Source organism: Nycticebus coucang, chromosome 20 (genome assembly GCF_027406575.1).
Source record: "Nycticebus coucang isolate mNycCou1 chromosome 20, mNycCou1.pri, whole genome shotgun sequence".
In the NCBI taxonomy this organism is placed as follows: Eukaryota; Metazoa; Chordata; class Mammalia; order Primates; family Lorisidae; genus Nycticebus; species Nycticebus coucang.
Window position 1 is genome coordinate 37,720,630 of NC_069799.1, and position 236,013 is coordinate 37,956,642.

The following is a 236,013-nucleotide window of genomic DNA, read 5'->3' on the forward strand; positions in this document are numbered from 1 at the left end:
TTTAGGGGAGATTGAAGGTCGATGACCATCTTCTTCTGGCTTAAAACATTTTGGCCGAGAGATCTGCTGTCATTCTGATACTTCTCCCTTTGTAAGTGATGCTTTTCTTATGTCTGGCTGCTTGCAGAATTTTCTCCTTCATATTAACTTTGGCAAAGTTAATCACAATGTGTCTAGGAGATGCTTTATTTGGATTGAGTCTTGCTGGGGTTCTGAAACTGTCTGCTATCTGAAGTTCTGTATCTCTTGCAGTCCTTGGGAAACTCTCCTCCAAAATGTCTTGGAGTAAAGCATCTGTGCCTTTAGGACCATACTCTTCTCCTTTGGGAATTTCTTTTTTCTTTTTTTTTTTTTTTTTGTAGAGACAGAGTCTCACTGTACCGCCTTCAGTAGAGTACCATGATGTCACAGGACTCATAGCAACCTCTAGCTCTTGGGCTTCAGCGATTCTCCTGCCTCAGCCTCCCGAGCAGCTGGGACTACAGGCGCCCACCACAACGCCCGGCTATTTTTTGGTTGCAGTTCAGCCGGGGCTGGGTTTGAACCCGCCACTCTCGGTATATGGGGCTGGCGCCCTACTCACTGAGCCACAGGCGCCACCCTCTTTTGGAGTGATCCCATAGGTCTCTCAGGGAATGATCAGTTTTTGCTCTCCATTTCTCTGCCTCTTTGAGTGTTTGGGAACATTCAAAAGCTTTGTCTTCAGTTTCAGAGATCCTTTCTTCTGCCTGGTCAACTCTATTACTGAGGGATTCTACTGTATTTTGGAGCTCTTCAGCTAACTTTTTCATTTCCTTGAGCTCTGCTATCTCCTTTCTCATTATGTCCATATCTTTTGTGACATGGGCTTTGAATTCATTAATTTCTTGAGACAACTTTAGAACTACTCTTTGGAATTCAATTTCTATCTTTTCTTTCATTCTATTTATCTTATTTGCAATCCATGTTCTGAATTCAGTTTCTGACATTGCTGCCATTTGTCTATGCATGGCATCTTCAGTTGTATCTCCTTTGTTATTTCGTGAGTGGGTTGATCTACTCTGGTTATTTGTTGCCAGAGTTCTTCTGTTGGGTCCGCACCATGTTTATTTTCCACAGTTTGGTTATTAGAACTGGTAGGGTGAGATTGAATTGGGGTTCCCAGGTAGTAGAGATAGCCTGTTACCAAAGCGGTAGGCTTTGTAATTGTGGCTTATCTCCTACAACCTTACAAAGGCCGCTCTCAGAGTTTTGGCTAGAGACTCTGAGGACCTACTTGGTGAGATAACATAAGCTAGCTCTGTTTTGGTATCAGCAAACCTCTACCCTATCCTAAGAAATCACAGTATTAGGTTTAAATCTTAACTGTGAAGAGATACAAACCGCTGCAGCGCCCAGCCCCCACCCTTCAGTTCTTTTCCACTACAGAACTTTGAAGGTCAATCTTAGAATGTCCCCCAAGTGGACAGCCCCAGACACAGGTTCCAATTAAATTGTCTCAGGCAGTGCAAACCCTGCTCAACAGACAGGGATTCAAGGGCCTCCACCAGCACAATTGGAGCCAGGGATCCACACTCCCGCCTGCCAGACTCAGTCCACACTATTGTCTGCTTCTCTGCTCATAGGCCCAGTTGGAGCCAGGGGCCATGCCCCCACCCTCCGGTCTCAGTGCATACCCAGCTAGCCTCTGCTTGCCAGAACAGTTGGAGTCAGGGGACCATGTCCCCACCTACCAGTCTCAGTCCACTGCCTAGCAAGCCTCTGTTCTCAGGCTCTGTTAGAGTCAGGGCACCACACTGACTTAGTCAGAGCACCACTCTCAGGTCTCAGTCCTCACCCAGTAAGGGTTTACTAGCCCCAGTGGAGACAGGGGACTATGCCCTAGCTCTCAGGTCTTGGTTCACACCCAGTAAGCCACTGCTTGAGGGTTCTGTTGGAATCAGGGGACCATGCCCTTGTTCTCAGGTCTCAGTCCACACCTAGACAGCCTCTGCTCGCAGGCACAGCAGGGGCTGGGGACCAGTCCTGTCTGCCAAACTCAGTCCACATGGGGCAACCACTCTCCCTCTGTGGGTGCTGTCAGAGCCAGGGATTCTGCACCCTGTCCCACCAGACACAGCAGGAACCAAGGGTCAACACCACCACTGGCTGGGCATAGTCATAACCAGGGGACTGCTCCTCCTTTCACCGAGTATCCTTTTCTTCCCACACCCTCTTTCTTCCCCATTAATCACAGATTCCATTCTGATGGTTGGTGGGCCACACTATGCCCAGTTCTCTCAGGACAAGACCAGACACTCTGTGCTCTGCAGGGGGCAGAACTTCAGACCGCCATGCAAGGGGGAAAGGGTGGACTGGGAGTTTGGACTTGTGGGGGAAAATATCTACTCAATTTTATGCCTAGCAAGGTGGTGTCTAGGTGCATAAGTGGGACCTCCCTAGAGAAAGACACCTGGAGTTTAGTGGCTCTCTCCAGCCAGGTAAAATGAGAGGTCTTTTGTTTCTTGCTTGTTCACAGACAGCCTGCGGCAGGCCCCCTGCTTGGGGGAGGGTTCTCCCATCCTCTAGTCAATAGGCTTTGTACCTGTAATTTGTTTTCTTGAATTCTCGTCCTTGGAGTTACAGCTTGCCAAACTTCTTTCTTGGGTCAGCTCTCCACCTTTGGCTTCATAGAGTTTGATTCCATCCAGTTTTTCTTCCTTTGCTCAGGAGCCTCTTCATTTATCATTTCTTTGTGTTGGGAAATATTCAAATTTCCCTCTAGTCACCTTGTCGTGCTACAGAACACTAGAGCTTATTCTTCCTGACTGTATTTTTGTACACATTAACCGTCCCCTCCTCCCTGCTAACTTTCCTGGCCTCTGGAAACCACCATTGTGTTCTGTCTCGGTAACAACCACTTTTCTAAGCTGCCACACATGAGTGAGAACATGTGGTGTTTAACTTTTTGTGCCTCATTTATTTTACTTAACATATTGCTCTCTAGATTCACCAATGCTTCAAATAGCAGGATTTCATTCTTTTTATGGCTGAATAGTGTTCCATTGCGTGTATGTACCACATTTTCTTTATCCATTTATCTACTGATGGGCACTTAGAGGTTGATTCCATATCTTGGCTCTTGTGAATAGTGTTGCAATAAACATGATATTACAGGTATCTCTTCAACATATGGATTGCATTTTCTTTGGATAAATATCAAGAAATAGGTTCACTGAATCATATGGTAGTTCTACTTTTCATTTTTTGAGGAATCTCCATAGTGTTTTTCATAATGGGTATACCAGTTTATATTCCCACCACAGCGTATAGGAGTTCCCATTCCTCTACATCCACACCACCATTTTTGCTTTATTTATGTCTTTTTAAAAAAATAGCTATCTTTGATGGGGATAAGTGATATTTCACTGGTTTTGATATGCCTTTCCCTGATGACTAGTGAGATTGAGCATCTTTTCATATAATTGCTGACCATTCATATGTCTTCTTTTGAGAAATGTCTATTCAGATTATTTGACTTTTTTTTTTTTTTTAATTAAGACAGAGTCTCATTCTATTTCCCTAGATAGAGAGTGCTTGGCATCATATCTCACAGCAACCTCAAACTCTAGGGTCAGACGATCCTCTTGCCTCAGCCTTCAAAGTAGCTGGAGGAGCCCACCACAATGCCTGCCTAGTTTAGTAGAGATGGCGTCTCAACTCTTGCTCAGACTGGTCTCTAACTCCTGAGCTCAAGCAATTTAGTCATTTAGGCCTCCCAGAGTGCTAGTATTTTAGGCATGAGCCACTGTGGCTGGCCCTGTTTGCCCATTTTTCAATCAGATATTTTCTGTTGAGTTGTTTGAGTTCCTTAAATATTGCAGATATTAACCCCTTGTCAGATGCATAGTTTGCAAATATTTTCTCCCACTCTGTAGGTTTTCTCTTCATTCTATTAGTTGTTTCCTTTGTTATGTAGAATCTTCTTGCTTTGATGCAATTCCCTCCAGTTTTGCTTTTTGTTGCCTATCCTTTTGAGGTCTTACCCCAAAATTCTTTGCCCAGACCAGTGTCTTGCCTATTTCTTTTTTATTACTCACATGTTAACCAAATTATTTCTCTTTAAGGATTTCTTTTCCTTCCTCTTGCTTGGGATACAATATTTTTGTGCATCTCAGGATTTATTTTCTTTTTCACTTTTAAAAAATTTATAATGCACTGTATCATTCAGGATTTTTTTCCTCAATCTGTTCTCCATTTTTAAAAATTCAAGTAAATGGGCTTTTTTCCCCTCCTTTTAGTCATCCTACCTGAACATGTATTTTCTATTCTGTTGTGTCTCTGTACTATAATTTAGCTAGATGTATGTACCTTTATTTTCTAGTTTACTAAATTCTTTTCTTAGGTAAGTCAACTTTTCTACCCCACACCTTGAGTTTTGACTTTAGTTGTGATCGTTTTCTTTTTCTTTCTTTCTTTTTTTTTTTTTTTATTAAATCATAGCTGTGTACATTAATGTGATCATGGAGCACCATACACTGTGTGATCATTTTCTATTTTAGAATTTCTGTTTGGCTCTTTTCAAAATCATCTAGTCTCTCTTCATATGTTTTGATTTCATCCTTTCTTGAACTTTTTTTTTGTTTTAGAGACAGAGCCTCAAGCTGTCACCCTGGGTAGAGTGCCGTGGCATCACAGCTCACAGCAACCTCCAATTTCCTGGGCTCAAGCGATTCTCTTGCCTCCGCCTCCCAAGTAGCTGGGACTACAGGTGCCCACCACAAGGCCCAGCTATTTTTTGGTTGTAGCCGTCATTGTTGTTTGGCAGGCCAGGGCTTGATTTGAACCCACCAGCTCAGGTGTATGTGGCTGGCACCTTAGCCGCTTGAGCCAGAGGTGCCAAGCCCCTTTCTTGAACTTTTTATCTACTGGGACACTCACAATTCTCATAATAACAGTTCTTTGACATCTCAGCCCAATGGCTTGGTGGCTTCTGTCCCTGTTCTCAACAACTGTGTCCCCTTGTACTTTGCAGTTTGGGATTCCACACTTGTATTTGTCTGGTCTTGGTTCCTGGCATTCTCTTAGAGGATTTTTTTTGTTTCTTCCAGTTGTCTAGCTTAAACTGTTCTAGTTTACACTAGAAAATTTGGCAAAACATACAAGTGGGTTCCCCAGGTGATGCCTGTGGCTCGGTGAGTAGGGCACTGGCCCCATACACCGAGAGTGGCGAGTTCAAACCTGGCCCCGGCCAAACTGCAACAAAAAAATGGCTGGGCGTTGTGGCAAACGCCTGTAGTCCCAGCTACTCAGAAGGCTGAGGCAAGAGAATAAGCCCAAGAGCTGGAGATTGCTGTGAGCTGTGACACTATGGCACTCTACCCAGGGCGAAAAAGTGAGACTGTCTAAAAACAAACAAACAAAAAAAAGGTGTGTTCTCCATTGTCTGAAGGTAGCTTTTGGATGTCTAACTCTTCCACACAGTGTAAAACTAAGTGCCCCATGTCTCAAAGCTGTATTCTTCTGCCCTCACCATGCCACACAGGCATCCAGCTCCTTGTCTTTCTGACCCAGAGCAAACCTGCTTCCCAAGTTCCTTCTACTCTTCTCTTCAGACTCTTCTCCTACGGTTGCTTCTGCTCCCAGGAATTCTGCTGTCCTTGGGATTTCTTCTGAGATAAAGTATTCTTGTTGTAATTTGCCTCAGGATTTTAGTTTTCTGAATCAGAAGGGTTATTCAGAATATCTATCCAGCCAGCTGTTGTGTCTGTCTATTCATCCATCTCTTCTGTCTACTCAGGTATCTTATTGCCCTCTCTGTATGTATTTCTATCTTCTATCAGTCATCTAACCATATCTATATCTTCATCTCTATCTTTTGACATATATTTGGCTCTCTCTGTATCTATATATTTTTCTGTTATCCACCTACCAACCTATCTATATCATCTATATTTATCTGTCAAATCTCTTCTATATCTTTATCTCTTCATTCTACCTATCCTATCTTTCTACATTTATGTGTATCTTCTTTATCTGTGTCTCTGTATTTAGCTATCATATCTATTCCTGTCTCTATCCATATCTGTACCTTTCTTATTTGTGCCAATTTTGAGGGTACATGAGAAACTTCGTTACATGTGTATAATGTGCAGCAATCAAGTTAGGGTATTCAGGGTGTCTGTCACCTAGCTACAGTGTACTTTTGTTAAGTATTGTCATTCCGTTCTGCTGTCAGACATTGAATGTGTTCCTTGTATCTTGAATGTTTGTATTCTTTAACTCACGTCTCCTCATCATCCGCTGTCTCTGTTGTCCATCTTTCCATTCTCTACTTCTGTGTGTTCGAATATTTTAGCTCCCACATATGAGTGAGAACATGTGACATTTGTCTTTCTGTGCCTGGCTTTTTCCACTTAACATAATGGTCTCCAGTTCTATACATGTCCTGCAAAGGACATGATTTCATTCTTTTTATTGCTGTATGGTGTTCCATTGTATATATACACCATATTTTCTTTGTCCATTTATCTGTTGATGAACACAGGTTGATTTGCTATTGTGAACGGTACACATATGAGTACAGATATCCCTTTGATATAGTGATTTATTTTCCTTTGGGTAGGTAGCCAGTAATGGGATTGCTGGAATAAATTCTATTCTTTTTTTAGCTTTTTGAAAACTTTCCATACCATTTTTATAGTAGCTGTGCTAGTTTACACTCCCACCAACAGTGGGAGTATGAGAGTTCCCTTTTCTCCACATCCTCACCAACATCTGTTATTTTTTTGTCTCTTTAATAATAGCCATTCTGACTTATCCATATCTCTATCTATTTATATCTCTATTTATCTTCAATCTCCATCTGTATGTATCTATTTATTCTATCATATCTATCTCTCTCTATCCATCATTTGTCTCTATATATCTACCTCTGTTTCTACCTCTCCTATTCTGTCTACAGGATACATACATGTATCTTTATCTTTTAATTTTTATTTTTTGAGACAGAGTCTAATTTTGTCACCCTCAGAAGATAGCCATGGTATCATAGCTCACAGCCGCTTCAAACTCTTGGGTTCAAGAGATCCTTTTGCCTTGGGTTCAAGAGATCCTTTTGGGTTCAAGAGATCCTTTTGCCTCAGCTTCCTGAGTAGCAGGGACTATAGGCACCTAGTTTCTCTCTTTTTAGTAGAGACAGGGTCTCACTCTTGCTCAGGCTGGTCTCAAACTCCTGAGTTCAGGTGACCCACCCACCTTGGCTTCCCCGAGTGCTAGGATTACAGTATGAATCACTGCACCTGGCCACCCATTATCCATATCTGAATTAATCTGTCTCTATAGCTGTCTGTTTCTATCTTATACATGGGTCACTATGAAAAGTTTGTGTTATGGTCCATTATCTCAATTCCAGGAAACACCGTTGATAGTATAGTGTCCTTTCTGATTCACTCATGCAAGTTAGCACTTGCTCACCTTATTGGTGTTAATGGGAGGACTTCAATTATTTATTTCCAGCCATGTGAATTTTATGTTTCTTTATTTTTGTGTATCTCAAAACTTTTGTAGTGACCCACATATCTATGTGTATCTATTGATCTATCTTATCTCTCAGCCCAGTTGCCCAGGGTACCAGCATTGCCACATTCACATGAGCATGACAACACCCATGGATACTTGGCTGAAAAATGCAGGTCTCAGGAGAAAGTCCAAGTGTTTGTACTCTAAATGCTGTTGGCTCCTAATAAAAACTTGAATTTTTATGTAACATTCTATGTTCTGCAGTAATTTTATCCCATGTTAGCAAAGGAAAGCTGAATATGACCAGAATAAATGATTTTCCCCAACATCGACCTAAGAATTCCTAGAGTTGGGAGAATAAAGAAATATCTTTTCTGTTAGTTAGTAATGTTATTTTTTCATTGACAGTTGCTAATGTCATTTTACAGTGCCAGAAATGTGGCCTGGAATGGTCAGTCTCTACTGGGAGATGATTTTGACCCAAAGCCTGGTCATTTTTGTGGATGGCCTCTGGGTATTAGAAAATAACAGGAATCCTTCATTTGCTGAATACAAGATATTACATCTCTCTCTTCCTATCTAACACATAAATGTTTCCAGTGACATTATCAGTAGCTCCATAAATTGAATTATTTTTAAATATCTGATCTATCAATTTCTAAACACAGTATAATAAAACTTCCTATGATTACCAGTTTCATCTTTCATTCCCATAATTTTCTGTGTCCTAAATACCAAGTTATGATGTATTAAGATCATATGAATAACTTGCTTATAATAATACCTAAAGCATATGAGGTACCATAGATGGTAAAGTTTGTATTAGGTATATTTTACCACCATCGAAAATTATTTTAACAACTTTTGGTTTGTGAAAGACCCTGTTAAGAGGATAGGCTATAACATATGAGAAAATATTTGTAAACCACATATCCAGAATACATACAGAACTCTCTGTACTCAACCATCCACTTAAGAAATGAGCAAAAGTCACACACAGATATTTGACCTGACAGGAGGTATAGACAGCAAATGGAACTACAACACGAAACAGACGCTGCATTTGTGGGCTTTTTCCCCAGCAACTCACGGTCACACACAAAGCTGTGCAGGAACATTTATAGCAGCTTTATTTGTAAAGGCCACAAACTAGGGACAACCTAAATGTCCTTCAGTGAATAAATGGTTACTCAAACCATGGTGTATTCATACCATGCGATAAAAAGGAATGAACTACGGGCACGTTCAACTCTCTTCATGAATTTTCAGAGAATTATGTCAGTCCCTCAAAACAAAAAAAAAGCTGATCTCCAAAGGTGACATATGAAATTATTCTATTTATAAAACATTTTAAAAATGGCAAAAGCATACAAATGTAGAACAGATTGTTGTGTGCAGACGGTGGGGCTGGAAAAAAGTGAGTGTGATTATTAAAGGGTGGCTCAGGGATTCTTTGGAGATGGAAATGTTCTCCATCTTGACTACATTAATGTCACTGTCCTGGTCAACAGCCTGTGCTATAGTTTTGTGAAATGTCAGGGGTGGGGTTCAGAACACAAAACCCTAAAACGTGGCACCTTGGTATGCTGAGTACTTGAGGCCAAAGGAAATTGAGAAGGTCATTCCCTGACCTCCCACATTTCTCCCATGGAGGAAGCCATAAAACAATCCTCTGACCTATCTCCCCTCAAAATAGGTCAGACATAGTCCTTCATTCCAGAAGGGTCCTGCCCGATACCCAGAGGCCAAGAACAATCCGTGCAAACAGGCTTTGCCAAGTTACTCCCATCTCACAAGCATGAGGTCTTATTTTTTTGTCCAATCACACTTTTACCCAACTGTCCAGGCTTCACCAAACCCCGCCACAGAAATAGTCACTTTGGGTCTTCCATTCTGAAGTTCCCCTTATCATATAAAACTTTCATTTAAAAGACATGTTATGCTTTTTTCTTGTTAATCTGTCTTTGGTTGGGGGGTGTCAACCATGAACCTTGCAGTGGGCAAAGAAAAAATATCATACTACTTCATGCCCATATCAGTGTTGTGGGAAAATGAATATGCCATTGTGAGATCGCAGAGTAGGAGGGAGAAAAAATCAGTGTTTGGGGCACAGAGCGGGTGAAGGCAGATCAATTTTGAGGATGTTTGGTTTGTAATTTAAATTGTCCTGGATTCAGTAGAATTCAAGGGGAGTTTTTCCAGGAGTCAAACACAGTAGGCTGGAGTACCATGTAGAGGAGACAGGTTCTGGGACAGGTGCATGCCCAACAGGGAGAAGGCAAGCTACAAGACTGTAGTAGGTTCGTGAGCAGAACTGAGGTGGAATAGTCAGCCATTAGGTCCCCCAAATGGGCTGACAACCAAAAGCACAGAGCACCATCTACACCCTCCAGCGGGAGCCCCTCATGAATGAAGCAGGGGTCCAGGAAGTAGGGCTCATTGCTGGTGACAGCAAAGGAGAACACCCCCCCCCCACACACACACACCCTGGGAGTCCTGGGGCAGCTCAATAAGAGGGTGTATGAAGCCCCAACTATGGAACTTGGGCTCTGTGTGGGTGGTTGGATGGAGCATTTATAGAAGCAGGGATATGCTCCAGGTTGAATGTTTTGGGAGAGTGGGAACAATTCCATGATTGGGTGTCAATAAGGAGGGCTGGGAGAGCCTGCTAAGGTGGGAAGGAATCAGTGGTGACTCACTTCAGCCAAGTAGGGGAGGTGTTCGGTCTTGCTTCCATCTGTGCTTAGACACAGGTGTGATGTGGCTTGGCATTGTCTCACAGGGACCTTTCTGAAGTGGGTGTTCTGCCAAAGGGTTTATGTCCAAGAGAAGGACCTTCCTGCCAACTTCCGGATATCCCTGGCTGCATTTCTGTCTGAAATTTCCTTTCTCACATCAAAGGAAACATGGAAGAAAGAACATAAGTTGGAATTTATCAAAGCCACAATGTAACTACATGGTAGCCCTTGGCAAGGATTAGATCAACAGGGGCCTTGCCCAAAGCACAGGCCCTATGTGCCGAATTTCGGAGGTGGCTTGGTTTTTATTTACTAGGGCCATTGTGCCAGCCATTCCAAACAAAGCCCTGGATAAAGCCCTCTCCACCCCCGGATTCTGGCTTGGCACGTTCTGTTTGAGAACCTTAGCTGGAGCACTGTGTATAGGAGACAGGTTCTGGGACAAGTTCATGCCCTGCAAGGAGAAGGCAAATTACAAGACAACAGGTTTGCAAACAGAACAGACTGTGTGCAGTGGTGGAACAAGCACACACAGGTGCAGGAGTGCAGAGACATCCCCAGCACGGAGGAAGAACCTACTCCTGGTTGCACCTTCCCTGGAACACTCAGACCAGGACAGGGAAGGGCTGTCTGGATGGCCCCCCAAACATCGTGCATTGGACAGCATCCTTGTCCTCTTCCGCCAAAGAGAATCAAATAAGGAACCAGGAGACATCTGCCAGGTTTTGCCATTTTATTGGTACCACCATCTGTGCACCTGCAGTAGCCCCACGGGGCTGCTCAGTGCACCTGGGCCAGGCTGTGCCTCTTGTATAGCAGTGCCCTCCTCTTTTCCCGCTCACGCAGGAAGGTGCGCAGCCGCATGGTGGGGAAGGTCACAGGCGTGGGCCTCAAGCTGCCTGGGCCCTCTTCGGTCAGCCATGGGCACTGCAGGCAGCTGGATGCACAGGGGCGGCCCCTGCAGCAGAGCGTAGGTCATCAGCCTTGCCGGATAGGGGTGGGGGGCACGGGGGAGAGAGAGGCGGGCAAGGGGGCAGAGCCAGGCAGGGATGGGGGGAAAGGCAGAGGGCATGGGTCAAGGTGGAGGGCATGGAGCGAGGGGCGCCTCACCAGGGGTGGGCACACAGTGTGCTTCGCAGGAAGTCCACGGCACCCCCGGACAGCCCCGTGTAGCAGCGGCTCAGCTGGACGATCCCCTTGCGCAGGCCTTTCTGTAGGTCACGGGTCCCCTCACTGCTCACTGGGTACTCAGCACTCAACCTGCATGGATAGGGGTGCAGGGGTCTTTGAGGTTACCCTCCAAAGGATGGGGGGAGGGGACTCTGAGGTTACCCCAGGGGACTAGATGGGTGGTGGGGACTCAGGTCACCCCTGATGGATGAGTGGCAGGAACTCTGAGGTAACCCTGGATGGATGAGGGGGGCCTTCCCTGCCCACCTAACATTTCCTCAGACCTAAGGAGGACTCACATGATGAAGGCTGTCACACCAATGGCCCAGATGTCTGTCTGTGGAACAGCTCCCTGGCCCTCCAGGAGCTCTGGAGCTGGGGAGGGGCACAGATGGTAGGCACAGGTGTGTGGGCACAAGTAGTGGGGCAGGACTGGTGGGGAGGAAGCTTCCTCCAACACCCCCAACAGGTGAGGACCCCGCCCCACCCACACACACCCCCACGCGCACCCATGGTCTCCATGTAGTCCTTGAACTTCTCCGAGGGCAGCACCTTCTCTTGGCTGAGGCTCTGGGCACTGCCCAGATCCACGACCTTGAGCAGGTTGTACTCAGTGATGATCATGTTCTCAGACCTCAGGTCCAGGTGCAGGATGCACTGGGCGTGCAGGTACTGGGTGGCACTCAGCATCTGCCACAGGTAGTCCTTCACCTCAGATTCCGAGTAGGAGGCCCTGGGGGCAGATACTGCTCAGCTGAAGGGGAGTGGGTGGGACACGGGCAAGGGCTGAGACCAGGACCCATTGGTGGGAGGGGGGCCCTTCACCTCTCGGCCAGGCAGGGGAGCAACTCTGGCCCTGAGCACAGCTCCAAGATGAGCACCAGGTGCCGGGGGCTGAGGAAGGCCGCATGCAACTGGGCCAGGTGGGGGTGGCGCAGGCCCTTAAGGGCCTCGTATTCACGTAGCACAGTTGTCTTGTTCTCTGGCTGATAGGGGATGATCTTGGCAGCCAGCACCCGCCCACTGGCCTTCTCCCGGCACTGCCGGACCACACTGAAGCGGCCCCTGAGTAAGAGAGCCACTGGTCAGTCCTGGCAGTCCCAGGCAGTGGCTAGGATACAGGCACCAGCAAAACCACCCACCCACCGGCCCCAGAGGCCCCAGCACCTCCGGATCTGTGTCTGGAAGGCAAAGGTCTGTGTGCTGGGGAGAGGCTGGGCTGGCCTCCCCCTGCCACTCTCTTCTTCAGAGGCTGTGGGATGAGAAGCAGGTGATGGGGGGCTGAAGGTACAGTCCTGGCCCTCCCCACCTGCCCCATTACCTCTTCTCCGGTGCTCTGACTAGTGAGCCTTCTTTGAGGCTCTCACCCCTCCTTCCTCTGGCCACTCAGGGGGCAGAGAAGGGGGCACAGCAGGTGGAACAAGCCATTATGAGACAGTGTATGCCTGACAACAGCAGTGAGGAACACTCAAGGATATACTGTATCTATTGTGTCACCTTAGCCCTGCCTGAGCCCAAAGCAGACATTAATAATCAACCCCAGCTCTCTCCCACCAAATCCCAGGGAAGTTGCCAGAAACACTGTGTGTAATAGTCTGGACTTGTGTGTCCCCCAGCAGCTATGTGTGGGAGTGCAAGTGAGTAAAGGGGACTGACAAGGATCCCCCGACTATGCAGTTCTCAAAGCCCAGGAGTGCTTTCTCTCTACTAAAAGCCAGTGAACAGCTGAGACCGTGGCTGGGAGGATGCACATGCCCAGTGCCTTGTCCATCCACTGCCAGGCCCTGCAAGCGTCTCACCCAGATGGCTGGGTCCTCCCAGGAGGACCTGCTCCGAGGGGCTGCTGTAGGGGCCCATTCCCGCCTTGCTGACACACGCAGTGCGGAAGGTATATGTGCCACCCCGGGCGAGCTTGCCAGTGAGATAGCAGCAGTCAAAGACGTCAGTTGCCAGTGTGGTCCAGCTGCCACCTGAGACACATGGGAGCCTGTGAGGGGCAGCCAAGGCCTCTCTGTGCCACGTCAGGAACAGAGAAGAGGTTCTTCCTTCCTTGAGGCTGCCCATGGGCATAGAACAGACTAGGCAACTCCCCTGGGAGGGGTGGCCAGGGCCTGGGGTATGCCCAGGAGGCTAGGACATAAAGGCCCTTGTACCTTCCAGGCTGCACTGCACGATGTAGGTCACAGGGCCATAGGATTCCACAGGCTTCCAGACTAGCAGAACCCCATCCACGTATACCTCCCCAATGTCCGGGCGTGGTGAGGATGAGGGACGCTCTGCAAGAGGCCACTCAATGGTCAGTGGATCCAGGGCAGATCCCCGCTGGGTCCTGCCTCACACCCTCAGCACCCTTGCCAGGATTCCCCAGCCACCCCCACTCCCCAATCCCATTCATTTGGGGGTCTGGGGCCTGGTGCCTTTCCTGGTAGAGACTCAGGAGTCTGCCCCACCAAGCACCCTCCCCTCTCAGGCTGGCCCCTGTGCCCCTGTGGCATGCCCAGAACCCCATGGAGTGTCCCAGGCCTTGGTTGGAGGGGTGCTGGCCCACCTGCCAGGCTTTGCCGGGTCTCCTGGCACAGGGCATGTGGAAGTCAGCCAAAGGCTCAGGGAAAAGCTCTGCACCCCCTGTCTTGTCTGCCCCAGAAACACACCCTGAGCACTGCATTTTGAGCTTGAAGCTCAATTTTGATCAAGCTATAAAACAGGAAATAACCACCTCCTCCATCATGGATGGGCTGGAGGCATGGGGGTAGAAACCACATGCAAAGATGGAGCAGTGGAATCGGTGCCTAGGAGAGCTTAGTTCTCCTGGGCACACAGACAAACTGCTGGGCTTTCTGCCAGGGGTGGCAGTGTGGACAAGCAGGCTCTGTTCCAAGCCCATGTCTGCCTGTCTCCTGGGCATGCTGCTTCAGCCCAGATAGGCTCAGGGCCTCCCGCCAGCCCAGGTCAGCCTGCCCCATCTGATCTCTGAGTCACCTTCCTGCAGCCCTGGCTGCTGTGTGTAGTGCTCAGCCCCATCAGGACCAAGGCTGTCCCAAGGGGATGCAGACACCCCAGTGGTCAGTGCATGGGCACTGATGTATCCCTGGGCAGAGATAGCCAGCTTAGGCCAATTTAGAGAGCTGGGCACAGTCTCCAGGCACCCCTGAAGCCCAGCCTCCCTGGCTCAGTGGGAACCTCCAGCATAACCCACCCACCTGCCTTCCGCAGGATGCCCGTGGTGGCTGCTGTCCCCAGAGAGTTGCTTATGCTGCAGGTGTACATGCCAAGGTCCTCAGTTGTCACCACCAAGATGGTCAGAAGCTGGAAGTTCTTGAGAGTGGAGGAGATGAGGACACGGCTGCTGCTCTCCAGGAGGACCCCATCTATAACAGGACAGAATGGGCCTCAGTTTCCCTCCACATGGTGACAATACCCTGTGGGGCCTGTGGTGACCACGGCCTGCTCCATCTTGGCCCCTGGCTCCCAGGACAGCTCATTACCTTTGCTCCAGGTGGCCTGGGCAGCTGGCTGGGCCGATACCTGGCAGGCCAGTGTCACTGACTGGCCCAGGACCACAGTCTCATCAGAGAGCTCTCTTAGGAATGACGGTGCTGAGGAGAGTATTAGTAAGCCATCAGGGGTGACCTTCGGGCCCCAGTGCTCAGCCGACCCCACAGTGGGGATGCTGCGAGGGGCCCCACCCATGTCTGTTCAGCCCATCTTCTAAGCCACTACTTCCTCCAGGAAGCCCTCCAAGACTGCTTAGCCTGCCATGCCTGCTGAAGCCCCTTATCTGGGCAGAAGCCCCCTGGAGTGCAAGCTTGCCTCACACTGGTCTGGGTACTGTGGCATGTGGAGGCACGAACCTGGGAAGCTGGGAACTTCTGTGGTGGGCCCACTCACCTCGGTCCCTGCTCTTCAGACCCAAGAGCCCCAAGGAAGCAAGGCCTGGCTTCTTCCTGGGGGGCCCCTCTTTTTCCAGACCTGCAGGAGTAATGAGCCCCAAGGAGGAGATCAAGTCAAGAGGGCTGGCCCCTCAGGGAAACACTAGCTCCCTCCTGCTGTAAGGACCCTACATAGCCATGCTGTCACTCACTCCCCAGATTGCCTGGCTGCAGGGGAAGGGCTGGATCCCCAGGGCACTTTGTAGGAAAATGGAGAAAAACATGCTGAGCCAGATACCCCTTCTGTACCCACAGCCTGGGGTTAGGCAGGGTCTGGTATCAGGATTAGGGAGAATAGGATCAAGGAGAGTCCAGGGTCAGGCAGGGTCTGGGGTCAGGGAAAATTTAGGGTCAGGCAAGGTCTGGGGTCAGGAAAAAGTTTTGAGGTCAAGCAGTGTCTGGGGTTAGGGAAGGCTTGGGGTTAGGGGAGGTTCAGGGTAAGGGACAGTTTAGGGTCAGGGCAGGTCCAGGGTCAGGGCAGGCCCAGGGTCAGGGGAGGTTTTGGAGTCAGGCAGGGTCCAGGGTCAGTGAAGGCTGGGGTAAGGAACAATTTAGGGTCAGGGAAGGTGTAGCATCCAGGAGGGCTGAGGTCAGGGAGGACCAAGGATTAGGAGGATCTGGCCCCATCAGATTTTATTCCCAGGAGTGCACACCCACAGCTATAATAGGTCCCTCAGCCAGAAGCCCAGTGGTCTCTCAGCCAGAAGCCCATTACAAGGCCTGGGAAGGGGACTTCCTGCCATCTCCCAAGGGTAGGGAGTCACCTTCTGGCCTGCCCTTCAGGATCCATGAGATGTGGGCCATAGAGGCCTTCACCCTCTGCCGCAGCCCAAGCTCTGCAGACTCCTCCAGGGGTAGGTACTTCCCAGGGAAATGGAAGAAACTACGGGTTGGAGAGGACCACTTGCGTTTCTTGCCCACAGCAGCTCGGGCCTCCATGTCCTCCGGCTCCTCTACAATCTGCAGGCTTGGCGGGGGGCCCGGCTCACCCAGCCAGGGCCACGCAGTCTCTGGGAACTCTGCCAGCCCCTCCCCGGCCTCCGCCTCGGGGGAAGGCGGCTCCTGCTCCACAGGCTTGGGGACCCTCCTGAAAATCATGAACTCGAATGGGAGGTACTTGATGTCATACAGGTCTGAGAGGTTGAGGTAGGCAGGGTCCACCTCAGAAATGTCCAGGGATATGGTGTCGGCCGCCTCTGCATCACCTGATAGGTCTCGGATCTGCACAAGGGACACCTCCCCAGTGTCCTCCCACTCAGTTGGCTCTGGGGAGGCCCGGGAGGGAGACCCACTGGCCTCTGGCATGGGCCCTGCACTGGCAAGGGGCACTGGACTCTCAGCCCTGGCCTCGTCTTGCTCTTCTGAGGACTGGGACACAGCCCAGGCCATCCTGGCCCACATGGGCCCCTGCCCCAGCATGCCACCTGCATCCCCGCCAAAAGCAAATGTGCCGTAGCCTGACACCCCGGCGTAGCCCCCATGGCACTCCAGGGAGAACTTCCGTGTGGTCGCCTGCTCCTGAGGCCTCTGCAGGGTAGGCGTTGAGTCTGACAGATTGCTGGTATCCTGGGACAGGCCCTCATCATCCAGAGAGGAGCTAGACTGTATGCTCACCTGCAAAGTTGGCCCTAGGGGACTGGAGGGGCTGGGCTTAGGCTGCCCTGGAGGAGAGATGTCATCCAGCCCCATCTTAGAGTCTGGCAGGGGGCTTTCTGGCATCAGGGGCACTGGGAACTCTCCCAAGAAGGGACTCGAGGGTACCAGGCATGGTCTGGGAGGGAAGGAGGATGGGGGGCCACAACCCTCTTGGGGGGCAGAACTCTGCTTGGGGTGACACAAAGAACTTTCACAGGACATCCCCTCTTGAAGAGCAGAGCCTGATTCACCAGCAGTAGATGGCAATAGCTTGGGCCCCTGCACGGACCCTTCAGGATGTCCTGTCTCCCGGTCAGAACCCCAACATGCCAGCCCTGAGGGGGCCTGGGGTGGACACTGTCCCTGGTGGCAAGAAGAGCTGGCAGTGCTCAGCAGGTCATGGTCCAGAGAGCGGCTGCGGCCAGGGGCTTCCTGGGCACCAGAACTGGGTGGCTGAAGGGCAGTCTCAAAGGAGGCGGCTTTGGCCATTAGGGCAGCCTGCTCCTCCCCTGCGGCCTCCTCCTCCAGCACGCGGTGTTCCAGCAGAGGCTCACGCAAGCCAGGCAGTGTCCCCGCAATGTAGCCACTCTTCAGCAGGTGCCGCTTGCCTCCTGAGGCTGGAGCCCCACTCCCCAGGCCCTCACCCCCCGCTTGCTGGTAGAACAGGCTGCGGATGATACTGTGCCTGGGCACGCGGCCTGGGGTGCCCTGTGGTTCAGCACCCAGAGGCAACATTGGAGCAGCTGGGGCTGTGGCCGTGGTGGGCACACAGGTCTCTGCCTCCTCAGGCAGGCTCGCTGAGGGCCTCAGGAAGCCCCGGGGGTGCAGCAGCGGTGAGTGGGTCACCGGGGAGGGTGGCAGTGACTTGGCCCGGGCAAACGGGGCAAGCTCATTGTCAGAGGAGGAGGAGGAGCTGGAGGAGCTGCTGGCATCTCCACGGAGGTGCCGGGCCACTCCAAGGGAGGGGCTGTCAGGCGGGCCCTGCAGCAGCTCCGGGATGGAGCGCATCACCAGAATGGACTTGTAGCTCATCAGAGAGCGCTGGGGACCATGGAGGGAAAATGGACAGCAATTCAGGTCAGGGCTGACTTGCTGTCCATTCCCCGCCCCCCCCACCACATGGTTCCCAGTGCTGGTCAGGGTGGGGGCTGCCCACAGGGGAGACCCAGGGGATCTGGGGTTCTCTGCACCCCAGGGCTCTGTCACTTTGCTCTGCTGCCACCCCTCAGGGTATGCAGGGGATGTGTGTGTGCACCCCTTCTCTGCCCCACCAGCGACACGTTCCCTTTTCGCTAAGCATCACTCAAAGGAGCCCAGTCCCTGAACAAAGAGCACCCCGGGCTGTTTCCCTGCACTCTTAGGCCTAGAGTTATTACAAAGCTAGTCCTCTGGGGCTTCAGTTTCCCCTTCACTGGCCTCCAGCAACCCCTCCTTGAGGAGAGCACACCTCACCTGCCAGCGACTTCGGGCCAGGAGGAACTTGAGCTGCTTGGTGTTGATGAAGTGGGCCTCATCTGCGGGAATGGATTTCTGGAGGCAGAAGGGGGCAGCCACGTTGTGGGGAGACCCGGAAACCCTCGGGGGCCCTTCCTATGATGGAAGCCCTGCTGAACCAGCTCTCCACCCTGAGATTTCTCTGGGTCCATGACACTATGGCCCTCACCCCAAATGCCTGGGTGGGGTCAGTCAGAGGTCAGAGGTCAGAAGAGATGACGACTCCCTGCCTGTGACCTCTTGGCAATTCTCCCTGCCTTCTCGGAGTGGGGGGCAAGGGGATAAGTGGTGCACTGAAGAGCTGTTCCACTCTGACAGTCCTAGGACCCCCTTGCCAATCCTCAGGAACAAATGTCTTGGAGCAGCCCAATGAGCACCCATCTCATTTGGCTGGGGGATAACAGGCCAGGCCCCATAGTTCAGGCAGGCCCCTGCCCCTCCTGGCCTCAGTTTCCCTCCCTGCATAGCATGGGGTTAAACTTGAGCTGGGCCAACTCACCAGGAACCAGGGATGGGCCAGGCACTGGGAGGCGCTTGGCCGGGCCCTGTAAAGAGAGGAAGGCTCAAGTCAGGTTGGTCCTTAGGGTGGGGCAGAGAAGGGGCAGGTGTGCACTCACTCTGGGGCCCTCTGCAACGTGGCCCTGATGAAGTCCTTGGAGTCCTCGCTGAGGTGGGCGGCCATTGGGCTGCTCCAAGACACCCGTCCCTCCAGAACATTCAGGAGGGTGGCACGGTCACTCTCACCCGCAAATGGGGATGAGCAGGTTAGACTGAAAGCAAAGGGACAGTCCATCCCTTGGATAAGGCCTTGACTGGTGCTAGGCTTATAGCACTTAAATCATCCACTCCCAAGAATTAAAGCAGTGTCTCAGGTTCGCCCAGAGGGATTCAGGGTCAGCTTGGAGCAGGTCCCCAGGCCAATCCTGGAATGGGGAGTATAAACTCAGGCTGGGAAAGGGATCAAGGGTCAATGTGGGTAGGCACCGGCCTCAGTCTGAGGTGGGGGTCCAGCCTCAGACTGGGGCAGGGATCAGGGTCAGTCTACATAACCAGTATCCTCAGGAAGCAGTAGGCAGTATGAGGGGACACTGGACAACCCCCTCACTCTAAGGTTGTGAGGCTGAAGGACAACCGCCTTCAGCCCTCTGCCTTGTGACCTGGCATAGCTCCACTGATTGGATATTGTGAGATATCCCGGGCAGGAATCTCTTTTCAGAGTTGGCTGACTGCCTGTTCCCAAAATAGCTACCCCTCAGGTCCTGGGTCTCTGCTCCAGGGAGTGGCCAGTGGTGTGGATGGACTCCATGGGCCCACAGGGAGAGGTCTGGGGTCGGCTTTTGAGGAGGCAGCTGATGGAGGTAGGAGAAGCTCACCTGAGGTAGGAGATGACTCCCATGGCCCTACAAGACAAAGGCACATGCTGTGAGTTCCCCTGGGCCTAGCCCACAGGCAAGGAGTATGTATGAGGGGGTATGAGCATGGGAAGCTCACAGCATGGGGGAGCCCAGGGCTGGAGCAGAAAAGCAAGGTTCAGAGAGGACCATGCTGCCTGCCAACTCCTGGGGCAGAGTAGAGGCCAGGCCTGGGTGGCTCAGGGAAAGGCTTCCCAGGGACGTTGCAGCCCCACTAGCCAGGCCCTCAGCTCACCAGATATCGGAGGCCTTGCTCACGGGTCTCTGCTCAATGATCTCAGGGGAGACAAACTCAGGTGAGCCATACTGGCTGTACTGTGGCTCCGCTGGGGTGATGTTTTGGGCAAAGCCAAAATCACAGATTTTAATGTCTTCCCGGGCAGGATGCACCATCAGGATGTTGGGAGGCTGTTGGGTAGAATCGGGGAATGGGGGAAGTCTGTGCCATAACAGAGGTGATTTCTGGGGCTGGTAGGCCTTGGAGTGGGTATTCAGGGGTCTGTGAAGCCAGTGTGGGGACAGTGGGGAGCATGCTAGGCAGGTGTGGGCACCATTTGGGGACAGCTTCTGCCCCATCAGATCTCCCCAGCTGAAGGGGCTGCTGGGAAATAGTGAGGACCCTGGAGGCAAGCAAGCCCTGTCAGGGAGGCTGGGCATGGTAGGGCCTGCACCCTCCCAGCCTGTGGGCCCCAGGGTCCCAGCTGACCTATGCTCCAATCCCTGGGGACAAGGGAGTGGGGAGCATAGGTACCTTTATGTCCAGGTGGAGGACGCCATGGCTGTGCAGGTAGTGTAATCCCTCCACCAGCTGCTGGATATAGACCTTGACCTGTGGCAAAGGCAGGTGCTCAGGTGAGAAAGCCCAGCCTGCCCCGAGGGACTTGCAGCTCCTGGGACAGATCCCACAAGGGCAGGTCCCCTGCAAAGCCCTCCTGAGCTTTGTGTGCCCCAAAGCCAGGGGATTCTACAAAGATATACAGGGGGGTGGGTACTCGGTGAGAGGAAAGGCAGGTTTGGCCTAATTGGCCAGGTGGGTCACTGGGGCAGGGGACAGGAGAGCCTTGGGCAGGGTGGGGTTGAGAACAGGACTGAGAGCCGAGACACCCCTGGGAGCAACAGGAGGTCCCTAAGCTGGGGTGGGCTGCACCTGGGGCTGTGTCTGAGGCACAAGTGGATGGATGGGGGGGGGTCTAGGGCCAGGTGTGCAGCTTTCAGAGGGTCAGCAAGTGGGCAGTAAGGTCACCTCAGCCTCCGTCACCACACTCTTCTTGAACAGGCGGTCCAGCAATTCCTCTGAGGAGCACCTGGGCTCTGGTCAAGGAAAAGCAGCTCTGGGGGCTCTGGAACCCACCCAGCTCCCAGACATACACACTCACAACGAGGCAGCCAAGACTGTGGGGGTGTTTGGTCTCCGGGGGCAGGAGGGCCAGATGGCAACCAGCCCTGAGGAGAGGCATCCTGACCTCTGCACAGAGCCCATGTCTGGCACCTACTATCCAGGAAGAGTACACCAACTCAGGGACTGGTGAGGATAGCACCAGCTGACAAGGGCCAGCCTCGGCAGGCAGCTCCTCTCCTGTCTCTAAGAGGCTACTTGCAGAGTGGGAGGGGACCTCCAGCTACGTCCACTGAGGACCTCCTGCATTAGGACCAGCCCAACACTGATGGTGATCCCATTTGATGCCCCATGAAAGAGAAGAACCAAATCCCTGACCTGTGCTATATGAGTTGCAAGAACACGAGCTGTTTGTTACGCAGCTTTGCTGTGACAGAAATGCAGGGATACTGCACTGACAGCTGTCATCATGACTTGGCCAGGCCCAGGGAACCTGCAACATGTGGCTCCTCTGAACCCTGGTCTGGGGCCTGTCTGCTCCTTCTTGGACCCTCTGGGGGCACTGAGGGCAGGATATAGCTCCAAGATGAGAATGAGGGTCTTCCGGGTCTCAAACTGGTCCAGGAGCCCGGTGACCAGTGGGTGGCTTAGCGTGCCCAGAATGTCTCGCTCCCGGTATGCCTGGACCCGAGTTTTGCTCCGCAGGGGGATGAACTTGGCAGCACACGAGATCTTGTTTCCTTTGTGCTGTACTCTTTTTACAAAGCCAAACACCCCCCTAGGATGGAGGGAAGGAAGGAAGAAAGGAAGGTGGGGTAGAGTGAACACAACATACTGGGGAGTCCTGGGAGTCCAAGGTAAGAAAGCTGGGGCAATACCTTCCAATCTCCTCTTTGACCTCATAGAAGGAGTGAAGCTTCCTCCGGTGGCTTTGCTTCTCCAAGTCAGGCTCGCTGTCCCCTACAGAGATGCAGTCAGTATGGGCAGAGGTGACTGTGCTGGTATATGCTACCCCCAATGCTATGATGCTGGTAAGAGCTGCTCCCTGGCCCCAAGACTACGAGACTGCACCCATGTGGGTGCCACCCCCAGGGACAGAGGATGCTGCATGGAGCCCAGAACTGTGCCTGGCCAGCCCAGGTGCAGAGCCTGTGCCCTGGGAGGGGTCAGCCAACTCACCTCCATGGACCAGGAGCTCCGCCTTGCAGAGTACCTGGCCACCAGCATTCTGAGCCATACAGGTGTAGACACCAGCATCCTGCCAGGTCACGTCCTTCAGCACCAGAGAGTATGTGTTGCCCTCCTGCTGTTGGCTAAGCCTGGTGCTGTCCGCCAGCTGGACACTGTCCTAGAGGGACAGGACAGGTAGGACCACCATTAGCCCACAATGTGGGGCCTAGCACCTGCGACTCACCCCACTCCTCATAGAGTGTTGCTTCCGACAACTGCTGTACGTCCAGCCCCTTATCTAGCCTGGAGGGGACATGGGGGAAATGCATGATGGGGACTACACAATGGGGATCTCACAACCACCCAACACTCACACCCCCACCAACACATGTGCACACACTCACCCAAACACATGGGTCCCTCTCCCGGTCCCCAAGGGCCTTCTACGCACCCTACCACACCTTGCCTGGACCTGTCCTACCTTGTACCAGGTCACCATGGGCTGTGGGTTGCCCTCGATGACAGCTTCAAACTGTGCCGTGCCACCTGCCTGGAGTTGCATATCCTCGATGGTTACCTGCATGGATGGGGGCCCTGTGGGAGGGGAGGGAGCTTTTGGGAGGGGTTCCCCCAGGTGCATGGGTGGTCAAATTACACCTCAGGGCAACATAGGCCACCTCCCTCCCAAGCAACAGCATCCCCTCTCCTGACTGCCCAGGCCTCTGACAGGTGGGAAGTGCTTCCTTCAATCTAACCACAGTCTCTTCTCCTTTCATTTCAGCAGGTCAAGTGGTCAGGAGGACTGTCAGGCCACAGCAGGCAGAACTTGCTAACTTGGGCTGTCATTTTGGGGACAGGATCCTGGGGATGCCAAATTCACTACCACTTGCCTCTCCCTGGTAGAGGATTCTGGCCCCTCCAAGGGGACAAAGAAAGAGGTTGCGGCAGAGCTTAGCACATACGTCCTCCAGCCCCAGGCATGGGGGTGTGGAGATCATACAAGTAACCCAGCTGGGTTCGATCCCGTACTTGTGGTGCCAGTGTCGATGGCCCGGTACACGTATGTTCTCTGTGTGGTCTCCGTAACCACATGGCTGTGGACGTCCCAGAGCAGCTCTCCCACACCTGCTGGCAGCCAGGATGTGCCCTCCATCCTACGGTGGGGAAGCTGGATGAGCCTCTGCTTGGCCCCTGAACTTCACCGGCACTGAGCTTCCTGATAAGATGTGGGGGGAGGGGGTCCCTACTACCACTTGGTGAGACTGCAGCAAAATGTTTTTGGAACAGGATGTACAGATGTGTGCCCTACCCTTTTGTGAGAAGGGGACTGCCACACCTCTCACCCCAAGGGTGGCCTGTCCTTCCTGCCCCTGCTCTCAGGCCTGGGTGGCAGCTGGCAAGGAGTGAACTGGGGCGCTTTGAGACCACCCCTACAGAGCTGGTGCCCTTCTGACGTTCCCTGGAGGGCTCCCCCAATGCATGACCCTGCCAGCTGAGGAGGTTACCGAACAGGCACTGTCCGTTCCTGTGCCCCAGTGCTGGTCTCCATCTGCTCCAGGCCTTCATGGGGGAGAGGCGGTAGCACCTTCAAGCCCTCGGCTGGTGGAAAACTAGAGACCTGGTGGGACCTAGGGGCTGTCCACCTTGATAGGTCTCCCACATCACCAGGCACAGCAGCAGGCTCCAGGAGCCCTGCAGCCAGAGTGGTGAGAACACAGTAAGGTCCACATTCCCAAACCCAAGTTCCCAGACCACAGCACATCAGCCGCCCAGCAGAGCGCAGATGCCAGGGCACCCTCCCACGCCCTGCCTGGGGCCACCAACCAACCCTGAGGCCTCCATTTGGGCCAACAATGGGATGGGATGCAGCAGCCTCTGCCCACCATGGCACACCCTGGAAGGCCAGAGGAAACGCCCCGACCATGCAAGCAGGCAGCTGTCTCAGCACCATGAATGCATGGGGTTTGATAGTTTTCTCAGCATACAAGTCATGGCAGGAGGGACTCAGAAAGCCAAGGTATTGTCTGGTGAGGCTGCCCAGAGGCTGCAGTGTGGGACCCAATGGTGACCCACTCCACCCAGTAGCCAGGGGGAAGAGAAGAAACGCCATAGCAGACTGGTTAGAAAAACAGGGCTGAGGACAAACCCCAGCAGCCCACAGCATATATACGGTGCAGGGCAGGGGTTTCTGTAGTTAAAAGCATACACTAACTTTGGATGGGATCAGAGGATGGGAAACAGTGTCCAGCGCTGGGAGTGGGGCTCGGCTGATGGAGGTGGACTCTTATTTGCTCTGCAGAGGCAGCTGGCAGGATAAATATACATGAGGATTGTGATGGTGACTGTGATCTGCCAAGGACAGGCCAAGAGGCAATCGGGGTGGGTTTGTCTGCTCGGCTGTGTGACACCAGGCATTCAGCCCATGGGATGCAGCAGGGCACACCCCACCCACAGCAGCAGAAGGGAGAGTGAGGCGCCAGGGTTGGTTCTCCCGGAACCTCACCCCAGCCTCCACTCTTGGTCATCAGCTCAGGTCCCTGCAAGGGTCTCAGAATAAAAGGTACCACTTCCTAGGGCCTGAGAGGGACACCATGCTCCCCCACCAGCTTGTGGACCTAGCCTTGCACTCAGCCAGCACCATGATGGGACTGTGTGGTCCCAGGGCACCCAAGAGGGAGGAGCCTATGTTTGTCCAGAGCTGTGGGCCACTTGTGGGTGGGGAGCAGAGCCAAAGGACTGGCTGTCCCATCCTGTGGGGGAAGATGGCTTATCAACCCTTGACCTATGTGCCCTGGCCCCAGGGGGAAAGAGGGGTGGCAGTGTGGGGAGTGTGGGCCTCGCACACCCATCTGTGTCCTTTGGCCAAACTGTCTGAAACACTGGCCCAAATGTGCACTTGGGGCAGCAAGCAGGGAATCCACAGTGAGGGTATCCCCTTGTGGTGCCTATGGAGAGTGCTGAGGTCCAGGGGGCCAACCACACCTAGCACTGGCCCATTTGCATTTTCCTGAGTGATGGGACTGCACAGGGGTCCAGTGGGGGTGTATTGGGGAGGGTCCTGCAAGATGGCATAGGGTAAACAGAGGGTGGGCACTAGGGCTGCAGGCCTGGGAAGGTTTTCTGGGTAAAGATGACCAAGGCAGGGGTTGGGCTGAGCAGGTAGAAGGGCAAGGACACTCAGGAGACTGACATGGGCAGGGTGCAACTATCTCTCAGATGCCTGGGACCTCAGTTTCCCCAAATGCACCATTTGGCCCCTTGAGGACAAAGTCCCTGAAGTGCTCAATAACAGGAGACCCCCTCATCCAAGGGAAGGGTCTAGGTGACCCATAGAAGCTGGTCTCACTGCAGCCAGTCTACTCTGGTCTATGTGGGGCACCGGCTGCTCCTCCTCCCCTCCCCCACCCCCATTTTTCTCCTCCTCTCCCACCTCCCCCATTTCCCCTCCCCCCTCCTCCTTCTCTGCTTCCTCCTCCTTCACCCTGCAGAAAAGGCTAAGGAGGGTCTGCAGAGCCTGATCCTTCTCTCCCTCCCCACTTTCCTCCTCTCTCCTTCCCCTCCTTCCTCTCCTCCATACCCCTGAGGAGCACAAGGGCACATAGACTGACCATCAAAGTCCAACTATGGGAGGCCTCTGGCTCCTGGAACAGACCCGCTTAGGGTGGCAAGAACCTTCCAGAACTCATCCCATGCCTAGTTTCACAGATGGGGAAACTGAGGCCAAGTAAGAGGCGGGCCTTGTCCAGGGGCACTAGTGAGTGGAACCATCAGGATCACGAGTCTGGGTCTCAGGGCTCAGTTAGTTCAAGCCCAAGGGCTAGACCTCCAAGGAGACCCCTTGGCTCAGATAGCTAAGGTTTGGGTCAGCTCCCTGGAGGGGCGTCTTTGCAGTCAGCCCCCTCTGGGTCTCACCGGGTGCATCTGAGGCCCCTATGCCTGGAAGCTGGGGGCTGGCCTCTTGGAGTGCAGGTGGTTCCCCAGGACTCAGGCCAGAGCTGGTGAGGTGCTCTATAGAGGGGCCTGGAGCCTCAGGGCTGGGCAGTCTCTGCTGGACAGATGTGACCTCCGGGTCCACTTGATCCTGGGTGGTGCGGACAGAGTCCTCCAGGGCATTTTCTGTGGAAGGGGTAGATGAGTGCAGGTGGGTTGAGGCGCAGGTGATCAAGACAGCCTGAGTCCAGGGAGAGGGCTCTAGGGATCCCATCCTATCCTCAGAAACTGCCCAGTTGGGCCAACCTCAAGCTCTCCCCACCTACCTACTCCTCTCTCTGGAGACTGCTTACAGGTGGAGGCCCCTGAGATCCATGTCAGGCAGATGCTGCCTTGCCCAGAGCTCCATCCTCCCTCAATACCTTCAGGAGAACACTGCCTCCTCCAGGGAGCCACCAGGCCTGAACCCCTAACCACAATGCTACTTTCCATCCCAGACCTCCCCACGAGGCTGACTCAGGACCCCAGGACACAGGATTCCCAACCGCAAGCCTGGGGCTCTGGCAGCCTCATGCCAAATCGAGGGCCTGGGGAACCCTAGGAAGTGGGTGTCCAGATGGTCACAGCTATAAGCTTCATTCCTGGGAGAGGCTTGGGGTCCACCTGGCTCCCAACCTGCCTTTCTTTTCCCCTGCAACTTAGCCAGGGCCACAGTAGCCCCCACCTAGCCTCAGTCCCTTGCTGTGTGCACCAGCCCCACTGTGGCCTCATGTGTGTATCCCTGGCAGGTCCACCTGCCTGGCCCTCTCTCCTGCTCCTCTTCCAAGTCTTCAAGCCCCTGCTGAAGGGCTCCTTCTACTTCACCCCCAATTCCCAGAGTGCAGAAGTGACTCTTCCTTCCCCAGTCCAAAGGGTTCAGCGGGACCCCTGGACTGGCCTCAGGACTAGAGATCAGCTGTCAGATTGACATTATTCCCCTTACAGCTGCCAGAACTGTCCCACTAGGGACAATGAGGTAACCCCCTAGATATTGAGTGCCTGAGCCCCTCAACCCATGTCTGCCACACAGGACCCTGGAAAACCCCTCAGCTCCCAGCAGGCTACACATGGCTGTCACGGGTGGTTCTGGTCACTCTGTGAGACCTTCAGTGTGAGCAAACTGCCACAGGTCCTCTCAAGGGGGCCCTGGGCCACCCATGACGCCGGAGCCACTGGGCAGAAAAGCAAGGAGCAGACAAGAGGTGCAGGGAGCCAATTTATTGTTGCTGACCAAAAGGGGCAGCCTCACACACAGAGCCTGTGTCTACTTGCAGGGAAGGCCCAGAAGGGTCTACAGAGCTTGGCGGTGGCCTCAGGGAAACACCCTGGTGAGGGGTCTCAGGTTTCAGAAGAGGCCAGGCAGTGTGGGGCTGGAGACTGGCAGGATGGACTGGGCCCCCATGGGAATAGGAGAAATGCCCAAGTCCATGTCTTGTGTCCACAGCCCCCAAGGCTCCTGCCATCCCAGAAGGAAGAAAACAGTCCAGAGCTGGGGTGGGGGCTGTCCTTTGAGATGCTCCTGCAGCATTTCCAACATTGTAGACACCATGCCCTGTCCTCCTGGCTGAAGTCCAAATGCAGCGAGGTAGGAAGGGCCCAGCAGGAGGGCAGGACAGGTGAACTGGGGCTCCCCAGGGGGCTCTGTGGAGGGTGATGGGCAGCATTCTGGGCTCTGTGAACACTCCCCTCTCCCTGCTGGCCCCCACGTTACAATTGCAGCAGCTTCAGGGATGTGTGGCCACCTCATCCCCATCTGGGCGGATGTGCAGAGTGACTGTCTCTCCAACGGTCCCGAAGCTGACCGTCTGAGTAGAAAGCTCTGTTGTGAAGCTGCTCTGGCCACTGTCCATAGACCGCTGGATCCGGGTGCAGAAAGACTGTGGGCGGGGGGGAGCCATGCCCATGGGCCTGACCTGGGCCTCCCTCACAAAGAAGGAGACACTCTCAGGGCTGTGGGCCTGGGGACTGGATGGCAGCTGTGATGACAGTCCCCGAGACTCGGGCCTGAAGAAGCCCCATGGGCCTGGGGGATTTAGCGCACGCCCCACGTTGAGCAGGATGGGCTGCCCCACGGTGGGCTCCCCAATCTCTCTCTGGATCACTGAGACCTCACAGGGTGGGTCACTGGGGACCCTGGGCGTGGTGGGGCTGCCACAGCCGTAGGTTTCCCCTTCCTCAGGCACATAATCCTCTAGATCAGCCAGTGTCAGCACACGGCCGTTGTGTGTGAGGATCTTGGGGTCACGATCCTGAAGGCCATCCACGTCCTGCAACTTCTCCAGCACAAAGGCCCCTTCTTCTTCTCTCTCCTCCTCTCTTCCCTCCTCCTTGAGCGGGGCCCTGGCCTCTTCTGATGGATCAGGGCTGCCTATGTCCGGTGTGGCCCAGTCCACGCTGCCCCCAGAATCCATGTGTAAGACCAGGGGCTCACTGATGCAGACCACAGCTGGCCCCTGCACCCCAGCCTCCTGGACCAGCAGTTTGTTGTTGGAGTTATTGGAATTGGGGTCCCCACTGGTCACCTCCTCTCTGGTAGGAGACACACCCTGTGGGCCTATCTTCTTCACTTGGACTTCGATGGTCTCCTCCACCTCCACCCACTTGGGCTGGGACCCTGTGCCCCCAGGCGGGGTGGGTGAATGGGCTTCTGGCTCCGTCACGTACAGTGTGGGCACGGTGGGCTTCCGGCCCAGCTCCACCTCAGGCCTGCGGGGCTGGCCGACCCCTGGCAGGTACAGCAGATCGGAGCCTAACAGGCCCAGCCTGGGCGGGCTGGCAGAGCGGCGGGAAGGAGAGCGGGAAGGGGACTTGCTGGAGGAGTGTCGCCGGCCACGGGGGCTCTTCACCACGGTGGTGATGGTCTCTTCTCTGGGGGAGGGGAAGAAGGCCCGAGAGGAGGTGGGCATAGTGCCCAGAGTGTGCAAAGAGATCAGTTAGTATACCAGCGAGCGGGTGGTGAGGATGCACAAAGAAACTCCTAACTATGTGCTCGAGCTAGATACGCACAGCCCCAGCCACAGAAGCAAAGAAACAAAGCACAAAGTCCCGCATGGCCAACCTTGGGCTCTGATACGTGGATTTTGACACAAGAGGTGAGGCACTCGGGAAGGCCTGTGCCTCCAAAAACCAGATTTTCAGTGTTCCCCTGGCCAGGCCCCTCTCTTTGTCCGTGCCAGCACCAGGCTTTGTGCTTTGTGTCCCAGGAGAAGGTGCATTACTCAGCTCTCAGAGATCAATACCTGAGTGCTTCAGAAACCCTCAGTTAAGAACAGGCTGGACAACTCATGCTGCAGGTGCACACAGGGGGCTGGGTCAGGGAAGGCTGCCACAGCCCCCACCTGTAACTTGTTCTGACCAGGCCTGGAGACCTGCATTTCTCTGGGGCTCAGGAAGAGGGGCTTGGCATGTGTGGTGACAGCTCAAAGCTAGTGCCAGCTGCCTGCTGTGACTAAGGTGCTGTGTGTGTCTCTTAGGCAGCTTTGCTTATGTCTAACTTAGGGCTTTATTCAGGAACAACTATGGCCAGGCATGGACCCAGAGATGTGTGGCCAACAGGGTACACAGTTACAGCTCCTGCCTCCTACAACCCTCACCTGGGAAGGATGGTATTCTCCACCTACCGATGGAGAAGCTGAGGCTGGGGACACCAGGCTGAGTCAGAGCCTGCCTGCACATTGGGGGAACCTAGGCCAGGCCTGTATACTAACCTCGTCGTGCCCAATGTACAGATGCAGGGTAAGCTGAGTGGAACCAACTCCTCCTAAATATGCCCCACTACTGGGTTCACTGCACTGAGCACAGCTCAGGGGCTGTCTCTCCAACCTGTTTCCTTCTGCAGTGGACTGCCCTAGGGGACAATGCCATGCCCAGGAGTCAACTTTCTCTATCCCCTCAAGCTAAGAGAGGAACACATTTCTTTTTTTATCTTTTATTTATTTTTGTAGAGACAGAGTCTCACTTTGTCACCCTCGGTAGAGTGCCACGCGTCACAGCTCACAGCAACCTCCAGCTCTTGGGCTTAGGCAATTCTCTTGCCTCAGCCTCCCGAGTCGCTGGGACTACAGGCGAGCACCACAATGCTCAGCTATTTTTTGTTGTTGTTGCAGTTTGGCCGGGGCCGGGTTCAAACCCGCCACCCTCAGTATATGGGGCCAGCGCCCTACTCACTGAGCCACAGGCACTGCCCCAGGAACACTTTTCTATACAAAGTCAGACCCGCCACTTCCCTAAGCCTGGGACAAATAGGACTTTGGGGTGCCTTGTGAGTCTTGGACCACCTACCCTTAGGCATGAGTCACCTCTGAAGCTTGCTCAGTGGGGCTTCCAGGCTCCATCTCTCTTGTTTCATTTCCTCATACATAAGAAGTAGATAATAATGCTCCCCTCATGGATAACAAGTAGAATTAATCTGTGTAAAGCTAGAACATGGATCCATACCTCCAAGGGTAGGATACTCACCACCACCCAGGTAGCCCTATCTATTATGGGGTGGCACCATCCTACTTGGAGGTAAGAGGGAGAAAGTCAAGAAGGGCTAACCCAGAATCTCATCAATGCCTGGCCATGGGATTCTTCAGCAGCATGGCCAACTGAAGGCCCCTTTGGGAGGTAATAAGCTCATAAGGAACTAAGAGGTTTCTTATCCTGGAGTCAGTCATTTGGCCTTAGGAAACTGTAGTCTTTCCTGTCTCCTAGCTTTTGCAAGCTTTTCTACCACCTCCACCTGCAAACACTTCTTCCTGGAAGTCCTCCCAGATTATGCAGTTCAAAACCAATCCTACGTTCTGTGGGTTCACCCAGCTCTGGTCTCCTTGTTTTGCTTCATCATCAATAGCATATGTGGTTTTCCTCCAGCCTTGAAGGCACTGAAGGATGAAGAAAGGTACAGCAGGTGTGGCACCTGGGAAATAGGATCTCAGATGGCTTCCTATCAGTAGCCACTCTGAGCTAGCCTCCTCTCTTCCCTGAACCTCAGTTTCCCCATATTCCAATGTGAGGATTAGGCTTGCAGACTTCAAAGGGCTACCTTATTTAAATTAAACCCAATTAATAAAAATTCAATAAAATTTGAAATTCAGTTCTTCAGTCACATTAGACACATTCCAAATGCTCAACAGACACGTAGTGTGGCTAGTGGCTGCTGTAATAGGCAGTGTAGATAGAGAGTATTTCCATCACCACAGAAAGTTCTATTGGACAACACTACCCTGGAACCTCAGATTTTGAGGGTGGAATTCTGTTTCTAGCCCACTGAAGGAAGCAGCTCTGAATCCCAGCTTCACCTTAACTAGTGTAATTTTGGGTCCAAGCCCTGGGTGAGCCACTGGGAGTGTGAAGAATACGTTTCCCCTACAGAGGCAGTGGATTGTGCAGAGGGTACTGAGACCCTGGAAGCCAATGCTGTGAGCTGTGTAGGTAGCTAAAGTCCAAGGCAAAGGTGGTTATGCAAGAAGATATGGGCAAGGTACTGGCAATCTGCAGGCTGAACAAAGGCTATGTGAGCAGGCACTTGGGCAAGCAGGTGGCCAGGCATGACCCAGGGGGCGATCCAGGAGGGTTAGAAGCATGCAGAAGAGCATTGCAGTCAGAACGAAGGTTAGGAACACCCCTGCACTTACATGATGACGGTTTTCTTGGGGACTTTAGTCTCTTGCTCAGTGACTACAAAGAAAACAGTCGGAATAGCGAGGGTTATAGACCAGCCAGCGCTCAGGGGCTATCTGAGTGGCATGCCCCTGGGCAGACCGTCTCAGCTGGGAGCCTCAGCTTCTTCATCTTTTAGATGGAGGTGATGGTGCCTGCCATGAGTGGCTGGGGCATAAGGAGTAATAACAGTGCATGTGCACGTAAAGGCAGCACCCATTGTCTCTCTGGAAGGTCTGGCAGGGGCTATGAGGACAGTGCGGGCCCTGCCTTGGCTGCCCACATCAGACTCCTAGCTTCTCCCTTAACTCATGTCCTGAAGGAGCCCTGTGAATCTGTCAGGCCTGAAGTCCTAGAGAGCTGGGAACAATGGCTTGTGGCTGCATGGGAGATAGCAGCCACACTGGGACTGATGACTCATTTATAAAAAATTCTCAGGGAAGAGGTTCTCTGGAGTCCTGCAAATGGTACCATGAGGCACCAGAAGTCCTACCAAAAACAGCCCCAGAGGACGCCAGTCCTGATCTCTGAACAAGTGGGGCAATCTGTTTCTCTAGGGAGCATCCGCAGTCCACTAGCTCAGTGGCTTCTCCTGTTTTTCCTAGTGACTTTCTCCCTGGAGCTGGAAGGACCGGGCCTATGGTTGCTATCTTGTAAGATGGAGTTCCTGAGATAGGATGGGATGCATCTAGGAGCAGGAAGTGCCTGCTGTCCCCCTATAGTGTCAAATGAGGCACAAAGACTTCCCCTCCCAGCCTTGGCCATCTTAATCCCTCTCACCACCTTGTGGGGAATTTCCTGCCTTGCTATACCAGGTGGAGAAAGGCTTTCCCTTAGAAAAAAAGACCCACTCTGGGAGGCCAAGGCAGGTGGATTGCCTGAGCTCAGGAGTTTGATACCAGCCTGAGCAAGAATGAGACCCCATCTCTACTAAAAACAAACAAATAAACAAAAAATGAGCTGGGCATTGTGTGATTGTGTGTCGGGAGTGCCTATAGACCCAGCTACTCAGGAAGCTGAAGCCAAGGGATCGCTTGAGCCCAAGAGTTTGAAGTTGCTCTGAGCTATGATGCCATACCACAGCACTCTACCAGGGCAACAGAGTGAGACTCTGTCTCAAAAAAAAGAAAAAGAAAAAAAAAAGAAAGAGTGGGAGAGTCTTTTACAGCTGTCTCAGCTGAGGTGCACCTGAATTGAATGTACTAGTTCTGTGTATGCATGTGGGACCCACATTTACTGTGCATTTGTGCACATGCACACATGACTGTGCACACATGACTGTGTCCACACATATATGTGCATCCATACGTATGTGTGTGCCTGCACATGTGTATGTAGGAGTGTTTGCATGTTTGTGCAGGCTGTTCCCTGGAGATAGAATAGGACCCAGAACCAAAGCTCCATGTATTCAGCCTAAAGTTGGCCACGGAGAAAGCCAGTGCTTCTGTTGCTTGCAGGCTGGACTTTGCGCAGAGCAGAGGGAACACCCTCTAACAGGGCACTTCTGGGCCACTCAACTCCTGGAACTTTCATTCCTCGACCTAAACTGCCACCTGACCAGCTCTGGGTCCTGAGTGAGTATCTGCGACCAAGGGAGGCGTAGCCGTGCGAAGCGGGGCTCGTGGCCCAGCGCGGTTCTCAGGCCAGGGGGGTGGTGCCTGCCCCAGGCAGGGCTGCCAGCCCCAGTCTGGTGTGGACAGAGCCATCGGGTTAAAGAGGAAGCAGCAGGAGAGGAGTTAGGAAGCAGAGAGGTGCCGGATTGCGACTCTGGGGTCTTCCGGGGCCGACCTTTTCGCCTCGCTGAGGCACCTTCACCACATGTGGCATCAGTGAGGCCCAAACCTGCTCTCTCATGTGGCCACCCCCTCTGCTGTTCCCAGAAAGAGACCTGTTGTGAGGACCAAGTGAATGACTGTAGTGGACTCCCCAGCAGGAGAACCTGGGGTGTCCCCATCGGGCACTTCCATGACATGCATGAGGAGCTGAGGTATGTAGCTGCAGAAGGATTTGTGTTGATGCTGTGGGATAGCAGAGGTCACAGGACCTCCAGGGACTAATCAGACATGCTTGGCCAATGCCTCTGGGAGCTGAGACACAAGGACTTCTGAAGCCTGGAGAGAGTGTCAGAGGTCGCAGGAAGCTCAACTCTGTGAGGGTCCAGAAAGAAAACCAGCCTCCAGACATTGGGCCCTGGGCAGTCGGATCCAGTGAAAACCACATGAGCCACATTTAGGACTTGGAAGACATGTATTACAATCCATCCCAGGGCAGGACTGCAGTTCTGCTAAATGTTGTCCTGGTTTCTTCTGCTTGGATATCCCCAGGAATGGGAGGGTCACCATCTATCCAGATGGGTAGCTCCAGCTGGGAAGCCAGGGCAAACACAAGGTGCCTTCCTCCCCTTCCTGGCAGCCCCTGCCCCACCCTGGCTGGCAGTGAGATAGTGAGGCTTGCTGTGTGGCCCAGTTGCCTCCCAGGACTCCAGGAGTGGCCCCAGGCCTGGACACATCAGGCAGGCTGAGCAACAACCTTCACCTGTATGTGAAGGGTCTGAGGTTCCCCTCCCCAAAGAGTCTGGGCCACCTCATTGCAACCATGTTGGCCATTGACCCACAAGTGAAATGGTCCTCAGCCCAGCCAGTGGGCCTCTCCAGCCTCACCTTGCACAGAGGGGCTGTGCCCCTGACACATGCCTCTGGGAGCTAAGCTGGGGCCGGCACCCTCTCTCCCTCTGCCCTAAGAGGGAACCCCCCTTCCTCAGAGATATCTTTCCCACCATTCCTGCTGTCACCTGTATGAGGCTACCTCTGTGGCCTCGCCTGGCAAACTGTCCCCAATCCCTTTATGCACACGCATTGTTTCCCCGAGTACACCAACCCCTGCCCACCCAGGGTTCCCTTGCCAGCCTTCGTAAGGGCTCTGTGTTCATCACCTGCTCTCTGCTGCCCACCACACCACTTCGGTAGCCTCTCGTCCCAAGGTGCCAACCCAACCTTCTCTTTCAGGAAGTAGGCCTTGATTGGAAGAATGACGCTTTCAGCCCTGCCTGGTGCTGCTCAAGCCTGTGGAGGGTCCAGCGTGGGAGCCGCCTAGATCATACAGGCCAAGCAGTAGGACCTACCTTCCACAGCAGCCACAAGCTGCTCTCTGTGGCGCTGTTCTCGGGCCCGCAGTGCAGGGCTCTGCATGTATAGGTCTGCGCCACCTCGTGTGGAGCCCAGCCGGTTCACCAACTATAGACAGATGGCAGAGACCTGTTAAGAGCCTGAGGCACCCTGAGGGGCCCAGGCCATCTCACTGTGGCCATGTTGGCTGTTTGCAGTACAGTGGGCCTCACTCAGGGGGACCCACACTGCCCTAGAGCCTTCTGCAGCCACAGGGACAGGCCTGTCCAGGGTGGTGGTCATGAGGCCCATACCGACTGTACCAGGAAGTGCAAGTGCAGAGCTCACATGGGTCCCCTTGTGTTCTGGGAGTGGCTGTGAGCAGCAGCCACACACAGGAGGCTGCCAGCCTGACAGGAGCCGTGGAAGTTTTGGGCAGTGCCCTGAGGCTCCTAGGGTACCCGAAGTCAGCACACACCCACTGTGGGTCCCTTCACACCAGACCCCAATCCCAAAAGCCCCCAGCCCTGTGGACACAGCGACAGGTGCAGAGGGCAGCTCTGTCTGTCTGGAAACGTTGGCTGTATCCATAAGAAGGCTGAGAAACTGACGCTCCATTTTTACTTGATCAATACTAGATACCCCCCAAAAGCAAAAACCAAGTGGCATCCCTGAAATGGCAAGGGATACCAGGGAACAGAGTGCCTCGTTTCACATGAGAGGAGTGGGAGGCTTTGGTGCAGGGGAGGAGGAAGGCCAGAGTGTGGAGGGATGGCTTGGCTGAGGATGATGGTGACAGTAGCCTGTTGTCCTCTGGCTTGGCATCAGGGATGTGGGTGACGGTGGCCATGCTGTCAACTGGCCTCTGCCCAGAGTGCCTGTACCTTGATGGCAGGGCCTGGGTGGGCTCTTTGGTCCCTCCACCATCAAGCCTCATCTCCCCTCACCTTCATGCCTCACCTCACACTCATAGTGGCCCAGGTCCTCCTTGTCAGCTGCCTGGATCACCAGCACCAGACTGCCACTGCGGGGTTCACTCATCACTCGGTATTTGCCACCAGGGGTAAGCAGAGCATTGTCTTTGTACCACCTGGAAGCCACCCCAGAGGGTCCATGAGGTAGGGCTCAGGTCAGCTATGGCCTCCTCATGGTGCCCTGCCCAAGGCCCCAAGCCCCTAGATGGTCTACCCCTCCAGAAGACGAAATCCTCCTGGCATTACCCAGGGTCCACAGTGCCTGCTACTCAGCTGACGGCCATGGTCATGTGTACAGCCTATCCCTGACATGAGGAATTCACTACCCACACCTCGTGCCCTAAGCAGGGGCTGACTCCATACCAACTCCGGGTCCTGGTCCCACCTGATCTGGGGATACGGGGTGCCTTCAATGGTGCAGGTGAACTGGGCATCCTCTCCCTCTATGAAGGGCGCGGCCCGGACCTTTTTCACAAACCTTGGGGGTACTGTGGGATGAGGGGCAGACAGAGAGGAACAAAGTGATAGAGAGGGAAAAGAACAAAAAGATACAGAGAAAGAAGCAAGCAGAGACAGGGAAAGCAAACCAGAGACAGACACAGAGAGACAGAGACAGTGACAGAGAAGCCCCACGATGGTGCTGAGGGCAGTGCCAGGTAGGGGACCCCCTCAGTGAGCCCCCAGAGCACAGTCAGCCATCCATACCACCCTCCTGCCCACCCTATTCTCCAGCTCTCTTGCCCACACCCCCAGCCCCACCAGCAGTCCCAGCCCCTCTGCGGTCCCACAGCACCCAGCCAGGGCCCCTAGACCCACCTTGCACTAGGATCTTGCCCAGGGTGCTGGCATTGCCAGCAGCACTGGCTGCAAAACACATATACTGGCCGGAGTCCACTCCAGTCAGGTTGTCCAAGATGAGGGCACATGAGCCATCAGGGTCCTCAATGAGGATGTGGTGAGGGTCTACCTCCACCTGCTTCCCATCTGGAAAGGAAGGGTAAGGGCCATCATAGCAGGTCCTTGAAGGCTGAACCCATCGGGGACGAGATGCTGGGCCTGGCTTGGTGGGTGTAGTCTCAGGGGGTAACCAAGGGGCCACAGGGCCAGGCATGGACCACTGCTGGGTCCAGCTTGCCAAGGCACCCTAGAGGGACAGGCCAAGACCAGCCTCCCTTTCTCTGTGTCTCTATCTCTCCATCTCTCTCTGTCTCCTTTTACCTCTGTCTCTCTCTCTCTCTGCCTCCGTCTTTCTGTCTCTTTCACTCGTCTTTGTCTATCTCTGTCTTTCATTCTGTCCTTTCTATCTCTCTCTTTCTCTCTCCCACTTGGACACTAGCTGGAGGCAGGGGCTGGTCTGGGCTGGGCTGGGCTGGGGGAATTGAACCCTACAGGGGACACTTCTTCTAGACAGTCAAATCCTTGGTAACTTTACCTTCCCAATGATCCTTGACCCTCCCCAAGTCCCCAGGGGACCTCCAAAGTGCTCATCGCACCCCAGCTCACAGTTTGCTGGCCCTGTCCTCACTGTGGCCTGTATAGTCCAGAGTCCACAGCCCTCTCTCAAAATCACAACACCTGGCCCGCCCAGCTGCCAGCCAGCTGCTGCCATGACAGACAGAAAGTTCCCCCCAACCACGTGAAGGGCTAACATGCAGTGAGCAACACTACAGTGCCCTGGCCTATCCCAGGCCCCCAACTTGCATACCCCTCGCCCAGGCCATGCCCTTGAGCCACCTCCTGCATCACAAATGGGTGCACACTACCCCCCTCCCACATGAAGAGACTCTCTGCTGGGGCCCTGGAGCTGCCCCATTCTGGCCTGTCCCTAAGGCAGACACCCTGACTGAGCACTAGTTCCCCCAGCAGTGTACACACACACACACCACATCTGTTCAATCACCCTTTTATGCAATATGCATTGGAAGGCTGCAAAACATCTCTGAAATATAACAAAGGAAGGCAGCTCATGGCTTTCCAACAAAAACATTCAAAGACTAAAAAACATAAAATAAATTACCCTGGTGTGAACACCCAAGCAACCAACCTACTAACCAACCATCTCCAGCCATAACGTGGCATGAATATTTCCCCATGAAAAATTCGTTTCCCCCATGATGTTTAAATATACAATATTGCATGGATTCATGAATTCCGGTAGTTCTGGGCGTGCTTTGCAAGACTGCTTAATTCACAATCTCATAAGCAGCAACGGCTTCTAATTTGAATTGTAGGAAATAATTTTAAATGATATATTTAAGCCTTATCTTATTTATTCCCCCAACACCACCAAGATTTAAATTATATTTTAAAAACAAAACTAGCTACCATCCACCTTTATCACAACCCCAGGGAAGAGCTGTTGTCACACCGGGGCATCTCCTCCTGGACTGTCCTAAACCCATTCTCACTAGTCTCACGTCTGTCCCCAAACAGCTCTTGTTAGGGTCACCACACTCTCAGGTACTTCTCAGTCCTCATCTTCCTGTTAGAAAAGAATTCTCTCTGGACTTCTCAGATTCTCATGTTTCCATCCTCTGAGCAGAGACACAAGGACAGCTGGAGATGTCTTCCTGCCTGGATGTGTCCCAGGGCAGTAGAGAGAAAGCCCTTCCCTTCCTTTCCTGGGAGACTTTTGCTTTTCTGCATTCCAGGGTGGCAAGTCTTCTACTAACTCTGGAGGAAAGTATGGGGAGATATACCAGCAATCCCATAAAAGCTCATCATCTCCTTAGATTTGGGGGTTTCTCTCTCAAGGGAAACCCCAAGGGGGTTTCTTCTTCTTCAAGGAACATTGTCAGAGACGTGGCCTTCTGAAAGGGAAAGAAAAAGGTGGCCCCATGGGACCTCTTCCTCTATATTTTGCCTCTTAATGAAAAGAAATGTGGCAGGTGGTTGCCATCTGAGCACTCAGAAGTGGGCTTAATGGCAGACACCTGGACAGTGCCCTGGGTGATGCTGCCCAAAGTCCCACTGGGGACTTTGCTGGTTCACTAAAAGTACTATTAATAGAACCAGTGCTAGATCTGAGGAAGATTCCTTTGTCACACCACAGCCATAGAAACTCATGTGTGCACTGAGTCCAAGGGACAGGCCACCACCATCTATGACAGGCAGACGACAGGGCAGGGCTCTTGGTTTTGCTTGCTCAGAGGTGAGGGGATGGCACTAAGCCCATGTTAAGGAATAGCAGCCAGGGCACAGGCATCCTGTGGAGCAACATCCTGCATCTATCACGCTGGCCTTAGATTCTTCCAGAAATGACAGCAAAGGGTCTGAGTCTTTGCTCTGGGCCTTGAAGCAGGAGATTTCCCTGAGACTGACAATCACCCTGGCCCAAACAACCACCACCATGAAGGAAAGACACGCTAGTTAGTGCCTGCACTCTAGCATCTTTGGGTGGCATCTGTAACACCAACATGGGTGATGTGCTGCAGGAGAAGGTGACCCAGAGGGACTTAGATGAGTTCTTACTGTCAGCCCTGCCTCCTTGGATGCCTCCCTTAGCCCTTATGGGGAAACTTGACGAGGGTTGAGAGACGTTATCATGGCATCAGATGCCCCATGGCTAGTGGCTCCCATCAAAAAGGTCACCATTGTGCAAGTTGAACTGTCGGGGCTCAGGGCCTATAGACCCCTGAACCTGTAAAGCAATGTGATATAGCTAATTTAAGGGGTTCCCAAGGCTAAAACAGACGGTGCCCACAGAGATGACTTTGCTGCCCATAGTATATTATCCCATCCTTATCCCCTGATTCCTTCCAGCCCACACCCCAACCTCAACTTTCTTAAGAGAAAGATGACAGGGTGGGCTGTAGGCTGCCTGCACCCATTGGGATGGAAGGCTTATCTGCCCATCCCATATGGGGGAGCAGCGCGCACAGGGAAGAACTCAAACTTCTATGGCTCTGCTGGATACAGGCAGCCAACTTGCCTTTCTGCTCTGTTCAACTGTCAGGAGGGGGGCCTTTGGGTCCCACGGCTTTGGCTTCTACACCTGGACATTGATGTTTAAAATGTCTGTGATTCCCACCTCATATGTGCCAGAGGACTGAAGTCAGGACATGCTACATGTAGAGAGAGAGGGCAGTAGAACCACGGAATCACATGCCAGCCCAGCCCCCTCTTGGCTTCTTTCCTGTTTCTGTCGGCCAATCTGGCCTTTTTGTGGGGTGGTTGACAGAAATCGTAAAGAAGCCAGGAGGAGAAAGGAGGTCCCACACTTCACTGACAACTCAAGGGCAGAAGGTGAAGAGAGGCACAGCATCCCAACTCGGCAGTCTTGTACAGCCCACAGCAAGTGCCAAAGGAGCTGGTGGTTGGCAACAAATGATCACCAGCTCAATGCAGTTACGGCTCCTATAATTCCAGCTAGTGTAGATTTCATGACCATAATGAAATCCAGTGCACAGATGCCTTCTTTTTTTATCTAGTCTTGTTTTGCAGGGATCCAAGACCACTTTGTATTCATAGAGCAAGGTCTCCAATATGCATGTCACAGGAGCACCTAAGTTAGTACTAATGTCTGCCCTCTGACATTAAAGTTCCTCATCATATGGATGAGGAACTCATATGGTTGATGTTCTGCTGACTGGAAAGTCAGAAGCCTCCCTCTTAAAAGCCCTGATTGGGCTGTTTCGACAGCTCCACTAGTGGCAGTGGCTAAGGGATCCCTTCCCCAGTACTATTCAGGCAAAGTCACAATTGTCACCCTTCATCTCTTGGGCCCTACCACCCAAAGGAGGCCTAACACCATAGGGAACTTTTCAGGTATTGGGACCAGTATGTCTCCACTTGAGACTTCTGATCCCCTCCCCATACCTCCCAATCAGCCAATTCAGAGTCACCAGGCTGCCCCCAGGAGTTGCCCACAAAGCAGGCCCCAATACAGTCATAACTTTTGTCCTCTGGAGCTCGACCACTCTGCCAACTGGACACTTGGATGATGGGAGGGACCCCTTGGGGTCTGGGACTTCTTCTATTCCTGACACGGCCACTGGATACATGCTACTTTGGAAAGTCAGCTCTTAGCATGTAGCATGCAACAGGGCTTTGTCTGGGTAGGCAACAGACATCTTTCCATTCTGGGATGGGCAACTCAGACTCCACAGCTAGGTGAGAAAGGCCCAACTGGCCTCACTTGTGAAGTGGAAACAGAACTGGCTTCTTGGCTTTAAGTGAACAAGCAGCCACTCTCCAGGGGGAAGTAGCTTCACTTCTCATTCTTTTCCCTTATGTAGAGTTGCCATCTCACAGGGTTTGAATTAACAGAGCTCTGCTGAGATGCTTGGACCACTCATCTTTCAGCTAAATAAGCTGAAGCCCGGCAGGGCACCCCAACCACTGTAGCTGCCCAGACTCAGCCCCAACCACAGAGAGGCGGGTCCTTGGCTCCGTGGTCAGAGCACAAGGCCACATTGGTAGCTCTGCCCACAGCTCTTCTTCTTGGTGAACACTGTTATAGTCTTACTGATTCTTGAGGCATTGCCTATGGCCCAGTGGTTTGGTTTGCCACTTTGAAAACTACAGACTGGCAGATAAAAGACACTGCTCCTTGGGGCAACAAGCCATGAAAGCAAATTGAGACCACCAGCATTCCTGTGTGGAACTGCCATGGTGCCATGCTGTCATACCCTGTTCATCACACAGAGACCACACCACAGGTCAAACCAGGGACTGCTGAGAGAAATGCTTTGGAGTCTGCAGGACAGAGTGGCTCTATCACACAGGATGTCCCCCATAGCCCATCCTGGCAAAATGGTCTCAGGGAACCAGACACCCTTCTTGCTATCTGTTGCAACTGCCTGCTGTGAGGCTGCTTCAGGCCAGTGGATAACTGACTCCAGCCACACCTCGTGGCTAACATGAGCCCTGTGTCTGCCACGTGATCACATGAGCACCCAGAGGAATGGTCTGGACCTGAGGAGGGTATAGTAAAGGGTAAAGGAGCAGTTTCCATACAGGGTGAAACTCCTCAGATCCCAGGCAGTGGGGCACTAATGATTGGCCCCAAGTCTTCCTCCAGAAGAAGTTCTCTGGGTGATTCTCCCAAGCCACACCAGGACATAGCCTGCAATCATCAGCTCCAACCAGAGGATGCAAGGGTGGTCCTTCTGCATGCTCCAGCCAAACACCCTGCCCCATTCTCCGTCAGTCATTCCTGGGCACACAAATGCCCCCAGGCTGGTCTTGGACAAGCAGAATAGGAAGGACCGACTGTCCAGGGCTGGGTTCAGTTATAAGACTGAACTAGGGACTTGTGGAGGCTTGTCAGCCAACCCAGGTGAGAATTACCTGACAGCTCAGGAAACTCACGGGGGATGTGTGGGAGGCACCATCAGTCTGTGTTAATGCACATCTCTCTGGGAACCCCCAAATTGTAAACAATAACTTTGTGCCATTGAGACCCCCCACATGGGCACCAGGCCACACCTGCCTCTGTCCCACACACGGCAACTTGCACCTTGGGGTAATTACAAAGGACCTTCAGGTGTTTTAGGGAACCTAACTGGTATATCATGTGCAGAGCTCTCAAAACGAGGCTGCCCTCCATGACTTAGAGCCGCCGGGGAAGGGATGATGGACAGGTGCTTTACTAACACACATAATTATAATTGGTTTTCTCACAACAGTGGCCATTCAACTAAAGAAAAATGGCACAAGATTTGTCCCTGTCTTTGGCTAAAGTGGCCCCTGATGCTGCACTAGCCCAGAGACAATGAGATGGGCCTCACTGGCCAGGGTTGTCCCGATGTTGTACCCTGCAGCTGTCTGCACACCCACCTGCCTCTCCCCAGGTGCTCTCCACCTCTGTAAATGCAAACCCCATCCCCTGAGATGGTCAACGCACAATTGTGTGGTCATCCTAGATGCCAACCTCTCTCCCATACATACTGTCCAACCCACCAGCAAACCTGTCCACTGTGCATGCCAAGTGCGTCTAGACCCAGCCCCCAGCACTCCGTTACTGTATTTCCCAGGATGGCACCCATGTCCCTTCACGGCCCTCCCCTGTAGGTTATAGCCATGGTGACAGATTACAGAGGCCAAACTGACTGTCCTTGGGCTGCTCAAAACTCTACATGGCTCCAATGCAGTAAAGGACCAATGCTGCCTGAAGAAAGGTCTGTCCTTGTCCCTTGGAATGTCCTAATAATACGATCTGTTTTCCCTGGGGGCCTTGGACTACATCATATCATCTACACTAACAAGGAGATTCATGGTGGGTACTCTAGGCTGTGTAGGTCAGCATGACCTCTGGAAGAACTGGAGAATGAAGTCAGTCACAAAGTGGTCAACCCCATCTACATGACCATGCCCCAATTATAACCCTGGTCACCAAGGCTCTGGTGAGCTTTCCTGGTTGGCAACAACCCATGTGTGTTTTCACACATCACCACTGTGAGCAACAGGTGCTGTCCACAGGACCCCACTGTGGGGGCACAACTAGAAGCTTGTGCTTGGTGACACCTAATTGCTTCCCTGGACTGGACCTCTCCCCTGACTTTAATCTTCATCCTTTTGCTGCAATAAGCCCTAACTGTTAAGTGCAATGGCTTTGCTGAGTTCTGTGAGACCATCAGTGAGTTACTGAACTCCCTGCCTCTGCACAGCCCCCTACACATTCCCTGTGCTCCAGCCTTTGCATGGGGGGGATGTGTGGACATATGTGGGTCTGTATCTCATGCCCAGGCCTCATAATAAGACCCCACACTGGGCCTTTGGGCTTTGCACAGCTCATTTCTCTCTGGCTAGTTCTTTGTGGCAGGGCCAGCACCTCCCAACAGGGAACCCAGGAGGCCCCTCGGGCCTGGCGTGTACCTTTGTACCAGCTGACGACAGGCTTAGGTGTGCCCGTGACACGGCAGGCCAGCTTCACCGTCTCACCCAGTTCAGCTGTGCAGTCAGCCAGCTCCTCCTCAAAATCCGGTGGCCCTGGGGACACGCACATGGGGCTCTGAGTACCCTATGGGTTGGATGTTGGACTCATCAACATCCTGGTGCCCTTGATACACCCTGCACCCTGTGCAGGTCATCCCACCCTGTGCCAGTGGCCTCATGTCTTAGAGTACAGCTGCCTCGGGGACCGTCCTTCTGTGCCAACCTCCACTCAGGGTCCCCATCTGGGACTGGGAGAGAGAGGGAGCTGCCTGCTTAAGAGCAGCCAAGCAGACAGTGGGGCAGGGGAGGGGCTCAGGAGCCCCCACCCACTTCAGCCACCTGGGCCCCTGGCAGGGGACCACTCACGCCACACGGGCAGGGCAAGGCGCTGCTGGATGCCGCAGATCTCCTTCACCCACGAGTTCTTGGTGATGACGGTGCGTGCCTGCAGCAGATACTTGCGCACTGAGTCCTCTCGCTCGTGCCACACCTCAAAGGCACGGTCATCCCCCTCCACCTGGTCATTCAGGTCGATGCTACTCAGCTGTGGGTAGGAGACGGACAACAGCTGACCACCGGCCCAGACAGATACAGTACCCGGTGGGGCCACACTGCCACGTCCATCCCAGAGCTGGAGAGACAGGGAGGCATCTCCCCGCCCAGCAGAGCCCCTGGCAGCCACCAGTGCTAGCACACCTTCATCATGTTCCGAAACACGTAGCTGAAGGTGTCTGTGCGGGAGTCTCGCCGGGGCTTGCAGATTACCAGGTGGTTGCGGAAGAGGAACACGTGGCGGTTGTGGCCTTTCCAGGGCATCCGGGCTCCCGGTGCGCCCTCCCATACGATGAAGTGGCCCTGGGGGTATGCGCAGGCTGCAGTCAGCTTGCAGTTGGCCAGGCCCATCTAGGAGCACAGGTACCACAGCCAGCTGCGTGCCCAACACCCCTGCCACCTGCTAAGGTCACACACGTGTTAGAATGGTCCCCAGCCTGACCTGGCGGATGGGCTCGCCCAGGGCCTCCAGTGTGCCTGGGTAGTTCTCCATGAGGGAGACATGCAGCTTGTTCTCGGCGCGCTGGGGCAGGGCAGAAACCACGGCATAGGCCTGCTCCAGCAGTGCACAGTTTTGCCTGTTGCGAGCCTTGTTGCGGATCAGCTCCTGAGGGCACAGAGGAGGAGGGTTAGGGCTCGGGAGACCCAGCCAGGCAGACAGATGAGGCCAGGCACAGGGCAGGGCTGCACCCACCTTCAGCAGGGCCTGGTACCGCTGCACGCGCTCTACCGGCTGTTCTAGGTAGTGCTGCAGTGGTAGTGGGGGCGGCTGAGAAGGGTCCCCAGCTAACAGCGCCTCCTCTGCGTATTTCTGTGGGCATGACAGGGGCAGGTTTCAGGACAGGAATGCACCAGTCCCCAGCGACAGTGTCCCTTAAGAGCTGGAGGATGAGTTCCAGGGTGCACACACACACACAGCCCTGAAAAATGACCCTATCCCTGTCTAGGGCAGGGCTGTGCCCTTGACAGCTGGAAGCCAGCCTTCCAAAAGAAGCTGGGGGTGACATGGGGCCCAGGGTGGGGATGGAGTAAGTAACAAGCCCACTGAGCTCAGGCAGAAACCTTGTAGAACTCCTGCACGGCTGTGCTGACCACTACAGACTCGGCCTGCACTCGGCCCACCAAGAACTCCAGGTACTTCTCAAAAGCCGCCTGGTTCTTGATGAAGCACATGGCCACATCATCGTCCGTGTCACACTGCTGCAGCTCCTGCAGGAAGCTGCCAAGGAGGGGGATGTATCAGGATCTCAGCCCATAACCCCTCCACTCGCCCTGGGCCCTCACTTCAGGAGGAAGCTCCTGCCCCAGGGCTGGGCCCTCTGGGGCCTGGAGCCTGTGAGAGTGAGTGTGTGGGTGTGCATGTGCAGACAAGTGCCTACATGCCCAAGTGTGCAACGATACATGTGTATCACGTGTGCACATGCATGTGGGGATGTATGTGGGCGTGCACCTGCATGTATGTGCACATACATGCTATATGTAAATGTACACACAATCATGCATAGACATGACAGTGTTCATATATACATGGTGTGCACATGTGCTCAGGAATAGTGCAGGTACATGTGTGCATATAGTGTGCCTATGTACAACGTGTGCATGTACAAGGTAGTGCATGTGTGCAGTCGTACACATGGGTGTGCAAATATGCACTTGCATACCTTGTGGTGCATATGACTGTAGGTGTATGAAGACATGTGTATGTGTATACACGTGTGTCACTGTACAGAGATGAACCAATGGGTGGACCAAGTCAGCATAGGTTCTTTCCTCCTTGCCTCCTCTTTCCTATGGGAGGCCTAGCCCTGTACCGAGTATGCATGTGGGCGCATGTGCACACAGCCCTGCCCACCTGCTATGAAAGTAGCTGATGTCCTGCACATTGCGGAAGATGACGGCCTTCTGGCTGGCCACGGCTGCAGGCACGTGGGGGCAGCGGTCCAGGTGCTGCATGTGGTGTCCCTGCAGGAACTGCAGCTTTTCCACAAATGCATGCTCTGAGCTTAGCAGCTCTTGGATCACAGAGCTAGGCAAGAGGGACACAGCCATGAGCGGAGACTTGGCAGCTCCAGCCAGTGTCCCCTTTTCTGGCTCATGCGTGGGGGAACTGCATGGCTGCAGCACAGTTTCCAGGACACAACTGCGGGAGCCAGGGGTTGAGTCAGGGCCAGCTCTGCAATCTTCCACCTCTGCCTGTCCCTGACAGAGGCCCACATGGAATCAGAGAGGCCCCTTAGAAGAAACACCATGGCCAAGACCCAAATTCCCCCAAGGTTACGGTCTGGACCCAGAGCAAGGACCAGTAGCCAGTTTCTGTGAATCCAGCTGGTAGGACACTCCGGGCCCCAATAGCCATTCACCTCAGCCTTGTCTTGTACTCATCTTCAGATACAGCCTCCCCAGGGAACTCAGGGGCCTCGGTGGCTCCCCATTCAGGTGACAGCTGGGAAAAAAAAGAGGAGTTCATCACAGGTGGGCCAGGTCCCAGCCCTGCCTCTGTGGGTATCAGGCTCTTGCCTCTCAGATGAGGACAACACCCCTGAGTCCTCTTCCAGATCCCCAAGGCTTCCACCCCCACCCCCCCCAGCTATCCAGGTACCTTGAGCCTCTTGTCCAAGTAGGCAGGTGACACCCAGCCCTGCCTCGATGGGCTAGATTTGGTGGGCTTGGTGCGTACTAGCCAGCGCAGTGGGTGGGCTGAATCAAGGACCTCCACATACTGGCCTTCCCGCAACGTGATGGCATCCTGCTCGGCCCCCAGGGGCAGGTAGTCAGCGGTGACCACATAGATGTCAAAGATCTGATGAGGAGGGAGGAGGATGCTGAGTTGGGTGGACCAGAGAGGTGTCTGCCAGGCTGCAGGCCTGGGATTTTTTTTTTTTTTCCGAGACAGGGTGTCCCTCTATCACCTAGGCTCAAGTGCAATGGTGCCACCACAACTCACTGCAGCCTCCTACTCCTGGGCTCAAGCAATCCTCTTGACTCAGTCTCTGAAGTAGTTGGGACTACAGGTACAGGAGCTACCACACCCAGCTAATTTTCTAAATTTTTTGTAGAGACAGGGTCTTGCTGTTGCCCAGGCTGGCTTCAACCTCCCAAAGTGATGGGATCGCAGGCATGAAGCACTATAGCCTTGGAATCATTCTGCACATGCGCCTGTTCCCAACCCTGTACAGCATAGGGAACGGAGGCGATGTTCCCCGACCCACCCTCCCACCCTAAGAGCTCATTTCAGCCTCCTGGGGTCACCAGCCCAGGGCTGTCCATACTGAGCTTCTTTGTCACCTATCATGCTCCTACCCACCACCCTAAGACCTAAGAGGATGCCTGGTACATGGGAGGCATGAGATGCAATCTCAAATGAATGAATGAATGGACTAATGAATCCACCAGAAGGCAAGTCTCTGCAGAACACATGTGGAGAGGGTCCTGTTTACCCCAGTTCCTGCTGTTAGGTTAGGTTAACGTAGAAAAATACCAGTTAACTTCTGACAAATTCTTGGGCTGCAAGCCCTCAAATGGAGTAAGTCTGGTTCACTCCCAAGATAGATGGAAAGGACTCACTAACTTCTTGCTTGACTAACTCCTGGGCCTGGGAAACGAACTGACTATCCCCTGACTGACCTTTAAACAATGCCAGGTGGAGAGAATACTGAGACAAAGATATATGGAGGGAAAGTACTGGAACTAAGACGTATGAGAAAATATTAAAACAAAGAATGTGTGACGTATGGCTAACTAACTGCAAAATTCTGCTTCCATACAATGCTTACTTGCTGCCCCACCCACAATGTACCTGTGTGCCAACCAGGATGCAAACCAAGCCTTAAAAACCTGACTCCTTAAGCACTCGGGGCTGCTCTCAGAAACGCCATGTTGGGACACTGAAGCAGTCACCAGCTGGCTCTTCAATAAAAGGACTCTGCTATAAATTTGGCTTGTTTGGCAGTGTGGTCTTTGTAGAACTCCTGGGCAGTACACTGCCTCCTATGTGCCTTGAGCGGGGATCCAGCTCCTGCCCCTCTTCAACCCTGCCCTGCTCCCTGGGGTCCAGCCCACACACCTCACCGTGGGAGTCACCATCCTCTGACTCTGAGGAGGACTCCTGGACACTGGAGGAAGGCCGCGATCGTCCATGTCGTGGGGATGCAGACGGTGTCTTGGATTCCTCATCGCTGTCACCCCCAGGCACCTGCAGCTTGGCTGGGTGGGCACAATGATCATGACACACACCCCCCCCACAAGGGTGGACGCTGGAGTGTCCTCTGAACCCAGTGCCCCTCTGTGGCCACCCCCCACCCTGGCACCCCAGCACTCAGGCACTGGCCCCTTACCCTGTGTGATCTTGGCTGACACCATCTCGGTTATCTGGGAGGTAAGTTTCTGCAAGAACTCCTCTGTGCCTACCTCAGCAAGGGACAGGTGGCTGCGGACCTCCTCTCCTGCAGGTGTACATACTCTGCTCAGGTGGCTATGAGCCCCTCAGATATTCACTGAGCAACCTCACGCTGCAGGCTCAACCTGGGCTCTGAAGCTGCACAGTGAACACAGGGTACAAGGCCTCCTCTGGGCAGTGCTGATGTCAGGCAGGGAGACAGTGAGACTAAGTGGCCAGTGGGACATGAAGCCAGCAGATTTGCCAGGACAAAGAGTCACACTGGCTCATCAACATCTGAGCTGAGGCATGACCCAGGGGACCAAGAATGAGAAGAAGCAGAGTCTGGACAGAGGGCACAGTGGACAGCTGGCCTGGCTGCAGGGGAATGGGCAAAGGCAGAGTTGGGTAGAGGCTGAATCTGGCCACCAGGCCACAGGAAGAGCCTTGGGACTGTGGGGGCCTAAATGGGTTTGTCCTGCTGTGGTTCTCAGATCCTGGCATTAGGTGTCCACAGAGCCGACAGAGCTCTCCACTGCAGGTGGCCTGGCCCAGGGGCCCCCACAGGCTCCCAGATCCATAGGACTGAGAAAAAGCTCTTATACCAAAGTTCAGCATCCAGGCGCACAAGCACAGAGATGGATGATCACGCCACTCCCGGGCCACACCGTCCAGCATGAGCCACTCAGGCCAGGACATGCCAGCCACACAGCCTCCTCCATGCCCCATTTACATTGGGGGCACGGCTACTCATGCCCCTCTCAGCCATGCGCCCACCCCACCTGTACCTTTTCTCTGCCCGGCGAGATCAGCCAAACCCATGGGTTCTGCCATCTGTGCTGAGATGGCCTGGGTTGTCCTAAACAGCAGGAATGGGAGCATCCTCAGGGGCCTGGGGTGGGCCCCACCACCCTTTGCCCTTGGGCAAGAGCTCCCAACAGGATGAGGGCCTGGGGACAATAGGCCAGGCCCTGAAAAGCCCCAGAGAAGCCCTCACTGTACAATGGGGAAACTGAAGCACAGAGAGGGCTAGCCTAAGGCCTCGACCTGCGTGGGGCAGAGCTGGGCCACATCCCAGGAAAAGTGCTCAGCCTAGGGGCAGTGCTATCCCGTCCCTCCATTCCTCAGCCCTGGCCCCAGCCCCAGTCCATGTGGGCCTCTGAGGCAGCCCCTCACTCACCCCTGGAGGAAAGTGGAGAGAAGCACCTGCTTCACCTTCTCTTGCTCCTCCTCCTTGGCCACTGTCAGAAGGACCAGGTGAGCCATCAGAATGGCCTTCTGGATCCTGAGGAATTTGATTCTGGGCCCTGGAACTGGTCCCCTCCAGCGCCCTGAGCAAGTGTTGTGTCGGAGCCTACCTCCCACTCTTAGTCTATGGCCACCCTGATGGTGACAGGAGGAGGGCAGGGGTCTGTCCTCAATGCACCAGCAAGGCTCAGAAACCAGAAGGCTTCTGGAAGGGCCCCTGAGGCCTGTGGCACAGAGCACACAGGGGGTTGTGCCCGGCAGGGATGCTATGAAGCTCAAAACCTCCCAGCGCCACCAGGACCTGACCTGTTCCTGGGTCTCCCAGCACTGTGAGAAGAGAAGAGTTGGAAGGGGAGGAGTCCCAGTCTGGATGGTGGTGACAGGCAGTGTGTCCTAGGAAGCCACTAATGCTTCCTGGTGACCACCTCCTGCCCTGAGGCCCTGCCACCCTGCCCACCCCGGCCACCACACTCACAGCCTGAGATGTGCAGGCTGGCAGAACAGAGGGCCTGGCCAGCAGCATTGGTGGCAATGCATGTGTAGGTCCCCTGGTGCTGGCGGTCTACATCCAGGAGGACCAGGCTGTGCTGCTGGGCAGAGCTGGCCACGGTGTAGCCTGGTGTGTCAGGGCCAATCCACAGCACACCGCCCTCGGGCTGCTCCCTGAGCCAGTGCACAGCGGGGGCTGGGCGTCCTGTGGGCAAGTGGGAGAGCAGTGGGTATGTTCCCATGGGGAACATGGTCCCTGGAGGTGGGGCCCCTAACTGTGGCCCTCCCTGGGGCTGCTGTGAGTGGGGAGGAGAGAGCCTCCACTCCACCTCAGGGTGGCCTCAGGTGCCCTACCTTCCACCTTCACTGAAAAGGTGATGCTGGAGCCCTTCTTCACTTTCTTGGGGGTAAACCTCTCCAGGATTCGGGGTGGCACCAGCTGTTCATGCACATCTAGAAGGTCACAACACAGCAGCTGGTGAGCTCCTGGAACAGCCCCACACTCTTCCCTCTGCTCAGCTGTGTCCTTTGTACACCCTCACTGAGTCAGCTCCGTGGTTGCCCATGCCTGGATTGCTGCCAGCACCAGGCCCAGGGCTGTGCCCATTCTGGTCCTGGGCACCCACCATCCACCCAGCCCCTCTCTGCCCATCTGGGGCTGCCTCACCTGACACTGACTTCTCTTCTTGTTCATCAGGGCCTGAAAATGATACAGAAGAAGTGAGACATCAGCACTAATGGGTCCCCTTCCTGTGGCCCCACACGTGCTACTGTGGTGTCACTGGTGGTCTGACCCATTGTGCTAGGATTGGGGAAACCTGAGGATGGCCATGCCCCCTGGCAAAGGTACCCAACTGCTCTCTGAAATCTCAGCCACAGAACTACAGAACTCACACACTCAGGTGTGACTGAGGCAAGAAGCTGCATGGACCAATTGCGACATTGCAACCCACTGCCTACTCTCTCGTCCCTGTCAGGGACTCTGGAGCCTTGCTCCAGAGCAAGAGACACAAACATTTGTGCTCCAAACAGCTGAAGAGTCCCATCTTGTGATGTTGGGGAAGAGCACAGCAGCACTGGATCCCTCATGACATGACAGATTTGAGTCAAACTTAGGATAAATCTTCAGTGTTCAGAACATTCTACACAGCCAGGAGGTAAGGATCTCTGTTACCAAGGCTACTGCCAACTTCTTGATCCATGTGATTCTACCGAAGGCCCTAGTGTTTTTCCACTTCCCAGGGTCTCCTTCACCCACCAGACTGCCCATAGGTCAGGACAAGGGCCCCATGCTGCCCATCCCCCAGAGGCATCAATTCCTGGGCATCATGATACACTACACAGGAGTGATGACTGCTGGGATTTGGCTCCCAGGCCTGACAAGGTAAGGCATGAAGGGGGATGTCAGTGCTGCTCTGGACCAAGATTCTATCCAGTCCCTCGAATCACCCACCGCGGACCAGTAGCTGGGCAGACGAGTAGGCGGCACCCACGGCATTACTGATGTAGGCTGCATATTGGCCAGTGTCCTCCCGGGTGACTGAGAGGATCTCCAGGGTGTGAAGGGTCTTCTTGTCGGTCATGCGGATGTGGGCAGAAGCAGTCAGGGGCTGCCCATCTTTGAACCAGTACAGTGTGGGTGCTGGGTAGCCTGGGGCCAGAGGAGAGAGTGTGCACTGTGTTCTCCAGATGGGAAACAGGGAGAGGCCCAGAGACAGGGTCCCTCAGAGACCCCCTGTGCTGCCAGCGACCCAGGGAGAAGGCATGCATAAACACTTGACCTCCATTGGCCAGGATCTCTTCCCAATTGTGGCTGATGGGGAACAGCTCCCTAGCCTCCACCCTGCCATGGAGGTGCCCTCTAAATGCCCTCCCTCTCACCTTTCACCTTCAGCTGGAACTTGGCCAGGCGTGTTCCAGGGGCTACCTGGAGGTCTTTCAGATCCTCCACCACCTGGGGTAGCTGCCCCTCATCCGTGGTTGACTCTGTCCCCTCTTGCTCCCGGCTGGCAGAGGGAACAGAAAATGAGGACTGCATGAAGAGGTGCAGGGTGGGTGGCTTTTGAGCACCCTGTTTGTTGTCTCAAACTGACTAGGTGATAGGAGACTCCAGGACCTGATTGAAGTATCCAGGATCTGGATTCTACCACTCACCCCCTCAGCCTGGCACCATCACTCCTCCAGAGGCCCCATGACTGACTGTCAGGCCCCACACACAACCCACCTCTGCACAGCCCCCTACCTGGACAGGTAGCCTTGGGCACTGAAGTATGACGAGGTCTCCGTGGCATCAGCTGCAGTTTCATAGTCTGTGCTTGTCACTGGACAAGGGAGAGTTTCGCTGCAGCCAGACCTGCCACCCTAACTACCCAGGGTAGTTGCTGCTGCTGCACCAGCACCACCTCAGCCCTCAGAAGTCCTGACCACACAGCCTCACTGAGAGCCACATACACTCAGGAGCCAGGAAGTCATGAGGGGATAAGCCATGTCCTAACCCTTCCAGCCCATGCAGTTAGTTATAGGCCCATATCTCCAGCCTATAAGTAACTATAAGCCTCTTCAAACCAAAAGACTAGGAATACTGGATGAAGTGGAGACTTCGTAAGGGACAAATAGTGACAGTGGTAGAAACTTCTAGTCCCATCCTACTAGGGACCAAGGGGATGAAGCAATATAGACTGCAAAAAAAACAGCTGGGGACCTGCATTTCTAGTCAAGATGAAATGACAGGAACTGGACTTACCCTGTGTTTGTGTCCCCTCAAAATTCATATATTGAAATATTAACCCCCAGTGGGACAGTGTTAGGAGGTGGGGCCTGTGCGAGGTGGCACAGGTTATCATAGGTTATCATAGTGGCACTCCCATGAATGAGATTAGTGCCTTATGTCACATGCTCACACGATGCTGTATCTTCTCTTCCATAATATCTAATCTATTAGCTGATGATTGTATTTTTTATCCCTAGAAGTTCTACTTGAGTCTTTTAAATACATTCTACATCTCTACTTAACTTTTTCAGCACATGGAAAATAATTCTAATAACTGTTTTTATATTTATTTACTAGATGAAGTTCTCACTGTTTTGCCTGGGCTAAACTCCAACTTGCAATCCTACCACCTCAGTCTCTTGAGTACCTGGGACTATAGGCGCATGCCACTGTACCCTAATATTTTAGTGTTCTCCTCTGCCAGTTCTAACATCTGGGTTGGTTTTTTTATTTTATTTCATTTTACCTTAGAGGCAGGGTCTTGCTTGTCACCCAGGCTGAACTGCAGTGGCACAATCACAGCTCACTGCAGCCTTAAACTCCTGGGCTTAAGTGATCCTCTCATCTCAGACTTCTGAATAGCTGGGACTACAAACACACACCAACTTGCCTAGATAAGTTTTCTTATTTTTTTTTTTTTGCAGAGACAGAGTCTCACTATGTTGCTCAGGATGGTCTTAAACGTCTAGCCTCAAGTAATCCTCCTGCTTCAGCCTCCCAAAGAGCAGGGATTAGAAGGAGTGAGCCACAATGCCTGGTCTGGGTTTGTTCTGATTGACTGATTTTTCTCCACGCTATGGGTTGTATTTTTCCGCCTTCTTGCATGTCTTTGATGGTATGTCTGACATTGTAGATTTTACCCTGTCAGGAGCTAGATAGTTTGTATGTTTATGGACACAAGTAGATACAGTAAGAAGACAGCCATGTGCAACCTGAAAGCAGGCCCTCACCAGAATCAACATACTGGCACCCTGATCTCAGGCTTCCAGCTTCTGGAACTGCAAAAAATAAATCTCTGTTGTTTATAAACTACCTAGTCCATGGTACTTTCTTAGAGAGAATCCTAAAATGACTAAGGCACCCTCCCACCTAAAACAATTTTAAAAAAAGACAAAATACATGAAAGAATGGTTTTCAAGTCACTGAGCATTAAACTAATGGAGGGTATTAATCTCTTAAAAATAAGAAACATAGGCAAGCCCTATGATTGACTCAGCTTCCTTCCTGGAAAGGCCCAGGGAGGCCAAACTGCGGCAGACTCCTTGAGTTGAGGCGATGAACTTGTGAGTCCTGGGGCACTAAGGCAGCTAGAGTTCATAGGACAAAGTGGGAGAGAAAGCTATACGGAGAAAGAAGCCCCTTCAAGGATTTAGCAGAATACTTATTAGAACATGCATGTGAGAACAGACCCACCTAATAGGATTAGAGGAAACAGTGCCAGGAATAGTGCCTGTTTCCCCCAAACTGGAAAAACTTGTAACTCTTAGGGCATTGAGTATTTAGGAAAGCTCTTGCCTCAATAGAGGGAAATAATTAATTCTAGACTGAGTATTGCTCTGAACCCACCAAAGGAACCATAAAAGCCAGACATGAAAAAATAAGAATGAAACTACTTCCAAGTATCTAAATTGAATCCCAGAACATATCTCAGGAGTATCTATAGAAATATAAAATATCCCAACAGGGTAAAATTCACAATGTCAAGCATCAAATCAAAGATCACAGACATGCGAAAGGGCAGGAAAACAGGTTAAGAACAATCAATTGAAAACCTCAAAACTGACAAATGTTAGAATTGACATAGGAAGACATTAAACCAGGCATAGAATTATATTCTCTGCATTCAAAAAGTTAAGTAGAGACATAAAATATATAAAAGACTTGAGTAGAACTTAAAAAAAAATACACAATGCTGGCTTATTGTACCCTCAATGAATCCCCAACAATAAAAAAAAAAAAAGAAAAAAAAATACACAATGAATGGGATTAATAGATATTATAGAAGAAAAGATAATGAATATAAAAGCATGGTAATAGAAACAATGCAAAATGAAATATAGAGGAAAAAATTTTGAAAAAGTTAAAAGAGTACAAGTCGCTTAATATATTATGTAACTAAAATCTGCAACTAATGAGGAACACAAAAATATTTGAAGAAATACTGGCCAAACTTCAAACTTAATGAAATGATAAACCCACAGTTCTGTCAAGCTCAGTGAAATCCAAGCACAAGGAACATGAAGAAAAGTATACAAAAGGACACTATAATCAAATTAGTTAATGGGAAAAAATGTTTAAAAAATCTAAAGAACTTTTGTGCAGAATGCGACAAAATGATTCTAAAATTCATAAGAAAATGCAAGGGACCCAGTATGGGCATTACAATCTTCAGCAAACTTCGAAGTCTCATACTCCCAATTTAAAAACTCAACACGAGCTAAGTGATCAGAACACTATGGTACTAACATAATAATAGACATTCAAATCAGTGAAACAGAATTTAAGAGTGTATAAATATACCTATACATTCCAGGGAAATTAATTTTGACAAAAATTTCAAGGCAATTCAATGGGGAAATAGTCTTTTCAACACATGGTGCTGGGATAACTTGATATGCATATTAAAATAATAAATTTGGGCTCTTATTTCACACTACTATGCCAAAAACACACACACACACACACACACATACACGCACACACATAAACCTCAGAATAGATCAAAGACTTAAATAGACAACTATTTTAACTTGTACATGAACTTCACGGCCACCCTATATAAGAGCTACTATAAGCATCAGTGTAAATCTTTACAACCTTGGATCAAGCAATGATTTCTTTGAAATAACAACTAAAGCACATGGGCAGCGTCTATGGCTCAAAGGAGTAGGGCGCCGGCCCCATATGCCGGAGGTGGTGGAGTCGAACCCAGCCCCAGCAAAAAAAAAAAAAAAAACAACTTAAGTACAAGCAGCCAAAGGAAAAGTAGGTGAACTGGACTTTATTAAAATTTAAAACTTCTGTCCCTCAAAGAATTCTTTCAAGAAAGTAAAAAGACAACCCAGAAAATTAGAAAATATTTGAAAATCCTATATGTAATAAAGATCTAGGATCAATAATATATGAAGAACTATTACAACTCAAAAATTAACAAGGCAGCCCCATTTAAAAATAGACAAAGGGGAGGTGGAGCAAGATGGCGGTGGAGTAACAGCTTCCCTTCAACTGGGCATGGTGAGTCTGGGGAGATAAGACTCCAGGTATCTCTGGCTGGTGAGATCTAATCATCCCTTTGAGGATACAGGGAGTCAGCAAGGGACTTCTGGACCCCAAGAGGAGGACAAAAACAGTGGAAAACTGGCAAGTGGTTGCGTGTGTCCCATCGACCTAATCCCGCCGGCAGCCATAAGTACAAGCAGCAGTGAGACAGCTAACCGGAAAGGCCTTACCTGTGAACTGTTTCGGTGTTTTTGGACTTGGCACTCAGTTGAACTGCCTTGGGGAGAGCTTGAGCAGGACTGCAGAGAACTTTGGGAATTGTCTAGGGCCCCAGACTGAGCCCTTGAGCCGGACGGAGCTAACAGTGTTTGGCTGTGGGCCGCAGGGAGCCATTGTGAGAGAACTACCCCAGCAAGCTCCGCCCTCAGGGTCACAGAGCAAGGATCTGGCAGGACCTAGTAACCTAGTGACTGAACAGCCTAAAGGCGGGGACTGAGCTATCTTACAGCCTTAACCCTCAGGGGCACAGTGAGACCGGTTTTGGCACACTAGAGCCTCGGGCTGTTGCCCCGGGTAGAGTACTGTGCCGTCACAGCTCATAATAACCTCAAACTCCTGGGCTTGGCACCACCCGGACCTCCATAAGAGCTGCACCATAACCCCCAACCAACAACCCGTGCCCACCGGGCCTCTGCATGCCCTGACCAGGACCTGCGGGAGCCGCTCAAACCTGCATCCTTCCTCCTGTACCCTCTCTGCCTCCACACTGGCCCGCTCATCTGGCCAGGGATTCTGGTAACCGTGTGCCCCCTGGAGCCCTCCCTGCCTCTGCGCAGAGCCCTTCTCCTGGCTAGAGACTGCTGGAGCCTTGGGAGCTCTGTGTCAACGTCACTGGGTGCCAGGCACTACCAGAACCGTGCGCACCACATCCCACCCTGTTGCTGGATCTGGGTGTGTCACACTCCGGAGCTCCTTCCACAACCAGAACTCCCTGGCTGGGGCAGCCCCAGAGGAACTACACAGGGTCACTCCCTACAAAGATCCAACAACAATAGAGTGATACCGCTGGGGTCTAATCTTGGAGAGATACCTCCCCAACTCTGAGGACAGCCAGAGGCAACAGTGAAAAACAATCATGAGGCGAAATCAACAGAAAAACTCTGGCAATATGAATAATCAGAGTAGATAGACTCCCCCAAGGATCAATAGGGCAGACACAGCACAAGATCCCATGCACAAACAAATAGCTGAGATGTCAGAAATCGAATTCAGAATCTGGATAGCAAATAAGATCGAATTAGAATTCCAAGCAGTAACCCAAAAGATATCTCAAGAATTCAACAAATTCAAAGACCAAATGACCAAAGATTTTGACACATTGAGACAAGAAGTTGCAGCCCTCAAAGATCTGAGAAACACAGTAGAATCCCTCAGTAACAGAATGATACAAGCAGAAGAAAGGATTTCTGACATTGAAGACAAAGCTTTCGAACACTCCCAAACTCTCAAAGAGGAAGAGAAATGGAGGGCAAAAACAGATCACTCTCTCAGAGAGCTCTGGGATAATTAGAAGAAAACTAATATTCATCTTATAGGGATCCCTGAAAGTGACAAAGTGGCTTCACAAGGCACAGAGTCTCTTCTCCATGAGATTATGAAGGAGAACTTTCCAGACATGCCAAGAGATTCTGAAATTCAGATATCAGACAGTTTCAGAACTCCAGCACGACTCAACCCAAAGAAGACATCCCCCAGACACGTCATAATCAATTTCACTAAAGTTAATATGAAGGAGAAAATTCTGAAACCAGCCAGACGAAAGAAAACTATTACCTACAAGGGCAAGAATGTTAGAATAACTGAAGATCTCTCTGTTAAAACCTTTCAAGCTAGAAGAGGATGGTCATCGACTTTTAATCTCCTAAAACAAAATAACTTTCAACCCAGGATCCTATACCCAGCTAAACTGAGTTTTGTTTATGACAGAGAAATTAAATACTTCAATGACATTCACATGTTGAAGAAATTTGCCATAACTAAACCAGCTCTCCAGGATATTCTCAGACCTATCCTCCATAAAGACCAGTGTAATCCTCCACCACAAAAGTAAACCCACCCAGAAAATTTTGATCAAATTCCAACTTCCACAGTCACAAAAGGATTAAAAATGTCCACCGGACTCTCAAAAGGCTTACCAACATTCTCAATTAAAGTGAATGGTTTAAATTTTCCTCTGAAGAGGCACAGGCTGGCTGACTGGATATAAAAACTCAAGCCAGATATCTGCTGCATACAAGAATTGCATCTTACATTAAAAGACAAATATAGGCTCAAGGTGAAGGGATGGTCATTTATACTCAAGGCAAATGAAAAGCAGATAAAAGCAGGTGCTGCAATCCTATTCACATATGCAATAGGCTTTAAACCAACTGAAATAAGGAAGGATAAGGATAGACACTTCACATTTGTTAAAGGTAATACTCAATATAAGATTTCAATTATTAGTATTTATGCACCCAACCAGAACACACCTCAATTTATAAGAGAAACTCTAACAAACATGAGCAACTTGATTTCCTTCAGTTCCATAGTAGTTGGAGATTTTAACACCCCTTTAGCAGTGCTGGATAGATCCTCCAAAAAGAAGGTAAGCAAAGACATTTTAGATTTAAACTTAACCATTCAACATCTGGACTTAACAGACATCTACAGAACATTTCATCCCAACAAAACTGAATACACATTCTTCTCAGCAGCCCACGGAACATACTCCAAAATCAATCACATCCTAGGCCACAAATCTAACCTCAGAAAATTTAAAAAAATAGAAATTATTCCTTGCATCTTCGCAGACCATCATAGAATAAAAGTTGAACTCAATAACAACAGGAACCTGCATACCCAAACAAAAACATGGAAGCTAAACAACCTTATGCTGAAGGATAGATGGGTTATAGATGAGATTAAGAAGGAAATCACCAAATTTTTGGAACAAAACAACAATCAAGACACGAATTACCAGAACCTCTGGGATACTGCAAAGGCAGTCCTAAGAGGGAAATTTATAGCACTGCAAGCCTTCCTCAAGAAAACAGAAAGAGAGGAAGTTAATAACTTAATGGGACATCTCAAGCATCTGGAGAAGGAAGAACACTCCAACCCCATACCCAGCAGAAGAAAAGAAATAACCAAAATCAGAGCACAATTAAATGAAATTGAAAACAAAAGAATTATACAACAGATCAATAAATCCAAAAGTTGGTTTTTTGAAAAGATCAATAAAATAGATAAACCTTTGGCCAACCTAACCAGGAAAAAAAGAGTAAAATCTCTAATTTCATCAATCAGAAATGGTAACGATGAAATAATAACAGACCCCTCAGAAATCTAAAAAATCCTTAACGAATACTACAAGAAACTCTACTCTCAGAAATATGAAAATCTGAAAGAAATCGACCAATACCTGGAAGTACGCCACCTACAAAGACTTAGCCAGAAATGTTGAACAGTCCTATATCAAGTTCTGAAATAGCATCAACTATACAAAATCTCCCTAAAAAGAAAAGCCCAGGACCAGATGGCTTTATGTCAGAATTCTACCAAACCTTTAAAGAAGAACTAGTACCTATACTACTAAACCTCTTCCAAAGTACAGAAAAAGAAGGAATATTACCCAACACATTCTATGAAGCAAACGTCACCTTGATTCCCAAACCAGGGAAAGACCCAACAAGAAAAGAAAATTATAGACCAATATCACTAATGTATATTGATGCTAAAATACTCAATAAGATCCTAACAAACAGAATCCAACAACACATCAAAAAAAGTATACACCACAACCAAGTGGGATTTATCCCAGGGTCTCAAGGCTGGTTCAATATAAATAAATCTATAAATGTAATTCAGCACATAGACAAACTAAAAAATAAGGACCATATGATTCTTTCAATTGATGCAGGAAAAGCTTTTGATAACATCCAGCATCCCTTCATGATCAGAACACTTAAGAAAATTGGTATAGAAGGGACATTTCTTAAACTAATAGAGGCCATCTACAGCAAACCCACAGCCAATATTGTGGAATGCAGTTAAAATGAAATCATTTCCATGTAGATCCGGAACCAGGCAAGGTTGCCCATTGTCTCCATTGCTGTTTAACATTGTAATAGAAGTTTTAGCCATTGCAATTAGGGAAGAAAAGGCGATCAAGGGTATCCACATAGTGTCAGAAGAGATCAAACTTTCACTCTTCACAGATGATATGATCGTATATCTGGAAAACACTAGGGACTCTACTACAAAACTTTTAGAAGTGATCAAGGAATACAGCAATGTCTCAGGCTACAAAATCAACACCCGTAAATCTGTAGCCTTTATATATACCAACAATAACCAAGCCGAAAAAACAGTCAAGGACTCTATTTCTTTCACAGTAGTGCCAAAGAAGATGAAATATTTGGGAGTATACCTAACAAAGGACATGAAAGATCTCTACAAAGAGAACTATGAAACTTTAAGAAAAGAAATAGCTGAAGATGTTAACAAATGGAAAAACATACCACGCTCATGAATGGGAAGAATCAACATTGTTAAAATGTCTATACTGCCCAAAGCAATATATAATTTTAATGCAATTCCTATTCAAGCTCCACTGTCATATTTTAAAGATCTTGAAAAAAATAATAGTTTTATATGGAATCAGAAAAAGCCTCAAATAGCCAAAACATTACTCAGCAATAAAAACACAGCAGGAGGAATCACGCTACCAGACCTGAGACTGTACTATAAATCGATAGTGATCAAAACAGCATGATATTGGCACAAAAACAGAGAAGTAGATGTCTGGAACAGAATAGAGAACCAAGAGATGAATCCAGCTACTTACCGTTATTTGATCTTTGACAAGCCAATTAAAAACATTCAGTGGGGGAAAAGATTCCCTATTTAACAAATGGTGCTGGGTGAATTGGCTGGCAACCTGTAGAAGATTGAAACTGGACCCACACCTTTCACCATTAACTAAGATAGACTCTCACTGGATAAAAGATTTAAACTTCAGACATGAAACTATAAAAATACATGAAGAAAGTGCAGGGAAAACTCTTGAAGGAATCAGCCTGGGTGAATATTTTATGAAGAGGATTCCCGAGGCAATTGAAGCTCTATCAAAAATACACTACTGGGACCTGATCAAACTAAAAAGCTTCTGCACAGCCAAGAACATAGTAAGTAAAGCAAGCAGACAGCCCTCAGAATGGGAGAAAATATTTGCAGGTTATACCACCGATAAAGGTCTAATAACCAGAATCCACAGAGAACTCAAATGTATTAGCAAGAAAAGAACACGTGATCCCATCTCAGGGTGGGCAAGGGACTTGAATAGAAACTTCTCTAAAGAAGACAGACACACGATCTACAAACACATGAAAAAAAAGCTCATCATCCTTAATCATCAGAGAAATGCAAATCAAAACTACTTTGAGATATCACCTAACCCCAATAAGAGCAGCCCACATAACAAAATCCCAAAACCAGAGATGTTGGCGTGGATGTGGAGAAAAGGGCACACTTCTACCCTGCTGGTGGGAATGCACACTAATATGTTCCTTCTGGAAGGATGTTTGGAGAATACTTAGAGACCTAAAAATAGACCTGCCATTCGATTCTATAATCCCTTTACCAGAAGACCAAAAATCACACTGTAACAAAGACATCTGTACCAGAATGTTTATTGCAACCCAATTCATAATTGCTAAGTCATGGAAGAAGCCCAAGTGCCCATCGACCCACGAATGGACTAGCAAATTGTGGTACATGTATACCATGGAATATTATGCAGCCTTAAAGAAAGATGGAGACTTTACCTCTTTCATGTTTACATGGATGGAGCTGGAACATATTCTTCTTAGCAAAGTATCTCAGGAATGGAAGAAAAAGTATCCAATGTACTCGGCCCTACTATGAAGCTAAATTATAGCTTTCACATGAAGGCTATAACCCAACTATAGCACAAGACTATGAGGAAAGGGCCAAGGAAGGGGAAGGGAGGGGGAGGTTAGGGTGGAGGGAGGGTAATGGGTGGGGCCACACCTACGGTGCATCTTAGAATGGGTACAGGCGAAACTTACTAAAGGCAGAATACAAATGTCTACATACAATAACTAAGAAAATGCCATGAAGGCTACGTTGAACAGTTTGATGAGAATATTTCAGATTGTATATGAAACCAGCACATTATACCCCTTGATTGCACTAATGTACACAGCTATGATTTAACAATAAAAAAAATTACAAAATAAAAATAGACAAAGGATTTGGATAAATTTTTCCCAAGTAGATACTATAAATGGTTTATAAGTGCATGAGAAGTCTCAACATCGTTCATCAGTAGGGAAATGCAAAACAAAACCACAAGACATTACTTCACACTCATTAGGATGGCTATAAGACAAATGATGAACCACAACAAGCCCTGGCAATGATGCAGAGAAATTAGAACCCTGGTACATTGCTGATAGGAATGTAAAATGAAGCAGCTCCTAGAAAAGTTTGGTGGCTCCTCTAAAAGCTAAACGGTTACCACACAATCCAGCAACTCTAATCCCAGGTATATGCCTGAGAGAATTAAAAACATAAACTGACATAAAAACGTGTACATAAACGTTCATAGCAGCATTATTCATAATGAGCAAGCACCACAAGATAAACATCGTGCAATGAATTCTGCACACACTCCATAAACACTGGAATATTTCTCAGCCATAAGAATGTATAATATAATGATATACAATGGCCAGGCACAGTGGCTCATGGCTGTAATCCTACCACTCTGGGAGGCCAAGGCAGGTGGATCAGCTGAGCTCAGGAGTTGAAGGCCAGCCTGAGCAAGGGCAAGACCCTGTCTATACTAAAAATAAAAAAAAAAAACAGCCAGGCGTTGTGGTGGGCACCAGTAGTCCCAGTTACTTGGGAGGCTGGAGCAAGAGGATCACTTCAACCCAGCATTTTGAGGTTGCTGTGAGCTATTATGACACAGAACTCTACCCAGGGCAACAGAATCAGATTCTGTCTCAATAAATACGTAAGTTAATCAATTAATGATATATGCCACAACACGGAGGGTCTTTGAAAACATGCTCAATGGAAGAAGTCAGACACAAATGGGCATGTATTATAGAATTCCATTTTTAGTAAATGTCTAGAATAGGCAAATCTATAAAGACAAAAACAGATTAGTAATTTCCATGCACTGAAGGGAAGAGAGAGTAGGGAGTGACCACTAATGTTTTATTTGAGGGAGGATAAAAATATTTTAGAATTAGATATTCAAGAACATACTATTAGATAGTAGTGGCTCGGCACCCGTAGCACACTGGTTATGGCGCCAGCCACATACACTGAAGTTGGGGGGTTCAAACCTGGCCTGGGCCAGCTAAACAATGACGACTGCAACAAAAAATAGCCAGGTGTTTTGGCGGGCGCCTGTAGTCCCAGCTACTTGGGAGGCTGAGACAAGAGAATCGCTTAAGCCCAAGGTTTGAAGTTGCTGTGAGCTGGGATGTAACAGCACTCTACAGAGGGTGATAGAGTGAAATTCTGTCTCAAAAAAAAAGAAAAAAAGATAGTAGTGACAGTTGCACAACCTTACAAACACATTAAAAGCCACTACCTTGTACATTTTAAAATGATTAATTTTATGATGTGTGAGTATCTAAAAAATTTAAAGTCCCTATATAAACAATAACTTTCATACAGAGATTCAAAGATAAGAATGACATCTGGTTTCTCCCTGGAAATAATACAAGCTAGAAAACAAAGAAGCACTTTTAAAGTATGGAATGGACATACACGTACACAAAATACTGCCCTAGCAAAAATATCTTTCTAAAACAAGATGGGATAAAGACGTTTTCAGACATCCAAAAGCTGAAAAATTCCACTGTATCCAGACTACAAGAAATGTTAAAAGACGTCTTTCAAGCAGAAAGAAAATGATACCAGATGGCACTCTAGATTTATACAAAAGAACGAAGAGCTTGAAAATGGAACTACATGGGGAAATACATAAGGAATTTTTATATTTAAGATCCCTATTCCTGTCCCTACAACTGCCTCACACACTAGCTAACCATCTGTGCTTAACTATGTACCCAGACTGTCCTAACAAATGCTTTACCTGAATCAATTCACTCAGACCTCACACCTGTGCCATGAGATCATTTCCATGATCTCCATTTTCCAAATGAGGAAGCTGGGGCTTCGGGAAATAAACTCACTTGTCCCAGATCACAAAGCTGATAAGCGGTAGGGCTGGAATCTGAGCACAACTCACAACGTCCCTGACATCAACTGAGAATCCAACAAGTTCATTTAACTCTGCTATTAACTACCCAGAGCTGGCACAGACCCCATATGTGAAAGGTCTGAAGACTGTCCCCTTGTCAGATGCTAGTTTTGAGTCCCAGATTGCCACCCACATTTCTGACCAACTGGCCATACATGAGAGGTTCCCACAACCCACTTGTGTTCGACAATTTGCTAGGACAAATAACTCAGAAATTGTGCTTTATTCACAATTACTGGTGTATTGGAAAGGATATAACTCAGTGACAGCCAAGTGGAAGAGACACATTGGGCAAGGTGTGAGGGGGACAAGCAGTGCCTCTGTGCCCTCCCTGAGTGCACTAGCACCTCCATGTGTTCACCAACCTAAAAGCTCTCTCAGCCCTATAGGGTGTGGGTTTCATGGAGGCTGCATCACGTAGGCATGATGATTATTAACTCAATCTCCAGCTTCCCCTTCCCTCCCCAGAGGATGACAATGGAGCTGAAAGTCTTAGGCTGGTCTTTCTGGCAACCAGCTCTCACCCTGAAGCTATGTGGGGGTCCACCAAGAATTAATTCATTAAAACAAAAGATGCTCTTGTTGCCTAGAAGCTCAGGGTCAAGAATTAGGGACAAATATCAAGTATGTATTTCTCGGGATGTCATAGTGCCATTACCAATCCACCATACCCTTGAGCTTCTCTTGAGAGGCTTCTGCCACACATCTATGTAGTCCTCCAAACAGGACATTAACAGAGTGTTTGGGGTAGGGTGGGCTCACCTTTCCTGCCCCTCCCCTCATCCCACTATAAGAGGGATGGAAGCAGTTCCACACTTTTCTGGTCCTCTCCCAGCCTGGATGCCTCTCAAAGGGATGAGATCCCTCTACATGCCCCCCATTCCCAAAGATCTCCAGAGGGGGCCCTGGTCTTGGGCCCTAGCTTACAGAGAGCTCTCCATCAGGCTTAACACATTGAGGTCCCTAAATTCTTCCTAGCCTGAGACGAACACTCTCTGGACTATCCTCTATAGCCCCAATCCTGCCCACCCTGGAAACACCAAACCAAACACTCACAGTCAACTCGGAGCTCAGCCTTGGTGGAGGAGACACCCATGCTGTTCTCTGCCAGGCAGCGGTAGACACCCATGTCCGCTGGCACCACAGCCGTGATGATGAGCTGGTGGCCACCCTGCTGGTCCTCATTGATCATGTAGTGGTCATCCTCCTCCAACAATTTCCCATCCTTGAACCAGCGCACGCTGGGCAGGGGCTGGCCAGTCACCACACAGTCAAAGCTCACAGGATACCCATCCTGCACTTCTTGGTTCTGCAGTTCAGTCAGGAACACTGGGGCTGGGACAAATAGGGCACAGTGATCACAGCTGACTACTATTTACATGCAAGTTCCCACCAAAAGGGCAGGTTGACACACATGATTTGCATAGCAACCACTCCTGTGGGAGCACTTGCAGACCCCCATGGCTAAACAGAATGGTGTCTTTGTCTGCTAAGCCTCTCTCCTTTGTTCTCTAAAAATTCTCTCTTTGCTAACTTGGTTCCTAAGCTACTGTGAGGCGAGATGGATAGAGAGTGAGAAACAGGGAGAAAAGGGGAAATAAAGAAAAGGTCTGTGTGGGCTGGGAGTCCAGGAGAAGCAAGTGAGGAAATAGAGGGAAGGGAGTGGCCCAAAATTGGAGACCAAGTTTCAAGAGATGATGCAGTGGGTCATTTATACCCTTTTTAACATTCCCAGAGAGATACAAGTAAATAGTGACATAGCTTTTCAATTACTCTTAGATGCTGGGATGGGAAATTGTATGCAGGCTGGACCATAAGGAACCCCATGTTTTATACAGATTACACCTTCAAGGCTCATGCAAAATAATCTAGAAAGTAAATACAATCAACCCTTGAACAATATGTATTTGAACTACACGGATCTATGTATACACAGACATTTTCAACCGTAATGAGGATCAAAATATTGTATTTGATTCAAAACCCATATATATGGATGGCTAACTTTGTACAGGAAAGTTCTGAAGGGTTGACGTCAGGACATTAGTACATGTATTCTGAAACCAATCCTCCGCATGTACTGAGGGATAACTGTATTGACAGTTACATTTCACAGGTATGAAAACTGATGTTCAGAGACACTAAGTAGCTTTCCCCAAAGCACATAGAGAAAGAGCCAGAATTCAAATTCAGCTCTGTTGAGCCTCTAAGTCAGGGCTTTCCAAACCACAGTGGACTATCCCTGGTGCTGGGGCACAGAAAAGGCCTTGAGCTTTCTGCTGCCTCTGATCACTACAGCCCTGCTCCTCCTTCCCTCCCTCCTCCTGCCTCTGATCCCTGGCTCCCCATCCCTGGCTGAGGGAGCATGCATACTCACCAGCAGCATCAGCAGTCAGCAGCTTGGGCCCTGGCTTCTGGGGCACTTCAGGGGCAGAGGCCACCTTGCCAATGCGCATCTCTACCCCTCGGGGCCCCTGCTCCACGAGACTGATCTCCACTCCAATGCCGAGCATGGCAAACATCTCCTGGAAGCGGGTGACTGCCCGGCGGGCCTCAGGGAGTGCCTCAAAATGGATGCAGACAAAATGCTCATCTTCACGATACGTCTGCCAGTCTGCGGGCTCCTCTGGCTCTGCGGGGCCCTCATCAGCACTGAGGAAGAGCTCCTCATCTGAAACCTCGGCTGGGCTCTTGGTGCGGAAGAGGCGGTGCAGCCTCCGGGCAGCCCGGCGGAAGGCGTCATCCAGCTCACCCCCCGATGAGCTCTCAGCCTCACTCTCTGTCCCACTGACCACAACGCTGGCACTGTGGGCCACGTGGCCAAACTTGTTGCTTACCTGACAGGTATAGCGGCCAGCATCGGCATGGCCCACACCAGTGACCAACAGACAGCAGGTACCATCCCCAAGCTGGTCGATGTGGTGGTGCCGTCCATCGGTCAGCTCCATGCCATCCTTCAGCCAACAGGCCCGTATGTCCGTCTTGCTGGCCACTACACACTCCAGCCTTAGGGCATCACCCACCTGTATTTCAGTGTCCCCAAATGTGTGGGAGAACACGGGGCCTTCCTGCTGCTTCATCTCCTTCCGGACCTTGTAGCCTTTAAAGGCAGCCTGGATCTTCACAGCTGCCTTGTCTAAGGAGGGATCACCCAGGTCCTTGGCACTTAGGTCTCCCAGAGGTAGGTGCATGGCAGGCAGTTTCTCCTGTTGCTTCTGTGGCTTCATGGAGGGAGCTGCTGGGGTCTCAACCTATGGACACAGGGCCTGTTGTCATGGTAAGGTAGAAGACTGAGGCTAGGAATAGGGAAAGGACTGGTGCAGGGACACATGTAGGGAGGGGCCAGCTCCAGGTCTGGTTTTAGCACACCACTCTGCCTCCCACCCATTGGCAACTGCACTAGCTTCACCCGCATGTCTTATGGCAACTGCTGCTACCATAAAGCAAACCCACCTCCCACGCAGTCACCCAGAGGTGGCAAACAGGGTTGGGAAGAACAGCACAGAGAGGCAGTTCCATATCTTCAGGAAACAGCGAGTTTTCCATATCTTTAGTTTTAACATCCAGGTAGGTGGGTGAGAGGATGGTTAGTGGATTGTTAAATAGATACATGGATGGATGGATGGATGAATAGATGAATAAGTGAGTGAATGAATTAATGGGTGGGTAGTGTATGGATAGATAGAATTGGATAGATGGTAAATAATGGATGGTTGGATGAATGGACTATAGACGGTAGACAGATAATGAACTGTTGTATGGGTATCTGGGTGGGTAAACAGGTTGACTGATAAATAGTAGAACAGGTAAACAAATACAGGAGTGGATCATAAACAGGTAGACAGTAGATAGATCATGGGTGAATGGATAATGGGTAAGAGATGAATGGATGGATGGATGATAGATGGTTGTATGGTTGAATAAACAAACTGACAGATAACTGGATGAACAGATGATCAGGCACAAGAAGGGTAAATGGACAATAAGTGCATGAACGATGGATGATAAACAGATGGACACGTGATATGGACAGATTCTAATATAAATAATGGATAGATAATGGATGAATGGAAAAATGTCAGATGAGTGGATGAATAGATGGATGGATGGATGCATTCATAAATGGACAAATGGAAGGATGGTATATAAATGAATAGATGAATAGATGGAAGGAAGGATGGATGCATGGATGGGATAGATGGTGAAAAGATAAATGGAAGAGCGAAAAGAAAAATGAATATATGGATGGCAGGATGACAGATTAGTGTATGGATAAATAGAAAGAAAGAAATAGATGGATGCAAAGATAGGTGGATTGATGGAGAATGGATGGATGGATGGACTGATGAATGAATGGGTGAATAAAGAATGAATGAATAGGTGAAAGGAAGGAAGGATGGATGCATGGATGAATGTATGAATGGATGGAAGGATAGAAGAAAGAATGGATGCATGGAAGGAAAGATAGATGCATGGATGGAGAAATGATGCATGAATAGAAAGAAAAATAGATGCCTAGACAGAGAAAAAGGACAGATGCGTGGATAGAAGAATGGTAAATGTATGAAAAGAAAACAGACGAATGAACAGCTAGAAGAATGGATGTATGCATGGATAGATGGAAGGAAGGAAAAGACAATGGAAAGGACAGATGGAAGGATGGATATATGAATGGAGACAGATGAAAGGAAGGAAGGAAGATGGATATATACATGGATGAATGGATGGAGGAAGGAAAGAATGAAAAAAGGATGTATGCACAGATGGAAGGATGGATGAATGGATGGAATCATGGATGAAAGGAAGGATGAACAGATGAATGGGTGCATAGAAGGATGAAGAAGAAAGGAAGGAAGGAAGGAATAGAAGAAAGGAAGGATGAAGAGGTGAAAGGAAGAATGGATGGAAGCAGCAAATAAGGAAAAAATACATGTATGCATACGTGAATGGATGGATGGTTAGAGGGATAGTGAAGGTCTCAGACCTCTTCTTGTAAGCCTACTGGGGGCTCACCTTGCTGGCCAGTGGAGACGTGCCAGGCTTCCCAACCTTCTTGAGGTAGGCAACCAGGGAAGGAGTCCCTGCCCGAGACTCATCATCAGAGCTGGTGTGTGAAAGGTCAGCCTCTCCTGTGCGTGCTAGCTCATCAGCTGTGGAGTATTCCTCAGAGAGATCAGGGGCTGCCTCTTCCATCTCCTGCTGCAGGCGCTGCGAGCGCCCATCCTCCTCGGGCAGCTCACTAATGGAGTCCAGTGTGGGCTCACGGCTCATGCGACGTTTGCGGGCCAGGGCCTCCCACAGCAGGTGCAGATCACCCTCCTGGGCTGCCTCGGGGGGCAGGCTGGGCTGTGAAGGGCCCTCATTCCCAGAGCCTGTGCTCAGTACCACTGAAGAAGGTAGAAGACTGATCAGCTGGCCAGGACAAGGCTGCCACACCAGGCCCACCTCTGCTGCAGACCAGTACAAGGCCCCAACAGTGGCCTTACCATGCCTCTGCTCCCCTCCTGCCACTAGGTAATTCTGACAGCATAATCTTTGCAAGTCTTAGAGGCTCTCAGCCTCAGCACCCCACACTGAGTAGGGTCTCAGTCTACCTCCCATACAGAGAATGTTAGGACCAGAATATCAAAACTCTGCTAAGTCAAACTAGACTTATTTGAGCCCTTCCTTGCCCTGCTGCTTGTGAAGACCCAGATTGAAAGGGGTGCCAGACACAAGTCAGGGAGCAACCAAGCCAAGCTCAGGGTGCAGGGGAGGAAGAGAATGTGGGGAAGGCCTAGACACTGGGAGAAGGAAGAGGACTTTAGTGTCCATGGAGGCTACACAGGTTTTAGGGCACCAGAATCAGAGAACCATGGGCTGCATCCACTAGGACCCTGTTCAGGAACAGGGAAGCTGGCACAAGGTATTGAAGCTGGCAACGTGGAGCTTACCACTTCTGTAAGCCTTGATCTCCCTGGATCTGATGTGGGGTCACTCAGGCCTCCACTTAGAGAACTGGTGAGGAGGAAGGCCAGGCAACCCTCATCCCCAGAACTTCCCACCCTAGAACTCAGGAGGATAGGGACATACCTTGGAAAGTGGCAGCTGCAGGGCAATCAGGGCCCCGGGCAGGGACACAGCAGTACTCGCCCTGGTCTTCTGCTGTGAAGCCTCTGATCACCAGCATCTGCCGCTGACCCCGGGAGACCACCTCAAAGTGATCACCAGGCTGGATACGCTCCGTTCCCCTGTGCCAGACAACCTCTTCAGCCTCAGCTGCCACCTCAAGCTCCAGACAAACGTCTTCGCCAGCCACTACCTGCCGGCTCTCGGGGACCGATGGTACAGGAGGTACAGGCTTAACTGGCTCTGTGGGGAAATGGCATTCACAGACAAGAGAACAGACCACATTAGCCAAGATGCAACCCAGGGCCCAGACCCTCTCCTTTCTAGGTCTGAGAGTAGTCACTCACCAAGCTGGACAGTCTGGGGCAAGTACACTGGCTCCCCTGCACCAGCTGGGCCCACAGCTGCCACACGGAAGCGATAGGTCTCCCCAGGGGCCAGGCCATCCACCACACACTCAGGCCCAGGCACCAGCTCGTGGCACAGCCGCCACTGGCCTGTGGCCCCCTCCTTCACTTCCACACGATAACCACAGAGACCACCGCCTCCGTCACTTGTGGGAGCCACCCAAGAAAGAGTCACAGAGTGGCCACTGCGGCCCACAACCTCGGCATCCTCTGGGGGATCAGGAAGGTCTATGGGGTAGAGGCAATGATCAGTGTGATGGCTCCCAAGCAGAACTCACTGGCAACTGCAACCCCTCTGGCAGCCATGGAGGTCTGATGCTGGGTGCAGAGTAAGGGCTGGTGTGACTCACCCCCCTAAGGCCAAACCTGTCTAAGGGATCAGGGGACACTGCCTAAATCCCTGTGGCCTTGGCACTTGGCAATCACAGGGAGACCATGTGTGTCCAGAGGGGGTCCACAGAGAGGCCCCATCAGTCTTTGGCGCTAGAGCTTCTTCCTCCTGTGTCCCCAGAACTAGGCTCAGATCTGCCCTGGCAGAGAGGAGGGAGCCCCAGGGCGAGTTCACATATAAACACGCCTGGCCAGTGGCAGCCGTCCCAGAGGGGGCCCACACACCTGGAGGCAGAGCCAACCCTGAAGTTCTCCAGTAGGGGCAGATCCTCACAGGTCCTAGCCTTGGAGAGTCACCCATCCACCCAGGAGCTCCACAGGTGGCGACATTCCCCAGCCCCAGCCTGCAGGACGGGGACTGCGCCAACCACCCACCCAGCACGGTCAGCCGCGCAGAGGCCACAGCATCGCGGCAGGCGAAGGTGACCTCCCCAGCGTGTTGTGGCTGCGCCCTGTGCAGCAGTAGGGTGTGGTGGTTGCCGTCAGCGGTAACCTTCCAATCGGCATCGTCCGGCTGCACCACAGCCCCATTGATGTACCAGGACGCCTCGCCCACGGTCACCACCTCGCTGAGCGTGCAGCTGAAGCGGGCCTGCGCTCCGGCTAGCACTGCCACGTCCCGAGGGGCCTCCAAGACCTCCAGGCGCCAGCCTGTAGGTGGGTAGGAAGGGAGGGGTGAGCGTGGGGGTTGACTGGGGCTTCAGAGGAGGGGCTCAAGGTCTACGTTCTGACCCAGCCCCTCCCACCAACCTGGGTTAGGAGGGAGGGGCTTCAGAGACACAGGTGGCCCAGGGCCTCTGGTGGGAGGGGTCTTGGAGACACCTCCCCAGTGTATGCCATCCCCTCTTGACCACTGGGCCCCGGCGTTCCCACCCCATTGAAGAACCGGAGGGTCCCAATCTCAAGCCACAGGAGCCTCGGAGAACTTCCCCCTCCCCTCCCTTTAGTTTCTGAGCTGTGAATAGCCCAACCTCCTGCGGGGCGAGGTCTCAGAAACAAACTCCCTCCCAACCCTCCAGACCCCGCAGAGCCTCTGGTTGGATGGATTTTAGAGGCCCCGACACTGCCCGTGCTGCCTTCTCCAACCTCCCCAACCCGTGGCCTGGCCTCCGCTCCCCGGCTGCACAATGCGCTCAGGGACTTAAATCCCTCAGCTGGCGCAGCCCCTAGGCGTGGCCAGCACAGCCTCCCGTAGGCGGGGCCCCGGCTCCTTCCCAGCACTCGCACAGCGCAGTCACCTCTGACCGTGAGGAAGGCTGATGTCACCATGTCCCCCGCCAGGAAGGTCACCCGGCAGCTGTCTTGCGGCCGCAAGTTTTTGAGCAGCAATAGGTGGCGCAGGCCGTTCTCGAAATATACCACCTCGGCATTCTCTGAGGTGCGCACCGGCTCGTCGTCCAGCAGCCAGGTGTGGGCGGCCACCTCAGGCTGGGACAGCCGGCACTCGAAAAGCGCTTCGCCGCCTTCGGGCGCCTCCACGTTCTCCAGCCCGCGCACCACTGTGTTCTTGGCTGCAAGGAGAGAGAGGCTCAGGGCGAGTCTGCGCCTCCAGGGGTCCCTCCTCAACACTATCCCTTAGAAGAGCCCTGAAAACTACAAAAGGCCAAAGAGAATGCCCCCTCCCCAGCGACCACGAGGAGGGCGGCACTCAGCATTCCTCCGGGAGCCGCCAACGTGCGCCTCCGTGGTCGCCCACCCTGTGCCGGCATCTCCCACCAGCACTGGGCTCCTGACATCACAGATGAGAAACCTGGCGGACTAGAAACTTGGCATAGCACACCCTGGCTCAAACCCAGCCGCCAGGCCCACAGCCGTGCTCTTCACCGCCGCCTAGGCAGCAGCTGCAGGGCCTGGAAACCCTCACCCGCGAAAACAGTCTACCAGATCCGCTGCTGCGGTTCACGGATGCCTGGCTCTCACGCGGAACATGAGACGTCTCCCGAATCCACACTCCCCCCAAATTTCTGTGCATTTCACGTCTACTAGTCTTATAATTGGCCACACATTTCTCACAGAAGCCACAAGCTGAGGGACTAGACACGCCCCACCTAGCCACAGCTCAATTCCAGGCCCAGCTGGCTTGCCACCTCCCAGAGCCTGTTCCCACCTGAAAGGCCACCTGTATGTATATCACACCTTGGCTGTCACTGCCTGCCATTCCACCGTTATTGTATTGCCCCAGTCTTGCCAAAGCCTTGCTAAAACCGCACCAGGCCTGGGGCTGTCTGCCAGGCAGCCTCACCTTGCACTTGCAGCAGGGCCACCACACGGGTGCCCGCAGCCTCACAAGAATAGATGCCACTGTCACAGGGCAGGGCCGGCCTGAAGATCAGCCTGGCCACGTTCCAGTCCTGCTCTATGATGACACGGTGCCCATCTGCGCACACCTCCCGCTCGTCCATCTTCCACGTGGCCTGAACAGGCCGTGAATACTGGCAGAGGAGCTCAGCCAAGCCGCCCTCCGCCACGGCCACGTCCTGCATGGCACTGACCACCTCCACCATGGGATCTGTCGGCCAACATGCCGGACACATGTCAGCCCTTGGAAGCAGGGTCACCATGGCCCTCCCGCCCTCTGCCAGCAGCATTAGCAGCTTCAGCAGTGGCAGCAAGCATAGCCCTACAGTGGGTGACAGCTGAGCAGTACCCGCCTGGCACGTGGCTCTGGAAGGAAGGACCCACCACAGCATCCTGGAGCTGTCAATACAGACACGCCCCCATCCGTGGCAGGTAGCACTGCTGGGCTTGGGTCTCTGTCCAGGTGGACCCTCCTGGCCCCCTCTGCCCCCACCTTCCTCTGGCCCAGGGCACGTTGCCCCAGCAAGGCATCCCATCCTCACTAAGGTCTCCCCACAAAGGGTCTCGAGCCTACCTCAGAACCTTAGCCCAGCTTGATCCCTCTCCAAGGATTTTGTGCCCCACCTTGGGGCCTCCATTCCATTTCCTTTGTCAAAATCCTATTCAGCAAATAACTGTTTGCCCCCTGGGATTCAGGTGACTCTTCCACATTTTCTATGAGAGTATGCGGGGGCAAAGGCCACACAGGAAGCCCCATATGGACAGGTCTATCCCAGAAGGGCACTAGACCCAGATTGAGCCACAGCAGGGGAAGTAGGTGCAAGCAGGGCCAGGCTGGGCGGGGGCTGCTCCTGCCTTGACAGGGGACTAGGCTTCATGGCTGGGCACATGTGGCCAGGAAGGCAGCGGCCAGGTGAATGTGAGTTTCGCCTCCAGATAAAGTGCTCTTTGAGCCTAGACTTATCCAGGAAGCAAGACAGGCACTGCCCACTGTGCCCACCAGGCCACCCTAGGCAGCCTGCATGCATGGAGAGATCCCCAGTCTGCGGCCCTAAAGGCCAGTCCCAGTGCCCTGTGCTGCCCAGGAGCCTGCAGGAAGCATATGTGTAAAGCAGAGGCAGAAGTGCCAGCGTGGGAAGGTCCCATTGGCTAATACCTTTGACCAACAACTTTGCTGTGGAGACCAGGGGCCCTGCGCGGAAGGTGATGGTGCCTGAGTCAGATGCACTCAGGCCCGAGAGCATGAGGGAGTGAAAGGTCCCATCATGCACAGCAATGGTGCTCTCAGGGCCATCCTGCAGCAGGGTCCCATCCAGCCACCAGCGGGCCTCTGGCCCACCCGCGCGAGACACCTCACAGGAGAACATGGCCACCTCCCCCGCGAAGACATCCACGTTCTGCAAGCCACGTACCAGACACAGTGCTGCCACTGCATGAGAGGGCAAGAAGGGGGGGGCTAGGCTGGGGTGCCCTGGGGTCCATAGGACTGGGCCACTATAGGGCTCACTGGTGTGTGGGGGTATGGTGCAATAATAGATTCGATCTTTATTCCTGTTCATGGGCCCAGACTTACTAAAACCCTCAGAATTTTTAGAGTAAGAAGAGTATCTTTTTTTATTCATAATGAGCTCCCTTTGACCTCACCTGAGTTCATGCTATGAGGTTTCTCAGGCAGGACTAGATAGCTTCAGGAAGGGGCTGGTTACCAGAAAGACCAAAAGTTGAGAGGGTTGAAATTGTCCACCCTACCCACCAACCTCTAGGAGAGCCAGAGAGTATGCTCTATAAAAACACCTTAAGGTGGCTCAGTGTTTGTAGCACGGTGGTTATGGCGCCAGCCACATACACTGAAGCTGGCAGGTTGGAGCCTGGCCTGGGCCAGCTAAACGACAATGACAACTGCAACAAAAAATAGACAGGCATTGTGGCGGGTGCCTGTAGTCCCAGCTACTTGGGAGGCTGAGGCAAGAGAATCACTTAAGCCTGGGAGTTTGAGGTTGCTGTGAGCTGTGATGCCACAGCACTCTACCTAGAGTGGCAGCTGAGACTCTGTCTTAAAAAAATAAAAAATAAAAAACACCTTAAGGAGATTTGATGAGTTTCTACGTTGGTGAACATATGAAAGTGTTGGAAAGGTGGCACACTCCGAGAAGTCATGGAAGGTCTAAGTCTATTCCCTCAGTCCCTCACTGTACATACAAATCTCTTCCATCTGGCAGTTCCTAAATTATATCCTTTATAATAAATGGCTACATGTAAGTGTTTCTTCAAGTTCTGTGAGCCATCCTAACAAATTAATCTAACTCAAGGAAGGGGTAGTGGGACCCCCAATTTACTAGCAAATCAATATGCTCAGTCAGAAGTATGGGTGGCTTGGGACTTCTGACTGGCTTGTGAATTGGGGAAGTCTCATGGGGCTACGTCCTTAGCCTGTGGGATCTGACTCTAACTCCAAGTACAAAGTGTAGAATTACATTGAATTATAGGCACCCAGTTACAGTCTATACGAGAATTGCTTAGAAAAACCCCATGCACATATGGTCACAAAAATGTTCGCTGCTGTTAAAGTACAGTTTGAGAGAAACAGTAAGTATGCTGATCTCTAGAATTGGTGTTAGAAGAGGGATCTGCTAGACTAGCTCTGAGGCTAGTTACCAGTGTAGGGGCCATGTGGACAATCACCAGTGGCCTAAAGCTGGGGTCTAGAAATCCACCCACTGGCCCACCCTGATTACAGAAGGAAACACAAGGCCAACCCATGGTGAGTCCATGGAGAGTAACTCAGACCTCAGGTGCAACTCCAGCTTACACTCCCTCACCCCTTCAAAACATGCCTGTTTTACCCAGGAAGTCAAAGACATGTATCTCTTTTTCAGAAGGTGAACAGACAAGCCCCAAGCTCTTTGCCTGGGGCTCTTTCTGACATTTGGCACCTTATCTGCCCCAGTGTGGGTTGGGAAAGAGAGGCCACAGGGCCTTCTCCCTCCCAGGAGGGTACTTTGTCCATAAGTCCTCTGAGGTCCCTTCAGCTCTAGGACTCCACAGTCCTAATACTGAGTGGCAACTGTTACCTGTGTTCATCATAGAGTAGGACAGGTACAGCTGCTGCCTGTCCTGTACCACCAACCCAGTCCTTTCCCTTCCCACTCACCTCTTGGTGGGACACTTGGGGCAAGCTGAAAATACCCCTAGGCCACTGCTACTCACATAGCCAAACCCCGTGCCCCACAGACCAGGAGAGAAAGGAGGACAGAATCAAAGGCTTCTTCCACTACCTGCTTCCTGAGGCCAAACAAAGGGGATTCTGCTGTGCACCCCTTGCTTGCCTCTGAGCACGTTTCCCATGCCATCCTGAAGGCCTACTTATGAATACAGAGAAACTGCCTACAGTTGGCAAAACTTGGACACTCCCATCCTACTGGGCAGAAGGTAAGAGGGAGTTGTGAGGGGAGCACTTACAGAGATACCAGCCACCCATCAGAACAGTGCTGGGCAAGGCAGCCCCTGTGCCTAACCCAGTAGTGTGCTCTGTCCATCAGAAACTTCCTTTTGAAGTACACCATTAACACCCTAGCACATCCCCCAATTTGCCTCCGACTATCACCTCATCATGCTCTGCCAACTCTTCATTCTTTAGCAAGTTCCCAAGCTCTCCCATTATATCATCTACCTGGGAACCCGTTAACAGACACATGCCAGGGCCCTTCTCCTGAGGCCACAGTCAGGCATCTGTATGTGAACCAGCTAACTCAGGCTAAGAACACCTCACCCAGAGAGGGGCCAAAACACAGCACAGCTCCATGCTGTCCCCACACAGCTGCCCACCCTGATGAACATACCAATGTCCTGACCCTGCTCAGGACACCTGGGAAACTCTTCCTCTTCATGACTTGACTCAAGGGCACTGGCATCTGGAACCCTCCCAGTGCCACAGGCCACAGAACTGACTGCATCTGTTCCCTTAAAGACTTGAAGTAGGGGTGGCACCTGGGATGTGGGACATACTCTCTACATGTGTGACTCTCCCAGCAAAGTCGGGGCTTGCTTATGGCACACTGCATCTGTACCATTTTGAGATTCAGGATTTGGTTAAAGGTAGGGGCTTAAAGGGTTTGTTTGGAGTTAAATGAATGGATAGCAGATGGATGAATGAATGGATAGCAGATGGATGAACGAATGGATTATGGATGGTGAATAGACGAATGGATGAATAGGTGAGTTAGTGTATGGATGATCAGTGGCAGATGGATGGTGTCTAGATAAAAACATACGTGGATAAATGGATGGATGGTGGATAGTAAATAAATGAATGGATAGGTAGGTGTATGGGTGGGTAGATGGATGGATGATGTAGAGGTGAATGGATAAATGGGTGGGTGGTAGATGGATGAATGGGTGGATGGATGGTGGACAGGTGAATGGATGAATGGGTGGGTGGTGGATGGATGGATAGTATACTGGTAAATGGATGGATGGGTGAATAGATGAATGGGAAGATGGATGATCGACAGATGAATGGATGGATGGATGCATACGTGGATGGGTGAAAGAGTGGAGGGATAGATGGTGGACAGGTGACTGGATGGATAGGTGGATGGTGAACAGCTGAATGGATGAATGGGTGGATAGATGATGGATGGGTAGATGGATGGGTGGATAGGTAGGTAGATGGGTGGATGGATGGGTGATGGATGAGTGGAAAGGCAGATGGTGTATAGGATGGATTGGTGGGTAGATGAATAGAGGGGTGGATGAATGGTGGACAGGTGACTGGGTGATTGGGTGGATGGATAATAGATGGGTAGAAGGCTGGATGGGTAAAAGGATAGATGGGTGGAAGGGTAAATGGATGGATGGATGTATAGGTGAATCGGTAAATGGATCAATGGGTGGGTGGATAAATAGATGAGTGGGTGGATAGCTGGCTGGTAGACAGGTGAATGGATGGATGAGTGGAAGGGTGGATGGATGATGAACAGGTGGATGGATGCTGGCTGGCTGAGGCTGGGTGGATGGATGGATGGAAGGATGGATGGATGATGAACAGGTGCATGAATGAATGGATGGATGGATGGATAGAGGGTGAATGGATGTACAGATTTCAGATGGATCACTAGATGGATGCATGATACATGGATAGGTGGGTAGATAGTAAATGAATGGATGATGGATGAATAGATAGCTGATGAATGGTAGATAGATGAATGGAGAGTAGATGGATGGATTGTGGTTTGGTGAATAGATAGATGGGTGAATAAATGGATCTATCAATGGATGGATAGATGGATGGATAATAAATGGTCAGTTGCTAGATAAGCAGATGATGGATAGATGGTGGATAGATGAATGAGAGTGGATGAATGGATACTGTATGAGTGAGTGTGTAAATGCATGGATGATGGGTAGATGGGAGGGCCAGTTTGAGACCTAGCAGTAGACAGTAGAAGAGGAGCACTCAGCACAAGATGACCAGCTCCAGGGGCAAGGTAGAACCCAAGGTGAAGGTTCCTAAAGTCCTATTTGTGTGCCTGTCCAAATCTGTACATGCATCATGGGCATGCGACTGCCCCTGCACCTTTGAGCCTGTTGAGTGGGAAAATAGTTGGATGAACATGGATATGTGGGCACATGTGTGTCTATACCCAGGGGGTAGGCATTTGGAAGTGGAAGCTGAGAGTACTCTGCCTTCACTTTAGGGTCCAAGTCCATGGCAGCTGGGCTTCTCTTCTCCCTCCTGCAAATAGCATTAATCCTGGACAGAGACCTCCACATCCCCCAGAACTTCTCAAGTATATCTTCACCAGCCCACCCCAGTGCTCTCTCTGGTTGAAAAATTGCCAGCCTCAAGGCAAGATCACTGCTGGAAGTCCTAGGTTTCTGTCCCTCCCCCCAATGACTGTCAATGGATAAGATGCTGTGGTGCCCACAAAGTAGCTGGGCATGGGAGGGGCTGCCCACCTGTGACCTTCAGCTGGGCCTCAGAGCTACACGAGCCCATCTGGAAACTGACAGTTCCGGCATCCTCAATGGTCACCTGTAGAAGTAGGGAGAGACATGTGTGGCCCTGGCAGTCCTATCCTCATTGGGTAGAGTCTACCCATTTTGCTATCCCTCAATGATAGGGGCTTATCACCTCCCCAGCCCAATCCCTTTGAAAGACCTTCCTGAATGGAGCTGGAACCAAGTGGACTCAGGTCCCCAGGAACCCAACCTTATGCAGGGTGAGCAAGTGGAGGTTGCCCTGCTCCACAGTGATGTCGTTCATCTCATTGGCCTGCAAGGGCACCCCTCCCAAGGCCCAGTGGGCCTCCTGGCCCGAAGCCTTGGACAGCCGGCACCAGAAGCGAGCATCCTGACCCTCGGTGAGCTGCACATCCTTCAGGGGCTCCACAATGGTCACCTCAGGGACTGGACACAGGAAAGACATGGGGATCAGCCTCGTTGTCTAGAATGCCCCCTCAATCAGCAGAGCCTCCATGTCCCAGGGGTCCACCTCTGGATTCCCACCCCAATTCCCAAAGATGAGCACATGAGGGCCTTTCTATAGCTCTCCACTCCAGCTCCTGGTAGAGTCTGCAGCATGGACTCTGATAGATAGTGGATGAGATGAGTGAATGGATAAATGGATAGATGATTAGTGAATTGATGGATACATGAGTAGATAGTAAATGGATGGATGGTGAATGGGTGGATGGATAAACAGATGAATGAACGGATAAATGAATGGGTGGATAAAAGGATGGATTGTGGATGGATCAGTGGATTGATGGATGAACAGATGGATGGATGGATGAATAGGTAGATAAACAGTGAATGGATGGATGGTGGATCGGTAAATGGATAAATGGAGAATTAATGGATGGATGATGTGTGGATGGCACCAGTTGTAGACCTAGAGGAACAGTAGATGTTCAAGGGCTGAGAGTGGGCCACAGTTGCAGTGGCCTCCTCACCAGGGGCAAGATACACCAACATTGTATAAGCCTCTGAGAAGTCCACCACCACCTGCCCCACCAGCAAGACTCAGCTGACATCCTGGGCCACCCTGAAATCATTAGCTCACAAGTCCGCCTACCCCAGGACCACCACCCCTGCAAAGGCCAGAACTCTAGATGTCTATCTCTGTCCCTCAACTGTGACTGGGCCTGGACGTTCCCACCCCTCATGCAATCATTGGGATGGCCTGCCTGTCATATGTCCACAGTTGGGTACCTCTGACGGTGAGCTGGGCAGAGGATGTGTGGCCACCCACATGGAAGGAGACAGTGCCAGCATCCTCGGGTGTCACACCTTTCAGCCAGAGCGTATGGATGCGGCCATCCTGCACAGCCACCTCTGTCACCTCGTTGCTTTGCAGTAGCAGGCCCTGAAGTCTCCACTGCACATCTGTGGCCCCGGCACGTGACACTTCACAGCTGAACTTCACATCCTCATCCACCTGTACGTCCATGTCCACCAGACCCCGAACAATGGTCACCTCAGGCTCTGTAGGGCAAGACAAGGCCCTTTGCCAGCCAGGTCAAAGCACCCAAACCAAGTACCCAAGCATGCCCTACTCCAGGAAGCATTCCTAGCCACCTTCATGTCCTCTGCTACAGTCCCTATCTGCTTCACACAGCATTTGTCTCCCTGATGTGCTGCCAAGAACAGTCCCCATCATGACACTGACTTCCTTTGTGGGCAGACCCTGAACTAAAGGCACCAGTCTTCCCAAGTTCCAAGCTCTGCAACTCAGTCTTGAACTTGGGCATGGGGGCTGTGGGCATGCAGGAAAGGACACTTAGAGCTGTGCTTGCCTCTTGGCAAAGCCCTCCACATGACCACTGCACAGGGTAGAGGGTGAGGGGGTGAGGGGGTTCTATGCAAGGGCAGGGACTGACAGGCAGCTTACCATGAACACAGAGGGTGGCTGTGCTCTGCGTATGGCCTGTGTCACAGGTGTAGTCACCCGCATCCTCTGGCTCCACACTGTGAACCAACAGCTCTGCAACAGTGCCCTCTTGTACCATCTGGTACTTGGCACAAGGAAAGAGCTGCAGGGAGCCCTTGCGCCACTCTATGCCTGTGCCAGGCCGGCTCAGCTCACAGCGCAGGTGTGCCGTGCTGCCCTCATCCACCTCCTGCACCTGCAGCTCACGGAGGAAGTGCACGGGTGCCGCTGCGGGGAAAGCATGGACATGAGGCTGGGTCCCTGAGCAGCTGTGACATGACATAGGGATGTGCTCCAGGTCCGGGGGGCCAGGAGGAGAACTACAGAGGCATAGGAGGCAGCATGGCAGGGGTGTGGAGGGCCAGAGGGGATCTTACTGGGGCAGCTATAGGGGAGAAACTGCAGAGCACAGGTAAAGAAATTAATTGAGGAACTGCCCAGGTCTAGGGGGAACCTGCTATAGGGAAGGGACAGCTATGCCAGGATGGTGGGGGTGCGACAGGGGGTGGGAAGGCTGTACCAAGGATGCAGGTATGGGATAAACAGCAGAATCTGGAGCAGATACAGGGGTCCGGGGCACCTGAACAGCGGACAGGGCAGCTTAGGCAGGGAGAGGGTAGGGGCCAGAGGATTAGGGGAGGTCAACCCTGCCTCCTTAACAGAATGTTCCCTTAGTTGGGACCTCTCCACTAAAGCTGAAGCTCTGAAGGTTAGCCCTGAGCAGTGGGATTGCTCCCTCCCTTCACTGCCACCCCTATCCCATGGCTTGCCTACATGGAGGGTGCCTAGGCCAACCTGGGACCTACCTGTAATGGTGAGGGTGGCACTGGTAGCCTGGGAGCCACAGGCACAGGTGTACTCGCCAGCATCCTCCCGCCGCAGGTCCCGCAACACCAACTCAGCTGTGCAGCCCCTCAGCCGCAGCTCCCTGCGTGGGTCTTCCCCCAGCTCCAGGCCGCCCTTGCTCCAGACCACATTGGTGGCCATGGCTGGCTCTAACAGCTCACAGCTCAGGCAGGCTATGGAGCCCTCCTCTGCCTGCAGGTTCTGAAGTGGCTCTCGGAACAGCGCCTGTGGGGCTGCAGGACAGGAAGCATTAGGTGGAGACCCTACTCTGGCACCCCATCCAGACCCCAGGGCAGCTCAATGTTCCCTCTGTCCCCCCAGGCAGAGCTGCATGCCCCCAAGACTCTAGGGAATGGCTATGTTCCCTCTGTGCCCCAAGGGCAGGGCTGCATCACCACCAGACCCCACATCCCCTTTGTCCCTCTGGGGCAGGGCCATGACCCATCTTTCCCCAAAGGGTAAGGCTGATCACCCCATAGACCCCAGAGCAAGGTCCTGACCCTTAAATCCTAAAGGGTGGCTGACTCTGTCTGACACACAAGGCCACACTGGCTATCAGGGCCAAAATCTATGGGACCCACCTCACCTCCCTCAGAGACAAACGTGAAAACAGCCAGGTAAGAGAGCTCAAAGCTCAAATAAGGGTGGTACAAAGCTGACTGGGTGGTAATGAGAGGACACAGGAGAGAATCCTGTCCCCACCACAATGACCAGCTACATGAAGTCATTTGGATAGAGAGCAGGGAAAACACCAGGCTGTGAATGATGGCTTCTCTCGCCCCAGCCTGCACGAAGGTCACAGTGCTGTGACTCAAAAGGAGACAGGACAAAGGAAAACAGTGACACTCACAGAGAAAATAAATGATCACAAGGACTGGGCACAGTCTGGCCCCAGGGCTGGACACACAATAAATGCAAATGAGTCCACAAAACCATAAGAGGTCTTTACCCTTGACACTGAGTGTGGCCGAGGTTCTCTCCTGCCCACATACACAGGAGTACTCCCCAGAATCTGCCACAGCCAGACCATGAATCTGCAGTTCACATCGTGTCCCATCCTGTCTCACACTGTATCTGTCCCCATCTCTGAGAGTCTCAGGACCCTTCCTCCACTCCACAGGGGCGGCCTTGCTCAGCTCACACTGCAGGGTGACTGTGGTGCCTTCTGTGGCCTCCTGGTTTCTCATATCTTCTATGAACCTGGGGGGCAGGGCTGGGGAGGACCAAGCAGTCATTGAGAACATCAGACTGTCTAGAGGACTCTGTGTACAGGACTTGGGCACCAGCATGGAGCCACACAAATGGCCAAAGTGTGTGAACAAGTGAATAAATGTACAGATTGTGAGAAAGCCAATGGCCCAGGAGGGACAGAGAACACAAGCAACAGATGTGACCATGAGGACATCTGACAAGGGGAAGGTAAGGTGGCAGACACTCAGAGGACTAACAAACACAGGTTACTACAGGAATTGTGCCACATTTGGAGGCAAAAGTTAGTGATGGGGAGAAAATATATAGACAACAACCAAGTCAATGTGATCAAATGTGGTCTTAACCTGACAATAAGCATGACCAAGGCCCTCTCCTGCCCAGACATGCACAAGTGCTCTCTGGCATCTGCTACACCCAGGCTACAAAGCCGCACCATTCATACATGGCCCTGTCTTGCTTCACACCGTATCTTTTCCATCTCTGAGGGTCTGGGGCCCTTTCTTCCACTCCACAGAGGCCACCTTGCTCAACTCACACTGCAGGGTGACTAGGGCCTCTTCCATGGCCTCTTTGTTTTGCAGATCCCCTGTGAACTTGGCAAGCAGGGCTGGGGTCAGAAAGACACAAGCACAATCACACCCTCAGAGCATAGAGACAGGACAAGGAAGACTCAGGATACAGAACACAACTGGACATGGACCGTGCACTGGCTGCACTAAGCATAGGCTGTGGACCATGGCTTCTCTCGGCCCAGCCTGCACAAAGGTCACAAAGCAGACAGGAACAAAGACATGGTGGATAGAGAAAACACCAGGACAATGAGATCAGAATACAAATGGGAGAGCAGAGCAGTGATGGGAAGCCACCAAACAGGCCACATATGGTCTTTACCCCTGACAGTAAGTGTGGCTGATGTCCTCTCCTGCCCACACACACATGCGTATTCCCCAGAATCTGCCACAGCCAGGCCATGGATCTGTAGCTCACATCGCGTCCCATCTCGCCTCATGCTGTATCTGTCTCCATCTCTGAGAGTCTGGGGCCCCTTCCTCCACTCCACAGGGGCTGCCTTACTCAGTTCACACCGCAGAGTGACTGTGGCCCCTTCTGTGGCCTCCTGGTTTCTCATGTCTTCTATGAACCTGGATGGCAGGGCTGTGGAGGATCAAGCAGTTCCTGAGAACAGACTGGTGGACTCTGTGTACAGGACATGGACACCCACAATGAAGCCAAACAAATTGCCAAAGGACCATGGCACGAATGAGAAAATGAATATACAGATGGAAAGAAAGCAAATGGCCCAGTAGGAATAGAGACAACAAAGGGATGGACATGACCATGAAGACATCTACTGACAAGGAAATGAGGATGGGTTAGATGTCCACAAAACCCAAGTTAGAGGGTATATGCCAATGGGGTTGCCACAGGAGTGTGCCATATTGGGAAGGTGATGACAACACAATGTGTAGACATCAAGCCATGGGTCCACTTAGACACACACAATCATTACCCCTGACGGTCAGTGTGGCCGACGTCCTCTCCTCCCCGCACATACACAAGTATTCCCCGGCATCTGCCATGGCCAGATCATGGATCTGCAGCTCACACACAGCCCCATCCAGCCTCAGGCTGTATCTGTCCCCATCTGTGAGAGTCTCAGACCCCTTTTTCCACACTACAGGGGCCATCTTGCTCAGCTCACACCTCAGTGTGGCTGTGGCCCCTTCCATGGCCTCCTTGTTTCTCAGTCTTCCTATGAAGTGGGCAGGTATGGCTGGGGAAAGACAGACAAACACAGAGAACATGAAGGCCTCTGGAGGGCCCTGGAGTTCACGACATGCCCACAGTGGCACTGGAAGGGAAGATGGCTCTACATGCTCATTCCTCTAGTTCCGGCAATAGCCCAGGAAGCTGGAAAGGATCCCATGGAGTGATGGGAAGAACATGGCAAAGTCAAGGGGAGATCACGGAATGAGGAGAAATGAACAGCAGACATTTATAATTGGAAACCCAAACAGGATTTTTTTACCTCTAACGGTCAGCGTGGCCGAAGTCTTTTCCTCCCCACACACGCATAAGTACTCCCCAGCATCTGCCATGGCCAGGCCATGGATCTGCAGCTCACATTGGGTCCCATCCTGCCTCATGCTGTATCTGTCCCCATCTCTGAGGGTCTTTGTTCCCTTCCTCCACTCCACGGGAGCCACCTTGCTCAGCTCACACCACAGAGTGGCCGTGGTCCCTTCCGTGGCCTCTTGGTTTCTCATGTCTTCTGTGAATCTGGCAGGTAGAGCTGGGGAGGATCAAGTGGTCACTGAGAACATTAGACTGGAGGACTCTGTGTACAGGAGACAGACATCAACATGGAGCCACACAAACTGCCAAAGGACCACAGCATGGTTAGGATCCAAACGGCTCAGGACAGAGATAAACATGAACATGAGGATATCTCCCACAGGAGAAGAGGAGGTAGGAGACGCCAGAGGACCTCAGATAGAGGAAACGTGCCCATAGGGTCACCACAAGAGCTATGCCACTGGGAGGCAGAAGGTGATGACACAGAGACAATGTGAAGAAAGCAAGGCACAGATCTACATGGCCACACATGATCTTTACCCTTGACAGTGAGCAGGGCTGAGGTCCTCTCCTGCCCACATATGCATGAGTACTGCCCGGCATCTGCCACAGCCAGACCATGGATCTGCAGCTCACACTTGGTCCCATCTTGCCTCAGGCTACATCTGTCTCCAGCTCTGAGGCCCTGGGGCCCCTTCCTCCACTCCACAGGGGCCACCTTGCTCAACTCACACTGTAGCATGACTGTGGCCCCTTCCATGGCCTCTTGATTCCTCAAAATCTGTATGAACTTGGCGGGCAGGGCTGGAGGTCAGAAAGACAAGTGCACAATCACACCCTTTTAGCACACAGAAGAGACAGATGTGGACAGTACACAAAAAACATAAAATCCAACTGGACATGACCCACATGTAAGATGTGCCAAGCAGTTTTGGGACTGTGGCTTCCTTCAGCCCAGGATGTATACCACATGGCCATGGCCCATTCAGGCCTCATAGGTATGTGAATGTGGTTCGCAGAGTCTCCGTAGAACTTTGAGGGACAGGATACATGAATTACAGGATGGAAGACAACACAGAATCCAACAGGAACACATGACTGCGCCCACGGTGACATAGTAGTGAGCAGCTGTAAATGCTGGCTGCTCCTTGTTTATATATGTATAACATCCTAGGAGGCTGGAAGGGATTCAATAGAGAGGCAGGAACAGGGTGACTCAGAGATGGGGAAAGAACATGGAACAAGTAGGGACACTTTGGACACCAGAACACAGTTGTGCCAAACCACGTGTGGTCTTTACCCCTGACAGTGAGTGTGGCCGAGGTCTTCTCTTGCCCACACACGCAGGAATACTCTCCGGCATCCACCATGGACAGGCCACAAATCCGCAGCTCACATGTGGTTTTGTCCTGCCGAAAGCTGTATTTGTTGCCATCTCTGAGGGTCTCGCGCCCCTTCCTCCACTCCACAGTGGCCTCCTTACTCAGCTCACACTGCAGTGTGGCCGTGGTCCCTTCTGTGGCCTCTTTGGTTTTCAGATTTTGAATAAATCGAGCAGGAAGGGCTAGAAAGGGTCACATGGACAAAAGTCATCAAGCCCTCTGGAGGATTTGAGACACATGCTCAACATTTATTTTTTTATTATTTTTGTTATTAAATCATAGCTGTGTACATTGATATAATCATGGGGCATCATTCACTAGCTTCACAGACCGTTTACCAAGTTTCACATATACCCTTGTAAGATGCACCGCTGGTGTAATCCCACCAATCCCCTTCCCTCTACCCACCTCCCCCCTCCCTCCCCTTCCTTTCCCCCTTCCCCCTATTCTTAGGTTGTAACTGGGTTATAGCTTTCATGTGAAAACCCTAAATTAGTTTCACAGTAGGGCTGAGTACATTGGGTATTTTTTTTTCCATTCTTGAGATACTTTACTAAGAAGAATATGTTCCAGCTCCATCCATGTAAACATGAAAGAGGTAAAGTCTCCATCTTTCTTTAAGGCTCATGCTCAACATTTAGGAAGAAGCTTAAGCAATGTCAAAGGAGGCAGACCAAAGAGTATCTGGCAGTGAGGTCTCCCTGCATCTCTCTGTGAGTGGCAGGTGAGTTGGGAGATACACTCCATTCTGAAGACATCTGCCCCTTGCCTTCTCTCCCTGTGACTGCATAGGAGGCAGCTCCCGGTCATGCCATTCACTGCCCCCACTGTCGTCCCTCACCCAGCGGGTACCCTTCCCCAGCAGGGCTTCCTTCCAGCATTGCCCATCCCTGGGCATACTTGGGATCATGGCACACCACCCTTGCTCACATGAGGCCCTGTCTCTTCCACCTCACATGCCTCTCCTGACCCTCTTAGACCCACACCCCCTACCCCTGCCTTGGCTCACATCACCTAGACACCAGTGGACTCCAGCTAGGGCTTCTATATCACACCTGACACTACAACCTGCCATCCTCTACTCCTTTCCTACTAGGCAGAATGAATGCTCACAAGTGATAGGTCACCTGGGCCCACCCTGGCTAGCTCTTGTTATGAGGTGACCCAAAAGTCAGATTTTGAAGCCCTAACCCCTACTACTTCAGAAAGTGACTGTTTTGGTAATAAGGCCTATAAAGACAAGATTAACATTAATCAGGCCAGGAGGGTGAATGCTGTCCACATAAGAAGAGGAGGCCAAGGCAGTGGATTGCCTGAGCTTAGGAGTTCGAGACCAGCCTGAGCAAGAGCATGACCTTGTCTCTAAAAATTAGCCAGGCATTGTGGTGGGCGCCTGTTATCCCAGCTATGTGGGAGGCTGAAGTAAGAAGATCACTTGAACCCAAGAGTTTGAGGTTGCTGTGAGCTATGACGCTATGGCACTCTACTGTAGGGCAACATCTGTCTCAAAAAAATAAATGAATTAAAAATAAAATAAAATAAAAAGATCTGAATACTATACAGAAGGACCATGAGAAGACACATGGGGAAAACAGCTGTCCGCAATCCGGGGAAAGTGGCCTCAGAAGGAGTCGACCCTGCCAACATCTGTATCTCAGATACCTAGCTTCCAGAATTGTAAAACCCCACAAATTTCTGTGTTATGGCAGCCCAAGCAAATGAATATGGATTTTGGCACCATGAGTGGGATGCTACTAAAACAATATCTGTAAATAAAGAAGTGGCTTTGAAATTGGGTAATGGGGCATAGCTTGAGATATTTTGAGATACATGCTAGAAAAGCAGAGTTTGCCATAAAGGATTATTGGTGAAAATATGCATTCTAAAAATCATCCATTTTTTAAAAATATCCACATGGTAAACAATGGCTGTGAGCCACCTCTTCTGGTCTGGCACAGTGGCGCACACTTAGAATCCAGCACTCTGGGAAGCCAAGATGGGAGGATCACTTGAGCCCAGGAGTTCGACGTTGTAGTCAACTATGATAATAACACTGTACTCTAGGTGGGGCTACAGAATGAGATTCTGTCTCAAAAAAAAGAAGGAAAGAAAGAAAGAAAGGAGGGAGGGAGGGAGGGAGGGAGGGAAGGAAGGAAGGAAGGAAGGAAGGAAGGAAGGAAGGAAGGTAGGTAGGTAGGTTCTGGTTAGTCCTCAAAGATGAGGAGATGTTATTGGAAACCAGGGAAAGGTGATCCTTCTTATAAAGGACAAAGAACCTGTTTGAATTGTATTCAAGTGTTTTATGGAAGGCAGAACTTAGAAACAATGAAATCGGACATTTACCTGAGGAGGTTTCTGTGAAAAATGTTGAAAGTGTAGCTTGGTTTCCCCGTAAAGATAATAGAAAAATATGACTGGAGAGATACAAATTCGAAAAGGAATCGTCAAGGAAAAAAAAAAGAAATCAGAACTCGAAGATTTAGAAAATCTTTAGCATATCCATATTGCAAAAAATGAGAAAGGGTGTTGTGAAGAGACCACCAAGGGTGTGGCTAGACAGCAATTTGCTAACATGATCAGGTGTATAATTTATGGATCCATTTGGCCGTCTCAGAAGAAACTGGTAATAGAAATGAGATTATCAAGGAAAGATGTGTGGAGAACCCTCTTGTGTGAGGGCTTAGACCCCCACAGATTGCATGGGGCAAGGGTTTTGAGAATTCTGTAACAGCAGAAATGCCACAAGCCTTGACTGGTTGGAACAGAACAAAGGGAGGGTGTCAGACTGCTGAGATTCCATAGGATGAGCTAATAGAACTACGTGGCTGAGAACATGTTATCCTTTAAGAAAAGACGTTTTCTTAAAATGTCCAACATTTGCAGGGATGGCCCTGTCACCAGCAAATAGAAAGACATGCCTGGAGGTAGGGCTGTCTCCTCCTCAATTTCAGAGAGCCAGACACCTCCAACCCAGGCCTGTGGGGTCAGGGCTGCAACTCCACTGAGTCCCAAAACCAGAGGATTGAGCCAAAAAGGTTAAGTCTCTAGCCTTAAATCTAATAGATTTTTTCCTTGCTTGTTTAAGACTTGCTGAAGATGATGACCTATAACTTCTTTCCCATTTTCCAGTTTCTGAATAGCAATGTCTATCCTATGCCTGTCCCTCCACTGTGCCTTGGAGCACATAACATGTCTGGTTTCATGCTGCACAGCTGAAGAATTCTGCTTCAGCACATGTCATAGTTGACATCTCCCTCACACTTTAATTAAGATGTTTAGATGAGATTTGGACCTAAAGAGCTGATGCTGAAATGGGAAAAGATTCCAGGCCATCAGGAAGAAGTAAATGTATTTGCACGTGGGAAGGTCATGAATTTGGGGAAGCCAGAGGATGGAGTGTTATGGCCTGAGTTGTATCCCCCTCAACAAAAAATAATTATTTTTCCTATGAAGTCATAATACCTAGTACCTCAGAATGTCACTGTATTTAAATAGGACATTTAAAAGCCAAAGTGAGGTTGTTAGGGTGGGCCTCAATCCAATATGACTGGTGTCCTTATTAGAAGAGATTAGGGGCTTGGCACCCATAGCACAGTGGTTACAGCGCTAGCCACATACACCCAGGGTGGTGGGTTTGAACCTGGCCCAGGCCAGCTAAACAACAACTGCAACAAAAAAGAGCCGGGCATTGTGGCAGGCACCTGTGGTCCCAGCTACTTAGGAGGCTGAGGCAAGATAATCGCTTAAGCTCAAGAGTTTGAGGTTGCTGTGAGCTGTGACACTACTGCACTCTACTGAGGGCAACATAGTGAGACTCTGTCTCAAAAAAAAAAAGAGAGAGAGAGATTAGGACACATGTGCACAGAGGAATGATGTGAAGACAGAGAAAAAGGATAACCATCTACAAGACAAGGAAACTAACCCAGCTGATACCTTGAACTTGGAATTTCAACCCCAGAAGTCTGAGAAAATAAGTCTATGTTTGAGCCACCTAGTCTGCAGTCCTTTGTTATGTCAGTCTGAGCAGATAAGAGCAGTGCTTCTTCAGAAACATGGCATGACCACAAGGCTCCATCAAACCCTCTTACCAGATTCAGGAGGGCATGGGCTGTCTGGCTACCTCCCCCCTGAACTTCCCACCTCTACTGTGCATATCCATGAAAGGACACAAGCCCTTCACCTCCAGGCCTGAGGTCCAGGAGCCTGTGCACAATCCCAGGCCCTGGAAAGATGCCAGTGGCCTGAACAGCTCTCCTGGACACTGACGCTTGTCCATTGGTGCCTGTTTTGAGCCCCAGATCCCCATGCCCCAGACTGAGCCAACCCAACACATTCTCAGTATGCCATTTGTGAAACAGATCACACACAAATTAGTGATGGAGGGAAAGATGACAATGGCATGGTCACATGTGGTATTTACCCAGGACGGTGAGGATGGCCAAGGTCTTCTCCTGCCCACACACACAGGAGTACTCCCCAGCATCTGCCACTGTCAGGCCATGGATCTGCAGCTCACATTGAGTCCCATCCTGCCTCATGCTGTATCTGTCCCCGTCTCTGAGAGTCTCTGTTCCCTTCTTCCACTCCACAGGGGCTGCCTTACTCAGCTCACACTGCAGCATGGCCATGGCCCCTTCTGTGGCCTCCTGATTTCTCATGTCTTCTATGAATCTGGCAGGCAGGGCTGGGGAGGACCAAGTGGTCACTGAGAACATTAGACTGGGGGATTCTGTGTATAGGAGACAGACACCAACACGGAGCCACACAAATTGCCAAAGGTCCACAGCATGAATAGGCAAATGAACAGAGAACACAAAGAGATAACTGTGAACATGAGGATTTCTCCCACAGGAGAAGGGGAGGTGGGAGACGCCAGAGGACCCCAGATAGAGGAAAAATGCCCATAGAGTCACCACAAGAGCTATGCCCCTGGGAGGCAGAAGGTGATGACACAGAGACAATGTGAAGAAAGCAAGGCACAGATCTACATGGCCACACATGATCTTTACCCTTGACAGTGAGCAGAGCTGAGGTCCTCTCCTGCCCACATACACACGAGTACTCTCCAGTGTCTGCCATAGACAGGCCACGGATCTGCAGCTCACACGTGGTCCTGTCCTGCCTCAGGCTATATCTGTCCCCATCTGTGAGGGTCTCGGGCCCTTTCCTCCATTCCACAGGGGCCACTTTGCTCAGCTCACATTGTAGCATGACTGTGGCCTCTTCCATGGCCTCTTTACTCTTCAGACCCTCTGTGAACTTGGCAGGCAGGGCTAAGGGTTCAGAAAGACATAGGCATAATCACACCCACTTAGCACACAGAAGAGACAGGGCATGGACACACAAAGAAGACAAAAACACAGAACCCAACTGGTAATAAGGCACATGTGAGTGTGCCAAGCAGGGTCTGGGGACTGTGGTTTTTCTCAGCCCAGGATGTACATCACATGGCCATGGCCCATTCAGGCCTCATATTTATATGAATGTGGTTGGCAGAGCCAGAGAGAATTATAAACACATGGAGAACACCATAGCATCTGTAGAACTTTGAGGGACAGGATATTACGGGATGGAAGACAACACAGAATCCAACAGGAACACGTGACTGAACTCGCTGTGGCATAAGTGTTGGGAAGTTGGCTATAAATGCTAGTTTGTCTCAGTTCATACAACAGTCCAGGAGGCTGGAAGGGATTCTATTGGATGATGGGAACAGGGTGACACAGACAGGAGGAAAAAACATGGAATGACTGAAGACAGATGGCATGAAGTCAATACTTGGACACAGAACACAGTTGTGCCTGACCACAAGTGGTCTGTACCCCTGATGGTGAGTGTGGCCGAGGTCCTCTCCTGCCCACACATGCATGAATACTCGCCAGCATCTGCCAGAGCCAGGCCCTGGATCTTCAGCTCACATATGGTCCTGTCCTGCCTCAGGCTGTATCTGTCCCCATCTGTGAGAGTCTCAGGCCCCTTCTTCCACTCCACAGGGGCTGCCTTGCTCAACTCACACTGCAGTATGGCCATGGCCCCTTCTGTGGCCTCTTGGCTTCTCAAATCTTCTGTGAATCTGGCAGGCAGGGCTGAGAAGGGCCAAGCAGCCGCTGAGAACATCAGATTGTCTGGAGGACTCTACACACAGGACACAGAAACACAAAAAGCCACACAAACTGCCAAAGGACCACAGCAGGAACAAGTAAATGAACGTATAGATGACGAGGATCAAATGGCCCCGAAGGAATAGTGAACGTGAAGGGATGGATGTGAGCATAAAGACATCTCCTGACTGAGAGAAGAGGAGATAGGAGATGTCGAGAGGACCTCAGTTACAGGACAGACACCACGAGGTCCCCCTAGCTTTATCACATTTGCTAGTAGTAGATGGTAATGCAGAGACAACATGTAGACACCAATCCACTGGTCCACAAGGCCACACATGATCTTTACCCCTGACAGTCAGCACGGCCGAGGTCTTCTCCTGTCCACACACACATGAGTACTCTCCAGTGTCTTCCAAGGCCAGGCCACAAATCTGCAGCTCACACATGGCCCCCTCCTGCTTCAGGCTGTATCTGTCCCCAGCTCTGAGGGCCTTGGGCCCCTTCCTCCACTCCACGGAGGCCGCCTTGCTCAGCTCACATTGCAGCACGGCTGTGGTCCCTTCTGTAGCCTCCTTGTTCTTCAGATCTTGAATGAATCGAGCAGGAAGGGCTAGGAAGGGTCACATGGATAGAAGCCATCAAACCCTCTGGAAGATTTAAGGAACATAAGCTGAACATCCAGGAAGGAGACAGAAACAGGAGGGCTAGAGGGACACGGGACACAGCATACCAAAGACTGACAGTAAAGCCTTCCTGGGTTCTGCCTATGAGGAGCAGGTAGCCCAGAGATTGGCCCCATTCCAGATCTCTTACCTTCTTAAAGAGCTTTTTTATTTTTCCTGGGAAGCAACAGTCTTTTCCAGCTTTTACCACATATAGAAAAATGTAATAGACAACTCCCTCATCCCTATGACCCTACAGGAGGCACCGCTCAGCCATGACTTTCCTGATCCAGTGCCATCACTCACACAGGAGGCACCCGTCCTGGGCAGGGCTTCCAGCACTCTCTCTGCTTGAACATACCTGAGCCCACTATACCAGTTGAAGTCCTCAGAGTGTAACTGTATTTTAAGTGGTGATTAAGGTAAAATGAAGTTGTCAGGGTGGGTCCTATTTCAATATGATAGTCTTTTTTTTTTTTTTTTTTTTTTTTTTTATAAAAGGAGGTGAGTAGGATGCAGTTGCAGAGGGACAGCCCCATGTGGAGAAACAGGGAGAAGATGCCACCTACAAGCCAAGGAGGAAGGCCTCAGAAGAAGCCAACCTGCCAATGCCTTGATCTTCAGACTTCTAGCCAGAAAATGACACAAACCTTTTAGTATTGGGAGTGGTATACAATTCTAACTACCTAGAAATGTAAAAGTGGCTTTGGAACTAGGTAATAGGTTGAGGCTGGATGATTGTTGAGGTACATGTTAGAAAAGGTATAGATTACCATGAGCAATCAGATCATGGAAAAATGGATATGAAAGATGCTTCTAATAGGAACTCAGGTGGAAATAAAGAACATGTTATCAGAAACTGGGGGAAAGGAGATCCCTGTAAAGTAACAAAAGAACTTGGTCAGATTGTGTTATAGTGCCTTGTGGAAGGTAGAACTGAAAACAATGAAATTTTGCACACTGATCTGAGGAGATTACTAAGAAAAGTATTGAAGGGGAAGCTTGTTTTCTTCTTACTGGTTATAGTAGAGTGTGAGAAGAGACAAATAAATTGAAGAAGGTATTACAAATCAGATAAAACGAACCAGGACTTGGAAGCTTTGGAAATTTTTTAGCCTATCCATATTGTAAAATAATGAGAAAGTATATTCTGGAGAGAACATCCAGGGTAGGGTTGGACAATTTTTATTAAAAAGAACAGGGATGAGATTTATGGATCAGATATGATGGGTTTCCTTTTAAGTAGAGGAGATTAAAATACAGACACACACAGAGGGATGACCCCACATAAGGGCACAGGGAGAAGGTGCCATTTACAAGCCACAGCGAGAGGCGTCAGAAGCCAACCTGATGACATAATCTTCAGATTTCTACTCAGAAAACTAACACAGATCTTGGTACTAGGAATGGGGTGCTACTACAACAATGACCTAAAATGTTGACTCATTTTGAAGCATGATGCTGAGTAAGCCATCTCAACAGAAGCCAGGCATAGAATGTGGTTACCGAGGAAAGCCTCTCCTCTGATGGCTTAGGCCCCCTTAGATGCACGGGAGGCCAACAAGGTTTTCGAGAAGTGTACACCAGCACAATGGTGCCAGATGGGACTGAATGGGACAGAGATGGAGTGAAATCAAGGAAGGCTGTCAGGTGTCTGGGATTCTCCAGGACGGACCTGTGATGTGATACAGATGCAAACATTTTGTGGCCCCAAAGACAACTCAGAGATCAGCAAGGCTTCCACTGCCAAAAAAGGCCCAGAGAGCCAGGCCACTTGTACCAAGGGCTGATGGAAAGAAGCCGTTTCCCAGGGCTGAGGGGATAGGATGCTGTCAGGTCTATGAGATTGGGGAAAACATCTTCCTTAGCCCAGAGGACAGAATATTGAGCCAAAAGAGGATTATCCTCCAGGCTTAAAATCCAATGAAATTTTCCCTGCTAGATTCACATTTGTGCGAGACTAATGACTCATTTTTTTCTTTCCAGTTTCTTCCTTCTTGAATAGGAATGTCTACCCTATGTTCATCCTCTAATCATGTCTTGGCAGTATATGACTTGTCTGGCTTCATTATGATTAAGATTTGGGGCTGTGAGGACAAGTGAATATATTCTGTGAGAAGGTCATAAATTTTGGGAGGCCAGAGGTAGAGTGTTAAGGTCTAAAAAGAGTCATTCCCCTCAAAATTACTATGTTAAAATCCTAACGCCTAGTGCCTCAAAATGTCACTGTATTTAAGCAGGATTTTTATTTATTTATTTATTTTGAGACAGAGCCTCAAGCCGTCGCTCTGGGTAGAGTGCTGTAGCATCACAGTTCACAGTAACCTCCAACTCCTGGGCTCAAGCGATTCTCCTGCCTCTGCCTGCCCAGTAGCTGGGACTACAGGCACCTGCCACAATGCCAGGGTTTTTTTTGGTTGCAGCCATCCTTGTTGTTTGGCGGGCCTGGGCTGGATTCGAACCCACCAGCTCAGGTATGTGTGGCTGGCACCTTAGCTGCTTGAGCCACAGGCGCCAAGCCTAAGTAGGATTTTTAAAACCCAAAATGAGATTGTCTGAGTGGGCCCCAATCCAGTATGATTGGTGTCCTCATCAAAAGAGATTAGGACATTCATATGCACACAAAGGGAGGACCACGTGAAGACACAAGAAGAAGATGGCTGTCTACAAGACAAAGAGCAAAGGCTCAGGAGACACTAACCCTGACAAACCTTGATCTTGGAATTTCAGCCTCCGGAATTCTGAGAAAATAAAACTATTGTTTTTTGAGCCACCTAGTCTGCAGTACTTTGTTCTGTCAGCCTGAGCAGATGAAGACTGTACCTCTAGAAAACTCTGGGGAACAGGATACGACAGGATGGAAAGCAAGATTCAGAATCCCACAAAACAACCTATCTGGACCACAGTGGCATGTCGGGTGTAGACACTGGTTTCTCCTGGTTCCTAAAATAGCCCCTAAGGCTGGAAGGGATTCTGTGCAGTGATGGAACAGAGTGACACAGACATGGGAGAGAACGTGCAGTGACTGGACACAGTATGAAGCCAACATGTGGACACCAGAACATGGCTGTTTTGACACCTGTGCTGTTTACCCTTTACAATGAGTGTGGCTGAGGTCCTCTCCTGCCCACAAATACACGAGTACTCTCCAGCATCCGCCACAGCCAGGTCATGGAACTGCAGCTCACATTGGGTCCCGTCCTGCCTCATGCTGTATCTGTCCCCATCTCTGAGAGTCTCGGGCCCCTTCCTCCACTCCACAGGGGCTGCCTTGCTCAGCTCACACTGCAAGGTGACTGTGGCCCCTTCTGTGGCCTCCTGGTTCCTCATGTCTTCTATGAACCTGGGGGACAGGGCTGGGGAGGACCAAGCAATCACTGAGAACAATGGACAGTCTGGGGGACTCTGTACAGGACACGGACACCCACATGGAGCCACACAAACTGCCAAAGGACCACAGCATGAGTGAGGAAATGTACATATGGTGAGAAAGCAAATGGCCCAGGAGGAACAGAACACAAGGGATGGACATGAACATGATGACGTCTGACAAGGAGGGGAAGTCAGAGACATCGGAGGACCCCAGTTAAGACAGATAATCATAAGTTGACATAGGAGTTGTGCCACATTTGGAGGCACAAGTTGGTGATTGAGAGATAATGTGTAGACACTAAGCCATGGGTCCACATGGTCACACGTAATCTTTACCCCTGACAGTGAGCGTGGCTGAGGTCCTCTCCTGCCCACACATACACGAGTACTCTCCGGTGTCTTCCATGGACAGGCCACAGATCTGCAGCTCACATGTGGTCCTGTCCTGCCTCAGGCTGTATCTGTCCCCGTCTCTGAGGATCTTGGGCCCCTTCCTCCACTCCACAGGAGCCCCCTTGCTCAGTTCACACCGCAGTGTGGCCATAGCCCCTTCTGCAGCCTCTTCATTCTTCAGACCCTCTGTGAATTTGGCAGGCAGGGCTGGGAGGTCAGAAAAACAGACATAACCACACTCTCTGAGTGCACAGAAGAGATAAGATATGGACAACACAGAGAAGACACAGTACCCAACTGGACGCATGCCACATGCAGGGTGTGCTAAACAGGATGTGGACTGTGGTTTCCCCGGTCCAGCCTATTAACATCACGCTTGTAGCCTCTTCTGTGGCATCCTTGAGCCTTTGTACGAGTCGGCTGGCTGGGCATGAGGTTCTTTGGAGAAAAGTGTGGGCCATTCATTCAACAAGGAAACACTCTGGAATAAACTAGTAATAAAAGCATGGACACCAGGACACATGGGTGGGGAATCAGCATGCTCAGAGCAGAGAACAGATCAGTCCAGCACATATGGGGGAGGGACATGGAGGAGCTGGGATGTTCAGTGAGGACCCCAGGATGAGGACACATATACAGAAATGGCCACAGGACCCACAGAATGTATGGGCAGCGGATGGATATCCCCTTCTATGTCCCCACCAGGCTCAGACTGTATCTATCACCAGATCCGAAGGCTCAGACCTGGCCTGGGGGCTCAGCTGACACCATGCCACAGCCCTAGCCCTGTTCTGTGCCTCCCCATTCCACAGCTGTTTTGTGATCTTGACACCTGGCGGAAGGAGACATGGACAAAAAATCTCCCGCTAGGTCATGCCAGCTTGTACTTCTCATCGATTCCTGCTGCTCCTGAGGCCAGAGCTCAGGATGCGTGGCAACACCCCAATATGCAGGAACACTCTGCTAGGCATTCTCTAGAGGGGAGTCCACATGTGGCCCAGGTAGGGAGCGCAGAACCCCAAGGCCTTCTCAGGACTCACCCACTCCTGGCAGCAGCTGTCTCTGGCAGCTGGTCCCCTCAGGTCTTCTGCTTTTCAGCCACTGGTCTAGCTTCCCCCACCCCATGGTATCTGTGTCTTTCACAGCGTGGCAGTCACAAGATAGGGCTTAGACTGCTCTATCCATCTGTGGTCTCCTGGTGGGTCTGACCCAGGGAGGACCTGCTGTCTCCACAGTACAGATGCTATGCTCTGTCCACACAGCTGGAGGAGTGCAGCAGCTAGGCCTCTGTGGCACGCATGTACATGGCAGGGGCCTCCTGCTACAAGCACGAGCAGCCAGATGACAGCCATGCCCACCCCCCAGAACCTGCTTCTTTGCTGGCCTGAGGGATCCATCTTTGCTGTGTGCACAGACTCAAAGACAGGCCTAGGCAAGAGACCCCTTGAGCCTGTAGAGAGGTCCTTTTCTCTATTCTGAGATGCTCAGGCCTTTCAGCAATGTCTGGCTTTGTTTCATCTCCATGATCATGACCCAGAGTTATCTGACCACTTGGCCGCTTGACACCTGGCCACTCGGCATGCCAGGGCAGATATCCCCACTCCATGGACATACAAGATGAGTCCCGCAGGGTCCATCACTCAAGGCCAGAAGCATTGTGTTTGCACAAGGCCAGTAGCTTCTTCCCAAGGTGACCATGAGGCGGTGGGCTTATGCACTGAGTCCAGTGGCCTTACCTCCCAGGTGGGTACAGATCAGGCGGAGGCCCACTTCTACCAAACACATATGACCACCTGACCACCCAATTGAGAATAGGGTCTATGGCCTGAGCATGTCATGCAAGGGGTCACAGTGGTCATACTGTGGTTACATAGCACATCATGCTCTGGGGTGTATGGACAGGCACTAGCCATATAGACCATGCAGGCAACACGTGAAACACAACAGGGGGCAGCCAGGGGCCCACCAGGAGCCAGGACAGCTATACATCCTCATTGTACCATGAGACCCTAGGCACCTGGCCACAGGCACAGCACGCAAAACAGGGAATCACCTGCACATCACCCCATGCCACATGCCCTCCCCTCCATGGCCTGGAACACATGTCCTGACACCCCCACTAATGTCCTGCCTGGTATTCCTGTTTTGGGGGCCCCTCCTGGTACACCTTGCTACCTCCTTTCCTCCCGGTCACACTCATGAAGACCATTTGTTAGGCCTAGTGGGCATAGGCTAACGCAGAAAAGTGTCAGGCCTAGGCTATAATGGAAAAATACCAGTTAACTTCTGGCAAATTTCCAGACTGCAAGCTTTCAAATAAAGAAATAAGTCTAGTTCACTCCCAAGATAAACGAGAAAGTACTCATTGATTTCTTGCTTCTAGTTCATTGCCAATTTCTTGCTTGGCTAACTCCCTGGAAAACAAACAGTACCAACTATTCCCAGATTGACTTTTAAACAATACCAGGTGGGGAAAATACTAAAACTAAGATGTATATGGGGAAAATATTAAAACAAAGAGGTATAACATATGGCTAACTAACCACAAAATTCTGCTCTGTACAATGCTTGCTTGCTATCCTACCTGGGTGTACCTGGACAGCCTGCATGCTGACCAGGATGCAGACCAGGCCTTAAAAACCCGACCCCTGGGCAGCGCCTGTGGCTCAGTGAGTAGGGTGCCGGCCTCATATGCCGAGGGTGGCGGGTTCAAACCCAGCCCCGGCCAAACTGCAACAAAAAAATAGCCGGGCGTTGTGGCAGGCGTCTGTAGTCCCAGCTGCTCAGGAGGCTGAGGCAAGAGAATTGCGTAAGCCCAAGAGTTAGAGGTTGCTGTGAGCCGTGTGACGCCCGGGCACTCTACCCAAGGGCAGTACAGTGAGACTCTGTCTCCACAAAAAAAAAAAAAAAAACCCTTAAGCACTCGGGGCTGCTCTCAGAAACTCCATGTTGGGACACAGAGGCAGTTGCCGCTGGCTCTTCAATAAAAGGACTCCTCTTTAAATTTAACTTGTCTGGAATTAACAACACTTTAATTCCATTTTGTCTAATTATGTGTTTCTCCCCATATTCTCTATTCTGACTGTGACCCCTTGGGAACTCGGAAAGGCCCCTGTTCTCTTCTGTTTCCCAGTTCCTGAGATGTGTCCCATGGAGCAGGTGGTGGGAAACCCATGCTGCAGGGATGAGGGAGAAAGACATGGAGATGGGTCCAAGGTGGAAGCATGAATGACAGTCACACAGCCACACGCACACATGGCCAGGTGTGGGCTTTACCTCTGACAGTTAGTGTGGCTGAGGTCCTCTCCTGCCCACACACACATGAGTACTCTCCAGCATCTGCCATGGCCACGCCATGGATCTGCAGCTCACACACAGCCCCGTCCTGCCTCAGGCTGTATCTGTCCACATCTCTGAGGGTTTCAGGCCCCTTCTTCCACTCTACAGGGGCTGCCTTGCTCAGCTCACACCGAAGTGTAGTCGTGGCTTCTTCCATGGCCTCTTGGTTTCTCAGTCTTCCTATGAAGTGGGCAGGCAGGGCTGGGGAGGAACAGAAAGACATAGAGACACTCTGGAGGTCACCGAGGACAGCACATACCCAGATGGAGATAAGAGTCCCATAGGACAGAACTCAGAGGGGCACAGGGAGGAGAGATGGTTTTTGCACATGCTGGTTTTTCCTGCTTCCTATAATAGCCCAGGAGGCTGGAAGGGATTCCAAGGAGTGATGGGAAGAGCGTGGCACAGAGATGGGGTGTGAAGGGGAATGAATAGAAACAGATGACAGGAAGCCAATAATTAGGCACCAGAACGTAGATACACTTGGACGCATGGGTCTTACCCCTGACAGTGAGAGTGGCCAAGGTCTTCTCCTGCCCGCAGACACATGAGTACTCCCCGGCATCCGCCACAGCCACATCACAGATCTGTAGCTCACACACGGCCCCGTCTTGCCTCAGGCTGTATCTGTCCCCAGCTCTGAGGGTCTCAGACCCCTTCTTCCACTCCACAGGGGCCACCTTGCTCAGCTCACACCTCAGTGAGGCCATGGTCCCTTCCGTGGCCTCCTTGTTTCTCAGCCTCCCTATGAACTGGGCGGGCAGGGCTGCAACAAGGCCAAAAAGACAAGGAGAACATCACCTTTGTCCTCCCACATGGAATGGAGGCCCACATCAGGCCTCAGGTGTGGAGCAGACGGAGAAGCTTACCCTTCACAGTGAGTGTGGCAGACGTCACCTGGTCCCCGAAGGAGCATGAGTATTGCCCGCTGTCCTGGGGCTGCAGGTCCCGGACCACTAGCTCCAGCATGGTGCCCTCCTGACGCAGGCTATACTTGTCACCTGACCTGAGGACACTGTCCCCACGTCGCCACTCCACAGGAGCAGCCACAGATGACAGCATGCACCGCAGTGTTGCAGCTCCACCCTCTGGCACCTCCAAGTCCTTCAGGGCCTCCCGGAACTGCACTGGCCGGGCTGCAGACAGGCACGGGCTCAGCTCACCCTTCCTGCCCTGGGCCCTGCCTAAAAACCCCGAAGGTGGAGGAGGACTGGGGCTGGGGCTTGAGCAGGGGCCAGGGCCAACCCACCTCAACCCTTCTACCTTGCACCCTGAAGGCAGGAACCCCAAAACTTCTGGGAAGGGGCAGATCTGAAGGTGAGTGACAAGAATGGTGCTCCAAGGATCAGAATAGAGAAGGGTAGTGTCAGGAACTAAACTGTGTCCCCACCCCCTGAATATTCATGTGGTAAAGCCCTAACCCTGGACCTTGGTATGTGTCTATATTTAGAGATAAGGCCTTTAAAGAGGAAATTAAGGTAAGATGAAGTCATCCAGGTAGGCCCAGATCTAACAGGACCGGTGTCCTCATAAGAAAAGGAGGTTAGGACACAGACAGGCACAGAGGACCGACTACACAGAGGCTCACCATGAACCCTGACAATGGCACTGCAGCAGGCCCCACGAGCCTCACACTTGTAACGCCCACTGTCCTGCGGGGTGGCCCCAGTGAGGACCAGCTGGGCCTGGCGACCCTCATAGCTCAGCTGACACCGGGCAGATGGTCGCAGGGTCTTCCCGTCCTTGGTCCAGTGCACAGGGCTGTCTGGGGCACTGGTCTCACATGTAAGAGTCAAGTCCTCTCCCTCTGTGACTGTGGCATCCATTAGCTCCTGGGAGAAGACACTTGGCTTCTCTGGAGGACGGGGGGGAGAGAAGGGGAAGGCGTTTGGGGGAGGTAACTGTGCTGCCACTGGAGTGATTGATAGCAAACGAGACAATGCCCCAGTTCAGTGCCTGCCTGCCACCCTTTGGCCAAGCCCAAAGGGGTGTGGAAGGAATGGGGCTCTGAGAGGCGCCTTTCCTCAGCAGAGACACAGCCTGGCTTGTGCCACACTGGCCACAATTCTACAAGTCACATGGAAGGAAATCAGTGTGAAAGAGCCCAACTTCAGCCTCCCCTCCACGGGTAGCCAACTGCACCTTCTCCCTGTACCTGGGGACCACAGTTGGCACATGACCAAGCTGCCATCCACCCTCCACAAGGCTGCAACCCTGAACGACATGGATGACAAGGAGTCCCCCCACCATGGCCCTAGCTTCCAGGCACACAACCTACCAGTAACGCTCAGGGAAGCCGAGGCCCGCTGGTCGCCCACCTCAAAGTGGACAGTGCCTGAGTCCTTGAGTGCAAGCTGCCGCAGGGTCAGCACATGGTAGCCTCCAGGCTGGGCCTCAATCTCATTCAGCTCGTTGGGGTGCAGGGGTGTCTTGTCCAAGAACCAATACACAGGCTTGTAGTCAGCAGGGGAGACACGGCAGCGGAAGGTGGCAGAGGAGCCCTCCTGCACGTCCATGTCCTCTAGGTCCTCGACGATGCGCACACTCTGGCCTACAAGGACACAGACAGGCATGTCAGGGGTCCCCACCATCTGGAGGCCCACTTGGTCTAATGCCTGGGGGCAGAGGGATACAATGCTTCCCAGGATGGAGCAAGAGGGGTCTTGTCTAAAAAGCTCCTGTTGACAGAACTCTGAAAACAAGTGGATCAGAGCAGAACACTGAAAGGACGACCTCTGAGCCCTAAATGTTGGGGGTCCTTCTGCGAAATCTGCTGGGTGAGTCCACAGCCTGAAAGCCAGGTGACTGTGCTGTCCTGCCACCTCCCACTGATCCAAGCTTCCCAAGAGCAGCTGCCTGTTCCCAAACCTGTTTACACCAGTTGCGCTTGTCACTGCAATCATGCAATGACATGAGATTTCGTATTAACAGAGGAAACACGAGTGTGAACAAAAACACAGCTATGTTAAAATTTCAGTTGAATTGTTTAGAGGATACAGAGTGTGCATTCCTAAAAACAAGGGCATTTTGCCATTGAATTAGGGATGTTAAAGAGAAAGAGTTTATGAGTAGTGAGGTGACTCATGCCAAATGCCTTCTGCATCCAGAATTTCCTGCAAAATATGACTCCCTTTTACATGCATGTGGCTCCCAAGAGACAAAGACCTCAGATTAGTGAACTGATATGCAAAGAAATGGCTCTGGTCTCCCAATTTTTAAGGAGTCTCTTTCATTATTTTCTGACTCCTCCCTTCACCAATTTCTTTTTATTTTTTTATTTTTAACAGCGAAAACCAACTCACTCATTTATTTGACTGAGAATATTTTAAGGACAACAGAATTAAACAATCTTTAATAAAATTCTTATAGAAAACTCAGTCTCAGGGCAAATACATAGTTCTCTTTCCCGTATAATCAAGGATTGAGAGCTCCCAGTTTCTTTGGAGAAAAAGCAGTAGTTCTGCGGGATGCTGCCAGGACTCAGAAAGAGCATCTACACATTCAAACCAGCAGTTCCTATTGCACATTATTAACACTACTCGCCACCTAGCACCCTACATATATGGTACCCCCCCCAAAAATTAAAGATTTCCAAGTGACAAGAAATCATTTGAACTATATATCCTTGAAAAATCACATTATTACAAGTTTTAATAAACACAGTAAAGATAGTTGGCATTTTGTTAAAATACTGAATTTTAGCTCTGGAGTTTATTCCATAGGTTCCTTCTTATTTGCTTGCTTTCTTGGATACATTTACTCAAGTATTATCCTCTATGAAGTGGATTCTTTCACAGATAGCATATAAAAACTGCATTCATACGTGCCTCGTTATAGAAGCAGCTGGAAGAACTGGATCACACAGTTAACTGAAAAAAGTAACTTTAAAAAAGCTCCACTTTTTGTAAAACTTTAAAACACAGGCTGAAGAATCCCAAAGAAATATCTTTTTATATAAAACTCCCACTAGAAATTTTATAAATATATATGCAGCATATATATATGTATTATATTTGCCTCAAGATTTTCAGCAAGTCTGGTTGGAATGATGCTATTATGGAGATAAATATTAACAAAAGAATTAATGAGTTTCCACAGGTTTGAAAGATTTCTTTTGAAAAAAATCATAAATTCAAATTATAATTTGTAGTCTACACAATTTAAAAGGGAAGAAAGACACCTTTCTTTTAACCCTCATTTGGAAAACAAGAACAGTCACCAGCCCTCAGGTGTGGACACGTTATTGGCCAAGTGATAACACCTGCTCACAACACCGAAAAAAAGTATTTACACCTTTCTGGGAAGTACCAAACATTAAAAAACAAACAAATCAGAAAACAATCCCTAATTGCATTCCATGGCGTGCAAAGTCAGCAGGAAATGATTATCCATAACATTGACAGTTTTCATGATGAGTCTTAGAAGCATTCAAAAAGCAGGGGATAGTCATCAGGGATTTTTCAGATTAGATTCTGTGGGATGCCTTGTTCTTAATTTAAATCTGAGTTCCAGGATTTCATTCCCTTTATAATATCTCTGGCAAGGTCATGTTTGATTTAGTGCAAGTACAAAATAGAAACGAAATGAAACCAACACATTATGAGCAAAGGCTGATCATTAAGATCTATAGTCTTTCCGAACTGTGTGAGCCATCCAGTTCACTTTAGTTAGTCCAGCTTTCCCTGAGCGCTTTATCAAATTTCTGCTTAAATTGTTTAAGGGTTTCTTCTTCACTCTTCCCTAAGGCAAGAGAGTCCTTAAGCTACTGTGAGGGCTTCCCAGTAAGCACTCTGTTTTAAACAGGTATGTATGGCCTCCTTCCCTTTGGCTCTGTTTAGCTTCACAGCTATTGAGTGCTTCAACCTGCTTGGAAAGCACTTTCATGTGTCCCACACTTCCCCAGCAATATGCTTAAAGGATGACACCAAACTGTATCGAGACAGCAGGAATGTGCACTTCTGACCTAAGATGCCAAAACAGAAACTGCCCTATCCTTCTATTAGCAAGCGCTCTTTCTAATAGGAATCTAGAAAGGGCACAATCAAGAAAAGGCTCGTATTTTAAAACTTGCACCAGTTGTAAAAAGATACTGAGACAGTTTTTCATCACTCATCTGTCGCAGGCAGCCCACAGCATATTCCTGCACGTACTGGTCTGGATAGTTGAAATCCAGAAGCTCTAAGGCCTCCCGGGGGGCAGGGGGGCAGTTGAGGCCAAATCTGAAGCAGCGCCTGAAGCTGAGCAACATCCTCAAGTTTATTCCACTTGATTGACAGCAATAATTTTGGCAGTGGCTATGGGAAATTCTCTCTGCAGTCCTGTCGCAATGTCCAAATAAGATCCATTTCATTCTCACAAAGTTGAGACAAGGGATCCCTGTTCAAGATTTCCTTCAGTACAGCAAGAAATGTCTTTCCGCCTGGACTTGACACTTTAGCACTATCACGGCTTGTGATCTCAGCTGCTTTTTCAATAATCTTATCAAAAGGAGGGTAATAATAGGTTGTTTTTTATTCTCTGGAAATTTAATGTGCAAAGCTGTTGCATTTTCAGTACATGGATTTGTTTGAACAGTTCCCATTGGATTCAACATTTCTTCGAGTTCATCAGGAAATGAAGACCAGCTGTGCAATATTATGTCTCCATATTTCACTGTCCTTTAAAGTCAAAAACCATTGTATTTACCCAAGCTACAGGATAATACACTTTTCCAGCTTTGCAAATGGTTTGATATTTAGAAGGATTGATAGTTTTAATTGATTTCTTCATTTTTACTTTATCCAAAACTGCATAAACAGTGAAACATAACCAAGCCATTCTTGGCAAGTCACAAGTATTAGTATCAAATTCCAGTGGATCATTCCAAATGTGATCATTTTTCCCTGATATTTCTGAGCTTACAATGGTTTTACACAGGAGATTGGCACCATGAAAAAGACCAGCCCTGACATGAACTTTTACAGTTTCTTCTGTGTTAAGTTTATTTCCCTTAACCAAGACAATCTGGAAAGGGTTGTTATTTTCCAAAACATGAGAAATAATTCATGTTTTCTTTGGGAAGAGGAAGGTTAGATGACTTTCGATTTATGGCAGCCTCTATGGCAATCATTTCCTGTTCATACATTTTCTTGATTTTGCAGCATTCCACAAGTATAAAATGGGGCAGGGTCCTGTTCATTACACAATTCTAGATATACTGGAACTGAATCAGGGGCTGATCACCTCTTCCACTGATTTGCAACACATAATCATGAGGGCTAGCTTCATCTTCCTTTCCATGAATAGTCGAACGTTTTTTGGATTGCCAATTCATTTACTTTGATAGGATTCATATTAGGAGATACTTGAAAGCTAAACACATCCTGACATTTTTCAAAATGAACAGCTACAATCAGCTTTCCTCCATAAAGTTTATCTTCTAAGTTTTCAAAGATGGATGGTTCATGTTCTGGTGGATATGTTTGCTTTAGCCAGTCCACCCAAGACAATCCAACAAGTGACTGAATCTTTTCCTCACTGAATTTACACATTTTTCTCCGAAATTCATTCACTTCAGGATCCTTCATGCCATCAAATTCATGCACACTTTTCCTATAAGGACTCCAATTTTTGAGTCTAATTTTTCTCCTGGGTCACAACTTCTCGTCACTAATTTGAGAACTGGAAGAAAAGGTCTGACATCACAGAGTCTTCATGTTTCATAGTCAAGCTCCTCATATACAGTGGTTTGATTCACACATGCAAACATCTAAGAATCAATTTCCATAAGGAGGTTAAACATTGGGTAATTGTGAACTTGCTTCCATAACATCTGCTTACTATAAGCAATGGTAGCTGCCCCAGGTACCTCCAACTGGATGTAAATCCCAGTGGGCAAAAGGAAATCCACAGGTATGGAGCCATGGGATGCTATCCGTGAATCCACTGCCCAGATGTCAAGGATGTCTGCCATGGCAGGAGGCATTATGAAACTGAAGCACATTCATAACTGGCTCTCAAAATGATAGCCCCCATTTCCGTCTTTTAGGAAAACAGATGGCATTTTTTAAAACTGGCGTTTTCATGGAAGACTTTTTCAAATTAGATGATATGCTTGCAAAGGCTTATCTCAAATCTGGCGACTTTAAAGTAGTCAAAACTATATCAAAAAATTAGAAACAAGGGCGGTGCCTGTGGCTCAGGGAGTAGGGCGCTGGCCCCAATACTAAAGGTGGCGGGTTTGAACCCGCCCCGGCCAAACTGCAACAAAAAAATAGCCGGGCGTTGTGGCGGGCGCCTGTAGTCCCAGGTGCTGGGGAGGCTGAGGTAAGAGAATCTCCTAAGCCCAAGAGCTGGAGGTTGCTGTGAGCTGTGATGCCTACCGAGGAGGACAAAGTGAAACTCTTGTCTCTGCCCCGGGGCTCCACCGCCACCGCTGACTACCGCTCCGGGTGCACGGTCAGCAGTCCAGGGGGCCGCAACCTCCCGGCTCCGGAGCCCCCATCCCCGCCTCTCTCAAGTCACTTCTCGCCGGCTCCGCAAAGCGCTCCACCCGCCCACTACTCACTGCGCTGGCCCGCTCCGCCGCACGGACAGACGGAGCACGCGCGCGCCGCCGCCTTCCCCGCGCCCGCACGCGCTCCCTTCCTAGGCAGCCCAATTTGTTTTTATTAACTATGATTACAACTTTATTAGATCATGGAGCTTTTACTGCGCTATCAAAATGCTTTCACTAGATTTGCTGAATTCACTAGAGAGGAAAAGTTGGAGTGAAAGTTCCTACCTTATATTACTTCTTTATTTATTTATTTATTTTGGTTTGGGGTTTTTTTGGAGATAAGATCTTGCTCTGTCACCCAGGCTAGAGTGCAGCGACATGATCACAGATCACTGCATCCTCAAATTACTGGGCTCAAGCGATCTTCCCACTTCAGCCTCCCACGTAGCTACGCCACCATACCCAGCTAATTTAAAAATTTTTTTAGAGATGGGGTCTCATTGAGTTGCCAAACTCCTAGGCTTAAATTAAATTATGTTCACTCCTCAGCCCCTCAGGTTGCTCAGCTTACAGGCATAAGCCACTTCACCTGGCCTTATATTCTAGCACACTGAGCACCCCCACCTTGTGATGCCCTAAGCTACCTCAGGATTCTGCAGGGTCCCCACCAGCAAGAAAGCGCTCGCCAAATGCAGATGCTTAATCTTGGACTTCCTAGCCTCCAGAACTATAAGAAATAAATTCCTTTTCTTTATAAATTACCCTGTTTCAGGTATTCTGTTACAAGCAACAGAAAATGAACTAAGACACCACCATAACTATCAATGACAATGTTATTGAACATGGGTTCTTCCCTGGGGGCACCTGGCCATTGGCACGTCTTATTAGGCTGCACTTCTGAGAAGAGTGTAATATATCATGTGTGCAAATACATGCAAAACTCACCCATGGGGGCTTGCCATACCATGCACATGTGAAAAACACAGCAAATAAATGTGTGTGTAAGTGTAAGGCCATCAGATCATTCACAAAGGTCCACCTGGGCAAGCCTCAGAGACCACCCAGGGTGTTCCCCTTTACTCTCAGAGAAGGGGAAACTAAGGATGAACCCATCCAGAGCTCAATCTCTGACCAGCTCTGAGTCTCCAGGGTCAACTTCAAACAAAGCATGATTGCACAAACCCAGCTGGCCTCACCTTGTACCAGGAGCCGAGCCTGGGACTGAGCCTGGCCAATGTCACAAGTGTAGGTGTCACTGTCTGCCTTCTCCAGGGCATTGATGGTAAGCCTCAGCGTCAGGCCCTCCTGGCTGGGCCGGTGCTTCCCTGAAGCCCGCAGCTCTGTGAGGCCCTTGCGCCATGTCACCGTGGCCACAGGCCTCTCTGTCATGCACGTGAACACAGCAGTGCCCTTCTCCTCCACCTGTAAGTCAGCCAGCTCCTCCGTGAAACGGTTTGGCTTTTCTGGGGGCAGGAGACAGAGGCACAAAAGGTAGGGTGTGAGGCCTGGATGAGCCCTTCCCACCTGGGACAGGGAAGGTAAGGTTCTTGGAGGTGACTCTATGCCCTGCTATGGGGAGAGAAACTGCTGCAGGGCCACTTGTGAGAACTTTCACAGTGTTTACCTTCCACTTGGAGGCGGGCTGTGCTCTTAGAATCCTCCACTTCGCATGTGTATGTGCCTGAATCCTTCAGTGAGGCCCCACGGATGACCAGCACAGCCTGCATGCCTTCAACGAGTACATCATACTTCTGACTCTTGCGGATGGCTTTGCCATCCTTCAGCCAGCGAACTGGGGCACCCATCCGCGACAGCTCACAGCTCAGCACCACGTCCTCTCCCAGGACAGCCCGCTGGTCTTCCAGGGGCTTAGTGAAGTTTGCTGGCCTCTCTGAAGGAAGCAGAGACACTGCCCATGAGGCCTGGCCATGGTGCCAGCCATAGATGTAGCCATGACCAAGGCTGCATCCACAGCCGTAGCCATGGCCTAGATGAACATTCCCAGGTATTTGGGAATGTTCAGTCTCTAGTGACCAAAACCAAAGAAACAACAGGCCTCAAACTCAGGGTCTCTAGGAGCCTCAGAGCCCTGGATTGCTAGAAGCCAGGACCTGGGAGATGGGGGGGATGTGAGACCACAGAATCTCATCCTCTTGGCACCTTTCAGAGCTTGGAGCTCAGGATATGGCTGTGGGCCAGCACCAAGAATGAGCCGAGTTCCACTGATTTGTACCATATGTACACACCAGGAGCACAAGCTCAGGGATATCCACAGTGCTGTCACAGCCAAGTGGGTGGCTGAAGCCTCACCTCAAGTGTCCTCACACTGGCTCAGTGGACCTAGAATCTCAGTGGACCTAGGCTCTAGAATCTACCAACCACTTAGGGCAACTGGACCATGGACTGGACCAGAATTTCAGGCCTGCACCAGAAACTCAGAGAAATTCATCTGAGAATGTGATCCCACCACCACCACATGGTTGGAATCTCCCCCCAGGACGCCAGCAGGCCTTTAGAAGGGACACTAGCCAGGGGCTTGCAGAGACAGGCCCTAGAAGCAACCCCAGGGGTTTCTTCAGCCCAGGGTCCTACCTCCTGGGCATATAGCGAAGGGGCCTGGGTTCAGCAGCCCCTCCCACCCCCAACTGCATTGTGACAAGCTCCCACCCCAGCCAGATATGCTCACCTTTGACAATGAGTGATGCCTTGGAGGTAAGGCCCCGCACGGAGAAGACCACCTCCCCAGTATCGCTAGGTGCAGCATCTCTGACTGTTAGTGTGTATTTTCGGCCCTGGCGTGTGGCCTGGAAGTGGGCAGAGCTGCCCACTGTCTTCCCATCAATCGTCCACATAGCTGGGTCACCCGCACTCTCATGGGATAGGACGCACTCAAAGGTGCAGCTCTCACCTGCCAGCACCTCCATCGTCTTCAGTCTTTTGGTGATACCCACATGCAGGTCTGCAGGCCACAGAGACAGGTCAGGCCAGCCAGCCACAGGCACTGGCCTCAAGATGATGGCATTGGCCTGGTACAGACCTCCCTGGAGGGACCAGACTCGGGAGGGGCCAGACTATGCTGCCCTGTCCTACTGGTAGGTGCCCCTCACCTGGAGTTGGCCACATCCTGGTGTCTGGATGACCAAGACCTCTGAGTTCTAATCAGGGTGGCAAAGAGCATACACTGCCCACAGTTGTCACAGGCTCATAACATCCAGGAAAGGAAAGATAGGAGCCTGGAGGAAGGAGGACCCTCCAGATGGGGTGAGTCTGGCTCCAGGACAAATCATTACACTGTCCTCTACTCCTCTGATCAGTTACCAGATTGTCACAGACCCACCATGGGGTGAACAGCAAGCAGGTCTATTACATGGGTTATTGGATCCAAACACCTCTACAGTTAGGATCTAGATTATAGGTAGCTGAGTCAGGATGCTGGGCACATGCAGGAGCCAGGCAGCCACCTCAAGGTTGAGGAATCCAGCTCCAGCTGAGGACATGCCCCAGGAAAACACAGCTCTGAGGCCCAGAGCTAGATCAACCAGCTGACCTCAGGGCCTTTCTGAGGCCCCGTGTAGGATGGGGACATGGCCTACCCTCCCCCCTGCCTGGCATCTTGGTTTCTCTTTTTCCCACCTCCAGGAACCTCCCTGGCCTCCCCCAACTCAGCAGAGCAGCCCCCTAGTCTTGCAGAATGGGGCGGGCCACCCCAGATGAGGCTAACTGCCAAGTTTCCAGCACCTCCACCCAACCTCCTGAGCTCCAGCTGATCCCAGGGCCACACACCGTGCACGCTGACCCGGGCGTGGGTCTCCTCTGTACCCATGTGGCAGGTATACAGCCCAGCGTCCTCAGGGCTCAGGTCATGCACCACGAGCCCCCGTGTGCCAGCTGTGTGCAGGAAGTTGTATTTGTCACTGGGGCCCAGTGGCACACCATCTTTGCACCATACCACATGGGCCTCGGGGTTGGACACCTCGCACTGCAGGGCCAGGGTGCCACGCTCTTCCACAGACACATCATCCAGTGCCCTCAGGAACACCGCCGGTTTTGCTGCAGGGAGGGAATGGGCCAGTGAGGGGTCCTGGTGCCCACCCCAAGCATGGGACCCTGGAAACAGCACAAACCCCAAGGGGGCAGCTCACCTCGGACCTCCAGGTGGGCTGAGGCAGATACCTTTGGGGAGGTGACACGCACGGTTCCCGAATCTGCCAGGCGGACACTCTTCAGCACCAGCATGTGGCACCGGCCCTCATGTGTGATCTCATGGAAGCTGTCATTGTACAAGGGTGTCCCATTGAGTGACCACTCAACCTCTTCATCCTCATGGGAAAGCTCGCAGGAGAAGCTGACCCGGCCCTCCTCCATGGCCTCAGCATCCTGCAGTGGCTGCGTCACTGTCACCTCCCGTGCTGCGAGGGGCATAAAGGAAGCTCAGCACCTGTGTAGCTGACTGCTCCCACTTCCAGAGGCTCTTCCCATGCCCCCAGTCCTTGTCACATCCCACCTTCAACGGTGACTTCGGCACTGCTCTGTGCACTGCCTGCCTGGCACCGGTAGATACCAGCATCAGCAGGAGTGAGCCGGAGAACACGCAGCTCAGCCATCTGACCCTGCAGGCTCATCTTGAATTTGTCAGAGGGAGACAGGGGCATGTCATCCTTGTACCACTGCACAGCCTTTGGGGACGGCCGGAAGTCACAGGATAGGACCACTGACTGCAGCTCACGCCCCATCTTGGGCTCTAGAGGCCTTGTGAGGGCCACAGGGATGTCTGCAGGGAGGGGGAGAGGCTGGGCTGCAGGGCATGAGAATGCTTTGCTCTGTCCTGCCTGCTGAGACCTGATCCTGTCCACCTGTGAATATAAACTGCCTCCTCTGTGGCCCTGAACTAAGTCCATTCATGGCCCTGAGCCACATCTACTTGTGACCCTGGACTGTGCTCACACGTGGCCCCGCCTCAGATCTGCCCACCAGGGTTGAGCCCTCACCTGACACCACCAGGTGGGCAGAGGAGCGGGACTTGCCAATGGTGAAATGCACAGACCCTGTCATGGTGGAGTAGGTCCTCCGCAGGGTCAGCCGGTGCACTGTGCCCTCCTGCTCCATCCCTATATCGGGCCCTGCCTTCAGCACCGTCTTCCCCAGGAGCCACTTGGGTGGCCGCACTGAGGGAATGGAGGTCTCACACTCGAACCAGGCAGGGGCAGGCTCCATCACTGTCACATCCTGCAGGCCCCGCACAATAGTGATGGATTGCTCTGTGGAAGATGAACAGTCACCAGCAGGTCTCACAGGGAGGACCAGCCATCTCCTCTTTCAGCCTCTGGTTCCTTACTGGAAACAAACCCTGTCCTACCACAACACATGCATCCCAGCCACTCAGACACACCAGGCAGGTCGCTGTCAGACTTGGCCCCCTCTAGGAGAGCATGGCAAACAGATGAAGCCAGAGAGACCCTCCCTGCCAGCAATACTGAAAGCTGCCCACCCACCCTCCCTGTACCTTCCACAAAAAACTGGGCACTGGTCTTGACGTCACCAGCATCGCAGGTGTAGGTGTCCTCATCCTCAGGTTGCACATCCTTGATGATCAGCTTGCGGTAGACACCATCACTGACCATCTCGTACTTGGGCCCAGGCTGCAGCTCCTGGGTGCCCTTGAACCACCGCACCTGTGCGCTGGCCCGAGACATCTGACACTCTAGCACGCCTCGGTGCTTCTCCATGGCAATCTTGTCCCGAAGTGGACGTAGGAGGGTCACTGGCAGCTCTGTGGGTATGACAGCCCAGAGGTGGGGGGGGATCAGGACCAGCCCTTGATGATAGGACCTCAGGGTCTCAGACACCTAAGGCCAAGGGCCAAGGGCCAGGCATCTGCTTGGCCCCAACAGCCAACGTGTGCCTGGCCAGCAGGTGGTCAAGCCAAGTGTCCCCTCTGAGACAGTTTCAGACCTTCTGCATACAATTTGACCACCACAAATGTGGGCATGCCCCTTGTCACCTTGAATTCCCAAGAATGCCCCCATGGTGCCCCACATCCCCAGCCCCAGAGGTCCATGTCCTGGTCCCACCTGTCCCCATCTGCCTGCACTCTCCCTATTACACCCACCTATGATCCTCCCCAGATCTCTGCCCTGCCCACCCATGCCCTGTCCCATCCTGGACACACCCTGCACTCTTCACCCCACTCACACATGCTCTACCTGCCCACCCACATCTTGTCAACAGACCCTCATTCCCCATAGCCACTCTCCCGCAACTGTCATCATGGGTACCAGACAGGGATGTCTTCCCTCCACTTGCCAGGGCCACACACCCCTTCACTCCAGCAGTGGTGGCAGGCCCAGAAAGGAGAATTCCTTTATACCTCCAACTTAAACATAGGGTGGGTAGGATTGCGTGGGACCATGTGGGACCCCCCCCAGGGCAATTTCCCCCACCCTCATCTTCCTGACAAAGAGACAACAGCCCCTTCCCCTCCTGGCAAGTCACTGCTGTCCCACTCATGGGAGCGCCCAAGCATGTCCTGGGCCAGTTACCTATAAATCCCCACGCCTGTGCCTCCTCCTCACCTTTCACTCGGAGCTGGGCTCGTGATTCTGCATTTTCTGCTACAAACTTGATCTCTCCTGCATCTTCTGCCAGGACCCTCCAGTAGATAAGAGTGTATGTCCTTCCTGGGGACAAAGGCTACTAAGCACAAGGGCTGGGGAGAAGGACAAGGAACCTGGGGGCCAGGCCCAGGTCCACTCGTAGCCCACCTACCTTCCTGGCGGATGCGCACGTTGTCACTGGGCCGCAGCTTGGTGTTCTCATGGAACCACTGCCCAGGCACCTCGTCATGGGAGACCTCACAAGAGAAAGTGGCACCTTCTTTCTCCATCACTTCAACATCTTCCAGAGACTTCACAATCTGGACGTTGCGGCCTGGGGAAGCAAGGGGCCTTACAGTGTCCTGAAGCACAGAGCTGCTCCCAGGGGCCCCCATCCAGTGCCCCTGCCAGCTGAGGGTCACTGGAGCAGAGTCAGCAAGTGTGCAAAGAGGGGAGGGTCTGCGCCCACCCTACCCCATCCAACACTCCCTCACCTTGCACTTTCACAGAGGCAGAGCTCTGGGCGTCCCCAGCATCACACACGTACACGCCCTGGTCCGAGAACTCACAGCGGTAAATGACCAGGCTCCTATGGGTGCCTTGGGTGGCCACACCCACCGTCTTGCCCGCCCGCAGCTCCACGCCATCCTGCCGAATACAGAGGCCTGGTCAGGCACTGGGTTGGCCCAGCAGAGCAGTCTCACTCTGGCCTGCCCACAGTGGGAGGCAGGCAAGACACAAAGAAGGAAGCACCTTCAGCCAGCGCACGTCAACATTGGGACGTGACAGCTCACACTCCAGGGTCACCTTCTCCTTCTGGGTGGTCATGACGTCCTGTAGTGGGCAGGTGAACCGCACAGGCAGCTCTGGGGAGGAAGTGGGAGTAGGTTAGGTACTGAAAACAGGGCTTGGAGGTGCCTTCAGGGAGGGAATGGAGTCACATGGAATTGGCTCTGGGAATAAGCTCCCTGGCAAGATTCCACATCCCAGGTTCTCTCTGTCCCCATCTGCCTCCCCAACCCCCTTAGAAGTGGGGAAGGCATAGCTCTGAAGTGTGTCCTGCTCACCGCACCCCACATACCAGTGACAACAAGTCGTGCAGATGTGTGCACGCCCTCTGCCTTGAAGGCCACCAGGCCGCTATCCTCCAGTCGCAGCTCCGAGAGCTTGAGGGTGTGTGTAGGGCCTTGCACCGCCAGGTGGCATGTGGGCCCTGGCTGGAGTCTCAGGCCATCACGAGTCCAGCTGCCCTCCACATCAGCATGTGACAGCTCCACTTCCATGGTGGCTGTGCCCTGCTCCCGTGCCTCCACCTCCTGCAGGCCCCGTACAAGACGGACCTGGCGCACTGTGGAGATGCAGGTGAACCCCTGCACTGAGACCTCTTGCCCTCACTGCCCAAGAGGAAGTAGAGCTCAGAGAGGGCCCCAGCAGCTGCCCCCTTCCCATCCTCAAGCCTGCCCTAGAGACCCTCACTCCTACCCTCCTCCTCAGGTAACCCCCTCGCCTGCACCTCCAGAGGGAGATCCACTGCCCTCCCTCCTTCCCAGCTCAGCCCTCCCCAACCCCCCTAGGCTTACTTTCCACTGTGAGTTTGGCCTGTGTCTTGTCATGGGGTGTCTCGCAGCCAAAGAAGCCGCGATCCGGGAACCCCACGTTATGCAGAACCAGACGGTGACGCACACCCTCAGCATGGATCTCCACGTTCTCACCCGGTGCCAGAGCCACTGCATTTCGTGTCCACCGCAACTCTGGCCATGGCCGCGTCAGCTCCACCTCCAGGGTCACTGAGCTCCACTCCTCTACTGTCTGAGGCTCTAGCTTCCTCTTGAACAGCACTGGAGCTTCTAGAATGGTGGCAGAGGGGTGGTCAAGGCAGCCATGGCCTACCCCTACACCTCAGAAAAGCCAAGGCACAGAGGGCCCACCCCACCCCCAGCACCTGCCCTGAACCCAGGCCACAGAGCAGCCTCCCACTTCAGCCCCACCTTCTAATTCCAGTCTGCATGCAGTTCTGCCACACACAGGTACCAGCCGTGCACCTGTACAGGTATGATTTATGGCCCCAGGGAGGCTTCTTTCCCAGCAAGACCTCAGCCACCTCCTATTCCCCTGCTCAGAGCAAGGCACCAGGCCTCGGTGCCTGGAGCACCTAAGTGTGGCCCTGGCCAGTCACACTGGGTTCTGTTAAACTGGAGAGACAGGCATACTGTCTGGAACCCCAAGACATGTCTTTGCTTTAACAAGGTCCTGGCTAGCATTTGCATGTTAAGCCATGAAGAACAGGTCCTGGCAGGCCTCTCAGCTCTAAGATGCCCCTTGATCACCCCACAAAGGTGCATTTGCCTACATCACTGCCTCACTCAAAAACCTATCATGGCTCCCACTTTCCTTTTAGGGGAAGTTCTGGCTCTCTGGCTTCAGCAGCATGAGAAGATCATCCCACCTCCTGCATCTGCAGTTCACTGGCCTCCAACCCTATGCTCTTTCCACTGCCATTCAAGGGGCTCAGCATAGGCCAACCTCCTCCAGAAAACCTTCCTTGACCACCTCAACTTCTGCCTATTCCCCCCACAAGTGTGCCTGAAGAATTGTATCTTCTCCCTTCCAGAGAAGAGGCCCATCTCCTCTGAAGTCAGGACAGCTGGACACAGGTCAATAGGGCACCTGTGAACTTGGAACCACCCCATCAGGAAGGCTCCCTGTTGCAAGGAGTCGCTGGCCCCCACACTCACCTCGGACCCGCAGGGCAGCTGAAGATGAGGCACCCTCCGCCTTGGCTGTGATCTGGCCTGCATCCTCCAGGGCCAGGCCTGAGATGGTCAGGCTGTGGCCAGCACCGTTCTGCGCTATAACAAACTTCTCACTGGGCTGCAGCGCAGTGCTCTCCCTGTACCATGTGACAACTGCATCACTGGGAGACACCACGCACTGAAAGGTAGCCTCGCAGCCCTCCTCCGCGACCACGGGGCTCAGTCCAGAGGTGAACTTGACCACACGGGGTACTGCAGGCAAGAAGATGGTCTGCTTCAGAGGCAGGCAGACAGGAGAGTCACGGGCCCCACCCTGCAGGCGTGCAGAGAAAGGACATCTCCTCCAGGAAGCCATCCTGGAACCCTATGCCCAGCCTGTGTGGCCCTAGCCACTCACATACCGCTGACAGTAAGGGATGTGCTGGTGCTGTCATCCCGGCTTTCACACACGTACTCCCCTGCGTCCTCAGCACGCAGCCCAGAAATGGTGAGTGAGCGTAGGGGCCCCTCGGCTGCCATCTGGAAGCGCTTGCCAGGCCTGAGCTGTGCACTCCCGCAGCGCCACACCACCTCGGCCTGCGCCGGGCTCAGCTCACAGGTCAATGTCACTGTTCCCCCAAACTCGCCACTCACAGGCTCCAGGCCCCGGCAGAACTTGGACACCACCTCTGTGATCATAAGCACAAGAAGATGTCAGGCACAGTTCTGCATTCACCAGTCCCTGAGCTCCTCACCTCCACAGCACTGGGGGCACAGAGGTCCCCTGAGGGGCCCCCACCAGACCCCCAGCTCACCTTCCACTTGTACCGGGAAGTCCTGGCCCTCAGCACCCACACGACAGCTGTAGACAGCGCTGTCCAGGACCTGGGCACCACGCATAGTAAGAGTGTGGGTGTTCCCAAGGCTGGCCATCTCATGCCGCTTGCTGCGGCGAATCTCCACACCATCCTTGAGCCATGTCACTGTGGCCACAGAAGGTGCCACCAGTGTGGCAGTCAGGATGATGTCTTCATGCTCCCTGACCACCAGAGGTTCTCTGCGGCTGGGTCTCTCTGGAACTTCAGGCTCAGGCTCTGGGAGTAGGAGAACTGGCATAAGAGCAGGACCCCTGTCACTGCTGGCCTAGGTCTCAGTCCCCTTCTGGGCCATGTGGTGAGAAGAAACCACCTCAAGTGCCCACTGACCTTCAAGGGCCACCCTGTCCAATGCTCAGTAGCATGAACCACCATCCAGAATCCCAAGGACCAAGCAGTGTAACCAACATCTCCAAACAAGGCTACTTCACCAGCCAAAAGAACCCACCTGTGACATTCAGGTGAAAGAAAACCCTCTGGCCCCTGGCCTCACAGCTGTACTCTCCGGCATCCATCTTGCCCGCCTGCTGCACCACCAGCCGCCGTGTGCAGCCGGATGCCTCCAAGTGCATCTTTGAGCTGGAGCTCAGCTTCTTCCCATCCTTGTACCATGTCACCTCTGTCTGGGCCTGGGCCACCTCACAGTTCAGTGTGGTGCTGGATCCTGCCTCGGCCTGTACCTGGCTACTCTCTGGCTGCTCCTTGGCAAATACTGCCTTGGGCTCTGGAGACAGGAAGGAACACACAAGGTCAAAGACACCATCTAGAAGGCAGCATTGGGTAAAGACAGCTTGGATGGGGAGGCAGGAGGAACAGAAGGTCCTCCTGCCTCTAGGCTCTGCAGGTCCTTGAAGGTCAGTGGGCACTTGAGGTGATCCCCTTGCTGGTTTCTTCTCACCACATGGCCCAAGCCCCACCTCTCAGTACAATTCACATAGTTTATTCCTTAAACTATGCTGTTCCAGGGGTGAGGGGAATGCTGTCACTCTGTTCCCTTGCATGGGCTTCCCTAGGGCAGGATCTGGGGTGTGGGCATCTGCCCACCTGCCCTCATTGCTGGTGCTGAATCTCCCCTCTGAGCTGTGCAGGGCATATTCTCTCTGCAGGGCCCAGAGTCCTTGTTTGCTGCTCCGGCCTGTGCTCAGCAGTGTCAGCTGCTGGCCTCTCTTGGGAGGCTTCTTACAGCTTGTCCTGGTCACTCACCAGGTGCAGCAGTGGTGGGTGGCTTTATTCCTTAGTATGTGCTCTTCTGTGGTATCACTACTCAAAGCATCTGCTCAATTATCAATAGTATTGTCCATTTGTCCTTCACTTTTCAGAGCTCCTTTTTACATTTAAGGGCTAAAAATTTGACAGTTTTTTTGTTAAATATTTCCCATCTATGTGCCTCACCTTTTCATAAGCTCCTGAAATCTTCTGATGAATCACTGTTTTTATTTTATTTTATTTTATTTCATTTTTTGAGACAGTCTCACTCTGTTGCCCCAGGCTAGAGTGCCATAACCTCAGCCTAGCTCTCAGCAACCTCAAACTCCTGGGTTCAGGCAATCCTCCCAAGTAGTGGAACTACAGGTGTCCACCATAACACTGAGTTCTTTTTTTTTTAATTTTTAGTAGAGAGAGGGTCTTGCTCTTGCTCAGAGTAATCCTGAACTCCTGAACTCAAGCAATCAATGTTTTTAGTCTTAATGTGGTCAGATATGTTAATCTGGTCCCACTACGGTGAGTGCCTCTGGGTTCTACTTTACAAAATCTTTCCTTTAAAAATAACTACATCACTGCCTGAAATGTTTATGGTTTTACTTTTTATACGTGGATTTGACTTTGATGTGTGGTGTGAGTTACTGATCCAATCCTATTGTATTTTTGTAAATATGGTTATGTATTCAAAGCACCATTATGAAAAAAGACCATTGTTCCTTCACATCTTACACAGAGGTTCTCGTTAAAAAAGAAAACAGGTGGAGTGGGGAGACTAGGAGTGTGAGCTCATTTATATACAGGTCTGTTTCTGAGGGACCTTGATCTGATAACTATTCCTGCACTGAGATACTTTCTAATTAGTCTTGAGACATCTGGAACAGCAAATTCTCCCACTTGGCTCATCTTCAAGAGTATATTAGCTGTACTTGGCCTTTGAAATCTACTTGTCATTTTTCAACCTCCCACTTCCCGAAACACATTTGTCTTGATATTGATTGGAAACAAACACCTTTGATTCTTCCAAGGATTTATTTCCATCTTTACTATCATTCAAAAATGTTTAATCTTTCCTCCTACAAAGCCTCTGAACATTTTCATTAGATTAGAATTACAAACATGACATATCTTTTATTAGATTAGAATTATAAACATACCTTTGACGCTACTGTAAATCTTTTAAACTTTAATTTTCCTATCCCTTGTTGTTAACATACATGTTATCAAAGTGTTTTCTTTAAGCTGATTTTGTAAGTGGTGATCTTTCTCAACTCTCTTAGTAAGCATAAGAATTCATCTTCTGGAATCATCAACTGTGAATTCCACTTTTGTTTTTTCAAACTTTTACACCTACTTTCTTTTTTTTTTTTTTTTTTTGAGGCAAAGTCTCATTCTTTGCCCTTGGTAGAGTATCATAGCATCATCATAGGTCACAGCAACCCCAAACTCTGGGCTCAAGATATCCTCCTGCGTCAGCCTCCTGAGTAGCTGGGACAACAGGTGCCCACCAGGACACCCAGCTAGGTTTTCTATTTTTAGGAGATGGGGTCTCACTCTTGCTGAGACTCGTCTTGAACTCCTGAGCTCAGCAATCCACCCACCCTGGCCTCCCAGAATGCTAGTATTACAGGTGTGAGCCACTGCATCTAGCCCAAATACTGTATTTTATTCTGCATTTATAGAGGTAATTTCATCATTTCATAATTTCAATCAGATAAGATCATACTTTATATCAATTTTCCAATGTTTCTAATGTTAAACCACCCCTAATTCTTGGACTATGACTTTTATCATCTTTATTGCTAAATTCAGTTTGCTACTAATTTTTTTATGACCTTGTTCTTCATATTCATAGTGGTTTGGCCTGTAATATGAAATCTTCCTATTTCCTGGTCAGATCTTAGTTATAAGTGTTGTGCTGTCTACATACAATGACTTATAGTGTATAACCTTTTTTTCTGTTCTCTAGAAGAATCTCCATGAACATAGAATTTCTTTCCAAAAATCTCTGGAAGAATTTATCAGTCAGGCCACTTGGCTTAGATCTTGTTCCAAGAGAAGATTTTCTTGCTACTGATTCTACTTTTTTATAATTTTTTTTTTTTGAGACAGAGTCTCACTATGCTGCCCTCAGTACAGTGCCGTGGTGTCACAGCTCACAGCAACCTTAAACTCTTGGAGAGAGTCTCTTAAGAGATTCTCTTGCCTCAGCCTCCCAAATAGCTGAGACTACAGGCGCCCACCACAACACCCGGCTATTTTTTGGTTGCAGTTGTCATTGTTGTTCAGCAGGCCCAAGCCAGGCTCAAACCCACCAGCCTCAGTGTATGTGGCTGGGCCCCACTTACTGAGCTAACGGGTGCCAAGCCTGGTTTTACTTTTTAACAGGAAAAAGTTGGACTGTAGGACTGTATATATTGTAAATAAATGTATATTTATTTCTTGTTCGGTCAGTTTTTATGTTATTTTCCATAAAACAACATTTAGTCAATTTATCAAAACTCTTTAATAAAATCTGCACTCATAAAATGTCATATTATTAAAATGTGTCAAAAACACATAGTGAGGCCAGATGCAGTGGCTCACGCCTATAATCTTTGCACTTCGAGAAGCTGAGGTGGATGGATTGCTTGAGATCACCAGTTGGATATCAGCCTAAGCAAAAATGACACTCATCTCTATCAAAAATAGAAAAACTAGCCAGGTGTGGTGGGTACCTGTAGTCCTAGCTACTCAGGAGGCCAAGAGGAGCTTTTGAGCCCAAGAATTTGAGGTTGCTATGAGCTACAATGATGCCACGGCACTCTAACCAAGGCGACAGAGTGAGACTCTGTCTCAAAAACAAAACAAATGAAAAACAACCAAAAAACACACAGTGGGTCGTTTGGTATCTACACACATCTACAAATCACTATGCACTGACATGACGCCATCTGTTATGTGCTGGCATTCGAGTCAATGCTAGACCACAGCCAACAACTAATTTGAAGTTAAACTCTCCTAACAACAGAAAAGTAAGTTCTCAGACTTCTTTATGAATAAGCCAGAAAGGCACAGAAATAAACCTCAGTAAGGAAACACTATGACACAAACATCCATTCATAGTCATCAAACTCAGATTTGCCCAAGTGTGCCAGTGTACCATAAGCCACATATTCCTTTTCATTTCTAAATCTACAAATCAAATTCCAAGGGGAAGTCTGACACAGAACATTCTAATTGGACACAGGAGGAAAACAAGCCATTACAGCCTGACAGGTATCTATCTCAGACATCTGTCTACCCATCCCTGCTCTTTGCTTATTTTGCATAGACACAAACAAAACACAGATCTACATTATGCTACATAAAGGTGCAGACAGAGCTTTGGTATCTATGTGGAAGGCCAGAAGAGTGTTCCAGACATCTAAAATGTTAATTACTCAATGTTCCATGTTGCTGTGACTCCAGACAAGATTGGGTGGTTGGGATTTCCCTGTATTCTGGTTCGATGAACTCAAATCCCTCTCCAAAGGGAAAGCCCTGACATGGAGCTGGGTTGAGACCCTCTGGGAGCTTCCAACCATTCCTAGGGTAGAGACAGCTGGTCTACCACAGCCTCATGCATTGGGTTGAACCAGAGTCCTGGAGACCTAGCCACACCTGTGAACATGTGCTGGGAAAACGTGGCTCAGTATAAATACATGAAAACACACTGTAGGTGTACAGATGGCCCTTTAACACATCCACATGCTCCCTTTTCATCCAGAATCCCAGCTCAGCCACAGACATAAACTCAGAGGAGATGAGAAGTGGGGAGATGAGGTCTAAGAGGAAGCCCACAGGATCCTCTGTGGCCATAGGCCAGTCACACCACCAGCTCCAAATAAGGCTAACTTAGTGTCCCCAAATGGCTCACCTGTAACGTCCAGATGGAAAGAGACCTTCTGGCCCCCGGCCTCACAGCTGTACTCCCCAGCATCCACCTTGCCTGCCTGCTGCACCACCAGCCGCCTCTGGCTCCCCTTGGCCTCCACACACACTTTGGAGCTGGAGCTCAGCTTCTTCCCATCCTTGTACCACGTCACCTCTGTCTGGGCCTGGGCCACCTCACAGCTCAGGGTGGCGCTGGCCCCCACCTCGGCCTGTACTTGGCTGTGCTCTGGCTGCTCCTTGGCAAACACCACCTTGGGCTCTGGGGACAGACAAGAAGGGACACACAAGGTCAGAGAAACCCTCTTGGTTGGGAAGGCTGCACTGGGGAAAGAAGGTCTAGGTAGGGAGGCAAGCGAGAGAAACTTCTCCAAGGCTCTGCACCTGTACTGTGGCCTGAACAAGCCCCACCTCCTCTCAGCTCAAGTTATATAGTTTATCCATCCGGCTGCCCTGCTCTGTGGGGCTCTTCCAGATGGGGATGCTGTCACAGATCCCTCCACATGGGCTCCCCTAGGGCAGGAATTGGGGTGCTGACACCTACACACATGCCCTCATTGCTTGTGCCAAGTCTCCCCATGGAGCTGTGCAGGGCATGTTCTCTCCTCAGGACCCAGAGCCTTGAGGCTGCTCCTCCTGCCTGGGCATAGCCGTGTCAGCTGCCGACCTCTACTCGGAGTGCCCAGAGCTGTGTGGCTTCCTACAGCCTGTCTTGGTCACTCACCAGGTACAGCAGCTTCAGGTGTTTCTGGCCATTAGTCTTTGCTCTTCTGCGGTGTGACTTTTACCCACAAATCAATGGCACTGTCTTTTTCATATTCATTTTTAGGAGCACTTTCTTATTTTATGCTGGAATTTTGACTGTTACTTGTGTATAATCATCTTCCCCATTTAGGGGGAAGGCATCTTCCCCTGCCTTCTCACTCTTTTATGGTGCTTTAGATGACATAAAGGACTTTCTTTTAGCAGAGGCCAGGGCATGGATTTTCCCTTTGTGGGAGGGACTGATATTCTGTTTAAGAAATCTTACTCTGAATCATGTCTTATCTATAGTCTCTGTTCAGTGATTGTTTTGATTTTCATGTTGAAGTCTTTATCACATCTGGAGTTGGTGTTTGTGTGTGGTGAGGGAAAGATCCATATAATTTTATTTCACACACACATACACATGGTTACGTGGTTGTAGCACCTTTTATGTGATAGCCATGCCTGTTCTGTACCTGGTATCTGGAACCACCACAAAAAATGGTGGTGGTTGGGGGGTTTGTCTGATTACACACAGGTCTGTTTTAAGGTTCGCTGTTCTGATCTTTTGGTTCTTTATTCTCTCCTGACATTGAAACCCAGCTGGCATCATTACTGTGGCTTTACAGTAAGTCTGGCTATCTGGCAGATCAGAGGGTTTCACTTTGTTCATCTTCATGAGTCCCGTGGAATCAATGTGTCAGTTTTTACTAAAAATCACCTTTGCCAAAGATCGTTTCTCTAGCTGTGATCAAGAATAGATATCTTTGTGTCTTCCCTGCATATATCACCATTTATTTATACATTCTCTGTTGTCTCTCTAAAATATTTAATAATTTCTCCAAGAGCATGATCCTTTGGATGCTACACATCATCTTCCAACTCTCCAATGCTTGTCTATAGAGAAGCCTTTCTGTATATTTTGTATGTAACACTCTTTCCCAACTCTCTCTCTGACCCTAAAGATCTATGTTTTCTATTTCCTGTGTTAATCATCATGTCATCTGTGAAATCCACTTTTATTTTACTCAGACTGTATTCCTTTATTTTATATTTCTCCTGAGTGGCCATACAATGTTGGACATAGCCCATGACAGTGGCTCACTTGAAATGTTCTAATTACAAGGAAAAGCTTTTAAGATTCCATCTCAAAGGGAGACATCTGCTATTGTTGTCTGCAGTACCCTTTACCAATTTAGAAATGATCCTTTTGTTACTAGCTTGTTAAGAACATTTTTAACATGAATGTTTGCTAAATTTGATAAATCTCCAGATATGAGGTAAACATTTTATTGAACACATTTATTCTGCATTTATGGTGGTAAATGCTTGCTTTTTTTTTTTTGCTTTTGAACTCTTCAATAGAGTCTATTGATTTCCTAATGTTCTGATGTTAAACCAACCATGCATTCCGGGGGTAGGAACTTCATCACAGTGTATAATGCCCTTTAAGTCTGCTCCATACACATTATCAATATTTTGTATAAAATTTGGCATTGGATTCTATAAGAGATTGGTCTGTAATTTCAATTCTTAATACTTTCTTGTCAGATTTGGGTATCAATAATATGCTATTTTCTTAAAATGTGCTAAAAAGATATATATCCCCTTTTTATTCTCTGGAAGAATTGCCATGAGCAAGCAATAATTTTTCCCAAAATATGTGGTTCAATTCTGAGTTTAGATCTTCTTTATAAGACTTTTAAAGTTATGTTTCCATTTCTTAAAAAAAATATAGAATTGTCTGAGGTTTTATTTTTTGTTTGTTTTTTAGAGATAGGGTCTTGTTCTGTCACCCAGGCTAGAGTGCAGTGGTGTCATCTCAGCTCACTGCAGTCTCAAACTCCTGCATTTAAGCAATCCTCTTGCCTCAGCCTCCTAAGTAGCAAGGATTATAGGCATATGCCACCAGACCGGCCTATTTTTCTTATTTTTTTGTAGAGATAAGGTCTTGCTATGTTGCACCAGCTGGTCTTTAAATCCTGGCTTCAAGCAACCCTCCTGCCTCCACCTCCCACAGTATTGGGATTCAGGCATGAGCCACCATGCCCAGCAGAGATCTTTATTTCTTGTATAAGTTTTCCAAGGATTTGCCAATTTCTCAAACTTTTCAAATTTCCTTGCAGGAAATAATGTCATGTTCTACTCAAATAACCTGTCAAAAAGATATACAGTAGGTTTTTTGGTATCTACACACACCAACAAACTCTTAGATACTGAAACAAAACCAAATTGTTATGTGGTAGTGCCCAGGTTAACATGGAATCCCAGTCCACCCTATGTGAGGCTAAACTCTCTTAGTAAGAATCAACAGTTCTCAAACTTCATGAATCAGCCAGGGAGCCACAGACCCAAACCAGTCACAGGGAAATACTATGAAATAAACACTACTTGTCCAGACAGGAGCTGGAATTCCAGTAACACATCTTCACCCAAGTGTGCTGAAGTGGCATAATCTTCACTTTCCTTTCTATCTCTAAATTTATACACCAAACTCGAAGAGACATGCTGACACAGAATGTTCTAACCAAAGATAAAATAAAAATAGTATTTGCTGTAAGAAGAGGCTTCCAGCTCTCAGAGGTATGTGCCTGTGGAATGCATCTAGCAACCTTCAACTTTTGGTTGATTCTGCACAGACATTGCAAAAATAAATGGATCTAGATTTTGCCACAGGAAGGTGCAAAGAGAGTGTCTAGATCCATGTGAAAAGAGGACAGAGTGTCTCAGAACACCCAAAGCTTTGAAAATCTAAAGTTCAGTCTTGACACAATTCCAAGTTTAATAGTCTAGCCCAAATTCTCCCTTATTGGGTTCAAAGAAATTCAAATATTCATGACTAAGAAGAACCCTTGTGTGGTTCTAGGTGAGATATTTGGGACCTTCTGGAATATCTAAAAGGAGCACAGTGACATGTGCCCAGGTGCTCTCACACCTGGTCCACCCCAGGCCACAAGGGCCACATACAGGCAGGACCCTGACCAGAGAGAACATCAGGAAAATTCTTTTTTTTTTTTTTTAGAGACAAAAGTTAAAGTTTAGTTAAAGATGACTTTATCATCCTTGGTAAGAGTACCGTGGCATCACTCAGCTCATGGCAACCTCCAACTCCTGGGCTTAGGCAATTCTCTTGCCTCAGCCTCCCGAGTAGCTGGGACTACAGACAGCTGCCACAATGCCCAGCCACTTTTTTGTTGCAGTTTGGCCGGGGCTGGGTTCGAACCCGCCACTCTCGGTATATGGGGCCAGTGCCCTACCCACTGAGCCCCAGGCGCCACCCACATCAGGAAGATTCTAAGCAAGTACTGGAAGCATGAGGGCTTACACTAGGAACTGCTGCACGGAAACACCACTCAAGATGTCTAGAAAGGGCCCTGACTGCTCCAACACATGTGCTTCCCATTTGGTAGCTCCTGACTCCACCACAGGCATAATAGTAGCAGGTGAGAAGGGGAGACATGAGGCCTAACAGAAAGTCCTTAAGATCCACAAAAGGTCAAAGCCAGTCTCATGATCACCTCCAAAGGTGATCTAGATGGTTATGTTCACCTCTACATCCCTTACTACCCCCAAAAGACTGACCTGTGACATCCAAGCAGAAAGAGACCCTCTGGCCGGCCACCTCACAGCTGTACTCTCCGGCATCCGCCTTGCCCGCCTGCTGCACCACCAGCCGCCTCTGGGTCCCCTTGGCCTCCACACACACTTTGGAGCTGGAGCTCAGCTTCTTCCCATCCTTGTACCACGTCACCTCCGTCTGGGCCTGGGCCACCTCACAGCTCAACGTGGCATTGGCCCCCACCTCGGCCTGCACCTGACTGTGCTCTGGCTGCTCCTTGGAAAACACCAGTTTTGGCTCTAGGAAAGAAAGGGATGTAGAAGTGAATATAACCATTTAGGTCAGGGAGGCAGCACCAGGGAAAGATAGTCTGGACGGGAGGCATACAACCATCTCCAGGCTCTGCACCAGCCTGATGGTCTGAAGAAAGCCACACTGTTTATCAGCACAGTTTATGCATTCATCTTCCTTGCTCCTTGGGGCTGTTCTATGTGGGAACACTGTCATAGACACCCCACATGGAATCCCCCAGGGTAAGGATTAGGATGCTGACACCTGCACACCTGCTCTCACTGCTGGTGCCAAGTCTCCCTATGGGGCTATTAAGGGTGTGTTCTCTCTGCAAGGCCCAGGGTCATGAGGCTACTGCTCCTGCCCACAGTGAGCAGTGTCAACTTTTGGATTCCTGGACATCTGTGGTTTCCTAGAGGCTTCCTGGTTATTCACCAGGTGCAGCAGCTTCCCCAATCTCTTTGGCCATTACTACTGACTTTAACTACAATGTTAATTGGTGCTGTCTATACTACCATTTAGCAAATCAGGGCAGAATACATTTACTGATAGTTAAGAGCTTTTTGCATAACTTCATGATAAATTTCATCAAACACCTGGCAGTGCCCATAACCCAGTCAGCAGGGCACCGGACACGTACACCTAGGGTGGTAGGTTCGAACCCAGCCTGAGCCTGCTAAACAACAGTGACAGCTACAACCAAAAAATAGCCAGGCATTGTGGCGGGCACCTGTAGTCCCACCTACTTGGGAGGCTGAGGCAAGAGAATCACTTAAGCCCAAGAGTTTGAGGTTGCTGTGAGCTGTGATGCCACAGCACTCTATCCAGGGTGACAGCTTGAGACTCTGTCTCAAAAAAAAAAAAATTCATCAAACACCTGTTCTGGATTTATAATGTTTAACTTCATCAAACATTTATTCTGCATTTATTAAGATAATCATATCATTTTTTTCTTTCACTCTGTAAATGCCATGCATTACATTTTCTAATATTTTGAATATTAAACATTAAACCAACACAATGTTCTTAGTTCATAGTGCATCTTCCTCTTCACATACTGCTTGGATCACTCTGAGAATATTTTGTTGATGATATTGGCCTAGATATCCATAAGAGATTGGCCTATAATGAATTATTCCAACACACTTGTTAGACACGGATGCCTATGTTAGGCTAACCAAATAAGACAGCTTCCAGAGGGTATCTTCTCATTCTCCTCTCTAAAAGAATATCCATGAACATGGAATAATTCCTTTCAGGAATATTTGGCATGATTGATCAGCAGATCCACTGGGCTTAAACCTTTCTTTAGAGAAATATTTTCTTTTTATCATTGGTTCTATTTATTTAAAAGGTACGGGATTATTTGGGTGGTCTAAGAAACTGAATTTTCTAAGAAACTGATTGAATTTTCCAAATCTTATCAAATTCATTCTCATGGAATAATTTGTCAGATTCCCTTCAAATAATTTGAGAAAGATACACAGTGAGTTTTTCGTGTCTATGCATAGGCCAAGAATTTCCTATAAAACGCCAAGCTGTCAGGTCTTGGCACATAGGAGCTACATTGTGATGTAAGACTTTGTTGACAAAGAACAGAAAATGTTGTTCTCCGGCTTCTCTATGAATTAGCCTGCTAGGCACAGACACATGGATCATGAAGAAATTTTGTGAGAGATACTGCCTTACCATCAGTGGCTACTTTTCCAACACTCATCTTTAACAGAGTGTGCTGATACAGCTTAAGCTATTTATTCCTCTTCGTCAAATGTGAAGGGAGAATTCTGACACAGAATGCTCTCACTGGAGCCAAAAGAAAAGCAGGATTTGCCTTTCAATCATAATCCAGAATCTGACAGGAGTAGCCGCCTAGCCTCTGCTCTTGGATTCGGGTGTACAGACATTGCAAGAAAACATGGATCCAGGTTTTGCCACAAGTGAGTCCAGAGAGAGATTTTTAAATCCATGCAAACACAGAGTATCTGAAGCTTTCACAACTCAAAGTTCAGTCTGGATATCACTCAAAATATGACTGTGTGGCCAATATTGCCTTATCCTGGTTCAAACAAATTCAAATGTCCCTTACTAGCAAGAGACATGGTGCTGAAAAGAGGGCATTTGGGACCCCCCAGATTACAGAGAAGTATATTCCTGTATTCCCAGGAGAGACAACTGGTCTATCTACCTTAAACCACAGTGCCAGAAAGATCCAGAGCTCTAGATTGCAAAGAATATCAGGAATGTTCTGGGCAGGTGCTACGAACGTGTGAGTGAGCATTTATACTTGAAAATATCACTCAAGGTTTATAAAAAATGGCATCCGCACCCTTCTTGAGAGATGAAACCTCCTTTGGCCCAGCCACAGATACAAAAATGAGATTAAAAAAAAAACAGGAAGCTTGAGAGATAAAAGCTAAAGAAAAGTGCACAAATGGGCGGCGCCTGTGGCTCAGCGGGTAGGGCGCCGGTCCCATATGCCGGAGGTGGCGGGTTCAAACCCAGCCCCGGCCAAAAAAAAAAGAAAAGTGCACAAAGATCTATTGGGCTGTAGGCGAGAACCATCATCACCTCCAAAGAGGCTACCTTACTTCCCCCAAAGGACTGACCTGTGACGTCTAGGTGGAAGAAGACCTTCTGTCCCTTAGCCTCACAGCTGTACTCCCCAGAATCTGCCTTGCCCGCCTGCTGCACCACCAGCCGCCTCTGGTTCCCCTTGGCCTCCACGTGCACTTTGGAGCTGGAACTCAGCTTCTTCCCATCCTTGTACCATGTCACCTCTGTCTTGGCCTGGGCCACCTCACAGCTCAGGGTGGCACTGGCCCCCGTCTCAGCATGCACCTCACTGAGCTCTGGCTGCTCCTTGGCAAACACCATCTTGGGCTCTGGAAACAGACAAGGAGGGACACACAAGATCAGAGAAACCCTCTAGGTCAGGAAGGCTGCACTTATGAAAAGAGGGCCTGGACAAGGAGGGAGGAGGGACAGAACTCCTGGTTCTGCACCTGACCTATGGCCCGAAGAAGCCCCAGCTCCTCCTCTCCCCATGGGACTGTGCAGGACCCAGAGTCCAGAGGGTACTGCCCCTGCCCATGCCCAGTAGTGTCAGACATAGGGTCTGTAGTTGTATATCCTTGTGGCTTTCTTTTTCATTGTCCTGATGACTGACAAAGATGTGTAGCTTTTACTTTATTTTTTTTTTTTAGAGACAAAGTCTCACTTTATCATCCTCGGTAAGAGTGCCGTGGCGTCACACAGCTCACAGCAACCTCCAACTCCTGGGCTGAGGTGATTCTCTTGCCTCAGCCTCCCGAGTAGCTGGCACTACAGGCACCCACCAAAATGCCCAGCTATTTTTGTTGTTGTTGCAGTTTGGCTGAGGCTGGGTTTGAACCCACCACCCTCGGTATATGGGGCTGGCACCCTACCCACTGAACCACAGGTGTGGCATCCCTGTGTAGCTTCTAGAAAGTATTGGCCACTAATGTTTGCTCTGCTGTGGGATGAGTTTTGTCCCCTTAGCAATAGCACTGCCTTTTTTCTTTATTCATTCTAAAGTACTTTTATATATGTGAAATGTTAGAAGGAGTTTACATTTATTTTTAAAGTATCTTCCCCACCTACGTGACTTGCAATTTGTTCTTTTATGGGGTCTTCTGAAAAATCAGAGTTTTTAATTTTAATGTACTCAAATACACTGATGTTTTTCCATTGTTGTTAGGGCATTTCTGTTCTATCTAAGAAAACTTTCTTTATTCAAAATTATTTAAATAATCTATGTTTATCACCTAAGGGTTTTTTAGTTTTACCTTTTACCCTGAGGTCTCTAACCTACCAGGAAGTGACTTTTGTGTGTGGTATACGGTTTTCATTGTTGTCTATATTTAACTGGTCCAAGCACTATTTATGAAACCACCATTTTTTCACTATTCCTTGTGCAGATGCCATGGGAAGGAAGGAAGGTGGGGAGGGAAGGTAGTAAAGCCAGAAGTCTATGCTCTCTCTTTTCTTGATGAAGGCATCTAATGCTATAAATTTGCCTCTTAGGACTGCCTTTCCCATATCCCATAAGTTTTGATAGTTTGTGGCTTCATTATTGTTTTGTTCAAGAAATTTAATGATTTCCTTCTTAATCTCATCTTTGATCCAGCTGTCATTCAGCATAAGATTATTCAGTTTCCATGACTTTATTTGGGTATAAAGATTTCTGTTGTTGTTGAGTTCAACTTTTGTTCCATGATGGTCCAAGAAGATAAACGAAATAATTTCCATTCTTTTGAATTTGTTGAAGTTAGACTTGTGTCCTAAGATATCAATTTTGGAGGATGATCTGTGGGCTGAGAATGTGTATTCAGTTTCGTTAGGATGAAATAGTCTGTATATGTCTTTGAAGTCCATTTGTTCCAGGGTCATGTTTAAGTCCATTATTTCTTTGTTTAGTTTCTGCTTGGAGGATCTGTCCAGTACTGTCAAACGGGTGTTAAAATCTCCAACTATTATGGTGCAGGAAAGTATCAGATTACTCAGATCATTTAGGGTTTGTTTTATGAATTGAGGAACATTCCAGGTAGGGTGCATAAATGTTAATTATTGAAATCTCTTCACGTTGTGTACTTCCCTTGATCAGTATATAGTGTCCATCCTTGTCTTTCCTTATTTTTATTGGTTTAAATCCAATTGTATCTGCAAATAAGATTGCAATCCCAGCTTTTTTCTGATTTCCATTTGCCTGGATTATTGTTTTCCATATCTTCACCTTGAGTCTTGTTTTATCCTTTGAGGTTAGGTGTGTTTCTTAGAGAGAACAGACGTTGGGCCTGAGGTTTTATATCCAGTCAGCCACCCTGTGCCTGTTTAGAGGGGAATTCAAGCCATTCACATTTATTGAGAGTATTTGAGAGGTATGGTAAAGTTCTGGTCATCTCGTTTTTCAGAGGTCCAGAGCTTATTTTTATTCCTTGCATCATTGTGGAAACTAGGCTTTGTTCTTTAATTTAGGTATGTGTTTACTTTGGTGATGGACCATCGTGCTGGTCATTATGAAGAATTGGTCTGAGTACTTTCTGTAAAGTTGGTCTAGTTATGGCAAATTTCCTCAACATTTGCATGTCCATAAAATATTTTATTTCTCCATCACAAATGAAACAGTTTAGCAGGATATAGAATCCTGGGTTGAAAATTATTTTGTTTGAGAAGGATAAATGATCATTCTCTTCTGGCTTAAAAAGTTACAGTTGAAAGATCTGTGGTGTTCCTGACATTTTTCCCTTTGTAAGTAAGACTTTTCTTATCCTGGCTGCTTGCAGGACTTTCTCCTTCATATTAACTTCGGCAAAGTTAATTACAATGTGTCTAGGAGATGCTTCATTTAGATTAAGTCATGCTAGGGTTCTGAAACTATCTACTATCTGAATTTCTGTGCCTCTTGCAATGCTTGGGAAATTCTCCACCATAATGTCTTGGAGTAAAGTATCAGTGCCTTTAGCACCATCCTCTTCTTCTTCAGGAATCCCTATAATTTGGACGTTTGATCTTTTGGAATAATCCAATAATGGAATTATTGGAATATTCCAAATAATGTTCTGTTTTTTGTTCTCCTTTTTTCTTCCTCTTTAGATGACTGGGAAAGTTCAGAGACAACCATACAAAAAGAAAACATCAATGGGTCAGCTGTTTAAGGAAGAACACTTTTACATAGTTTATTTTAAAATTTGATGCTTAAATTTTATCAAGGATTTCCCCTGGATTTTATCAAATACTTTTATTCTACATTTAGTGAGATGATTATCTCTTTTTTAATTCAATCTACTGACATCAAGCTTTACACTGATTGAGTATTTCTACAGCTAAATCAGCCTTGCATTCTGGAACTATGACCTTTGACACAGTGTATTATCCTTTCTATTGCTGAATTCAATTTGCTAATGCTTGTTTATGATTTTGTTCTTGATATCCATAATAGATTGGTCTGCAATTCTTCCTACTTTCTTTGTCAGATGCTAGCATCAATGTTACACTATCCACATAAAAAGTCTATCCCCTTTTTATATTCTCTAGAACATTATCCGTGAACAAAGGATGATTGTTTTCCAGAATATCTTAAATCATTTACAAAAAACGTTTGGGCTTAGAATATTTTTTTGTTACTGGTTCCATTTGTATAAAAGTTATACAATTATTTGAGTTTTATAAATCCTCTTATGTCTGTTTTGTACTTTACTAGGAATTAGGTAAATTGTCGCAAGTTTTCAAATTTATTACATAAAATCGTTCGTCAAATTCTCTTAAAATAATATTTCACAAGAATATTTCATGGGATTTTTGTTATCCATACACACCCACTACCACTGTAAACTGATACAACCCCAAATTGTTATGTGCTGGCACCTATAGTCACCAAAGGACTGAATGCCCACCCTTGTGTGGCATCAAAACTCTCTAGACAAGAGGAAATTAATAATTTCCCTATGAATAATATCAGCCAAGGAGGCACAGATACATACTGTCAGGAAAACACTACATGATAAACACTGCTTTACTAGTTAGTGGCTATTGCTCATTGACAAAGTAAGTTGGTGCGATACACACTAAGAATTCCTTACCACACCTAAAGTTATAAATGTAACTCCAATAAATTATGACATTGACTGTCCAAACTGAAGACAAAGGTGCCTTAAAACAATAATCCTAAAGATCAAAGGCAAGTATCTACCAATTCTCCAATACTTGTTCTCTTTGCACAGACATGTCAGCAAAATGTATACCTACAGGTTAAGAGGTAAAAAGAACTTCAATATCCGTGAAGAAAAAGAAAGAGGGCCCTAGAAACCTAAAATTTAATAATCCAAAGTTCACTCTTCCAATAATTCCAAGTATGATGGTGTAGCCAAAATTTCTCCTAATCCCAGTTCGATGAAAGTAAAGTATCTCTTAATGACCAGAACCAGCATGTGCTCCTGAGTGAGGGTATGTCATAATCACCAAAACATATAATGTGATAATATTCAGACATCCCCAGGGAAGAGATGCCTAGTTAACCTCAGAACCTAAGACCAGGCACAGCCAGAGTCCCAGACACCAATGAACAGCAGGAAGGTTCTGGACAGGTGCCAGAAAGATGTCACTGAGCATTACTAAGTGGAAACATCACTCAAGGTTTCCAGAAACAGCACCCTCCCTGAGAGAAGAAGCCTCCTTTGGTCCAGCCACAAATATAAAAATGAGAGATGAAAGAACAGGAAGCTTGAAGTGCCCATCGAGCCATGAATGGATTAATAAATTGTGGTATATGTATACCATGGAATACTATGCAGCATTAAAAAATGGAGACTTTACCTCTTTTATGTTTACATGGATGTAGCTGGAAAATATTCTTCTTAGTAAAGTGTCTCAGGAATGAAAAAAAAATATCCAATGTACTCAGTACTACTGTGAAACCAATTTATAATCACTCACACTTGTATATGAAAAATGAAACACAACTATAGCCTAGGATTAAGGAGGGAAGGGAGAGGAGAGGTGAAGGGAGGGGGGGTGGTCGATAGAGGGAGGGTTAGTAGGGGGACCACACCTATGGAGCACATTGCAAGTACAACTTGGATCTATCAGGTATAGAACACAAACGTCTTAACACTATAATCGGGTAAATGAGGTGAAGGCTATGTTGATTAGTAGGATGTAAGCACTCCAATTTGTACAAATAATCAACACATTGAATCCCATAATGGCATAAATATATTCACAATCTATGTACAAATGACTTAACAAAAAAAAAAAAAAAGGAAGCTTGAAAGATAATAGCTAAAGAAACAGTAGAAAAGATATGTTGGGCTACAGGCCGGAATAGGCTACCTTGCTGCCCCCAAAGAACTCACCTGTGACATCCAGGCAGAATGAGACACTCTGGCCCTTGGCCTCACAGCTGTACTCTCCAGCATCTGCTTTGCCTGCCTTCTGCACCACCAGCTGCCTCTGGTTCCCCTTTGCCTCTATGTGCACTTTGGAGCTGGAGCTCAGCTTCTTCCCATCCTTGTACCACGTCACCTCTGTCTGGGCCTGAGCTACTTCACAGCTCAGGGTGGCACTGGCCCCTGCCTCAGCCTTCACTTCGCTGTGCTCTGCCTGCTCCTTGGCGAACACCAACTTGGACTCTAGGGACAGACAGGGAGGGACACAACTAAGTAATAACGGCAAATATATCAACTTGTCTTTTATGGGTAGTGCATTTATGTTTTGTTTGTGAGATCCTTCATTGTGGTAAAGTCATTAAATAATATATGTTACCTGCTAAGAGGTTGTTTTAGTTTCCACACTGGAGTCTCTGATATCCCTGGAGTTGACTGCTATGTGTGGTATGAGGCAGAAGCTCAATTTCATTTTGTTTCTATGTGGGTAGTGATCTTAGCACCATCTATGGAAAGACTCTCCTTCCTCTGTACCTCACACTAGCAACATAGCAATGAAAAAATACATAAATAAAGGGAGGGACGTAGTCCAGTTACCCGCAGGGCTGTTTCTGAGATTACTATTCTATTCTATTCTATTCCTTTTATATGATCATCTATCACTGCACTCAGAGCTGACTGTCCTAATCAATGTCATTTAAAAAAAATCCAATATTTGGTATAGCATATGATCTCATTTTGTTCATCTTCAAAGGTATACTTGGTCTTTGTGGTCAACTTGTCAATTTTCATTCCACTCAAAAAAAAATTTGTTTGGGATGGGCACAATGGCTCATACCTGTAATCCTAGCACTCTGGGAGGCCAAGCCAGGAGTTCAAGACTAGCCTGAGCTGGAGAGAGACCCCATCTCTATAAACAATAGAAAAAATGAGGCAAGAGGATCTCTTGAGCCCAAGAGTATGAGGTTGCTGTGAGCTACAGTGCCTCGGCACTCTACCCAGAGTGACAAAGTGAGACCCTATCTCCCCCCCAAAAAAGAAATTGTTTGCATTTTGATGAGGAATGAATATCATTGAGCTTACAATGGCTTCTGTTCATTTCTTTACATTTTCATCACCATGTCCCAAAACCTTTAATAATTTCCTTATTTTGGCATCAATGTTACACTATCTACACAAAATGAGTTAGAGTGCATATCCTTCTTCTATTCTGTAGAATAGAACATGGAATAAATTCTGTCCAGAAAACTTGGTATAATTTACCAGTAGAGCCATTGGACTTAACCTTTCTCTATGAAAAGATGTTTTTTTCATTATTGTTTCCTTTTCTGTTAAGGTGATAGGACTGTTTCTATTTCTATTTATTAGTTTTGATGTAATTTTCTAGAAATTAGTCAAATTATTACAACTTGTCAACTTTTTTTTTTTTTACCATAAAATGATTTGTTAAATTCTCCTAAACTAACATTTCACAAGGAAACATAGCAGGTATCATGGTTACCACACATTACTATACAGATGAAACCCCAAACTATGTTGTGGTCATACCCACAAGTCAAATATGAACCTGTCGCCCAATTCTATTGAATGTGAAGTCTCTCTTAACAAAGAAAATACATGTACTCCTCATTCTTCTAAGCCAGCCAGGAAGGAAGAGATACGCATTCATCAGTAGGGAAATGCTATGTAATAACTATTGCTATATCTGCCAATGGCTGCTACTACAGTAACTCATTATTTCCAAAGCATACTCATGCTTTGTTAAGCACCCTCATTCCTCCTCATTCCTCTTCATTTCTACAATTTTTTTATCAGACTCCAAGGACCATTATGACACAGAATGTTCTAATTTAAGAAAAAAGCAAACAAAATTTCCTTTAAAAACATCAGTCCTGGCTTGGTACCCGTAGCACAGTGATTATAGCGCCAACCACATACACCAAAGTTGGCAGGTTCAAACCCAGCCCGGAACAGCTAAAACGACAACTACAACAAAAAATAGCTGGGTGTTGTGGTGTACACCTGTAGTCCCAGTTCCTGGGGAGGCTGAGGCAAGAGAATCACTTAAGCCCAACAGTTTGAGGTTGCTGTGAGTTATGATGCCATGGCATTCTACCAAGGGTGACATAGTGGGACTCTGTCTCAAAAATAAAATAAAATAAATAAAAATAAAAACATCAGTCCAACCTTACAAGTATGTATCACACACCACATATCCAGCAATATCTGCTTTTTTTTTTTTTTTTTTTTTTTTTACTTTGCACAGAGATGGCAACAAAACACAGATTTAGATTTTGCTGCTATGGGTGCACAGATGCCTTCTATATCCATACAAAGGAAGGGAAGATTGCCCCAGACACCTAAAATTTGGATAAAATAGTTAATTCCACATTCCAGGTGGCTGAAATTTCCCCTCACCCCAGCTGAATGAAGTTCAAAGCGCTGGGGGGAAAGAGAGAGAGAACGAACCACGACCTGATGCAGGGTGAGGTACCTGGTAGCTGACAGAACATCCCACAGAAGGAAATCCACATATCCCCAGAGGGAGGCATTGGGTCTACCTCAGCCCACAGAGCCTGGGAGAGTCACACCCCTGGACACTGAGGGACACTGTCCAGGAAAGTTCTGGACAGATGGCAAGAGCATAAGACTGAGTATCTCTGTGCCAGCAAGCCTTAAGGGGACACAGGAATAGGCCCTCCCTCTGCACACATTCTTTCTACCCAGCCTCCTTGGACCTAGAGCAGCGGTTCTCAGCCTGTGGGTCACAACCCCTTTGTTAACAATGAAAATATATGGCAGCATTAGGAAGGTTGAGAACCACTGACCTAGAGGCTGTGAAAATATAACTGGGAGGATAGGAGACAAGAGATCAGAAGTGTGATAGAAAGCACACTAGGTGCACTGGGGCTGGCAGCCAGTCTCAGCAACAGCTCCAAACAGGGCCAATTTAGTGTCCCCAGAGGACCCACCTGTGACATTCAGGTGGAAAGAGACTCTCTGACCCTCGGCCTCGCAGCTGTACTCCCCGGCATCCGCCTTGCCCGCCTGCTGCACCACCAGCCGCCTCTGGCTCCCCTTTGCCTCCACATGCACTTTGGAACTGGAGCTCAGCTTCTTTCCATCCTTGTACCATGATACCTCCGTCTGGGCCTGGGCCACCTCACAGCTCAGGGTGGCACTAGCTCCTGCCTCAGCCTGCACCTCCCTGCAGGCTGGCTGATCCTTGGCAAACACCACCTTAGGCTCTGGGGACAGACAGGAGAAACAAAGGATCAGAGACACAGATTAGACCCAGTCCATCCCTCAGGGCCTGAGGCTCACCCTGAGACCTGGAGTGGCCAAGGCAGGACTGTCCATATGTAGCACCACAGTGCACAAAGGTCCCATCTCATGAGCTGCACAAGCTGTGGGTTCCAGGTTCCAAAGTTGTGTACTGATACCACCGTGCTGTCCATTGGAGACAGACACCCCCCTTCTCCCTGTCTTATGTATCTCCTAGGGCCCCCAGGCTGTCATGCCTTCCCACCTGCCCCCCACCATGCAGGGGCCATAGGCAGCAGGATGGGGTAGGGTCAGGAAGGATGGTCTTCCTTGAGGACCAAACCAGGAATCTGCATCTTTGCTGGTCAAGGCCACAAAGAGAAAGTAAGAGAGCCAAGTGCCAGTGTAGCCTATCCAGAAAGATCTGAGTACTAGTGGGGGCCAATCAGGAGAGAGCTAAGTGCCAGTGTGGGCCAATCAGGAGAGAGCTGAGTGCCTGGCAAAGTTAGGAGAGAGCTGAGTGCCAATGTGAGCCAACCAGGCAGATCTCAGTACCAGTAGGGGCCAATCAGGAGAGAGCTGAGTGCCAGGCAGGATCCTCAGGAGAGAAGTGTCTGAGCTGTGCCCATCTAAGTGACAGATTGGACAGGGTGAAGGGAAAGTACAAGGAGGGAATGACAGATGGAAATTTGTTGATTACCAAGGGGGCCCATGGGACAGGTATGGGCAGGCAGAGTGATGCAAGGTGCCAGGGCTTCACTACACCTCAGGCAGGCCAAAGATAGCCTCCCCCAGAGTTTTACACCAGGCACAAAGGGTCCCCATCCATTATCCCCAACCCTGGCACCTACCTGTGACATCCAGGTGGAAGGAGACCTTCTGGCCGCTGGCCTCACAGCTGTACTCCCCAGCATCCGCCTTGCCCGCCTGCTGCACCACCAGCCGCCTCTGACTCCCTTTTGCCTCCACACGCACTTTGGAGCTGGAGCTCAGCTTCTTCCCATCCTTGTACCATGTCACCTCAGTCTGGGCCTGAGCCATCTCACAGCTCAGTGTGGCATTGGCCCCTGCCTCAGCCTGCACCTGACTGAGCTCTGGCTGCTCCTTGGCAAACACCACTTTTGGCTCTGGGGAAGGAAGGGATGTAGAGGTGAACATAACCATCTAGGTCAGGGAGGCAGCAGCAGAGAAGGATGGTCTGGACGGGAGGCACAGGAATTTCTCCAGGCTCTACACCAGCCCAGTGGTCTGGAGAAGCACACCTCCTCTCAGCACAACTCACAGTTTATCCATCCATCTGCCCTGCTCCTTGGGGCTGTTCCAGGTGGGATATTGTCACTCTGTCCCTCTGCCTGGGCTCCCCCAGGGCAGGGACTGTGGTGCTGACACCTGCAGACCTGCCCTCTCTGCTGGTGCCAAGTCTCCCCAGGGGAGCTGTGCAGGGCACTTTCTCTCTGCAGGGCCCAGAGTCCTGAAGCTGCTGCCCCTGCCTATGCTCAGCAGTGTGGGTAGCACATGTTCAGTATCCCAGATTCAATTCAATTCAGCTGCTGGGTCTGTAGTTGTGCATCCCTGTGGCTTTCTTTGTCGTTGTCTTGATGATTGACAGAGCTCATTATCTTTTATAAAGTATAGGCCATTAGTTTTGGCTCTCTGGGGTCACTATTCAAGTATTTTGATCGATTTTCAATAGCAATGTCTTCCTTTTATATATTCACTTTAGAACTTCTTCATGTATTGAAATTCTAGCACACTGACCATTAGCATGGTGAAAATATTTTCCTTTTCTGTGCCACTTGCTATTTAACTTTCTTATGATATCTTCTGATAAACTGAAGTTTTTAATTTTAATGTAGTAAAATATATCAACTTTGTTTCATTGTGGTAGGTGTTCTGTTTACAAAATCATTCCTTACTGTGAAGTCATTAAAAATACCCATCTTATCATCTAAGAATTTTATGGTTTCACTCTACTCTGAGGTCTCTAAACCAAGTGGAGTCAACTTTGTGTGTCACTGAGTTACTGGTCTAATTTGTTTTCATATGGTGAAAGGGCACAAAAACGTGTGAAAAGATCATGCAGTCTTCACTTCCTACAATAGTTCCACAAGGGAAAAAAATGGAGAGGAGTGAATGAGGGCCATCCATTCATGCACAAATCTATGTCTGAGCTCATCACTCTGTTTCTCTGGTCTGTTCTATCCCCTGGACACACCATTGTCCGAATGGCTGTAGCTTTATCAAAGACCCAACGTCTTGGACAGCAAATGCTCACCCTGTGCTCTTCTTGCAGAGCACATTGGTTGTACGTGTCAGCTTATCAATTTTCTAAAAACAGAACATTTGTTTGTATTTTCTGGGGATTCAAAGTCCTTGATTATCCCATGGATTTCTATCCATTTATTTACATATTCTTGACTATATCTCAAAATTTGTAAACAAAAATACCTCATAATTTCCCCCTCCCTTCAGACCATCTAAGTGCCTTCTATTAGACTTGGAATTAGAAACATGATATGTTTGATGCAACTGTAAATCTTTTACTATTTCATTTTCCATTTTTGTGTGGGTAGCACATGTTCAGTATCTCAAATTCAAAAATGCCAAACCCAAAATGCTCCAAAATCTGAAACTTTCTGAGCATTACTGATTTGGGATTTGGGGATTTGAAGTGATTAGAGAGCCAAAATCCAGAACACTACTGGTCCCAAGCATTTCAGATAAGAAATACATAGCTCATGCTGGGTATGGTGGCTCACGCCTGTAATCCCAGGACTTGGGAGGCTGAGGTAGGTGGAATACTTCAACTTACAGGTTCAAGACCAGCCTGAGCCAGAGTGAGACACCTGTCTCTAAAAAATAGACGGGTGTTGTGGCAGGCACCTGTAGTCCCAACTACTTGGGAGGCTGAGGCAAGAGGATCACATGAACCCAAGAGTTTGAGGTTGCTGTGAGCTAAGACACCACGGCACTCTACCAAGGGTGACCAAGTGAGACTCTCTCTCAAAAAAAAGAAAGAAAAGAAAAAAAGCTCATATCTATATATAAGTATGTTCTCTACATTGATTCTCTACATGTTAATCTTTCTCAAATCTCTTACTAAGTCTAATAATTTATCTTTTGGATAAACAAGATCATCTTTTGTTTTTTCAAATTTTTACATGTTTCATTTCATTTAACCTCCTAACTGCATTGTAGAGTGTTAAACAGAAATGGAGACAGTCAGCTTCCTTGTGTTACTCACAATTCAAGGTTTAACATTCAGTGCAATTAGCTAGCTAGTCTGCAATACCATTTATCAAATTAAGGAAGAACTCTTTATAATTTAAGAATTTTTTAAATTTTTTATGATTGTTTCAGGTTAATTTGAGGGTACAAAGCATTGTGTCCTGCCCCCAAGAGGTGTGCCATACAAAGAATGAGTTTTTGAAGGCCAGGGGAGGCCAAGGCAGGTGGATTGGTTGAGCATAGGAGTTCAAGACCAACCTGAGCAAGAGCAAGACCCTGTCTCTACTAAAAATAGACAAACTAGCAGGGTGTCATGGTAGGCAACTGTAGTCCCAGCTACTAGGGAGGCTGAGGCAGGAGGATTGCTTGAGCCCAAGAGTTTAAGGTTCCTGTGAGCTATGATGCCATTGCACTTTACCCAGGGCAACAATGAGACTCTGTCTCAAAAAAACAAACAAAAAAAGAAAAAAAAAATTTTTTTTTTTTGAGAAAACAAGTCTTGCCCTGTCACCTCAACTGGAGTGCAGTGGTATCATCACAGCTCATTGCTGCCTTGAACTCCCGAGTTTAAACTTACGGCCTCAGTCGCCCAAAGTGCTGGGATTACAGGTGCGAGCCACCACACACAGCCAGTAATTTCTTAAGAATTTTACGTCATGGCCAGGTGTGGTGGCTCACATCTAGAATCCTAGCATGAGGCAGGAAGATTGCTTGAGGTCAGGAGTTTGAAATCAGCCTGAGCAAGACCAAGACCCCATCCTCACCAAACAGAAGAAGTTTTCTGGGCACGGTGGTATGTACCTATAGTCCCAGCTACTTGAGATACAGGGACAAACTAATTACTGGGAAATGCTATTAAATAAATACTGTGTCACCAGGGGCTGCTACTACAGTACCTCAGTTTTTTCTTTTTTTTTTAATCTCAATTTTTTCAAAGCATGATGATACAGCATTAATGACCATTCTTTTCCTTTTCTAAATTTATAAATCAAATCTACAATTTATTTGTAAATTTATAAATGAATTGACAAAGCAAATTCCAACTGAACACACAAAAAAAATAAGATTTTCTACAAAACAATTATTCCAGGCCTCACAGGCCTATATCCACCAATTTATGCTGTACATAGAAACTGCAACAAAACATAGATCCAGATTTTGCTACCTACAGGTGCACAGGTAACTTCTATTGTCCCATGACACCTAAAACTTGAATAACCCACAGTACACTTCTGTTTGGAGATAATTCTCTGTATGATTGGGTGGCTGAAATTTCTCTCATCCCAGCTGAATGAAGTTCAAAGCTCTCTCACTAGAGAGAACCACCACATGAGGCAGGGTCAGGTACCTGGTAGCTGACAGAATATCCCACACAGGTAAATCCATATATCCCCAGAGAGAGGCACTAGGTCTACCTCAGCCCACTACCAAAGCCTGGGAGAGCCATATTCCTGGACACCAAGGAATACCAGGAAGGCTCTGTGCAGACACCAGGAACGTGAGACTGAGCATCCCTGCGTGGGCACAGCCCTCAGGTGCCACAAGACAGGCCCTCCCTCTGTACACACCCTGTCCACCCAACCTCCCTTGGCCCAGAAGTTATGAAAACATGAATTGGGAGGATGGAAGATAAAAGATTAGAAGTATGATGAAAAGCAGGCCATGTGCACCAGGGCTGGCAGCTGGTCACACCAGTGGCTCCAAACAAGGCTAACTTAGTGTCTTCAGAGGACCCACCTGTGACATCCAAGTGGAAAGAGACCCTCTGGCCCCCGGCCTCACAGCTGTACTCCCCGGCGTCTGCCTTGCCCGCCTGCTGCACCACTAGCCGCCTCTGGCTCCCCTTTGCCTCCATGTGCACTTTGGAACTAGAACTCAGCTTCTTCCCATCCTTGTACCACATCACCTCTGTCTGGGCCTGGGCCACCTCACAGCTCAGGGTGGCACTAGCTCCTGCCCCAGCCTGCACCTCCCTGTGGGCTGGCTGATCCTTGGCAAACACCAACTTGGGTTCTGGAAACAAACAAGGAGAAACGTGACGTCAGAGACACAAAGCTGGGACCACCCCATTTCACAAGGACTGAAGCCTCAGGGCTCAGCAAATTCTATCCTTGACGTCATTGACATCATGCGTCCAGCGGGGTGCTAGACCTGTGTTCACAAACACATCTCCTGTCATGGAGCCTCAAGAGTACATTCTAGGGATTTCCCCATTCAGAAGCAATTCAAAGGCAGCAGACTTGCCAGCACCTGTACTACTGGGGGTCTGTTGTCTTTGCCACACAGGTCAGTGTGGTTCTTATGTGCCCAGAGCTGGCACAAAGTATGTCCTCACAAACTCTCTCCTGTATTTTATCTGATGTAACTCACGTGTAAAGTGGGCTGATTTACTTGTACATCCTGATGAACTTATGTGTGTATTTGTCCCCATGTAACCAAACTATGTCAACAAATAGAACATTCTCGGTTAGTTCCCCTAGCCACCCAGTTAGCTCCCCAAATATAACCACCAATATGATCTCTATCACTATAAATTATTAATACTTCTTCCTGTTCTTTTGATTTCACAGGAATGGAATTATATACATTATGTACTCTTTGGGGTCTGTTTTCTTTCCTTCAAAGTTATATCCATAAGATCTATTCATGTTGTTGCATGTAGCAACCATTTGCTCATCTTTATTATTGTTGCTGTTGTTGTTATTTCTTCCCCCACCACCAGCAAATCCACAAGAATAATTTGTACCAGTATCTAGGATTCCACTGAATGAGTATCATAATATAGTTCTCCTTTTCATCTTGTGTCTCCTTTGGGATGTCTCTAGTTTGGGGATATGTTGAGTAAAGCATCTAGGGACATTTTTGTATATGCCTCTGGTGGCACATGGAATGGCTGGGACAGAGGCAGGCCTGAGTTTGACTTGCACAGATATCACCAACCAGCTTTCCAAAACAGGTGTACCCACTTCCATTCTCACCAGCAATGAGAGTTCCAGCTTTGCACATACTAACCGGCACCTGATATTACCTTAAATTGTCCACATTCCATTCCACTTAAATGAACACACAGTTGTAGTATTAGTTTCTGCAGCTCTGCTCATTTCTGCATCTGTAGGATGCCTTTATATTAAATTTCAAAATGGGTCCTTATTTAGTTTTTGTTAAATTGGAAAAATAATTTCAATTATGTGTTAATTAACATAAATATTTTTATTACTGACCAACACCACGTACATAGACATCACTGTAATTCTGGCTGTGTGCATAAGTAACACACTAAAATGTTTTTAAAAATTCAAAGGAATGTGTATAAGATTCCTTCACAACTGAAGCAGTCATTCATTCGTTCATTCATTCAATCACATGCACAACTAACGTCCATTGTGGAAGCTAGGAATGGTGCAGTGAGTGACACACTGTGCCTGTTCTCATGACATTACCCACTAATTGCAGAAGGCCAATGAATGTATAAACTATGAATCTGAGGATGCAATGCTATGGTGAGTGCTCTCTGAAATAAGGCAGGGTGACATGCTAGGGAGAGGGGACCAGCTGGCAACTTAAATTCAGTGGTCAGGGCAGAGCTTGCTAAGAAATGACGATTAAATGCAGTGCTATGTGACAGAAGAGGCAGCCCTGAGGAAAGCTGTAGGGAAACACTGTTCCCTGTAGTAACAGGAATGAAGTGAGTAAAGAAGGCAAACAGTGTGAACCATAGCACAGTGCCAGAGAATAGCCAACACAGTTTGGATGCAAGCAGGAAAAATCTCTGAAAGTGTGATAAGGCTCTAGATAGATAGAATTCAAGACTGAGGGGCCAAGTCTCCAGTGAAGCAGAACAGAGAATTGAACTCCACACTCAATTATGTTCCCTCCAGACATCCAATGAACTCTGAAACTGCATGGGGAAGGAGGCTAAGAAGCCAAGCAGAAAACCTCTGAGAATAAGAACAGGCATTTCAGCATCCTGCACTGATCAGAGACAAAGAGACAAAGATCTGAGCTGAGGAATGACTGGTGAAGAGTTCCCCACCTCCACTTCAAGTCTCTGCAGGGATCCTTGGAAGACTATGCCAAGGAGGCCAGGGGCCAGAAGGTCTACTTCCACTTAGATGCCAATCAGAGATAGAGGACCCTAACCAAATTGCAATGTAGTCTTGAGCTGGCACAGCTCAGGAATGGATCCAAGCTCTCAGTGGTCCTCTAACTCTCTAGTGGAAAAAAAAAATAGTCATCCTCTAGAGTAAGATAACATCATCATATATTCAACAGATTTTCTCATATAAATGTCTGCAAATCAATCAAAAATTCACAGGCAAGGGGGTGCCCATAGATCATGAGTAGGACACCAGCCACATACACCGAGGTTAGCTGGTTCAAACCCAGCCCAAGCCAGCTAAACAACAACAACTGCAACAACAACAACAAAAAAAAAAATTGCCAGGCATTGTGATGGGTGCCTGTAGTCCCAGCTACTTGGGAGACTGACACAAGAGAATCGCTTAAGCCCAAGAGTTGGAGGTTGCTATGAGCTGTGACGGCACAGCATTCTACTAAGGGCAACATAATGAGAGACTCTGTCTCAAAAAGAATAATAATAATAAAAAAAATTCACAGGCATACTGAAGACAGGAGTAAATATTAGGGTGAACAAAATGAAATGTCAGATGATCCAGTTATTATAGTAAATAGACCTAGATACAGCCATAATTAATATTTTTAAAAATACAAAAGGAAAGAAAATAAATGATAAAATTTTCAATATACCTAAATGCCAGATGCAGTGGCTCATGCCTGTAACCCTAGTACTCTGGAAGGCCAAGGAGGGTAGATTGCTTGAGCTCAGGAGTTTGAGTTCAGCCTAAACAAAAGGAAGACCTCTTCTCTATTAAAAATAGAAAAACTAGCTGGGCGTAGTTGTGCACACCTGTAATCCCAGATACTTGGGAGGCTGAGGCAAGAGGAATTCTCAAGCCCAGGAGTTCGAAGTTGCTGTGAGCTATGACACAATGGCACTCTACTCAGGGTGACAGAGTGAGACTCTTGTCTCTCTCTCAAAAAAAAAAAAAAGACCCTAAAATCTATGGAATCTATAAAAAAATAATCAGAAATAAAAATTATAAAACTTGAAAATATAATAACTGAAAGAAAATACACCACAGATGGGGATATTGATTAGATATGGCAGAACAGAAGATTAATGAATGAGCTGGAAGATAACTTGAAAAATATCTAGACTAAAGTAAAGAGAAGAAAATAATTAAGAGGCAGAGAAAGAGATGCATATGATACATGTGAGAAAATGCAAAGGATCTAATAGAGTATAACAGGAGTCCTGAAAGAGGAGAGAAAGAGAGATGGACCAAAACAGAAAAAGGCCAAGAATAGTTCACAGCTGATGAAAGACATACACCCAGAGACTCAGGATGCTCTCCAACCCCAACAAGGATAAAGGAAAAGGAAAACGAAAATCAAAATCAAAAAGAAAATCTTAAACACAACAGAATGAATAAAGGATACACAACCTTTGAAGTACTCGACATAAATCTTACAAGTTGATATTTCAAAAGAAAACATGGAAGTCAGAACACAATGGAATGATCTCTCTAAAATGTTAGGGAGGAAAAGTAGCTACTAAACTATAATTTGTTACCTAGCTAAAATATCCCTCAGAATTGAAGGGAGAATAAATATGTTTTCATGCGGACAGTGTAGCCATGAGATTGGATCTTAACATTACTATCTAAACAACCAATAAACCAATTACTGATCAACCAAAAAAATAAATAAATATGTTTTCATACAAGCAAAAAGGAAAAAAAAAAAAGGGAGAATGTGTATAATCAGCAGACCAGATAAAATAAATACTGGACAAGAGTTCTTCAAGCAGAAAAAAATAATAATTCCAGAATATCAGTCCCAAATCCTGGCTTTACAATTTTCTGGCTGTATGACTTTTGGTGAGTTACTTACCTATGCCATATCTTAAAATGGGAATAATCAGAACTCCTCTTCACAGGGTTACTGTTAAATTTAAGCAAGTAAAAAGACAAAAAGCACTTCCCAAAATCCAGGCCCTTAGCACATAATTAATACCTGCTAGCTATTATTACAGAGGAAGCTTTGTGAGAATAGAGGCCATTAGGTAGGTGGCACTTCCTACCTGATGGAAGGACACCCGAACTCCCTAACTATCCTAAAACATAAGAAAGACCCCAAGAAACCCACCTGTCACGTCCAGGCAGAAGGAGATCTTCTGGCCCCCAGCCTCGCAGCTGTACTTCCCTGCATCTGCCTTGCCCATCTGCTGCACCACTAGCTGCCGTGTGCAGCCCGAGGCCTTCATGTGCACCTTTGAGCTTGAGCTCAACTTCTTGCCGTCCTTGTACCATGTCACCTCCGTCTGTGCCTGGGCCACTTCACAACTCAGTGTGGCACTGGTCCCCGCCTCAGTCTGTACCTCCTTGCATGCCACCTGCTCCTTGGCAAACACTGCCTTAGGCTCTGGGGACAGAAAGGAACACACAGAGTCCAAGATAATGCAATTGCTAGAAATGAATGAGGGCCCACCTTCTTGCCCTCAAATCTCTGATGCCTCAGCCATAAGCCTGCCCTATTCCTGGCTTTCTCAAAACAGAGAACTTCACATTTAGAAGATGCATAAAGCAGAGAACAGGTTAGTTCTCAGAATCTGAAACCTCCCTGTCCAACAATTTTCAGATTGATATATATTACAATTTAGGCTCTTGCATCTATTTATCAGCTATGATCTTATAAGTACACCCACAACGAAAGGCATAATTTGTGAGGTGCATATCAAAGCATAGGTGTTTTCAGAGATAATTTAAGTAATGTCAACAGAATGGATAATATCCCTGAGTCACACAGACTGCTAATGCAGCCTACAGTTCCTAGAGGTCACCATTACCATTAGTGTAATCGAATCCTAAGCCTTAAGATTGGATGCTCCTTATTTTATTTTTTTTTGGGGGGGAGGGGGTGGGAGACAGAGTCTCACTATGTTACCCTTGGTAGAGAGCCATGGCACTCACAGCAACCTCAAACTCTTGGTCTTAAGCAATTCTCTTGCCTCAGCCTCCCAAGTAGCTAGGACTATAGGTGCCTGCCACAACACCCAGCTATTTTTTGGTTGCAGTTGTCATTATTGTTTAGCAGGCCCAGGCTGGGCTTAAACCCACCAGCTTCTGTATATGTGGCCGATGCCCTACTCACTGAGTCACGGGGGCTGAGCCTGGATGTTTCTTATTAATTCACTTCTTTTTCTTCATATCATGCTACTTCTAGGACCCATTCAGTTACTGTAGATGTAATTTCCTTGTTTATGAAGTAAATCCATTGATAATTCTTTCAGCAAGGTTTTGTGAATGGTAAACTCTCTCAATCTACTTTCTGAACACATGTTATTTCACTGTCATTTTTGAATTATTGTTTAGCTGGGTATGAAATTCCGGGTTGACAGCTTTTGTTCCTCAGTACTTTGGAGATTATGCCACTGTTTTATGTCCTCCTCATTGCTGTTGACAAATCCATAGGAAAGATAACTGTTGTTCTGTTAATCTGTCTCTCTCTGGCTTGGTTTTTGGTCTTCTGCAGTTCACCATGATGTGTATAGCTGGAAGTGTACTTTCTTTACACTTCCAATGGTTCCTTGTGAGTTTTGAATTGTGAGTTTTATGATTTATGTTGTTTATCACTTCTAAAAATTCTTGCATGATCTTTTTTTATTGCATCTTCCTCATTATCTATAGTTTCTCCTAAAATCCTCTTCTTAAATTTACTTTTTTAACTTATAAATAAAAATTGAATATATTTACTATGTACACAAGTTATTTTGAAGTATATATACATTTTGGAATAACTAAATTGAGCTAAGTAACATATGCATTACCTTACATACTTAATATTTTTGTGATAAGAACACTCAAAATCTAATCCCTTAGCAATTTTCCAGAATACAATACATAATTATTAATGATAGTAACCTTATGTGCGATAGATCTCTTGAACATATTCTTTCTTTCTAAATGAAACTTTGTATCCTTTGACCAACATCTCCCCAATATCCCGTACCCCCAAAACCCTGGTAACCACCATTCTACTCTACTTCAGTGGATTAAACTTTTTTATATACCACATATAAGTGCTTCTATCCTCCATGTTTCAATACCTCTTATTTTCCATCTCTTTTTAATTCATTCTTAATACTTTCCTAAGGTCTATGTTCCAATTCAGTAATTATCTCTTCAGCTATGTCTAATTTGCTATTTACTCCTCCACTAAATTGATAGCTGCAAATGGTGTTTCCCATCTCAGGAAGTCCTATTTGGTTCTTCAAATCTGCCTATTCCTTTTCCTGGCGTTTTTTATATTTTTCTTATGTTTTTGTGTTCCACATATCTCTTTAGTCATTTTTCATTTGCTTATTTTATATTTTCTTTCAGATTGTTGCTACATCATCTGAAGTTCCTGGAGGGTCTAATCCTGATCTTCTTTGTATCTTCTGCCTCTTATTTATATTGGATTGTTTCTCTGGTGCTTAGGCACATTTTCTACTGTAAGCTTAGCTTTATCGAGACTTCTTTATTCTATTACAGTTAAGAATAGCTCTGGTGGTGGAAATATCCCTCCTAAGTGAAATGTTTTATATTTAATCCTACAAGATGCAATGATACTCCTATATCTTGTAGGACCTACCCTGTTTCCCTGAAAATAAGACATCCTCCAAAAATAAGACCTACTTACAGGAAAGATAAGATGTCCCCTGAAAATAAGACCTAGTGCATCTTTGGGAGCACACCTTAAAATATGACACTGTCTTATTTTCGGGGAAACAGGGTATACTGATACCAATGATACAGGAGTATCATTGCATCCTTGTAGGACCTAAACTGTGTTCTGGGACCTATTTTGAGGTGAATTTCTTATTCTAAGAGTATTATCAATTCGAATTTCAATCCTGTATTTGGAATAGATTTCTACTATTTAGGGCAGTGGTTCTCAACCTATGGATCGCGATCCCTTTGTAACAATGAAAATACATCCTGCATATCAGATATTTATATTACCATTCATAATAGTAGCAAAATTACAGTTATGAAGTAGCAATGAAAATAATTTTATGGTTGGGGGTCACTACAACATGAGGAACTGTATTAAAGGGTCATGGCATTAGGAGGCATTAGGAAGGTTGAGAACCACTGATTTCGAGGAAACTTTTCCTACCTGAGCCAAGGCAGAAAAATCAAGCTTCCTTGTCATCCACTGTGCTATAGGAGATTGTTTTTCTGGTCCATCTTTTTCCTGATGATGTGGATCTAACAGGTTTCCAGCTTTATAAAGAAGTCTCAGTTGCCACTTCCCTCAAGCCTACATACTCACTGCCTACTTACAAGACAGTAGGTCAAGCCCAGGTCCCTAGAACCACAAATCCCACCACAACTAAACCTCAACTCAACACTTACACTATTGTTTTCCATTCCGTCTTCATTTCTACCACCTAAAAAATTCTCTTTTGGGAGCAGCGTCTGTGGCTCAAAGGAGTAGGGCGCCGGCCCCATATGCTGGAGGTGGCGGGTTCAAACCCAGCCCCGGCCAAAAAAAAAAAACTGCAAAAAAAAATTATCTTTTTTGTTCCTTGCAAGTTCAGATATTAACTTAATCTTACTTTATTATGTTCTACCCAGCATTGTTAGTTGTTAATGATGATGGGTGACTACGGAAGTCAATAGTACTACTGGAACCAGCACTGGCTGATTTTAACTCTACTTTTCCATAGTTGACCACCTGCCTACATTGACCACCTCAAGTTAATCTAATTTTCGTAGACTGGACATGTACCACACATACATATCAGTACAGTAGGCCTAGTTCCTTATGTTGGCCTCCTCTGTTTGTCGACCAGTTTGTTAATCCCTTGGGTGGTCAACTGAGATTCTACTGTATTTAATTTGATCTACTAGAACCTTTCTGTTTTGGAAGCACCCCTCTGATATTACAATAGAAGTCAGCAGAAACTCTGAATTGCCTCTGAAACTCTGGATTGTATTTATTAAATTCTTTTTAAAACACATCTGTGTCCAAAATACAAATGGTTCTATTTTTATGCCTTAAATTTATTTTCATAAAAGAAATGATAAAGCATCCAGCTGCCTGTCTTTAGCTAGCTCATCCTTGGTGACCCGGTGCCCATACTTGGACAAGCAGATGGACAGAAGCAGAAGGTGATGAGACCCCAACAATCTACACAGGCTCAAGACATGGCAGTTGACAGAAGACTTCAAGGAGCCAGAATCAGACTTCACCCCATTGGGTATTCCTTCGTTTTTTCTCTTGCCCTTCAAAGCCAGGCTTAGGAAAACCACCACACACACCAGCTGTGTCCACATCCTTACTTCAAGTCCACTCATCAGCCACTGACCCCTTGCTCCTACTGAGATCACCTATGCCCCATGGGAGCTCCAGTCCTTCAGCCCTTCCTCAAGTGCTCCTCTTTCACTAAGGCATTGGCATGGTCATCTCACTCTTTGCATGAAAGTCTTCTCTTGACTCCAGGACATGACTCTCTCTAGATTCACTTTCTGTTTCTTTGGGCCTCTTCCCCTGTTGTCTCAGCTTCCTCAGCATTCCCCCAGGACAGGTCTTGCTATCATCTTCCCCTTCTTCCCAGTGCCCCAAACATGCCAATCCTCTCATGCCATTGACACACCAACAGATCCTGAATCTCTCATCAGCTCAACATAGACCAAGGCCCAAGCCCAGAGAGCCAACTGTTTCCTAGACATCACACGCACTCTAAGCTGGCTCAGTTATGTTCCCACAGGAACCCCATTCTCTACTTTCTTTCTCTGTCTTGATGAGAAACAGAATGTCCTGGCTGCTCTGTGACCCAACCAGCTGTGCATTCCCCACTGCAGGCTTAAACCCAAGGAGGACCTTGAACATTCCCAGGCATTGGGCATGGATAAAGTTGTTCAGGTTGTTGCTCAAAACACTGAAAATGAAACATGTTGCTAAACATAGAGAAACTAGCCATAGCCCTGAGCCAAAGTCTTTCAACTGCCATATAAACTCCATACACCAACCCTCTTACTTTGAATATACCTGGCCAAAACATTTCCCTTCTCAATGTCCATGGTGAAGGTATGCTATGATCCTCCTCTGCAAATGAGCTCTTCTAATAACTTCTCTGGCCTGGTAACCCTGGTAATTAATGCTTCCTTCTTTAGAATATTAATGGGCCCATCTCAGGAAATCTGGGGCACACTCTTGCAGGAGCTCCTGGGCTGACACTGTTGGGGCAATTCCAGTCCAGGCTCAGTGGGACAGGACAGCTTCTCACCTGCTTCTCTCCACAACCATGCGCCTTGCCTACCATCCCTTCTCGGATCTGGACCCTCTATCTACACATCTGCCCAAGCCTGCAATGCAATCCATGTCCTTTTCCTCTTTTCTACAATTCTAGTCTCTCTCAGCTCTCTATCCATCAGATCACTACTCCATCTTACCAGCTGCCATCTCTCTTCAGGCCTGGTCTTCTCCTCCCTGAACCAGGGCAGAGCCTCCTACCATGTCCCCAACTTAGGTCTCCCCTCATCCAAGTCTAGTTTCTGTAGTATAGCCAAAAGTCTACAAATGCAGCCTCTACATTCCCATCCCCAGGAACTGAGGACAAAAGTCCACTACCCAGGTATATAGAGAGTGGACACCTGCCATTCAGAAAATTTGTCCTGAAAACAAACATTCGTAGGCTGTTGGGTTTTTTTTAAAACCTAGTTAACCAAGTGTGACCAACTCACTTATGGCCAAATCTCTGAAGTTAAATCTTCTCAGGAATGAGAATATGGATTCAGGCAATGTGAGAGTCTCAAAGAAAGGCCACAAAATGACCTGTCAGCATCATATCTTCACCAGGAACATTACCACTAAGAAAACCAAGGTCTCCTCACAAACACCTCAAACATCAGCACAGTAAACAAACTCAAACACATGGCCAACTGCCATGCTCACCTGGCTGACCAAGTGCATCCTGCAAACTATTACACGGCTTACCTGCTGCTTGTTCAATGACCCCAGAATCACCCATATCACCAATGTGGGGCTTTAGCAAGTTCTCTGTTATTTGCAATTTCACTTTAGAGAAAGATTCACAAATAAACCTCAAGGGAATCACATATCTTTGATCTGCGCTTCATGGAATCACTTCTAATCACATTGTGTATGTGCATGAATATGTTTGGGAGTGTGTGTTTGAATGTGTGTATGCATGTGTAAGTATGCATATGCATATGCATGTCTGTATATATGCTTGTATGTACATGTTTACAAGTATATATGTACGCATAAATTTGTGTATGTGTTCAAGTGTGTTTGTGTGTATTATGCGTATATGTGTAGTATATGTGTGTATGAGGAAGGTGAGGTGTGTGTATTCATGTATATGTGTATGTGCATGTTTTGTGTATGTGTGTTTAAATGTATGTATTAAGTGTGTTTATGTATTGTATATATGTGTATGCATGCAGTATACATACTGTACAGGGATGTATTTGTGTGTGTGTGTGGTGGTTGTAGGTGTATTTATGTGTGTGAAGTCTGTATGGGTATGTTGGTGTATGTATGTGTATGTTTGTATCTACAAATGAGTATTCATGTGGCTGTGTACATGTGTATATGTGTGTGCATGCATGTGGGTATATATGTGTATGGGCATGTATGGTCTCACAATTAAGTCTGTGAACTTGTCACTGTGCACTTACAATGGCAGTCTTGTACGAACAACTCAGTAAGGTTCCATAACCTTGGTCTATTGGTGTTTCACAGTTATGTGCATGTCAACATGTGGCAGTGTTTTGCTCAGTGGCATTCATTATTGTTGTGTTTTTGCATGCTATAGCAAGAAGGTCTTGAATTCAAGTAATGGACAAATATTCGTTAATTTCTTGTTACACTTGGCAAGAGTGAAGTGAAATCAGGGACATGTTAGTCCAAGTTTATAGCGATAATGCCCTGAAGAAAACAACAGTGTACAAATGGATTTAATGTTTTTCTGAGGGGAGAGAAAGCATCACTGATATAGAGAGATCAGGGCAGCCAGTAGGAAGCAAGAACTGATGAAAACATTGCAAAAGTCATCAAATTGTGTGTCAAAATCATCAGCCGGCTGTGAGAAGCATAGCAGACCAAGTAAATGTTGACAGAGAAATAGGAAAATCTTAACTGAAAATTGTGGCCATCACCTCATGGTTTTTGCATCATGACAATGCACCAGTTTACATGACACTGTAAGGGAAGTTTTTAACCAGTAAACAAATAACTGTATTGGAACACCCTCCCTACTTCCCTGATCTGGACCCCATGACCTATTCTTTATGTAAAGATAAGAGAAATATGGAAAGGAAGACATTTTGATGACACTCAGGACATCAAGGGTAACTCAATGACAGCTTTGATGGCCATTCCAGAAAAAGAGTTCCAAAACTGCTTTGAAGGGTGGACTAGGCACTGGCGTCAATGCATAGCTTCCTGAGGACAGTACTTCAAAGGTGACCATAGCGATATTCAGTAAAGAAGTACATAGCACTTTTTCTAAGATGAATTCACAATGTGTGTGTGTCTATGCTTGTACAGATATATACATGCATTCTATGTGTATGTTTGTGTGTTTATATATCTGTATGTGCGCATGGTGTGTATGTGAGAGTATGATGTGTATATGATATATATAAGCAAGTGTAAGTGTGTATTGTGGGTGGGTGTGTATATGTGTGTGCATGTGTGTTTAAATGTGTATGTATATGTAAGGATGTGTACTGTGAGGTGTATGTGAGCATGTCAGTGTATGTGCGTGTACATGTGTGTTTGTGTAAGTGTGCACATGTGTGAGTGCTTGTGTATGTATGCGTGTTTAAGTGTGTGAGTGTGTATGTATGTGTTAGCATCAGTGTGTACATGGGATATATGTGTATGTCTGTGTGAGTGTGTGTGTTTAGTGTGTGAGAGTGTGTGTGTCTGAGAGTACATGTGTGCATGAGTGACCATCTGCCGGTGACTGCACTGGGGAAGAGGAATGGCAGCCTCCATGGCTCCTCTCACCCACAGCTATGCCCACTCCATCAGGCCTGAGCCCCCTAGCAGTTGGCTTCTAATGTCTGCCTCAATAAGCTACCAATATAACCAAGGATGCTTAGAATTTGTCCTTAACAAGAAACACCAAGGTTTGAGCTCATTTGCATAGATACAGAAATAAAATTTGCATTTTTCAAAAACACCTGGTGTTGATTCCACTCCTGGAGGTGCACACCTCCTCCCCACCCCAGTCTTACCCACTACACGTAGACAGGAGATCACAGAGATGCTATCTGAAACACTGACAGTAAAGGATGGCAGGCAAATGGGGGGCAGAATGCAAAGCTCCACCAACCAGAGGCGAGTTTGCCTTCCCTCCACTGACCTGCACGCAGGACAGCCTGAAACCTGGAAGTGGGCATCTGCACAGAACAGGCTCAGACAAATCCTCCAATCCTCCTTCAAGGTGTGGAAAAGGGAACCTCAAGTGCTCAGAGAAGGTGGAGGACACCTCGATTTTTCCTCCGTTCTCCACACCCAGACCATGCAGGTTGCAGACAACTAAAATGCTGAGGGAGGAAACATTCCTCTCCAACCGAAGGAACTCTGATCCCAAAGGGAGGAGAAAGTACCATGGATTTTTTTCTCTTTCTGTCCTCCTGGTGCTTGGCTCTGGTGCCCTCGTGTGCACGTGTAGCCATGGGAAGCAGGTATCAGGGAAGCATACATAAAGCTCTGGTTTTCTGTCTGTAGAACAGAAAAGGAAGCCCAAGAGAGGCAGAACGCCCTGAAAAGATTGTACAAAGGGAGAAGCTCCAAAAGTGACTACATAAAGTTATTCTGGAATGCCAGAGCTCCCCCTTGAGGCTCATGTGAATGGATCCAACCCTAATCAGCCTTCCAAGGACTTGAACTGGGATTGCCCAGGTACACACAAACCACCAGGTGGTGCACATGCAGGACAGATCTGAACAGCAAAACCTTTGAAGACTGAACAACTCACAGAAGGCTGAACTCGACCAGGCTGCCTTCTAGCTCAAAAAGAAAAAAAAAAAAAATCAGCATTCCACTAGCATGTAAAGACAACCCAGAGTCCCATAACATAGTATTCAAAACACCCAGGACACAATTCAAGATTACTTGGCATCTGAAGAACCAGGAAGTTCTCAGTTAACATAAACATGTAAAAACCACCAATACCAGCGTCAAGAGAATACCAATATTGGAATTATCTGACGATAAGTATAAAGCATCTGTTAGAAAAATGCTCCAACAAGTAAAAGGAAACACCCTTGAAACTAATGGGAAAAAAATTAAAAATTTCAGCAAAGAAAGAGAGGATACAAAGAAGAATCAAGTGGAAATTTTATAAGCAAAAAATATATATATGATAACTGAAATAATTCTCTGAATAGGCTCCATCATAGAATAAGAATAAAAGAAGAAAGAGTGAGTAAAATCAAGGATAGCTTAACAGAAATGATCCAATCTAAACAACAGTGAGAAAGGGAATTTTAAAAAGTGAACAGAGGGCTGGGCACAGTGGCTCAAGCCTGTAATCCTAGCACTCTGGGAGACTGAGGCAGGTGGATTCCCTGAGCCTGAGTTTGAGTTCAAGACTAGTCTGAGCAAAAGTGAGACCCCGTCTCTAAAAATAGCCGGGCGTTGTGATGAGCGCCTGTAGTCCCAGCTACTTGGGAGGCTGAGGCAAGAGGATTACTTGAGCCCAAGAGTTTGAGGTTGCTGTGAGCTATGATGCCACAGCACTCTACTGGCGGGGGCGGGGGAGTGTTGAAGGGGGCAGAAAGTGACACTCTGTCTCAAAAAAAAAAAAAATGAACAGCGTCTCAGGTACCTTGGGATGATTCCAATAATCTAACATGGAAGTTATTAGCCATAAAAGGAGAAAAAAAGTACAACTCAGAAACAATGATGTGAAGAAATAATGACTGAAAACCTCCCAAATGTGGTAAAAGATATAAACCCGATTAAAAGAGTTCAGTAAATCCCAAAGAGAATAAACCCAAAGTAACTCACACCCAGATATACCATATTTAAAAAGCTAAAAATTAAAGACAAAGAAAATACCGTTAAAAGCAGGCAAAGAATACCAACACATTATTTATGGAGGAACAATGTGAATGTGAATTTTTCACAAAGTGCATACATATCAAATCATCATGTTGTACAGCTTGAATATATTCAATCTTTATTTGCCAATTAAACATATTTTTTTTTTAAATCCTGGAAGCCAGAAGTGGAACGTCTTTTCAAGTGCTGAAAAAAAGACCCATTAATCCAGAATTCTCTATCCACCCAAAATAAAATGTCCTTCAGGAGTGAAGGTGAAATAGAGACATTCAAATAAAGAAAAACTAAGAAAATTCACTGATGACAGACCTGCTATAAAAGTAGTTCTTCAGATAGAAGGTAAACCATATCACTGAGAAACTCAGAACAGCAGGAATGAGGGGAGAATGATAGAAATAGTAAATATCTGGGAAAATAGAGCAGCCCATGCTTCTTCTCTTGAGTTTTTTAAAATAAGTTTGATAGTTAAAAACAAAATTTAGAGGCGGAGCAAGATGGCGGCCAAGTAACAGCTTCCTTGCATCTGGGCACCGTGAGTCTGGGGAGATAGGACTCCAGGCATCTCTGGCTGCTGGGACCTGCCTATCATCACTCCTATGAGGATACAGGGAGTCAGCGAGAGACTTCTGGACCCCAAGAGGAGGACTAAAACAGTGGAAAACCGGCAAGTGGTCGCATGTGTTCAATCTGTCTAAACCCGCCCACAACTTCCACAGGCACAAGAACTTAAAGAGCAAGAGGAAGTGAAAGGAAAATTAGGGCAAGGAAACAGATAAAAGAAATCACTCATGAGGAAGAATCAGCAGAAAACTCCAGGCAACATGAAGAACCAGTCCAGAACAACCCCGCCAAGGGACCATGAGGTAGCTACTGCAGATGATTCCACCTGTAAAGAAATGTTAGGAATGACAGAAAGGGAATTTAGAATACACATGTTGAAAACAATGAAAGAAATGATGGAAACAATGAAGGAAATTGCTAATAAAGTGGAAAATAACCAAAAGGAAATCCAAAAACAGAATCAAATAAGAGATGAACGATATGAAGAATATAAAAAGGATATAGCAGACCGGAAGGAACTGAAACAGTCAATTAGGGAACTTAAAGATGCAATGGAAAGTATCAGCAACAGGTTAGACCATGCAGAAGAAAGAATTTCAGAGGTAGAAGACAAAGTTCTTGAGATAACTCAGACAGTAAAAGAGGCAGAAAAGAAGAGAGAGAAAGCAGTACGTTCACTGTCAGAATTATGGGACTTTATGAAGCGTTCCAACATACGAGTTATAGGAATTCCAGAAGGGGAAGAAGAATGCCCCAGAGGAATGGAAGCCATACTAGAGAATATTATAAAAGAAAATTTCCCAAACATCACCAAAGATTCTGACACACTGCTTTCAGAGGGATATCGGACCCCAGGTCGCCTCAACTCTAACCGAGCTTCTCCAAGACACATTGTGATGAACCTGTCCAAAGTCAAGACAAAAGAAAAGATTCTGCAAGCTGCCAGGAGTAAGCGCCAGTTGACCTACAGGGGCAAATCCATCAGAGTGACCGCAGACTTCTCTAATGAAACTTTCCAAGCAAGAAGACAATGGTCATCTACCTTTAATCTACTTAAACAGAACAATTTTCAGCCCAGAATTCTGTACCCTGCTAAGCTAAGCTTAAAAATTGACAGAGAAATCAAATCATTTATGGATATACAAACATTGAGGAAATTCGCCACAACAAGACCAGCTCTACAGGAAATACTTCAACCTGTTCTGCACACTGACCACCACAATGGATCAGCAGCAAAGTAAGAACTCAGAAATTAAAGGACAGAACCTAACCTCCACACTGATGCAAAAGATAAAACTAAGCAATGGACTCTCACAAAATAAGACAAATAGAATACTACCACACTTATCAATTATCTCAATAAATGTTAATGGCTTGAATTCCCCACTGAAGAGACATAGATTGGTTGACTGGATTAAAAAACACAAGCCATCCATTTGCTGTCTGCAAGAAACACACCTGGCTTCAAAAGACAAATTAAAGCTCCGAGTCAAGGGTTGGAAGACAATTTTTCAGGCAAATGGAATTCAGAAGAAAAGAGGAGTTGCAATCTTATTTTCAGATACATGTGGATTTAAAGCAACTAAAGTCAAAAAAGACAAAGATGGTCACTTTATATTGGTCAAGGGAAAAATACAACAAGAAGACATTTCAATTCTAAATATTTATGCACCCAATTTAAATGCTCCCAGATTCTTGAAGCAGACCTTACTCAGTCTGAGCAATATGATATCCGATAATACCATAATAACAGGGGACTTTAACACTCCTCTTACAGAGCTGGACAGATCCTCTAAACAGAAATTAAACAAAGATATAAGAGATTTAAATGAGACCCTAGAACAACTATGCTTGATAGATGCATATAGAACACTCCACCCCAAAGACAAAGAATATACATTCTTCTCATTACCCCATGGAACATTCTCCAAAATTGATCATATCCTGGGACACAAAACAAATATCAACAGAATCAAAAGAATTGAAATTTTACCTTGTATCTTTTCAGACCATAAGGCACTAAAGGTGGAACTCAACTCTAACAAAAATGCTCGACCCCACCCAAAGGCATAGAAATTAAACAATCTTCTGTTGAATAACAGATGGGTGCAGGAAGAAATAAAACAGGAAATCATTAACTTCCTTGAGCATAACAACAATGAAGACACAAGCTACCAAAACCTGTGGGATACTGCAAAAGCAGTTTTGAGAGGAAAATTCATTGCTTTAGATGCCTACATTCGAAAAACAGAAAGAGAGCACATCAACAATCTCACAAGAGATCTTATGGAATTGGAAAAAGAACAATCTAAGCCTAAACTCAGTAGAAGAAAAGAAATATCCAAAATCAAATCAGAGATCAATGAAATTGAAAACAAAAGAATCATTCAGAAAATTAATGAAACAAGAAGTTGGTTTTTTGAAAAAATAAATAAAATAGATAAACCATTGGCCAGACTAACTAGAAATAGAAAAGTAAAATCTATAGTAACCTCAATCAGAAACGATAAAGGGGAAATAACAACAGATCCCACAGAGATACAAGAGATCATCTCTGAATACTACCAGAAACTCTATGCCCAGAAATTTGACAATGTGAAGGAAATGGATCAATATTTGGAATCACACCCTCTCCCTAGACTTAGCCAGGAAGAAATAGAGCTCCTGAACAGACCAATTTCAAGCACCGAGATCAAAGAAACAATAAAAAAGCTTCCAACTAAAAAATGCCCTGGTCCAGATGGCTTCATTCCAGAATTCTATCAAACCTTCAAGGAAGAGCTTATTCCTGTACTGCAGAAATTATTCCAAAAAATTGAGGAAGAAGGAATCTTCCCCAACACATTCTATGAAGCAAACATCACCCTGATACCAAAACAAAAAGGAGAATTTCAGACCAATCTCACTCATGAATATAGATGCAAAAATTCTCAACAAAATCCTAGCCAATAGATTACAGCTTATCATCAAAAAAGTCATTCATCATGATCAAGTAGGCTTCATCCCAGGGATGCAAGGCTGGTTTAACATACGCAAGTCCATAAACGTTATCCACCATATTCACAGAGGCAAAAATAAAGATCACATGATCCTCTCAATAGATGCAGAAAAAGCATTTGATAAAATCCAGCATCCTTTTCTAATTAGAACACTGAAGAGTATAGGCATAGGTGGCACATTTCTAAAACTGATTGAAGCTATCTATGACAAACCCACAGCCAATATTTTACTGAATGGAGTAAAACTCAAAGCTTTTCCTCTTAGAACTGGAACCAGACAAGGTTGTCCTCTGTCACCTTTACTATTCAACGTAGTGCTGGAAGTTCTAGTCAATACAATTAGGCAAGACAAGGAAATAAAGGGAATCCAAATGGGAGCAGAGGAGGTTAAACTCTCCCTCTTTGCTGACGACATGATCTTATACTTAGAGAACCCCAAAGACTCAACCACAAGACTCCTAGAAGTCATCAAAAAATACAGTAATGTTTCAGGATATAAAATCAATGTCCACAAGTCAGTAGCCTTTGTATACACCAATAACAGTCAAGATGAGAAGCTAATTAAGGACACAACTCCCTTCACCATAGTTTCAAAGAAAATGAAATACCTAGGAATATACCTAACGAAGGAGGTGAAGGACCTCTATAAAGAAAACTATGAAATCCTCAGAAAGGAAATAGCAGAGGATATTAACAAATGGAAGAACATACCATGCTCATGGATGGGAAGAATCAACATTGTTAAAATGTCTATACTTCCCAAAGCAATCTACCTATTCAATGCCATTCCTATCAAAGTACCTACATCGTACTTTCAAGATTTGGAAAAAATGATTCTGCGTTTTGTACGGAACCGGAAAAAACCCCGTATAGCTAAGGCAGTTCTTAGTAATAAAAATAAAGCTGGGGGCATCTGCATACCAGATTTTAGTCTGTACTACAAAGCCACAGTGGTTAAGACAGCATGGTACTGGCACAAAAACAGAGACATAGACACTTGGAATCGAATTGAAAACCAAGAAATGAAACTAACATCTTACAACCACCTAATCTTCGATAAACCAAACAAGAACTTACCTTGGGGGAAAGACTCCCTATTCAATAAATGGTGTTCGGAGAACTGGATGTCTACATGTAAAAGACTGAAACTGGACCCACACCTTTCCCCACTCACAAAAATTGATTCAAGATGGATAAAGGACTTAAACTTAAGGCATGAAACAATAAAAATCCTCCAAGAAAGCATAGGAAAAACACTGGAAGATATTGGCCTGGGGGAAGACTTCATGAAGAAGACTGCCATGGCAATTGCAACAACAACAAAAATAAACAAATGGGACTTCATTAAACTGAAAAGCTTCTGTACAGCTAAGGAGACAATAACCAAAGCAAAGAGACAACCTACACAATGGGAAAGGATATTTGCATATTTTCAATCAGACAAAAGCTTGATAACTAGGATCTATAGAGAACTCAAATTAATCCACATGAAAAAAGCCAACAATCCCATATATCAATGGGCAAGAGACATGAATAGAACTTTCTCTAAAGATGACAGATGAATGGCTAACAAACACATGAAAAAATGTTCATCATCTCTATATATTAGAGAAATGCAAATCAAAACAACCCTGAGATATCATCTAACCCCAGTGAGAATGGCCCACATCACAAAATCTCAAAACTGCAGATGCTGGCGTGGATGTGGAGAGAAGGGAACACTTTTACACTGCTGGTGGGACTGCAAACTAGTACAACCTTTCTGGAAGGAAGTATGGAGAAACCTCAAAGCACTCAAGCTAGACCTCCCATTTGATCCTGCAATCCCATTACTGGGCATCTACCCAGAAGGAAAGAAATCCTTTTATCATAAGGACACTTGTACTAGACTGTTTATTGCAGCTCAATTTACAATCGTCAAAATGTGGAAACAGCCTAAATGCCCACCAACCCAGGAATGGATTAACAAGCTGTGGTCTATGTATACCATGGAATACTATTCAGCCATTAAAAAAAATGGAGACTTTACATCCTTCGTATTAACCTGGATGGAAGTGGAAGACATTATTCTTAGTAAAGCATCACAAGAATGGAGAAGCATGAATCCTATGTACTCAATCTTGATATGAGGACAATTAATGACAATTAAGGTTATGGGGGGGAAGCAGAAAGAGGGATGGAGGGAGGGGGGTGGGGCCTTAGTGTGTGTCACACTTTATGGGGGCAAGACATGATTGCAAGAGGGACTTTACCTGACAATTGCAATCAGTGTAACTGGCTTATTGTACCCTCAATGAATCCTCAACAATAAAAAAAAAAAAAAAATTTATCACATTGTCTGATGAGGTTTTCAATGAATGGAGAGATAATATACAAGACAATACTGTAATATCTTAAAGGTAAGAGAGTAAAGGGGGCTCATGTGATAGTAAGTTGTGTTCTACATTCCAATGGAGGTAGTAAAATATTGATCCCACTCAGATGATGAAGAGTTACATGGGGCAGCGCCTGTGGCTCAGTGAGTAAGGCACCGGCCCCATATATTGGCGGTGGCAGGTTCAAACCCGACTCCAGCCAAAAACTGCAAAAAAATAAAAAATAAAGAAAGAAAAAACAACAACAAAAAAGACTTACATATGTTAAGTGCAATCCCCAGGCAATAAAAAATACAATAGATAAAACAAAATACTAAAAAAATTCTAAGTAACTCAAACCAGGCAGGAAAGGTGAAACAGAAAAACCCAAAAAGAGGGAAAAGAACAGAAAATAATGGTATCATAGACCTGAATCTAAACATATCAATTGTTACATTAAATGAAAATGGCTCAACTACATTCATAGTAAGACAGAGATTGTCAGTTATGACCCAACTACATGCTAGCTTTGAGAAACACACTTCAAATATAATACAGGTAGATTAAAAATAAAAGAGTAGCAAAACATATGCAACACAAACACTAATAAATAAAGCTGCAGTGTTTGTAATAATACCAAAGAATACTTCAGAACAAAGAAAATTACAGGGAGAAAGAGGATCATTACATAAGGATAAAGGGATCAATTTAGAGAAGACAGAATAACTCACACAACAGAAATTCAAAACACAAATATTGACAGAAATGAAAGTAAAAACAGACAAATTCACCCGTGGCTGGAGATTTCAATACTCTTCTCTCAAGAACTGATAGAACTAATGATAGGCAGAAAAGCGTAGAGTATACAGAAGAACTGAACTATGAACCATCCTGCAGGATCCACCCAACAACAGCAGAATACACATTCTATTACAGAATACACGGAACACTCACCCATAACATAGGCCATATTCTAGTTCATAAAATAAATTTTTTAACAAATTTAAAGGAACTGACCAAAAACGGAAGCAAACTATAAATCAATAACAGAAAGATAATAAAATCTCTATACACTTGGAAATTAAACAACACACTTATGAAGAATCTAGACATTGAGAAGTAGTCTCAAGGGAAATTAAAAATTATTTTCCAAGCCAGGTATGGTGGTTCACACCTGTTCACACTCTGGGAGTGCCAGGATTAACACTGAGGCAGGTAGATTGCTTGAGCTCTGGAATTTGAGACCAGCCTGAGCAAGAGCAAGACCCTGTCTCTACTAAAAAGAGAAAAGGTAGCCAGGCATTGTGGTGGGTGCCTGTAGTCCCAGCTACTTGTGAGGCTGACGCAAGAGGATCACTTGAGACTGAGTTTAAGGTTGCTGTGAGCTGTGATACCATAGCACTCTACATAGGGCAGCAAAGTGAGACTCTGTCTCAAAAAAAAAATTTTGTATGATAAAGCTAAAGGAAAATTTATAGTATTAGAAAAAAAGAAGTATCTCAATCAGCAAACACCCAGGGCAACAGAATGAGACTTCACCTCAAAACAAGCAAGAAAGAGAAATTAGGAAAGGAAGGGAAAAATAAACCCCGGGCAAGCAGAAATCAATGACAAAAATTGAAAAAATGAAGAAAAAATGAAATTGAAAGCTCATTCATTGAAAAGATTAATGAATAAACCTCTGTACCAAGACAAATAAAGAAAAAAAAAGAAAGGCAAAGATACAAATTAACAATATTAATAATGGAGCAAGTGGCACCTCTGCAGGCATTATGGTAATAAGAAAACACTACAAACAACTCCATGCTGGTAAGGTAAATAAAATACACTTGATAAAGTGGACCAATCTCTCAAAAACCATAAATTACCAAAACTTACTCAAAATGAAACAGATAACTTGTATAATCCCATAACTATTAAATAAATTGTCTTTATGATGTAAATCTTCCAAAAAAGAAATCTCTAGGCCAAGAGGATTTCTCTTCCTTAGTCAATAAAATAACTAAGAAATTAAAGAAGTCATAGAAAAACATGCATTCTACATCACCTCTTCCAGAAAACAGGAGAAGATACTTTCCAACCCATTCTGTGAGGCCAGCACTACCTTGATACTAAAACCAGACGAAGACATTATAAGAAAACTACAAACCAGCTGGGCACAGCGACTCACACCTGTAATCCTAGCACTCTGGGAGGCCAAGGTTGGTGAATTGCTTGAGCTCAGGAGTTCGAGACCAGCCTGAGCAAGAAAGGGACCATCTTCTACTAAAAATAGAAAAATTAGGTATACTACAGTACTGAAACTAAATTTGCATGAATTCAAACTGATTGTTACCAAGTTAAGATATCAAGTATAATCTCCAGGGTAACCCCTAAGAAAAAAACATTAAAATATACAGAAAGAAACAAGGAAAAAACTTGTTTCTTTACACTAGGGAAAAAAATCAACTAATCATTAAAAATGCAATAACAGAGAAACTGAACATAAAAGATACGGTATATTAAAAACAAATAGCAAAACACCAGAAATAAGTCTCTCCCTATCAATATTACTTTAACTGAAAATGGATCCAATGCACCAATCTGAAGGCAGATATTAGCAAATGGTATATATACAATGATAATAATAAAATCCTGTCCTAGAGTATTATAGTGTTCTAAGATTCATCAAACAAATTTAAATAGGATATTTGAATTTTAAATGAACTGAACAGACTATTTCTACAAGAAGAACCAATAGAATATGAGATGCAATGATTTCATCTATATTCTTCCAATAAAAAGGTAAACTCATACTTTTTAGGGTAGCTAGCTCCAAATTATAAAAATGTATTATTACCTCAGATGAACTAATGAACTATAATTCTTCCCTTGTAATTAAGTCTGATGTGTAAACGAATTCTGATACATACATACAATGCATACAAATTCTGATACAACACGTACAATACATACAATTTACCCATAAAAAGGAGCAAAGCACTGATTCATGTTATGCTTAAATGAACCTTGAAAACATACTAAGTAAAAAGAAGCCAGATACAAAGAATACACATTGCATGACTCCTGTTATACGAAATATCCAAAACAGGCAAATGTACAGGGACAGGAAGAGGTTGGTTGCCAGCTGGTGGAGGGGAATTAGTAGTGATAATGGGTATGGATATTCTGGGGTGATGAAAAACTTTTGAAACTAGGCGTCAATGGTGGTTGCACAATATGGTAAATGCATTTAATATCCTGAAAATATACACTTTAAAATTATTAAAATAAGAAATAAAAGTGAGGTTACCGATACAAACTTTACAAAAATAAAAAGGGTTGTAAGAGAATACTATAAATAACTATACGTCAACAAATTAAATAACTCAACAAGAAATAGAGAATCTGAAGAGACTTATATATCAAGTAAAGAGATGAAGTCAGTCATCAAAAACAAAAGACATTCAGATCAGAAATTTAGAAGTAAAATTCTATTTGCAAAGCATGATCTTGTGTATAGAATATCCTAAGATGTCCACAAAAGAATTATTACAGCTAATAAGTTCAGCAAGGTTCCAGGACATAAACCCAATATACAAAAATTAATTCTATTTCTGTATCTTAGCAATGAACATTCTAAAACTAAAATTAAGAAAACAATTCTACATATAGTGGCATCAAAAAGTTAAATACTTAGCAACGAATTTACAAAGAAAAAAATTCTCGTACACTGAAAATTATAAAACACCTTTGAAAGGAATCTTAAAAGACAAGACCTAAGGAAATAGAAAGGCATCCCATATTCATAGATTAAAAGAGAATTGAATTGACCTACTCCCCAAATTGACCTACTCAGTCAAGGCAAACCCTCTTAAAATCCTATCTGCCTCCTTTGCAGAATTTGAAAAGCTGATCCTAAAATTCATATAGAAATTCAGGGGACCCTGAATAGCCAAAACAATCTTTAAAAAACAAAGATGCCAGACTCATACTTACCAGTTTTGAACTTAACACAAAGCATAGAAATCAATGAAATAAACCGAAAATCTAGAAATAAACTCTTACACATATGGTCAACTGGTTTTCAACAAGGGTGCCAAGAAAACTCAATAGAGAAAAAGTCTTTTCAATATCTTTTGCTTCCTTCAGAAGCAAAGGATGAAGCTGGACCACTACTTCCCATCACACACAAAAATTAACTTAAATGGATCTGAGACTTAAATAAATCTAAGAGTTAAAACTGTAAATCTCATGACCTCAGATTAGGCAATGGTTTCTTAGAAACAACCCCTAACACACAAGCAACAAAAGAGGATAAATTGGACTTTATCAAAATTTATAGCTTTTGGCTTGGCACCTGTAGCTCAGCAGCTAGGGTGCCAGCCACATACATCAGGGCTGATGGGTTCAAACCCAGCCCAGGCCTGCCAAATAACAATGACAACTACAACAACAACAACAACAACAACAGCCGGCAATAATGATGGGCACCTGTAGTCCCAGGTACTTGGGAGCTGAGGCAAGAGAATCACTTAAGCCCAAGAGTTTGAGGTTGCTGTGAGCTGTGATGCCACATCACTCTGCTGAGAGCAACAAAGTGAGACTCTGTCTTAAAGAAAAAAAATTATAGCTTTTGTGCAACAAAAGAAACAATCAAGAAAATGAATGGGAGAAAATATTTGCAAATCACATATACAATAAATGTCTGGTATCAGACTATATAAAGAACTCTTACAGCTCAATATGAAAAGACAAATAACACAATAAAAAAAGGAAACAGCCAAAGGATCAAGACAGTTCTCCAAAGAAAATATACAAATGCCCAATAAGCAAATGAAAAGCTGTCCAACATCATTACTCTCTAGGGAAATGCAAATCAAAACCACAAGGAGTAGGGTGCTGACCTCATATACCAGAGGTGGCGGGTTCAAACCCGGCCCCGGCCAAAAATTGCAAAAAAAAAAAAAATCCATCAATGCAATCCACCATATTAATAATTTAAAGCAGAAATCCCATGACCCCAAGGTGCAGAATAAACCTCACTCAGCACTGTGGTTCACCAAGGCATTGGGAGAACTCAGAGCTCTGGTTTAGGGCAGGTTTACATCGATACTTGGAGAAAAGGAGTCCACAAAACCTCAGAAGCTAACCCATCAGGCTAACTAGTTTTAATCACTCTTTTAAGGCACCACTTCTTAATACTGTTGCGCTGGGGATTAAACTTTAACATGAATTTTGGTGGAGACAACTTCAAACTACAGCAAATAGACATTATAAAATTTTTCAAGAAGTCAATTTAAAGAGAGCTTTTATGCAAAGACTACTCAGACCTGCCAGTCCTGCATTTGGAGTGAAACCTGGCATCATGAAACTGGCTCCCATGCTCTATTACAGGCTGAATGTTTTTGTCCTCCCAAAATTTAGAGGTTGAAATTGTTACCCCCAAGGTGGTGGTATTAGGTGGTGTGGCCTTCGAGAGGCAATCAGGCTTATGTTGGTGGAGCCCTTGCGATGGAATCAGTGCTCTTCTAAAAGGGATCCCAAGAGCTTTGTCACCCCTTCCATGCTGCGAGGACCCAGCAAGAAGGTGATGATGTCTAGGAGCCAGGAGGTGAGGCCTCACCAGGGGCCATGCTTTGATCTTAGATGGGGCAATTAGAGCAGGCTTTACTGAGCACCATCTCAAGTTAATCCCCTCTCGTGCAGTTCTGGGTGGTCTTCACTATCCCCATTTTACAGGCAAGGAAATTGAGGCTGGATGCACTGCTGTTATCAAGAACTTTCCAGTGACCCTGGTGCATACTCCCCTTGCATTTAATGCCTCTGAGCTCCCTCTGACATCCATCCATCTCCATGACCCCATGCCAGGGCCCCCTGATGTAAAGCCTGTCTGGATGTCTAACCCAGGAAGCTCTGCATCCCCCTGCTCTTACTTCCTTTATCTCACGACATCCCAGTCCCAGCAGCCATAATTCACAGTGCCTTCCAGGAAGCAGGAGGGACAGGTTTATGGGGAAACGTTCCTCAGCACACCCCTAGAAGCTACTATGACAACTCCCATTGTACAGAGGAGGAAATTGAGGCACACAGGAGTCCACCGTATGAGCTTCCAAGGGCTACCAAAACAAATCACCACAAAATGAGTAGCTTAAAATGACAAATCTATCCTCTCACAGTTCTGGAGACCAGAAATCCAAAATCAAGATGTTGGCAGGGCCATGTTCCCTCAGGCGGTTCTAGGGGAAGAATCTTCCTGCCTCTTCCAGCTCCTGATGGCTCCACACGTTTCTTGGCTTGTGGCTGCATCACTCCAGTCTCTGCCTTTGTTTCTGTGTGGCCCTCTCCTCTGTGTCTGTATCTTCTCCTGTTCTATTTCTTATAAAGACACTTGTCATTGGACCTAGGACCCATCTTAATCCAGGACAATCTCATCATGAGATTCCCCACTCAATTACATCTGCAAAGACCTTATTTCCAAATGAGGTTTCCATGGATACGAATTTGGGGGATGACACAACATCAACAACACCCCCAAGACTGCTGGGCTAGTAGGAGACAGCAATGAGACAGGCCTGGTGATTTGACCCTGTGCACGCTCTGATCCTCTCCTGGTGTGGGAGTGTGGGCCACACATTCCAAAGAAAAGAGACATAGCCAGGGACACCCACTATGATGAAGTAGGCAGAATTCCAAGAATGCCATGAATACTAAATATGAGTGATGCCCTGAAGGAATCCTGCAAATGGAATTTGGAAGCAGTGACTTTAAGTTCATCAAAAGGGAGATTACACCTGGTGGGCCTGATCGAATCAGGTGAGACATAAACAGACATCAGATTTGAAGCCTGAGCATGATTTGACAAAAGGAGATTCTCCACTGATGGACCAGGATGAAGAAAGCTACATGGCAAAGAACAGCGTGGCCTCTCCGACCTGACAACAACCCCCTGGCTGAGCTGGCAGGGCAACATGACCTCAGACCCACCCTGGAACCCACAGCCACAAAGAACTAAATTGTGTTGACAATTTGGGTGAACCTGGAAGAAATGAGAGAACTCAGCCACCAGGACCTCTAATTCAGGCTTGGAGACACTGAGAAGAAAACACAGCCACACCATGTCTGCCTAGACTTCTGACTTTCGGAACTGTGAGCAACTCATTGAGTGTTGTTTTAAGCCACTAAATTGGTGATAATTTGTTATACACAGCAAAAAATAAAATAAAATAAAAATAATTAACAAAACGAGAAAAAAACAAACAAATACACACCCTTTCCATGTTCTTCCCACCTTGATTGTTTTGGCTGGAGCTGTGGGAGCCATTTTGTGACCATGAAGCAATAGCCATTGGAAAGAAAAAGGTAACAGGGTTGGGATGGCAGAAATTAGAGCCTATCTCCTAGGGACAGACTGTTCAGAAGGTTCTTGCATTGGAAACCCTCTAGAACAGAATATACCACTTCCTCTCTGAAGTGGGTTCTACTTCTCTACATCCTTGGAACTAGGCTTCCTTTATGTTTAGATTTGAGCAATAAAACTTGGAGAAAGATACATTCTGATACTGCAGAAAAACAGCTTAACAAGCCTTGCAGCTTTTACTACTCCCTAGAGGAAAAAAATCCAGCCACCACAGAAAGAACTCTGAGAAGAGTGACCACCAAGGAAAGAAAAACATCACAGACATAGGAGAGGACCACCCAACATCACAAGAAGAGGGAGCATCATCACCCCAGGTGGTCCCTGTCTACAAGAATGACCCCAGATGGGACCTTAGATGCACCAATGAGGCCAAATACCCAAGCCTGACACTATGAACAGATGAACAATCCCTGCTCATCTTTGCCCAAGTTCCCAACCTGCAGAATCTTGAGAAGTAGACTGATGGTTCTTCTAAGCCTCTGTCTCAGGGTGATTTGCTATGCAGCAACAGGTAACTATTTAATAGCTGATACAGGAACTCCATGAAGTAGCCAAACACTCTCTCATCCCACACTGAAACATTTACCCCAGGCCTGTTCCCAGAGATAGTCCAATGTCTGCTTAATCAACTAACCTGTGACATCCAGGTGGAAGGAGACCCTCTGGCCCCCGGCCTCACAGCTGTACTCCCCAGCATCCGCCTTGCCCGCCTGCTGCACCACCAGCCGCCTCTGGCTCCCCTTTGCCTCCACATGCACTTTGGAGCTAGAGCTCAGCTTTTTTCCATCCTTGTACCACGATACCTCCGTCTGGGCCTGGGCCACCTCACAGCTCAGGGTGGCACTAGCTCCTGCCTCAGCCTGCACCTCCCTGCAGGCTGGCTGATCCTTGGCAAACACCACCTTAGGCTCTGGGGACAGACAAGGAGAAACAAAGGATCAGAGACACAGATTAGACCCGGTCCATCCTTCAGGGCCTGAGGCTCACCCTGAGACCTGTAGCGGCCAAGACAGGACTGTCCATATGTAGCACCACAGTGCACAAAGGTCCCATCTCATGAGCTGCACAAGCTGCGGGTTCTGGGTTCCAAAGTTGTGTACTGATAACACCACTGTGCTGTCCATTGGAGACAGACACTATCCTTCTCCCTGTCTTATGTGTCTCCTAGGACCCCCAGGCTGTCATGCCTCCCCACCTGCCCCCCACCATGCAGGGGCCATAGGCAGCAGGATGGGGTAGGGTCAGGAAGGATGGTCTTCCTTGAGGACCAAACCAGGAATCTGCATCTTTGCTGGCCAAGGCCACAAAGAGAAAGTAAGAGAGCCAAGTGCCAGTGTAGCCTATCCAGAAAGATCTGAGTACTAGTACCAGGGGACCAATCAGGAGAGAACTGTGTGCAGTGTGAGCCAATCAGGGCAGATCTCAGTACCAGTAGGGGCCAATCAGGAGAGAGCTGAGTGCCAGTGTGAGCCAATCAGGGCAGATCTCAGTACCAGTAGGGGCCAATCAGGAGAGAGCTGAGTGCCAGGCAGGGTCCTCAGGAGAGAGGTGGCTGAGTTGTGTGTGGCCTCCTGTGCCCAGGCTAAGTGACAGGCTGGACAGGATGAAGGAAAAGTACAAAAGGGGAATGACAGGCTCAGCTTCTGTAGCTCAAGCGGCTAGGGCGCCAGCCACATACAATGGAGCTGGTAGGTTCAAAGCCAGCCAGGGCCTGCCAAACAATGACAACTACAACCAAAAAATAGCCGGGCATTGTGGCGGGCACCTGCAGTCCCAGCTCCTTGGGAGGCTGAGGCAAGAGAATCACTCGAGCCCAGGAGTTTGAGGTTGCTGTGAGCTGTGATGACACAGCACTCTACCCAGGGCAATAGCTTGAGACTCTGTCTCAAAAAAAAGAAGGGAATAACAAATGGAAACTTGTTGATTACCAAGGGGGCCCATGGCATAGGTATGGGCAAGCAGAGGGGGCTCCTGCCACCTGCAGGACCTGCTCTCAGAGATACAGACTCAGACAGTCCAAAGGTGGCCTCCCCTAGAGTTTTACACCAGGCAAAAAGGGTCCCCATACATTATTCCTAACCCTGGTACCTACCTGTGACATCCAGGTGGAAGGAGACTTTCTGGCCCCCGGCCTCACAGCTGTACTCCCCGGCATCTGCCTTGCCTGCCTGCTGCACCATCAGCCGCCTCTGGTTCCCCTTGGCCTCCACATGCACTTTGGAGTTAGTGCTCAGCTTCTTCCCATCCTTGTACCACGTCACCTCCATCTGGGCCTGGGCCACCTTGCAACCCAGAATGGCAGTGGTCCCTGCTTCAGCCTGCACCTGGCTACGCTCTGGCTGATCCTTGGCAAATACCAACTTGGGCTCTGGGGACAAAGAGAAAAGAAAGGAAACAGAGTCAGAGACTCCATACATGGAGTTTCAGATTCAGAGAGTGTTCAGTCTGGAGCTCATTGAGGACAGGCTGTCTGTGATGCAAAAACAGTGATGAGGGAACCCAAGGAACCTGCAAGAGTCACGGTTTCCCAAAGCCCAGCAACAATGCACAAGTATTCTGTCGAAGGTACATTTCTCAACATTTAAATCAAGTTCTACAAAAAGCAAAACTAGCCCATGGGGATAGAAATAAGAATAGCCGTCGTCTGGGGCAATAGGGAGGACTGACCATCCAAGGGCACTTGGAACTTTCTAGAATGATGGAAATGTTCTTTATCTTAATGGGGACATGGTGGTTATGCAGTGTCTACATGTTCCAAAATACCTTCTACATACACTTAAGATTTATGCATACCCTCTACCTCAAATATCACTACATGCGTCATTACAAAAGTTCAGACACACACAAAAATCACGAAACATAAAATCTGCACAGACAGAAACAAATGAAGTCCTCCCAGCAACAACAATAAGCTGTGCATGTTGAAACTTGCATAGATGAATCGGAAAGGATGTTGTCAACTATGTTTCTTGAAAGTAATATAATGCACCATAACGAGCCTGTCTCAAAACTTTTTAGATGACCCACATATTAAAAAATTGCTGGAACCAGGGCTTCCTTACCTTTTATAACAATAAAAACAACTTCCCATGTGTAATCTGATACATTGGAAATTTATTTTTTTTGGAGGAGAATGACTTTATTTTTTTATTTTATTTTTTATTTTTTGTATTGTTAAACCATAGCTGTGTACATTAGTGCAATCAAGGGGTACAATGTGCTGGTTTCATATACAATCTGAAATATTCTCATCAAACTGTTCAATGTAGCCTTCATGGCATTTTCTTAGTTATTGTATGTAGACATTTGTATTCTGCCTTTACTAAGTTTCGCCTGTACTCATTCTAAGATGCACCGTAGGGCGGTGCCTGTGGCTCAAAGGGGTAGAGCACCAGTCCCATATGCCGGAGGTGGCGGGTTCAAACCCAGCCCTGGCCAGAAAAAAAAAAAAACTGCGCAAAAAAAAAATAAATAAATAAATAGCAGTGAACTCTTTAAAAAAAAAAAAAAGATGCACCGTAGGTGTGGCCCCACCCATTACCCTCCCTCCACGTTAACCTCCCCCCTCCCTTCCCCTTCCTTGGCCCTTTCCTCATAGTCTTGTGCTATAGTTGGGTTATAGCCTTCATGTGAAAGCTATAATTTAGCTTCATAGTAGGGCTGAGTACATTGGATACTTTTTCTTCCATTCCTGAGATACTTTGCTAAGAAGAATATGTTCCAGCTCCATCCATATAAACATGAAAGAGGTAAAGTCTCCATCTTTCTTTAAGGCTGCATAATATTCCATGGTGTACATGTACCACAATTTGCTAGTCCATTCGTGGGTCGATGGGCACTTGGGCTTCTTCCATGACTTAGCAATTATGAATTGGGCTGCAATAAACATTCTAGTACAGATGTCTTTGTTATATTGTGATTTTTGGTCTTCTGGATCCTATAATTATAGGATCGAATGGGAGGTCTATTTTTAGGTCTCTAAGTATTCTCCAAACATCCTTCCAGAAGGAACATATTAGTGTGCATTCCCACCAGCAGTGTAGAAGTGTGTCCTTTTCTCTACATCCACGCCAACATCTCTGGTTTTGGGATTTTGTTATGTGGGCTACTCTTACTGGGGTTAGGTGATATCTCAAAGTAGTTTTGATTTGCATTTCTCTGATGATTAAGGATGATGAGCTTTGTTTCATGTGTTTGTAGATTGTGCGCCTGTCTTCTTCTTTTTTTTTTTTTTGTAGAGACAGTCTCACTTTATGGCCCTCGGTAGAGTGCCGTGGCCTCACACAGCTCACAGCAACCTCCAACTCCTGGGCTTAAGCGATTCTCTTGCCTCAGCCTCCCGAGTAGCTGGGACTACAGGTGCCCGCCACAATGCCCGGCTATTTTTTGGTTGCAGTTTGGCCGGGGCTGGGTTTGAACCCGCCACCCTCGGTATATGGGGCCGGCGCCTTACCGACTGAGCCACAGGTGCCACCGGCGTCTGTCTTCTTTAGAGAAGTTTCTCTTCAAGTCCCTTGCCCACCCTGAGATGGGATCATGTGTTTTTTTCTGGCTAATATTTTTGAGTTCTCTGTGGATTCTGGTTATTAGACCTTTATCGGTGGTATAACCTGCAAATATTTTCTCCCATTCTGAGTCCTGTCTGCTTCCTTTACTTTCTATGTTCTTGGCTGTGCAGAAGCTTTTTAGTTTGATCGGGTCCCAGTAGTGTATTTTTGATAGAGCTTCAATTGCCTCGGGAGTCCTCCTCATAAAATATTCACCCAGGCCAATTCCTTTAAGAGTTTTCCCTGCACTTTCTTCAAGTATTTTTATGGTTTCATGTCTTAAGTTTAAATCTTTTATCCAGTGAGAGTCTATCTTAGTTAACGATGAAAGGTGTGGGTCCAGTTTCAGTCTTCTACAGGTTGCCACCCAGTTCAACCAGCACCATTTGTTAAATAGGGAATCTTTTCCCCACTGAATGTTTTTAATTGGCTTGTCAAAGATCAAATAATGGTAAGTAGCTGGATCCATCTCTTGGTTCTCTATTCTGTTCCAGACATCTACTTCTCTGTTTTTGTGCCAATACCATACTGTTTTGATCACTATCACTACAGTCTCAGGTCTGGTAGCGTGATTCCTCCTGCTGTGTTTTTATTGCTGAGTAATGTTTTGGCTATTTGAGTTTTTTTCTGATTCCATATAAAATAAAGTATTATTTTTTCAAGATCTTTAAAATATGACAATGAAGCTTTAATAGGAATTGCATTAAAATTATATATTGCTTTGGGTAGTATAGACATTTTAACAATGTTGATTCTTCCCAGCCATGAGCATGGTATGTTTTTCATTTGTTAACATCTTCAGCTATTTCTTTTCTTAAAGTTTCATAGTTCTCTTTGTAGAGATCTTTCATGTCCTTTGTTAGGTATACTCCCAAATATTTCATCTTCTTTGGCACTACTGTGAAAGGAATAGAGTCCTTGACTGTTTTTTCGGCTTGGTTATTGTTGGTATATATAAAGGCTACAGATTTATGGGTGTTGATTTTGTAGTCTGAGACACTGCTGTATTCTGTGATCACTTCTAAAAGTTTTGTAGTAGAATCCCTAGTGTTTTCCATATATACGATCATATCATCTGCGAAGAGTGAAAGTTTGATCTCTTCTGACCCTATGTGGATACCCTTGAGAGCCTTTTCTTCCCTAATTGCAATGGCTAAAACTTCCATTACAATGTTAAAGAGCAATGGAGACAATGGGCAACCTTGCTTGGTTCCTGATCTACATGGAAATGATTTCAATTTAACTCCATTCAATACGATATTGGCTGTGGGTTTGCTGTAGATGGCCTCTATTAGTTTAAGAAATGTCCCTTCTATACCAATTTTCTTAAGTGTTCTGATCATGAAGGGATGCTGGATATTATCAAAAGCTTTTTCTGCATCAATTAAAAGAATATGGTCCTTATTTTTTAGTTTATGTGCTGAATTACATTTATAGATTTACGTATATTGAACCAGCCTTGAGACCCTGGGATAAATCCCACTTGGTTGTGGTGTATACTTTTTTTGATGTGTTGTTGGATTCTGTTTGTTAGGATCTTATTGAGTATTTTAGCATCAATATTCATTAGTGATATTGCTCTGTAATTTTCTTTTCTTGTTGGGTCTTTCCCTGGTTTGGGGATCAAGGTGATGTTTGCTTCATAGAATGTGTTGGGTAATATTCCTTCTTTTTCTATACTTTGGAAGAGGTTTAGTAATATAGGTACTAGTTCTTCTTTAAAGGTTTGGTAGAATTCTGACATAAAGCCATCTGGTCCTGGACTTTTATTTTTAGGGAGTTTTGTATAGTTGATGCTATTTCAGAACTTGATATAGGCCTGTTCAACATTTACACTTCATTCTGGCTAAGTCTTGGTAGGTGGCGTACTTCCAGGTATTGGTCGATTTCTTTCAGATTCTCATATTTCCGAGAGTACAGTTTCTTGTAGTATTTGTTAAGGATTTTTTGAATTTCTGAGGGGTCTGTTATTATTTCATCATTACCATTTCTGATTGATGAAATTAGAGATTTTACTTTTTTTTTCCTGGTTAGGTTGGCCAAAGGTCTATCTATTTTATTGATCTTTTCAAAAAACCAACTTTTGGATTTATTGATCTGTTGTATAATTCTTTTGTTTTCAATTTCATTTAATTCTGCTCTGATTTTGGTTATTTCTTTTCTTCTGCTGGGTATGGGGGTTGGAGTGTTCTTCCTTCTCCAGGTGCTTGAGATGTCCCATTAAGTTATTGACTTCCTCTCTTTCCGTTTTCTTGAGGAAGGCTTGCAGTGCTATAAATTTCACTCTTAGGACTGCCTTTGCAGTATCCCAGAGGTTCTGATAATTTGTGTCTTGATTGTTGTTTTGTTCCAAAAATTTGATTTCCTTCTTAATCTCATTTATAACCCATCTATCCTTCAGCATAAGGTTGTTTAGCTTCCATGTTTTTGTATGGGTATGCTGGTTTCTGTTGTTATTGAATTCAACTTTTATTCTATGATGTTCTGAGAAGATGCAAGGAATAATTTCTATTTTTTTTAATTTTCTGAGGTTAGATTTGTGGCCTAGGATGTGGTTGATTTTGGAGTATGTTCCGTGGGCTAATGAGAAGAATGTGTATTCAGTTTTGTTGGGATGAAATGTTCTGTAGATGTCTGTTAAGTCCAGATGTTGAACGGTTAAGTTTAAATCTAAAATTTATTTGCTTACCTTCTTTTTGGAGGATCTATCCAGCAATGCTAAAGGGGCATTAAAATCTCCAACTACTATGGAACTGAAGGAAATCAAGTTGCTCGTGTTTGTTAGAGTTTCTCTTATAAATTGAGGTGCATTCTGGTTGGGTGCATAAATATTAATAATTGAAATCTTATCATACTGAGTATTACCTTTAACAAATGTGAAGTGTCCATCCTTATCCTTCCTTATTTCGGTTGGTTTAAACCCTATTGCGTCTGTGAATAGGATTGCAACACCTGCTTTTTTCTGCTTTTCATTTGCCTGGAGTATAAATGACCATCCCTTCACCTTGAGTCTATATTTGTCTTTTAATGTAAGATGCAATTCTTGTATGCAGCAGATATCCAGCTTGAGTTTTTGTATCCAGTCAGCCAACCTGTGCCTCTTTAGAGGACAATTTAAATGTTGGTAAGCCTTTTGAGAGTCCGGTGGAAATTTTTAATCCTTTTGCCACTGTGGAAGTTGGAATTTGATCAAAATTTTGTGGGTGGGTTTACTTTTGTGGTGGAGGATTACACTGGTCTTTATGGAGGATAGGTCTGAGAATATCCTGGAGAGCTGGTTTGTTATGGCAAATTTCTTCAACATGTGAATGTCATTGAAGTATTTAATTTCTCTGTCATAAATGAAACTCAGTTTAGCTGGGTACAGGATCCTGGGTTGAAAGTTATTTTGTTTTAGGAGATTAAAAGTCGATGACCATCCTCTTCTAGCTTGAAAGGTTTTAGCAGAGAGATCTTCAGTTATTCTAACATTCTTGCCCTTGTAGGTAATGGTTTTCTTTCGTCTGGCTGCTTTCAGAATTTTCTCCTTCATATTAACTTTAGTGAAATTGATTATGACGTGTCTGGGGGATGTCTTCTTTGGGTTGAGTCGTGCTGGAGTTCTGAAACTGATATCTGAATTTCAGAATCTCTTGGCATGTCTGGAAAGTTCTCCTTCATAATCTCATGGAGAAGAGACTCTGTGCCTTGTGAAGCCACTTTGTCACTTTCAGGGATCCCTATAAGATGAATATTAGTTTTCTTCGAATTATCCCAGAGCTCTCTGAGAGAGTGATCTGTTTTTGCCCTCCATTTCTCTTCCTCTTTGAGAGTTTGGGAGCGTTTGAAAGCTTTGTCTTCAATGTCAAAAATCCTTTCTTCTGCTTGCTCCATTCTGCTACTGAGGGATTCTACTGTGTTTCTCAGATCTTTGAGCGCTGCAACTTCTTGTCTCAATGTGTCAAAATCTTTGGTCATTTGGTCTTTGAATTTGTTGAATTCTTGAGATATCTTTTGGGTTACTGCTTGGAATTCTAATTCGATCTTATTTGCTATCCAGATTCTGAAGTCGATTTCTGACATCTCAGCTATTTGTTTGTGCATGGGATCTTGTGCTGTGTCTGCCCCATTGATCCTTGGGGGAGTCAATCTACTCTGATTATTCATATTGCCAGAGTTTTTCTGTTGATTTCGCCTCATGATTGTTTTTCACTGTTGCCTCTGGCTGTCCTCAGAGTTGGGGAGGTGTCTCTCCAAGATTAGACCCCAGCGGTATCACTCTATTGTTGTTGGATCTTTGTAGGGAGTGACCCTATGTAGTTCCTCTGGGGCTGCCCCAGCCAGGGAGTTCTGGTTGTAGAAGCAGTTCCCGAGTGTGACACACCTGGATCCAGCAACAGGGCGGATGCGCATGGTTCTGGGAGTGCCTGGCGCCCAGTGACTTTGTCACAGAGAGCCCAAGGCTCCAGCAGTCTCTGGCCAGGAGAAGGGCTCTACACAGAGGCAGGGAGGGCTCCAGAGGGCACACAGCTACCAGAGTCCCTGGCCAGACAAGCGGGCCACATTGGGAATTTTGACTCAGGCACCAAGACAAGGTAGATATGAGACTCCAAAACAGAAAGCCAGGTAGAAAGAAAAATCTTCCAAGAAGCAAAATCCAATAATAAAAAACCCAAAAATATACAACCAGACCTGGAGAATCATGCTTGTAATCCCACCACTTTGGGAGGCTTAGATGGGAAGGTTGCTTTAGGCTGGGGATTCAAGAACAGCCTGGGAAATAACTCTGGTTCCCATCTCTCCAAAAATTAAGAAAAGTAGCAAGCATGGTGGTGCTGCCTGTAGTCCCAGCAACATGGCAGACTGAAATAAGTGGATTACGAAGCCCATGAGTTCAAGGCTGCAGAGAGCTCCAGCCTGGGTGACAGAGCAAGAATCTATCTCTAAAAAAAAAAAAAAAGCTAAAATAAAAAATAAAGATACTAAGAAAATAAGAACCAGTTTTGCTAATTTGAACCTCTCCTTAAACATATGGTGGCAACAGATTGCAGAGGCTCCAACAGAAAGAGAGGACTTGGGGAAAGGACCTCTCTGGAGAGTCCTACTATAGGTCTCACCTCACCACAGATCACAGAGGGGAGAGGGGTTGGTTCTACCCCAACTAAGATAGGGGCCTCCAAGGGACACACAGATTACCTATGGGCACCAATGGGGCCACAGTGGCTGAAGGCACTCACACTGGCTCACAAGAGCCCATGGAAACAACTTCACATTCAGCAAAGCCATGCATGGGGCTTGAGGACTGGCATTAGTGCGAGTATTTACATCTCAGGAAGTGGAGCTGAGCTTCTTACACAAGTAACGTAAGACAGATGAGTGTCAGGTGTGGACAGCAGAAACTGTCTCCCAGAGCTGGCCACCAACCACTAGGGCATTCTGGCTCCCAGTGGAAAACCTAAACACCAAGCTGGGACCAGCTAGTGGCTCCAAAGCAATAGGCAGCCCCAAATTTGGGGGGCAACAGGTGCATGGAGATTTCTTTGGGCCAACTGTGGGCCAAATGCAAGATGGCAGGAGGGGCTTGGTAACAGCAATAAATAGTGTCTACAGCAAAGTATGTCACTGAGTTTTAGGAACCACATAAGAATGGAGTAAACCAAAAGCATACATCCAGGAAAGCACAGCCAGTGTGGACCTTCAGAGGGTGGGCGATTGGGCTGCTGCACAACTTTACTCAAGAGGAGCCTAACTCAAGGTCATCTTAGGGCAACACCAATCATGTGAGAACTTCCAGCACCTTCTTGGCCTCAGGAAGGCAGAAACTGTAGGCTACAGTCTGGGTGGGCAGAGGCAAGAAAAGGAAGACTGTCCCCACCCACAGACGCAGGGGAGGAAAGAAGACAAAGCCCTATTGGAGCTGGGACACACACGTGACACCTCACAAGAGCGTAGACACTATGTGGCCAGCTGCAACAGTGGCGCCCTAAATTAAAGGCACAACTTCAGCTCCCTAAAAAAGAAGACAAAAGCCACACATGTACACAAAGGCTTAACCAAAAGCAAGAAAAAGACTTCTCCCACTGAATAAATATGAAAGGGGATCATGGGAGTACTTTTTGATCATAAACCAAGAATACTGAGTTTTTCCAAAGCACTGGCTAAGAAGTGAACATCTCTCCCAGGCCAGGAGCATATGACAGTATCTGTTGTCACCTAGGGTGCAAAGCAATAGCAGATACTCTGTGACTTCGACAGGTACTGGTCATATAACCAAGGTACTCACCTGTGACGTCCAGGTGGAAGGAGACCTTCTGGCCCCCAGCCTCACAGCTGTACTCCCCAGCATCCGCCTTGCCCGCCTGCTGCACCACCAGCCGCCTCTGGCTCCCCTTTGCCTCCACACGTACTTTGGAGCTGGAGCTCAGCTTCTTTCCATCCTTGTACCATGTCACCTCTGTCTGGGCCTGGGCCACCTCACAGCTCAGAGTGGCACTAGCCCCTGCTTCAGCTTGCACCTCCCTGTGGGCCGGCTGATCTTTTGCAAATACGGCTGTGGGCTCTAAGGACACACAGGGAGGGATATAGGGTCAGAGACATAAGACCAGACTCAGTCCTCCATCAGGGCCTGAGGCTCTCCCTGAGCCCAGTAGTGGCCAAGTCAGGACTGTGCGTGGCAGCACAGTGCACAAAGGTTCTATCCCATGATCTGCACAAGCCAACCGCTCTGAAGCTGTGTGCTAATAACACCACCGGGTTAGCCTTTGGAAACAGCGTCTTCCTGTCTCATGTTTCCCAGAGCCCTCAGCCTATCACCCCTCCCCACATGTTCCCTACCACACAGTGGCCACAGACAACAAGATGGGGCAGAGTCAGGAGGGATGGTCCTCTTTGAACACCAAACCAGGAACCCAGGTCTCTGCTGGCCAAGGCCACAAAAGGAAGATAAGGGAGCAGAGCACCAGTGTAGCCAATCAAAAGAGAGCTGAGTGCCAGCATAGCCAATCTAGACAGCTGAGTACCAATGGGTGCCAATCGGGAAAAATCCAGTGTAGCCAATCTGAGGATAGCTGAGTACCAGTGTGGGCCAATCAGAAGAATTAGCTGCCAGACAAGAACTCAGTGCCAGCCAGGGCCAATCAGTGGGGAGCCAAGTACCAGTGCAGCCAACAGGAAAGATCTCAGTACTAGTGTGGACCAATCACAAGAACAAGTGCTAGTGTGGGCCAGTCACAAATGTGCCAAATGTGGCAGATGGGATGATGTCAATTGGTAGATAGCTAAGTGCTAGGTGGTGCCATTCGGTAGAGAGCTGAGTGCCAGTGTGAGCCAATCAAGAAAGATTTAAACCCATGTGTGTTATAAAGCTATCTGAAAAGTGAGGCTTGTGAATGGAAATGTAGTGCCCAAGTCACAATCTACTTAAAAAGGGTTGTAACAAATATACTTAAGTTAAAAAAAAAAAAAAAAAAGAAAGAAAGATTTAAGTACCAGTGGGGGCCAATTAAGAGAGAGCCTAATGCCAGGCAACTCTCTCAGGAAAGAGATGGCTAAGTGTGTGTGGTCTCCTATGCCCAAGGTAAGTAACAAGCTAGACAAAGTGAAGGTGTGAGGAAAGAAGGGCAGCTGAAAACAGTGATTACCCAGGGGCTTCAGCAGACAGGGATGGGCAGACAAAGGGGGCTCCTTCCACCTGTAGGACCTGTTCTCCAGTCATGGGACATCCTCTCTCCATATCACCAAACACCCACAGAGGGGTTATCAGACTTCATCTGACCTAGACCCCAGACCCATCTACAGATGTCACCCCAGCATCCCTTTCCCACCCAGCTCATCCACACCACAGCACGTGCTAGGATCAGCTCAGCCATGGACTGCTCTGATCTCATGACAGGATGGCATGGTCCTAGAAGCCAGGCAGAGCAAGGGACACAGCTCTAAGACCCACAGAAAGGTGGGGTGCCAAGGCTTCACTACACCTTGGGAGGCCCAAACATGGCCTCTCCCAGAGTTTCACACAGGACACAAACATTCTCCATCCATTATCCCCAACCCGGGCACCCACCTGTGATGTCCAGGTGGAAAGAGATCCTCTGGCCCCCAGCCTCACAGGTGTACTCCCCAGCATCCGCCTTGCCCACTTGCTGCACCACCAGCTGCCTCTGGCTCCCCTTGGCCTCCAAGTGCACCTTCGGGCTAGAGCTCAGCTTCTTCCCATCCTTGTACCACGTCACCTCTGTCTGAGCCTGGGCCACCTTGCAACTTAGCATCGCACTGGCCCCCACTTCAGCCTGCACCTGGGTGAGCTCTGGCTGCTCCTTGGCAAACACCGCTGCGGGCTCTAAAAACAGACCAGGAGGGATGTGCAGTCAGAAGCCCCCCAGGCAAGGATTCCAAGTCCAGGTTCTTTGCTAACAGGCTCTGGATCCCAAGCAATCAAGGTCCTGTCATGGGGATCTTCCATGGTCTGGGTGCTCATATATGGTCAAGCACAGGAGAATACAATGCCTGACACAGCTGAGCCCAGGACCATGGTGTGCACCAGGAGGATGGCATAACATGCCTCTGAGAAATTGCCAAGAAGGCCTGGTAGCTGACCGTCCCTGACAGGACACACTTTTTCTCTTCCCCTAAACTCCTCTTGTCCATGAGATATGTTTTCTACAGCCATAGGTCTGTCATTAGGATCAAAGCAGAATGAAAGTACAGATTCACAAACATTTCTCCAATTTTCTGAAACACCGAAGAGCAGACAGCACAGTGTTCTCTGCTTGGTGTAAATTCAATTCTAAAAGTTATTAAGGACTGTGTTGATGTAGATATTAATTTTTATAAATAAAATGCCTGCATGCCTACACACTTGCTTCTAGAAGCCAACAATGAAAAGTTTTCATTGGCTGGGCTTAGGGGCCTCTCTGTCTTCAGGTCTGTAAATTGGACCCAAGCCTGAGCCTGGCTCACAAACACACAATAAAGCAAAACAAACAAACAAAAAAAAAAACACTGTGAATAAACTCCAGCTGCAGATGTGAACACAACCAGGAGATGTAAGCTCTGGGGCAGATGGACAATATTCACCTAAAGTCTGAATAAAACCAAATTTATACTTGTTCCTCAATTTCTTTCTTGCTATTTTATTTTCCATATTTGGATCCTTCACCCACATAAACATTGTTTTCCATGTCATTCCTTTTCCCAAACAGAGTTGCAACTGCCCCACCAACCACTCACTGGAGAAAAGTGACAATGACCAGGAAGGTCAAGTTCACTGTGCTGGATGCAGCCGGACTTGCTCCCCGCCCCTCAAGAGCCCAGACACACTAACACACAAACATACACACAGAGGCGCGCTCACCAGAGACTCTGAGCTGGAAGTCCACGGAGTCCTCACCAACGCGGCAGGAATAGGTGCCTTCATCCTGCCTGGTGACTGCAACTGCCACCAGCCGGTGCCGTGTCCCCACATCCTCCTGGATGAAGCGCTCACAGGAGTGACTCAGCTCAGTGCCATCCTTGTACCAGCGCACGCGAACGTGGGCCTCCGAAGTCTCACACTCGAACTGGGCCAGCCCCCCAGCCACAGCATCCACACAGCCGCCTGCCATGTCCTTGTGTAGAAAGGCCGTGAGGCCTGTGGGGGTACATAATGGGTCCAGGAATATGCCTGGCCACAGCTGCCATCAGGGCACATCAATCCTCACCCAGACCAAAAAGACTTATCCAGTCTCGGCCGGGTACTCATTGCCCACTCAAGGAACCACCCACCATCAGGAAGTCCTTCCTTCTACCAAGCTGAAGCACCACACCTCATGGGGTTGGAGAATAGGGTGGGGACAGAGGATGTAGACCCAGACCCTGCCCACCTGCACACAGCCCTCACCTTGCACAGACAGCTGGTAGGCAAGGCGGCTACCATGGCTGACACACTCATAAAGGCCAGCATCGTCCCGCACCACATCACGCACAAGCAGCGCCCGCCGCCCAGCAGATGCCTGCACCTCATACTTGGGGCCTGGAGGCAGTGCACGGCCATCTTTCAGCCATGTCACGGCTGCCGCCTGGTCTGATAGCTCAGCCAGCAGCTGTGCCTCCTCATGTAGCCGGGCCAGCACCTCCTGGGCAGCCACAGCTGGTGGCTTGTTGGTGGGCAGCCCCAGGGCCGCTGGTGGTTGAACACGGGTAGATGGGGTAGGAGGGGAATGGGTGGAACACGGAGGAGATGAGGAGAAAGATGGAGACACAGGTGAGGAGACTGACAAAAGTGGGGCCCCTGCAGCCCCAGCCCCTTCATCCACACACACCTGTTGAGTAATGCCACCACCCAGTCTGAGGCAAGCTCCCTGAACACCCACCACATTACCATTCCTGAAAGTGACCCCCTTTCCACACCTGCCCTTAAGGAAATGGGGCTCAGGGTCCCAGGCCAGGTCCCCCACCCCCACCCTGCCTACCTCGGACCTCCATCCTGATGCTACTCTCAATGCCATTGGCCACGAACTTGAGCTGTGCCCCATGCAGGCTGGCCGGCACTCCCCGGATGGTGAGTGTGTGCTGGGTTCGGTCATGGTGGATCACATACACGCTGCTGGCCTTCAGGGCCTGCCCATCCAGGAACCACTCGCCTGCTGAGGCCACCGTGAGGTCCACGGAGAAGGTGACCTCACCACCCTCCACTGCTTCCACTGCCTTCAGTGGTGTCCTTACAGCCAGCTGCGGAACTGCAGAGCAGGCTGCATGAGGGAGGAGCCAGAGCCAGGGAGCAGGGTGTGCACAGAAGGGTCTCTACCTTTCCCTCCTCTTCCTCCAAAGCCTGGACCCAAAGGCCCCTTCTCCAGGAAGCCCAGCCAGCACACATGAAGACAGTAGAAGTACAAGTCAAGCTCACAAAGGAGCAGGAACAAGTGACAGCCACTCAGAAACCCGTCTGGGATCCCATGAACCCACCATGGTGGGGCAGCCCTGAATCCTGGTCCCGTAGGGTGCTGAAGATAGGCAGGCTCCCAGGGAACATGTCTCAGGATTCTTTCTACCTGTGTCAGGGTCCCCTCTCCTTCCAACCAAGGAGGCTCCACCAGAAGCAGGACCCTAGCATCCCCCATCCCACAAAGAGATTCTATGCGGTCACTCTGGCCTCAGCTGAAGCGGAGCCACACCTAAGGAACTGGGCAATACAGGGCCAGGCCAGCGAATGCCATCACCAAGAGATCCCACTTACCCAGGTGAATGGTGCCTGGGAATTCAAGGTAGGGACTCTGGCCAAAGCTGTTGATAGCTGACACCCGGAACTGGAAGTCCCCCTCCTCCGCCACACCAGCCACAGTCAGCTCAGATGTGGCTACCAACTCTGCCTCGTGGCACCGACTCCAGGTATAGGTGCCAAGCCGCTTCTTCTCTACCAGGTAGCCGTCAATGGTGACAGGGCGGTCCCCATAGGCTGGCGGGGACCAGCCAAGGGTCACAGAACTCTCTGTCCTGGTCTTTACCATGGGGTCCACAGGGGCATGCAGTGGTGGCTTCCTGGGGGCTGAGTGAAAAGTGGGATGAGGTCACTGGCTGGGCATCCGCTCTCTGAGCTCTAGGTCTGAGTCACCCAGAGTGGGTGTTACAGAACCCCCAGCCCTCCCAGTGCACGATAATCTGGGAGTCTGGACCACCAGCTGTCAGAGAGGCTCACAGCCCCCTACTCAGGATCTGAAGCCACTTCTCTGATTATAGTGAGAAGAGTGCCTAGACCTCTGAGAAGAGGCCAAGTTTGGGCCCCCAGGGTTATGTCTTCTCCCCACCTTCTCCGTGGCCCTCCCAGCAACAGGCTGGACCCAGAGAGCTGAGCTGAAGGCCGATAAGGAAAGGACACCAACCAAAGACCACTCCCCAGGTTGCCCTCACCAGACACGCAAAATTGGGTGGATGTCCGGCTGTCACCAGCCAGGAAGGCCACCTCGCCCATGTCTTCCAGGCTGCACTTCGAGATGATCAACGTGTGGCATGTGCCCTCTGCATTGATGGTCACGCGGCCCCCGGCCACCACCTCCTCCTGGTTCCTCAGCCAGCGGACTGGGCCCTCCGGGACGGCCAGCTCCACAAAGAACATGGCCGTGTCCCCCACACGCACTGCTGTCTTCCGAGGGAGCTTTCGGAGGAGGTTACCTAGAGTGGATGGAAGAGGGCTGGGCTGGTCGGACTGGGCCTCCAGCTGGCCCCTGCACACTCCCCCCTGCCCCTTGTGCAAACGCCCCTGCCCATCCCCGCCTGCCTTGGACCGCGAGCTCAGCAACAGTGCGGTTGCCCTCCTGGGTCTCGCAAATGTACACAGCGTCGTCGTCAGCAGAGACATTGCGCACTGTCAGCCTGCGCTCAGTGCCCTCTTCCTCAATGCGGTACTTGGCGCTCTCCCACAGCCGTGTCTCCTCCTTGTACCACTTGGCCTCGGTGGTCGGCTGCGGCACCTCACACAGGAACGTGGCCGCCTCCTTTTCCCGCACCTCCAGGTCTCGCAGCCGCTTCTTGAAGGGCACCGCGGGCTCTGCGGGGTGGAGGCTGATTAGGAGTAGCAAAGGAGGACTCAAGAGGACCCGGGTACAGGGGTTCCAGAGTGAGGAGGAGGAGGGGTGGGGTCGGAGGTGGGCGGGCGCAGGAGGAAGGGCCCTGGGCTCCGGAGTGGGGGCGGGGCGGGAGAGGGGAGGGGCGGGTGCAGGAGCCTGCGGAAGTGGAGGGGTGGGGTGTGGGAAGGGGACAGTGTGCGACGGATCGCGGGAGGCTAAGAGTGTGGGGACGGGCAGCGGACCGGAAAACAGGTCGCCCACGTCTACCCGCCTTTCGCGGACCGGGCAGAGACCTGCAACTCCGGACTCCTTGGCTCACGCCCACCAGGCAGCTCACCGCGCACAACGACCAGCACAGAGCTGTAGGTCTGGCCCACGAGGTTGGACGCCGTGCAGGTGTAGAGGCCGCGGTCCGATTGCTTACAGAAGAGGATCTTGAGTACGAAGTTCTCCTGCTCGTCCTCGTATACCACGTGGCGCCGGCCTTCGGTCACCAGCTGTCCGTCTTTCTTCCACACTGTGTCGGGCTTGGGCTCACCAGTCACATAACAGCTGAGGCGCGCGTGCTTGCCTTCGGTCACAGTGCAGGTGCGTGTGCCGCTGCTAGGTGGCGAGGCCGGGGCGCCCTCAGCGCGCATGACCTCGCGCCGCCGCTGCAGGTGTGCCAAGAGCGCGGCCGTGGAGGTTCCTGGCGGGCTGGCCACGTCTGCGTTGGAGTCCACCACCAGCGCGGCGGCGGCACTGGCAGAGCCCAGCGGGTTCTCTGCGCGCACCTCATAAGTGCCGCCGTCGCGCGGCCTTGCAGCCCGGATGCGTAGCGCGCTCGCCTCCCCGTGCTCCTCCACGCGCACGCGGGGGCCATCGGGCTCTCCCAGGCGTCGCCCATCCTTGGACCAGCTCACCGCTGGCTTTGGGGAGCCGCCCACGCAGCAGCGGAAAGTAGCCTCAGAGCCCTCCCGCACGCGGATGGATGTCGGGCGCAGCAGGAAGTGTGGGGCCTGCTCAGCGCACGCGGCCTCAGCGTCCACCTGCAAGCCTACTGCCGCGAAGGCCTCTCCAATGGCGTTGCGCGCGCGACACACGTACTGCCCGCTGTCACCGAGCGCCAGGTCCAGGATGGTGAGTCGGTACAGGTCGCCGTCCTGGGCCAGGCGGAAGCGCGCACCTGCCTCTACTGGCTGCTGGTCTTTCTCCCAGCTCACCTGCGGCGTGGGGTTGCCCACGATCTGGCAGCTGAGTGTAGCATCCTTGCCCACCGACACCACGAAGGCTTTGGGCCGTGTGAGGAAGCGAGGTGCACCGCTAAACGAGGAGGGATCCATGTTGGTACTCGCGGTGGTGGGGTCCTGGGATAGTGTGAGGGAGGTTGAAGGGGGTGTGGGGATGAGTTCCTCTTGCACCCTGAGGCCGGCCTATGTGCACCTCATGGGGTGCCCTGTCGCCTTCCCACACCCCACCCCTCCACTTCCGAAGGCTCCTGCACCCGCCCTCCCCTCTCCCGCCCTGCTCTCACTCCTGAGCCCAGGGCCTTTCCTCCTGCGCCCGCCCAACTCCGACCCCATCCCTCCTCCTCCTCACTCTGGAACCCCATGAGGAGCTAGCCAGCTCCTTCTCTTATCAAGTACCACCTGGAGAACCTAGTTTAAGGCAGGATGTGCCCCAGCCTTTTGGGGGCACTTCAGGTATGGCACCTCTGGCAGATGGGCTCTTGTGAAAGGCAGGCACACCCTGTCTCCTCTCCCCAGCTGGAGGTCTGCTAGAGCACCTACTCCAAACCCAGAGGCCCCTCAGCAAGCACCAGTAGGCCATTCTGTCTTACCTGTGAGTGTGCTGTCTCCTGTCTGATACACACCACTGCCACTCAATTAGCCAATGTGCCTCCAAAACCAAGAGAGGGAAGCTCCCTTAGGAGCTTGGGCACCCATCCCTTACCTATCTCCTCTAACTATTGTTCTTGGCTTCTTCCAGGGGCCTGACCTTCCTGCAGCTACCCTGGACCAGAGCAGACCCTATCCTGCCTCTTCTATAGGGAGCCCCATTTCCCTCAAGGGGGGTATGCTCTTCATCCGTGAGCAGAGAAAGAATGGAAACCATTTGGCACTCCCACACTCATGTCCCCTCCATAGGGCCTGGCCAGGATCCCAGTGGGGAGGGCCAGGGCAGTGCACGGCCAGTGGCATAGATAGGGAGGACAGCTGGAAGATCCCTGTAGCCTGGAGTTGGCAGTGCCTGAAACATCCACCTGGAAGAACTGGAGACCTCCCAGCTGAGACAAGCTGGGCAGGGTCAGCTGAACCCAACCTGGCGAGGGTGTTGCCAGTGACTTGGTCACTCCAGAGTGCTCAGATGCCCTGACCAGCTGGACACACTACAGGAATGGGGTTGGACACCTGGGTCTTCTTGGGCACCATCAGTACCAACAGCCTCAGGTGATGCTCCAGCTGAGCACCCCACCCCAGGCTGAGACCCAGCTGGCCAGCCCCCAGCACAGGTGTGGTGAGATAAGACTTGGCTTTTCCATAAGAAAAGCAAATGTGAGTGGACCCCACAGACATGACATGCTTTGACTGCCTCCATCCCTGGGCAGATACAACTACCCCACAAGGTACCTCACCACACCTTCCCTAAGGCCAGAGCCTCCAGTCTCTGGGCCTGTGCTACCCACTGTGGGCTGACCTAGGCTGATGTTCCCAGGGCCCTCCAGCTCCCAGTCCTATGATTCAGATAACTAATCCATCTTAATCCCCTTGTGGAGCCTGAGCCCAGAGCAGGGCTAGGCTGCACTCAGCTGGTGTCAGTCTGCTGACTCATTGTGCAGTCAGCACCTCTGCCCCCAGCCACCCTCTATCCGCAGCATGACTTTCTGGGGCTGGAGAGAACTTGGGCAGGGGGCTGCCTACAGTGGTGACCAGAGACTGAGTTTTAGCCTCTTGTAGAGAGCTCTCCTCCACCAGCACCTCCCAGGCCCCAAGGGTCTACTTTGACATCAACTCTCCAGGTACCCTGAGCTCTCCTCAGCACTCCACCAAACCATGTAGTCAGTCTGGGTTCCCTCTAAGCAAAATGGGGCATCCTCTCTCCCCCAGCCTTCATCTGGCTCAGCCAGGGTGACAGTAGAATGACACATGAGGCAGCAGGTACAGGCAGCCACTCTGCTCCAGAAGGCCCAGGAGTGGGGAAGGGAGCTCCCAGCCTTTGGCAGGTGCCCAGAGCCTAACCTGGCAATATTGAGTGGAGACCCTACAGTTACCCTAGGCCATCAGGAACAGTGCTGAGGCCCCAGGGCCTTCATTCCCACCATCAGCATGTAGCCATGTGGTGGCAGGCCCACGAGCAGACTATAGGTTAGAGGGAAGGTCTTGGCACCCCTATCAAGCAACCATCCCGATCGGTCAGCAGGCCTGAGGCCAGAGAGGACAAGGGAGCTGTCCTCCTTTCTTGGTGGCCCATATCACAGATGAAGAAACACCAGCCAGGCTGGGAGGGAAAAGACCCACCCAAGGCCACCCCAGGGACGCCCAGGAAATTCACCCTAGCACATCTGGATTGGAGGCTGCTGGACATGCAGACACTGTGGGCATTCCAGGTGCCTCCTCAGGAAGGGGAGACCTCTACCCCCAGCCTGCCAGAAAAGCGCCTCTCTCCAGCCCTATGGTGGGCTCAGGACACACACACACCCCTGAGGTAGACATTCTCAGCCCCCTTCATGGCCCTTCCACCCTAACTTTACAGAACTTGCCACTCTCTGGCCCTCCAGGGACCCTGGGACCTCTGTCAGGGAGAGCTCAGAGTGAGAGTAGGCCCGCAGAGCCTGACCTATCTGCAGCTGCCTTCCCCTTCTCTCCCATCGCCTCAACAGCATGGACTCTAGTGGTAACCTGCTCCCCAATCCCTCCATGCCCTTCCAGAACGGACTTCCAAGGGCAGTTCCCTCAAGGCTGCCTGTGCCTCACCTTAGACCCCTGTGGGCTTCCCACACTCCAGGGGAAATTCTTTCCTGGAATCAGGTGTCAGTGCCCCTCTGGCTGTCCCCAGCGCTGAGCCAACAGGCCCAAAATAGCCCCAGCTGTCAGCGGGCATCCATCTCAGCAGAGCTGGGGGCAGGGCCAACCAGACCCCCAGGCTACTCTTGGAGTGGTGATCAGCCCATGGGGGGGCATGAGGTGGCCGGTGCATGACCCTGGCCCCAGTACCCCCTTCAGCCCCCAGCCAGGCAGGCAGCTCTTTTCCCACATAGGGGCCCAGCTCCGGGTCACCGATGGGGCAGAGGCTGGAGCCCAAGCCCTGCGGTGGGGAGCTGCTCAGCCTGGCCAGACTCTGAAGGTCCTTCTGTTCCCCAACCTTCAGTTAAGCCACCCTCCAGGGCACAGGATAGGTCCCCCACCCTGCTGGGTTCTCTGCCTCCTCACCTCTCTTTATGGAGGGCTCTGGGCAGTGCCCAAGTGGTGGGTCAGGGGCTGCTGGGTCTCACCTCCCTCCAAGTGCCCAGGACCGACAAAGTTTGCACCCAGCAGCCCACACTCTGGCCGGTCCTCAGACTGGACAGGGACGAAAGGACAGGCAGACGCTGTCAGCTGAAGAAGACTGAGCCCGCCCCCACCCCACCCCCACCACCAGCCAGACTGGCCCAGCCCAGCTCCAAAATAGACCCAGTGTCACTATTCAGGATTCAGTTTCACCCTCAGCCCCAAGAGGAGCAAAGGGCAGATGCTCAGGGCCACAGCCAGGGGCAGAAGGACGCCTGTGTCCTCCAGCAATGACACAGACTGGGGGTGGTGGTCACAGCTGGCCTAGTCCCATGCTCAGGCTAGCATCCTGGAGTGCAGGGCAGGAAGGGGCTTGGGTACCTGGGACCACCTCTAGGGAAATTAAAGATCACCCAAAGGGGAACCTGGAAACACCTAAGACCACTCCAGAGGGGTATCCAAGGCCACCCCAAGGGAGACCTGGGACCCCTCCTCCAGGGCCCTACATCTGAATGCACTGGGGTCTGGCAAGGGAAGGTATAAGGCAGCAGTTGCTCACAGGGCCCTGGTCCACCACTCCTGTGATGGTCAGGTCCCTTGCGCTGCTGTCACAGCCCACCCAGCCCCTCCTTGTAGCATGCAGCCTGGCTGGGTCTCTGAGGCATCTTTATGTCAGACTGGAGGGTCCCCTGAGAACCCAGCCCCAAGGCAAGGATGCTAAAGATGCTAGATAGGCCTCACCTGGAGGGAAGACAGGCTTTACCCAGGGAGGACCATGTCTGAAGGAGGAGGCACAGCTGAAGGTGCAGAGAACCAGGGCAGGACTCGGGGGCAGGCCACCTACATCCCATACCCTGGAGACACCTGCCGTCAGATGTGTCACTGATCTGATCCCGACTTCTGGCACCAGGGAAGGCAGAGAAGGGGCCAGCTAGGTAGGGGCCCAGATCTGGGCATGAGAGTACAGCTCCAAGTGATTGAAGGAAAGAGGGGACCCTGGGAGTTTTAGGGTAGACCTGCTCTTTGCCTCCAGGCTTCAGTTCCATCCCTAAGCCAGCAACAGGGATCTGTGTCCTCGACTGTGTACCCCAGCCACTGGAGACACCCTCTCCTGGGTGTTGGCCATCATCTCTTGTCCTCAAATGGTGGAAAGAGAGTGAGAGTCTCTCTGGCTTTTCTTAAAGACATTAAACCTATCATGAGGGCCCTCGTGATAGGCCCTCGTAATCACCCTCCCAAACATTCCATCTTCTAATACCATCACCTTGGGGCTAAGGATTTCAACCTGTATATTTGGGGGGACACATTCACTCCATAGTGCCAGTGAGAGGAAAAAGTTGGAAAGAGAGCCTACTCCTTGGGGACATGGCTCTGTAGAACCACAGTGGTGTCAAAGGGTGTCTGCATGCTCTGTGTGCACATGTGTGTAGGCATGCCTGTCTGGCTTCATGGGCAGGCCTGCTTGTGTATGCATGTCTGTGTGGCTGCACATGTGCATGTTTCTGTGTGGGTGTGCAAGCATACCTGTTTGGCTCCATATGTGCATGTGTGTATCCATGTGAGTGCATGCATCAGTGTGCGTGCATGGCTGTATGTGTGTACATGTGAGTGTGCATGCATGGTGTTGTGCCCCACACCCTCCCAGGACAGGACAGTGGGTCGTGCACAGGGGACACCCATGCTGGCCAGCCCCATGCACATCCTCCTGGAGGAATTGAGCCCCCAGAACCCCCAGGAGCTGCCCCTGCCCGCCCAGCCCTCTTCACTATGCCCTCGCCCCAAGAACCCCCCTGAGCACCACCATCCAGCATGAACTGGCTTGTTCATCTCTCTCCCACATGTTTTCTAATCCATATGACTCCTCCTTTGGTTTCATATTTCCCAGAAATGTATGTGTTAAAGAAAGCAGGATATTCCCACTACAGAGCTTCCAAGGGCTGCATCTCACAGGAGGAACCCTAGCATCTCATTCGCACCATCACAAGCTGTAGGATACTATGGATGGGAGCCCAGATGTGTTCATTCCCCATTCCTAGCCAGAATCCTCTGTAGAGAGAAGGTTCACAGAGCCACTGTCTGGTCACAGGGCAAAAGGAAGGAGGCAAATAATTGGTTTAGGAAAAGCAAATGTTAGTTCTCCTCTTCAGTTACCAATGTTCATGTGAAAGCCCAGGGCCCTGAGGCCCCAACAACTAGAGACTCTGATAGCTGGGCTAGGTCCCATCCTGGCTTTTGTTGAAGTAAAGCTGGTATTCTCACACTCACTACTGGACAAGCCTGCACACCAGGCCTGGGAGGCTTATAGGATGGAGGTTGTGCTGCCTGTACCCTCAGCATGGGCCTTGGGTGGGGGGCTCAGCCCTGCTAGCCAGCACACCCTCTGGAGAAGAAGCCAAACTCAGCCCAGAGCAGCCATGCCTCTGCATCCAGGAGAAATAGAGTCCAGGACAAGGGCTTGGAGCCTGAGAGGGGCCCAACAGCCTGGAAGAATCGAGTTTGAGGGTGCAGATCAGGGACCCCAATCAGTACATCATAGCCTGTGACCAAACCTTCCTCTATCCTCCCCAGTGCTGTGACTCCTCCCCCTCCTCACAGGTCAGCCTCCTCCTACTTTGTCCTCCCCTGGGCTGTGACTCCTCACAGCTGCTCTTCTGTCCTCCGCACAGCTTAGCCTCCTCCTCTGTCCTCCTCTGGGCTGTGACAACTCGCCACAGGTCATTCTCCTCCCTAGTCTTTGTCCTCCAACCTCTGCATTCTCCCCTGCCTGGAGGACTGTCCCCCGTGCTTAGTGAATATGATGAGTCTAAACCATTAGAATACTCAATATCTGGCCTCATATGCCCTATAGAGAGGATATGGGATGCCATCACCCATCTGTTCTTTCTGAATCCGGGGTTGTTTGTCAGTTTGGAAACCTGGTGCTCAGAGTATCCTGTGCCCTCAATGCCTGTTGGTCACTGGCCATGACCATCACATGAACAGCCCCCATCATCAGAGATTCCACCACCCAAACCAAATACATCCCTTTTGAGAGGGTCTCCCCACCTTCACTCCTAGCCTCTGGTAATCACCACAAGTAAACTTCCTCAAGTAAAATTTCCGGAGCAAAATAAAATCTATTGGGTGCAAGTTCAGTTGACTCCCACCCTCATAAAATTTTTTTAATTTTACTTATTCATTCCTTTTTGTATTGAAACAAATAGTATGCATATATATAGGGTACATCTTATGTTTTAATATATGCATACAAGGTGTACTGATCAAATCAAGATATTTTGCTATCCATTACCTCAAGCATTTATCATTTCTCTGTTTTGAGAACATTCCAAATCTTCTTTTCTTCAAACCCGCCAGCATCGATGTATGTGGCTGCTACAAAAGGGTATGATTCAGCAATTACCCTTCTGGGCAATACACTGAGGAGATATTTGTATATCCTGGTTTAGAGCAGCATTATTTCCAATAATCAAGAGGTGGAGGCTCAGTGCCTGTAGCTCAGCGGCTAGGCACCGGCCACATACACCTGGGCCGGAGGGTTCAAACCTGGCCCGGGCCTGCTAAACAACAATGACAACTACAACCAAAAAATAGCCAGGCATTGTGGTGGGCGCCTGTAGTCCCAGCTACTTGGGAGGCTGAGGCAAGAGAATTGCTTAAGCCCAAGAGTTTGAGGTTGCTGCGAGCTGTGACATCACAGCACTCTATCGGGGGCAATACAGTGAGACTCTGTCTCAAAAAAAAAATAAAAAAGAGGTGGAAGCCATTCAAGTGTACAAAAACAGATGAATGGATAAACAAAATGTGGTCTATCCATGCAATGGAATATTATTCAGTCTTTAAAAGCAGGAAATTTTGGCATGGCACCCGTAGCACAGTGGTGAGGGCGCCAGCCACATACACTGAAGGTGACAGGTTCGAACCTGGCCCCGGACAGCTAAACAACAATGGCAACTGCAACAAAAAATAGCCAGGCATCGTGGCGGACACCTGCAGTCCCAGCTACTTGGGAGGCTGAGGCAAGAGAATCGCTTAAGCCTGAGAGTTTGAGATTGCTGTGAGCTGTGACGCCACGGCACTCTATCAAGGATGACATAGTGAGATTCTGTCTCAAAAAAATAAATAAATAAATAAAGCAGGAAATTTTGTAACAGCTACAATAAGGATAAATCTTGAGGACACCATGCTCTGTGAAACAAGCCAGTCACAGAAGGACACATAATGTATGATTCCACTTACATGTGGAACCTAGAATCATCAAATTCATAATGACAACGTAGAATGTTGGTTGCCAGGGGCTAAAGAAGGGGGGAATGAGAAATGTTTATTCAATGGGCATAGAATTTTAGTTTTTAAAAGATGAAGAAAGGCTGAGCAGAGTGGCTCATCACCTGCTACCAGCACTTTGGGAGATCAAGGTGGGAAGATCACTTGAGACCAGGAGTTTGAGGCCAGTCTTGGCAACAGAGTGAGATCCCTATCTCTACAAAAAGTAGAAAAATTAGCCAGGTTTGGTGGCACTTGCCTGCAATCCCAGCTACTTACAAAGCCAAGGCAGGAGGATTGCTGGGTTACTTGAGTCTAGGAGTTTGAGGCTGTGGTAGCCATGATTGTGCTACTGCACTCTAGTCCAGGCAACAGAGTAAGACCCTGTCTCAAAAAAAAAAAAAAAACAAGAAAAAAGTCGGAAGGAAGTCCATAATACTCTGAAATTAAAAAAAAGAAATAGAGCCAGGCACAGTGGCTCACACCTGTAATTCTAGCACTCTAGAAGGTCTGGGCAGGTCGCTTGCTTGAGGTCAGGAGTTCAAGACCACCCTGAAATAGAAAAACTAGCCATGTGTGGTGGTGTATGCCTGTAGTCCCAGCTACACGGTAGACTGAGGCAGGAGGATCGCTTGAGCCCAAGAGTTTGAGGTTGCCATGAGCTATGATGACAATACAGGACTCTGGTAACAAAGTGAGACTCTGTGTCAAAAAAAAAAAGAAAGGAAAAAAAGACAGAGGGAGAGAAGGAAGAAAGAAAGGAGAAAGGGAAAGAAAGAGAGAGAGAGGGGGGGAGGGAGGGAGGCAAGGAAGGGGAAGAACAAAAAGATGGATGATGGAGGGAAGAAGGGAGGGAGGGAGGAAGAGAGGAAGGGAGGAAAGAAAGAAAGGGGGAGGGAGGGCAAAAAGAAAGAAAGAGAGAGAGGGAGAAAGAGAAGAAAGGGGAAGGATAAAAAGATGGATGAATGGATGATGGAGCAGAAGAAAGAGAAAGAAAGAAAAAATAAAGAGAGACAGAGGAAGGAAGGGAGGGAGGGAAGGAAAGAGAAAGAAAGAGTGGGAGGGAGGGAAAGAAGGGGAAGGACAAAAAGGTGGATGGATGGATGATGAAGGGGAAGAGAGAGAAAGAGAGCAAGGAAGAGAGGGAGGGAGGGAGGGAAGGAAATAAAAGACAGACAGGAGTAGGGAAGGAAAGAGAAGAGAAAAGGAAAGAAAGATGAAAAGTTCTGGAGATGATGGTGGTGATAGTTGCACAGTAAAGTGAATGTCCTGAATGTCACTGAACCATACACTAAAAAATGGTTAATGTTATGTTATGTGTATTTTAACATGATAAAGAGAATTGGGGGAGGAAGAAGACTTAACATAGAGATGATTAGGGTGTGCAGAGAGTCCATGCCCAAAGGGCAGAAGAGGAGCCATGCTGCTCAACACATTTAGGTCTGGTTCCTCCAAAGCATTGGGGTAGTTCTGGCTGAGCTTCAGAAGAAAAATGAAATTGTCTTTGCAACAATGGTCTTGCCAAGCTTTTGTCATGAATGAAAAGACAGCAGATCTGGGGACAAAGATGTGTGAATCAAGGGCAGGAATGTTGAAAAACCCAGTCCCTTAGGACACTATCCTAAGCAAGTGACCCTCTGTGTCAGTGAGCATATTTCTTCATCATGCCAACCGTACACTGTCTTGGCAGAGGGCTTTTGTTTTGAAATATTCATGTCTTTTTTGATCCTTTTGTAGTTCATAAGCGTTTTCAAGCACATGCATGAAATGTGCCTCCCACAAATCTTGTTCTGACGTCAGCACATTACCCATCTGACATGAAAAATAAATAAATAAATAAAAGTATTCATGTCTTTTTAAATCACCTCGTGGTTTCTGACTGTGATCTTAAGGCCTCTGTCTCTAGGATATGCCAAGTGTGTAGGAAAAGCCTTTGCTTCATTTTAAAATCCTACCTAAGCCAAAGAAAGCCCGGTCTTAGACACCGGCTTTGCTCCTAAGATGGCATGAGCTCCTAGACAGCAGAGGGTAGTTCCATCACCAGCCAGAGGGCCTGGGCTTCAAGTAACACCCAATTCTGTCCCTTCCATGAGCAAGTCGGCCATGCCTGGCTCCCACTCAAACAGGTGTGTGTGAGTTTATGTGTGTGTTTGTGTGTGTTATCAATTGGGGGCAAGCAATTTGATAGCTTTCTTCCTTAGCAACCCCAGCATTAACTAAACTTGAGAATTCTTTTATTCTACAATTAATCTGAGCAAGGTCTAAGGTCCACAGTACAACACTAATAGCTCTCAGGGCTTGTTTTAGACAAAATGTTGGTTGGTATCTCAGGGGCAACATAAACACGACACTGAGAACCAAACCAACCATCAAACTAGTTATGGAAAAGGCCACACCCACATACTCATAAATGTAATTTTTGCCTCCTCAAAATAGCATTTTGTTATAGATTTTTAAAGGATTAAATAATATTTAATGGATAGATTGGAGACAAAATTGCTGAATTATGAAAACCAAGTCTGCACACCACCAAGCCTCAATAGAAAGCCCACAGTCGGGCTTTAGAAACAGTTTAGAACCTGTGACATATTGGGAAATATATACCAGATCTTTGAAGCAAACCAAGTAGACCAGAGACTACCACTGTCCTGGAAACTCACTCAGAGACTTTACCGAAGTTCCTAAGAACAGAGGGTTCTAAGCTTTCTCCACAGAATCTGACTTTATTCACGGAGTGTGGTACATCTTTGGAGGGTGGGACACAAGTGTAAGAGGGTCTTTATCTAACAAATGCAATCAGTGTAACCTGGTTCTTTGTATCCTCAGTGAATCCCCAATAATTAAAAAAAAGAAAGAAAGAAACTGACTTTATTTGAAACAGACCATGGGAAACTTCAAGCCTATAGGTGCTATTGAAAATAATTGCTCCTCTTGGCAGCACCCCTAGCTCAGTGGGTAGGCGCCAGCCACATACACCGAGGCTGGTGGGTTAGAATCTGGCCTGGGCCAGCTAAAGCAACAATGACAACTGCAACAGAAAAATAGCTGGGCGTTGTGGCAGGCACCTGCAGTCCCAGCTACTTGTGAGGCTGAGGCAAGAGAATTGCTTAAGCCCAGGAGTTGGAGGTTGCTGTGAGCTGTGACGCCATGGCACTCTACCCAGGGCAACAGCTTGAGATTCTACCTCAAAAAAAAAAAAATTGCTCCTCTTACCAACAAGTTGAACCACAGGCCAGTTAGTTCACCAGGGAGAACACAGAAAGAGATAGCTAGGAAGAACCTCCTGGGGTCAGAACAAACCTCAAAGGCTGCCCCAGAATGAATCTTGGGCCTGGCTGACTTCACTTAACATAATGACCTCCAGTTTCAACCATGGTGCTTCAAATGACAAGATATCATCCTTTTAATAGCCAAATGTTATTTTAACTGTGTATAGATGCCACATTTTCTTTATTCATCCATTGATGGACACTTAGGTTGACTTCTTATCTTGGCTAATGTAAACAGTACTGCAATATATACACAAGTGCACATTTGTGTGTATACTGATTTCCTTTCTTTGGGATGAACGTCAGTTAGGAATCAATAACAAAAATGACTCCTAACCAAAAGACAATGAAGGCTTGGCACCTGTAGCTCAGCGACTAGGGTGCCAACCACATACACCAGAGCTGGCAGGTTCAAACCCAGACCAGGCCTGCCAAAGAACAATGACAAATACAACCAAAAACACAGCCAGGTGTTGTGGTGGGCACCTATAGTCCCAGCTCCTTGGGAGGCTGAGGCAAGAGAATTGCTTAAGCCCAAGAGTTTGAGGTTGCTGTGAGCTGTGACGCCATGGCACTCTACCGAGGATGACATAGTGAGACTCTGTCTCAAAAAAAAAACACAAAGACAATGGAGCAATTTATGTCCCCAGGGCAAAATGTTGGACTTAGCAGACAAAGGCTTCAAAGCAATTACTTTACCTATGTTCAAAAACTTAGGAAAACCACATTTAAAGAACTAAAGGGAGGCATAAAGCTGGCTGGGCATGGTGGCTCATGCCTGTAATCTTAGCACTCTGACAGGCCAAAGCAGGTAAATTGCTTGAGCCCAGGAGTTTGAGATCACCCTAAGCAAAAGAAGGACCCCATCTCTACTAAAAATAGAAGAAATTAGCCAGGGGTGTAGTGGTGCACACCTGTAGTACCAGCTACTCAGGAAGCTGAGGCAAGAGTTTGAGTTTGAGGTTACTGTGAGCTATGATATCATAACACCCTGCTCAGGATGACAGAGTGAGACTCCATCTCAAAAAAAAAAAAAAAAAAAAAAAGGAAGGCATAATGCTGATGTCTTATCAAATAGATAATAGTAATAAAGAAATAGAAATTATAAAAATAACCCAGTGGAAATTCTGAAGTAGAAAAGTATAATAAATGAAATTTAATATTCATTAGAGAGGCTCAGTGTTAGATTTTTAACTGGAAGAAGAAAAACATCTATGACTTCAAGACAGATTGATAGAAACTCTGCAATCCAAAGGGAAGAGAGCATAAAGAATGAGGAAAATAAATAGAGCCTTAGAGAAATCTGGTACACTATTAAGCACACTAACAAACACATGAGAAAAACAGCCCATCACATGCAAGGCAGTCCAATGAGATTAACAGCTGATTTCTCAACAGAAACAATGGATACTAGGAGACAGTGGGATCCCAGAAACAAGATAAAGTAATTCAATATATAACCTCTTCTTGCCCAAAACAAAACAGAATGACTTTGATAATTTAGAATTCCTTTGCCTTTGTGTGCATAACTGCCCAACTCTTCTTCACCCAAACTTTGAGCACCATGTGGGTATAGGTAGCAAAGCACAGGTTTCCTGGGTGAATCATTCTTTCACCAAAATGTCAATTAAAATAGAATCTTAATTTGAGAGTTTATCTATTTTTACCTGCTTGAATAAACATATTTAATTCTTTTTTTTTTTTTTTTTTTGCAGTTTTTGGCCAGGGTTGGGTTTGAACCCACCACCTCCAGTATATGGGACCAGTGCCGTACTCCTTGAGCCACAGGTGCCACCCAAACATCTTTAATTCTTTTAAAAAAAATAGAATCTTAAAAAATGCTAAATCAGATTATTAAAATAAGTGCAACGTGCTTAAAATAATGTTAACATTATTCCTATTAGTGATCATTATTAAATTGATATCAAATCCTAAGAGATGCTATAAATTACTTGCTGGTGGGGATTGTGATCCTATTGGTTGAATTCTAAAAGTTCTGAAATTGGTCCTTAATGCTTGCTCATGAAGTTCAAGAGGAAATCAACTGCAATTATTAATTCAAGTGAAAATCCTAAAATGACCACATACCTTGACGGGGTGTTTCATGAAGGAAAGCTCATATAAAAATTTAAACAATTTAAAGTAGAACCAGGCCTGGTGGCTCAGCCTGTAATCCTAGCACTCTGGGAGGCTGAGGCAGATGGATTGCTTGAGCTCAGGAGTTCAGGAACAGCCTGAGCAAGAGTGAGACCTGTCTCTACTAAAATTAGAAAAACTAAAGCTAGGCATAGTGATGCATGTCTGTATCACTCAACCTGGGGAGGCTGAGGCAAGAGGAACTCTTGAGCCCAAGAGTTTGAGGTTGCTGTGAGCTATAATGCCATGACAGTCTACCTAAGGAGACATAGTGAGACTCTGTCTTAAATAAATAAATAAATAAATGAACAATTTAAAGCAAATGTAAGAATTTTAATAATCAATCCTCCATCTGCTAAAAAAAAAATGCCAGGGGGGCGGCGCCTGTGGCTCAGTGAGTAGGGCGCCAGCCCCATATGGCGAGGGTGGCGGGTTCAAACCCAGCCCCGGCCAAACTGCAACCAAAAAATAGCAGGGCGTTGTGGCGGGTGCCTGTAATCCCAGCTGCTCGGGAGGCTGAGGCAAGAGAATCGCGTAAGCCCAAGAGTTAAGAGGTTGCTGTGAGCCGTGTGACGCCACGGCACTCTACCCAAGGGCGGTACAGTGAGACTCTGTCTCTACAAAAAAAAAAAATGCCAGGGAATGCACTTAAAAAAAAAAAAAAGCAGCCCTTGTCTGGGCAGAGGTCACAAGATTATCTTAGTCAAAGATGGCATTAATCAGAACCATCCCCTTTAAAAGCTTTTTTTTTTTTTTAAGACAGAGTCTCACTATGTCGCCCCGGGTAGAGTGCCGTGGTGTCTCAGCTCAGAGCAACCTCCAACTCTTTGGGCTTAAGCAATTCTCTTGCCTCAGCCTCCCAAGTAGCTGGGAATACAGGCGCCCGCCACAACGCCCAGCTGTTTTTTTGCTGCAGTAGCCATTGTTGTTTAGCTGGTCCAGGCCGAGTTCAAACCCGCCACCCTCGGTGCATGTGGCTGGGACCATAACCACTGTGCTACAGGTGCTGAGCCTTTAAAAGCTTTTTATTTCAGCTCAGCACCTGTAGCTCAGAAGCTAGGGCACCAGCCACGTACACCAGGACTGGCGGGTTTGAACCCCGTCTGGGCCTGCCAAATAACAACAAAAACAGCCAGGCGTTGTGGCAGGTGCCTATAGTCCCAGCTACTTGGGAGGCTGAGGCAAGAGAATCATTTAAGTGCGAGAGTTTGAGGTTGCTGAGAGCTGTGACACCATATCACTCTACCAAGGGTGACATAGTGAGACTCTTGTCTCAAAAAAAAAAAAAAAAAAAGCTTTTATTTCCGCTTCTGTTCAGAAGCAGAACATTAGTATTTTAAGATGGGAGTCTGATAACCTTCTCATTTGCTGGCAAATTAATAAAGTTCTCTTTCCTTCTAAAAAATAAGTGAACCAAAATATTTGCTAAAATTTTGAAAATGCTTGTAAATATTCTTCTTGACATGTTCCCCCCCCCCCAAAAAAAAGCCCTGTGGGGCACCCTTGTTTCATAGTTAGCAGCATGAGCCCTCTTTCTCTGTCATAGTTTAAAATTAGAACCCACAGGGCCTGATAGTCGCATGGAACATGGTACAACCTCCTGCCCTCAACAGCTGCCATCTCTCCGTGAAAGGACTAAGATTAGGACTGCACAGATTCCTGGAGTAGAAATTAAAGGCCCTAATTAACTGGGTGACTTAATTTGGCAATCTTGCAATTCCATCCTGGTGAGAAAGTGGCTCTTCCCACTGCTGTGACTTTTTGCTACAGAATGACTCAGATCCATCCCTGATTCTTTTGTCTTTCAGAGAAACATCAAGATCTCAACTCACATTTTCCGGGACATTGGGTTCTGAAGATCATGTGACATCTTATCATTGTCTTCTTGTCCCATGCTATGCTAGGAGAAGCTCTGGACAGAATCATTTGTAGGACACAGCACAGAGCTGCCCAGGGCTTTTGTGTGGCCACCACTAGCTCTTCAGTGGCGATGGTAAGGGCTAGTGCTTCTAGGAGAGTTTAAGAAGATGGAGGACATAGAAAAATGTCAAGGGTGGTGCCTGTAGCTCAAGCGGCTAATGTGCCAGCCACATACACCAGAGATGAATCCGGCCCAGGCCTGCCAAATAATGACAACTACAACCAAAAAATAGCCAGGCGTTGTGGCGGGTGCCTGTAGTCCCAGCTACACCGGAAGCTGAGGCAAGAGAATCGCTTAAGCCCAGGAGTTGGAGGTTGCTGTAAGCTGTGATGCCACAGCACTCTACCCAGGGTGATAGCTTGAGGCTCTGTCTCAAAATAAAATAAAATAAAATAGAAAAATTTCAAGCAAAACTCAGGCTCTACTTTCTAGCATTAACTCTTGAATTTGCTGAGAAAGTGCTCATGAATTTCTCAGGAAGCTATAGTAACTAAAATGGTGCCTCAGACAGGCTGGAGAAAGTGTAAAGAGCCTGGAAACAGGTCTTCACACATTCAGACACCAGGTTAACCCTGCAGAAAAGTGGGAAGAATGTTCTGGACAACTGGATATCTTCTGAAGAAATGAAAACCAGATCACTACCTTATGCCTAGTGTGCGTTGAGTGGCATCCCCCCCCAAAAAAGTGTGGAGGTCCCCAGAACCTGTAAATGAGACCTTATTTAGAGGTAGGGTCTGTGTAGGTGTGATCAAGTTAAGATGTAGTCAATGGGGCACGCCTAATCCAATAACTGGTTTTCTCACAAGAAGGGGATATTTAGGCCAGGCAGGGTGATTCATTCCCATTATCCTAGCACTCTGGGAGACTGAGGTGGAAGGATTACTTGAGGTCAGGAGTTCAGGACCAGCCTGAACAAGAGCAAGGCCTCATCCCTACTAAAAATACAAGAAATCTGGGTGGCGCCTGTGGCTCAGTGTGTTAGGGCCCCATATACCAAGGATGGTGGGTTCGAGCCTGGCCCTGGCCAAATTGCAACAAAAAATAGGCAGGTGTTGTGGTGGGCGCCTGTAGTCCTAGCTACATGAGAGGCTGGGTAGGAACATTGCTTAAGCCCAGGACTTAGAGGTTGGAGTGAGCTATGATGATGCCACTGTACTCTGATAGATCAGTGGGGTGACCATAGTTTACGATTATGTATTGAACATTTCAAAATAGCCAGAAGAGAATAATTAGAATGTGTCTAGCATAAAGAAAAGACAAATATTTAAGGTGCTCGATATCTCAAGTACACCAGTTAGATCTGTACAAACTATATGAATATGCTAATTATCACATGTGGCCTCAAAATATGTCCATCTATTATGCAACTCTAAAAAAAGTAGACCACAAACTTAAATAGAAAACGTAAAACTATAAAACCAGGAGGAAAAAAACATGGAAGAAAATCTTCAGAATCCAGGGCAAGGCAGAGGGTTCTTATATTTGACACCTAGAGCAGAGAAATCCGATCAAATGGACCCCATTCAAATTTTCAAAGCATTGTTCTGTGAAAGCCCTGGTAAAGAGGATGAGAAAACATCCCGAGGACTGGGAGAAGACATCTGCAAACCCCGTATGGTCCATTATAGTCACTTGTGCATTCTATATTTGTGAATCTGCACACTAAAACTCATTTGTAGCCCCCAAATCAATTCTTGGGGCATCTGCAGAGTTATTTGTGAACTTTGGCAGGGCATTGAAAATTTTGAGTAGCCAGACGAAAACTCTCTCACTGGGGCTGAGCGAGGCAACACCCTGCCTTCTGGTTTTGTCTGACACTTTGAAAAAGTGTCATTTCATGATCTATTTTGTGCCACATTTTCCAAATTTTTGGTGCTTTTTGGTGGTGATTTTGCTGTTTACAACGGCCTCCCTGCAGAGCACTTTGGTGTCCTTGAGTACGAGAAGGCTGTGGTGTGAGTTACAGAGAAATACAAGTTGAGCCTCTTGGTGGGTCCAAATTTCCTCTTATAGGGACATCTGTCAGATTAGATTAGGGCCCACCGCTGTGACCTCATTTGAACTTAAATACCTGTATGAACACCTTGTCTCCAAACATGGTCACATTCTGAGGTCCTGGGTTTTAGGGCTTAAATCTATTCATTTGTATGGGGGGGGGGACACAATTCCATTCACAATAAATGGGGAGATGATCAAACTGTGGTGTATGCATACCAGGGAACACTACTCAGAAATCAAAAGGAATATATGGTGGGCACACACAACTGCATGAATGGATTTCCAAGGAATCACACTAAGTGAAGAAAGCCAATATCCTAGGGGCTACCCACTGTGTGAGCCCATGTACATAACATGTTGGAAAATAACAAAATCTTAGGAAGGGAGGACAGATTGTGGCAGTCAGGGATTATGAATGAGAAGAGAGATTAGAGGTGTGGAAAAGAGTGCACAAGGGATCCTTGTGGAGACAGAAATGTTCTGTATTGCAATGGTAGTGGAAACACAGGAGCTGCCTCCACCTGTGATAAAAATGCATGGCACAAAACTCACCTGAATACACATGAAACTGGGGATCATATCAAAGCCCATAGTATCAAAGCCCCCTTCTGGGGTAATGATAAGTAGCTTTGCAGAGAGCTACTGTTAGGGAAAATGAGGTAAATGGGAACAAGGGATCTCTTCGTGTTATTTCTAACAACTGCTATTATAGCAATAAAAGTTTCAATTAAAAAATACAGCACCACCAGCAGCCCAGCACAGGGGCATAGAAGGACTAAGGCATAGCCAGGGAGACCCTAGAACAGGTGTCCGGTCTTTCTAGCCCTGTGTCTACCAAACACCTTCTCCCATGGTCTTAGTGGCCCAGACATCTGTGTGCTCATGAATCCAACACCCAACACACTGCTGGCTGTACCACTCAGTAAATTATCAGATGAGACCAGCCACGGTGAGTCACACCTAAAATCCCAGCACTCTGGGAGGCCAAGGTGGTAAGATTGCTTGAGGTCAGGAGTTCAAGACCATCCTGGGCAATACAGTGAGACCCCATCTCTAATTATTAAACAAATACATAGGCTGTGCATGGTTGCTCATGCCTGTAATCCTGGCATTCTGGGAGACCAAGGTGGGTGGATTGCTTGAGCTCAGGAGTACAAGACCAGCCTGAGCCTATAAAAAATTGAAAAACTAGCTGGGTACAGTGGTGCATGCCTATAGTCCCAGCTACCCAGAGGCTGAGACAAGAGGATTGCTGAAGTCCAAGAGTTTGAGGTTGCTATGAACTATGATGACGCTGCAGCACTCTACCCAGGGCAACTCTACTCTGTCTCAAAAAATAAAAACATACATAATATATATATATATAGTCAAATGAATGCAAATGAATGAATCAATCAATAAAAGGGTAGACTAGAACCCAGTAACCTCCAGGTCTTTCATCAACATGGTCTGTTACTTTCCCTAAGGAACTTCTCCTTTGGAAAGATCTTCACAGAAATCATTTTTCCCACAAACTCCAATGTGACCTGAATTGACATCATTCCTGGAGGAATTACTGGCAGGGACATTGGACATAGTCAGGTGCCCAGACTGTGTGAACAGTGCCAGCCCGTGTCTTTACAGCACATGGCTAGGAAGACCCTTCTCCTTGCATGTGTGCCAAGCCAAGGCATTCGCCCAAGATGTTCAAAATCCAAACACTGAATCTCTAAATGAAAATTAGAAGAGTGACAATGCCAAATGTTGGCAAGGATGTGAGCCAACAAGAACCCTGACACATCGCCAGTAGGAGCGTAAAGGACACAGTCTCTTCAGGAAAATAGCAGTACTCTACATTGTTGAGTCTTCACCTGCCCTGTGGCCCAGAGCTCCACCCCTGGATATTTACTGGAAAGAAATACAAGTGCATGTCCACAAGAGACTTGCGTGAGTGTAGAAATAAAGACTACCTGCATGAGAAAGGGCAAAGGCTACCACTCCCAGCGTGCTCGTGCAAGGGAGTCAGCCACCATCACTTGCATGGGGCAAAAAAAAATGACACAGGCATGGTACCACATGCCTGTACATCCCAGCTGCTCAAGAGACTGAGACAGGAGGATGGCTTGAGGTTACAGTGAGCTATGATCATACTGTTGCACTTTAGCCTGGGTGACAAAGCAAGTCAGCCCTACTATGAAACTAATTTAGGGCTTTCATATGAAAGCTATAACCCAGTTATAACCTAAGAATATGGGAAACGGGCAGAGGGTGGGGAGGGAGGGGGAAGGACGGGGGAGGGAGGGTAATTGGTGGGATTACACCTGCGGTGCATCTTACAAGGGTACATGTGAAACTTAGTAAATGTAGAATATAAATGTCTTAACACAATAACTAAGAAAATGCCAGGAAGGCTATGTTAACCAGTGTGATGAAAATGTGTCAAACGGTCTATAAAACCAGTGTATGGTGCCCCATGATCACATTAATGTACACGGCTATGATTTAATAAAAAATAAATAAATAAAAGACCCGGTCTTTAAAATTTTTTTCAATAAAAAAATTCAAAAAGAATAGCAATTCAGTTTCAACATGGAACTTGGAGGAGAAAGCTTCAAGTTACATCAGAGAACAGGGCTGACTTTCTCTGGTTAGATTTCTGCATTTCACATTATGTTAAGTCACCTCCAAGGGGGAAGAATGAATTGCCAAGGAATGTTGATAGTATGGTGAGGAAACTGAAGGCTGAGATGGGCTTACTTAGAAATGCATCAGGAACCAAGAGGGTAGAAGAGACCCACAATGGACACCCCAAGGGGCAAGCACAAAGGAGGTGGATGATCAACTGGTGTATGGCCACGGGGTGTTTACTACAAAGTTTGCACTTTCTGCAGCTAAGATTTTCTTTTTTAATAATCCAAAATTGGACCCCCCAGGGTTCCTCAGCCCTCCCTCAGTCCCCACTGGGACACAAGATCACAGTGCCAGCCTTTTAAGATGGATTTCCATCCCACTCAGTCTCAGCCTTTCCACTCGGTTATTTTCCTCAAACCTATTTCTTAGTTTCCTAATGGAAAAAGGAAAAAAATCCTGGCTTGATGCCTGTGGCTCAAGCGGCTAAGGCGCTAGCCACATACACCTGAGCTGGCGGGTTCGAATCCAGCCCCGGGCCGCCAAACAACAATGACAGCTGCAACCAAAAAATAGCCGGGTGTTGTGGTGGGTGCCTGTAGTCCCAGCTACTTGGGAGGCTGAGGCAAGAGAATCGCTTGAGCCCAGGAGTTGGGAGGTTGCTGTGAGCTGTGTGACGCCACAACACTCTACCCAGGGCGACAGCTTGAGGCTCTCAAAAAAAAAAAAAAAGGAAAGAATCCCACAAGACTTAGCTAGAAAGACTGGATATAGGCAAAAAGAAGACTAGAAAAGAACAAGGAAATGCACACGACTCCACCATCAGCCACCAGCAGAGCTGCTCTATGCAGTAACCAGATACTGGACTATTAGGACACCACAAAAATATCGGTGACGATGACTTAGGAAAAAAGTACTCATTATTCACAATGACCAAAATATGGTGTCCCTGCCATGAAGCACCTGGATCCCTTTGTATTTTCTGTGTGACAGGAGCATCTTTTACTCTAATAAGACAACTCTTAGGGGGGCCCCATCCAGCTTCAGGGGGAGGGCTGGTTGCCAGGAGGACCAAACCACAGTTTGAAGCCTGGAGCTTCCAGCCCCACCTCCACATGGGCTGGAGGTTGTGTCCTTTGTAATAAACTTGGGGCTTCCCTGAGTTCTGTGAGCCATTCTTGCAAATGGTGCTTCTCTGTGTGTCTGGATCCTAATCTTCCCATCTTGGGAAGACACCAATGCTATGGGATTAGGGCCCATCCTAGTGAGCTCATTTTTACTTACTCACACTTTTGGAGATGCCATGTCCAAATAACAGTCATGTTCTGAGGTATTGGGTGTTAGGATTTCAACCTACAAATTTTTGTGTAAGGGATAATATAACCCAGCCCATAATGGTGTCTTCTTTTAATAGATTTGTGTTTAAAGGTTATGGTCTCTGGAAAACCAAATTGAATTCGTTAAGACATTCGGACTTGGAATAAGGTCCATTTTTAGACACATTCCGTGTGTTTTTGGTAGGAATATGTCTTCAATTAAAGTGCGGTGGTCAACTGCACTTCAAACCAGGCTGGCTGGTCAATTTCATTGTTATAGTCTTGCCTTTACTTTTGTTGATTTACCAACTAATGATGAGAGGGGTGTGTTTAAAAACCTTCAGCAGCTAGGGTGCCGGCCACATACACTGGGGCTGGTGGGGTTGAACCCACCGGGGCCTGCTAAGAACAATGACAACTATAACAACAACAACAAAAATAGCCAGGGACGTTGCCATAGCTCAGTGGGTAGAGTGCTAGCCACATACACCCAGGCTGGCAGGTTTGAACCCAGCCCGGGTCAGCTAAACAACAATGACAACTGCAACAAAAAAAAACAGCTGGGCCTTGTGGTGGGCACCTGTAGTCCCAGCTACTTGGGAGGCTGAGGCAAGAGAATCACTTAAGCCCAAGAGTTTGAGGTTGCTGTGAGCTGTGATGTCACAGCTCTACTGAGGGTGACACAGTGAGACTGTCTAAAAAAAAAAAACAGAATAGTTGGGCATCGTGGCAGTTGCCTGTAGTCCCAGTTACTTGGGAGACTGAGTGAGGCAAGAGACTCTCTTAAGCCCAAGAGTTTGAGGTTGCTGTGAGCTATGAAGCCACAGCACTCTACCAAGGGAGATATAGTGAGACTCTGTCTCAAAAAAAAAAAAAAAATCTTTAACTATGATCATGGGTTTGTTCATTTCTCTTTGAAGGACTAGTGTCTGGTTTGGTTTGGTTTGGTTTTGAAGAGACAAGGTCCTTGCTCTGTCATCCTGGCTGGAGTGCAGTGGTGTGATCACAGCTCATGGCAGCTTCCAATTCCTAGTCTCAAGCAATCCTCCAACCTCAGCCTCCCAAGTAGCTGGGACTACAAGTGTGCACCTGCACACCTGGCTAATTTTTCTTATTTTTGTAGAGATGATGTCTTGCTATGTCACTCAGACTGGTCTCAAGTGATCCTCCTGCCTTGGCCTCCCAAAGTGCTGAGATTATAGGCATGAGCCACCATGCCTGGCTAGTTTTTCTTAAAATTCCATGTTACTCCCTCTATGGTTTGGGAGTTATATTTTATTTCCATTCTTTCAAAGGTTATCCAAAAGCTCTGATAAACCTCTATAGCAGAGGCACGGTATAAAGCTGTGCCCTCCTTCCAACCAGCAGGACTCTGGAACACTGAAAGTTTAGGCACCTCTCCCCCCCTAGTTCATGTATGACATTTGTTTTATAAACTCCAAAATTAAGTATTATAAACAGGAACCTTTAGATTCAGTGTTTTAGATATATCTATATATTTACCTTTTATCCTATTCATTCCTCCTCACATTTCAAACTTCCCCTAGGAGATCCCTTTCCTTCTGTCCAGGCATTCCTTAGAATATTTTCAAGTAAGAGCTGGCAGTGGCAAATTTTGTGGGGAGGTTTGTAGTCTGGAAATGCCTTTATTTAGCCCTCTTTCTTGAATGACAGATTTTCTGGGTGCACAATTCCAGCCCAATCATTATTTTTCTCTCAGTACTTGAAGGTATTATTTACTTTTTTTTCTGGCCTTCACTGTGGCTTTTGATAAACCATATACTTTCTTTTTTTAAAGATACTCTCTGTCCTCTCTGCCTACTTTTAAGATCCTCTCTTTGTTATGGGGTTCTGCACTTTCACCAAGATGTGACTGTTTAGCTGGAGCTTTTTATTTATAATACTTGCAATCCACTGGCTTCCTAAATCTAAGAACTGGGGATTTCCATCAATTCTGGAAAGTTCTCAGCATGTATTTCTTTGGAGACTGCCTCCATCTCATATTACTCTTAAATCACCAAATAAATATTATCTTAAATTCTCTTTTTTCCTTGTCTCCTCACCTGTTTCATGATTTCCAGCTGTCTTTCTGTACTGCATTGTAGAATCATTTCTTCAACAAAACAGCTCCCCAATTATTCAGAAAATACACTCCTGGATTACCCTTTGGAATATCCTATTTTTATTTCTAGAACCCCTTTCAAACCTGCTCGATCATTTTTATAACCTTGTTTCTCATATTTCAATTTCTTACTTTATTTCTTTAAATATATTTAACATACTTATTTCATACCAAGTATCTGTTTACTCCAACATATGAAAATCCACGGATTTAGTTCTACAGCCTGTTTTACTGCTGGCCCTTGCTCTTGGTATAGTATTTTGTGTGTCTTTTTTCTCCTCTATCATTTAAAACCTTCTGGCTAGGGAAAAGGCTGCTCCTCCTAGGTTTAGCCAGTACTTAGAGATAAGAAAGGCCCAGATGGTGCCTTTGCTGTGTACACTAACCAGTCCAGAGCCCCCTCCTTTATCTGGCCCAAACACCCCAGAAGGATCATTCCTCTGCCTTCCATCCAGGGCCAGGTGCCAGGCAACCAGGGACCACCCCTAAAACTTAGAGCCCCGAAACTATTCCCATTGGCCTCCCTAACCTGGGTGGCCAATGGTGCTTATCTGGTTCACCTTATCTGCTTAACCTCTCCCTGGTTCCTGCCACAGCTGGCCCTGCCCCTGGGGCTGTGTAGCAACCCTTGTCCAGGACCTGAGCCCTCCTGCATGTCCTCTGGTGGCTGCACTTGATTACCTCCTACAAGAACAACAGAGCTTGTTGTTTTCTGGGCATGGGGGAATTAAATGATGATGACAATGACTTCACAATGAAGTACACTTCTTGGGATGTTTTCTCTCTGAGGCCTGACTTGGAGGCAGGTTTCTCCAAAAGGTCTACACTTAGTCTACCAGGCTCCTGAAAATACTACCAACTTTGGATACTCTTTCTTCTTTTCTAACTATGACAGCTCCTTTTTCAGAACTTCATGATTTTTTGACAAAACAAACTAAAACAGACACAAAACCCAGCAAAGCATTTTCCACAATTCTGCCCCAGCTTCCCACAGCTTTGGGTGCTCCTGAAGCTGGTGATGAGGTAAAGCTCAAACACTGAGCCCTGAGGCCACATGCACCAGGTGGCCTTGTTTTCCAAGCCCTAGAAGCTGGGGGCTTTTTAAAAGGTCCCTTTTGTGGAAACTGATCTGGTGTGTCCAACAGAGGGAGTGCTGTTTTCGTGTGCAACACTTTAAATTTACAGACACAGAGAGAAAATAAAATGTGCACTTGTTTGAGATGAATCAACTATTTTGAGATCTCAACACCTGGATAGGCTTGAAGACACTTAAGGGACACAGCTCAGGTGGTGTCTTGCTCTGGAGCCACCTAAGCTTAAAATAATATCAAGCCCCAGTTTCCTTTCTGTCTCATTTATCACCCCTAACCTGGGCATACCCTCAGGACAGACAGACTGATGCTCACAGCTGCCACTATGTGGTGAGGACGCCTTGCCAAGTGATCTGGGTGACCACAGCAGGGAAGGGTCTGGGAGTATTTGAGCCAGGCACATGTGTTCATTCCAGGGGCACACCCACTCACACAGGAGACTGATTCTGTGTTGACTCCTGCTCCAGGTCACACAGGTTGTGGACACCCATGTCTGGCTGCAGCTAGAGAGGAAATTGGCCTCAAAGCCTGGTCCAGTGTCTCCGTGTCAGATTAGACACAGAAGCTGGTGAGGCTGAGAGCAGCACAGTGGTAGCTGCTTGTAAACCACCGTAGGCTAGAGGCGTCCAAAGTTTGAAGCTCTCTCAGGAGACATGAGTTTGCCCACCCAGCTCCCAGGCCCATGGGGGTGTGACCGGGTCAGGACCACTTAGCTGGTAGGGCCTTCACCACTCACTTCCAGTGACCAGACCCTTCTCCCCTCCAGCACATCTGGCAGCTGCACTCTCCCCATCCTCTTCATGGGTGACTGCAAACTGCACTTCAGTTCAGAGGAGACTTCAGACTGCTGGTCTGGGATCCCCACTGCTTCGGGTTTTTAGAGGTGCCCTGCAGCCCCTTCTGGCACAAGGATGGGGCCACACAGGCTCCTCCTCACTCAGCTATGACTGCCCTCAGGTCCAGATGGGTGGCCTAGATGCCTGCAGATGCATGCCCTGCAAATGCCAGATCAGAGCCATCAGGGCCACCCCACCCCCATCCCCCAATGGACTCAGCACCCACTCTGAGAGCCCTCAGCAACGCCAAGGCCTCTGTTGAAATGCTTTGCCTGGGCCTCGTGTGGTGGCTCACAACCTGTAATCCTAGCACTCTGAGAGGCCAAGGTGAGTGGACTGCTTAAGCTCCTGAGTTTGAGACCAGCCTGAGCAAAAGTGAGACCCCATATCTACTAAAAACAGAAAAACTGAGGCAACAGAATCACTGGAGCCCAAGTTAAAGATTGCTGTGAGCTATAACGCCACGGCACCCTACCCAGGGCAACAGCTTGAGACTCTGTCTCAACAACAAAAAAAAAGAAATGCTTTGCCTGGTGTGTTCATGTGTCCTCTACGGATGAATGTTCCATGTATCTAGCCTACAGGATCCCCAAGCCAAAGCCTGGCCCCCACTTCCACACACAAAAAAACGAGAGCTCTGAACAAGCTGCTTGAGTGTCAGGCTTTAATAGATGCCCCATTAACACAGAGGTCACACTGCAACGAGACGGGGAAGTTAGTAGTTGAAAAAGGGGCCGCTGGGCGGCGCCTGTGGCTCAAAGGAGTAGGGTGCCGGCCCCATATGCCAGAGGTGGAGGGTTCAAGCACAGCCCCGGCCAAAAACTGCAAAAAAATGAAAAAGGGGCCACATCCCCACCCAACAGCAAGTCACACTCTGACTGAAAACACATGGCTACAGCTACATCTAAAACACGGCAAACAGTAGTCATGCGGAAGCCCCTCCTTGCCAGGCCCTAGCCAGGGACAGAGCTGTGGAAAGGTGGACACAACCATCTGTAGCCCCTGGGTTGGGCCCCCTGAGCCCACAGTGGTGCAGCTGGCTCAGGTGTGCACAGGTGCACAGTGTCTGCACCTCCTCCTGCAGATGTCCCCATCCCACCACATCTAACCTGAGGATAATCACACACATCCCTTACCCTGAGACATGCTCCAAAGTGAGCACAGGGAAACAATTCCCAAAGGCTGCCATCCCCCAATGTCACCCTGGCCGCCAAATGCAGAGACCACATTTCTTGAGCCCTATCAAGGGCAAAGTGAGGTGGCAAGGCCCAAAAGCTGCCAGCTCTGGGCAAAAATGCCATCCCATCTGTGGCTGATGGACTCTGTATGTAGTTAGGGTGTAGTCCAAGATGAGTTCAGGCCACTTTCTCCCTTCCCCAGGTCCCAGGAGGGTTCCTGCTGCTCCTAGCCACAGAATATCCAAAAACAGGGAAACCCATAGCCATGGGACCCTCTACAGGAAGCATCAGTGGGACTAGGTGCTGAGCTACACCAGGCCTGCAGCTCTGGGCTGTGAAGAAACATGGGAGACTCTCAACAGGGCCACTAGGAAGCAGGGCTCCCAACCTACAAGGCACAGGAGATGAGACCAGCAGCCCCTGGACAGAGGCCCCCAGCACTGAAAGCTCCACTGGCCTACCAGAGACCCAGGCATTTAAGGCTACTTGGTAGCTGTGGGCCACCAGTCTGGCACAGATGCCGTCAAGGCCACCTGGTTACTCTCAGAGGTTCGTATATAGAGAGGACCCTTGATTTTCTCTGACCGAAGCAGGGCCAGCCCCACGTTCCCCTGGCTGGCCCTGAACTTGCCAGCAGCCTGTCCTGACTCAGTCAGAACCGGAGAGCCCGGGGCAATGCCACCAGCAGGAAGGGAGCCTGAGAGATGCACAGGAAAGAGGCGCTTCCGGATGACTCCCATGTGGTAGGTACGGGCAGTCAGCTCTTGGCCAATGTAGCAGCCCTTGGTGAAGCTCACACCATTCATGAAGGCCAGGTTGGACTCCAGGGGCAGGGCCACCCCTGGAGGCAGGTCATTGACCCCCTCAGGAACACCTGTGGAGAACGAAAGGGAGAAACCAGGGAGAAATGAGCCAGTCCAGCCCAGCCCTGTGTGTCCACTCTCCCCTCCCACGCAGTCCTATGTGCCTGCCTGATTTTACCTTGCTGGTACCGGTGTTTGTGATAATCCCGGGAATCCCTCAGCTGGCCCCCAGGCACCAGAACAGGGCTCTCAATCTGGGTGAGGAGTCGCCAACCCATGCGCACGGTCCGAGGGTCACGGGTGAGGATAGTGACAGCATCCAACTTCTCCTGCAGTGGCACTGCCCCACTGGCCTCAGGGGCGCTGGGCAGTACTGCCCACACACGCAGCTCAGGGTATGCCTCCACCGTGACCTTCCGCCGGATCTTGTACAGCGCAAGGTGCTTCTGCAGCGCACCCAGCACAGAGCTATCACACTCCAGGAGGAAGCCTGGCACCTCCTCTCGACAGTCCTGGATCCTGCAGGGAGAGAGGCAGGGGCACATGGGGGACAGTCAGGGGCCCTGCACACCACTGGCTTTCCACATCCAGTAAGAACCAGTGGGCAGATAACTGCGTCCCAGCGCATACACAGCTGCCCTGCCAGTAACTTGGCCTGGGGAACACATCATCTTGGGCAGACAAATGAGCCCTGGGGAACCCATGTACAGGGAGTGGTATCCTCAGCCACTGCCAGGGCACTGGTCATCCAGACAGACAATTGTGCCCCAAATTACCAAAGTGCAGAGGACCCTGCCACACAGCCGCATGGCGCTGTGCCTTTCAACAGCGCAGAGACACGGGCAGACAGACCAACCAGGAAGGAGACCAATGCATACAGAACAAGTATGTATCAACGAGGGTTAAATAAACCCAGTACCAAGGGGCAGAAGGTGGCCCTGCCCAGAATGGAGCCCAGAGCATTCCTCATCAGAGGAGACAGGAGTGTACCACCCAACAGACAGACACCCAGCAGCACCTACAGCCACGTAGGCCTGCACCTCTAAGATGGCAGACAGGCACATTGCAGGGACCACGGCTGCTTTGTGCTGTGCCTCTGGAGTGCTTGTTCAGACAGAACCTGCCTGTACACTGAGCTACAATAGCCTGCCCAAAAGGGTAATGCCCTACCCGCTGAACCCAGGACAGAAATGACAGAAAGCAGTCTGCTGGGTGCAGGGTCCAGCAGGGCAGGGCAGCAGGGCCTAAAGGGTGACCAAAGAGGAACTCCTGCTTATCGTGAGGTGGAGAAGTGTGGAAGCTACCTGGGAAGCCACTGAGTGGCAGGGGAGGAAGGGAGCTGGGAGGTCAAGAGACAGCCCTGCCCACGCCCCAGTGCAAGTCCTAGAACCCAATCAGTGCCCCAGAACCACCCTAATTTCTACTCTGGGCAACCACCGCCAGGGGACTTCAGCTAGCACTAGGTGAATGACCCTATCTAGACAGAACACAGAGACAGGACTGGGGCAGGCCACAGTCTGAGGCATTGAGAGAGATGCTAAACAGAGACATCCCCTGATGCAGCTGATTGCATGGCTGGGGTTGAGGTTATACATGTGGATTGTACAAGGATCCATGGTCTGATAGGAGCCAAAACAGGAAAGTGGGTAAGACCCCTCTGGGGAGGACATACAAGAGAGAAGAGCCCATGGGCAGGTATCCCCAGCCCCTCCCAGGCAAGAGAGGGCTATGTTCTTCCCCAGGAAAGCTGCTCACCCCTAGTTTTGGATCTGTATTCAGCAGAGTGCTATCCCAATCTCTGCAGTTTCACTCAGCCCTGTGGTCTGGCTGACACACATGCCAGCAGAGGCAAGGGATGTTCACACACTCATCATGCAGAACTAAAGGACACAGGTCTCACAGAGGACTGCACCATGAGGAGAGTGGGACACAGCTGATTGACCGAAAGGACAGCAGTCACAGGACCTCAAAAGTAAGGGATGGAAACAAGCATACCATTTACAAAAACAGGGTTGCAGGCATATTGGCCCATGCCTATAATCCCTGTACTTTGGAAGAAGGATGATCACCTGAGCCCAGGAGTTTGAGGCTAACATGGGCAACATAGCAAGACCCCATCTCTAAAAAAAAAATAAATAAATAATAATAATAAATGAAAAATAGCCAGGTATGGCAATGGGCATTTATAGTCCCAGGTACTTGAAAGGCTTAAGTGGGAGGAGGTGGAGGCTACAGTAAGATATGATAATACTACATACACTCCAGCCTGGACAAAATAAAAATAATTCTTAAAAACCAGGAGAAAACTGGCCAGGTGTGGTGGCTCACGCCTGTAATCCCAGCACTCTGGGAGGCCAAGGTGGGTGGATTGACTGAACTCACGAGTTCAAGACCAGCCTGAGCTAGAGCAAGACCCTGCCTCTAAAAATAGCCAGGTGTCGTGGCAGGGGTTTATAGTCCCAGTTATAGGGGCTGAAGCAAGAAAATCGCTTGAGCCCAGGAGTCTGAGGTTGCTGTGATGCCACGGCACTCTACATGGGGAGGGATGGGGGGCGGGACAAAGTGAGACTGTCTAAAAAAAAAAAAAGATTGAGAAAACTGTCCAGCCTCAGCAAGAATAAGACCCTGTCTCTACTAAAAACAGAAAAATTAACTAGGCATGATGGTGGGTGCCTATAATCCCAGCTAAGGCAGGAGGATCACTTGAGTCCAACAGTCTGAGGCTGCTGTGAGCTATGACTCCATGGCACTCCTCTATCCAGGGCAACAGAGTAAGACTCTATCTCAAAAAAAAAAAAAAAGAGGCAGCTGGGTGTGATGGCTCACACCTGTAGTCCCAACACTCTGAGAAGCAGAGGAGGGTGGATTGACTGAGCTCAGGAGTGCAAGACCTCATCTCTACTAAAAATAGAAAAAACTAGCCAGATTTTGTAGTGGGCACTTATAGCCCCAGTTGCTCGGGAAGCGAGGTAAAAGAATTGCCTGAGCCCAAGAGTTTGAGGTTGCCATGAGCTGTGATGCTACAGCACTCTACCCAGGGCAACAACGTAAGACTCTGTCTCAAAAAAAAAAAAAAGAAAGAAAAACAGAGAGAGGGAGAGAAAATCGCAGAAACACATGCAGGTGAGGTATACAAATCCAGAGACCACTGGACCTGGCCTGCAGCTGGGCCAGGTCTGTGTCCCAGTTCCAGTCCTTCCTAGGGTGTAGTCAGGGGAATAGGGGAGGGGCACGTGGAAGTTCATCCTACACGGCTTTTATTTTTTGTACCTTCCTGTGACTCTATAATTATTTCAAAATTAAGACTTAAAAAAAATAAAACAAAGGGGCGGCGCCTGTGGCTCAGTCAGTAAGGCACCGGCCCCAGATACCAAGGGTGGCAGGTTCAAACCCGACCCCGCCTGAACTGCAACCAAAAAATAGCTGGGCGGTGTGGCGGGCACCTGTAGTCCCAGCTACTCAGGAGGCTGAGGCAAGAGAATCGCTTAAGCCCAGGAGTTGGAGGTTGCTGTTGAGCTGTGTGATGCCACGGCACTCTACCGAGGGCCATAAAGTGAGACTCTGTCTCTACAAAAAAAAATAAAATAAAATAAGACCAAGGCGCCACCCCTGGGAAGGGGGCCCAGGCTTTGAGAGGAAAGGCAGCAGTCACTTTTCATCATAACCTTTTCTTTTTTTATTAATATTAAATCATAGCTGTATACATTAATGTGATCATGGGGCATCATACATTGGTTTTATAAACAGTTTGACACATTTTCATCACACTGGTTAATATAGCCTTCCTGGCATTTTCTTAGTTATTGTGTTAAGACAATTATATTCTACATTTACTGAGTGTCACATGTACCCTTGTAAGATGCACCAAAGGTGTAATCCCACCTATCACCCTCCCATAACCTTTTGACATCACTACATTCTTGTAATCATGTGCATGCATATTTTTAGTTTTAAAATCTGCAGTAGAGCAAGCAGAGTTGGTATATAACATGAGCAGTTGAAAGATCCAGGGTGAGACATGAGGGACCAGGGTCTGGATGAGACAGCGGGTCCAGGGAAGATCCTAGGGAAGACCAAGGCCCCTGGAGCATGGTGAGGGCCTCGCACTTTGGGGTCTGTTTGGGTGCCTAACTCAGCAGACCCCATCCCCACTGACTTAGCTCTGCCCATTGTGCTGGACACCCCCTGGCCTTACACACAGGGCAGATGTCCTCATGGGTTCTAGGTTCTGGGGTCCACGGTACTTTCCAGTTGGGTGCCTAAAACTGTCTACCAGAGGCTCCTTGGGACCAACAATGGTGGGATGTAATCCCTGGATCCCCATAATCCCCACCCTGTTGCAGCTGAGTAATAGGAGGTGAAGGAATACCCAGCTGCACCCAGAGATAGGCCAGAACACTCGAGACACAGGGGAGCCCCAGGCTGGGGAGCTTTCTCAGTAGTGGCACTGCTGACATTTTGGCCAGATCATTCTCCATGGTGAGGGATGTACAAACATTGTGTAGCACCTAGACCTCCCCCCATTCCAGTCACAATATCCAAAAATATTTCCAGACACACAGAGAGTCCCCTAGAGACAGGGCCATGACATAAAACATAGGATGCTCAGTTAAATCTGGATTTCACATAGACAACAAAGAGTTTTTTAGTATAAATATATCCCAAATATGGCACAAGACATACTTATGCTAACAAATCATCTTTGGCTTGTCTCAGACATACCCAAGTGTCCTATACTTTCATTTTGCTGGGGTAAAGCCACATGAGGATAACAGAGGTAAAAGGACATCTTTGGCCTAGCAGGTGGGCCCTGCTGGTTGGGCCCTATAATAGGATAGCTAGCCATCAGATCTGAGTGTTCCAACCATTTGCTCAGGAAAATTGACTACTGGGAGCATAGCTGCCCTGGGGAGCCCAACTCCCTCCCTTGCTCCACCCCTCCAGGACCCTGGAAACCTTACAGGTCTCTTCTGCTCCTCAAGACTGGCCACCACATGGCCATAGCCCAGCACTGTATGGCACGCAATAAGACCAACAGTCCACAGTCCTGACCATGAGAGGCCCTCACAGCCTCTCTCTGCCTCCACCACCATGAAAACAGATCAAAACCAACAGGTAGATCTGTTCTGAATTTTCTTGTGGCATAACAAATGAACAAACAATCAACAACAAAGCCAGCCTCAAGGAAACACACACATTGTCAGAATATGGAAAGAACCTGAAAAAACTAGTCTTTTTTTCCTAAGAAAATGAAAAGACATGGCTCAGCACCTGTAGCTCAAGCAGTTAAGGCGCCAGCCACATCTCTGGTGTCAAGCTGGCAGGTTCAATCCAGCCCGGGCCTGCCAAACAACAATGACCACTACAACCAAAACCTAGCCAAGCGTTGTGGCGGGCGCCTATAGTCCCAGCTACTTGGGAGGTTGAGGCAAGAGAATCGCTTAAGCCCAGAAGTTTGAGGTTGCTATGAGCTGTGATGCCATGGCACTCTACCCAGGGTGATGGCTTGAGGCTCTGTCTCAAAAAAGAAAACTAAAGAAAAGAAAGTGAAAAGACAGGCCACAGTGTTGGAGAAAATAGAGGCAAAGGCCACATATGACAGAGAACTATCACACAAAATAAGAACTCTTAAAACTTGACAATAAGAAAACAACCCAAGGCCTGGTGCCCATAGCTCAGTGGTTAGAGCACTGGCGACATACACTGAGTCTGGTGGGTTTGAACCAGCCCAGGCCGACTAAACAATAATGACAACTACAACAAAAAAAATAGCTGGGCGTTGTGGTGGGCCCCTGTAGTCCCAGCTACTTGGAAGGCTGAGGCAAGAGAATCGCTTAAGCCCAAGAGTTTGAGGTTGCTGTGAGCTGTGACACCATAGCACTCTACCGAGGGCAATGTAATGAAACTCTGTCTCAAAAAAAAAAAAGAAAAAGAAAACAACCCAATTAGAAAATGGACCAAAGACCTTCCTATTCACTTCCCCAAAGAAGATACACAGATGGCAAGTAAGTACATGAGAAGATGTTCCACCTCATCCATCATTAGGGAAAGATGAGAAACACCACTACTATACTCCTATACAGTCAAATCCAGAAGACTGACAATGCCAAATGCTGGTGAGGATGTGGAGCAACAGGAACTCCCACTCACTGCTATGGGAATGCAAAATGATTTGGAAAAACAATGTGGCAGTTTCCTGCAAAACCAAACATACTCTCATCACAGGTGTCAGCAATCATACTGCTTGGTATTTAGCTAGATGAAATGAAAACTTATGCCCACACAAAAACTTGCATCACATCTGTGATCCTAGCACTCTGGGAGGCCAAGGCAGGTGGATCCCTGAGTTCAGGAGTTCAAGACCAGTTTGAGCAAGAGTGAGACTCCATCTCTACTAAAAATAGAAAAATTATCCAGGTGTTGTTAGTGGACGCCTGTAGTCCAAGCTACTCAGGAAGGCTGAGGCAAGAAGATCACTTACGCCTAGGAGTTTGAAGTTGTGCTGATCCAGGGTAACAGAGTGAGACTCTGTCTCAAAAACAAAAAACAAAACAAAACAAAAAATGTCTATAGCAGCTTGATTCAAAATTGCCAAAACTTGGAACCAAGCAAGATGTCCTTCAATAGGTGAGTAGATAAATAAACTGTGGTCCATTCAGACAGTAGAATATTATTTTTCCCTAAAAGGAAATGAGGCCAGGCACAGTGGTGATGCCTATAGTCCCAGCACTTCAGAAGGCTGAGATAGGACGATCACTTGAGCTCAGGAGTTTGAGACCAGCCTGGGCAACATAACAAGACCCCATCTGTACAAAAAAATCTAAAAATTAGTTGGGCATAGTGGAGTACACCTGTGGTCCCAGCTCTCGGTGAGCTGATGCAGAATTGCTTGAACCCAGGAGTTGAAGGCTGCAATGAGCTATCATCACACAACTGCACTCCAACCTGGGCAACAGAGTGAGACCCTGTCTCTAAAAATGTTTTTTCATTAATTAAAAGAAAAAAAATAGTTAAAGGAATCCTCTTATTGAGACTCCAAGCCGGGCTATTTTTGGTGGTCGTGGGGCACTAAGGAAGCATTCGCAATTCCTACCAGCAGGGGCCCAGAGGAGGCAGCCGGTCGTTGGTGCCCAGCACCATTGCTCAAGCACACACCACCAGCCAAGCTGGTGCATCCTAGGCATTGCTCTTCCATTCTGCTCTGTCACAGAGGGAAGACAGATGAGTGACTGGAGTTCAAGTCCAGCTAGCCTCTGGCCTCCAAGCAGGAAAAGGACAGGCACTAAGAAGCAAGGCCACAGGAGGCTGCAAAAGCAGCCCCTGAAGGAGTCCTGTAAAGTGCCAAAACCTAAGAGACTTCAACCAACCAAAGGGAAGCAAAAACAAGGGTGCTGTCAAGACCCAGAAAACCCCACAACTCCAGGGAGAAAACTAAGCGGCAAACCCGAAAAACTAAAGGACATTTTCACAGAGGTCCTCAGAAGAGGACCAGTGACCATGCACACCACCTGCTCACTCACCGAGGAGCACCTTCTCTCTGGGACTGGACAATTTTGCTCCACTATCACTGCCTCTCTCCTCCCCGCAGGCCACTGCAGGCTGTATGGGGAATAGTTTTCCTCAGGCCTCAATTCCCAGCCCTGCCCCTTACCCGTGCACACACACTTGCCCTCCTGAACATGGCTAATGTCCCACTTTGCTACACTATGCACCTGCTAGGTCCCCACTCCCTTGGCAGTGTGTTCTCTCGGCTCTTGGTTTAGGAGCCCTCTCTCTGCTCCTCCACTGTTTACTTCCTATGGAGGGGCCTGGGAGGGATCCCCCAGCCTTAAAAGGGACCCCAGCCCCATCTCATTTTGGCAAGCTCCATTCCACTGTCCTGGAAGCAGGTGTGGCCATGGAAGGGGTGCTTGACCCCCAGGATGTCTCCAGCCAGCCTGTGTCTTTGTCACCACGTGGGGCTCACACCAATGTTTCTTCCTTCTCTACCTTCCTTAGTCCCTGAACTAGGTTGATAGTTCCCCTGGGATAAAGGAAAGAAGGCAGGAGGAGTGTGAGCCCCTCCTCCCCAACCCCCAAGGTTCTGGTTCCATCTTTCCTATGTTCACAAACTAACCTGTGGATAATTGTGGTTTTTGTTCCATGTTCCATTCTTCAACATTGTTATTGCTATACCCACACCAAATGGGTCATCCTCTTTGCCTCCTATTCTGCCCACATTCCCTTCCCCCAAGATATTCTTCTTAGCAGGGAAAAGGAACTGGGGTACAGCAAGCTGGGTTAGTGACCACCCCAGTCCCAGGGAAGGTGGGGCCCTGCACCAAGATGCGTTAGCAGAGTGAGGCAAGGGACCCAAAATAACCATGAAGGGTAGGGGGGCCACCTTCTCCCCTTATTCTGTTGAGAAGGGGGTAATCATTATTTGTCCCAGCTTGGGACTCCTCCTCTGGTTTCCTATTTGCAATTACTTGAATTTTAAAAAAATCCTTTTCTGGGGAAAAAAAAAAAAAAGAGCCATCAAGCTATGGAAAGACATGCAGCAACCTTAAACGCATGTGACTAAGTGAGAGAAGCCAACCTGAAAAGGCTACACACTGAGTGATTCCGACTCTATGACATCTGGAAAAGGAGAAATTATGAAGGCAGTGAAGATCTGAGGTTGCCAGGCATTAGGGTAGAGGAATGAACGGGAGGTGCACAGGGGACTTGGGGAGAAGTGAAACTCTTCTGTATGACCCTATAAGAGTGGATACACCTCATGACACGTGTTCAAACCCATACAATGCCCAATACCACAGGTAAATCCAAGCATAAAAACTGTGGACTTGGGGGGCACCTGTGGCTCAAAGGGGTAGGGCACTGGCCCCATATGACGGAGGTGGTGGGTTCAAACCCAGCCCCGGCCAAAAACTGAAAAAAAAAAAAAAAAAAAACCAAAACTGTGGACTTAGGGGTGACAGTGACGTTGTCACTGCAGTTCACTGATTTAGCAAATGCACTACCCTAGAGGAGGATGCTGGCAATGAGGGAGGCTGTAGGGTAGGGGAAGCACAATTTTACTACTCTAAAAAGTAAATTCTGTTAAAAAAAACAAACAAACAAACATAGCTTCCCTCTGAGAGTAGGTGCTACATCCAGGACACAAGAACAGGGTGCTTTGAGGAAAGAATAACTCAAAGATGAGACAGGAGCAGTATGAGAGTTGAAATAAAAAAATCCAGAGACAAGGAACACAGAGAATGTAAGAAAACAGAAAAACACAAGACCACAAAGACTGCCCTCTCTCCAAAGGAGTGACCAGAAACAGATTAACAACAAACAGCTAGGCACGGTGGCTCACACCTGTAAATCCTACCACTCTGGGAGGCTGGGATGGGAAGATCACTTCATTTTTTTCTATTTTTTTGTTTGTACAGAGTCTCACTTTACTGCCCTCGGTAGAGTGCCGTGGTGTCACACGGCTCACAGCAACCTCCAGCTCTTGGGCTTACGCGATTCTCTTGCCTCAGTCTCCCGAGCAGCTGGGACTACAGGCGCCCGCCACAACGCCCGGCTATTTTTTTGTTGCAGTTTGGCCAGGGCTGGGTTTGAACCCGCCACCCTCGGCATATGGGGCTGACGCCCTACTCACTGAGCCACAGGCGCTGACCCATTTTTTTCTTTTTTGAGACAGAGTCTCACTATGTCACTCTTGGTAGAGTGCCGTGGCATCACAGCTCACAGCAGGCGCCTGCCACAACACTGGCTGTTTTTTGTTGCAGTTGTCTTTCTTTAGTTGGCCTGAGTGGCCAATCATGCAACACAAACCCACCACCCTCAGGGTATGTGACTGGGACCATAACCACTGTGCTACAGGCACTGAGCCCATTTTTTTTTTGAGACAGAGTCTTACTATGTCACCCTCAGTAGAGTGTCATCACAGTTCACAGCAACCTCAAATTCTTGGGTTTAAGCGATTCTCTTGCCTCAGCCTCGCAAGTAGCTGGGACTACAGGAATCTGCCACAACACTGGCTGTTTTCAGTTGCAGTTGTCTTTTTTTAGCTGGCCCAGACAGGGTTCGAACCTGCCACCCACAGTGTATGTGACTGGTGCCCGCCATAACGCCCAGCTATTTTTCTTTTTTTTTGTAGTTGTCATTGTTGTTTGGCAGGCCCAGGCCGGGTTCAAACCCACCAGCCCTGGTGTATGTGGCCAGCACTCTAGCCGCTGAGCTACAGGCACCAAGCTGGAAGATCACTTCAGTTCAGGAGTTTGAGACCAGCCTGAGCAAAGTGAGACACTGACTCTACTAAAAAAAAAAAAAAAAGACAGAAAAATTAGCCAGGCATGGTAGTGTGCACCTATAGTCCCAGCTACTAAGGAGGACTGCTTGAGCCAAGGAGTTTGAGATTGCTATGAGCTAGGCTAAGGCCATGGTACTCTCGCTTAAGTGACAGAATGTGATTGTCTCAAAAAAAAAGTACCACACAAGCTCAAGCTCAACCCCTCACCTTATCCCTCAGTGTGTTGTTTCTTAACTTGCAACTTCGCATGAACTCTCAGAAGTGAGAAGAGCCGGGTGATAATAGTCCTTGAGTGCCTCTCCATGGAGGGACAAAGTGGGCAACAGTCCCTTCAGCACACAGAATATCAAGGTATGCACCAGATACCCTGTCCAGGAGAGAAAAAGAAACTCCTCTCACAGACTTCAGGAACAGAGAGCCTCCCCAATCAGGGAAAATGGAAGGTTAGAGCATAGTCTTGTTAACAAAAGGCACAGTGGCTCTCAAGACACACTCCAGACAGGATGGGAAAGTATGAAAAGGAAAAAAAAAAAAAACACACAAGAAACAAAAAGCATTACAAGTTGGCCCGTGAACAACATGGGGTTTGGAGACTTAGACACCCTCACACAGTTGAAAATCCAAATATAACTTTTGATTCCACCAAAACTTAACTGCTGATAGCCTAGACTAGAGGGGATTCTTCTAGGTTGACTAGGTGTCTTACCAATAACATAGTCAATTAATGCATCTTTTGTATATATATCATGTACTTTATTCTTCTCATAAACTTAGCTAGACAAAGGAAAATGCTATTAAGAAAGTCATTAATTCTTATGATAAAGAAATGAAAGCATGTACAGAGAAAATACAAAGGTCACTATTAAAGTTTTGAGACAGTGTTATGGTTCATTATTTCACTTCCAAGAAATAGTCAACAGCCGCATCTTTTCTGATTCACCTGTGCAAGTTTATTTATTTATTTTTTTGAGACAGAGTATAACTATGTTGCCCTAATGGAGTACCATGGCATCACAGCTCACAGCAAATTCAAACTCTTGGGCTTAAGCGATTCTCTTGCCTCAGCCTCCCAAGTAGCTGGGATACAGGCACCCGCCACAACACCCGGCTATTTTTTTGTTGCAGTTGTCAGTTATTAGCTGGCCAGGGCTAGGTTCAAACCCGCCAGCCGGGTGCATGTGGCCGGCACCATAACCACTGTATGCAGGCACCAAGCCATCTGTGCAAGTTTAAACTTGCTTGACTCATCGGTATTGTGGAGGGCCTCATTTGTTTCTGTTCATGTGGCATTCAGCTACGGAGCTGGGAGGAAAGCACTTTCATGCAATGATCCAAATGAGTCTCAAAGCATTTGCAATGGGCATTCAGGGACCTTACTCCTTCCCACGTGAAAATTTTTCAGTGGTTTCAAGAATTCAGAAGAGGCCAAATTTCACTGAAAATGAAGAGAGGAGTGGCCATCCAGCAACTGCGGTGACTACGAAAAACATCACTGCTATGGAAAAAATGGTTCACAAAAACAATCCAGTGACATTTAAGGACACTGATTGAATCGCCAGCAGTGTCCAAAATCCTGCATGATTATCCCAAGGGGTGCCTCACACTAACACTAACAGATGAGCAAAAACGCACCTGTGTTGAAAGGTGTGAAAATATGCTGGTCAGATTCGATGGAGGCTAAGTCTAGACACATTTCTAACATCGTTACTGGTGGTAACACCTGGATTTACCAGTTTGATCCAGAGAATAAGCATTAGTTGACAGTGTGGATTTTTTTTCCTCCATGAATACCCATCAATGAAAGTGTAGCCTGGAAGTGTTGGAAAGAAAACTGTGACAACTTTCTTCTCCCAAAGCAGTCATGTTACAGCTATTCCTCCAGAGGAACAAAAAACTGTTACTGCTCAGTGGTACACAACAGTATGCACACCAAAAATTTTAAGGAAGCTTACAGAACTGTGGCCAAGAACAGGACTGCAGGGAACCATTTTGCACCACGACAACATGTCCACCCACACAGCCAACATCACCATTCAGTTGCTGGAGTCAACAGAAGTTAAACTCATCACTTATCTACCCTGCAGTCCTGACCTGGCCCATGTGATTATTTCCTGTTCCCTACAGTAAAAAATTGCATGCATGGAAGAAGGTTCTGCAGCATTTGAAGAAAATAAGTGGAAAGGGTGTTTCCAAAAACAATTACAAGAATGCAAAAGTGCACAGAATGTCATGCAATTATTTTGAGAAAATATAGTGATGAAATAATTTTACGTTTCTTAATTTTTGTGTTATCTCAAAACATTCTTAGTGTCACTAGCATATACAATGATGACAGTATTGGTGAACTGGAGACAAACATTTAAGCCTCTAGAGCTGACAATGACACACTTTTCCTTTTTATTTTTTTTGAGACAGAGTCTCACTATGTCACCCTTGGTAGAGTGCTATGGCATCACAGCTCATAGCAACCTCAAACTCCTAAGTTCAACTGGTTCTCTTGCCTCAGCCTCCCAAGTACAGGTGCCCACCACAACGCCCGGCCATTTTTTTGTTGTTTTTGCAGTTGACATTGTTGTTTAGCTGACCCAGGCTGGGTTCTAACGCACCACCCTCAGTGCTACAGCCAAGCCTGACACACATTTCTCATAAAGAGCCAGAAGGTTTGAGAACTACAATCCCATCATTGTATGACAAAAACAACCCTAGATCATATGCAAACAATGACTTTTATTTACAAAAACAGGCAATGCAATGGCCTGTACCTGACAGGGTCGTGTTTCACTGACTCCCATTCTAGAGTCAAAGAATCCACTCCGTGGCCAGCAGTATGATATTTAAAAAATCACAATAAGACATAGCAGCATATTTCAAAACATCAGGAATTTTTTAAAAGTTGCTAAAAGCTTCCAGAAGAAACCATAGTTCACTTATAAAAACCTGGATATAAGAACAGCACTGGACTTCTCCATGGAAGAGCGGCAGCAAGAAAATGAAGTTGTAATGCAACATTCTCGGTAACACTTTCCAACTCCAAATTTTAACATGCTGCCAAGTTATAAAGCCACTTGCCAAGATACAATGAGCTCCAAATTTCATTCCACTACATCTTAGGAAGTTATTCCAGAAGGAGCTCCTCCAAAACCAAGTAAGAGGAAGGGAGGAACATAGGCAGCATTTGAGGACAGAGGGGAGGGAGGAGGAGGAAGAGGGCAGGACCCAGCCCCATGGCACCCAAGGACCACTCCAGGAAGCACCCCAGCCTGGGTCCTATACACACGCCCATCTGCTATGATTTCAGAAATCCAGGTCTCAAGGGAAAACCCAACCAATGCTGAAAACCTGCAAGGCCCTGATCCACCTAGCAAAGAACACCACTCACGCTTATGAGGACGTCAGTGGAGGTGATCAAACATGGGGAGCTCTGGGGAGGGGAAGTGGGGAACAGGGTGCACACCAGAGAACTCGGGGAATACTAGCACCAGCTGTGTCTTCGAAATACGGCTGCACCCGAAAGCGGTAATCCCCGAGCCCTTGTCCCTGCAGTGAAAGGGGTACATCTCAAGAGGCAGGGTGCAGGGCGGCTCTGCCCTGAGATCGCGGGTGCCCAGGCCTTACCCTGGGCTAGTCACTGGCCCATCCCTGGGCGTCTAGTCTAGCCTTGCCCGGGACCCTCGTCTAGATGTCTAGCTCGGCCTCCTCCGGGGATCCTCTCTTCCCTGACCGTCTACCTTGGTCTTCCCCGGGGACCCTCTCCTGCCGGTCCAGCCCGGCCTCACTGGCGGCCCTTTCTCTCCCTGCTGCCGACCCTGCTACCCACCTCCCAACTCTGTAAGCCTGATCCTGGATGCCCGTCCTCCACGTCCCCCGCAGGCCCCGGACGTCCCCTGCTCACGTTCGGGCTGTCTGCCCCTTCCCACCCTGCGAATGAGCCGTCTGAGTAACCGTCCCTGCCTGCCCCGGGCCCGCTCTCACCCGTAGAGTATGACGTCATAGAGCGTCCGGCCCTGCACGTTGAGAAAGTGGGCGTAGCCCGCGCGCGCAGAAGGCGGGGCTGTACCGTCTGTGGGACCCGGAAGCGGCAGCTCATTGGTTAGTAGCCCCAGCAAGAAGGGCGCTGCGTCCGGTCCGCGCACGCGCACCAGGGCCCGTTCGTCCAGCCGGAAGCAAGTCCATGTCGCGCTGCTCGCAGGGTCCCCGCAAGGAAGCCCGGTGCCGTGGGCTAGGTGGCGCCTCGGTGTCCCACGTAGCCGCCAACGCCAGGCCGGGCTGCCACGCCACAGAGCCGCACCCCGAAGCAGCACAGCCGCCGCCATCTTGGGCAGGAGTGTAGCTGTGGCGAGAAGGGCAGGCGCCACAGCGGCCTCTGGCGGCGACCGCCGGAAAGGGAGCGGGAAGGGGCGAGCGGAGCGGACGTGAGGGGCGGGGCAGCACGGGCGTATAGCAGAAAAGGCCATGATAGCGCGTTCCTATGTGCGTGAAGGGTGGAGCAGCACCGCCGTAGTGCATGAGGGGCGGGGCGGCGCGAATGTGTTGTGAGAAACGGGCGGGGCGAGGCTGGCGTTAGGGGTACGGTTCGGATGTATTGCGTCAATACAATGTATTGCGTCAAACGGGCGGGGCGGGGCAATAAGAGTGTGTGTGCAAGTGAATGGAGGTGGGCGGGGTGGGGGAGCGGCAGGGGCTGGTCCTCGGTCTGTCTGTCAGTGCACGGGCCCCACTGTTGCTTCTGGGTAGAAGACGTAGTACCTGCCCATCTGCGGCTACTGTGCCAATCTAAAAGTATGACTTTGGTTTGGTTTTTCAGAGACAAGGTTTTGCTCTGCCGCCCAGGCTGAAGCGCGGTGGCATAATCATAGCTCTTGGGCTCAAGCATCCTCCCTCTTCGGCCTTCCCCAGTAGCTGGTACTTAAGGCATACACCACCACGCCCCGCTAAGTTTTTTAATTTTTTGTAGAGACAGTGTCTCACCATGTTGCCCAGGCTGGACTAAAACTCCTGGCCTCAAACGATCCTCCTTCCCAAAGTGCCGGGATTACAGGTGTGAGCCACCATGCACAGTCTTTTCCTATCACATTGACTGTCGTCCACATTTTGCTGCCTCTGCCTTATCAGTCCATTTACTTAATTTTTTTCTTTTTTGCCGAACAGCAGAGTGCTCCAACCTTAGCATCTCCAAAGCATAAGGAAAGCCGTCCTCCCATAGTTGCACCGGTCCCCAATCGCTGTGCAGTGCCCAAATGCAACCAACCTCTCCACTGTCTCCAATCCTGTCCTTAGAAACTGCCCCTTTTGTCCAGCCAGTGTTACTACTGGTCTCTGGCAGTCACTGGCACATGTCTTCACTTTCCTTGAACGTGGAACACCAAGTCCACCCTGGAGCCCAGCTCACAAAGGATGGCCCTCTGAGGATTTACGATGTCTCCTTGTGGCTGATCTCAGAGTGAACAATGTTAGTAGGAACTACAGGCCCATGTGGCGTTTCCACCCCACAGTGCTTTCTTGGGGGTTAGTGTCCCCATGCACACCTCTAGGTGGCTTGACTCTTTAGGGATGGTCTTCCAATGCACAGGGGCCTCTTCCTGAATGTAGGTGACCCATCTGCACCCAACGGTCATAGTGTCCAACCACCCTGGTCCACAGCATACCCTCCTGGCTGACCTCCTGGGGCCTTGTTCTCTTTTTCATGTTCCTGTAAACTCAAAGCACCAAAGGTTCTACTTATTCAAAATGACTTTTGTTTATGGCCTGGAGCTCCAGGAAAACAGGGGTTTTTGTAGCTGCTAAAGAAAAAGTTTCTCACTGATACTTACTAACATCTGCAGGGAAGACTTACTCAAGACCTTCTGGATAGGTGTTGGGCCCATGACCATAATGTCATTTCGCTGGGGCAGAGAGACTGGACTCAACCTCAAAAATAGTTTGGGCAGGGGTCTGCAGGTGGAAAGTTCCTAAGAGGAGACACAGGGGTGTCAGAAATTCTGGCTGAACCAACCCCACAAGATCTTCACCAAAGGCAGGCCAGGGTAACGAGATGTCCCCCAGGGGAGAAAGGAGGATGAGGAACTGCTCAGACATCATTGAGGGTGGTCAAATCCTGAGAGTAGAGGATTCTGGGGAATGTACTCAGCAGGGCTCTTGCTGAAACAGGATTTTTCAAAAAAGGGCACAGATGGGCCTATAAGAGGGTTCAGTAGCCTTTGTCTTAGCCCCCTGCCAAATTTCTAGGGCCTAGGACAGCACCCAGCTCAAGTTACGGGCTCAGTTACTATCCATGAATTCCTGACCCAGGCAGATCTCTGCAGAAAGGGCCTGTCTGAGTATGTGACTTCCCAATGTGTTTCAGGTCCCAGGCAGGCCCTGGACTTGGCCTTTGAGCCCTTGCCCATCAAGACTGCTTTCCCTAGCTGCAGGCTCCCTGTCCCTCAGCCTCCTACTTGCACTTCACAGCCCTCCTCAAGGCTTGTCCCCTACCCCGCACCCAAGCCCCAAGATCAAGTTCTGACCAGCATCAGGCCATGGTGAGGGGCACAGAGCACCTCACAGGACCTCCTCCCCAAGTTCCTCCTTCAGCCCCCCTCCAGCTGGCTGGCTTCCCAGTTGAGACTGGCCAGGCTCCCTGGAATCCACTCCCTGGCTGTTGGCTGCTGCCCCTTCCTCTTCCCAGGCATTCCTGAGGGTGACCTGGCACCTCCCAGCTACCACAATGAGGATGGAGCAGAAGCCAGACAGGACACCACCAGGTGGAGACGACACCCATGGGGTGGGAGGTGCGTTCCTGTGGCCTCACGTCAGCCTGCTCCATGGCCGGTGGAGAAATTAGCTCGGCTGGCAGGAAGGGCGAGGGGCTAACCTGTTGCCCCAGCTGGGCCCACTCAGGACACTCCCAATCTCTCCTGCCAAGACCTCCTAAAGCCACTACCACCCAGGGCTGCTTAAATGCAAATGGGCTGAAAGGAAACAAAGTGGAACTTAAAGCCCCTAAGTCCCTGGGCTACATTTTGAGGGCCCAGGGCCATGTGTGATGGTTCCTCCAACTCCCTTCCTCCAGGAAGCCTTCCTACACCCTCTGCATCAGCCTGGTTAGCCAGAGACCCTGGACTGCTGTCCCCCTGCCAGGGGCCAGGCTGCAGCTGGAGCCACTGCCAGAGACTCTCAGTAGGGGCGGGTAGCTGAGAACTGGAAAATTGGCCAGGCATGGGGGGTCCCAGACCCCACTTCCCAGTCCCTGCCGGGGATGGCCATGGTTTCCTGTTATTCTCTCCTCGTGGCCTCCTCACTTCCCAAAGGAAGGAGAGCAATGCTGCCCCTGTTCCCAGGTGAGGAATCACTCAGACATCAAGGGTCGTTCAAGGGTCTGATCATCCCTCTGTCCTCTCTGTCACACAGACACACATATACACACACACACAAGCCACTGGAGAGTTGGCTCAGGCTGAGGAAACGGATGGGGATGAGACAGGGAGGCCAGTCCTCGCCTGGTCCTGCTCCAAAGCAGCCCAGCCCTGGCTCTGCCTTGGCGTGCATAGCGCTGGGCCCCACCAGCCCCTGAGGTCCCACCAGCCAGCTTCAGAGCTCTGAAAATATGGACAGAGGAGGAGGTGGTGACATCAGCAGTGTCCAGGCTTAGCTCACCACTCTTGTGGCCGCCCTGGGCAGTTGGAGAAACTAAGGCATAGAGATTTTTAAGTGCCAGGTTTAGTAGTTGAGTCAGGTTTGGCCTCTGGGAGTCAATAGACTTCATCTTAGACACCTCATCCATCATGTACAGGTGGGAGCTGACAGCCTTGGTTAGAGGGTTGGGGCTGGGGTTATGACATGGTGGTAATGTCCAAATTGGAGGTAGGATCAGCCCATGGCACTGAGGCTAGGGCTTGCCCAGCACAGCCACATGGCTTTTAGTCAGGGACACTCTGGTTAGAGGGATTTGACAGCAGCATGTTGG

At 48.4% G+C, this 236,013-nt stretch overlaps 2 protein-coding genes and 1 pseudogene across 21 annotated transcripts; 1 reads left to right on the forward strand and 2 right to left on the reverse strand.

Moving 5' to 3' along the window:
• Window positions 1-10,935: 10,935 nt before the first annotated feature.
• OBSCN (obscurin, cytoskeletal calmodulin and titin-interacting RhoGEF) lies at window positions 10,936-194,332 on the reverse strand. 19 transcript variants are annotated; one of them, XM_053572304.1, is made up of 119 exons: window positions 194,190-194,332; window positions 190,118-191,126; window positions 189,492-189,761; window positions 189,125-189,385; window positions 188,454-188,762; window positions 187,690-187,956; window positions 187,119-187,400; window positions 186,594-186,869; window positions 185,304-185,579; window positions 183,525-183,800; window positions 174,808-175,083; window positions 173,350-173,625; window positions 149,455-149,730; window positions 144,964-145,239; window positions 140,850-141,125; window positions 139,707-139,982; window positions 136,705-136,980; window positions 131,440-131,715; window positions 128,566-128,841; window positions 124,226-124,501; window positions 119,576-119,851; window positions 119,068-119,346; window positions 118,675-118,941; window positions 118,256-118,525; window positions 117,101-117,367; window positions 116,602-116,868; window positions 116,274-116,386; window positions 116,015-116,168; window positions 115,693-115,854; window positions 115,500-115,604; window positions 114,431-114,697; window positions 113,916-114,185; window positions 113,432-113,698; window positions 113,070-113,336; window positions 112,711-112,977; window positions 111,614-111,886; window positions 110,552-110,818; window positions 110,124-110,390; window positions 103,729-104,001; window positions 103,039-103,305; window positions 102,320-102,586; window positions 101,953-102,216; window positions 101,388-101,651; window positions 98,055-98,318; window positions 97,439-97,702; window positions 94,031-94,294; window positions 93,403-93,666; window positions 92,590-92,853; window positions 92,001-92,264; window positions 87,499-87,762; window positions 86,739-87,002; window positions 86,152-86,415; window positions 85,633-85,896; window positions 85,014-85,277; window positions 83,860-84,123; window positions 82,871-83,143; window positions 82,026-82,292; window positions 81,347-81,619; window positions 80,346-80,542; window positions 80,093-80,168; window positions 75,291-75,563; window positions 74,079-74,345; window positions 73,075-73,347; window positions 72,212-72,487; window positions 71,387-71,674; window positions 71,004-71,282; window positions 69,945-70,318; window positions 67,309-68,182; window positions 65,988-66,266; window positions 52,838-52,916; window positions 52,477-52,601; window positions 52,049-52,246; window positions 51,263-51,295; window positions 50,950-51,048; window positions 50,582-50,800; window positions 50,039-50,099; window positions 49,647-49,717; window positions 48,818-48,925; window positions 48,547-48,686; window positions 47,083-47,283; window positions 46,844-46,926; window positions 46,336-46,509; window positions 45,546-45,702; window positions 45,178-45,294; window positions 44,926-45,090; window positions 44,628-44,786; window positions 44,298-44,475; window positions 43,872-43,985; window positions 36,870-37,037; window positions 36,439-36,541; window positions 36,040-36,169; window positions 35,097-35,208; window positions 26,276-26,479; window positions 24,576-24,668; window positions 23,869-24,055; window positions 23,393-23,517; window positions 22,845-22,957; window positions 22,373-22,541; window positions 22,072-22,153; window positions 21,771-21,971; window positions 21,101-21,161; window positions 20,609-20,686; window positions 20,093-20,265; window positions 19,819-19,845; window positions 19,063-19,215; window positions 18,945-18,990; window positions 18,404-18,481; window positions 16,081-17,992; window positions 15,276-15,356; window positions 14,873-14,983; window positions 14,588-14,755; window positions 13,541-13,663; window positions 13,187-13,357; window positions 12,555-12,639; window positions 12,213-12,452; window positions 11,897-12,120; window positions 11,687-11,762; window positions 11,328-11,477; window positions 10,936-11,175 (listed from the first exon to the last, which is right to left on the reverse strand). In XM_053572304.1, the coding sequence occupies exons 2-119, from the start codon at window positions 191,100-191,102 to the stop codon at window positions 10,998-11,000; spliced, it is 27,342 nt and encodes a 9,113-aa protein (XP_053428279.1). In that variant the 5' UTR covers window positions 191,103-191,126; window positions 194,190-194,332; the 3' UTR covers window positions 10,936-10,997. The 19 variants fall into 19 exon arrangements, with proteins under 19 accessions (XP_053428279.1, XP_053428283.1, XP_053428285.1 ...); XM_053572308.1 differs by lacking the exon at window positions 174,808-175,083; XM_053572310.1 differs by lacking the exon at window positions 173,350-173,625.
• Window positions 194,333-200,234: 5,902 nt separating this feature from the next.
• Window positions 200,235-200,327, forward strand: LOC128573244 (uncharacterized; annotated as a pseudogene).
• A 16,027-nt stretch (window positions 200,328-216,354) lies between these two features.
• IBA57 (iron-sulfur cluster assembly factor IBA57) lies at window positions 216,355-232,452 on the reverse strand. 2 transcript variants are annotated; one of them, XM_053572600.1, is made up of 3 exons: window positions 232,044-232,452; window positions 217,965-218,305; window positions 216,355-217,857 (listed from the first exon to the last, which is right to left on the reverse strand). In XM_053572600.1, the coding sequence occupies exons 1-3, from the start codon at window positions 232,382-232,384 to the stop codon at window positions 217,466-217,468; spliced, it is 1,074 nt and encodes a 357-aa protein (XP_053428575.1). In that variant the 5' UTR covers window positions 232,385-232,452; the 3' UTR covers window positions 216,355-217,465. The 2 variants fall into 2 exon arrangements, with proteins under 2 accessions (XP_053428575.1, XP_053428577.1); XM_053572602.1 differs by lacking the exon at window positions 232,044-232,452 and adding an exon at window positions 231,889-231,955 and having other exon boundaries at window positions 216,357-217,857.
• Window positions 232,453-236,013: the final 3,561 nt, after the last annotated feature.

Bases quoted from the DNA above. Each gene is read 5' to 3' on its own strand.
- IBA57 (XM_053572600.1), bottom strand. From the start codon at position 232,384: ATGGCGGCGGCTGTGCTGCTTCGGGGTGCGGCTCTGTGGCGTGGCAGC. The intron at 218,306-232,043 runs GTGAGAGCGGGC...CTCTCCCTGCAG, and splicing joins TATGACGTCATACTCTACGG to GATCCAGGACTGTCGAGAGG. The intron at 217,858-217,964 runs GTAAAATCAGGC...CGTTCTCCACAG, and splicing joins CAAACACCGGTACCAGCAAG to GTGTTCCTGAGGGGGTCAAT.
- OBSCN (XM_053572304.1), bottom strand. From the start codon at position 191,102: ATGGATCCCTCCTCGTTTAGCGGTGCACCTCGCTTCCTCACACGGCCC. The intron at 110,819-111,613 runs GTGAGCATATCT...TGCTTCCTTCAG, and splicing joins GGCATCACTCATTGTCAAAG to AGAGGCCAGCAAACTTCACT. The intron at 83,144-83,859 runs GTAAAGACCTCT...CCTGTCCTGCAG, and splicing joins GGCCACACTCAGTGTCAAGG to CCCCACAGGCGCTGTTCCGA.